At 37.8% G+C, this 263,894-nt stretch overlaps 5 protein-coding genes across 5 annotated transcripts; 2 read left to right on the top strand and 3 right to left on the bottom strand.

Annotated features, from left to right (window-relative positions):
• The first annotated feature begins 53,564 nt into the window (after positions 1-53,564).
• On the top strand, positions 53,565-123,168 carry nr3c2 (nuclear receptor subfamily 3, group C, member 2). Its single transcript, XM_059554283.1, has 9 exons — positions 53,565-53,935; positions 59,203-60,985; positions 94,941-95,068; positions 105,642-105,758; positions 108,142-108,459; positions 111,908-112,052; positions 114,984-115,114; positions 119,110-119,267; positions 120,844-123,168. The coding sequence occupies exons 2-9, from the start codon at positions 59,223-59,225 to the stop codon at positions 120,997-120,999; spliced, it is 2,916 nt and encodes a 971-aa protein (XP_059410266.1). The 5' UTR covers positions 53,565-53,935; positions 59,203-59,222; the 3' UTR covers positions 121,000-123,168.
• Positions 123,169-130,931: 7,763 nt separating this feature from the next.
• arhgap10 (Rho GTPase activating protein 10) lies at positions 130,932-200,379 on the bottom strand. Its single transcript, XM_059554282.1, has 23 exons — positions 199,698-200,379; positions 176,900-176,995; positions 176,616-176,677; positions 170,709-170,780; positions 170,460-170,561; positions 169,013-169,123; positions 167,244-167,348; positions 166,548-166,677; positions 166,356-166,462; positions 166,162-166,256; positions 162,521-162,602; positions 160,170-160,209; positions 159,965-160,033; positions 159,602-159,676; positions 156,734-156,818; positions 155,943-156,001; positions 155,162-155,267; positions 152,771-152,930; positions 148,912-149,050; positions 146,995-147,154; positions 135,405-135,509; positions 133,482-133,573; positions 130,932-132,108 (listed from the first exon to the last, which is right to left on the bottom strand). The coding sequence occupies exons 1-23, from the start codon at positions 199,849-199,851 to the stop codon at positions 132,020-132,022; spliced, it is 2,295 nt and encodes a 764-aa protein (XP_059410265.1). The 5' UTR covers positions 199,852-200,379; the 3' UTR covers positions 130,932-132,019.
• A 122-nt stretch (positions 200,380-200,501) lies between these two features.
• Positions 200,502-209,221, top strand: prmt9 (protein arginine methyltransferase 9). Its single transcript, XM_059554281.1, has 13 exons — positions 200,502-200,702; positions 201,141-201,381; positions 201,527-201,675; positions 201,906-202,142; positions 202,249-202,416; positions 203,181-203,283; positions 204,086-204,198; positions 204,350-204,542; positions 205,100-205,283; positions 205,653-206,331; positions 206,408-206,561; positions 207,949-208,071; positions 208,806-209,221. Exons 2-13 carry the CDS (start codon positions 201,184-201,186, stop codon positions 209,079-209,081), a joined length of 2,577 nt encoding a protein of 858 aa, XP_059410264.1. The 5' UTR covers positions 200,502-200,702; positions 201,141-201,183; the 3' UTR covers positions 209,082-209,221.
• Positions 209,222-210,059: 838 nt separating this feature from the next.
• On the bottom strand, positions 210,060-216,966 carry LOC132143767 (transmembrane protein 184C-like). Its single transcript, XM_059554280.1, has 10 exons — positions 216,469-216,966; positions 215,107-215,237; positions 214,957-214,993; positions 214,443-214,648; positions 213,758-213,832; positions 212,971-213,064; positions 212,527-212,639; positions 211,792-211,891; positions 211,208-211,379; positions 210,060-210,981 (listed from the first exon to the last, which is right to left on the bottom strand). Exons 1-10 carry the CDS (start codon positions 216,583-216,585, stop codon positions 210,686-210,688), a joined length of 1,341 nt encoding a protein of 446 aa, XP_059410263.1. The 5' UTR covers positions 216,586-216,966; the 3' UTR covers positions 210,060-210,685.
• Positions 216,967-223,611: 6,645 nt separating this feature from the next.
• Positions 223,612-234,878, bottom strand: LOC132143766 (endothelin-1 receptor-like). Its single transcript, XM_059554279.1, has 8 exons — positions 234,632-234,878; positions 232,965-233,430; positions 230,710-230,837; positions 228,141-228,339; positions 226,953-227,105; positions 226,580-226,713; positions 226,085-226,193; positions 223,612-224,974 (listed from the first exon to the last, which is right to left on the bottom strand). Exons 2-8 carry the CDS (start codon positions 233,358-233,360, stop codon positions 224,837-224,839), a joined length of 1,257 nt encoding a protein of 418 aa, XP_059410262.1. The 5' UTR covers positions 233,361-233,430; positions 234,632-234,878; the 3' UTR covers positions 223,612-224,836.
• Positions 234,879-263,894: the final 29,016 nt, after the last annotated feature.

Here is a 263,894-nt window from a genome sequence, read left to right as displayed (position 1 = left end):
TCTTGGCCTGGTTCAAATTATAAGGATTCTCAATTTATCAAAACTGTCTGTGCTAGACACCCCTGACACTGCATCAATGAAACTTAAACAGGACTGTCGCTCTCTCAGACTATTTTAGGCAAACCCTTGCATTAATTAATGTCATTGCTCTCTCGGTCATACCAGTGTATTTGAATGTACAACTATATAGAATGCCAGTTTTTTTTAATGCCTAGACTCCAAAAAGAACATTCATATAGTCTACATTATGAAAAGTGACCTCTACTTATATAAACAACTTTAATCTCATCGGCTAAAAACTGTATCACATAGCATAGCCATATTCATGACCAGATTTTCAGCTGATTCAGTGTGATAGAAGCATTTCAAACGGGATGGAGCTGAACAGAATTGCTCAGATGTTCCTCCGTCTCACCGAGACAATGGTTCCTCTGGTTGCTAGGAAACCTGCACCTCAATCTCCTTAGCTGGTTTCCAACCTTCCTTGAGGTGCCTCTAACGATCAATCACCTCGCTGCACAAAAACGGGCTTCAAATTAGGGAGAAATATGTACGGCCACTTAATCACTTCGAGCATAATGTTATTCTGTGGACAGAGTGTGAAATATCCAAAACCACTTCATGTGTCTGATATTAGAATACGCTTCTGGCGAAGCATTAATTAATGCCTCTCAAATCTCTGGTTGTGTCTTTCACTCATTTCCTTTCGTCTTCTCTTTCCTGCCATCCATCTGTTGCTCATTTCCATTTCTTCTGGTTCAGTTCTGGACAGAAACAAGCCCTATTCTGTGCTGCAAGCACAATAATTTATAATTGTTATTTATTCATTAATTGATGTGGTATGTGTTCAAGATATCCTTTATCGAAGTTAAGACTGCCACTCCCCCCTAAAACGGTTCATTCAAACACGCCCCCACATGTCTACGTCACTATGTGGAAATATTTGCATAATGCCGCCCAAATGTTCATGCAAAGAAAGAAGGTGTGGTTTCAGTTACCGTAGTTAGTGTTGAAGCAGCCATGTCAGGGAGATACTCTGTGTATCTAGGCGAAAACAAAAGCACTTTATTTGGCCTTCTGAAGGTAGATGCATTTAGGAATCTTTAAGATTACTTACAACAGAACAGTAATGCATTTTATGGATGACCGTTTTGTGAACCTAGGAGAGGAAGCCAGAGGAAGCTATGACAATCTGGCGCTTCTAAATCACCTACTTTAAGTATGTTTTGTTATTAGTTCAAGTATTTACTATTGACTGTTCAAATGCAGAGTTTTGCGTGCCGTGTGTGTGTGTGTGTGTGTATGAGAGAGAGAGAGAGAGAGAGAGAGAGAGAGAGAGAGATGGAGTCAGTTGTCTTAACCGTCCGTGGCTTGTGTACTGCAAACACATACGAGCTTCATGACTGTGTCTGTCACACCACTCTGTTCTCATTTTGGGCTTGAACTGATGGTAAAACTAAGGACATTATTAACTGCGTTTACATTTATTTTGAAAGATGAAGCTCGTGATAATGGAAAGGGGCGTTACGTTTCTGACGAGTGCTTGCGGTGTTCATCACAATGCACTGGGTCATTTGGCAAATCAGAGCAGACTGCGCTTGTCGGAAGGAGGGACTTTGTAGAAAACAATGCGTTTGAGAAAGGCGGGGCATAGAGGTCCTACAATAATGTATAGTATTTGAAAAATAAAGTGTTTTTTAACATTAAAGCATGTCAACATATTTGTTACACCAAATACACAAAATAATGATCTTTAAAAAAATCATGTGACCCCTTTAAAACAAATGGCTTGAAATCAAGGACATCACGCTGAAAAATGCTAACAGAGACATAAACAACTTTTAGTTTAACTTGTATATGAAAACACACACACACACACACACACACACACACACACACACACACACACACACACACACAAACCATTTTTAGTTTCATCTAAAATATAATATTATAAGTGACGTGACATACAGCCAAGTATGGTAACCCATACTCAGAATTCTTGCTCTTCTTTTAACCCATCCGAAGCGCACACACACAGCAGTGAACACACACAATGTGAACACACACCCGGAGCAGTAGGCAGCCTTTTATGCTGCGGCACCCGGGGAGCAGTCGGGGGTTCGGTGCCTTGCCTCAAGGGCACATCAGTCATGGTATTGAGAGTGGAGAAAGTGCTGTACATTCACTCCCCCATCTACAAAAACTCGCAACCTTTGGATTACGAGTCCGAATCTCTAACCATTAGGCCAAGACTTCCTTCTTTTTTGTCAGTATTTAATTTTTAATTTTTAATTTTTGCACCCCTGGATTCCAGATTTTCAAATAGTTGTATTTCAGCCAAATATTTTCCTATCATAACAAAACCAAACATCAATGGAAAGCTTATTTATTTAAATGATGTATAAATCTCAGTTTTGCCCTTATGACTAGTTTTGTGGTCCAAGGTCACATATAAAGTTCTGTACAACAAATTAATAAGACACTTTCTGTAGTTTCTGGAGCCAAAATTCACATCAGTGACCTATTTATAAAGGTTTTTTTTGTTTTTGTTTGGATAAGGCCAGGATAGATCTTTCTATCCAAAATTTAAATTGCTACAGTATGTGTGGTGCAAATCTAACAAACACCATTTTAATAAACAGCATGCCTACAGAGAGGCCGCTGTTCAGACTGAATTTTAATCATATTAAAATTCTACTGAATTTTAACTAAAACAGAAACTCACTTACCCAAATAAACGTAGGTATGTTAATTGTTGATATAAACTTGGTAGTGATATTAGAATGGCAAAGTTGTAGCAACTTGGAATTGTTGCCAAAATTACTCTATATATGCATTAAGTAAATAAAATAAAATAAAAAGATACAAAAAAAAAAAACCTGGACCAAAAGGCAAGAGAGTTGTGTTCTCTACTAATATTTCCAGACTTGAGGTGAGTTAGCACTTGGTGGTCAGCAGAAGGTTTGTCTTTGATGAGAACATGATGACCGTGCCAGAGCCTGTCCATGGCGGCACATCTGCTCTCATAAAATGTTTTGATAGCCTTAATAAGCGGCGGCACTATATGCTGCGTTTTACCATGATTAAATCCAATCAGTCCACATGCTGTAAATGGTCTCTTCTGACTTTACCACAACCCCTGTTGTCAATAACAACTGTCATATGGACACTGTACATAAGGGTCATTCTTCAATCAGAGGATCATTGTATATATATATATTAAACATAGATCTGATGTACTGACATAAAAATCCTATAGGCTTTTACCTTGTTAAAAAAATTAACAGTCAGTTGACTTTCTGAAATAAAATTTTCTGGTTTGGTAACATAAATTTGGTACTTAATAAAAATCTATGTATTAAAGGCAGGGTAGGTAAAAAAAAAATGTATAAAAAACTTTTTTTATTTTTTCTTTATTTATATATCAATACATAATTAAAATGTTAGTACTCTGAAAAAGAAAGTATAAAAATCGAGTGTCTGTAGACCTCTCACGACTGTTTTAAAGACAGTTCATTATTTCCATTCACTCCACCCCCTCCCTTCTGGGCTCCTATAGATTATTTATCATCTCTACTACGGCTCGCTAAGTAATGTTATGTTAGCTATATTACGCAGCTACGTGTGCTAATGACACATGCTTCATGAAAAAAATATGTATGATCAAAATACAAAAAGAAAGATTTACCTGTCCAGCAGAAATAAAGCCATCAAGGAGTCACTTTTCAGCCCCTTGAGTTCCCTCAGTTCTCGCCATCGCTGGAAAGCCACGCCGATATTAACTCGCATTTTATTTCTTTGTTTATCCAAAGACTTTTTGTTCATTGCCTTTTCTTGTACTGTTACTGTCTTCCTTTTTTGCCTGGTTTGCCTTCACTAACTGCATAGGCTGGTACTGTGAAATTTGCTTGCTGTTTCTCTGCCATTGTTTTGGTATTCCTAGGATCCGTGCCTGTTGAATTCCTCAAATCAAACGTGCGTGCGCAAGTGGGCAGGTCATGTGTGGCAAAAGGGTGGTTGCCATGGTTGCGAGAGAGTGACAGTCGCCTAAGCCAATCCTATGTTTCGTCCCGAAATGGAAATAATGAGCTGTGTTTAATACAGATTAAACGGTCTAGAGTCACTCGATTTTTATACTCTTTTTATCAGAGTACTTACATTTTAATTATGCATTGATATATATAGAAAGTTTAAACAAATTTGGAAGAAAGTTGTTTATACATTTATTACCTACCCTGCCTTTAATTAGATTTCTAGTAATTGTAATTATTCTCTAAAAAGATTGACATGATGGGATGACAGAATCTACAAACACCCCTGTTTCCCCTCTGTTTTGTTTCCGTTTTCATTCAGTGTTTTTTTTTCTCCCGTTTGTTCCCCATGGATCCCTCTGACCCCTTCTCCTGTCCGGAATATCTCCTCCTCCTGCTGGAGCATGGGGAACGATCACTCAAGGGCCATACCTGGCTGTTTCTGGATATTGTCATCTTACTAGCTACCCAGATGATGCGCTCATCACATTCTGTAACGCCAGCCTGAACCCCAACACTGTCATCTGAAGATGGCCCTCGAGTGGATTTTGCGGCCTTTGTGGAGTGGATACTGGTGAGAAATGTATTCACTGTCTGTCCCGAGGATGTACTTGCAAGTTCCGCTCCTGACCCAGACCTAATCCAACCATCACACCACTGCTCTGAGCTTAAACCCGAATCCACCAAGGATGGAGAGCCCGAGCCTGCTGCAACTGATGAGACATAGCTGCAAGGAACGACAGATCTGAGGATCGCTGCAGAGCCAGGCTGCTGATGATGTCAGTTTAGGTGCAAGATCCGGCTACCTATGCCTGCCATGAGGGAGAATGCTGTGGACAGAGAGAATGATGAGAGGAGATTCAACTCCTGCACCATGGGTGAGGGTGAGCTTAATGTGGATCTGGGACTGCTGGACTTAAAAGGATAGGTTTTGGAAGTATTTGCTGACCTGCCTCCTCTCCTCCCTCTTTCGTTGGAGCCCTATGTCAGTCCAGCCTCCTAAAATGACAGCAGTTATCTCCTTCACCTCTGTTGGCTCTAGCCCCTAACCCATTTGAGACATGGCTCTAGCCCCTGACCAGATTCAAGAGAGGGCTTCCATTCCTGAGTTCAGCCCAGAGAGGGCTTTGGTTCCTGAGTTCAGCCTAGAGAGGGCTTCAGTTCCTGAGTTCAGCCTAGAAAGGGCTCCTGTTCCCGAGTCAAGCCTAGAGAGAGCTCCTTTTTCCACATCCAGTTCTGAGAGGGCTGCGGTTCCCACGTATGGCCCAGGGAGGGCCACAGATCCCAAGTCTAGCCCAAGGAGTGCTCCTGTTTTCACGTCTGGCCTGGAGAAGGCTCCTGTTCCCAAGTCCAGCCTCGAGAGTGCTTATGTCCCTGAGTCCAACACAGAGAGGGCTTCGGTTCACAAGTTTGGCCCAGGGAGGGCTTCTGCTCTGGTTTACAGCCCTGAGATCCCAGAGGCTCAGAAATGCCCGCCCACCCAAACGCTTCTGCCTCCTCCAACACTGCTGTCTGGCAGTGTCTCAGATCCCCCTCAGTCCACCATCTGTTTGGTGCTAGCACCATGATTCTGCCAATCTCTATTGTCAGTGTGGCTGGAGAATCCCTTGCCTCCGCCTCCACCCTCTGAATTCCCTCCAATCGCCTTGGCCCATTGAACCAGCAGCTCGACCACGGCTCCTAGTTCCCTCCTCTCCGCCATAGCCCGGTAGTCCACTCGCTCCGCCAGGTTAACCTCGTGCCCCTTTGGCTCTGCCTTGGTCTGTTGTTGACCTTCCATCCATCGGCTCTGTCAGGTTCCTACTTCCATTTGGCTCCTATGTGGTCTTCTTTCACTCCGGCTCCACCGCCTGAGCCATCTGATACGCCTTGGCCCTCCAGATCCTCCTTGTCGCCCTGGCTCATCGGCTCTCTATCTCCAACTTGGGCTCCTCCACCACCTGCTTTGCCACTGTCGGTCGGCCCAATGGAGTCGTCAGCCCTTCCTCCACTGTGTCTCCTTCCTCCGTTGGCTCCACCGTGGGTAGCAATTATGGATGCAGCTTGGGCCCTGCTTGGCTCTACCTGCTCTAAGCTCCTCCTTCTTCATATATATATATATATATATATATATATATATATATATATATATATATATGAGGCGATATGTGTGTGTGTACATGTGTGCATAATGAAATAGTCCTTTCTTACAATTAAAATATACTATTACTGATTTCAAAAAACACGTTCAATATATGTAAAAAATATATGTGATTTGCATATTCTGCAAAATATCTAATATTTCATAATATTTAGCTGAATACTTGATGCAAAATTATCATTTAGGCTTATATTCCAAGATATGCCAGGTTGGTGAATGACACATTTGAGTTAAAGATAAATATGACCATATGGGTGAGAATAATAAGTGCCACTGGGAGATAAAATAACATGAAAGTAATTATTCTCGTCATGGATTTCCAACAGAGATGGCAGTAATTGAGGTCACAGTTTCACAGCTATAACTGATTTTATTATGATTTGGGGTCTTGTTTATAGTTGTGAAAGTTTGGTTTCCACATTAAGAGTTTCTATATATACTATTGTATAATAACATAAAAAGTGTTCTTAGGCCACAATCAAAGCTATCTTCATAAAATACAATCAATCACATTCCACCATAAGGCTAGGAATATAATTTTTTTTTTAAGTTTTCTGTGAGCGTTTTATTATTGAGTAGCTAAAAAATATTATACCTGTTTTCCAAATTGCAATCATGACTGTTTATTTCACTGCAGCTTTTGAAATGATCGCAGCATGATATATAATGTGAGATTTACAGGCAGGATAATCTAGATAGATGTTCTAAACAAACAGATGAATAAATGATTGAATGAACTATTTATGGGTACATTATCAAATGATAGTTAAAAATGTTTGTCATAAATATATGAACATTTTAGCACATATATTATGCATCTTATTAATATCTGACCAAGCAAAATTCCCTGTAACTACAACTTCATCAATAAACTTGTTTCTGAAGGACGGGTGAAATCCTCCTCTGATCAGCACACATGTGAGGTAGTGAAATAATTTTGAACAAACTCCTTCTGTCTCCTTTTAAGGTGACTGGACAAATATCAGGTCTGTAGCTTTTGACTGGACTCCTTTGAGTGGCCTGTGTGTATCTGCAGCTTTGGCTGTCATAGTGAGTGATCGTTACTGAACTGCCCTAATTGTTTAATTAGGTTGGGGCGGATGAGATGTGACAGCTGCAGGGTGATTCATGTTTACGAGTTTCTCGCTGCCATGATGGCCTGTCGGTGGGTGCAAAGAGTGATGAGGCCTTTGGCAGGCGAGCTGGCATCTGTCGTCCATGTCATGGGTAATTGAGGGGAGGCCTTCCAAACAATGCCAGCTCCACTACACCTTAATATTTGTCTCTTTTCCTTTATCCATCTCTCACTCTCTCCCAGACACGATACTTTAAATGTACCTGACTGAAATCTGTCAGGTGCACATGTTTTTACCTAGTCTTTATCTAATTTCTTTGCTGCATGAACACCTGGTTGCTAAAGTTCTCATTTTTAATCACCTTTGGTTTCATTATTCTGTGAATCCGTCAGTGCTTATAACTCCTTTGATTTTCATCCTCAATAACAAATATTTTGTTTTATATATATATATATATATATATATATATATATATATATATAGTACAGACCAAAAGTTTGGACATACCTTCTCATTCAAAGAGTTTTCTTTATTTTCATGACTATGAAAATTGTAGATTCACACTGAAGGCATCAAAACTATGAATTAACACATGTGGAATAATATATGGAATTATATACATAACAAAAAAGTGTGAAACAACTGAAAATATGTCAAATTCTAGGTTCTTCAAAGTAGCCACATTTTGCTTTGATTACTGCTTTGCACACTCTTGGCATTCTCTTGATGAGCTTCAAGAGGTAGTCACCTGAAATGGTCTTCCAACAGTCTTGAAGGAGTTCCCCGAGAGATGCTTAGCACTTGTTGGCCCTTTTGCCTTTTGTCTGCGGTCCAGCTCACCCCTAAACCATCTCGATTGGGTTCAGGTCCGGTGACTGTGGAGGCCAGGCCATCTGGCGCAGCACCCCATCACTCTCCTTCTTGGTCAAATAGCCCCTGATGCCTTCAGTGTGACTCTACAATCTTCATAGTCATGAAAATAAAGAAAACTCTTTGAATGAGAAGGTGTGTCCAAACTTTTGGTCTGTACTATATATATATATATATATATATATATATATATATATATATATACAACCCGAATTCCGGAAAAGTTGGGACGTTTTTTAAATTTTAATAAAATGAAAACTAAAGGAATTTCAAATCACATGAGCCAATATTTTATTTACAATAGAACATAGATAATGTAGCAAATGTTTAAACTGAGAAATTGTACACTTTTATCCACTTAATTAGCTCATTTAAAATTTAATGCCTGCTACAGGTCTCAAAAAAGTTGGCACAGGGGCAACAAATGGCTAAAAAAGCAAGCAGTTTTGAAAAGATTCAGCTGGGAGAACATCTAGTGATTAATTAAGTTAATTGATATCAGGTCTGTAACATGATTAGCTATAAAAGCTTTGTCTTAGAGAAGCAGAGTCTCTCAGAAGTAAAGATGGGCAGAGGCTCTCCAATCTGTGAAAGACTGCGTAAAAAAATTGTGGAAAACTTTAAAAACAATGTTCCTCAACGTCAAATTGCAAAGGCTTTGCAAATCTCATCATCTACAGTGCATAACATCATCAAATGATTCAGAGACACTGGAGAAATCTCTGTGCGTAAGGGACAAGGCCGGAGACCTTTATTGGATGCCCGTGGTCTTCGGGCTCTCAGACGACACTGCATCACTCATCGGCATGATTGTGTCAATGACATTACTAAATGGGCCCAGGAATACTTTCAGAAACCACTGTCGGTAAACAATCCGCCGTGCCATCAGCAGATGCCAACTAAAGCTCTATCATGCAAAAAGGAAGCCATATGTGAACATGGTCCAGAAGCGCCGTCGTGTCCTGTGGGCCAAGGCTCATTTAAAATGGACTATTTCAAAGTGGAATAGTGTTTTATGGTCAGACGAGTCCAAATTTGACATTCTTGTTGGAAATCACGGACGCCGTGTCCTCCGGGCTAAAGAGGAGGGAGACCTTCCAGCATGTTATCAGCGTTCAGTTCAAAAGCCAGCATCTCTGATGGTATGGGGGTGCATAAGTGCATACGGTATGGGCAGCTTGCATGTTTTGGAAGGCTCTGTGAATGCTGAAAGGTATATAAAGGTTTAAGAGCAACATATGCTTCCCTCCAAACAACGTCTATTTCAGGGAAGGCCTTGTTTATTTCAGCAGGACAATGCAAAACCACATACTGCAGCTATAACAACAGCATGGCTTCGTCGTAGAAGAGTCCGAGTGCTAACCTGGCCTGCCTGCAGTCCAGATCTTTCACCTATAGAGAACATTTGGCGCATCATTAAACGAAAAATACGTCAAAGACGACCACGAACTCTTCAGCAGCTGGAAATCTATATAAGGCAAGAATGGGACCAAATTCCAACAGCAAAACTCCAGCAACTCATAGCCTTAATGCCCAGACGTCTTCAAACTGTTTTGAAAAGAAAAGGAGATGCTACACCATGGTAAACATGCCCCGTCCCAACTATTTTGAGACCTGTAGCAGAAATCAAAATTGAAATAAGCTCATTTTGTGCATAAAATTGTAAACTTTCTCAGTTTAAACATTTGCTATGTTGTCTATGTTCTATTGTGAATAAAATATTGGCTCATGTGATTTGAAAGTCTTTTAGTTTTCATTTTATTCAAATTTAAAAAACGTCCCAACTTTTCCGGAATTCGGGTTGTATATATATATATTGTGAGGAAATACATTGACACAATGCAATCTTTAGCTCCTTACCCTAAACCTACCCATCAGAACTAAGTGCCTCACCCAAACCCTTACTCTAAGCCTACCCATTACCCATTATAACCTGATGCCTAAAACCAAGTCTTGACCCTCAAACAGGACTTTAAAGGGGTCTCAGAAAGTTAGGAACAGACAAAATGTCCTTACTTTACAAGACTGTCCTCACTCCGGTGGTCTAAAACTCAAACCGCCCCTTAAAAAAGTTTGCTACAGGTGCACACACAAACACATATACAATACATATACTGTGTGTGTGTGTATATATGTATATATATATATATATATATATATATATATATATATTGTATATAAATATGTGTGTATATAAATATATATATATATATATATTTATATATGTATGTATGTATGAAGGGATGTGTGTGCACGTGTACATAATGAATTAGTCCTCAGTCACAGTTAAAATATACTATTACTGATAAAAATAAATAAAACATTTCAAATATATATGAAAAGTATATGTGATTTGCATGTTCTGCAAAATATCTGATATTTCATAATATTTAGCTGAATACTTGATGCAAAATTATCATTTAGGCTTATATTATAAGATATATCAATACTGTGAATGATACCTTTAAGTTAAAGACTACTTCTATAAATATGACCATGTGGGTGAGAATAATAAGTGCCACTGGGAGATAATATAACATGAAAGTAATCCTTCTCGTTATGGATTTCCAACAGAGATGGCAGTAATTGAGGTCACAGTTTCACAACTATAACTGATTTTATTATGATCTGGGGTCTTGTTCATAATTGTGAAAGTTTGTTTTCCACATTAAGAGTTTCTATATATAGGCTACTATGTATAACAACATAATAAAAGTGTTCTTAGGCCACAATCATAAGTATCTTTATAAAATACAATCAATCACATTCCACCATAAGGCCAGCATGCAATATAATAAGTGTGAAAGTTTTCTGTGAGATTTTGTTTTTTATTACTGAGTGCCTAGACAATATCATACCCGTTTTGAAAAATTCCAATCATGAGTGTTTATTCCACTGCAGGTTGTCAAGAGAGACTAAGAAAACAGAAACACTCACTTTGTATCAATCGATAAAACAAACTTGGAAGTGTGAGCAATGATGCTCTGACATGAAGTTTTCATTGCACTATTTTGCCATAAATCTTTTGTTATTGGTTCAATGATGTTGTGTTTAATTGATGAAACACTTGAACTTCAGGGACTATCTTGCTTTTGAGGCTGGAAACAAAGCTCGCAGCAATTACAAAGTTAAACCAAATATATTGACCTTGGTGAGAGATGATTCAGAATTACTGTTGTTTCCTTGTTCACACCAATATTACCTATAAAAGAGAAGTCAAAACAGTAGGATGGGAGAAGGGTCATGAGCAGGGAGTCTAACAATAGAATGGTCTCTCTGAATCCTACTGGAAAAACACTTGAAACACTTTTGAATTGATCGCAGTATGATATATAGTATGAGATTTACAGACTGGACTGTATATTACTGCTATAATAGCTATGGGCTAAAGCAGCCAAACCTGCACTAAATCACTCAACTCACTGCCATCAACCACACATCATCCACTATTTGTATACCATATATTATATACTTCTCACATGTCTCACTAATAAGGTATAATGCCCATTTATGTCCATCTAATAATTTATTAATTATAAAGGGCATTGGTGCAAGGACTTGAAAACATATACTGACAAGAAAAAGAAAAAGAAATGATGATCATAGTTCAAGTTCAGGTCAAGTTCAGTAATTCTTATGAAATATCAAATAATGTTTTATGAAATGGAATAGACACCTTAGGTTGCAAAATGACACCCTAAACTGTAGATAAACTGTGCATAAATGTATAATTGGAAAGTTGAAAAACTGAAACAGAATTTTCTTGTAAAATGTATTCCAATATTCTTTGTTTTATTATATATTATATTTAAGAATTAGCGATTAATTATATGATTAAGATTCACTTTAGAAAAGAAAATCTAACATGTAAATATCAAATTTGTACATTTTCCAAAAATAAAACCTTAATTGTGTTACTTGCTGTGTCTTTATAATTAAATGTGAAATTTATGGGTGAAAATTGTTAACTAGCATTTTTTTTTGTCAGCGTGTCCATCCACATTCATTCAAAATGGAAGGAAAATATGTTATTACACTTGACTTGATGGTTACATTATGAATTTTTTAAAGTGCATGATCGTATCTAATGTTTAATAACATTTGTAAGCATTTTAAATTACATGAACTAATGATTTGTTATTCATTTATATTCATATATACATCTATAGTAAACATTTACAAGCACAGTATCACTGTATATTTGTAGCTATTTGAATCAATAATAAAATTTAAACATTTATTAATGAAAGGTATTATAAAGTGTTTTTAGAGTAATTCATTTTAAAACTAAGAACATTTTGAAAGATTTCCACATCCAAACATACTGACCTACAGAACTTGGCATATGCGTTTTAAAATAGATATAGATACAGTATTTTTCTTTATGAAGAACACTCTTTGTAATGTTCTATTTACTGTTTAATGGGCATTCACCTTAATAACACTGCATGATGTTTGAAAAGTCTCAGTAAGCGTAACATAACCATTTAAGAAAATAATGAGGAAAAAAATCTGTTTTAATTAGTGGCTCCGATAAGCTGTAACTTATTTCGATCTGCCGTAACAAAGAGACTCATCAGACCTCCTCAATCCCCCATGATCTCCACTAATTAAAAGCTCATAATAGGTCAAACAAAGCATGTTCAATCGGAGTAAGGCCAGACATGCTGTAAGGCACTAACCGCTATCCACTCCATTACTGGCGGGTACTGGATGTAAGCCAGCTTCAAGAGCCAACTGTTCTTCTTCAGTCCTTTATATAGAGATGGAATGTGGAAATTATACTCATTTCAGAGTGCCATAGGTATTATATATATATATATATATATATATATATATATATATATATATATATATATATATACATTTTAATTATAATAAATAAAAGGAAAACAAGTATAGAATATAAAAACAATAGAGAAGGCTAGTGTTAGAAAGTATTTTTTAAATAAATAAAAAGAAAACAAGTTGAAAGAATAGAAAAAGAATAAAGAACTCTAGTGGTAGAGTTATTTTTTTAGATAAAAACAAAATATGTGCGCGTGAATACATACAATGTATTTTAATATATTGATGAAATATATTATTCTGTATATTTTCAATGTACATTAAATAATTAAATATACTGATTGTTCATATTTATTAAATATAACTAGCGCTACTAGTTAAATACATTGCAATGTAATAAGTTTTGGTGAATATACATACAGTATGTACTACAAATCTTTCCACCTTTTTCTTCAACGCGGAAGTGAGCCTATGGGTGAAACTTCCAGTTCATTAACCGCTATAGGTAAATAACGAGGAGAATAACAACGTGCTGTGACGGGAGGAGCACAAGACAGACACAGTGGGTGTGGCGTCAGGCCTCGGAGAGGCTTTTATTAACAGAAAACCAAATAAAGCAGCACTGTAAACCCAAACAGTATAACTAACTTATAATGGAAAGTACCTGGTACTCAAAATGTGCCAAAAAGTTTAGCTAACTCTTATTTTTGAGTTCATTCAAAAATTATAATAGATTTAAGTTAACAGTAAATATTTTTTTGAGTTTTTAAAACTACACTTCAGTTAAAGAGTTTAGGGAAATAGATTCACCCATAATTAAATATTTTAATATCAAACATACGCCCTCTAGTGGCAGTTTTTACCAACAAGTGACGTCATCGTCGAAAATGCACTCAGACGTGTTTCAAACAGTTACACTGGCACTTTGATTCGAAAACACAAAAATAAAAAAAGCAATTTGTTCTGTCACAGTTCAGAAAAATTAAAAATTGGATACAGCAGATCAAGAAAGCTTTACAGTAAAATCAGCAGTGTAATATTTGCAGTGTTAAGTTATTAATTCCAAAAGAGTTGAATAAACAATCCACAGTGTTAAACCGTACTCGTGTTCAGTGTTGTTTATATGCTTTAATTTAACTTTTACACTAAAGTGCGAAATAAAATTTAAAAAAAAAACGCAGAATTGTCTGGACTCCGCTCCTCAGTGACTGCTATACTGCTGACTCGAGAAGCTACGACGCCATTTTTTCTTCGAGCGACCGAGGCAGTAAGTTGGATTGCTTTTCTCTTGATAAAAGTACACATTTTTGCTGATAATTTTACTCAAAATATGATCGGTGGTGAACACATTTAGAAATTACTAACTGCAAGTGTTTTGTTAGGTTTAGTGTTAAGTTCGTGTTCGTGAGGTGCAGAGATGTAAGTTACAGAAGAGTGAAAGTTTTTCATGCCGCTTCGATTTCCCGGAAAAAAAGGTGATTACGTGTAAAATAATTTTGGAATGTGCATACATTTTATGTTATATGCTGTTAGCTTCTTTCATTTTTGTTCGTTGACACATCCTCTCGCCTCTGTTCCCGCCGAGGCCTGGGTTTAACGTTACTGGAGTCTGGCGCTGAAGACTGAAGCTGCTCACTTACACTCGGTAGGTTTTCTACTAAAATGAGAGAATTCATCAAATGGTAAATGTATTTGTTTTTGAAAGCACTGAGTGCGGCATTTCGCAGTTTCCATGCTTTGAAACGATAACATTAATAGTGGGACTGTTAAACATTGCGCGCTAACAACTTTTTTTTTTTTTTACTCATAACACCATGTTAAAGGGTTAGTTCGCCCAATTTGCACAATTATGTCATTAATAACTTACCCTCATGTTGTTCCAAACCCGTAAGACCTCCATTTATTTTTGGAACACAGTTTAAGTTGTGAGAGAGTTCAAAACAAAGCAGTGTCGTCATATTCGGTTCGCGAACTAATCATTCGATGTAACCGGATCTTTTTGAACCAGTTCACCAAATCGAACTGAATCGCTTTAAATGGTTCTCGTCTCCAATACGCATTAATCCGCAAATGACTTAGGCTGTTAACTTTTTTAATGTGGCTGACACTTCCTCTGAGTTCAAACAAACCAATATCCCGGAGTAATTTATTTTCTCAAACAGTACACTGACTGAACTGCTGTGAAGAGAGAACTGAAGATGAACACCGAGCTGAGCCAGATAATGACTCGTTCTCCAGTTGTGTTTCAAAGATAACAAAAGTCTTGGCTGAGTAAACTGATGAAATGTTCATTTTTTTAACGAATCATGTAATAAAATTATATGGCCATATGTGTCACCCAAGATGCGTGCTAATGCCAGGTTGTGAACAGAGCCACTGTGTTGACTACACAATCAACTTAGCAGAATGGTTCCTGAGAGAGATGTTGTCATTAATTTTTTTTTTTATTCATTCATTCATTCATTCATTGATTCCACCATCATCAAAAGGCTGCAAGGTACCTGAAAAAATGTCATCCTGTCAAGCTGAAAAACATCTTCAAAAAGGTAAATTTGGACATTTCTGTCACTACCTATTGTCTGCCTCAAAATATTGGCAGATGGGTTGTATATGAAAAACACATTTAATATAAATAAAATCAGTTGGAGAGCTGACCTTGACTGTTACTTTTGTCTTTTATCTGCAGGCACTAACAAGAACAGCTTGATTGCTGAGAAGAGACCACACAGCCATACCTGCTCGCTGATGGGACAACGAGGAACATCATTCATGGATGCTACACAACTCAAATCTACACAGTGAAAAAAAAGTGAAAGTGACATGACATTCAGCCAAGTATGGTGACCCATACTCAGAATTTGTGCTCTGCATTTAACCCGTCCGATGTGCACACACACAGAGCAGTGAACACAAACACACTGTGAACACACACCTGGAGCAGTGGGCAGCCATTTATGCTGCGGCACCCGGGGAGCAGTTGGGGGTTCAGTGCCTTGCTCAAGGGCATCGTGGTATTGAGGGTGGAGAGAGAACTGTACATGCACTCCCCCCACCTACAATTCCTGCCGGCCCGAGACTCAAACTCACAACTTTTCGAGTGCCAGTCCAACTCTCTAACCATTAGGCCATGACTTCCCTAAACGTCATATTTGTGCATGTCTAGGTAAATGTGATGATTTTGTTTTATTAATTATTTTATGTTTCTGTGCAACACTTAATTAATGTGACTGACTAATTAACCTCATCTGATACACATCTGATATATGCTTTAAAGTTGCCACTTTGCCCATTTGTTAAATAAAAGTTGAAATGCATACATCTGTCTGAAGGCTCTTGATTTTATGTCTAATCTTGTACATGAACAGCATACAATAGCATTTTTTTGTTTGCACTGAAAAGAGTACTTTATTAATTACACTTAAAACAACACCAGGGGTGTTAAATACCCCAGAGTGTAAAATTTAAACAACACTTGGAGTGTAACACTTTACACCTGGAGTGTAATTTTTTCTACACTATAAGGTGCTATGTTAAAGGCAGGGTAGGTAAAAAATGTATAAAAAATTTTTTTCCAAATTTGTTTAAACTTTATTTATATATCAATACATAATTAAAATGTAAGTACTCTGAAAAAGAAAGTATAAAAATTGAGTGTCTGTAGACCTCTCACGACTGTTTTAAAGACAGCTCATTATTTCCATTCACTCCACCCCCTCCCTTCTGGGCTTTATCGTCTCTACTACGGCTCGCTAAGTAATGTTATGTTAGCTATATTACGCAGCTACGTGTGCTAATGACACATGCTTCATGAAAAAATAAACAAAAAAATATGTATGATCAAAATACAAAAAGAAAGATTTACCTGTCCAGCAGAAATAAAGCCATCAAGGAGTCACTTTTCAGCCCCTTGAGTTCCCTCAGTTCTCGCCATCGCTGGAAAGCCACGCCGATATTAACTCGCGTTTTATTTCTTTGTTTATCCAAAGACTTTTTGTTCATTGCCTTTTCTTGTACTGTTACTGTCTTCCTTTTTTGCCTGGTTTGCCTTCACTAACTGCATAGGCCGGTACTGTGAATTTTGCTTGCTGTTTCTCTGCCATTGTTTTGGTATTCCTAGGATCCGTGCCTCTTGAATTCCTCAAATCAAACATGCGTGCGCAAGTGGGCAGGTCATGTGTGGCAAAAGGGTGGTTGCCATGGTTGCGAGAGAGTGACAGTCGCCTAAGCCAATCCTATGTTTCGTCCCGAATGGAAATAATAAGCTGTGTTTAATACAGATTAAACTGTCTACAGTCACTCGATTTTTATACTCTTTTTATCAGAGTACTTACATTTTAATTATGCATTGATATATATAGAAAGTTTAAACAAATTTGGAAGAAAGTTGTTTATACATTTTTTACCTACCCTGCCTTTAACACTAAAATTTCAACACTACGAACGGTGTACTTTTAACACTAGAAAGATTGGGACCGTATATTATCTTTAGTAGTGTTAAAATCGACATTTTGAGTGTTGAATTTAAAAAACTCAGTTTTTTACTGTGTTAATCCTGTTTTGTATTTGTTAAGGTAGTATTTTAATTGATTTTCTTTGACCAAGTGTACCTTTTTTTGTTGCAAAGAATTGTCACTGTTTTTGGACTGTCACGATTTTTGTTTACATAATGCCTATTTCTTTAGGTAATAAGAAAAATTATTTTCTTTGACTTGGTGTGCCTTTTTGTTGCACAAAACAGTTTTAATGTCTCATGTTTTATAATACATTTTTCTACTTCATTTAATGATTTCAGATTTGTAATTTGTACTGTTAAGTTGTAAAATGTAGATATTTGAGTACAGGAAACTTAAAAAAAAAACAAGGCAATCAGTTGCCACAAAATATTTAAGTAACATTACTACTACAATTTAAGTTACATAAATTATATAATTTAATTTAATAACACAAACTAAGTTTAGATAAATAAAACATTTTGATTTATATATATGAGGGATATTTTAATTAAGTGAAGTAATTGAAGTTGTCAGTACTCAAAACTTTGAGTTGAACTAAAATAAAGATGATCAAAACGTATTCTCTCTAGAAGAGGGAACGAGTACTGCGTCTTAGCTAAGACGCTACGGGAAAAGTCTCTTTTCACGAAATACTGAAGCAAAAAATTATCCTTCATTTTGAATTTTTGTAAAGCGCATTTGCAGCAGCACACAGCCATAGGGGAGATGGCTCACTCGCTCATTGGCTGCTCTGCGGCAACTGCACAGCCTATCGAGCGCAGGCTGATGCAACATCAGACCAATAAGGGCTTCGCACCCTTCATGCCACTTCCCGCCAAAATGGGTTTGGCCCAACCCTATAAAAGGAGCTCGAAAAGGCTGACTCACCTGACTTATTTCATCGCCGAAGCGAACCAGAGTGAATCGTACGCACGGCAGAGAACGCAGTACTCGTTTCCTCTTCTAGAGAGAACCGAGGTTACGTTAGTAACTGAGTACGTTCTCTTACGAGAGTTCTCTCGAACTGCGTCTTAGCTAAGACGCTACGGGAACCCCATGTTAAGCGCCGTGCGCGCAGGGATCACACACCAATAAACCTGGAAGCAACGCCCAGGATTTACAGTGCACAGTCACCCGAGGGACTCACAGAGAGTCCAGGACAGGAGGGGGGGGGGCCCTCCGTCCCATATCTAGCAGCACCCGTAGATGCGGCAATATGACATGACACAGTTGAGGCAAGGCCTGACCAATGTGGCAATGCGGGTCTTACGCAATACTTCCCATATAACAGTCGGCAGCGCATAACGCTCGCGATCTCAGAGTTCCAATCAGGGCCCTGATTAGACTATACCGACAGCAGCCTTGCTTGCAAGGCGGGAACTTCCAGGTTATAGAACCTGATAAATGTAGACGGCGAGGCCCAACCTGCCGCCATACATATATCCTGCAAGGAGATCCCCGTAGACCACGCCCACGACGAGGCGACGCCCCTTGTGGAGTGTGCTCTGACGCCCAGTGGGCACTGAAGGCCCCTGGAAGCGTAAGCTAACGCTATGGCGTCAACTATCCATCTGGATAGAGTCTGTCTCGAAACAGCCATTCCCTTGGAACGTCCACTGAACGAGACAAACAGCTGCTCAGTCTGTCTAAAGACAGCGGAGCGAGACACATAAGCTCTTAAAGCCCTAACAGGGCAAAGAAGACTCGAGCCTCCATCCTCTCCTGACACCGACAGGGCAGACAGGGCAATAACCTGAGTCCGAAACGGCGTGTTGAGGGATTTCGGCACATAACCGTGCCTAGGTTTGAGTATGACCCTTGAGTCATTAGGCCCAAACTCCAAGCACAACTGGCTCACCGAGAGCGCGTGCAGGTCACCCACACGCTTCTCTGAAGCGAGAGCCAACAAGAACACTGTCTTGAACGACAGATGCTGGAGGCTAATCGTTTGGTTTGAGGCTAACCCTTCATGGCCTCCAAAACCGTCGCGAGGTCCCATATAGGGACTGACGGGGGTCTGGGAGGATTCAGCCTCCTAGCTCCTCCAAGGAAGCGGATGACCAAATCGTTCCTTCTATTGACTGACCGAGCGCTGTCTCAGAAAACGCTGCGATGGCCGCCTCAAAAACTTTAAGCGTGGATGGGGCTCTGCCCTCATCCAACAGCTCCTGTAGGAAGGAGAGAACCTCCGTCACCTCACAACTAAGGGGTGAACATCCCCGAGCTGTGCACCAGCTGGAGAACACCGACCACTTCGAGGCATACAGCCGTCGTGTCGACGGAGCTCTAGCCTGAGTGATGGTATTTAGCACTCCCACTGAGAGATCAGTGGGTAACCGTTGAGCACCCACACATGGAGCCTGCAAGAGGAGGTCCCTCCTCAACGGCACTGGCCACGGGGCGGTGTCTGCTAACTGCATCAAATCTGGAAACCATGGTTGGTTCTTCCAAAATGGTGCTACAAGCAGTATTGAACATCTCGTTTCTCTCACCCGTTCCATCACCTGTGGAAGGAGGGAGACGGGGGAAAAGCATAAAGCGGGCAGCACGGCCATCTCCGTGACAGCGCGCTTTCGTTCTTGGAAAAGAACGCGGGGCAGTGAGCGTTTTCGTGGGACGCGAAGAGGTCCACCTCCGCCCTGCCAAATCTTTCCCACAACAGCCGGACTGTTTGCGGGTGTAGAGACCATTCGCCCGTGGGAATGTTGTTTCTGGACAGCCTGTCTGGACCCAGATTCTGTAGCCCAGGTACATGAACTGCCCTCAGCGAGCGCAAGTTGCGCTGAGCCCAAACCAGGAGGCGTTCCGCCAACCTGCACAGGTTTCGGGACCCGAGACCGCCCTGGCGATTTATGTAGGACACCACAGACATGTTGTCCGAACGGACTAAGATGTGGTGGCCCTTGATTCGGGGACAAAAGCGCGTCAGTGCGTTCTCCACTGCCAGCATTTCCAGACAGTTGATATGTTGGAGCTTTTCCCGTTCTGACCACATGCCAAAGGACGGTCTGCCCTCAAGCAGCGCTCCCCATCCCGAAGTGGAGGCATCCGTCGACACCATCTTCACTTTCGAGGAAGTCCCCAGGCTTACACCTGATTGGTACCAGTCGTTCGCTGTCCAGGGTTTCAGGGCTGTAACGCAGCTCTGGTACCCGCGCTTTCAGCCAGAACTGCAGGGGGCGCATGTGGAGCAGGCCCAACTGAAGAACTGGAGATGCTGAGGCCATGAGACCCAGCATCCTCTGAAATTCTCTGAGCGAAACGGTCGCACCGCAGCGGAGAGAACTCGCTGCGCGCTGAATCCCCAACGCCCGCTGTGGTGACAGCCACGCCATCATGGAACGTGAGTCCAAAGCTATACCCAAAACAGTATCGTCTGACTGGGGTTCAGCGAACTCTTCGTCCAGTTGACACTGAGACCGAGTTTCCCGAGGTGATCGAGTAAAATGGCCCCGTGTTCCACGAGCTCCGCTCGTGATTGAGCCAGAATCAGCCAGTCGTCCAAATAGTTCAGCACTGTTGTGATGACGATGTTTGAGAGAGTCCAGTCCAGTGACACATGATCTGACACGACTGTAGCATTCAACACCGTGTGTGATTATAAAATGGCAATAATACCTACCCTGATGCTGGGGAACCCTGCATATGATTGTATGCATTGCAGTCTTAGAATGTAGTTTAACTGAGCAGGGAATTTTTATTTTTTATATATATATATAGGAGGGCTCGCGTTAATAGAGCACTCCACAGCCACAGGCGCAGACTCGAGCGGAGCTGCTTATAAAATTAACCATGGTTACCCATAAGAGCAAATATTAACCCAAATGTGCACATTTCCAGGCAATTATTAAATCCAAGCGCTTATATAATTAACCCTGAAAACACTGCATTAATTTTCAGCATTTTCTAGGATTCGAACACCCGTACTATGACCCTGTACGACGGCAAATATGACACGTATGATCCAAAGAGTTAGCCAAGCGTTTGATCAGGTGCGCGCTCAGTCAGCGGAGGCTCGCAGTGGAGCCGGCAAAAGCATGAATCCCTCCGATGCACGGCAGGACTAGCACATGATATTGGACAATATATAAACCTCACAAGCAAGCAGTCCCATATCTTGATAGCTTTAAACAAAGACCTTCTTAAGCCCCTTTCACACTGCCATTCCGGCAAATACACGGGTAAAGTGTTCCGGCAATTGTTCCCAGGTCGCTAGATTTTGCACTTTCACACTGCCAGTGGTTACCCGGGATATGTGCGTGCTTTCACACACAACCCGTAAAGATCCCGTAATGACACGTGACATCAGGGCGTGACATGTAATGTACGAGTCGAAAACACTAGGCACATTATACTTTCACTGAAGCAAGCAAACGATCTCAGCGTCAGCACGGAAAGTGAGGAACTAACTGATCTCTGCTACATTACAGTTTGCACATATTTTTTGTTGCGAACATTGATCTTTCTTCAAAACAGCCGGTAAAAGAGTCACTTTGAGACGACATTAGATCTGGCTTTTGTTCACACAGACTCGTCCCGGGTCAACCCGGCAATGTTACTAGGTCCCCGACCCGGGTTCAATGGCGGAATAAATCCCGCGACGTGGTTGCTTTCACACAGAAGGCGACCCGGCAATGTTCCGGCAATATGCCGGGTCCAACATGCAGTGTGAAAGGGGCTTTAGTGTATGGAGTGGGGCAGGATCGCACGCAGTTGGAAATAGGAGTAGCGAAGGGTGCTCTTTAAACAGCTGAAGATCAGCGTGCACCTGTAAAGCAGTACCCCCTTTTTTTTATATATATATATCATATGGTCAGACTTTAATTTAGGCAACAGCATAAGCCCTTGTCGGATACGTTTTAGCATTTATACGAGCAAAATTAGGATCTATACATGTAGTATAAAGCACTTGATCGTGTTTGAGCAACAGCAGATCACAGATTAAACCCAGTGTGTTGGAGTTGTCGGATAAGTTTGATGAAGCATCCCCAATAGATGAGCCTGAAGCAGCAGCCATTAATAACGACAGCCTTGACCACAGATTAACGAGGCTCGTGGGTATATTTAACTGTGTTACCGGTGTGGTAATATGATAGCATACCTCGCAACGTAACTGAACAATAACTTTACAATAAACAATGTCTGAAGCATGTTCGCCAAATAGCACTAGGCAGTAAAAATTAAATAACTTTGCTTAGCTTCGTGAAGACGTCCAGAGATGAATTAAAGTTGAGAATTAATTGCCAGTTGTTCGTGGATGCTTTGATTTGTTGAATATGTAGCTTCTAGCAGCGGGCAGCAGATCTCATGTAAGTTGTGATTCGGTCGTATTAGTACACTCTGACGATGAATCGTGTGCGAAGTGTCTATATCAAGAGCTCACTTATCAATTCAGTCTGTTGCTTGACAAACAACACGGCGAATTCGCTTAAGTTCGCGACTGAAATCTGGTGAGATACTCTGTGGGAATCCTGCCAAACCTGATTTAACGCTTCCTGTGGAGATAGATTCGCCGTCTGATAGTTCCTGAGCGAGCAAAGGCTCTCGTGAGCATTTTGTGCCTTGCGAGCCATTGAGCATACTTACCGAGCAGTAGTGCCACGTATATACAGTCGTGGCCAAAAGTTTTGAGAATTACATAAATATTAGTTTTCAAAAAGTTTGCTGCTAAACTGCTTTTAGATCTTTGTTTCAGTTGTTTCTGTGATGTACTGAAATTTAATTACAAGCACTTCATATGTTTCAAAGGCTTTTATCGACAATTACATGAAATTTATGCAAAGAGTCAGTATTTGCAGTGTTGGCCCTTCTTTTTCAGGACCTCTGCAATTCGACTGGGCATGCTCTCAATCAACTTCTGGGCCAAATCCTAACTGATAGTAACCCATTTTTTCATAATCACTTCTTGGAGTTTGTCAGAATTAGTGGGTTTTTGTTTGTCCACCCGCCTCTTGAGGATTGACCACAATTTCTCAATGGGATTAAGATCTGGGGAGTTTCCAGGCCATGGACCCAAAATTTCAACATTCTGGTCCCCGAGCCACTTAGTTCTCACTTTTGCCTTATGGCACGGTGCTCCATCGTGCTGGAAAATGCATTGTTCTTCACCAAACTGTTGTTGGATTGTTGGAAGAAGTTGCTGTTGGAGGGTGTTTTGGTACCATTCTTTATTCATGGCTGTGTTTTTGGGCAGAATTGTGAGTGAGCCCACTCCCTTGGATGAGAAGCAACCCCACACATGAATGGTGTCAGGATGCTTTACTGTTGGCATGACACAGGACTGATGGTAGCGCTCACCTTTTCTTCTCCGGACAAGCCTTTTTCCAGATGCCCCAAACAATCATAAAGGGGCTTCATCGGAGAATATGACTTTGCCCCAGTCCTCAGCAGTCCATTTACTATACTTTCTGCAGAAGATCAATCTGTCCCTGATGTTTTTTTTTGGAGAGAGAAGTGGCTTCTTTGCTGCCCTTCTTGACACCAGGCCATCTTCCAAAAGTCTTCACCTCACTGTGCGTGCAGATGCGCTCACACCTGTCTGCTGCCATTCCTGAGCAAGCTCTGCACTGGTGGCACTCCGATCCCGCAGCTGAATCCTCTTTAGGAGACGATCCTGGCGCTTGCTGGACTTTCTTGGACGCCCTGAAGCCTTCTTTACAAGAATTGAACCTCTTTCCTTGAAGTTCTTGATGATCCTATAAATTGTTGATTTAGGTGCAATCTTAGTAGCCACAATATCCTTGCCTGTGAAGCCATTTTTATGCAATGCAATGATGGCTGCACGCGTTTCTTTGCAGGTCACCATGGTTAACAATGGAAGAACAATGATTTAAAGCATCACCCTCCTTTTAACATGTCAAGTCTGCCATTCTAACCCAATCAGCCTGACATAACGATCTCCAGCCTTGTGCTCGTCAACATTCTCACCTGAGTTAACAAGACGATTACTGAAATGATCTCAGCATGTCCTTTAATGACAGCAATGAAATGCAGTGGAAAGGTTTTTTTGGGATTAAGTTAATTTTCATGGCAAAGAAGGACTATGCAATTCATCTGATCACTCTTCATAACATTCTGGAGTATATGCAAATTGTTATTATAAAAACTTAAGCAGCAACTTTTCCAATTTCCAATATTTATGTAATTCTTAAAACTTTTGGCCACGACTGTATATGTCTAATAGGAGAGAGGTTGTGATTGGAGCGATTTGACAGCTGACCACATCAGCTGTTCACAGCCTTGCCTCCATGGCCTGACTGAACTAACGCTGTGCTCGATTTTGTAGGTCTTCCTGACTTCAGCTAATCAGGCTTATTAATCATGTAGCATCACAAAAATATCCAGTTCTGTCACTAATGTGGCCCCTTGCCCTGTCATTCCATAAGCAATGGCAGGAAATAATATTTTCCATCAGGAAGAAAAAATGCCTGCCAAAGGTCAGAATTGTCTGGAGTATTGCCTAAAACAGCACCAGACAAACCAGAATAACATTTTAATGCCCAAATGTCCATCTGGTTGCTTCCTACACTGAACTGCTAAGACCTCTTCGGGTTAAATCTCGCAGTTTTATTCTCTTAGTCACCATTTCCAAGAATCACTACAATGTATTGTAAATGCAGTTAATAAAAAGTGCTATTATAATTTACATTCTCAACATTGGGAGAAAGCTTTGCTCTGTAGATGAACATTTCCTGTTAACCGACCTTTAATTGGGTTCAGCAGAGCCTCGACAGCTTTAAGCTGCTTCCAAATGTCACGTGACTAATGTGTGTACACACTGTCCAGGCATCCTTCGACAACAACAACAGGGTTATTAATCTCTTTCCTGTGAGGCTCCTAATCCTGTCATTTATCTCAGGTGCTAGGGAGCGCAAGGTCAGTTACCTCTGCTGGACTTGTACTATACAGCCAACTGACCTACATTTTAGGAACAATAGGGTGTGTTGCTAAGCAGATGTGGAACAGGAAAGATGGACAGACCCATCTGCATTTTGATGCAGTTTGTGTAAATACAGTGATACATTGCTAATGTGCAGAGGTTGCCATGAGAAGCTATTGAAAACCAGTCAGTCTCTGGTGTGACCACCATTTGCCTCAGGCACTGCAACACATCTCCTTCACATAGAGTTGATCAGGTTGTTGATTGTGGCCTGTGGAATGTTGGTCCACTCCTCTTCAATGGCTGTGTGAAGTTGCTGGATATATGCAGGAACTGAAACACGCTGTCGTATATGCCGATCCAGAGCATCCCTAACATGGTCAATGGGTGACATGTCTGGTGAGTATGCTGGTCATGCAAGAACTGGAGTATTTTCAGCTTCCAGGAATTGTGTACAGATCCTTGTAACATGGGGCCATGCATTATCATGCTGCAACATGAGGTGATGGTCGTGGATGAATGGCACAACAATGGGCCTCAGGATCTCGTCATGGTATCTCTGTTTCATTCAAAATGCCATCAATAAAATGCACCTGTGTTAGTTGTCTACAACACAACCCCACCGCCACCATGGGCCACTCGATCCACAATGTTGACATCAGCAAACCGCTCACCCACACGACGCCATACACACTGTGTGCCATCTGCCCTGTACAGTGAAAACCGGGATTCATCCGTGAAGAGAACACCTCTCCAAAGTGCCAGACACCAACGAATTTGAGCATTTGCCCACTCAAGTCGGTTAAGATGAAAAAATGCAGTCAGGTCGAGACCCCGATGAGGACAACGAGCATGCAGATGAGCTTCCCTGTTTCTGACAGTTTGTGCAGACATTCTTTGGTTATGCAAACCGATTGTTGCAGCAGCTGTCCGGGTGGCTGGTCTCAGATGATCTTAGAGGTGAAGATGCTGGATGTGGAGGTCCTGGGCTGGTGTGGTTACACGTGGTCTGGGGTTGTGAGGCCGGTTGGATGTACTGCCAAATTCTCTGAAACGCCTTTGGAGACGGCTCATGGTAGAGAAATGAACATTCAATTCACGGGCAACAGCTCTGGTGGACATTCCTGGAATCAGCATGCCAATTGCACTCTCCCTCAAAACTTGCAACATATTGTGCTGTGTGATAAAACTGCACATTTAAGAGTGGCCTTTTATTGTGGCCAGCCTAAGGGACACCTGTGCAATAATCATGCTGTCTAATCAGCATCTTGATATGCCACACTGACACCTGTGAGGTGAATGGATTGTGCTCACTAACACAGATTTAGACAGATTTGTGAACAATATTTGAAAGAAATAGGCCTTTTGTGTACAAAGAAAAAGTCTTAGATCTTTGAGTTCAGCTCATGAAAAATGGGGGCAAAAACAAAAAGTGTTGCGCTTATAATTTTTTTTCAGTATATATATATATATATATATATAGTCATATTTTTTTACATACATAAAATCCCCATATTAATATGTCTATATGTACATATGTTAATAATAAGATGGTGTTATACTGTATGTAGCATTAATTCTAAATAGACTTACAATAAATTAAATATTGCATTAGTCCTCACACTGACTGCTTACCATTTGAAATGATTATTAAACGGAATGATCATAGAGACATATTTTGTGACAATAAACCTTTCTTCCCCCACACATTTTTACTTTGGTGTAATAGCAGGAATCTCACTACTTACAAAGACATAAACAAAACAAACATATGTTTTGCAATTAAATGTACAGAGACAGGCACAACACTTGATTACAAAGTACAGACACAGGCACAAGATTAAATACTTTATGTACAAAAGCATTACTGGATTGGGCAAAGAAAAATTATCCTTCTGAAAGAAATTGTACTCTTGTAAACACTGACTTATAAGAAGTGAAAGAAAATATGACAGCTTCACATTTCACAGTCTGAGAAAATCTGGCTGCTGTGAATAAATCTGCAATAAAACAATCACTCATTTATCAACATTAATTTACCGTGACCATTGCTTTGTGTGCTGCACTAAAACAATCCAAAAGATTCTGTGATCCAATGAGGCATGGATGAAAGACTGATGATTGACTCATTTGAAGTCAGCTGTTTTCCTTTGTAAGAAGTGATTTGTTGCCATTTGGGAATAGAAAAGTTGAGGCATTTTATTTGGGTTTCGAAGTGATTCATGGAATTCCCCCTTTACATGTCACTTACAATGATGTTACTTTTGAGTGTCATAATAATGATTAAAAATAATAATTTTCAATTAAATTGACAGCTTGTTCCCTGTGTTTTGACACACTTAAAACAAAAAAGGGAAACTAAAAATGAAAAAAAGTAGTACACTGCAGATCTCAAACCGAGACCTGTTTAGGTTGCTTTATTGTTAAAGTTTGCATTGACACAAAAATCACAGCATCTCAAGGTGCCAGATCCTCAGACTTTCATCCTCATAGTCAACAGTGATTTTATAACTCATCTACCAAAATAGTAAAAATAAGAATAAACCCTCCCACACCTCTTTAAGCCTACAGTTTCACAGTCTTATTAACCTTGCTGCTGCTCGATACTCTTTCATCTGTTGCTGTGTCTGCAACAGACATAATACATTGCTCATTCTCTGAGAGGCATTTTTAAGGGAAAATGCTTAAGATTACAGGGTGACCATTCAGGATACATGCAGTCCTAGTGGTATTACTCCATTCACAATGGTTCTTAATGTGTTTGTGGTTTAAGGAATCTATGTACATTTTGTTACATAAGACATGCCTCTGATCAAGAGATGCATATGTGTGTTAAAGAGTATAATTATTGTTTACTAAAGCTGAAGTCCTAAAATCACTAAAACTGATTGCTAATAATGATAGCTACTAAAAATGACAAATTACACTTACCAAAATTTAATTACTTATTTAAAAAGTACTAATATGTACACTTTAGGCACTTTACTAATATGTAGCATTTAAGGGTAAATGAGATGCGCCTTCTAGCTTTTGTAACTTATGGTAGCACCACAGTAACAGCTTTGTACATTTTTCTGAGAGTGTATCCAGCAGTAAAGAAAGAGACAGAAATAACAACTGCAAACTGACCTTTTATGTAGACGGGCCACTTTACCACATCATATTACAGTATTATTGCTTAAGACTAAAATGGACTGTTGCCATGGTCTCCCATGAGCCATTGTGGAGTTAGTTGGTGGGTGGATGGTATTTCCTTGTTCCTGAAATAGCTGCTTAATTGTTTAAACAGATAACTGGCGACCTGGCACTGTGCCAAAAGCATGCCTCTCGGGTGCCCACCTGGGACGTGTGGACGGCACAAACAGTCTACACCGCTGGGAGCGAACGAGTACATCAGCTAAAATGGCACATCTCCCATTCTGCCATTCACTGGGCAGCACGTGCTAATTGCCTTCTTCTCAGTCAGGTTGTGAGTTCATTTTAAATGGAATTAAAGCTAATAAGGGGTTCAAATTAGGGGGGTTTGTGCCGGTGGGATATAATTCTTCATTTGAGCTCTTAGAAAAGCAGATAATGCTGATGGTGAAAGGTTGGTTTTGGACTTGCGCTTTAAAAGTGACTGAATTGTCTTTTGACAGAAGCTGGACTCTTGCAGAGGGGAACCAAAGGGATTGATGGGTAGAATAAGGTGCAAATTAGTCACTGGTGCATTAAATTGTGAATTAGGATGAAATAGACACAAAGTGATTTTACGTGCTTATTGTGACTCTTAACTTTGGAGAAGGAGAAACCAAACTAAGAAAATCTCACTGCTAGAGTTTTCTGAGTAAATACTTTAAAGGGCAGACAGGGGCAAAGAAATAAGACTGGAAGAAATATCTTTTGTTTTTATGCTAATTAAAAGATGCTCTTGATAACATCTGAACTCTAACATACTTTTCATTAAAAACAACTTAATGTGCATGTAATGCAATCTGAGAAAATGCTGGAAGGTTTGTACTGTACAAGTAAATACCAACAGAAAAGTCCTTTAAAAGTAAGATTGTGTGTGTGTGTGTGTGTGTGTGTGTTTTGTTCACCAAGGCTGCATTTATTTATTAAATAAAATGCAGTAATACAGTAATATAGTGAAATATTACAATTTAAAATAACAGTTTTTTTTTTTTTTAAATGGATTTCATTTATTCCTGTGATGGCAAAGCAGAATTTTAAGCATCATTACTCTGATCTTCAGTGTCACATGATCTTTCAGAAATCATTCTAATATGCTGTTTTGCTGCTCAAGAAATATTTCTTATTATTATCAATGTTGAAAAAGTTGTGCTGGTTAAAATGTTTATATATGAGTAGAAACTTCAAGAGACCAGCAAAAAAAAAAAAAAAAAAAAAAAAAAAATTGCATAGGCTATACAGCAACATTTTACATTTACTTTAAATTAATTTATTTAAGTATATTTAGGTCAAATTTGACTTGCAACAGAATTTCACTTCAGCATACTGCTATCTTAAAAATGCTGGAGAGCATTAAAAAATAATTATACAAAATTACTTTTTATTAACAATACATTTTTAGGTTTTTCTAGGGCTGTCAAATTGATATATATTAAATATTAAAATTATAATTATATGTTAAAATTAAATGAAATAAAAAAAAATACATTTATGCATTTATTAGACGCTTTTATCCAAAGCGACTTACATTGCATTCAGGCTAACAATTTTTCCTAACATGTGTTTTTTATATATATATATATATATATATATATATATATATATATATATATATATATATTTATATATATATATATATACTGTAAACACACACACACGTCTATATGTTAAGAAAATATTTGTAATTTATATTTGAATATAATATAAGTCATGTTTAAATATATACGCATGAATATATTTCTTAAACATATACACGTATGTGGGTGTATTTATGTACACATATAAATATGCACAGTACACACACAAGCATTATGTAAATGCAAACTTATATTTTTGATGCGATTAATCAATTTGACAGCCCTCATCATCTCATCTCATCTTCCCTGAATTACAAAATTTTCACTGAACTTCTCACAATGCATTCTGGGATTGCAGGGAAACACAGGCAGCATATTTAAACAGATTATATCACTTGGAACAGCCTTTGCATCAGGAGAGCATATATCTGTATCGTACCTTTTAAACAACTTAACACATGTTAAAAACAACATCATAGCATGTCAGTCTCAATTTGGTACAAAACAGTAACAAATGTTCAGGCAAACCCATCATGTCATGTGGAGGGGGTTAACTGTGATCCTAAATATCCGGTACCAGAGCACCTCTTGATGAAGCACATCACTCAGATGACCTCTCCACTGCTGTCACTGTGGCCCAATGGCCCATGAAGGATGTGTCACCACAAACAACAAATTGTGATTTAATGCTTTTAATTTCCAATTCTCTGCTCTCCAGTCAATGGCTTTAGTCCCTCTTGTCTCACACACAAAGTTTATAAAGGGATTGCTGCAGGAAATGAGAGCAGGTTTTTTTGTTTTTTGGTTGAGCATGTGCTGGGGGATTTAAAAGACAAACATCGATGGCTGGTCCAGTGAAACGGCTGTGTTATTGGCTGATGTTGAGGCAAAACCCTGTTAGGTTGACCTAAAGGGTCAAGGCTGGTTATCATGCTGGTGGATGCTGTAACTATGTCACCAAATAAAACAGATTTTTTTTTTAAAGCAACTTATGAAAGCAGTTATGTGGTCCAATGAGAAAGATGTCAGATTTTCAACTGTTTTTTTTTTTTTTCTGGGCATCAGCTGTTCAACTGCCATTGAAATTAATGTGAATATTAAAGTGCACCTTTAAAGCATTGTGGACCTATTTGAGATAGAGTACAAAGTGTATCGTGGCATGCAACTAAACATATGAAATATTCATGTTGCTCTTATGGGTATAAATGTATCAAGGCACAACAAAATGTTTATGCATCCTATTTCATGATTTATACATGCTTAAGGAAAAATCTTTCTAATGTTTCTGAATAATCCCAGTATTTAATTTATATATATATATAACAAAAAAAAAGGTCACAAAGATATATATATATATATATATAATGTTTTTAATGAAGTATTTTATTCTTACCAGTGGTGCATTTATTTAATAAAAAATTATGAAAAAATACCCAAAAACACCAGTAATACTGGTATAATATCAAATGTAATTTATTTCTGTGATGGAAACCTGAATTTTCAGCAGTCATTACCCCAGTCTTCAGAGTCACGTTCTTTCAGAAATAATTTTAATATGCCGATTTGCTGCTCAAGAAACATTTCTTATTATTATCAGTGTTGAAAAAATTGTGCTGCTTAATATTTTTGTGGAAACCATCCTTTTTGGAAAATCACTTCTGATCAGATTAATGTGTCCTTGCTGAATAACAATAAATAGAATAGAATAGAATAGAATAGACATATTTTACAGACTACAAACATCTGAATGGTAGTGTACATGAAAAGAACCACAATAATAATGTATATAGATAAATGTAAAGATATTTAATTAACCAGCCAATACTGGAAACTATTTTTGAGTGGGTAATAATTTACTTATTAACATTGTAAAATAAATAAGAAAACAGTTTCACATGCATTTAGTTTACAAATGGTAAATGGACTGCATTTATATAGCGCTTTCAACAGACCACATGGCCATCCAAAGCGCTTTACAAGTTGCCTCACATTCACCCATTCACACACTCATTCGCACACCGACTGCGGTGCCAGCCATTCAAGGCGTCATCCAGCTCGTCGGGAGCAGCTGGGTTAAGGTGTCTTGCTCAAGGACACCTCGATACTTGGTCAGGTGGAGCCGGGGATTGAACCACCAACCTTCCGGTTTGTAGACAACCTACATGAACCACTGAGCCACTGTCACCCCATAGGGCACAAGGGATTTACCTCGAAATCGAGGGACAAAAAAAGCATGCAGTAACAGAGGAATTCAGTTGTGCTACAAAATATAATAGTACTTGTATAATAGTATGTTAATATTGCTTGTAGATAACAAAGAAAAAGCTCCAGAAGCTCCAACTTATAGGATGGTATATTAAAGGAAAATGTAAAACTCATAAAAAGTTCAACAAAAAGTTCAGTTTGGTTTTTATATAACTTGTGCACACTGTAGTGGAGTGAGAACTGTGTTGGTGAGAGAAGCCTGCTTACTGGAGGCCTCATATCGAACAGAAGGCACCGTCTCACACTCCAGGCCATTCACACAAGCTCTTTACAGTGAGGAGTGAAATATTAACAGCTCTCCCCCTCTGTAAGTAATCTAACTCTGCTGCTGGGCCACAAGGTAAGGTTCAGGGTGCGTCTGGAGAGACTGCTGTGCTGATAAACCTCATTTGCATATTTAAAGAAGAAAACTAATTTAATCTCAAATTCATATTTATAAGGCCACTGTTTACCCTTGTGTCTAATATATATATATATATAGTATACCCTGTCAAATGATTTAAACCACCATATGTGTCTTGTAATCTGGCTAGCATGAATCTTTCCACATTCTTCCAGATTTACGGGTCATGCCAGCTTAATTAATTCACTACACAGAAATAGGGGAGAAAAAGGGAAAAGTAAAAGAGATGTTAAAAAATGTGCATGCTTGCCAGACAAACTTACACCTTGGCCACATAACATGATATCTTCAATCAAACAGAGTCCCAGATCCTACTCCATAGACAGACAAGGATTGCAGCCAAGACTGCCACCATCCCAGATGGACTACTGTTGAATAATGAGTAAAGAAAAGCTAGGCTTCAGATTGCTGTTTTCAAAATTTAAGTATAAGTCACTGATTAGCACAGCTCATCTCTAATGTAATACACATAGAATTATACCTGAATAAGAAATAGGAAAAAAATAGAAACTTGTGCATTCATTGGATGTCAAAGCAAAGAGCATAGAGACTTTTAATAGTAAGGGAATCCATATAAACTGAAACAATTTTCACTCAGAAATCATGTCACAATTAATCACAAAACGAAACATGACATTTTGAAGCGAAAAGACTGAAATACTATTTGCTTATTTTATTTACAACTTTGAAAAAAAAATTTCCAGCGTATATAACTCTTAAAACTAAAGGTGCTTCACGATGCCATAGAAGAACATTTTTTGTCTAAATGGTTCCATAAAGAATCTTTAACATCTAAATAACCTTTCTGTTTTGTGTGGATTTGGTTGGTGGATTTGCTACGTCAGACATGAATAAGTGAATGATTACAAATAATTACAAAAAACTGAATAAATCCCAAATAGCATTATTTATAGCAAGATCACTGAAAAACGTGCTATGGAAACAGTTGGACATCTAGTAGAGTTTACAAAAGAGTAAGGGAAGGACAAAGAAAAGTGGAAAAGCAAGGAGAGTGTCTAACTTTGTGCTAGAGCTGCATGCATTTCCTGATGAAAATGAAAATGGTTTAAAACATGACTGCACCGGCGGCAAGGCTCTGGGAGAGTCTGGGATGTCCTAGATTTACCCAATCTGACCTAGAATGGGCGTCCTCGTCTGCTCCTAGTGCATGCTTTCTGTGCAGATTGTTGTTTGTCTAGCCGTCAAGCAGATCAAATCTGAATCTGTGCTCATTTAAGTGTATTATATCCCATTGTTTATTTTCAGTGATCTCACAGTGTCCTTAGAAAACAAGCTTTGTGCTCTAGAAAAGAAAAGTGAGTAGTTTGCTTCCAAACTCAAACTCAAACTTACCTCTTCCTCACTCAAACTTTACTCTTAATGTTCTGTTGTGATGTACAATTCTATATTCTCTGGTCTCAGAGATTCCAACATTCCTAAAAATAAAGTTCCAATAACTTTATTCCCATTTTATACCCAAGGCTTGTGAGACCCCAAACATAATGTTATTTTCATTCACAGTTAAAGAAAAAATAAATTTAACTGGCACCTTATATAGGTGTTTTTTATTTATGTATTTATTTATTTTTGGTCATGTTTTTGTCACAAGTTTCCAACAAGACATTCTCATGGAAAACAGGTGAGAAAAGTGCTAATAACTTCTCACAAAGCCTTTTACCAAATCTGAAACGGCCTGGTGGGCTGGATAAGATTCTGATGAGTCTGGTGTCACCCACTTTGACACATTGAATGGCATGTTATGCAATGCTGGCTGCTAATTGCAATTGACACTTTAGAAAATGTTTCCCGTGAAATGATTCACTCGTCAGCTTTAAATGTTTGGCAGACTGTCTTTGTAATCCATATCGAATGATAAAACGAAAAGTCTTTCTAACTGTTCAGCACAGTTGCTGTGTGGATTGGTAGAAATCTATCTTTGTCTTTTATCTGTTTAAAATTATGTACCACTTCATACTGGAAAGGCTTGATTCAATCTCAATAGGTAAGATTTGTTCAGATGTGCTTTAACATCTATTTACTGCACAGATTAACAAATTTGTCAGTATCATGGTTTAAAAAAATATTAATAACGATCCAAGATGGTGTGTCATCAAAGGCAGCATAACCAGTGAATACAGGAACCTGCGTTCACATCTTTGTGCCAAGAGATCTGGCTGACAAGGTCTTAAATGGTTCTAAATCCTGACGCTGTGACCATTGCTTTACTAATTGCTTTGACATGTAGTCTTTGTTTAATAAGAACTAAATCCAGGGGCAAATCATGTCTGCGTGTCGAGAATGGGAAGATCTTTTTTTAATGTCTAAAACAAGCAGTTTATCTCCTGGAAAGACATCAAAGAGTCACTTGCTCTTATTATATGCAACGGAATAAAGATGTAAAGAAATTGCTTTCCCATAGAGATCTTTCTGGTTTTATATGGAACGAGCAGTTTGTTGTTATGTTTTGCTGTTTGCAAATGAGAATTGTGTTGCAATGATACAAATATACTCTGTGCCATTTAATTATAATGCCTTCTCTCTCATTTATTATTATTATTATTATTATTTCATTTTTTTAATATAAAGTGGGATCTTTTCCACTTTAGAGCTCACTTGTTATGGAAGCTGATATTATTTTTAAAAAGCAATTTTTAAAGAGCAACATACAGAAACCCAGAATTCCTATGGCCTTTAGAAACACACTTATAGAAATGCAACATAAACAATCAATGCCACACTACACTCGTTGTGTTTGTACTGTGAGTTGACAGATAAGCCAGGTAACTCTGACACTGAAAGCAGACGGTGCTGCCAGTTGGCACAAAGACAACTTAAAGACAACCAAACAACTTATTGGAAAATTGCAGGTTTCTGCCTCTCCACCTAAATCTGCACAAATGATTAATCTATATGACATCTTGCAAAATATAATAAAATTAAATAAAAACCTCCTGCATGTCTTGTTAGATGACAAACCAGTTAGACAATCAACCATTGTCAAAAACAATTAGGTTTGATGTCTGATTCACTCTGTATACTTCAGAAAACATTATGTCAGGAAAGGAGCTCAAAGACAGCACATGCAGAAGAAAAATGCGGTGTCATATTTCATCGGTGGTTTCATTTTTTATCTGATGAGCTAAGGCTCATATTTTCCAGTACTATAATAATTTGGGGGCTTTGAAAAGTGAAAGGATGCATAACAAACCTGATTAGCATTGCTTATGAATATTACTGAAGTGATGTAACTTTGACTTGTAACTGATTTGCTGAAAAGCAGGTAAACTGGGCTGGCCACATTAGGGTTAATGCTTTTTAATTGATATGAGGCTTCTGTTGAGTCTGAAAGTGGTTATTTAAAAGGATAGTTCAAAAAATCATATATATATATACCAAAACAAATATCTTAAAATGTAACAATTAATATCTTAACAAACAAACTAACAGTCATAATGCTTAAACTACCAGTTAAAAGTTTTTGAAGAGTACGATTTTTTTTACGAATTCTCTTCTGCTCACAAGCCTTCATTTATTTGCTCCAAAGTACAGCAAAAAGGTAATATTGATAAATATTTTAAATATTTAAAATAACTGCTTTCTATTTGAATATATTTTGAAATTTAATTTATTCCCGTGTTTTCATGATTCTTTAATGAATAGAAAGATTCAAAGATCAACATTTATCTACAAAAATAAATAAAAACAAACCTTTTGTAACATTATACACTATACCAACTCAAAACATCTTTTTTGTTTTGGTGGGGGGATTCATTATAGAAATTAATACTTTTATTTAGCAAGGATGCTTTCAAATTGATGATAAAGACATTCATAATGTTACAAATAAATGCTGTAATTCTGAACTTTTTATTAATCAAAAAAAAATTATAATTTTATAGTTTTCAACATAATAACAACAACAACAAGAATACTACTACTGCTACTACTACTGCCACTAATAATAATAATAATAATAATAATAAATGTTTCTTGAGCAGCAAATTAGAATATTAGAATGATTTCTGAAGGATCGTGTGACTGGAGTAATGATGCTAAAAATTCAGCTTTGAAATCACAGGATTACATTACATTTTAAAATATATTCAAATAGAAAGCAGTTATTTTAAATAGTAAAACTATTTATAAATAGTACTGTTTTGCTGTACTTTGGATCAAATAAATGAAGGCTTGGTGACGAGACTTCTTTAAAAAACAAAATCTTTACTGGTAGTGTATGTCTATAAATACTAACAATGAGTTTGTAACGTTACAGTATTTTACTCCCAATCCTGTTCTGCATGGCATTCAACTTGCTCCATTTATTGAACTTCATATCAGATGAATAATAATTATCAATTTAACCGAGAGAGAGAGAGAGAGGCAGACAGTAGTAGATACATAGAAAGATGCAAAGGTAGGCAAACACTACATAGAGAGGCAGTCACACCAACAAAGAGAGTGATAGAACAAGAGCAGAAAGAAAAGAGACTGCTTTAATCCTCTCTCTCTCTCTCTCTCTCTCTTCTGCTTTAACATTACATCACCCTCTCACTGACCCACTTTGTCTCCCAGTCTGCACACCACTGAAGGGCTCTGCCTGGTTCAGCTGGGGTCAATAGCCCACTAAAGCCGCCCACACTAATCGTGTTAGTTTTAAAGGTGTGTTTGGATGAGCTCGCCACTGTGTGGGTGGATATCTGTTAGTGTCTGTGCTGTTGTGCTAGATGAATGAGAGCATCACGAAAGGAAAGTTACACACATGAATGTTTGTGTGGGTACCTCTGGCAGTGCCGATGCACTATAACATCTGCATTCCCAAATGTGCAGGAAAAAAACCCCAAGTGATAAATTAGCGGAGTCCTTGCTAAACTATCTTCATTGTGACCGCATTTCATTTAATGGCAAGAACAACAACAAGCTAACAAAATTCTCATCACAATAATAGAAGAATTTGATTCCCAAGAAATGCATGAATTAATAAAACATATACTGTATCTTGAACGCATTAATGCAATATAAGTCGCTTTAGTTAAAAGGAAAATGCCTAAACGTAGAATACCAAGCCAAAGTGTCTATAAATTAAAAATTTAATTAAATGTATACATTTATCAGACGCTTTTATCCAAAGCGACTTACAGTGCCATTCAGGCTATCAATTTTTACCTATCATGTGTTCCCGGGGAATCGAACCCCCAACTTTGCGGTTGATAGCACAATGCTCTACCAATTGAGCTAAAGGAAAACTATATTAAAGCAAAATCACACTTAATGGCGATATAAGGAGCTATAAGCTTTCCTAATAGTCCAGTCTTTCCTAATAGTCCAGTGCAGAAACATATGCACATGTCTTGATGATCGCTTGTTTTCATACGGCGTGTTTTTTGTCATTCGAATGAAATACTACCCTGGCATCTGGAAATGGCGAGGTTGTACAGAATGTGTGCTAAGAGACACACAGCATATTAATTCATAATCTATTTGACACAATTTCGTCAAACATCAAATTATTCTGTGATAAAAGGCAGACGCTGTAATGTGCTGATATAGAGTCAGGCCGTCGCTCATATTTAGTGTTCCTACTGAATATGCATCAGAGCCGTAATGGGATAAACACATTATTCAATACAAGTGGCTGCATGGTGTACTTGGGGTTCTTTATTTAGGCACGTAAACTGCGTGTTCACAAACATATTCCTTTTCACTTGTTTATAGGCTTGGGCACTTCCTTTTTCTTCTTACCTGTGACCTTTGATGGCAAAGAGACAATTATGCTTTGCGTGCATGAGTGTGTTAAAGTGATACTGAAAGTCTGCCGTTGGCCTTGCCTCGAGCCTCTAAATAATGAGAGTAAATGTTAGTGTTCAAAGATGGTGTGGTAACTGGTAAGCAAGTGGAGGTCAGATATGTGGGAGAAGAGAGACAAAAACAGAGAGTGAAGACTGTGGTTGATAATAGCATGCTAGATTCTGTAGTTCTGTCTTGTTTTCAGTCCTTAATTTTTTGTTGTTTAAAAAACAATGCACAAAATAATGTCTGGCTGTGTGACAAGTAATTTTTTAAAGTATAAATATAGAAATTGCAAATTCTTGGAACATCACATTTATAAATTATCATACCCAATTTGATATTAAAGTCAGATGAATTTTTGAAAATGCCTAAACTTAAGTAGTTAAATAAAAACCATATGAAAGTACTTTTCAGCAAATGATCATTGTTGCTTTAACCTTCAGAAAATGTCAAATAATCCATAGAAGGTTCAAATAATGCAGATTATTCTAGGTATTTTTTTATCCCTTAGACATAAAACGTTTGTCAAATGTCAAATGTGATTTTTCTTTTTATCAGCACATTAAAAATTATATACAAGCACTGAATGCCATTAAATTAAAAAGACAAAGTACTTGCAACTCACAGCGGTTTACAAAACATGCCAAACTTAAATGTGTCAAAATGCAAGCATCACCTCGAGGCATGAAGTGTTTAACACCAGAACGGTGATAATTAAATACTACCTTCAAACTGCAAAGCAATACACTGCTAGAAAAAAATAAAAAAGGTTATCTAAAAAGATAGTGTAAGTTGTCCTACTGACCTTAAATCAACGAAATATCTTTTTTATCAAAATGGCAACTTTTTGCAACAATAATAGCTTTACGTCTATGAGGTAAAAGTGTTTAAGCTATTACTGAGTGTCAGCGAATCTAGCCATGATCAGGTCTTCCCAGGTACATTTGTTTAGAATATTTTTGAATCAACATTTACTCATCAAATGCTCTGGTCTGAATCTTATTTTAAATTAACTTATTAATTATATGTTTAATGAGCAATATTAATTGCACACAGAGTAAATAGAGATTATCTTGTTTTTCAGAAGATAAGTAAGACCAAGGAAATTATTTGCTCAGGATGAGGAATGAAGACAGCCATCTTGAGCCCAAACAAAGACGGAAGTCCACTGGTATGTGTGTGTTGAAGCAATGCTGTGTTATGTGTTACAGCACTTTATGATTTTATCTCACAGGACTGTTCATCTCAGCCGTAATTATTCTTTCTATGTTTTTTTTTTTTTTTGATACAGCTATTACAATTATAGCATGTTGGCAAAGTGTGACTGGAACATTTTTAAATTTTAAGTAAAAAAAAAAAACACCACCTGTTGTCTTAAATAAAAGAATACAAGTTTTGTAAAAGTGGTTTACATTATTTCATTGTTTCATAAATGTTTTGTTATAAATTGTGGATTGATAGTTGATTGGTTTGAAGCAAGGCCTTACACTGCACAGACTAAAACACATTTGTGAGAGAAGTCATGAACTCTGGAGAGAGATTCTAGAGGAAAAAAAGACACATTTACTGCAACAATAGATGAATTATAGAGGCAAAAATTTCTGTCACATGCTAAGGGGTGTCTCATGATTAAGTCCTTTGCCTAAATTCTTGCAGAATGACATTTTTATTGCAGTATTTTAATTTGTACAGATGATCTAATCAGTCAAATGAGGGGTTTTGACCAAGTGATGCTCTTGAAAGGAGTGAAAGAAGAGGATGTGGTAAATTGTCTTCAGAGAAAAAGATTCTCAAAAGGTCTTAAAACAGCTTGAAGATTGGTATGTGTCCAGTACTACAAGGGTCATAGTTGCTCACCCTGCTAAAATCACGCAGAACATAAGCTGAGCTCTCTGTCCATTAAACAACTTCATCTGGATTGTTTGTGTTTTTTGTTTTACTTTGACCAGGTCTGGGAACTGTCTGAAAATAGGACGTTAGGACTGAGAGATCCTCTGCCTGAGAAAAAGCTACACCACATCAGTGCTGGATATCAGCCACAAACTGTTTCCAGACACGAGAGAAGAAGATCATGATGGGGAGATGAAACCAGTTTAGATGTGATGATAAGGAATCATTATTTTCTGAAACAGTATCACATGTCTTATATGTATCACATGATCTGTATCACAGTTGACTGGATGGGACTGTGTGACTTTTAAGGACATTTCATCACTCATATGTGTGAACTGATTAATTTATGATATTAATGAATTTTTGATCCATTATTATTTTCCTTGAATCGTGTTTGTCTTGATGCTACTTTATCAACTTCATAGTCTATGCTTCAATAAAATTAATATGGTGAATATTGTGTGTTGAAAATTCTTGGTAAATTCATAATTTTACTAGGTATGCTCATATGTTGTTATTCTACACTTGAAAAACAACATATTATTAATTACCAGGATTATTTTTTACTTAAGACATAATTTTTTTTATCAGATTAATGACATCTGGAACAACAATACACCAGAAAGTTATTATTGTATATATTTAATCACAAATATGCCTTTTTTATACAATATATATATATATATATATATATATATATATATATATATATATATATATATATATACATATAAAGGGAGTTACTAGATGAATTATTTTGAAAAGCCATTTGCTTTATTGTTACAAACACTTGAGGGATAACTGAGAATGTAGCAGGAATGATCAATGTGGATCTTGTACTCCATTAAAACCAAGAGCATGCACATTACTGATGTCCATCACCTGAGGAGCAAGATACGGGGGTGAGGAGGACATTTTTACACTGATTGTTGCTAATTAGTTTATATATATAGTATTCTTAGTACTCCATGAATTCTTCCTTGTGTAATAGTGAAGTATCACAATGTGTATACATTGTCCTTGATTACTGCTTTACAGTGGGGAATAGATAATGGCAAGTTGTTGCAGGTTTATCCATTATATTTATTACTGTTAACTTCAAAAATAAAAGAAATAATCTATTATTTTTATTATTAAATAATTTCTTTATAATTTTTCCATGTTTCATCAGATGGCCTCACCATGTCCTGTCAAAAGCTTTACTAGCCATGATGTAAAAATAGAAAAGTGTGGACTGTGAAAACTGTCAGATATAAATGTGACTCAAATCAGTTTGTTGTCCATGATGAGGAGAATACATATATGTAGGTTCCCTTTCAAGGGAACGAGACCCTGCGTCCTCTGAGGGGACACTATGGGGAACACCTCGTCGTGACCCGTGTCTGAAGCATACTTTGAAAAACGCCAACGTGTTGCCCGGCGACAGCCTCTGACGTCACTACCAGCACGACTATAAATACGCGCCCGTAGGACCCGTCACTATCTTCTTCGTCTTCAGTTGACTGTTTTGTTTGAAGCGTGCATCTGAGAAATGACCAAAACGGTAAGAGCGATCTATTACTGTTTTCATCATGGCTTCCACTAGCAAGGCGTTTAGACAGTGTGTGCATCCGTGTCAGCGTTATCTGACACCCGATGACACACACACTCTTTGCGTCTCTTGTTTGGGCGAAGAGCACGCGCGCGATGTCCTTGAGGGGGCGGTCTGCGTGCACTGCGAGCGTTTCTCTCTGAGAAAGCTCCACTCTCGTTTGTCTCTCTTTTCGAGGAAAGAGGGACAGCCATCTGGATCCCGCGGCTCAGGCCCCACCGTTGCCGAGGCACGGAGGAGAATGAGCTCGTGGGGATCACAAATGGATCTCGCTGAGGAGTGTAGAGAGGGACCTTCCCTTTCACACTCTCCGGCGGCGAACGAGATCGAACTTTGGGAGGCAGATGTGGTATCATTAACCCATTCTGACACTGAAGTTAGTGCTCTGCTGGGTTCTACCCAGGAAGAGCAGGAGATGTCTGAGAGTGGTGAAGAAGCTGAGGCTGAGCCTTCTCAATCCTCCTGTCCCGCGTATGAGGAGCTGTTAGAGGTTATGGATCGCGCCACTGCAAAATTAGATTTGCCATGGAAGCGTGCCAGTAAGGTGGCGCCACGGGGCCGCCTCGCTGAGCGGTACTTGTCTGACCATAGCCCTCCAGCCCAGGTGAGCCTTCCATTCTTGCCTGACTTACATGCAGAAGTCGAAAAGGAATGGAAGAGGCCGTTTTCCTCTCGCATCCACCGGTTTCAGCATACAAGCTATGCTAATATCGAGGGCTTGCATGAGAACGGCTATGAGAGGATGCCCCCTGTAGAAGAGACGCTGGCTTGCTATCTCTCTGTGGGGCAAATCTCCTGCTTTGCCATCTAAGCCCCTCCAAGATACATCCCGCTTAAATGGCAGGTCATACGCGGCAGCTGGTCAGGCTGTGGCTTCACTGCACATGATGGCGGTGCTCCAGGCCTACCAGGCTGACCTGCTGAAGGACCTGGATACAGGTGAGGGCCTTTCACCTGACCAGGTAGCCGAGCTGCGCCGCACCACAGACCTCTCTCTCCGAGCTACCAAGCAGGCCGCCTCCGCCATGGGCAGGTCTATGGCGGCCATGGTGGTGATGGAGAGACATCTGTGGGTGAACCTGGCTGACATCGGGAAGGAAGAAAGGGGGTTTCTTCTCGATGCTCCGGTCTCGCCTTCTGAGCTTTTTGGTACCTCCGTCGAGATGGTGGTTGGGAAGTTCAGGGAGGCAAGGGCGCACTCAGCGGCCTTTAAATCCTTCATTCCACGAAGGTCCTGGTCCGAGCAACTCAGGGGTCCTGGCCCATCTCGATCTGAGGGTCGTAGAGGGGCGCAGAAGGCTAGTGTTGCGGCTCGCGCTCCTCCCCCGCCTAAGGGCAGGGGCAAGAGGAACCGCGGGTCACGGAGCGGTAAGCAGGGTCTGAGGGACGTGATTCGGACGAGGCAGCGTCCTCGCCCGGGTCAGAGCGGTAGGATGACCTAGTAGCTCCGGATGTTTTTAACCTCTGTTTTTAACCTCTGTTTTTTGTCCTCCCCTGCCTAATTCCCCTGTAGCCACCAGCTTTCCACCTGATCGAGGTTAGGTGGACGGCTCTAACATAACAGTCTCCTTCCTGGACCTATGATGTTTTGGTTGGTTCTATGTTCATAGCAACCGCCTTACTGACGGTCCGGACCAGAAGGGGGCGCCCCGCAGCGGGACTCCAGTACAGGAGGGTGGGTGAGTATGTAACCCTTGCTCTACCTGTTTATGGACGTTATGTTGCTGGTGGTTATATGTCTACTAACAATCTCTGTGAGTTTCCTTTACAGTAGCTAGGTGGCCAAAGAATTGGCACAGCACTGCAGGGAATTCCATAGATGTCCGGCCAGGTCACCCTGAGGGGCCGCCTGGCCGCCTGGCGCTTCCGGGGAGGTGGTGGTTATGGCAAGAAGCTCTGTATTTACTGCCTCAGGTGATGCTCCCCTCGCCTAGAAAAGAGGGTTGGAGCGCACCGCTCCCGTGCGATCCAGCGCCTCTGCGATGCTTGGGAACCTCTCTGTACACACGATTGCCTGTGTACTTACTCAAAGCCACATAGTGGTCAGTGTGCACGTTAACGCTTTGCGCACTGTCTGAAATCCATGTAGAGTGGTAAGTGTGCACGCAAGACTCTGCGCACTTTCTGAAATCCACGTAAAGTGGTAAGTGTGCACGCAAGACTCTGCGCACTTTCTAAAATCCTGTATGGTAAGGGTTACGCGCTCCGCTTCGTTCCCTTTCTTGGGATGATTCGCCCCCGGTGTTCCTTGGGCTTCATCCAACCAGTCTGTATTTGTTATGCACCTCAAGCATCGCTTCCCTCAACATGAGGGGGTGGGTGGACTCCCACATATTGTGGTTATCAGGTGGTAGGCTTCATCAGGCCTCCCTGATGGTGAGCTCCCACATACGGTGGTTGCCAGGTAGTAGGCCTCACCAGGCCTCCCTGGAGATTTGGCTCCCAAATACTGTGCGTCTCCACTAAATAGCATATTGTGGTTTTCAGATAGTAGGCTTCACCAGGTCTCTCTGAAGGTGAGCTCCCACGTTCTGTGGTCGCCAGGTAGTAGGCCTCACCAGGCCTCCCTGGAGATTTAGCTCCCACATACTATGCGTTTCCACGGGGTAGCATATTGTGGTTTTTTCAGATAGTAGGCTTCATCAGGTCTCTCTGAAGACGAGCTCCCACTTACTGTGGTTGCCAGGTAGTAGGCCTCACCAGGCCTCCCTGGAGATTTAGCTCCCACATACTGTGCGTCTCCTCTATATAGCATATTGTGATTTTCAGATAGTAGGCTTCACCAGGTCTCTCTGAAGGTGAGCTCCCACGTTCGGTGGTCGCCAGGTAGTAGGCCTCACCAGGCCTCCCTGGAGATTTAGCTCCCACATACTATGCGTTTCCACGGAATAGCATGTTGTGGCTTTTTTCAGATAGTAGGCTTCACCAGGTCTCTCTGAAGACGAGCTCCCACATACTGTGGTTGCCAGGTAGTAGGCCTCACCAGGCCTCCCTGGAGATTTAGCTCCCACAGGCTATGCGTTTCCACGGAATAGCATATTGTGGCTTTTTCAGATAGTAGGCTTCACCAGGTCTCTCTGAAGACGAGCTCCCACATACTGTGGTTGCCAGGTAGTAGGCCTCACCAGGCCTCCCTGGAGATTTAGCTCCCACATACTATGCGTTTCTACGGAATAGCACATTGTGGTTTTCAGATAGTAGGCTTCATCAGGTCTCTCTGAAGACGAGCTCCCACATACTGTGGTTGCCAGGTAGTAGGCCTCACCAGGCCTCCCTGGAGATTTAGCTCCCACATATTGTGCGTTCCACTAAATAGCACATTGTGGTTTTCAGATAGTAGGCTTCATCAGGTCTCTCTGAAGACGAGCTCCCACATACTGTGGTTGCCAGGTAGTAGGCCTCACCAGGCCTCCCTGGAGATTTAGCTCCCATATACTGTGCGCTTCCTAAAAAAACGAGCTCCCGCGATTTGGGGTTGTCAGGTAGTAGGCCTCACCAGGCCTCCCTGGAGTCGAGTTCCATATTGCTTTTAGTTTCCACTGAGGTGGTTATCTGGTAACAGATAGTAGGCCTCTCTAGGCCTCTCTGTAGGTGAATTCCCACATATTGTGGTTATCAGGTAGCAGGCTTCACAGGCCTCTCTGAATGTGAGCTCCCACATACTGTGGTTGTCAGGTAACCTTTCAGTACACACGCTTGCCTGTGTACTTTCTCAAATCCACATGGTGGTCAGTGTGAACGTTAACGCTTTGCGCACTGTCTGAAATCCACGTAAAGTGGTAAGTGTGCACGCAAGTCTCTGCGCACTTTCTGAAATCCACGTAAAGTGGTAAGTGTGCACGCAAGACTGCGCACTTTCTAAAATCCTGTATGGTAAGGGTTACGCGCTCCGCTTCGTTCCCTTTCTTGGGATGATTCGCCCCGGTGTTCCTTGGGCTTCATCCAACCGGTGTGTACTTATTGTACACCCCAAGCCCCTTCAACTTGGGGGGGCTGTGTGGGCAATTCTCGGGTAGTTCAGCAGCGCTCCCCTTTTCTGAAAGGGTCACCTATGAGCATGCTGCTCGGAGCTCGGAGTCTTCCTCTCTTGGGAGACTGATTCCCGGTTCTTCAGAGCGCTCCAGTACCACATACTGTTTGAGACGCTCTGTGAGAGCAGGCATCCTGCTGAGGCAGGGGCTGAGGCCTCCAATTGCTCTGCTCCCGGGCCATTCTTCTACGAGTTGCTCTGACAGAGTTCCACGAGAACCCCTCCTTAGAACAGTATTTGTAAATCCATGTTATGGTAAGTGTGCACAGGAGTCTTTGCGCACTTTCTGAAATCCACATTGTGGTAAGTTCGCACGCTAGTCTCTGCGTTCTTTCTAAAATCCCTAGATGGTAAGGGCTTCGCGCTCTGCTTCGTGCCCTTTCTTGAGTTGGTTTAAGCCCCGTTCATCTTGGGCACCACTCCACCTAGGTATCCTCGGATACCTATCTAGAACAGGGCGCCGCTACTAGAGTGCTGTGGGGACAGCCCTTTCGGCAGGTTTTGCGAAAGCTAGCAGTAGCCCCTGTGTGACAGGCAAAGACTTGGTAGAGGAAAGTGCCAGGCTCTTAGCCGTATCCCTTTAAAGGAATCTCTGTGATTCCAAGCCTTCAGCTCTACCCCGGGCCAGGGCCCTACAGGATAAGTTGGGTATGTAGCTTAGGCCTTTGGCCGTAAGGGATAATGTCATAAGGCAGCCGTCAGACCGTCCCAGGGGCGACTCCCGGTGAAGAGAAAAGCGGTAGAGTTGGTACTTAGTGTTTGCCATGATTCTGGTCTGCACTCCCCTCAGCATGGCGGCGTGGGTATACTGTTCCCCATAGTGTCCCCTCAGAGGACGCAGTTCGAAGGTCCCTTGAAAGGGAACGTCTCAGGTTACGAATGTAACCATGGTTCCCTGAGAGGGAACGAGACACTGCGTCCTCTAGCTCCCTGCCATGCTTCGGACGCAAGCTTCACGAAGAAGATAGTGACGGGTCCTACGGGCGCGTATTTACAGTTGCGCTGGTAGTGACGTCAGAGGCTGTCGCCGGCCAACACGTTGGCGTTTTTCAAAGTATGCTTCAGACACGGGTCACGACGAGGTGTTCCCCATAGTGTCCCCTCAGAGGACGCAGTGTCTCGTTCCCTCTCAGGGAACCATGGTTACATTCGTAACCTGAGACGTTTTACTGCCCTTCTACCCCCAGGGGCCCAGTAGCACCCCCCAGAAAAGCCAAAAACTGCACATTTCAAATGGCTGTAAATCAGAGTCCAATTAACGAATCAAAGAGAAACCCGGAAGGATTATTACTTATGCTATGCTGATAAAATAATGTCGGGCAAAGTTTTCAGAAATAAATGGAAATGTGTCATAAAGGCATTTTAAATATTGCTCACTCTAAAATACCAAATTTCACTCTATTTTTCAATTATATCATAGAGGTTTACACAATAAAAATATTTAGATATCCAGTTTTCCATTAAATATATTATTTATTTCATTTCGTCAATAAAACGATTTAAACTACATTACCCACAAGGCTCCGTCGTTCTATCTATGGAAAGGGAAAACTAGGCGCTGTTTTTTTGTAGTTCATTGAAGTTATGCTTAGGGTTAGGGTTAGGATCTCTCTAAAGAGGTAATTTTTCTCAACATAGCAACCCTTAATTGTTGACTTAATCTATTACTAATGTGATAATAGCAGCAAAACGTACTTTTGTAACACGATGCGCTGTTTAATATGGGTTAAAAGATAGCTGAGCAGCGGCGTCATGCTTCCTTATCCATTTATGACCTTAATAATATTCATATTATTATTAATATTAGCAATATTGATGAGCACATGGCCAGCATTCGCAGTTCTATCTAAACAATTCCTCTCATTAAATATAAGATTTTTTTTTCAAAGACAAGTGCATTTTCTAATCAAATGATTAGCTACTAACATTTACATTGTATGTTATGTTGTGTTTTAAAGTTATAAAAATTATTCACTTTTGTGTTTCTATGATTTGCCATTCTCTACTATTTGAACTCTAGCAATAAAAACAGAAAGAAAAAAACTAATTCAAAGACAAAGTGCATATATAACTGCACTGCATCCTCTGTCAATAAGCTTGTTTTTGCTACTATGAAGAATAAAAATACTTTGCAAATACTTTTATATAAAAAAAAAAAAAAAAAAACATAAAATAAATACAGATAGTCTTTCAGAGAACACTGGAGAATTTAATTGACCAAAAAGTGATACAACACACTGTTTCAAACTCAGAAAATAAAAACCATGAATACATGCATGTCAAGTGTGCAATATCATCTATAAAACTCCATCAGCACAGCATCAAATAAACACTGATTGTCCGAACAATGGAAGAAAGATAAAGTGTTCAGGAAAACAAACACCTGCTACATGAAAATGCAGAAATAAAACTGACAATAACATTATTCACTTCATGATTGGAACTAGGGGATGGCTGTGCATGAATACGTCCTTTACTAAAACTCCTGATGAGAACTGATGTTTTTTTTTATGATAAAAGGACCAGAAGTAAAGTTTACTGTATGAAGCTTGAAAAGGACACAATGCTTTATCAATACGAAAATCTACAGTGTTATCTGCAAACAATCCTGAAAGACAGAAAGGAAGGAAATATTATTTCATTACATGCTACTTTTTTTTTAGACCATAAAAGCAGCCATTGTAAAGATGCTGTATAATTAAATGTTAAATGCATCTATTATTAAAAGCTAGTCAATACTAGCAAGCTATTCATATTAATTATTTTAAAAAAAATTACATGCTTAAAGGACTGTTATCAGTAGTGTAATTGATCTGGTCACGGAAACCTTTCCAATGTATGTGAAATATTAATAATAATAATAATAATAATAATACGATACTGAGAATAATTTGGTAGTAAAACAAAGTTTTGCACGTTTTCTTGGTGTACAGAAAAGTATATTTATTTTGTACATCATTTGCAACTGCTTTTTTTCACTTAATTAGAAGCACCAAAAATTAAATTGTCCTCTGTAATAGGGACTAATGAAAAGATATTTAGATTTTTTTTTTAATGCAAAGTTGAATAATAATAATAATTAAAAAAAACTAAAAATCTCTGTAAACACATAAGTGTGTCCCGTAAGGCAGTGGCTCCCAATCCTGGTCCTGGAGAACCCTAACACTGCATATTTGATATGTCTCCCTGTTCAAACACACCAGATTCAACTCATCAGCTCATCAGTGAAGACTCCAAGACCTCAAAAGTGTGTTTGTTAGATAAGAGAGACACCAAAACCATGCAGTGTTGGGGCTCTCCAGGACCAGGATTGGGAAACACTGTCATCAGGTCATGAAAAGTTCGACACACACTTTTGGTCACCATGCTCACTCGAACACTTGGGCTAAACACAGGAAATACGTCAAATAAGTAATCAAGTGGTCAAGTGCAAAGATGGCAAGTGTGGGTATTTGGACAGTGCAACAGTTTAAGAAACAACAAATGCTGTGCAATTTATAACAGCAGTTTGATAAAAAGGTAAAACTATCACAGACTTACTGCTGCAAATGTCTGCCTCCGCAGCTTTCTGTCTTCTCCATTTCTGAAGGAATACCTCTCCAGAAACACCACAGGGGTGACTGCTTCCTTTACATCTTTTCAGCTAAAAAAAAAATAAAAAATAAGAAGGGGGGGGGGGTGAATAAAATAGATTTATAAACAGAATTTTAATAATGTTTTGTGAGCAAAATATTTAAAATATAAACTGATATGAATGAACTGCAAGAGGGGAAAATGTGTCCTTTTATTTATTTACTTTTTTTGGATTTATATAAAAAGGTATCAAAGGCATGGTACAGTAAATGTGATTACTTTGATATCTGTCACATCAAAAGACGACAATTACAGTTGTACAACCATAGTTAGTTTGATGATTATTGTATTGTTGTATTGATTATTAATATACCATAGTAAAACTACCAGTTACTGTGGTAAAAACATGGTAAATGTCCCGTTCCTGGGTTTTAACTTCAAATTTAATTTGTTACTATTGTACGTGTCGTGGTTACCATGATTTTACTACAAATTTACATCTTTGAACCTGAAATGAATATATTGAAAGTCTATGGCACGTCACGTGACCGACAGAGTTTAATCACACTAGTTAGCAGGTGTGTACATTTTAGTTAAACGCAATGAAACTCAAAGACAGCCTCGGATGACTGATATAATACAGCGAGTAAACAATACGGCGCTAATCTGATTAATAAAGAAGACAGAATAAATTTTATAACAGGCATTAAAAGAGCATATTTACATCTACTCACCGAACCTGTGGCACATGTAAACTGATGGCAAGTATCGCGATGTGTGCTGAATGAGACTTCTTGAACGTGATTTCATAGTGATAAACTATGAATAAGCGATAAGCGAGAATGGGTTGTAAGAAAATGGTTAAACTGCTTACTTGCACACGCCTTGAAGCGTTGTTAAACTCACCTTTTAATGCCGTTTTTCCTGCAGTTGAGCGTTGCTTTGGTCAAACTCACCGCTGAATGCTGTTTTACTTGCAGTTGAGCGTTGTTAAACTCACCGCTGAATGCTGTTTTACCTGCAGTTGAGCGTTGTTAAACTCACCACTGATGAACGCGCTAAGCCTTTGCACAAGGAGCACTTTGATACCAGATTGCGAGGATTTTTAAACCTCAAAAACAAGTTGGAGGGCCAGATAAAAACGATCTCTGTCATATATAATTTTTTGTAGCCTATTCTTTTTTATTTTTATTTATTTAGTCTCGTTGCAGTGTGCTGACCCAAGACGTCAAATTTAAACCCTGCTGAGTTCTATAGAAGTCTATCGGACTAATCTGCACGTTGAAAAATAACGCCAAAGGTATACCCAGTGCGTCAAAAAAGTGACGCCAGATCGCTTGACCATGCATCAGACATTTGACGAGTAGGGAGTGAGACTGTGTTGGTCTTTCAGTTTCCTTCAATATATGATGACTTAAAGATCAATATATCAGCACTCCAGTCAACTTCGGAAAAAGGAGATCAAAAATAACAGAACAGTTGCTCTTTCATCTTAGGTACACATGTCCAAAAGATGCAAGCACCAATGGGAAACCTCTTCTGCTAAATAAAACCCCTTTACCAAAAAATATTAATGATGAATATTTGATTAAAGGTTCAGGCTTCTTTAGTAAAAGAGAAACAGGGCTGCTTTTAATCGGCTTATCTGATTTTAATGCAGCCAGATTTATTTATTAACATTCCAGGCCAGATGTCTAGATGAGTTACCTACTTAAGACCTCATGTTTAAAAGTTTGTATATTGAGAAAAGAAGTCATGGGTAACATAACAATGTTATGTTATGTGTCATGTTATGGGTCCTTTTTGCTTAATCTTTCACTCTTGTAGTGCAAAAGCTAATAAACAAACAAACCATGTGATGTGTTATTAAAATCAAAATATTATTCATATGTATATGTATAGATATGAATATGTATTTGAATCAATATTATAAATGCACTAGCTATTTTACTGTTTATTTAGGAACATTGCGGCATGATTTATTTCTTTAATTTGCTGAAATCTTAATAATAGAAATACACTTATGCAATAATAAATCATTTGTTAGCAGTAAATATTTAGCTGATAAATGACTGATGCTTTTGTTACTCTGCAGATCTGCATATTAAAAAAAAAAAAAAAAAAATAGTTTTGTAAGCATTTCTGCCAAAGTTGGGATCTGACTGGACAGACCTGACAATTTAACTTGATAACAGATGGACAATATGAATGATATTGAGCTGCTGATTCTATAGAAAACTCTGTTGTGTTTCATACGTATGACTCCCCCAACCTTGAATTTTCCTCTTGAACACAGATGGTGACAAAAATCACTTCAGCATATTTGGGGATATCTTGCCCCAAAATAACAGGTCAGCTTGAAAATGTTAAAGATAAAGTGTTAAAGAGTGCATGAGAGTGAATTTGAGGCATTAGCTTCAGCACACCTTTACTTCAGGACAAAATACTCAAGTATTATGAGGAGTGGATAAAATAAGTGTGTAGAAAAAAAACAAAAACTCATTTTGGGGGCATTTTCATTTGGAAAAATGAAAAGCCAAGTGTGTGTTTTGGAATTCATTGTTATTTTAGTTGTTGTTATATTTAATAATTCCACAGTCTAAGAACACTACTAATCTCCATTAAGTCATCACTATCTAAAACAGAATAATTCGGTCTAACGGCTTTGTAACTGTTGCTTTACTGTGACATGTTTTCAGGTTAAAAATGTGTTGAATGTAATTGCCTTTAAGATACCTCTCTTTGAAACTATGCTTTGGTACTTTGTCAAACATTGCATTTCAGTAAATGTATTCAAATTAAATTGCCAAGATGCACCTTTTCCCAATTTAGTTCATGTCATTTTTTTTCACGAAATACAGATACAGATTTAGATAAAAAAAAATTGTAAAGGTCATTTAGCCCTAATCTTATTGCTTCCATTTGATTCCCATGCATAATAGCTGTTGGGTGATGCCTAATGATCCTCAACATGCTAAACTTATATGCAAATGTGTTACAGTTTATCAGTAAATGGACATTGTTATATACGGGCCTTCTTCCCCCATCTAACTGTATAAACATCAACATTACATAAGCACAGGGTTATTAAAGGCCATTTCCATATCAACAAACTCCAACAAAATCACAAAATCGCACCACCTTGTGGTACTGTACAAGTTTTTGAATTTTTCAAAAGGAGCCTTTATATCAAACCAATGTTTGAAAGCAATGACATAGCTATAAAAATGATTTAACATGGCATGCTTAATTAGCAAAGATATATTCATAGACCTATTTTAAAAGTTAGTGACAGCACATGAAGCAGTTTTGATGGTCATGATCAGCTCAAGCCAAGAATTCACACAAACCACATTCACAACTGCTTTATGCAGTAGTTTTTAACTAAACTCAAGATCATAAGATCCAACTTGCCTGAAAATATATTAAAATAATACACCTATCGTTTTGTTTATCTTCCTTTAGAATGCAGGCAATCACACAACTTTAAGAGACCACTTAAGGATGACATGACTAGGGCTGGGGACCAAAACATTTTTTTTGTGTGTGCTTATACTCAAATCAGTTTGTCATTTAATGCTTAATCAATCCAGTTCTGACTCATTGCTCTTTGCTCCGCTTGTGCAGATGACAACATTTATAGTTGCATTTCCAGCCTTTAAATATGTACACTTTATTATTATTATTATTATTATTATTATTCTGCAGCATGACATTTTTTATAGGTTTGTGATTGCACAGTGCATGGTTTAATTAAACTAAATCATGATTAAACGATCTAGTTTTATCGAGTAACATTTATTAATTTCACGCACTTAAATGTTTGAACATCAATTTGTCCTAGATGCACAGGTTAGCGGCTGCGTAATCAAACTACCTTGCCCTACTTCTGGATGGAGAGCTGTATATACCTGAGCGCACCCATCGCCCCATCCCTCCCTCCCTCCCTCCCTCCTCTCGCTCGAGCTCTCATTGCAGTAGGAGGGTCCATGTGCACACAGTGACGTCGCTACGCAAGTCTGTCTGAGTCCTCCGCTGTTTGTATTAGTCTTCAGTTGGGCGCCTTCAACAATCTAGAAGCAATGTGCACGTAAACAGAAAACAAACGACAGGACGTCTCGGTGAAGTGTCTGATGACTGTACTGCTAATGCGCTGTCGTTAAGGGTCTCGCGTCATGCGCGCGGCAGTGTGCGGTGCGTTCAGCTGTCACAACTGAAACTAGTACATGCAAGCAGTCGCAACACTGGGAATACTTCTAAAGACAACTTAACGCCACTGTTTGATGTCATTCTCTCCGTTCTTTGCATTGGATTACTAGTGACCAGCAGAAGAGATAACTGTCACAATTGGATGTCGTAATTACGGTAAGATGTCTTAATATTATTGATATTAGCATTATATCGCTGGAGAACAGAGCAGTCCTACTATATGTATGAAGGTATTGCAAATGCAGAGCGTTTCAAACTTGTCTAAAACTTGCACATTTGTGACAAGTGATGTTTCACATGACAGGACCCCTATGCTGTTCATGAAGTGCATGCACTTTTAAGCAATGAAAAGAAAAAGAAAGAAAAAAGAAAACAACAACACAAATCAATGAATTAGTAACATCTTTGCATAACATTGTAACATTGTTTTCGGCTAAACTAACTAAATCCTCGCAGGAGTCAGGATGAGTGAATACTGTTTAACGCATCGCCATTGCCAACGCTTTCCATCAAATTTTGCCTACATCATGTTTTAAATAGTTACATCAAAGCTTAGCGCGATTTCGTGATAAGTTCTTCACGGGATAGGCTATATTATTTCGTGTAACGTTAATATCATCCTTTCTTATTTACTGTACGTGTGCTAGAAGTCGGAGCATCTAGAGTTGAGTGCAACTGAAAGTTTATTCAGCCAGATGGGACTCAAAATTCTGAGTGATGTTCACATACAGTACGAACACAGGCGAATACGATTTATTATTGTTTAAATGCACGCGCACCTCCTGCATATTTATCCCGCATATTTAAGCATAGCCTACTTGATTCACGTGACGTCATGCGATGAATAAAGTGCACCGCGACGATATTTAAACAGGGGCTCTTTTGCAGAAGAAACAACTGCGTCACATTCATCATTCTGGGGGTCGCTGTGCAATGCAGCATGAAGTTTCACGCATTCGAACCTACTCGTAAAGTTGACTAAGTTTGTACAGACTACGCAAAGAGCAAGTTCGTAATTCAGAGATTTTAAAGATCGTAACAGAAATATTGTGGCTACAAAGCTTATTAAATAAATGTCTGACAGCAACGGGACCATTCTGTGAGTGGCGTGATAAACTCTTGGCGACTGTGTGTCTAGTTCTGTCCAGTGGCTTCACGCTAAACTACGGTATCGTGGGAAGAAGACGATAGGGAGGGAAAAAAACCCAAAACAAAACAAAAACATCAAACTACGTCAAAGTTTAAAGCAGCACTGTCCTCACCATATGACTTTGCTTTTAAAGGTGCGATGCTTAATGAGCTACATGTAGCTACAGAAGAACTACTCAGTTCCAGTCTTAGGACAGATTGTGAAAGAAGTCTGTATGTACTGTACATGACTGACAGTTTAAACTCTTAAAGAACATGGTTCTGCCCCATCTTTAGTTCCTCCCCTAATGCTCGTGTGTGTGGTCGGTTTGCTTTCTCCTCTTGGTGCTGTCAACAGTGTGAGAAATGCACTTTTTTTTCTTTTGCCCCAAGCCATAAATAAATTAATAAAATATAACATACGTGAAATTGAACAAATATGCAAATCATTAAATCCTGCACCCTGTTTTCAGATTTAAACCAGTTCTTTATGCACCGATGCCGTCTCTGCTTTGTAAGTCTCAGTCCAATTTTTTTCAAATTTTTTTTTTTTTGGAAGCTTGTTCAGGCTGCCAGCACCAAGATGAATTACTTACAGGCTATTTGGAATTTTAGAAGGTGCACACATTTGTTATTTAAACATAACTAAATTTAACACTGCTAAAATGAGTCCTTACATAATATCGTTGCCATCTGAAGGACAGAAGGATTCACTTTTGTTAGTTAAACATATGTTCAAAGATAATGTAATAGGAAAATAATTTTATATCCTTTCTGTTTTTCTAGAAATATAAAATAATATAACTATATATATAAATATAGATATATGCATATTACCACTGCTAATAATAATAATCCATAAACAAAGGATTATAGAACAAAGGAATGACACATTCTATTATATACTATAATAAATACAAAATATTATCACCAGTAATGAGACTGCCTGACAGTAGACTACAGTGCCATTAACACTTTGAACATAATATAACTGTATGTGCGTGGATGTACAGTTTATGAGGGGCAGAGGCACATTTTTATGAACTTGACCTATTATCATCCCTCCTACACTTTTGTCTTTTAGCAGGTAAAGGACTTTTTATGGTGCAGAAAGATAGCAGCTGATGTTAGAGAGTGCGGCAAAGTAAAGCACAGGGATTTGCTTGGAAAAAAAGTTACCTGCTAGGTCACAATTTATATTCAATGAGAGGGCGAGTGAATTCCATGAAAACTATCTTGAATGTGGATCACTGCTCCTGATGTCTGCAGAGGCAGTGCCATATGGAAGCAGATTAGACTCAATAATAATTCACGCAAAAGACACGATGCACTCATGCGTATCCCATTCCACATTTATGAAACCCAATTCACGTGCACAATTTTTTTTCTCACAAAAACAATATACATTCAGAAAATACGTTTCACAAATGCAAAACACAATTCACTGATGTACAACTGTATACAAATATGTGGGATATTTAAAATTCATGAGTTCATCATGGACTGTGAATGTGTGAATCGCTTTGGATTTGTGTGTATTTTTGAGACTTCCCTGGCAGCGAACTTCTCCCACACGGGACACTCATACTCTTTAGCCAATCAGATTTGAGCCTGTTGATCGACCAATCATAACCCACTGTGGGCATGCCTACCTGGATGTTACGTCATCAGCTCGAGACCACGGTTCAAGTCACGGCAGGGGTTCGTGCTTTTGAGTGTTTCATTTTAGGCAACTAACCTTGTGAAGATGTATTGTTTTATCTTTGCATGCTTAAAACTTGGAAGTAAAATCTGTCATTTAGACAATCATTAACATGATCAGTGTAAGCCAGTGGCTGCTATGAATACAGATAGTGTTGCAAAAAATGCAGCTGTCTTGTGTCAGCCACAATGTTTCGTACATTGGCCAAAATGAAGAAAGAATTCTGCTCATTGCCCTGTTTTTGTTCAGCAACGCCCACTTAGCGCTGACCCTGCCCTAATCATCATAACTTAAATAAAGATGAATAGACCTCAGGAGAACTCAGTGTATGATTAACGGTGTGTTTGTACTTACCACTTGTACAACAGGATGCAGTGTTTAATTATTACACACTAATTGGTTTCCATGCATTTTTCAGGATTTAAACACCAAAATCTGGCACATCCTGACAGAGAGAGAAATAGTGAAGACTGAATCTAAAACATTTGATTAGTTAACTTTTCACATAATGTATTACATGTATTTATTATTCGGCCATGAAATTTACATTGCTAAATACTCTAAATGGGACACTATACTAGCAAATTCTGTAAATTCAGTGTAAATGAGGTTTGAATTCCCTTTGACTGAAGAACTTCTAGCACAGTGTCAAACTGGTATAGAGCCAATCTCAGCTGTAGTTGTGCTGCGTTTGTACTCCCTCATAATTTTCTAATCATATTTCATGTTACAGGCACATTATAATTAATCATGGCCAGGTCATTTCATGGACATTTCATTCCCCAAATAATCAGAACCTTTAATAAACTTCAACTTTAATAAATTAATAAATCTAATACAGCCACTGTAACAACTGACTTGTTTTTAATGTTTAAATTCTGACATAAAACCAGAACAATAACAAGAACATTTAACAATGCATAACAAAGCTTTATGCCTTAACATGAACAAAGGCATAGGGTACCATTCTAAAAGAAATTTAGTAATAATGCACAACTAAAAAAATCTGGCGAAACTCTTAAAATGGATGGGGGTGCAACATGACTGTTTTGAAAGAGTTACAGTTCCAGATAAAACTTCTAGATTCATATCACCTCATAACTTGTTGTGAGGGGTTGTCTCTGCAATTTGTATATCATCAGCCCCTACAATTCTGGAATAAATAGTATTTGCAGCATAAACAAACTAAAATAAAATGTACATGGTTTCCAATGTGTGCATGTTATTACATACATCATCAGCTGAATGCATGTCATCCCAAGATTTTATACACAAGACAAGCTCTGCTGATACAGCTTTTTCATGTCCTCAGTAAACAAAAACACAAGAGACTGCTTGGAAAATATCCAAAAACTATATTTTCATAATCTTCTATTTATTTATGACATGTCCGATTCCTATCAGTCAAAACCTTATTTTATGAATCTAATATCTTAATGTGGTATCCACATGAATATTGATTATATATTAAATAAACATAAGAATTGATCAATATTAAATCATAACACACTCTGGAATAAACAGCAGCCTCTGGGTTACACTGGTCAAGTTAATGAGTGTGTCTAAATGACCGATTTTACTTCCAAGTTTTAAGTAAGCATGCAAAGATAAAACAATACACCTTTACAAGGCTAGTTACCTGACATGAAACGATCAACTACACAAACCTCTGCTCTACTGAACTGTGACTTGAACCATGGTCTCACGCTGATGACGTACCATCCAGGTAGGCACGCCCACAGCGGGTTATGATTGGTCGCTTGACAGGCTTAAATCTGATTGGCTAAAGAGTAAAATGTGTCCCGTGTGGGAGGAGTTTGCTGCCAGGAAAGTCTCAAAAATACACACATAAATCCAAGGCGATTCACACATTCACAGTCCATGATTTTAATTTTTTTTTTGTACGCAGTTGTACATCTGTGAATTGGGTTTTGCTTTTGTGAAACATATTTTATGAATATTTATTTTTATTTGGTGCACGTGAATTGGATTTTCTTTTCTTTTTTCATGAATTAGGATCCGCATGTGTGCACTGTGTCTTTTGCATGAATTATTATTGAATCTAATCTGCTTCCATAGTGCACTTCTCAAAGCAAAGACTCTCACAGTTAATTTACAAATTTGCTAATTTATAATGGATTCACATATCATGATAAGATGGGGATGCACAGAGAGGGGTGGCCCTCACATTCTTAAAGACGAGAGCATTTGCAATACCATTTAATTAGCATTCCATTTAATTCTAAGGATAGAAATTGGTTATAAAAAAACAAAACAAAACAAAACAAAACCAAAAAAATATATATCTTTATTAAGTGCAAAAGAAAATTATATACAAACATTTTTTTCAAGATGTCTTAAAACCCAACGAAACTTATACATAAATGATACATTTCTTTGTAATAACAAAACTGAAAACATTAATTCTGTAATGAATTTTCCAAAAACAGACAAATTAAACCAGAAATGAATAATAATTATGTGTGCACTTTGGTTTGACAGTCAGAGTAATGAAATTTCTTTGTTTATTGCTATATAAATATTGCTATTTAGAATGTAAAGTCTAAATGTTTTTAATTTATTGGTCCATTAGGTTTATCAAATGATCCAGGTATGGAGACTAAAAGATACCAAAGTTACTGTGAAGGGGCAAATGCAGAAAACAAATGGGCACAGATGCCGAACACCATGGAGTATTGCTGTTCTGCTGAAGAGAATCTGACAAACAGCGACGTGCTTATGGATATTGTTAACTCAAGCAATGCCACTAACATGCCGTCTGCCTGCAAGGACAACAATTTTAAAACTACAGAGACAACAATGGTTAGAGTTAATCAGAATCAACCGTTACCTTTTCCCTCCTTCAGAAACTCCTTCCACAACCGCAAGTCGGAAACAGACTCAAAGGAGCTCTCCAAAACAGTTGCTGAGTCTATGGGCTTGTACATGAATGCTGCCAGGGAGGCAGACTTTAGCTTTGCCCAACAAGGTACTGCAGGAGGGCAGGGTAGCCCGGAGAAACCGTATCCTCTTTGTGGGAGAGCAACTGAAGACAGCCAGTCCAAAAAGACTGGGAGTCCAAAGATGAAAGCTCCCCCAGCTTCATTCCCACCTGGGGTCCAGCTACCCAATGGTGGCCCTCAGGAGTGCAATGTGGTCTCTGCCTCAGTGCCCTTTGCTCTGTCCACTGTTCTTTCGTGCAGCACTGATGGGTCTGGACCCATGTCTAGTCCTACCGGACACAACATGGTGTCATCCACTACCAGCCCCACCTTCTTTGACTCTGATTGTCCATCTCTAGCTTCTGCCCGCAAAAACTTGACCCAAGGTCAACACACCAGTCCCAACATCTGTAGCCCTGTAAAGTCCAGAATGGTGGGATCACCACCACTGGCCAGTCCACTCAGTGTTATGAAGTCTCCAGTTTCCAGCCCTCATAGCATAGGTAGCGTGAGCTCACCGCTTTCCTGTAACAATAACATGAGATCATCCGTCTCAAGTCCAACAACATATGGAGGCAATACCTGTAACGTTAGACCATCCATCTCCAGTCCACCCACTGTTGGCAGCATGACCATGTCCAGTCCCAGGAACTCATCCAGGGGCTTCTCGGTCTCTAGCCCTCCCAGTGGATTGGGCCTAGTTCAGAATGATGTCAACAGCCCTGAGAGCCAAGAGCACGACTTCAAGGCATTCGAGTTCCCAAAGGTAGAAAATGTGGATGGGGAAATATTTAACATCGGCTTGGATGCTATGGGAGTGGCCAAATATATCAAAAACGAACCTGGCACTGATTACAGGAGTATGTGCCTAGGCAGCAGCAAAAGCGCCATGCCACATTCTCCTTTCATAACTCACATTAAAACAGAGCCGAACAGAGAGGTGACTTGTTCAAACCTCCAGTTTGTAGAGCCGCAGCACTCTCTAGGCTGCTTTCCATCAACAGAGACCACATACTTGTCTTTGAGGAATAATATTGACGAATATAGTCTTTCTGGGATCTTGGGACCTCCGGTTTCGTCTCTGAATGGCAACTATGAACCTGGTGTGTTTCCTAACAATGGCCTGACTAAGGGGATTAAACAGGAAACCAGTGATGGCAGCTATTACCAAGAGAATAATAATGTGCCCACGTCGGCTATTGTTGGCGTTAATTCAGGTGGACATTCATTTCATTACCAGATCGGAGCGCAAGGAACAATGTCGTTTTCACGCCACAATCTGAGGGACCAGACGAACCCCTTGTTGAATCTAATTTCTCCAGTTACTGGATTAATGGAGACATGGAAAACTCGCCCAGGCCTGTCACAGGGCCCTCTCTCTGCCAGAGGGGATGGCTATCCAGGCTCTGTCTGCCTTACAGAAAACTTGGAAAGGTAAGACACACACAGGGAGTTTTTAATGTGTTGTAGTGTTGTTTTATGCTCAAACATTAGAATAATCCTATGCCCAAAAGAGAAAAAACAAAACAAAACATGAAACCATGTGAGAATTAAACAAATGTTACAAATGCTATGGAGACAATTTGCTAAAATTAGGCTAAATCAATTGTATTTGTCTGGAAGCTCCCAGTCAATATGATTAACTGACAGACAAATGGCTTGCTTTCAAAACATCCTCTCCACTTTAATGGATAGGACTTACTGATTTTGTGGTACATTAAATCTACACTTAAAACCAGCACATGTTCTCGACCCAACACTGGAGAACATTCGCTCTACTAAGCTCCCTTATAGGAGGGAAGCAAAGTTTCCTTCTTATCAGAACTTTGTCTGGGTCTGTGAACATAAACATAACTTATTGTGTTGTTATCAGAAGGCCTTGGAAGATCTTGTGCAAAGAAGTGCATTTTTTTATTGAGTCCAGTCATTATACACCAGTGTCATACATAATTAATGGTAGGTCAAGTACCTTTCTCTCAGAAACAATGATAAACAAGCAGTTTTTATGAAAGGCTTTTAAACAAACAATGGGAGAGATCGAAGAAGTTGCTTAATTAATCATTTGAGACAAGAAACTGATTATTTCTAACCCAGTGCTTCAGTGTAGAATTAACATGAGGATGCAACTTTTTTTACAACCTTGTCCACTTTAGCCACTGCCATGTGAACACTGAATCAACTGCAGTGGGCCTTAGGAAATCCTCGCCAGATACTGAAGTCATAAATGTTTGCTTACCAGACTTTAAATTATACGGTTGCGTAACATCTTTAACAAGCTTGCAAAGTGCAGGAAGCCCTAAACAGGGATAACCTATAAAGCATATCCCATCTGACAGTCAAAACTTTTATAAGAGTTATAGAGTTAACTGAGTGATACATTGAACCCCCTTTTCAGAATGTGTTCATTTGATGCTATTCTGAGACGAGGCAATTACAGCTAGCCGAGCTCTAGCAGTATAGCTAATGATTTTCACCCCATCCCAGATGTCCTCTGAAACAGTCAGCCAAGCACTCATTCAAAATAGAGTGTCTTTTTTACCACTCTAATGATATCAGGAAATGTGAAACGCTAAGTTGGCTAACGAGAGAGCGTAAATGTGTAAGTTGTCTCTAGGTTTGTAGCTTTGTCATGTATTTTTTTTTTCAAAAGAGTTAAAAGTCATAAAAGTCTGTTTACATAAGAGTGTGGATTTAAGCTGAGCCCACCACTGTAGTAGCATCATCTATTATGAAGCAGTCCCTTCTGACTGGCTACTAGGCTACAGTGAATTATTTAAGTTTATGATTTGTGTAGCATTACATAGCACTCTTATTTAATTGTTAATGTATGTGTACAGTTCTTTTTGGATAAGAGGTTACAGGGAATGTGGTCAAGCAGGCTTGCTATTCAATCTAGGCAATCTTTTTTAAATCTAGGTTAATGATAATTAAAAAATTGAGAATTTATACATAAGATATTTTCACGTAGTATATTTATTATTGTTAATTTTGAATTGTTCAGAAACATTTCACTATCAATGTTTTTGTAGAAACCACAATACATTGATAAGTTCAAAAACAACATTTATTTGAAATCAGAATCAGAACATATGTGTGTGTATATTTATATATAAACACACACAAACACACACACACACACACACACACACACACACACACACACACACACACACACACACACACACACACACACACACACACACACACAATCATGTAAAGAAGTTAACAAGGGTCTATGATCAAGAGAAATGCATTTTTATTTTTACCCAGAACCTTGACATTCATAATAATTTGCCTTTGGGCTCTGCAAAATTCTGATGTTCTTGCTATCTTCCTCTCTCTTTCTCTCTCTCTCTTTCTCTCTCTCTCTCTCTCTCTCTCTCTCTCTCAATGGTTCTATGCTGTCACTGAGTTTAAATCAATAACCATGACTGAGTGACAGAAGCGGAAGGCGCTGATCTAAAACCTTCTTTTTCCATGTGTAACTGAAAGGTTAATATTCATATAATATTCAGGTTCTAGGGGGATGTCAGTCAGGTAAGAGTAAAAAGGACTACAAATATAGATAACAAGCTATGAAAGTTACAATGATACAGCAGTTTACTTAGCCTATATAGTAGCAGTCACATCGCTGCTGACAGGATCAAAGTCACCCTCAGCCTAATGAGATCCAGCTTAGCCAGAATGTCAGAGCAGATGACAGTCAGAGGTGGGATGGCTCACTGCCACGTCGGCCTCAGCTGGCCCTCAACATCACACATTACTCCTGGTCAGTCAATATCTCTGTATGTTTCCACTGTTTTCTTTTGTTTACTCTGTCTTTCTCTAATGTTTCTTTTTAATGTTGCCTCCTTCATAATCCATTAGGTTCGTCATAGGAGTCCTTTCTTTGATATCAGCATTAACTATAAGCCATTATTGAATCAATCACATGTTATAACTCAGAAAAAAGTAAGAAAGAGAAAGGCAAGCGAGAAAATGACACAGGCAGTAAAGTGGGGGTGGGGAGAGAAAAAATGTTTGGTGCCTTCAAGCTGTGCATGGTAGCGTAAGGGAAATCTCTTCTTGCCTTTGTTTTTCTCTTTCGTATACTGATGAAAAAGTGGTGCCAAAATGCAACCTGCAGTGATACTTCCGTTACAACTTTTTGAACCACTCTGAATGTAATTATTGATAAAGAATACAGTTGAAACTGACATGTCGTCAAATCAAATGACAGAATTAGTGAAAAGTGCAAAGTTTTACAATTTAGTTATGCCTGGTAACTAGTAGAATACATTTGAAAGTACGTCTTAATAATATGTGGAATAAATATTCTTTATAAAGCAGAATTCCATATGGCTGAACTGAGTCTGCCAGAGGAGGCATGATAAGGAAGCAGCGGTGCAGGAGGAAGAGAGGTCTTTGCTCTGGAGTTTGGCCAACTCTTAATGTTCCTCCAGCAGATGAAAGGGCATATCCCTGTGAGAGCACTAATGAGATCTTAATTGTATGTTCTTCTACAAAATTAATGGCCAGTATAAATTTTATAAATTCGGACGTGTCTGGATACTAATATACCAATTATATCCCAACCTCACAAAATCTGTCCCTCTCCATGATGGGCTGCAGACAGGGGCAACACCTCTGTTCATTTGTGACGGGAAGCAGAAATGGGAAGAAGTGGGAAATGGAAGTGAGAAGTGTGGGGAGTATGGAGAGACTTTGCTCTGGGTTCTGCACCAAGTGATGGAAACTATTTAATTGCTTATTTGGGAGTAACAAATGTCTGTGGAGATCAATATTGCTTTGCAATTCTACCTGTCAATTTAATCCCAAACCTTATAAAATGTTATTGTGCAGGAAGTCATTATGTGTTCCTGTGACTCCCAGGAAATCACTTCAGCCACCTGTTCACCACTTATTAAACGCTTCCCTAACTTTTAAAAAAGTTTTAAAGTTATTTTTTTTGTTAAGAGTCAGTTCTCCCAAAAATGAAAATCGTGTGAGTAATTGGTCACCCTCATGTGGTTCCAAAAACCTGATTGACTTCATTTCTTCTAAAGAACACAATAGATGATATTTCGAGAAATGTCTATACAGTGGAATTCAATAGTTACTGAATGTAGTGGTTCTGTGTTCCACAGAATAAATAAATTCAAACTGGTTTGGATTGACTTGATTAATAATAAAATAGTATTTTTGGTTACACTATCTCTTTAAGCATTATACAGTACATGGTCAACCTAGTGCACTAAGAAGTGCAGCGGCACCAAAAAAAAAATTCCAGTTCACAGATGCATTAATATGAAGCAGAAAATGTTCGGATGTAGAGTAGTAAGTTTGCAGGCAGTTTTTATTTTATGATATACATCAACTATATTTCAATTGAAATATTAATCACAAAGTCTGATGTACTGTACTTTAAAATATTTAATACAAACAGATTGTAAATATTGAATGCTTTTGGCTTGTTGCTTCTGTTTTTTTTTTAATCATGATAGTGTATCACGATGTGTGATCACATGTAGAAAATGATGAGTTTGTTGCCTAATCACTTCAATTGATTGCCAATAGCAAACTAATATTTGAGATATTTGGAAGGGTGTTAAATGCTCTTGAATCCAACACACACACACAAGCTCACACAAGTATGCTTTGCACTCTATTAAAAGTGCAATTGCTGTATGCTTGGGATTCTGAGTTTGTAATGGCTGTCCTCATTTGAACTTCTTCCTCAAACAGTATTTGTTGACGCTGGGCCAGATTCTTTCAAGGTAGTCCTGGCATATCTACCCACATTACACCAGTACTAATCCTTCATACTGATTAAGATCTCTATTATTTACTAGCATGTGGCCAAGCCACACAATAAATAATACAACAAACCCTTGAAAAAAATCATGACAGTAAGATGTAAGACAGTAAGTGTCTATATACAAGTGACTATAATTTATTGTGTAAACACTTTATAAGGACATTTAGGCAGATGAACCATTGTACTGAAAATGACAATTTAAGTCCGTTCTGTAATGTGTGCATGAGTTGATCTGAGATACAAATTCGTAAGCGTGATTTTTCCTCATAAGGATTCAGTAGAGAATACAAACAAATTCTTTGAAGCAGTGAGCAGACTGAGACTTCACAAACAATCCAGAGTGTTATTTGAATGCATTCTTTGATTCATTTGAATCAAAAGCGCTGCATAGGCAGGTCATGTGACCACTGCTACTTCTCACGGAGAGTCACAGCGCTGCTGTTTTCTGCTGTTAGCTGTGCATGAATGCACAAACAAAAGAGTAACTTGATCATTCTTGTCAAATTGTAGGTTGCTTAATTTTTAGAAAATAAGCTTAAGCACTGTCAAAAGCGGCTTAAGTTTGTGGATGAAACCAGGTGAATCAGACATGTGGTTTGGATTGATTGACAAATTCAGAAGCCGTTAATCAAACGGCACTTTGAATTTGAATGATAATTTTTAAGCCTGAGCTCTTGCCAATGTGGGTCAAGCTCAGTTAAAAGGGAGACGCAAGGAGCAAGAATACTTTATATGTGCATTTTACTTGCTACACTCGCACAGGCCGACCATACTTTAGTATGCTTGATAAATCTTTCAAAACGGTCAACACTGTGGCATCAGACGTGGGAAACAAACACAAGCTCTGTTGGGCTTTGTTGGGTCTTGAGTTGCGCCCATAAAAATGAAAAGGCTTTTTGATATGACTAAGCTGCAAGTCACAGGGTTCACACATAAACGTTGCATGCCCTGGAGACAGCCAGTGACACACTGAACCAACAGGTAAAAAAACACAGGAAGGTGTTAGATGGCACTTTATAGAAAAGACACTATATCAAGTGTACACATCTGTAGTGCAGCCTCAAATACAAGAGTAAACCTCAGCAGGAAGTTCAGTGGCTTCTATTACAGGAAAGAAAAATGGTGGGGTTAAAAGAGCAACATGTGAATCTATACAGGTATTAAGCACAGTATTAAGAGATCCTGTTTCAGTAAGGAAACTGGAACTTTATATTTCATAAAGTGCCATTTTATTTCTCGTACTGTAGCTTGCAATCTGCCATTGTCACTTTACCTCACAATGTGACTTCTTGCAACCTTATTCTGCAGTTGTCAGTTAATTTCTTGTAATGTAACTATATCTTGCAATCACAAAATAATTATGACTTTATATCACACATTACAACTCATTGCAAATTTATATTTTAGTATGACTTTATATTGCAAAGTGTGACTTTATTTCTTATTTTAAACAGGTACGACTTTATTTGGCTCAATGTAACCATACATCGAAATTATACATTTATTTGTCATGTTTAGAGCTTTATTTCAAGTAACTACAACCTACTGTGTATCACACAAAATTGCAACTTTCTATTTCACAATATTACTTTTTTCTAATCTTAAACAGTTGCTACTTTATTTCTCGTAATGTACAACTAAATCTTGTGATTATGAATTTATTTCTCATGAATATGACTTTTATTTCACACATAAATTGCAACTTTATATTTTTTAGTGTGACTTAATTTTGCTTTATACAACTGTGACTTTATTTTTGTAATGTAACTAAATCTCACAATTGCAAATTTATCTTTTATGATTTTGACTATTTCATACAACTGAAACCCACTGTATATATATCACAGTTGCAACTTTAAATTAATTTTTTTATTTTAAACAATTATGGCTTTATTTCTCATAATGTAAATATATCTAGGAATTGAAGATTTATTTCTCAAGATTACAACTTTATTTCACACAATTACAAATCTCTGTACACATCACTATCATATTTCACAGCATGACTTATTTCTTATTTAAAAAAAAAAAATTTTAACCCTGAGGCAGTAAACAGCCTCCATGCAATTTGGAATATCATATTTAAATGAATCAGATAATAATTAAAACAAATCAATATAGAGAATGAATGGAAATGTATAACAGACATCTAGTTATGACTCTACATGTTATAAAGTATGTCTCAGCATCTCAATAGGGATTTCTGTCTATGGCAATTGTTTTGAACACTAATACCTGTATTTTGTATCTCATACTCATGAGTGTATTCAGAGCCTGTGGCTATATTGTGTTGTTTCTGCACACCTGATACACAGCTTTGAGGCTGCCCGGGGCTGAGTATACCAAACCGTCACATTTCACCACACTGTACTCGGCCAAGTTCACATTCTGTTTACTGCTTGCCTTTGGTTCTACTGTCATCAGTAATTTAGGGAGAGGCACTTTGTCTTTTATGAGAGATTTGTATTTGCCTAATCAGAGAAAGAGAGACATGTGGCAGTTTGTTTTGTCTTAAGGAAATCTGAATTTGTCTCAAGGCAGTCTCTTGTGGCCTTGCAGAATGGGATGTTCTAGATATAAAACCCTTGTTTGAATAAAGAAAAGTAGGAGCATTGGAGAACAACTCTGAAAAAAAGAGAAACCACAGTGTGTGATTTAAAAAAAATTAAATAAATGCACGCCATTACACAGCAGTTCAAAACTCCTGACCTGTTGGGGGGGAAAGTCTTTGCTGGTAATGTAATACCTTTGCTTATCTTGTTGTGTTACAGTAAAGTAATATTTAGAACAATTCAGCTTTTGCATTGATTGCAAATTCTTGTATTTACTTAGAATACATATTGTACACATACAAATAAGCTTTTAAAGGGATATTTCAGGCAACACTTGAGGACAGGGACCAATTCTCACTATTAAATAGTTTCTTATTAGCATGTCTATTATTATTATATTGGCTGTTGATTAATACTTATAAAGCACATATTCTGCATGCCCATATTCCACATCCCTAATCCTACCCAATACCTAAACTTAAAGGGGTCATGTGATGTTGCTAAAAAATAACATTATTTTGTGTATTTGGTGTAATGAAGTGTGTTTATGCGGTTTAAGGTAAAAAAAACCCCACATTATTTTTCACATACTGTACATTATTGTTGCTCCTCAATTCCACGCCATTCTGAAACACTTAGATTTTTACAAAGCTCATCGTTCTGAAAAGTGAGGTATATGCTAATTTGGCCAGCAATCCAGTGCATTGTGATTGGCTGAATACCTCAAGCGATTTGACAGAAATGTACTGTGATGGCATGTCCCGATCAGAACACTGGCACGATGAGACAAAACCAATAAAACCCATTACAAACGAGGCATTTGTTGCATCTACTCCACACTGCCGGAAAAAGGATGCAATCCTTTCTGTTTGGAGTGTTACAAGCTCTTGGTGCATAAAAAAATCTGTAAAGTTGCAAAGACTAAAGTCTCAAATCCAAAGAGACATTCTTTATAAAATTTAAGACATGTCCACCCCTCCTAAAACGCCTCGTTTAAACACGCCGTAGTATTGTTGTAGCTGCCACCACCATGTTGTGTAGATGCTGTGTGTTTCATTGTGAAAGTGAAACTACTTTGTTTGGCCTTCCAAAAGAGGCCAACAATGGGTCTGTGCTCAAAGGCTGTTTCTATAAAGTGGGGAAGTTCCAACTTGCAAGGACAGCCTGGTGCTTCTGACTCACAGTCTGTAAGTATGTTTTTTATATTTAAAAAATTTGCCACTGTAGATTCAAATGCGAGTTTTGAGTAGTATAATGTACCGCTTGTTGTTTGTCATTTCTCTGATGACAAATGCAGACATGATTTTATGTCTACGCAAGCAAAAAAACTGTATAAGTCATTATATTCAGTAATTATGTCCCCACTTGATGCAACAAATGCCTTGTTTGTAATGTGTTTGTTGGTTTTGTCCCTGCACACCTATGTTCTGACAAATAATGCACAGTATGTTAAGGGGAATAACATTTCTGTCACACGCTTGAGGTATTCAACCAATCACTATGCACTGGATAGCTGACCAATCAGCGTACGCCTCACACATGTGATTTTAACCTAAAACCACATACACATTTCAATACACCAAATACACAACATAATGTTCTTTTTAGCAATGTCATATAAGCCCTTTAATATATGAAATTCTTCCAATTTCTAACAATATAATTCACACATGGAAATTTAATATATGTACTTATATTACATTTGAGCATGGGTATAGACAGCACTACATCAGAAATGTCTGTGTCATACAAAAACAACTGGTTATAAATAGAAAGATTTTACCGCCCAGGCTGCAGTAATGACCTAGATTTCCTCATTTGTTCTGTGAAGCAATAGCAAGGCCAATGGGGTAATTGTTGGGTCAAACCCCCACCAATGTTCATCAGCCTACTTTAAACGATTGGGTGGTTAGGGACAAAAAGTGCTGCTTTTACAGCAATTCACCGTGTCCAGCCTCCCCATTAACCCACTTTATTGATGTCACAAGTCATCTGAATAATGCTTTTTATATTCCCACAGCCAGCATGTTCTACTCGCCTGCACTTTTTTCCAAAGCCGTGTTTGGCGAAGCTAAAGTCTTTTGAGAAGTGGAAGGAACTCTGTCTATTTTTGTCTATTATTATTTTGTCTATATAAATTTGTGCCTTTGGAAACATTTTAAAAAATTTTTTTATTGAAAGTATTGTAAAATAAGGCCATATGATTCATGCACTATATTTCAAGTATTCTAAAGTTATATAATAGCTTTCAACTGTTATTCACTGCCAGTCTTCCACTCCAGTGGTCTGTTAACTATTGCAACCGAATCACTGTGTCATTGAATTAAAGAATCAGATCAGTTTGATTCATGAATGACTCATTCAGACTTGTTTGGATGCATTGAGAAGACTTTGAATTAGCCTAAAACAACAACAACAACAAAAACCCTTGTGGACCATTCCTAGAAAACTTTCATCAGTCAGCAAAAATGAACTTGCTACCAGTGCATCACAGCTCTCTCATAAACTAAATTTCATAATGACAAAACATAGTTAATTGAAGCAGAATGATATCACATCTCATTCCATTTTTTTTGTTTTTTTTTGGCACATTACTGTACTTCAAAACTACAGGGATTCACAGTTGCAGGTTAATTCTCAAACAGACTCTCATCTGTGCACTATGTCTTGTTAGTGGTTCAGATAATATCACATTTATCTCTCAAACCTCTTCTTGTTTCCTCTGCAGTGCTATAATGTTTATTAGATTTCTCTTTGTGGTCATATTAGACATGCACAAATCCAATTGGTGCATCCTCAGTGGGACACAAAACTGCATCTCATTTGTATAATGGGCAAAAGAGCAAAGCGTGTGAATGACACTATTTATACTTTTGAGTTGGAACAGCCAAGACCTCAGGATCTAGAACCCTGTGTGTAACTAAAGAGGAAAAATTCTTTATCTTTCTTGAGTATGGCATCATAAAATATGATGCAGTATTAAGAATAAAGGTAAAAAAGAAAATGAAAGTCACCTTACTAGCATGCATGCTAAGAGTAGACACGCTGAGTCTAATCAAGTGCCTCTTTTTTTGCACCTGAGGCTATTTTTAATGACTTTAACTAACTTCCTTTGTAAGGAGCCAGGAAAACACAGACCATCGGCAAAGACACGCAGGCCTAAGAAGGGGCTTCATATATATAATCATGCTTACTTCACCTGCTATTAGTGGTTGTAGTGACAGGATGCCAAAAAAAAAAGGTCTTGGAATTTGCCATTCCCTGCCTGAATGCTGACTCACTAGATATCAGGGAGTCAGATTTCGCCCAAGGGTTGTAGCACACTGAAGAGTCTTGATCCTCCCTGAGAATCATCTGCACTGGAAATTAGGGCATGTTGGAGTCACGTGGGAGGGTCTGAAGTCCCTTGGGAGCCCTTAAAAATTCTCCTTAGCACTTAACGCCGCACTTGAGACATAATAGTTGCTGCAGTTGGTGTGCTGTTTAGGCATGCTCTCTTCTCTCACAATGTTAACTCTTTCAGTGTAGTTGTTGTCAAGCCATGGATGTCACAGCTGTTTACTGCTGCCAAAAACCTTGGTAAGCTTAATTGAATTTTGTGCTCCAGATGCGTTGAATTTCAGGACAGAAGATGTTTTTAAAGTACACTAGAACTCAAGAATAAGCTCATGTCTTGTTAGCAGTGCATGCATTTAATTAACTCCTTGTAACAACATAAAAAAACCTATCCGTAATTTTTTTTCTTGTTTTCCAGTAAAAATATGGGTCCCAGTTAATATTAGGTGGCCTTAACTACTATGTATTTACATAAAAAAATTAGCACATTGTACTTATTGTGTTCATATTGTACTGCAAAATGCTAGGATACGAGTAAATTTTGGGACAGGTTTGGTGGTATGTGTAAGTTTAAGTGTGGGTTAAGGTGTTAGAGATGGGTCAATAATGTCATTTTTAATGTAATTACAGAAATTAGTTACAGATGTAATTGCATGCAATATAAGTACAATGCAAAACGTGTATGTAACCAATAAGTACATTGTATCAAATAATTAATTTCAAATGTAAGTATATTGTAGGTAAGGCCACTTTATATCAAAGGGGGCCAACATAATAACCTTGTTTTTACAGAAAAAGACAATTATAAAAATTTCATCTAAATACTACTACTAATAATAAAATAATTAATAATGAATAAAAATAATAATTTAATTCATTTCTTAATAATTATTTGTCATAATTCAATTTCATTATGACAATTTTAAGCATAAGTTTCACTAAATTTTGTTAGATTCATGCTACACACTAAAACAATTTAATCAAAATGATGCAAACTAATTTTATATATATAAAAAAATGTGTTTAATCTCGTATCATTTTGAATAATATTGTTTTAAGAATTATGTGCTATTTTTACTGGAAGGCTAGATAATACTAATTACATGATTAAGTAAATAGCAGCCAAATATAATGAGAAGTATGCTTTTTTGTGCATGTATTGCTGTGAATAGTGAAGCATATTATGACCTCGGTAATAGGCTCCAGATTTTGGAATATGGCTACATTTAATTGTCTCCTCACTGGGCTGGTTGCAGCATGATGCTGGTTAAGCTATTATAGTAAGGTAATTGGCCTGTACTGAAAAGAGGAAAAACATTTATTAGAAGTTCCACTATACAATCATTATAATAATTTCATTACTGTTAGTGTCCTGCAGGGCACCTTGCACTGGTCGACCATGTAAATATGGGAACAGAGATGGTGCATAAAAGAGATGGGACATATACACAAGTTCTACAGTGTGTTTTTTTATGTGCTTTATACAACCCGAATTCCGGAAAAGTTGGGACGTTTTTTAAATTTTAATAAAATGAAAACTTAAGGAATTTCAAATCACATGAGCCAATATTTTATTCACAATAGAACATAGATAACGTAGCAAATGTTTAAACTGAGAAATTTTACACTTTTATCCACTTAATTAGCTCATTTAAAATTTAATGCCTGCTACAGGTCTCAAAAAAGTTGGCACGGGGGCAACAAATGGCTAAAAAAGCAAGCAGTTTTGAAAAGATTTAGCTGGGAGAACATCTAGTGATTAATTAAGTTAATTGATATCAGGTCTGTAACATGATTAGCTATAAAAGCTTTGTCTTGGAGAAGCAGAGTCTCTCAGAAGTAAAGATGGGCAGAGGCTCTCCAATCTGTGAAAGACTGCGTAAAAAAATTGTGGAAAACTTTAAAAACAATGTTCCTCAACGTCAAATTGCAAAGGCTTTGCAAATCTCATCATCTACAGTGCATAACATCATCAAAAGATTCAGAGAAACTGGAGAAATCTCTGTGCGTAAGGGACAAGGCCGGAGACCTTTATTGGATGCCCGTGGTCTTCGGGCGCTCAGACGACACTGCATCACTCATCGGCATGATTGTGTCAATGACATTACTAAATGGGCCCAGGAATACTTTCAGAAACCACTGTCGGTAAACACAATCCGCCGTGCCATCAGCAGATGCCAACTAAAGCTCTATCATGCAAAAAGGAAGCCATATGTGAACATGGTCCAGAAGCGCCGTCGTGTCCTGTGGGCCAAGGCTCATTTAAAATGGACTATTTCAAAGTGGAATAGTGTTTTATGGTCAGACGAGTCCAAATTTGACATTCTTGTTGGAAATCACGGACGCCGTGTCCTCCGGGCTAAAGAGGAGGGAGACCTTCCAGCATGTTATCAGCGTTCAGTTCAAAAGCCAGCATCTCTGATGGTATGGGGGTGCATAAGTGCATACGGTATGGGCAGCTTGCATGTTTTGGAAGGCTCTGTGAATGCTGAAAGGTATATAAAGGTTTTAGAGCAACATATACTTCCCTCCAAACAACGTCTATTTCAGGGAAGGCCTTGTTTATTTCAGCAGGACAATGCAAAACCACATACTGCAGCTATAACAACAGCATGGCTTCGTCGTAGAAGAGTCCGGGTGCTAACCTGGCCTGCCTGCAGTCCAGATCTTTCACCTATAGAGAACATTTGGCGCATCATTAAACGAAAAATACGTCAAAGACGACCACGAACTCTTCAGCAGCTGGAAATCTATATAAGGCAAGAATGGGACCAAATTCCAACAGCAAAACTCCAGCAACTCATAGCCTCAATGCCCAGACGTCTTCAAACTGTTTTGAAAAGAAAAGGAGATGCTACACCATGGTAAACATGCCCCGTCCCAACTATTTTGAGACCTGTAGCAGAAATCAAAATAGAAATGAGCTAATTTTGTGCATAAAATTGTAAACTTTCTCAGTTTAAACATTTGCTATGTTATCTATGTTCTATTGTGAATAAAATATTGGCTCATGTGATTTGAAAGTCTTTTAGTTTTCATTTTATTAAAATTTAAAAAACGTCCCAACTTTTCCGGAATTCGGGTTGTATGATAGTGATTGTTATATGACATTGTGTGTTATACTTTTTTTTATTAGGATGGCAATATAAATGCGATGATCTGATGTACACAGAAGACCAATCATCGATAGCCAGAGGGAAATTTCTTTATTGCTCCAAAGAGATAAATAACATCCCTGAAACCTTAAACTCATACCACTGGAAGATAGTTGATTTATAAGGCTCAGTGGAAGTAACCTTTCGCAACTGAGAGTAGAAAGCAGAAACAAAGAGCTGAGGGAGCAGTTTAGTTTAGCCTCAGTCAATGGTGAAGTAAGAATTTATGGTAGCTCTATGGGACCAAGAAATTCAGCATCTGTTTTCAATAATGCTATTTAATTCAATGAAAATTTCCAGCATAAATAGCTATTTAATATATATATATAATTAGTTGTCCTGACTAGGGCTGTCAATGCCAGTTAAAATACATAATTATCAATAAAAAAATTTATACCACAGGAAAAACTAATATTCAGCACTGGTTTATTGAACACTACGTGTCAAATGTTTGGGATAAGTACGATTTTTTTCTTCTTTTCACCAAGGATGCATTTATTTGATCAAATAATACAGTACAAATTGTGAAATATTATTACAGTTTTAAAAATTATTAATTTTGAGTGCAGTCGTGCTACTTCATACTTCTGCGGAAAATGACACATTGTATTTTTCAGGATTCTTTGATGCCTAGAAAGTTCAAAAGAACAGAAATGATTTGAAATAGAAAACCTTTTTAAGATTATAAATGACTTCACTGCCATTTTTGATCTATTACATGCATTCTTTGTGCAGAAAAGTATTAGAGAAAATTTGAAAGTCGAAAGGCAACTTTGATGCATTTACATTTTTAAGTTCACCAAATTATTGCTTTAACAATTGTACTGAATATATATATATAACTATTGCGTTATTTAATTTTTCTGCGCAATATATTGAGTTATGAAAATATGCAGACATTTTTACCAGATGACTTAAACAGCTACATTTGAATTTTGAAGGAAAAAAAATAAAAATTTTGATAGATTTTTTAGAGAGTGCATCTGTATAAAAAAGGTTCAAATTTTACACAATTATTCATAGACGACCAATACTGACACAGATTAAGTCATCTCTAACTAACTTGTGTGGTACAGACTTTGTCTATTTATAGAATCTACTAGACATTAAGCCAGAAATGAAGAGTATGGCCAGCTATCCTTGCCTTATGTGAGCAAATCAGTCCATTCGCATTTCTCTTTAGCAACCATCTGGGCATTTCAGTTGATTAAATCTGCACTAACAAGATTAGATCTAGTGCAAACGCTCAACAGACGGAATACTAGAGATGAAATGTGCCAATACTACTGCTGTTCATCCATAGATTATGTCTATAGCTATTTTTTGTAAATAAGTGGAAGGAATGCATTACAGGATTACAACAACAGTTTGACAACATTAAACCACGCCATGCTTAGATAAAGGTCAAAGTCAGTATAGATAATCCACTTTGACTGGTCTTTTTAACAGATGTTAAACTACATCCCTACATTCAAAATCACACAATTTCACTTTGTTCAAAGTCAGTCACAAACAACCAAAAAGGGCTGCCTTTCCTTAAAAATATAAATCACTCAAAAAGGAATTCTGTCATAATTTGCACACCCTCATGTCATCCCAAACCTGTATGAATTACTTTCTTTTGTGGAACAAAATAAGTTTTCAAATGTGTTTTAAAGAAAAAATTGAAAAAAAAAAATAATAATAAAATAAAATAAATAAATAGTGGTATAATTGGTGTAGGACTTTTAGATGAAAACTATTTTAAATCAGAAGTTAATATAACATATTTGCAAATAATTACAACGAAATGGCAAGTAACAAACTCAACTCAATATTTTCAGATTTTGAAAAGACTAAAATCCTAGTTTCTTGTAAAACATACTCCAATAATATTTATTTGAATTACAACTTTTAAAAATAATTTTTACAGTGAATGACAGACTTCTGCAGTATCCCTTTAATACAATATAAAACAGACATGGTCTGATTGCTTTGGTCCACCTGCAGTCACTTACATGCCTTGACAGAAATGCACCATGCACAACATTCTCTATAAAAATGCTACCAGGCTCCAGATGTGCCAAGCCCACACAAATAGCTGCGCAAATCTCCAGTGGGGCCAATTGTTAATGTATGAAAATACAAATCTCAAATATCTTGAGACTCAATTCATTGCACTTAATTGGATTGAATGAGGCCCACTTGTTGGCCTACATACGCATTGTTTTGTGCTTAGGACGATTAATGCAAATGACACTGATCTGATGACTGACATTTAAGCTCTCAAATCCGTTGTGTCTTTGTGAAGGGCTTCAGGAAAAGATGGGGGGTGGGCTATATTACCACAGAAAGATGCTGCAGCACTGTGTCAGAGCGCTTGTTGATGTGTCAATTGTGTTGTTTTTATCTCCATCTGTTAAGCGCCTTGACTGTCTCTTTCCTCGCCTGTGCTGAGATCACATTTTTGAAACCGGTTCCTCAACAACTTTTTTCTTTTGGAAGGAAACTTTCACTAGCCTTATACTTTCTTTCCTCAGAAGGTATGCTAGGCAGAGGCAATATTTATTCACTTGACCTAAAAAGAAATCCACCTCACTGGAGTTTTGAAAGAAGCTGCACTCGGCCTTCAATAAGTCATATTTAATTTCCTTTGACTCTAAGCACGAATCACAGTAAAATGGGCCGTATGTGGACTGGCTTCTGAGAGTACTGGATACCTATCACATGAAAGGGCTTGCCGTGTTTGTCTAGATTACCGTGTTTGAGGAGATTAGGAATAGATTAGGAGCAGCACTGAAATGACTATGAAATGAGATTATAATCTGTTATCAAGGGTATGAGCAAACTAATTAGCCAGCAAGGAGGAACGCAACGGAGTGGAATTAATCCTACCGCCTGGAAGCCTTTTACAGACACACACACACACTTTTTTTCTGAACAAGGTGCTGGCATTATAACTCACTACTTCCATTCTGTTTGCCATATCTGGTCTCATTAAAAATAATTGTAGGATGTACAGCTACACCGCAAACCAGAGGCATTGGTGATGCAAGACAAAGTGAGCTCAAGATTCAACATGTGCTGTTGTTGATTGCCACAAAAATACATTTTTTATATATTTTTTAAAATATTCATATAGGAAACCAACATGCGAATGACATAAGCATTAGGTTCGCTACATACTGTAAATGGCATGGTTGTGAGAGTAATATTGCTTTTATAAAACAGTTCCATAAACCGTTAAAGGGCACCTATTATGCCCCTTTTTACAAGATGTAATATAAGTCTCAGGTGTCTCAGAATGTGCCAGAATGTGTTTGTGCATGTCTCTTTAAATGCAAATGAGCTGCTGCTCCTCACCCCCTTTTCCAGAATAGGGATGTGCCTTTATAGCTCGTCCCTCAGATACTTTGACAAAAAACAACAACAACAAAAAAGATTCAGTGGATTGTGTGTGGCTCACTCAGGACGGGGTCTTTGCTAAAACGGCAGTGTCTCTCAACAGTCGTGGGCGGGGCCTGTAAAATGTGACATCACATTTTATGGATTCTGCGAACAGCTTGTTTTGAGACACTGCTTATGATTTATGGGGATTGAAAAAAGGAGCCTGTGGATTTTAATCATAATGGGATGGTTGTGTACACACACTGCCAACACGCATTTAGGTTCAACCATGTAAAATTGAAATTTGCATTACAGGTGCCCTTTAATATGGAGTAACTTACATTTAAGACACGATATTGACAGTTAATTTGTCTGTGTTTGCTCTGCTAACAAAGATCCAAACAAACATTTGCAAGCAGAACACAGTATATTGTGTTTAGTTGCTGGGTAAATCACTTAACCTGTTTAAATCAACAAACTGGTTAAGTGAATAATTTGGTGACCCAGTTTGGTCACTTGTTTGGTTTCTGAATGAATCAGCATGTTTGAATGATTCTGTTGACTGAATGGTTCAGTGACTTACTCATAAAAACAGTTACTTGTTCCAATCTGCTGGCATGTCATTGAAGCAGGCCGATAAAATAACTGAGAATGCTATTATTCCACATTTTAAAATATTAAGGTTTATGAAATATCAGTACTTGAATGTAGAAGAATTAATTCTAAAATATTAAACATACAAGCTTTAAGTGTTAAATAATAATAAATCTAAAGTGTATTATTTCTGCATTGCTAATGTAACTGCAAAAATGATTGTTGTTTTTGCAAATAGGTTTCTCAAACACACGCTCATGGCATTGGTTGAGCTTTGTGCCAAAAACTGTCCGTAGCATTTGTAATTTGAGGTTACACAGGTTAAATACATAAGCATTCTACACTGATCTTGTGTCTTCCATCTTACTCAGTTTGTTTGCAGATTACCATGTAAACCAATCACAGAGTTGATACCATCTTTAATCGGCTCTTTTGTGCTGTGCACTACTTTAGCATGTAAAGAGAAAGTAGATGGAAGGAAAGGACAAAGAACGGGAGAGAGAAACTAAAACATGGTTAACACAGAGTTTGTTTGGTCAGTTTCTCCAGTGTGGCCCAGCTGGTGGATGTCCTAATACATCATCATACTGTACTTCCTGCTACTCCAGTCACAGCCATTGAAATGGAGCTGTGTATTAAGAAAATATTTTTTTCGTAATCAACAAATATATACTATTTTATACATCAAATTAACTCAAGTTATTCAGGCTATTGGTTTGGACATGTTCAATGGAGGTGTTTAGATCTGATCAATAGATTACTGTTGATTATATTGCTATCCTATTGCTTCAGTTCATTTGTTCTGTTTTCTTCTGTTCTGCTTTGATATGTAGGCATGATGCTGTTGAGGCTTTGTTCAGATGGGTCTGTGTCGGTTCATGCTGAATGTTGTAGTACAATCTATTTGATAATGCTAAAAAATATTCAGATTTACTGTAAAGGCTCTAATGCATTAGTCAATCACAGTTGACTGCAACTGAAGTTAGATGCACTATAGCTTTTTCATAAAGCCAGATTTTGTTGACACGAGCAGAATTGAAAACCGGTCTGATCAAATCAGATGCAGCATTCGCAAAACACTAAAGCAGGAGAGGGTATAAAGTGGAGCGAATAAGTAGAACACATTTTGGAAGAAGCACTATAGTAGCTCAACAATAAGTTTATTGGCACTTTAATGGAAATGGAAACAAATCAATAGAATGCAGGTTTTAAAATAGTCCAACCACAGATACAGATTTAGAATTCAGATTCAGCATACCCTCATTTAGACAAGTAAAATGTATCTGAATGAGAGAATAGATAGATAGATAGATAGATAGATAGATAGATAGATAGATAGATAGATAGATAGATAGATAGATAGATAGATAGATAGATAGATAGATAGATAGATAGATAGATAGATAGATAGATAGATAGATAGATAGATAGATAGATAGATAGATAGATAGATTCTATACAGAAGTCAAGGCTGAGTTTTTTTTTTTTTTAAGCCAGTTGGTTATTTATTTACAACAGGAACTGCAGTGGATCCTGCAGGCTGGCTTTAAGGTTCCCTGTGCACAGTCTAGTTTTAGAGAGTAGCCACAGATCCAGTACCAGGTCTGCTGCCTTTGACTGTCACATATGCTACTGACATGTCCTAGGAGACTCCCGTAGTTAGCCAAAAAACAAGATTATGATCATGCGACTATTTCCGTAAGCACGAGACAGACTTGGGTTTCAACACAAAAGCATGTCTGGAGGTGCTATATGGAAAGTATTCCCATCAGACCCCTGGAGACTGGCAACAGGAGATGTTCTCCAAAGGGCAGCCTCACCTCCTTGGGGCTGGTCATTACCAATGATGTGCTTTGGCAGGGAAGGTCAGAGAGAAATTGGGAGTTTTTCCTCAAGAAATATGTTATGATAAGTTTTCCTATAAATGTCTGTTGGTGAGGGCATCTCCCATGAGGCTAAATACACCAAAGATGAGTCCACAGACTGATGCAGTGTCACTGTATGCTCATATTAACATAAAAAAAATGAATGAAATCCACAGTAGAAAGTCTGCGGAGTATGGCTTGGAAAAAGATGAAGAAAGATAAGTGTCTCATGTTCCCATTTCTTAGTGTTAACAGCATTGTTCTAATAGTGTTGTTGTACAGCTACTAATTAAACATGGGATTTTACAGTATACAAGAAGCAATATGCAAGGAGATGACAAGAAATGGGTGGTGTTTTAGTTTCTTTAAACCTCATTTTGCGTTGGGAATTTTCACTCAAGGGAAAATAGATAAGATGGATAAAGAAACCCTTTATTGTTGTTGACGTTAGCGCTTTGAGTAGCTCCAAACCCTCAAAGAGTAATTACAAAGGTAATGAAAGAAACATAAACCACTATACCACAAGATTGAACAGTTTTTTAGGGGAGCTTCTGATCAAAACTCGGCAAACTGTCCGTTTTATGTCTTTCTTACTGCTATTTTTTTTTCTTCCTTTTCCACAAGGTTGGAATTTAAAAGCCTGGTGCCTAGTGTCCACAGCAAAGCCAGTGCAGGCTTTATTTTCCTCCACTCTGTTAAAACAAAGCGAGACATACCAAAGGCATGTCCCGGTGCCTAAATATTTATGAGAGGAGCGGATGATGCTGTGTATTTACCTTCATTGGCAGTCTTGCTTGAGGATACCTCAAATAAGGAGGCACAGTGTTAGCGCAGGACACTAAAACTGGGTTGGAGTTCATCCCACACTCCTCCAGGATGGAAAATACGGGGAAATATTTCAAAGCCTGGAGCGTATTTGGTTGGGCTCTGCTTTGTTTGAGCTGCGCGCTCCCATGTTAGGATTCATTAAAAGTGCAGCATGATTCAGAATGAATATGTGGCGGTGGAATCATCCTCGAAGACGGAAGGGTAGAGAGGCAATCTGCAGCTATCCCATCCCTCCATTCTCTGTTATGTAACCGGCCCTCCTGTGGTCTCTCTGACTCAGTCTATTTGTGGTGTCTAGAGTCAGATAAGAGTGCTATTGCAAGCAGAGCTTCTCCACCTATCTATCCTTCCCTTTTCTATCATGTTGACATACGGCACCTGTGAGTTTTGCTCGATGTTATTAGGTACAGGTACTGAGAGACTATTAGCCTGTTTCAAAATGATAGAGCCTTGTAAACCAACCCATCTGGGTATATTTAGCTTATCATTTACCTGTCCTATCTGATATAGAGCAAAGGACAGAAAGATTACGTAACACTGCATTAACTTATCACAGTCCACAATGTATATGAGCTAACTGCCTCGCTTTAGTATGAACATGGGCTTCATTTTAGACCACACAAAGATCGCCACACCATTTGATCGTAGTTCTTTCTGAGAGCACTGCATGCTAAATTATTATTATGGCTATCAATATTAATTAATTCATTGAAATTAATTGCATATATCAATATCTACTGACAAAAATGTATAATAATACTAAAAAATTTATAACAATTTTATTAGAAGACAGTATATTGTTTTATTTCTAAAACTGAACATAAGCATAGCGCTAGCCTTTAGTCTTAAACAATGCATTTGGCAATAGAGTTGTCAGCCTTTCCGAGATGTTAACACAATGTGTGTTTGCATTCAGTCTACAATATTAGCTTTTTTTCACTTAAATGTGTAACCTCTCATTATAGTCCACATGTACTTCCTGTATTGGTGAATATGGTATATACTGTATGATTTATAGAACTGCACAGGAAAGATTTTTAGATTAACTGTGAACCCACAGCAAAATGATTGTGAACATGTCCATGGAGGTTTTGTTGCAATCTGACCTAAAGAGGCATTATATGGAGTGTGGCTCAGTGAGCATGCTCAGATTTAGAGTGGCGCTCTGGTGCTGACATCACCTAGAAATTGCTTATCCAAGGTGACATGTCTACCCAGCAAAGGGCAGTTAGTGCATTGCCGCAAATATTTCACCTTATTAAATATACATCGATAGGCTCAAGTTTTTAAGGTGGCTCACCTTAGTCAAGGTTACACTGGCAGATTTTTATTTCTAACATCTCTAGACTGAATGAGAGTTGAAATGCTTCTAACACAGAGAGGGAAAACAGATCAAGATAGAGATCCACAGAAAAAGAAAACAAAGACATAAATCACAGTGGAACGAGAGCGAGAACAGCAAATATGTTCCTAGAAAGTATCCTGAATCTGTCTTAGGCACATGGCTTACACATGTGTCCCAGTGTGTGACGCAGAGTGACACATCAGGTGGAGTCGGATTGTTGTGGGCATGGGATGTGGCATTGACCCTAGTGCCTGTCAGACTGGGAAGCACTGCTGCAAGACGATGCATCTCACATTTAAACACTACAAATATCTTTTTATCATTATGTTGTGCTAACATTTAACTTCCCAGAATAATTTCTGTTATTTATCCTTACAATAATAAAAAAAAGTTAACCTTAAGAATATGCTTCATGTGGTAATATCTAAACCTTGGTCTTGTTAAAAAAATGAAAAGAGGTTTATATAAATTTTAACAGGGGCTTCGATGTTCAATAATAGTTAAACTTAGATGAAGTTCGTCATTTAAAATGCCTTTAAAAAATCTGAATTCCTTTAAAACTTTTGACCCTGCTGAAAGTCATGGTATAATTCACATACTGCCTAAAACCTTTCAAATCGAATTGGTTAAAAAGTGCAATGAATTCACCACAGTCGATAATGGAACCAATATTATTTAAATTAAAGATTTAAGACAGCAAGTAGACTTAACGTTTTTAATTTTGTGCAATGTAATGCACTTTCTCCAGTAGTTTCAAAACTCAAAAGACACACACACACACACACACACACACACACACACACACACACACACACACATAATTGTAAGGGACCTCTTCCTAAAATACAAAGGCAGCTTCTGTATATTTTCATACATAAAACCTATTTTACTGTTGTGTGTAAAATGTGATATTTTAAACAACTAAATTCAATAAATGGCTTTATGATATCACTGTACTAAAAGACACTTTTAAAACCTGTAAAATATGTACTGTTTATTAAGTTGCCCGAATATCTGTAATAAACACCTATATTTTTATTATTATTACATTTTTTTATTTTTTATGATTAAAGTATGATTAAATCTAATTATTATTCAGTTTGGCAGAGAAAATCATTATGTTAAACATATTTAATTAATATTTTGAATGGTCACTTTAACTTATGGCAGCCCTAAAAAAAAAAAAAAAACGCTCCAAACATAGACCCTAGTCTGACAACATCAGTCTCAGATCTGTCGACTGTTTGATGCTGAAAGTCTTTTGAATCCAATGAGATGGTTGATTCTTCATCCTGCAAGATTTCCTTAACATCTGCAGACACACTTTCGAATGATGTTGCCCTCAAAATAATGATTAGGTGATTAACAATTAATAATAATTCATTAAATCAAGGATTTGTTGTTGTTAGTAAGCAACGAGAGCTATTTTGAGCCTTTCTAGTGATCTGTACGTACATGCTTCGTGAGACATCTTGGACAGGTGTAGCATTGTTCTTTAAACTGCCATATGGTGCAGTAATCCTCCATCATGCACATACTGCATCTGAAAAAGGTCATGCAAAAAGGACATTGGCGGTCCAAAGCGACACGTGTGTGTGATGTTCTGAAAATGTACTTTTACGGTTTGTACCATAATCTCCGAACTCTTTGTGATACAATTCAAGCAATACCCCATTAGGATTTTTGCATTTTGCTACGGACTAAAATTGTGTTAAATGTAGACACAATAAGAAAAAAAATATTATAATATACACAAGTATATTATAAGTAATATACACAAAGACGGAAATATATAGTTTCGGATCAGTAGACCTGATATTCATTTCTGTGAGATTGATATCCTCTCATGCCTTTATTAAGGTGTGAGGCCAAATCCTATTTCCAATTTTATTAATAAACCTGGTTATCAGGTACATTTTTATTTCTGGTTGTGAAACCTAGTGGCTCTATTCCCAAGTAAAGTACAATTGGACGTAAGAGTGTACACAGGCAGCTGGCTCACATGCTGTGAATTAGATGGCTTAAGTCCAGTGGCGCTCCTTCTCACGGCTATGTTTGTGTGTGTGTGTGTGTGTGTGTGTGTGGTGGTGGGGGGGGGGGGGTTCTTGAGGTCATGGTTTCATAACTCTTCACAAGCCACCAGTCATTAACCATGCATGCCGTAAACACACGTGACAGAGGGACATGAGATATAGATAATATAAACATAATCAACAAAACATTTCTGCTATGATTGAAAAGTGCATTCTAAAATTTGGATGTAACTTTACACAAAAAAGGTTTAGATTTTTTTTTTCACACCAAAATCTTAACGTCTTGTAGCTATACTTTAGAAATAGTGAGTATTTTAACAGATTTGGAGACATTATGTCACATTATGTCGCTTGCTCACCAATGGATCCTCTGCAGTGAATGGGTGCCGTCATAATAAGAGTCCAAACAGCTAATAAAGACATCACAAATGTCCACAATTTATCCATCAATTAACATCTTATGAAAGTAAAAACCTGCATGTTTGTAAGAAATCCATCAAGATGTTTTCTTCTGACTAAAATATGTCTATAATCAATAATAATGTTTCCTGCAGTGAAAAGGCTGATCCCCTGTTGTCCACTCTCATCAAAATCCACCAACATACAGTATTTGTTTAGAAAAGTTTTAGACTCTTTTGCTTGATCTGGTGCATATTTCTCTTTTTCACTGGAGAAAGCAATATTATGAATAAAACACTCATATTTTAACCAGAAGCAACAGTTTGAAGTTAGTAACACATTTATGATGAATGTGTTTCCTACAAACATGAAGCTTTTCACTTCACAAGATATTAATTGATGGACTGGAGTCATGTAGATTATTTGTGAATTATTGTGATGTTTTTATCAGGTGTTTGGTCTCTCATTCTTATGGCACCCATTCACGGAAGAGCAGCCATTATAGAGTAAGTGATATAATGCTACTTTTCTCGAAAATCTGTTCCGATAAAGAAACAAACTCATTTTGGATGGCCTGAAGGTGGTGATTCATTTTCAGGGGAACTTTTCTTTTAATTTGTAGTTAACCTGGAATATTTTTTTGAGTTAATAAGGCAATAGCTAGTGACTAGTTGACTTTAGGCATTATTAAACTCTATGAGGAGTGAACACCAAAAGCAGGTGTTAATTATTATCTCATTGAACAGCTTGACCTGTCATGTCTGAATAGAAATACACAGCATGTCAGGTGACTCATAACTCAAGCATTGCAATGCACATCTGTTGCTAACAACGGCTGGTATGATATTTTGATTCTTCTTCTTAGCAGGATGGCAAACTCAACATCATAACTCAGTGGGAATGTCCACTTGCTGCCCTTGAGCAAGCTTTGTTCAATGAGAGTGTCATTACAGCTGTGTGACACTGGCCTCGGGCCGGACGGTTTACAGTGAGCACGCACAGAAAGTCGCACGCCACGCTCTCCAAGTGGAGCTCTGAATTGCCGGCCGGCTGTCAGACGACTCCAACAGAGGCACAGCCCCGTCTGAACTCCATTGTTTATTGTCTCATAACGTAAACTCACAGCCAGAATGCAGTGTTCACTGAGGGTGGGGTAGTTCACCGGTCTGGATGTTGAGATGGCTGACTTTCTGGCACTGTGTTTGTAAGGTCATTTCAATTTCAAAGGGAAATGTCAACTTTTATATTCTTCAAAGCATCTTAAAAAATAAATATCTGTTTTATTAATCTGTAATATTAAGCCGCACAACTATTTTCTACATATACAGGGCAATACATTAGGAATAATTTTGTATCTGACTGGATTTATTTTATTGACTGGGTATAGAGGACCAGCTTGACTCAGCATGTCTCCTACAGGTAAAATACACACTTCAGGGATTTAGCTTCTTGTTTATCCTAGTCAACATAAACCCAGTCTGGAGGTCATAAGTGAATCAGGGCCATGTCTGTGCTTTAATGAGGCCACCAGGGGCAAAGCAGGTGGTCACACTGGATTCAGTGGGAGTAGGTCAGTGTGAGTTCACAACGCCACTCGTGTCACCAACACAAAGGATTTATGGTATCTTTGCAAAGTTGCCTGTGTATAGGCTTTTAGGAAGGTTTGTATATCTCCAGGCTTGCCATAAAACAGATTAGCGTAAATTCTGTGGCATATCATTCCAAAGGTGCTGAAAACAGGACTTTGTATGGGTTTTAATGCTTGAATTAAATGCCACATGTGGCATTCGCTGAGAGAAACCCTTAATAATTGCTTTTCGTGTTTGAGATAGAGCCCACAATTTTTGAAAATCTCTGTCTGGATCACACAGAGATCGGTTTAAAAAGGTTAATTCGGCCAAGAATTTCGGCCAACATTTTTCATTAATTACACAACCTCAAGTTGATCCAAACCGGTAAGACCTCTGTTTATCTTCAGAGCACAAATTAAGATATTTTTGATGCATTCTGATGCAAGGGTACTACCACCCTTCGTCTCCTCTGCGTCTCCCTAGCACTATTCTGGAGAGTATTAACTGAACGCAAAAAGCGTATTGTATTCTGTGTCAGCTGCATCACACAAATACCTTTTCTACATTGTTTGTGCTTTGATTTGAAAAAAAAACATCGTATCTGTGTGGCGCGGCTGACACAGAATAGCATACACTGTTTGCGTTCAGTGGATACTCTCCAAAATGGTGCTAGGGTGACGCAGAGGAGACCTACAGTATTGTTGAATAAAGTTGCACATTTTTTTTCTTTCTATTTTATCAATCTCCTTGCTATGTTACGGGGTGTTAATTGTGGTAGGACCCTTGCTGTCTATGGGAGATAAAATATCTTAATATATGTTCAGAAGATGAACGGCGGTCTTACGGGTTTGGGACGACATGAGGGTGAGTAATAAATGACAGAATTTTCCTTTTTGGGTGAACTTCCAACCTTAGTTAAAAACTTAGTTAAATCATAAATATGACATAAAAGGTAGCAATTATGTCTTAAACAGTCAGAATTATGTTTAAAGGATACTACATAGTACATAAAACAGACAAAAAGGCAAAATTCTAAAACGAAAAGGAAAGATAAATGTCACATGGAAATTGTGATAAAAAGTCTGTATAAATCTGTGTAGTACTTTATACTATAGATAAGTCATCATTATCATCATCATCATCATTATTGTTTGTTTTTCGGGAAGTTAAAAAGACACTCATTTTTTATGTATATAATTATTTAATGTTTTAATCTGCTCAATTTACTCATTTTAATCTGATCTCAGCAAACTTCCTGAGGGGTCAAAATATAAGATATAATAAAATATATTAAAACAAGGATTCAAATACATTTTATAAACTTATTTTATACACTTTTTTAAATAAACTTTTTTCTTTCCTTTAAAGAACCATCTGTTTTGAAAAACCTGGTATACAAGTAGCCTAAAATATATATATATAAATTTATTTTACTTATTTTTATTTATTTATTTGCTAGTTTACTTACATATTTTAGGAAATACACCTGTTCTTGTTATGCCAAGCTTCAAATATTTTATCAGGTTTATTTATTTATTTAGTTTTTTAACCCTTGTTCTTAATTGTTATCCAGTAAATTACAAACAGCTGGAAAATCTCGGGGCCTTTGATTACTGTTGAGGCCTTGGATTCATAAATGTTGAGAACCACTGCATTAGAGCATGTAGATAACCACAAAACTAACAGACATGGACTAAACACAAAACTAAACATTTAATCTTATTCTTCTTATTTACATATACGATTAAAATCTATATGGGTGTCTTACATAATAAACAGATACAAACTTTGCCCATAGTCATATAGAGATAATGACACTCAAGGCTGTCAGCAGGAAACATCATTGCATCATTGTTGATGTTTTCAGACTCTCACATCTGGTGTTGACCACTGGGATATTATGTGAGGTTCTGTCTCTGTGGTCTCTGCTAATAGATTCTGTCCATTCTCTGCCAGGCTTCGACACACCCAGGGAAATAATATTCATGCAGATGAACATGAGTTGATAGGTGAGGTGTGTTAGGTGAGTTACACAAGATGAGCTTGCCCCAAGTCATTTATTAAGACAGCTTAAAACCTTATTGCTATAGAGGGTATCTTAACTAGCATAAGTGCACAGCATCTGAAAACTGGCACAAAATTAATTCAAAGCAATCACTTTTTATTATTCATAAACCTATTGTATTGCTTGTATTGTATAGAACACTCACTTAAGGATGCCAAACCATTCCACTATAGTAAGTTTGTTCATGCTGTATGTCCAAGGGAAGATATAACCTGTGACACTGTAAAGTCAACAATCCCTATATTCCCAGCTATTCCATTATTTCCATTTATTTTTTTTATTTTTTTTTCAATTGCATCACATGATATAAGTATATGAGTGCTTGAATAAGTGGAAGCCAAGTGCAACTGTATTAAATTCATAGTTTACTTGTTTGTCAGTCTTGCCATACCTGCAGGACTCATGTTGATGGACTAAAGTATCTGTCCTCCCTCACTATTTACATGCCCAACACTGTAACGCAAGGAATCTGACTGTTTTTCCACTTAAAGTCAGATCCAGCACTGAATTTCTTACAAACTGCACCATGCGGTGAATAGTCACGCCTCAAAATCACTCGTACTGTGCAGCAATATATTAATCCAATCTTTCCAAACGTCTTTTACATCAACTGCATTCAAGGAATGAAGTTCTTGCACTTGCTCGGTCCTTCATGTGAAGGTGCTAATCTAAACCAGTTTCTATGAGCCTTTCTCTTCTAATGAGGCTCATTGTAGAACATGAGAGACATTCTAAGTTAGTAAGAATGTTGCTAAATACAGTTCTTGAAAAAATTTCAAGAAGTTCTCAAAGTTGTTTTTTTTTTCATTAAAAAAAGAGAAAGAAAGAAGGACAGTACCTTTTCAAATGGTCCTTTAAGGCTCTAATATGCATCTTTTAGGGTTTAAAAAAGGTACAAAAGACTACCTTATGAAAAGGTAACAGCCCAGTGACAGGGTTTAAAAAAATAAAATAAATGACTGAGAGTGAAGAACACAACAGTATTTGGTGTTATCTGATTATACAGTATGGTGGTTCTAGTCGAAGACTCGCTGATCAACTCAATGAAGAACACCTTAAAGGACATTTCTTTTGTTTGTGCACAAAAACTCATTATAATCATTATAAGTGTACACTATTTTCATTGCATCTGGCTTGGCAGTAGTTCAAATGGTTATTTTCTAAAAGCCTTTCTCAAGATGAAGCATTATTTTGTATTCATTTGTGCTTCCTCTAAGAATGAATGCGTCCTGTATCTCCGTGTGTGAGAGTGCATTGTGCTGAAGTTAAAAACAAGGTTATTTGAACATCTTTTTAACATTTTAAACATCTTACCTTCTTAAAACAAGTTGGAGGTAGAAAAAAAAATAGTAGTTAAATTAATGTTTTTGAATCTGGCCCCTGATTCATAAACATCTTTCCTATTAGCTTGCTGTAATTAATAAGATTTGCATAATTTCTTTAGTGAAATGGACAGACAGTGTGTGAAAATTAGCAACATTCATAATTCGTAATTTTGCATGCACAAACTAGTAGAGTATACAATAGATATAATTAACTTTATTATTTTCATAATTTGCTTTAAAAATTCTAAAAGAAATTAGTTGCTCTTTTGGAAGCCTGAATTCACTTTATTTTTATGCAAAAAAGCCTTGAAATCGGTTTCATAATTGCTTTCACAGATTGGTTTTACTTCCTCGTATTTCACAGCTCCATCATTTACATTTAAAGCGCATTAGAGGGGCAGCCATATTGAGCCACTCTCTTCAGATCACCCCCAGTGGATAGTAATTCAGCTTCTGGTATATTAAGAGGATGTAAATGTATTTTACACGCACTCACTGACGTTGCAGTTGACCCTTTGCTAGATCTAGGTCTTAATAGTCCTCCGGGGACCCATAATTCTCAGCGGGCTGACCATAATTTCCCGCCGCGGGCTGCTCTGCGTGGTGTGTGGAGTGGGTGCAGTGATAATGTTTAGACTGTCTCACTTTTGTTATGTAAGCTATTTGTCCTCTCCCCCGTTTGTTTTACCTAATCTACCTTTAGCTTTGCCGCATTCCAAGTTGCGTTACATAAATACTGGAGAGGAGGTGGCTGTCGGTAAGAGCGGTCACTGTTTGCACAATGAATGGTGTTCCTCTTGAAAGTGAGTAGGACTCATTTTCTCTAGCCTTTCTCTTTCTGGCTTTGGTTAGCATCTATGTACTGTGAAGTCTATAACTTTACACCCACCCTAACTGATAGAGAACAGCGCTAATGGTTTAAATTCAGTGTAACTATCATCGCATGTTCTATTTCTGCCCATTGCAGGAGAAAGACTGCTGCTTTAGCGCTCTGTTGAGATACATGACAGCTCCAGCGCAGTGCATTCGAGCAGTTATATGGTTTGTTATTTTTGCATTCCTGATCCATCTGTCAGTCTTGTTTCTCAACCCTGCCAGTATCTTTCTGCAGATCTCAGTTGATGCAGCAGCAATAAATATTCAGAATCCAAATAATATAGCGAATACCCAAACTCTGCATTCCATTACCTTTCCTGTAGTTTCCAAGTTGAGCTTGAACATAATGTATAATATGCTTATGTCCATCCATGACCGGTAAGTGATCACTACCGTTTCAGTTCACAGTTGCATCCTTTGAAAGAGTTTAGGTTGTGTAATTGCACAGGGAACAATACACATTTACGTATTAGGATGCAGTACCATAAAAAAACTTGCTTCCTGTTTATGTCCATGATACTTGGTCATTAAACATACTGTATTGTGGCTCTTGCACCAACATAAACTACAGATTCTGCTTGACGAATGCAACTGGGTCATTCCTACTGTGCACTATATTTTTAAGCAATCATATGTATTGGACAGAATATAAAGTTTGCAAATCTAAAGGAAGGAATGAGAGATGTTAGATTAATCTCTTTTATCGTAATATCACAATTAAATGAACATAATTGCACAGCTTTGGTTGAGTGGATGTTGCTATTTTTGTTATTTCCCTGGGGGCTTTGCAGTAACCCATATTCAAGAATACATACATACATACATACATGTAATCTCCTACATCAGAAAATGTTTCTCTAATCAGTAAATGCTTTGGGAATGTATTTAGTTATCCGTTTATTTATTCTGTGTTCTTAATATAATTTACTGTCCTGTTGGCCTTTTGGAATATTCTAAAAAAATAAAAAAGCCAGATACCATCATTCAGGAAATGACATCAATTTTAATAGGAACACAAACATCAGTAAGTACAGTATTAACAAGGAATTTGATGAATTCTGTGATGTTTTGTGGTATTCCTTGTTCTGTCTCACTCCGTTCTGTCAATTAAAACTTACAGACATTATGATAACATTAAAATTCAAAATATTGTTAATATCCTCATGTAAGCCAACTCTCAAACCCTAATTGACCTCTTCTAACATGTTAATGTGTGTAAATAATGGTATTTAATAAAGTGCCTGATCTTGACCACATTTTTTTCTTTCAAAAAAGAGCTTCTACATTTCTGCATTCTTGAGTGTTTCAAGCAAAGTGCTTGCTTACAGATGTATTTCAGATTTTTTTCAATTATATCTAAAGACAAAAAAGCATATCTACAGAGAAAGAAAAGAACAGACCCAAAGCTAGAAAAATGGCTGTTTGATCTGAATGCATGCTCAGTTCATTCTAATTAGACTGCAATTGTATTTGAAAAAAGGAGAAATGCAAACACCTGTACATAGTTACAAGTGTCCTCACTTCACCCCACACCTTTTCCTTATTACATTCCTCATGACCTGTCTGTTTCCAGAGAACCATTTCAAGCATTTTATACATCATACAAGATGTTGTGTTCTTTTATAAAGTAAAGGCCACAAAAATAAATACATTTTGATACTTTGGGCTCTTTGTCATTTAAAAATGTGTTGTTTCAGAGAAAAAAAAATAAAACTTTTATTTTATTGCACATAAAAGCTCAAAGTTTATATGCATTATATGCTCAAAGTAGATCTTCACATCAGTTTTTATTCCTATCTATATTCTGAAGGATTTCACAGAGGGGTTTGTTCATACTGTCTATTATTTGCCAGATTTTATATTACAATTTATTCCTAAAAACGGTGATTATTTCCTGTCTGTTGACAGTATTTTCTGATTTATTTAGGGATAAAAAAAAGAGATATTCAAAATCCCTACTGCAAAAACCATATATTAATGGATACAATATTATATATTAGTGGACATATATGATATATTAGATAATGCCTCATTTGTCGAATTTCAGAAACCTTGCGATACAAAAATATTTGCAGTTCTTCTAGAAATCAATCAAATACGAAAGTATGGTAGTATCCAATATCTAATTTGACCCTATTCTTGAATCAATCTGTCCATGTTTGAGTAAATGTCAAAGAATTCAACATCTAACGTAAACACGGTTTATTGTATTGTCAGGTTTTTATAATGAGCTCTATTTTTTGATAGTAATCAGCATTTGTTGTACATGTAAACTCACTCACTGACCACAGAATTAAGGGTTATTCACAGAGTAAATGGCGCAAATGGAAGTAAAATTCAGAATCTAACTTCAAAATTCTAACTTTTTCTAAGAGAGGTGAAGCAGGTTACCCAATCACTTCATTATTTATTCCAAAAAATACAAGCAACTTCCACCCGCTAGAGTTGTAGACGTTAATTAGTGTTTTTCTCTCATGCACAAAACACAACAGCAGCGTTCTCCCAGTATGCCGGTCATAAGGGCGATCTTTTTCATAACAACCAACACTGACCTACTTCCTGCAAAAGCAGTCACCTTGTCAGCCCTTTGTTTTGTCTTTGTCTTTTTTACTCTGTGGTAAGGAACGCTCGGTGCAGAACAAGAGAAACAGAGGGGGTCTAACAGTTTAATGCAGCCAGACCTCTTCACATCATGCACAGCGAGCGTTGTGGTGCCGCCGGGGCGATTAGCTCACCAGGGCCTGCCAATCGACAACCTCGCTAGAGACCCCTGCTAACCGGCTAAGAAATTGAATGTGTGTTTAGATGGACGAGGGAGAATTAGATCAGCCCTCTCGACTGTGTTAGAAAGATGCGGTGAAGTTACTACCCGCACCAGGCTTTGAGAGGGAGCGTGCCTCTGAGACCCAGAGGCTTGTTAAGACTCAAGGATGTTGTCAGAATGCTAACCAGACAATTACCGTGCACTACTGATTAAAACGAGAGCACGCTCATTATCAAAGTCGGGGCGGGGGAGGTACGTGCTAAGCCTATCTTGCCATTAAAGAATTGTTCGAGTCTTACTGTTGGGTTTAAACGAGCTTCATATTTCCTGCACACCATAGGCGTCTTTAAAAGGGTGACTTTCACCCGGTCCGCAGGGCATCCTTCTGAAAGGCTCTGCCCACTCAGGCTATGTCAGGTTTCACTGGGCAATTTAATCAGATTTCTGCCAACTCAGCCAGACTATTTGGAGTATGTGCTTCATTTTCAATGTTTCAATTTCATTTTGGAGGGCACGGGATATAAAAATCTCTCTATTTCAGTTTCCGACGGTCTCTCATTTTCTGCCACTTAATGTTGCTCGGTATTTTATTTCTGTGCGCACTGCTTTTTTTGGGCTCCAGTAGATTAGGGATAAATCGACTGCGTTGAATATGGGTGTGTTTGTGTAGATGGTGTATAGTCAGTTTTCTGAACAGACCATTCTTATGATCTGGAGCAAAGTGGCGAGGCATACGTTATGAGTCAGTGACATATGCCGTGCCCTTTGGGTGCCCAGTAACAATGTGGGAATTACGTGATTTCTGCGGTGCTAAAATCATTGGGTTCAAACAGCCCTGCAGAGCAGGACAAACTTAGCTCTGGCCTGGGGTGTTATTTATTACCATTTTGTTACTTTTGTATCAGTAGGCAGGTCAATTTATTGATTGTCATTTATTAATTTATTAATGACAATGTATTCATTAAAATTCTGTTATAACTTATTAATTATCATTTGTGGTTTAATAATAATTGAACATCTTCCGTCTGCTTTTTCAAAAACACGTGCAACCAAGATGCAGAAAGATATACTTTGAAACGTGATAGAAAATAATGATCGTGCACACTAAAATGTATTTCATGTCAAAATATTTAGCATTTATTTATCACAGGACCTTTTTAGAGTTATGCCATTTTAAAATGTACTATCTTTTATTTTATTTTCTAAACAATGACACGATGTGAATTGACACAAGGTTAACATTTTTAAGAAATTGGCACATTTTTTTCCACCCTTGTCTGGAATAAAATAAGCAATTTGTTGATTAAAAGAGTATTTACTTCCATTTGCACTGTTTTTGGTTTTCCAACACTTGTCAAATAATTCAAATAGTTGAATTCCCACAGTTACCCTTGAACTGCCAATGCAACACAGAACTATTTCTGACCATGTTGAGCTCTGTCATTAGAATGGTTTGTCACTTGCTCCTGATGTCTTAAGTACAGTTTGCAGGTACAATTTTATTTGCTCTTATTTCAGTGCATCTTTGAGACACACATCTTCAACAGCCAAAGTGTGTCTGGTGTGTGGAGACGAGGCGTCAGGATGTCACTATGGGGTTGTTACATGTGGAAGCTGTAAAGTTTTCTTCAAAAGAGCAGTAGAAGGTAAGACTCTCATCTGCTTTCTCACTTCCAAGCGTGTTCTGTTGAGAAATGTCTTTATGTCATATTAACGGGATGATTCCTTGCTGAAAAGGCCAGCTTAAAGCAGCATGAATTCCTGCCTGGTTTATGCATAATATTTCAAGGAGCTCTAGATATTGTAACTATTCTAGATGCGGTTTGATTTAAGTGGTTCAAAAGAGATGAATTCAATTATAGATTACACATGTGGATTATATAACTCTTGAATAGTTTATCTAAATGAAACAGATGTACATAAAAAGTCCCATATAGAGTATATATAGTAAAACTAATATTTGCCATAAACAACACAATACTTTGTAGTGCATAAATGTCATATACGTGTTAAAGTAGTCCTGGCCTGGCCTCACATTTTATAAGGGGAGAGTAATGTTGTTACTGCTTTTAGGGAAGTTGAAAGTTCAGTGGGACATTTGTCTTAGCTCTGAAACAGACACAATGCTATCACAGCCTCTTTAGAAAGGTGCAAACTGCTGATTAAGCCAACAGACACATCCAAACTCCACAGAGCATGTAGTGTATAACAGCAAGTGGGGAAAAAGAAACGCCTGTTTGTACTCAAGGCATTTTTGCTGTTTTGCGTTGACTATTTGTTTATTGATTTAGATTTAGATATATAGATTTTTTCTTCCAAATTAACATCTATGGAAAGCATCTGTGGTTAAGTTGAAAATTATACTGGTTATTCTTCTAGTATACTGGACTAGTATACTATACATGTTCCTGTGGCTCAGTGGTAGAGCATTGTGTTAGCAGCACATAAGGTTATGGGTTCAATTCCCAGGGAACACAGATACTGGTAAAAAGAAATGTATAGCCTGAATACACTGTAAGTCGCTTTGGATAAAGGCGTCTGCTAAATTTAGTAAATAGTATTTAGTGGTTAGTTTGGGCTGTATGTTAAATGGTCCGTCCAAAAAGTGAAAATTCTGTTATCAATTACTTATTGTTATTCTTCAAAACAAAAGAGAAGATGGTTTTAATAAAACCTGAGAGATTTATGTTCATCCATTTAAAGTAAATAAATGAGACAAGAAAATGAGGTTTGTTCTCACGTCAAGTACAGTTGAGGTTTAATTTACGAAATTTGATGTGCTCGATGTATGTTTGTTGATCAGTGCTTGTACGTGAATTATACCATGAATTAAATCTGTTCATCATATAAAGTGATTGTGTCTCCTCCTGCATTAAACTGCTTTGTTCATATGTATTACTTTTCCAACGTCTTTATGAAATTTTTAATGTGTTTAAACTTTCAATGGAGGGACAGAAATCTCTCATGTTGGATTAAAATATCCTCATTTGTGTTTCAAAGAAGAACTAAAGTCTTATGGGTTTGGACCCACATGAGGGTGAGTAAATGATGACTGAATTCTTATTTTTGTGTGAACTTTTCCTTTAACTCGTGGCTCTCTGGAATTTTTTTATTCTGATGGGTCAAAATATTTTTGTACAATGACCTAGTTTCATGTTTCTTGTAACACACATTACATGTCCATTTATTTATCATTCGTTAATCAGCGAGGTAATGTACAGTCAGCCAGTCGCTATTGGAAAATAAACCATTTCAGGATGATACAGGACCCCTACTCCTGAGATAATGACCAGCTGACCGTATGTCATACTGTAACAATTACTACTAAACTGATTTAGTCATTTACAGCGATATATGAAGTTATTAAATGTTGGAAAAATGTGTGTTTATATAAAGCCTTCTCTCAGGTTGTGATTGTTCCTCAGAGCCCTGAATGGGGTCACACCTCAAGGGCATTCAGAAGTGCAGCCGCTTTTCCAACACCACAGCAGAGGTAGTGCTGTGTAAGAGTGTGCGCTCCATTACCTTACCTGACCTCAGCCTAGTTACCATCTGAGCGAGAGAGAGAGGAGAGGTGGGAGGAGACAGAGAGAGATTGTGAAGAGTGAGCTAGGGGAAGAGGGAGGGTGAGCAGTAAGATTGGAGAAGGATAAAATGATAATCAGAGTGAGAGAATAGACAGAGAGAAGTCTGTTTCAAAACCTAGCCTCGCTGCCGGCTGCCTATATAGGCAGCTGCTTTCTAAGGCAGCATCCTAACTGTTTTGGAAGCTCATAAGAGACTGATTTGGAACATTTTATGTAGATAGGGGGCAGCACAAGGGAGATTTGACAGGCAGTTGTTTTCAGTGGAATTTGTGATTAGCATGTTGGTTGCCACTGTAGGCATTTCAGATGGTTTTCTAACAGAGCAAAAAACAGCCAGAAGACTGATATTTAAAGATGTAGGAGTTGAAGTAGAAGAGGCCATTATTTTATTTTTTTCAACCTTCACTGTTTTTTGAAAGGCGGAAAGGTCTTGACTGCTCTTTGTGATATAAAAGAAAACGGCTAAACTCAGGCATAGATGTGAAAAAAGAAATCACAAAATATTGCAGTCAGTACTTAACAACGTCTGTTGTGTAGTTCCTGAGCTGCGTGAATAATAACTAATAGCAGCACTAACACTTGTCTCTGTGGGAATAGTGTGAAGTGGCCATATGGTACCAGCTAATACTCAACAGACTTTTATTAGGAGCTCTACAGCTGTTCAGTCTGAGGACTAAAATATTTGTTCCTTCATTATGAGAATCTGTTATTACATTTGGCACAAGGGATAGACTGGTTTCACTGTGTTAGTTTATCTGTAGGGTTTGGGACCTCAGGGATGGAGAGGGACAAACGCTAAATGATAGGAATTCACATTTATAGTGTTGTTCCTGGTTTTAGATGTCTTTATAAGGCATGTGTTCACCCCTATTGGACAGTGCTGGTGACAGAGTCGGTGCCCAGTTTGGAGCCATTAGGTGCATTTCTGAAAAAAAAAAGATGAAGAGAAAAAGACTCAGCTGGACCCTTAAACCAGCTGATCTCAAAATATGTATATACTTTCTTCTTTCAGAAAATTCAATCAGAGTTATATTAAATCTTGTCCTTGCTCTTCCAAGCCTTTCAATGGGGGTAAGCAGGTGTTTGTTGTAAACTGTTCGGAAGACGTCTTCTGAACAGTTGACAACAAACAGCCCTGCTTTTTTTCAGTATGCGTGTTTGATTCTCCCTGCTTAGCTCTGCAGCACTATTTCAGAAAAAAAGGTTCATTTTGACATTGGCTATGTTTACATTCACACTTATAATGTGATTAAGGCACTCCTGAAATGATGTTAATGTGATTATACTCATAATTACTGTAACCATAATCACAGAGACATATATACACTTTCACCACATTTCTACTTCTCTTTCACTGACCGAAGCACAAATGCTTTTGCTGGAGAGGAAAAGCTTGTTACGCTCACGCACAGCTTTGAAATCTAGGGAGCTCAGGAAATAGAGTTTATGCTTACAGTTTTACTGGATATGGCCATCATGATCAAAAACACTGGAATGCAGCCATTTTTTTTATCTGAAAGTTCCCCCAATAATCATTTACTCACTCTCAAGTTTTTCCAAACCTTTCTTTTATGGAATTATATTTGCTTAAAAAAAATGAACATAACTTTATAAAACTGAACGTAACTTTTTCAGAAACTATCGAAAATATGCCATTACAAAAGTTGTGTTTTGACACAAACCTCTCGTGGGGGCGGGCTTAACAGTGATTGGATAGTGGATTTAATCCTGATTGGATAGTGAGCTTTTGATGGCCAGGGGCTCTCTGACCTGAAAGTACAGACGTCACTCAGTGGCACACATATTGGAAAGATGAGCTCTCAGCTCTCTTGTGAATGACAATAATAACCTGCAAAAAACTGTTTGCACACTGTAACATGAATAAAGCTTGTATCGATGTTATTGGTTACTTCAGTAACACAAGCTTACTTCAAGCTGCCTTGAAGGACAAGCGGAGGAGGAAGATGATGCTGCTCTGTGTCTCTCCTGAGAGCTCATCTTTACAGACTGAGAAGATCGAAGGTCAAATATTATTAACATATTTAGTAATACAAAGCACGACGTATTGCATACAAATCACCACGAGAGCTTTCCAATATGCGCGCCACTGAGTGACGTCTGTACTTGCAAGTCAGAGAGCACCTGTCCATCAAAAGCTCACTATCCAATCAGAGTACATTACTGTTAAGCCCGCCCCAAAGAGAGGTTTGTGTCTAAAAACTAAAAAAGCGTAAGCAAAATCTGTGGCAATGCATTCAGAATCAACGATTAGCGAAAACGAATCTTTGAAAAACAAAATCAAAGAATGAAACATATTTAAGAGCCTGTTAAATTTGTGTGATGAGAGTAAATTTTTTTCATTTTCAATGTATTTTTCTTCTTTTGTAATGGCATATTTTTGATAGTTTCTGAAAAAGTTACGTTCAGTTTTATAAAGTTACGTTATTTATTTTTTTGAAGCAAATATAATTCCATATTCTTTCGTTCTGTTGAACACAAAATAAGTTATTATAAGGAATGTTGGTAACCAAACAGTTTCCGGTAGCCATCGACTCATGTAATGTATTTTTTTTTCTCCATACAATGGAATCAATGGCTACCAACCACTATCTGTTTACCAGCATTCATCAAAATATCTTCTTTTTTTTGGGGGGGGGGGGGGGGGGGGGTGAATTATCCCTTTAAGCACTTTTGAATAATCAAAACAATGTCAAGAAGCATGTAAACACGATTAAAGAGGTTTGCTTATGTCAAGTAAAATTTTAATCAGAGTAATTTGTTATTCTGATTATAGCCAATAAACAGACTACTGGCACACATGTATAGTCACTGCCATGCCATCAAGGTTTTTAAAGTTGGACATTTACTTTATTAACAGCCTAGTGAAGTATGTGAGATGTTTGATGCAGTTCATCTGTCCAGAGTTTTCTCATCATTAACACATTTCCTCATTACTTGTCCGTTTCAAACTCGCAAACCACAGTCTGTAACACGGCTGTGATTTCCATATGTTTTTTTTTTTCTTTTTCAGATAGCTCAGCAGATGCCATCAGTGTCTTGGCATGTCATCATGTTTAATGATACTCGGTGTCAGTTCAACTAAGTTCAGTGTCAATTAAGTTTTCAGAAGAGTTGTTAAAACTTTGTTACTTGGTAAATATAATGCTGAAGAAATTTGCACTGATTTAGCAGTCATTCTTGTATTGTGTATTTTGATAGGAAACATCGTGCATCAGTATAGGGTTAAAGAGTGAGATACTTTGAGGATTTTTGTGGAAAAACAACAAAGAAAGATTAATTAAAAAGACAGAATGTAGCACCTGATGCCCTTAAGTGCCTAATTCCCAGAACACGTAATGATTTAATTAAGAGGGAAAACAAACTTTAATTATTTCCATCTTAGAGTAATTGTGAAATACATTTAACAGTAACAAAAGTCACTTTATAGTTACACACACATACAATTTAAAGCCACGCTTGTGAGAAATAGTTTATATATATATATAAATAATATATACTATATATAATATATATATTTCATAATTTATATCTATAAGGATGAATTTAAAATATACTTTTAAAACTCCACAAACTTACAGGCACACATACTGAAATATGCAAGAACTCGAAGTGCTGTGATTGGTCAGTGAGTATTAAAGGGCCAAACAACTATACAGTCCACTAAACAGGTCATACAATCCCCTTTTCCTCACCTCAAATAACCCCTCTGTGTTTGCCTACAGCACCGCTGCATTCACTATCTGCCATCTCTTCCGCCTTCTGGGCGATACCTTTGTTCTTTGACATCAATGCAAAGCAAGACACCCTTTGTGTTTAAGCAAATCGGATGACGGCTATCACATTATGGCATCTGTGTTTCCAACATCAATATATTTTGGGACATGGGTCGTGACCGTGTATTATTGATATGGTTGAAAGGTTATGAAAGGCTTTATTTGGGTCAGTTGGTGACAGATGTTTCTTACTGTATCCATTTATCATCATAACCACAATAACTAATTGTGAACTATCTGGCTTTATTAATCTGTATGTTGTCCTCAAGGCAGCCCTAAGCCTAATGTACAGCAAAACCAGAAAGAGAATAATTTCCATATACAGTACAAATATATAATTCATTTTCCATTGGACGTTGTATACAGATGAAGCAGTAGCTTTTTAATCTTGGACCAGATACAATTTCTAACAGGAAAGCAGAGGACTGCAAAGTGCAGGAAGTGCATGTGTGGAAATAACAAATGATGAGAGGAAACTGGAAAAACTGTATTTTCATAAATGATTACAGCTGCGTTTTGGTTTATAATTTAACTCTCATGCGTCAGTTCATGCAATAATTCCACTGAAGACTGCACGTGTTGGACGTGTTGGATGAACACAGAAAATAAGTTCTGCAGTTTACATCAATTAAGAAAAACATTTTTAGCAGAAAGCAGTAATGTCATTAACTGAAGGGGCATTTACATTGTGATTAAATTGCTGGAGTGATTCACAGAGCTGGTGGTTGCTAGTAGGTATTTCTACTCAAGTTCTGTCAAGTAACTCATGGTATCAGAAGTCTCTGGAAATTGCATATCACTTTGTCATGTCATGTTGGGGTGTGATTTTTCAATGTAAACAGTCACAATAATTTTGTTTACATTACACTATTTACACATTTATGAGCACGTAACCCAACCCCTGCCACAAAACCTACTATTTGTCAATAAAACACAGGATATAACAGGCATGTACAACTGCAGTTATAATTTATTAAAAAAAATATTAATATTTCAAGTCTTGTAACGATTGATTTGTGAGAGGAATAGGTGCGATCACCATCTCAATCCACCATAAAGCCCAGATCCTGTGTGCAGTCATTGTGAAAATTCATACATTTCCGCCAGAAGAAGCCAGTCTTGGTTGTGAAATGCCATTGGCTCTTGTGTGTCTCGTGACCGATTGCGTCATGCTAAAGTACGGGAGTATCTTTTTGAATGAGATGTGAGCACGTTAACGTAGTGGGATCATTTTCAGCAATTAAAACCTTATGTTACTCATTTCTTTGCATATAGATATTGTATGGCTTCAGAAGACGTCCAATGCAACACGACTTGTTTGTAATACTTTTAGCTGTAATACTTATATTATTTTTGCAATAAATACCTGACCAAGCGTCAATATGTGACGAGTTGGGAGTGAGAACATGTTGGTGTAAGATTTACTTAGAAATTTTGGTAAAAAATTGCTTGTAAATACCACAAATAACTGACCCTTCCCTAGGGGTTTCACTGACAAATCTGACCAATCATAACGCAAATATAACCCAATCTGCCATTTTGTCTGACAACAAAACAGACACAAGAGTAAATTTAAGTTGGTCCACTTGAACTTTAAAAATGCTGTGCACTGATATCTTTCTTCTGATGTTCATTCATGTTTATTTTGTACTATAACTAGTAAAGGGGAAGAAATGATCAGTTCAGCTGCCGCATGAACTGAGGCTACAGTGATCTGTCATGACACATTGAAAAGACACAAAACAGTATTTTCAGTATTTTTCATACCAAAAGTAATCCTCCTGGTCTAAATGTAGGTTAGATACATGACACTCAATTGCCATGAAAACAAATCTGAAGACTTGGCGTAAGGAGAATCGTTTTAAAAGAGAAGCTCACATGTCTGAGTCGAAGCCAGAAATGACACGACAGTTGGAAAACAGATGAAAAAAGATGTGAATATTGTATTGCATGAGTCTCACAGGGAGTTTCCTTTTAAATGTCTGCTTCATTACTAAGCTGACAGGCTAGGTTTTCAGTGCATCCCTCTATGACGTAGTCGGGTAAAAGTAGACACAGGCTTGTACAGGAAGCCCCATGTTAGCTCTTCACGTGCACACAGTTAGGCTGAAATGATATAGTATGAGTATTACAAATTCAGCCATAGCATTAAACTCATTGCACACTGAAGCATAAGATGGAGGTTTTGAGAACTAATGACGTGTTAAAATGTGTATGAAGAGATGAATTTGTTGGATTAGAGGATCTACAAAATTTCAGGCTAAATAGGGCTAAAAAATTTTGAAATAAAACTGACAGAATGTCTTTCCATAAATATGGTAAAATAGGAGAATGATTAATCCCAAAATGAGAAATTATTTACTCAACCTCATGTCCTTCCAAACCTTTATGACTTTCTTCTGCAGAAAACACCACACACCCATCCAAAAAAAAAAAAAAGAAAAACGTTGGGTGAACAGTACAAATATTGTACAATGCAACTCACTTTAATAAAGCACTCAGGGATTTCAGGAAAAGTCCATGTAGCTTTCTGAATATTTTCCAATTATTCTGAATGGATTGGTGAAAAAAACCCCAATATTAACTCTTTCCCTGCCAGCATTTTTTTTAAGTTGCCAGACAGATTCAAGCATTCTTTTCTTAATCAACACTTGAATGTTTGATAAAAAAACAAAAAAAAACCTTTGGAGCAAAAAGCTGCTGGTTGAATGATGCACACAACATTTTATGTTACAATGGCTTCAATATTGAACGTTTTTCACCAAAACGTATTAAGCAATCTTGTTTTGCAATATACTGCCATTGTCTTAAATTTACGCAAACAGATATTTGTTAAATTATTTCCTTTTGTGTTCTGCATTAAAAAAAAAAAAAAAAGGTTTGGAATGATATGAGAGTGAGTAAATGATGACAAAAAATACTTTTTTTTGCAAACTACTGTATCCCTTTAATCTCTATCTGACTTTTGTCTCACCGAGGAAAAGGAACGCTAAGGACATGTTTACACACAGCATCTTTGGTTCAAATAAAACAAACTGTGATTTCTTTGTTAGTACGATTCATTTGAAGTATGAAGCTGCCATCCGAATATTGGTGCATACCAAACTCGGGATCAACCTTTAGTTTTCACACAATAAAAGCTGTCCAATCAGCTTGTGACCATATGCTCATGTCTTTTGTTTTGTATCTTTAGGTTAGGTGTTAAAAAAATGTCAATGTTGACACCAAGCGAACCAAATGTATAATTTTCTTTTTTGGTCCAGACTAAAAGAACCAAGAAAACCGATTAACCAAAGGCATGCAAAAACATACCCACTGGAAACACAATAAAATTCTAAACTAGACTTTGAGAAAACAATAGCTAAACAATGAAGTAACATACTACAATTGTGATAGACCATAATACACACTTGCTGAGATGTTTTTAAGCCAATGCACATAAACACCACACAGATATAGATCCACAAACTAGAGTGCACTGAAACGTTAAGATATGTGTAGTTCCCCTTCCATCCTTATGTACACATACAGTCCCTCTGCTGCTTTAGTACATAAACACCTACACACACACATATGTGTGCCCATACACGAACACAGTATGGTACAGTCTATGTGTACGTGCTTCTGATTGGACAATGATTAACAGGATTTGTGGGGCAGCTGCGTACAGTGGTCAGAAGGGGCCTGAGAGTCAGCTGAACAGATTTCAGGTCTGATTTGCATCTGTGTTTGGATGGTGAGGCGGAGGAGGGCTTCGTTCTGTTTCCTGTGTCGCAGTTTACTGTTTTTTAGAGCAAGAAAAATGGGCTTATGTAAGGGGTCATGTGATTTAGCCAGAAATAGTGGCAAGGCTACAGCTGCTGTTGCTCTGTTTGCAGATCCTGGGCTTTTTTGGCAGCTTCTAGACGGACTAGCTGCGCATTTTCCCCTCCACCAAAAACACTCATTGTGCTTGTCTGCAGCCACACGGTCCATAAGCACTAATGGAAAGCACCCTTATGTAATGTAAGCAGGTCCAGTGGCATGCAGTTTAGCGGAGAAGTCCTTCCCATGATGCACGAGTGAAAGAGGGAGTGGAATATGGGTAAGCGAATGAAAGAGAGAGATGCACATGGCCGTGGTGCCTGGATGTGGCCCTGCGGCGCCGTGCTCTGGCCTGTGGAGCGCGTGGGTGTGTGGCAAATCAGTAGAGCGGAACGGTGCTCCGAAACGAGAGCGCGATCCACGAGCTGTGGCCTTGGCCAAGGAAGGCAGCGCATGAGGGATTCTCAGGCTGTTACGGTCACTGTCATTGCATCCTGCACCAAGACATCAACCAACCCATGACACACTCAGAAACACTATTTGGGATGGCTCATTTGTTCTCTGTGATATACAGTAGGGACGTAAATTGTAAGACAGCTGTCTTCTTTACGTCATATACTCACAAAGGGAAGACTGTGCACGAGGACCAGAATGCATCACAATGTCCTTGTGAAGGTCACATTTTTGTTAATGCATGGGATAGAGTGATCTGTCTGTTTTGTATTACATTAATAGGGCAGTTAATCAAAAATGGTAATTTTTCACTGAATTAATTGCATTCTAATTCATTTTTCAAATTAACCAAAACACATTACAATGACTTAGAAAAGCATCCACAGAAAACTATATATTGTCATTTTTAATGATGAATTATTGAAATTAATTGGTTAAATTACAAACCACTATCCATGTGAACCACAGAAGAATTCATTCCTCATTTCTGTAACAATTCCTACAGAAAAACAAACAAACAAAAAAAAAGATACATAAAGAATTTGATAGAGATCTTGAACACATTCTCTCTCTTCTTGCAGGTCAACATAACTACCTTTGTGCTGGGAGGAATGACTGTATCATTGACAAGATTCGGAGGAAAAACTGTCCAGCATGCAGAGTACGGAAGTGTCTACAAGCCGGGATGAATCTTGGGGGTAACTGAATTTACTTACTATGGGACTAAAAACTGTTGTAAAATGATTATACTGGCACACCTGAGACCATTCATCTTAAAATATAAGAAACATAGCCAGAATATAAAAAACACAAAATTTTATTGTGAAAGTTATTGTAATATGAGGGATTGCCTTTTTAGTGAAGATTTACAGAGTTACAAAGAAATCTTTTCTTTTCTTCTCTTTTTTTTATCAAAGGTAAGTGACTTAAAAGAACATATTGAAATATTCTTCACATACTGTACATCTGTGCTTTCAATATAATTGCAACACAATTTGAGCAGTACTCAGTGAGCTGGAAAAAATGACCAAGGTAGATGGCTTTTGAAAAGGCAATAAGTGAAATACAGATGAAGTCATTTGGTTGTTTGTGTAACAAATGCTACCGAAGGGTCACACTAATGGGGGACACCTTATTAATATATTGAAGATATAAAACTATTGATAAACTTGAGTGTGAAGAGAGGGGTGGGGCTGAGAGCTGTGGGAACGGAGCGAGGCTTGTGGAGTAAATGCTAATGCGCGACACCTGAGCCACTCACCAGTCTCGAGTCCCACAGAGGAGCTCCGGAAGGTTAAAAGGAGGAGTGATGATAGTGCAAGATGAGAGAGGACCAGGCCTGGACTTCCAGAGCTCCTCGGTGGGACTCGAGACTGGTGAGTGGCATAGGTGTCGTGCATTAGCATTTACTCCACCGGCCTCGCTCCGTTCCCACGGCTCTTGGCCCCGCCCCTCTCATCACACTGAGAAATCAGTATAGCCTCAACAAACAGTGTACATCACTACAGCCATGTCAACTTCTGAAAACAACAAATTAGGCAAACATTAACTAGTGACTCATAATAATAATGAAGTTTCATCATGTGCATCTGTAATGTGCCTGGAATTACAACGCAATTTATTTGACCAACTCTGATCAAAGCTGCAACTTTACCAGGTTGGGTTTCTAAATTACATTTCTGTGGTAATTTATTTTTTTTGGTGTTACCCATGTTTCCCTGATGTTTGTTAGTCACAATTTTCATAAAAAATGTCCCTTGTAATGGAAATCTATAATCTATATAATAATATTTTCGAACTACAGTTTTAACAAATGTACGTGACATGTATAGTTTATCTGTTCATACAGTATATACTGTAGCTTTAGTGCAGTAAACATGATTTACCGTAGTTTTGTGTTTGTTTCTCTCTTTTAAAAGCATCTTGAGAACAATACTAACAGATAATAAATTAGATTAGAATAATATTACATTTCGATTAAGTTCCTGTGTAGAAATGACAGATGTGGAGGTCAGTGATGATACTGCAGGAAGATATATAACATATGTGACCCTTGACCACAAAACCAGTCATAAGGGTCAATTTTGAGAAATTGAGATGCATACATACTGAAAGCTGAATTTATGAGCTTTCCATTGATGTATGGTTTACAACTACTGTATTTGAAAATCTGGAAACTGAGGGTGCAAAAAAAATCGAAAATATTAAGAAAATTGCCTTTAAAGTTATCCTGAAGTCCTAGCAATGCATATTACTAATCAAATATTAAGTTTAGATATATTTATGGTAGGAAATTAACAAAATATCTTTGAAAAATGTATAATTTTGACCCATACAATGTATTTATGGCTATTTGCTATAAAACATACCCGTGTTACTTAAGACTGGTTTTGTGGTCCAGGGTCACAGAGTTGAATAACACTTATTATTTTAGCACTTTTAACTGAAATTCTCTCTGAACCTCACTGAGTCATTCTGGGTGAAAATCTTTGGGCTAAACATATGAACTTATAAGGGGAAGTGTACATTTTTGGTTCCGATGATGACGAAATATAATAGATGTATTTAATTTTAGATGATAAATAAACATCCATCTGAAAGACTACAAAGTTTTCACAAAATTGTCGAAAGTATAAAATATGAGCATTTATTGGAACTAGCACATAGGCCACCTTCAGTCTCACTTACTGATGTGATATAAACCTGCTGGCACAGGAATCTTGCAATTAATATCAAATTGGAACACTCACACAGCCAATTAACAGCATCCTCCCGAACCACATAAGAGGTCACACCTATACAGCAGGGATTTAAACTGTGATCCCTGCTATAAGATCCATCTCTATTTGAATAATTACTTCTATCAGCTCCAGCTCATTTCAGATATGAAAAACTGTAGAAACACTGCTTGAAGACGACACTGGGGGTCTTTTCATTAATACCTTGTTCATTTCAAATTATTTATCTCTCATATAAATCACTGTAAGACCTTCAATGTTTAACATACATTGTAATCATTCATAAAATGGAGCAGGCTGCTCAAGCAAACAGCTTTAATAATATATGTTTGTTATTTCTCAGCACGGAAATCCAAGAAGTTGGGGAAGATGAAGAGCATTGGTGAGGATTCTTCCCTGCAGAACTCAAAAGACGGACCTCCGTTTCTGACTTCGGAGAAAGAGTTGAGCTCGGCCAATGCTCTTGTCCCGCACGTCCCCACGGTAGCACCGTTTCTGTCACCGTCAGTGTGTAGCATCCTGGAGCTCATAGAGCCTGAAGTGGTGTTCGCGGGCTATGACAACACACAGCCCGACACAACCGACCACCTGCTCACCAGCCTCAACCACCTCGCTGGAAAACAGATGATCCGAGTGGTCAAGTGGGCCAAAGTACTTCCAGGTATACTTGCAAGGTTCCGTCTTCTGCATATTCAAAAGACAGGACATTTTTCTTCTGAACTTTGAACTTATTTGTAATTCAAGGTCAAGTATTAGTTGAGCTGTGATCTTTAAAATGCACTTAGAAACTATGCTGTCATATTGATACAATCATTCACCTGTCAGTTGCATTGGTATAGTAGGATCTATATAATTATAATATAATTTTATGTAATTGTGTTCGGGATCATAAGATCTGTATCTTCAGCTCACACCTAACTATTCATGCTTCTACAAGCATTGACACTTTATGCCAAAGGGATAGTTCACCTAAAAAATTACATTCTGTTATAAATTACTCACCCTTGTGTCGTTCTAAGACCTCCATTCATCTTCAGAACACAAATGAAAATATTTTTGATGAAATCCATGAGCTTTCTGCATAGCAATAGCAATGCAACTGACGCATTCAGGGTAAAATAGTCCATGTGTCATGGCACTCTTGTGAATGCGCTGCAGAGACTGACATGAAAGAGAAGAAATTATTGAATAAAGTTGTTATTTTTGTTTTCTTCGTGCACAAAAAGTATTCTCGTAGCGTCATAACACTGATGATGAATCACTGATATAACATGGACAATTTTAATGATGTCCTTACTATCTTTCTGGGCCTTAAACCTGTCAGTAGCGTTGCTGTCAATGCAGGGTCAGAAATCTCTCAGCTTTCATCACAATATCTGAATTTGTGATATGGAGAACAAAGGTCTTACAGGTTTGGAATGACATGAGGGCGAGTAATTAATGACAGATTTTTCATTTTTGGGTGGATTATTCCTTTAACATTCTATATCTCTATGTTCAACAAGGCTGAATTTCCTTGATCAAAAATAGTGAAAACAGCAATTTTGTGAAATATTATTGCAATTTAAAATAACTTTTTTCTATTTTAAATAATTTAAAATGTAGTTTATTCCTGTGATTTAAAGCTGAATTTTCAGCATCATTACATCAGTCTTCAGTGTCATGTGATTCTTCAGAACTCATTCTAATATGGTGACGTTCAACTCAAAAAACATTTCTTAAAGGGTTAGTTCACCCAAAAATTCAAATTAGTCCATAAATTACTCACCCTCAAGTCATCTTAGGTGTACAGTATATGACTTTCTTCTTTCAGACGAATCTAGTTATATTAAAAGTTGTCTTTGATCTTTAAAGCAGCAGGTGTTGCAGTGCATCAGTCCAAAAGAAGTGAAATAAAAAGCGCCCATCAATAAATAAAAAAGTGTCTCACATGGCTCACATCACCCACCGGAGTGAACAAAGGATTCCTGTAGTGGATCCTTTTTTTTTTGTAAGAAAAATATCAACAAAATATCCCCCCTCCAAAAGAATATATATATTCAAAACGTACTAATAACTTTAATGTAGCTTGTGCCAAGCAGCTCCAGGAGGATGATGTTAACGTTTGTTAACAGGAGCAAAGGATGCTAAGTTTCCTTCTAAAGCAAAGGAAAACCAGTCTCCCCTTGGCTTATACCAAAATCATCCGACATTCTTCTTTATAATTTGTTTTGTACTTCTAATTCGTGACCGTTGTTTTGTTTTTATCTCTCCCCTGCGTTCGTCACTTCTGAGCAGCGCATGCGCAAAGCCGATCTTCTACGTCATCCTCCCGGATCTGCTTGCGTGTACAACAGTGAGCGCAAGCTAGATTAAAGTGATTATTAGATTTTAAATATGGTTATTTTTCTTAGAAAAAAGCATCGGTTCGCTACAGAAGGCCTTCATTCACCTATTGGAGTCTTTTTATTCCACTTCTTTTGGACTGATGCAATGCAACACCTGCTGAGTGCCATTAAACAGCTTGAAAGATCAAAGACACTTTTTAATAACTCCTACTGGATTCGACTGAAAAAAAAGGTCATATACACCTACAGTAGGATGACTTGAGGGGAGCGAATTATGGCCTAATTTTCATTTTGGGGTGAACTAACCCTTTAATATTTCAATGTTGAAAATAGTTGTGCTGCTTAAAAAAAAAAACATGATAATTCATGGAAATCCTGATCATTTTTAGGATTCTCTGACGAACAGAACACTAGAAAGAACTACATTTATTTGAAGTCCACAAGCTTCCAAAGTATGTCGGCTCATCATATAGAAGAATCTTGAGGTTTACTTTGTCTGTAGTGACAGTAATTGAATTGAAACAGTAATCCCATACAATTTTTAGTAGTTAGATTATAATTTTGGATTAAGTTTTCAAGGTAACTTGTAACAAGACGGTCATTTGTTGTATTGCAATTATTTGATACCAGGGTATCTCCTTGCTATATCCGGATATAAAAATAGAAGGCTGAAAACACAACAGGGCAAACTGGCTCACCGAGTTTCAAAGACTTTGCAAATGTCTTGCAGATGTTTAATTATTAGTTATTGTGTTCTGTTATGTCCACATTGTTCTGTTTGTCATGTGATTTTAAACCATTTTAGGAGTCAAAGACAGGTGACAAGATTCAGATGAGTGTTTGATGGGGAAAAATAGGATGTATTTCAACACTTTAGGTTTTGTAGTTCTGTAAGTATTTGCAAGGTACATTCACAATGATTTTACTAGTTTCACCAACATGTGGACCAGTTTCCAAAGGGATAATGTGGGGAAATTAGTATTTATAACAAAAGAGAACACAAGGGAGGCTCAGAGATTGCCTGGAAATGATAAAGCTATTGTACAAAAGAGATTTTAAGTTAACGGTGTGACACATTATAGTCAATACTGAATTTGCTTATTGCAGATAAGCCAAAAATAGCCTCTGCTTCACCGATAAGTTTATAGTGTGTCCTCATGTGGCTTATATTATAGCTTGTGGGTGACTTTATAGCTCTCAATGTGCGTTTTGGCAAGAATCCAGTCTGCTGTATTGCTAACTCTCTCTGACAACAGGACAATGAATGGAAACCTTCTGTGATTCATGTAAACCTGATTGTGCAGACTGCACTGCAAGACTTTTTTATTTGTGAACAAATGTGTGCCACTCTAGGAATCAACCTCAAACTGTTAGGTTCACAATAGCCACACACATTACATGAACTAAAGATGTAAATAAGATTAAAATTGAACTTGCTTTTTCCAAAAAATGTTACTATCTGCATCCATTTCTTGTTTTAATATATATATATATATTTTTTTACAAAACAAACATACAACAATTCCATAATTAATTTCTCACCTTTATCATATATATTTTCAGTGGATTTTTTTGAAGAATCATAATGCAGCTCTTGCCATATCTTCATAGAGACAAATAACATAGAATTTCTATTTTTAGATGGGCGAAAGCCCATGACAGCAAGATCCTATTTTATTTCTTAGAGCCTAAAGTTCTTTCTTAATATAAGCTCTGCTTCAGGGCAGGTCATGCCTCTTTGCTCTGGGTTAACTTGCCCTTTATTTTATTTTTTTCCCCCAGGTTTCCGCAGTCTACCTATTGAGGACCAGATCACGCTGATCCAGTATTCCTGGATGTGTCTCTCCTCCTTCTCCCTCAGCTGGAGATCCTTCAAACACACCAACGCCCAAATGTTGTACTTCGCCCCTGACCTCGTCTTCAATGAGTAAGCTAACTCACACAACACTGTCCCTTCAGTTCCTCCACTTGGAAATACACTTGATAACTTGATAACCTTGATCAAGGCTGAGAGTTAGGTCAATGGGGCACATAATAAGCACAATCGACAAGATCTGTTGAGTGGAAAGAGTTTGATTGTGTGCATTTTAAAGCTATATGTCCATTTATTAGCATTGTGGGAGAAGCGTAAAAATAGAGCACAGTGACCCCTGCAGGAGAACTGGAGCACTTCACTGTATTTGCCAAATGACTTGGAAAAATCTTGAGCAAAAGGACAGAATTAACTGGCGTGTTTACATATTAAAATATTCTCATCACCTCATACATGACTTCCACACATCCTGATGGCAAACCACCACGTAGGATTCTGGCACACATGTCCGAATGAGTTTTGTTTTTTTGATTGCCTAAACAATTAGCAGTCCTTCAGCTCACTCACAAAGACTTGAATTTTAACTCCTGACAAACCCTGAATCTGTTTAAATCAGACTGCAACGACAATCCAAGTATTGTCTGCAGGAAATTTAAGGCACACATGCAGGCAGCAGTGTGTTGTCATCCACAATATTTGTAAGATAAACACATTACATTACATTAACCCATTGTATATAAAATAGCACTCATGTACTATTATACTGTCCCAAAATGAACAGGTCAACATGTTTCCACCAAAAATAGTGTGTGCTTAGAATAGTGTGTACTATATCACCGTTGGCAAAATAAATTTGTAATGAAATGGACAAGATTTTATTTCTTGAACTACACAAGGTATAATACAATCCAAAACATATGAAATAATGGTTTGTACTGACATAGAAACACATCTCAAAAACATTTATCCATTCAGATGACATATAGCGATAACCTACTTTCCCATTCAGTCTATGACATATTAATAATTCTACTTATTCTGAGTGCAGTTCATTGTTATATTATAATTAATGGTTGGCTTTAAGGACATTTTGGTCACCAAATGTTCATGTGAAATCTAGGTCTTGAAGCAGAACCAGTTGAGAAACACTGCAGGACTATAGTGCAGCAGTGCCCTTAAAAGATATTGATTAAATACAGTGTATGTCTGCCTTGAAGAGGAGTGAGACAAAAGTTTCCAGGTTTCCAGTCCGACACTTTTCAGTGTCCTCTAAAAGTATGTCAAAAGGAGTCAGAAATATATGTGTATGGATGGGTGAGCGTGATCTTTGACAGACTGCTTCTTGTGTATGTTCATCCAACTTTTAAACCTCTAATACAATTCATATAGAAACACCTCTCCATGGCAGCTTTCTCAAAAAAATCTATTGTTTATGACAATGTAAATGGTATGTGTATATATATAAATAACAAACACCCAGTCACTGTAAGCACACAAATTTTGATAATTAGAACAGTTACTATAGGGCAGGGGTTGGCAACCTACGGCACGCAGAGGGATAATCGCTGGTACGCAAGCAATAAGGAAAACTGTATAATGACGTACAGTTTGATGTAAAAACTTCTCATAGTCACACAGCCTGTTATGAGCTACAAATACTATTAAAGTGTGAGAATTAACTTGCATGGATGCACGTGCAAACACTGCACATACTAGGTGCTTCAGATCAAAGCCTCGGTCTAACAGCACTCATCAATGTCAAAATGACTGAGATGGCCAATCAGATCAAAGTAGGCGGGGTTTACTGTTCACAGAAGCAGAGCGCGAAGCATCAGTTTAACGTTAAAGAGAGTGAGGTAAGATGAAGCTGCAAATCAATTAACATTAGTCAACTTTTAATAATACGTTTTACCATAGAAATGTTAAATGACCTAAAGCTATATCCAGTGATGAAAAATTTTCTGAAATATGGCCATTTTGAGAGAAAGAAAGTGGGGGGGGGGGGGTAAATTGTCTCTCTGCAGACAATGAAGCGATTTTGCCCCTTTGTTGTTGAGAAATATAATGTAGCGATTCAGTATCGATTAATAAAAGTAGCGTGACAACACTCTGAATGCTACTTTTTGCACAGCACGATCTCAGATCTCTGTGTGCGAGTGGTGTGTGTGTGTGTGTCTGTGTGTGCACGTTCATCAATTAAAGCAGTGCATTAACGTTGATTAAACGTTAAAAAAACGTTTTTTTATCGTATAATAAAAAATTGTGTATGTACCGTTTAAATACAGAATTATACCGGGGTGTGTGTGTGTGTGGGGGGGGGGGGGTGGGGGGGGGGGCTGTGTTAGCACAGTGGTTAACCATAAAAATAAAAAATGGCACGTCATGCCGAAAAGGTTGCTGATCCCTGCTATAGGGACACCACTATAAGGTAGCTATTCTACAGGTATTGAGTCGAGAAATTGAAACCATGTGAAAACAGATTGAAGGTTGGGATATTAAATAAAGATCTGTCATACAGGTAGAATGGGAGAGACAGAATCAGTTCTGGCAGACAAAAGGCAGACAAACCTGAGCACAGAATGACAGCAGGTCAGACAGCTTCGGAAGACAGATAGACATGCATGCATTCAGAAATCACACACACCAAATAAATGCAGCCTTAGTGAGCATGAGATTCCTTTCAAAGCAAGTAAAAAAAAAAAAACACCTCACAAGTGTTTCTTTTTGTTTTCATAAATAGTTAAATCACTTGTAATGTAATGTTACAGTTCCTAATAAAGTTATTGGCCATTTGGCAAGTTTTATTTATTTTTCATTTACATGCCCAAGTCTATTTTCACTTGACTTTGGCAGTAGATGAGGGTTAATTCTGGACTGTAGAGGTTCTCCAAACGGCTCTGCCAATGTGGTAATCTAATAAACCCCAAATGGTGCCTCAAGTACCTTTTAATTGTTTCAATATTCTTTTAACTGTATTTCCACAGCAATTTTTGATTCAACAAAAATTAAGTTGTTTACTACAAATCCTCTCAATTTCTCCACCAGGGAACGCATGCAGCAGTCCACCATGTACGATCTGTGTGTGGGCATGCGGCAGGTGAGCCAGGAGTTTGTCCGTCTGCAGCTAACTTACGAGGAGTTCCTCGCCATGAAGGTCCTGTTGCTGCTCAGCACGGGTGAGATTGTTTGCACAGAAAACACCGTCTAAATGTGTTTCAAACAGACAAAGAATCAGCCAACAATATGGAAAATAAGTAAATGCACGAATGAATGTCTTCATTCACTCTATTTGCCTTTAGCACCCGAGCTGAGAATGTGGGTGTGTGAGATCGGAGAAATTTCCATGACCTTTGATTGTATTTAAATATTGACACCTGTGGTTTGACCTAGTGTCTTAGTGAGAAGGGATTTTAACTTCTTTTGAAAGGTTACATTCTCATAATAGAAACTTGTGAGTTATGTCCATAAACTGGTAAATCAGGTTTCTGTGCCTAGAGCCTTATACAGATGAGGTCAATGAGTTTTAAGTCGGCTGTGGGTCCCGATCTCTTTCTCTTTGTCATACCCTCACTTTCCTGTTTGTGCTGCACTTTGCACTAATTATGGCAAAAAGACTGAAAAAAAAGAAAAGAATAAAAGACCTCCAGAGCTATTGTTTATTTAGTTTAAATAAACTATATAGTTTATTTATTTACTGGTCTGGACCTTGTAATTCACTAAGAGAATTTACCAAAAAAAAAACAAAAAAAAAAACGATTTAATTGAAGGGTTTAAATCATGGGTACATATATGTATACTATACTTGATAATAATGCACATTGTATATATAATTATTGGTATTTATTACTCATAAAAAGAAAGGAGTGTAATAGATTAAGGTTATAATCTAATCTAATATAATATTTCTTTCAGATGCTACTGTAGTTCAGTTTAGCTCCCATACACAAGAGCAGTACATGCACTCAGTTCAGGCAGACAGGCACAGCCAACGCACCCCTGGGCTTACATCATATGAGACTGAAGTTTGAGTTCTGAATTCTCATACAGGATAGGTTTTGGGATCCACAACCACTTGCTGATCCTCTGGAGCCTTTCCAGAGAGCCCTGCTGTACTTAATAAAATCCAGTCAGGAGATGGGCACAGCTCCAAGAACTGGTGTTTTTCCTCTCTAAAAAGAGAGCTTCATGCAAGGAGAACGATCAGGGGAAGTGTAGGCCGAGTAGTCAGGGATTGTACATTTTTTAAAAGCGGAAGGTTTAGATGGAGCGATTCTTTAAAAAAGAAGAAGAAGAAGAAAAAAGATTTTCTGATACAAAATCAACATGTAAACAAATCAAATGGCCGTCTTTCGCTGACTACATCTGTGATGTGGGCTTATGTGTGTCATTGCTTATATGAGATAAGATGGGAAGAGCTGTTTTGTTATATAAATAAACCGGTTTCTGTTTTTCATGGGTAAACCAACCCATTACACAGATAATAGTGGACTATAGCGCTTTGTTATGATCTTCTTTATATGCAAATACTGTGTTTCTATGTTTTAATGCTGTTGTGTTGGTATGTTGTCTTATGGTACAGTTACTGTTTGATGATTTTTAATGCAGCTTGTTCAAAATCTAATTTTTGATTCATTTTGATGTGTTGTCAGCCTTTTCTGCTTTGCTAAAGCTATTGTGTCATTGTCATTGGGCCACTATAGTTTTAGCATGCACAGAAAGAGAGAGAGAGAGAGAGAGAGAGGCTGTTTTTCCTCTTTGACCTTGGCTAAGGTTTCAGAAGCCCTGCAGGCTCTCACGTGACCTTATTTGCAATGGTAGTGTTGACCTGCTAAAGAGTGAGTCACTTAACCAAATCCCCTCTCGTTTTTGACTTAAAAAAATAAAATAAAATAAACCTTTGGTAGACTCAGACACTCTGAAAGAAATATTCCCAGAGACACTGCTATGATGCAGAATATATATGTCTGTACATATACCGGTATGTCAATATTAGTGTTAAATAATTTATGGTGGAGAGATATCTTCCATACACAGATATCTTTTGTTCTTTTCATTCATAAGTATTTGGACACCTACTTTTGTCATGTAATGTCTTTGGATTATTTAATAAAAAAATATAAAATTAAGTGGCATTCATTTTAAAGTGATAGGACAGGCAAAACGTTTAAGCTTTTAAATGACAAAATAACAATTTTAAGTGGGCAATATTAAAGTAATATTCTAGGTTTAGTAGAAGTTAAGCTCAGCCAACAGCTCTTGTGACATGTAAATGCTGATTGCAATAATCATTTATTTTGAATGTGAAAAAAATCTGGCCAAATCATAAACATTAAAACACTCAATAGTACTGTATTAGTAGTTTCAATACTGTAGCATTAAGATTTAGTTGATATGCATGTTAACATAATTTAAGCATGGAAAAAAAAAGTGCTGTCAAGCGATTAATCGCGATTCATCTCATCCAAAATTAAAGATTTTGTTTACATAATATTTTATAATAATATACTGTTTACAGTATATAAATATATACATGTAAGTGTGTTTATTTATATACATAATAAAGACACACAGTACACACACACACATATATTACGTAAACAAAAACTTTTATTTTGGATGCGGGATATATAAAGATATATCCAATTTTACAGCTGTGTTGTCATGACAGTGGAAGTCCCAAAACAACTCTAAAAATGACAAAAACAACTTAACAGCTCAAATAATATGCAGGTTTTAACAGGAGTATTAATACGAGTGCTTTTTAATAATTTTCACCATTGTGCTTTTAAAATCTAAAAAAAAGAAATTGCTCCCTTTAATTCCATTTTAAGTGTATGACTACGACCCAGACTTTTTGCTCTGAGGGAAACAATTTGAGAACAACTTAAAAACTCAAATAATACAAAATAATAAAAATGAATAAAAACAGGCTTTTAACAGGCTAATTTATGTAAGACCTTCTATAAAAATTAGAGGCTTCACATTTCTGATTTTAAATAATTTATTTATTGACATTTTTAATTACCTCAGCATAACCTTTTCTTTCTTTCTTTCAAATATGAGGTATGAGTCAAAATTATTCTTTTTTTTTAATCAACATAATGCCACAGTTGCTGTTGATTGATCTTAATTTGACTAAAAAGCTCTTTAACCTACTCTTCCTGTCAGATATGTTAACATAATGACAGATTCTACAGGCAAAAGAATCTATTTCTTATGACAAGACACGATTAGCGTGGCATAATCGCCCCACTTTTTATGGCAGCCTGTGGCTAATGAGGCTGGATGTGGGTCAGTGGGAGAGAAGAAAACAGGGGGAAGTGACCGTGGGTTTAACACACACCTGCCAATGAACAGAGGTGAAGAACTGCTTTTCATTCAACACACAGAGTAGAGAGCTTTAAACATCCTGAAGACCTAGTTGTTGTAATTTGGTAATGTTAACTAAATAGGTAGCTAGTTTCATGCTAAGAATAGGAGTTTGTTGACACTTGTTTGTGTCTGAAGGCTACACTTAGCATTATTAAATGATGTTGGTTCTTGAATTTTCATATATATATTTTAAGTTTTCCATAACCATCACTACAGCCTTAATGTGTGCCACTGTGCAAATGCTGCTTTGTTTGCAAAAAAACTAACCTCAAAATCACAGTTGAGACAAAAAGAAATGAAACAAATTCAATTAGCCAGTCAGTGGAATGCAACAAAATGACTAATTTCATCTGAATAGATGTTGTTTGTATGCTGTTGAGCAATGGACAGAGCAAGCGTGAGAATGAGCTGTTTCTTATTCAGCTGTCCAGAAGCTGAATGTCATTTCACAAGGTTGGCTGTAGGCCATGAGTGCACTTGTCCTACAGGATAGGAGAGAATTACTCCCTTCAGCCTGAATGGGCTTTTATCTCCCATCTGCCAAATGTAAAAGTAGTTTTCAGGACTTTGAGTTAATCCTGAATAACTTCACACAAGAGAACATTAATCACCTGAGAAGGTAGACTGCGAGGCAGACAGATTAGATGGAGGGATGAATAAACAGACACCCAGACATGGATGGATGGATGGATGAATGGATATATAGATAGATGCAAATGAAAGAAAATAGTGTTGTTTTACTCACTATAGAGCGAGTAGCTTTTGTATTGTAACAAAGTGACATTGTTTTTGTTGACAGTGCCCAAAGATGGTCTGAAGAATCAAGGGGCCTTTGAGGAGATGCGGGTGAATTACATCAAGGAGCTCCGTCGCTCAGTTGGGAAAGCCACTAACAATTCCGGCCAGACGTGGCAGCGCTTTTTCCAGCTCACCAAGCTTTTGGACGCAATGCATGAAGTAAGTCGAAACATTTCCCTGTTACTGACCTCGGTTGATAGATCAAAGACAGATACAGTTCTGCTCTAATTATCCAGAGTGTTCTCATTCAGTTCATGGGTCTCTTGGGTCACACTTTATTTAAAATGTCCAATTCTTGCCATTAACAAACCATTAGCTACGACTTTTACCTCAATAAACTCCTACTTTGCTTCTTATTAATAGTTAGTAAGCAATTGTTAAGTTTAGGGATTGGGTAGGATTAGAGATGTAGAATATGGTACATCTCTAAAAACAGCCGATATGATAATATTAGGCATGCTAATAAGCCATAATAGTAGTACGAATATTAAAGTGTTACCGAAATATCTAATTTTAATAATATCTGTCAATTATTGTAAGCTTAATTTTAAGTAATGTTCAAGAAAATTGGTTTTAATCTTCCTGATTTACAGTAAAACAGTGATTTCAGTGATTTTTTTTTTGAAGCAGACGACCTCTAAATTTAAAGGTGGCTGTATTTTATGTGTGTGTATAAAGATGTTTTTACAGTGTGCAAAAAATTTGAATTATAAGGGGAAATGCCTTTTTATTGTCATTGCACTAAAGCCATAAGACATTATTCAATTATTTTGTAGAAAATATATTTTTTAAACCTACTATTAATGTAAGATATTTACTTTTTTCTTGTTATTTATTAGAATAAAACAGGTTGTGATTTATCTCATGATTTTTTTTTAAATTATTCCAGATAAAATGTATGTGTTAAGCATATTTAATATCTTAAGTTAACACTCTTGTGGTGGTCCTTGGATGTCTCTGTGATAAAAATAACAGGAACAGGAGTAATAGGAGTTTATAGACTTTGTTTCATATAGCAGAAATCTTCTGCTTTATTTCTATAATATCTGTAATAAGTGCAAGCACTTTCCTGACTAAAAAATGAAAACCTATATACTTAAATGTATTCTGGTTTAGATCAAGTAGCTCAAATATTTGTCTAGAAACAAATCAGAATCAGCTGGTATTTATTTAGGAAATATTTAATATTCATTCATTATAAGTAGCTCACAATTTCTCATGCGGTTAGAAGCTGAAAACCATTAATATTTCAAATCGGCGGATGTTAAAATAATTTCAGTTGTAGATTATTAAAGAGTTATAATATCAAGTGTGCGTTCAAATTAAAAACTGCCTCTGAGAGATTAGAACCGCGGTTTATTTCTGAGAGCTGTTCATTGCTAATCACTTTTTGCATTGCTGCCAGCTCAACATTTTGTAAAAGCACACAAAAGTACGGGAAAAGACGCTTTTTAATTGCACTTGGGGGTGAAGAACACTTGACAGCAGTGTTGATTTATTCATTTGTAAGCTGAAGAGAAACAAGTTCAAGCTCTGCCTAGAAGCTTTTTCGCTTTGGTCAGTGAGACAGAGCATCCATAAATGAGATCGCTCAGCCGCTCTGCAGATTTTCTTTGCTAATTCATCAATACATGTTTACCCAGACTCATGTTTTACCAGAACGTCTCTTTAAAGATAAGCACTGTCAGTTTGAATTCAATCTTGACAGAAGTCTCTTCTTCCTCTCTCTTTACAGCTCGTAGGGAGCCTGTTGGACTTTTGTTTCTACACTTTCCGTGAATCCCAGGCTCTGAAGGTCGAGTTCCCCGAGATGCTGGTGGAAATAATCAGCGACCAAATACCAAAGGTGGAGTCGGGCCTAACACACACCCTCTTCTTTCACAAGAAATGACTGAAAGCTCGCAAAAGGAGGGAAAAATGAAGGATCACATGGGAGAAAAAGCAGAGGACACTCAGCCCTCAGAGAGCAAACAAGAGCAAGCCCGCTATGCACAAAGCAAGGCGTAACGAGAGACTTGGTTTAAAGCCATATAAGGCTTGCGTAGTGTGGGAAGGCAAAGAGCGATCTCTGTACCCAGCCAACAGAGAAGAACTCATATTTCATGTGACAGTGCGTTCCTTACCCCCAAAGACAATGCTGACAGTGTTCTATAAGGATATGAAGCCATATTCTTTGGTAAAGCTATAGTCACATGTGAATACGTCACACACAGAAATATGGGCCCACATACTAGACATATCCTTGACTCCCAGACCTGTCAATCAGCCAGTAAATACCATTGCGTTTGTATGTAACTCTCCTACAATCTGCCGCTCAGATGAAAAAATGACAGGTAAGATTCAGTAATAAAACTGCTGGTTAAGATGGAAATATTAATTAAATTGGGGTGCTTGCAAAGAGGTTATAAGATACTCCACCAAGGGCTACTATATAGCTAAATTCTGAATAATTGGTGCACGGAAGTAGAAAAATTGAATCTAAATTTATCTGCAAAAATGATGACTTGAAGTGTTTACAAAGGCCACGCTGATTCAGTGCTGCAGTGGCCTGATGATTGATAAGCTGAGAAATGGCAGCTCCGAAAGAAATGCTCTTGGATCGGTCAGAGAAAAAAAGCATGCAACTTTGCAATACAGCAAATATTATGGCTCGTCTTCTTGCTCACGCAAACACACATGCCACGTTTTGTGCGTGCGCTTGGACTGTAGCGGATTAAGTAAACCGTACCTAAGCTGTTACTAAACCAGCTCCCTTTTGACATTAAGGGAAAAAAAACACTACTTTACCGTTCCACACAAGAAAAGCATTTTATATGATTGCGAAGTTTTTGCGTTTCCAAGAAACAATCCAGCTAGAAGCCATTTTCTAACAAGGTGCTTCTGTTTTCTAAACGTAAATAGTAGATGATTTTCAGTAGCAGCACATGTACAGTTAGATACCGTATGGGGAAAATCAGCTTTTCTGACGCATACAGCTTTCATATTCGTAAACAACAATAACAGCTGTAGTCCACATAGTAGTCTATTGTAAGAAACAGACAGGGTTACGCAGACTAATAACAACAGTAACCTGCTCATAAACACACAATATATGTGTATCGTATGATTATAATTGTTGCTTGTAGGAATATTTTTCAAACGTTGTACATAGGAAGTTTTTGATTTCAACCACCTTGCTATTTGGGGAAATACCAGTCGACTTGAGAGTACTTGAGTGAATTGTATCTTAAATAGGAATTTGGACCACTGTTTCATTTTTCATAACCCCACTGTGCTACCGATGGATCAAAAGAGGTACCGCTAATTCTCGAATGCTGTGAGTCTGAGGACAATGAAGGTTTGTGTGTGTGTATTTGCTTTTCTGTTTTTCTCTCAAATTTCTAAAAGGCACAGGATAGCTGACTTATTTTTTTAGAGGCCATTGATGGTATTCTCTGATAGGATTAGAATGATCCTATTGGCTGATTTTGATTTGCACAGACACCATAATGTGATAATTGGGATATTAGATGTTCTGCTATTGCGTTGGTTATGTAATGTGGTTTGGGGGGTGGGAGACATGTTGGGACATTTGTGAACTGGAAAGGTCCAAGAACTTTTGATGTTTGCCTTTTTGTTGTAGCTGGTTGGTGGTAAAAGAGAAAAAACCTAATTGGAATAGAACAATCAAATCAATCTGTGGTACCCAGGCAAAACCCATTTCACCGACTTGTCAATACACTGTACGTTGAAAGTTTCTAATGTACCTAAAACTAGGTAGTTGCAGTAGTCTCTTTTTTCCAACCTTTCCCTTTTTTAAATACACAGATCTATAAATGAGAATAAATGTTAAAAAGGTTCATAAGGATGTATGTGAAGTATTTTTGAGATTCTATTTTGCTGGATACAATATATTAGTAATTTGTCTAAAAAGAGTATATGAGATCTTTTGTAAAGTAAAATGTTTATGCATGCTTTTTGAAAAGATGTTTACAGTGTATTTAAGAAGGGAAACTTGTGCCTTTTTCTCACAAAAGTTAAAATTTTACATAATCTATTGTAAATAAATCAGTGAATTATTGTTGCGTTGTATGGAACATTTCTATATAAAAAATTTGTCAGACGCTGGGATGAAGTTCACACATTTCCCTCTTAACAGTTACTGACTGCCCATCAATCAGAATCCTGAGCAAGAGCCAGAGAGCATGATGGATATACATTTCATTTATATTTACTTTTCACAGCAAGAGAGACTTGTTACTCAGTGGTTGTCACTAACTTAAAACGTCATTTTGCTCTGTAGTAATGTGAACTAATTGTCTGTTTTTTGTGTTTTTCCGCTTTGCTTCGCCTACAAATCTAATAAAAACACAATGCAATAGCTATCAGAGGATAGCTATATTAAGCTGAAAAGAAAAGTACTCATGGTTGCCAAATATTTTAGATATTTTTTTATTAAATATATAAATAAGTCAAACCATGCAAAAACACTGTTTTTTTCTTCTTCTTCAGTGCTTCACAGATTATCGTCTTGTGAACCAACAATGCTCCTTATATGTATTTATACAGATTATAAAAAATATATGGATTTTTTTCTTTTTTTTTAAACAAATTCAAACCTAAAGACTAAACTAGGAAAGGGAGCAAAATTAAACCGGAACTGTCTGATATGAATTCAGATGTCCATCAGCAACTTAAGAGAATTTGTCATGCTTGTTGCAGCATGTTTGCAATTTGCGTTCCTCCATCACCAAATGATGAAGCTTGAAATATTGAAAGTTGGTGTGAATCCACACTTTTGAGTTGCTTGTTACTTCAGCTTTGACAGTCTGCATATGACTTTTTTAGATGTGTTTTTGGGGAGTCTAATAACATGTAAAACTATGCATTTGTACAAATCACATTACCACCAAGCAGCACCTTTGTGCAAAATAAGGGCAAAGCATGATCAAGGTAACCAGAGTATGTTGAACCAGAATAAAATAGAGCTTACTAGTGAAAACCCACAGATCTCATGTTGTGTTTGCACATTAACACCCATGTGTTAATGGATATTGATTTTTCTTTTTGGGGGATACATCTGAATCTGTGTGCTATACATTGTTTAAAGTGACAAAGCCATATCTCTTTTGTTATAAAAGAGCATTTCCTTTGAACCCTCCCCCTCTTTTTTTATCAGTGCTTTGTACAATACTTGTTAGCAAATCTCCTCAGTACAGAAATATTCAACATGAGCAAAAGACAGATGCAAATAGTTCCTCTAAAGTGTATATCTTGATGCAGATCTTGGCATAACTGTGTTTGCAGAAACATCAAGGGATTCCAATAAACCTGTTAACAATTAATTACTGTGCACTCTTTCTTTCGCCATTAAAGACAATTCATACAAATTTAAAGATCAAGAATTGGTGTTACTTTTGCTGTAAATCGCAATTTATACAACAGACATTTATTTATTTATTTTGTCTGGAGAACATCTACTAATATTTCACTAAGAGTACTAGTATTTCAAGTACATTAGCAAGTGTATTTAAATGTAGTGATGAAATACACTTTTTTTCTGTTTTCTTTTCCATTTAACAGTTGAGTTTGGTGATTTGTTCTGGGTTAACTTAAGGACAGTTAAGGACAAACTGCACAACATGCTCATACTGTAGATGTTTTAGAGATTTAGGGGTCAACTGTAGTGGATAACAGTAGGAAGACAGCGAATTGGATCATAGGATGCTGCAGACATCTGAGTGGGCGCTGAGTGAATGGAAAGAAACAGCAGCAGTAGGAAGAAAAGGACTGGATAAGAAAAAAAAAACTGGATACAGTATGTGGCAAAGCGCAATTGAAAACAGAAAGAGAGAGAAGAATGCACACTAAAAGAAAAGAGCAGAGTAGGTTTGAGTGACAAAGTCATAATTTAAACTTCTGGCAGATTTTAGTTTTGACAAATTATATTTCTCCAAGGGAAATGAGCTTGAATGAGGAAGTAAGTGATTATGGTAATATGTGAGGGAAACAGCAAGTCTCGTCTGCATTCACTGGTCTAGCAGTGATGGAAAAATCCTCGGAAAACAGTACCAGAGAGCGAGATCTTCTGACAAAGAACTTAAGCATTAACAATGTAACACCTCCACGTCCCCAGAGAGAAAATTTGCCATTAACCTCGTTAGAAGCCCGATCTAAAAAAATGTGCTTGTTTGCCAGACTGTGAGAGTAGACAGTATTACTTTTGCTCTTTTGCGCAAATCCGCAGCCCACTCCAAATCTCTCCCAGATTGCCAATAGCGCAAGCTGTGTAGTCCTGCCAGATAAACAGAATCTATTGGATCAGGCAGATTTCAGGGCTGTGGCTTCACACATGGCGGCTTCTGTGCCCCAGATTCTCTGCTTGCTATCACTCAATGCTTTTCTGTTTTGTTTTTTACTGTCCCACCTTCTCGGTCTCATTTAATCCGAAATATAATACAGAACAGTTTGTTAGTACATAGCTGCATGCAGCGCAAAATACTCAGCATGAAGTATTCTTACAGCAAAAAGTAACAGATGTTACATTATTTCCTCAGTTGACTGATTACATTTAGCATGCAATTTTATGTATTTAGTTTACTTGCACATGTTTTTAAATGTTGGTTAAATGTGCAAATGGGGAATTAATGAATTAGACAACTATATATTGCCTGAAATAACACCTTAAAATGTTTTTGCCTGTGGTGCCTTGCCTTTGAGCATAAAGAAAGTGTAGTATCTTTACTGTACTTTACAAAACAAGGAGGACGGATATGCTGACCGCAAACTTAGGGTGCTGGAGGAAACAAAATGAAAACATTCAGAGTTTGGTGGAAAACCGAAGTACACAGTAGCTTCAGATGAACTGATCAGATGCAGTTCTACATTGCTCCGTCTCACTCTTTCAGGCATGAGACATACAAGAGCCAATTGGAACTTCGTGGTTAAACTGCATCCAGCGAATCTGAAGTGAAAGGGAGACACAGAGGGAGAGAAAGTGAGATGAAGCGGACAGGGATGGCTGGAGGGTGAGTTTGCCCATCTCATTAGCTCGGGCTCATTTGATTATGTAAGCACCGGGCTCTTCGACACGTTGCCTATTTTTAGCCCTCTCCCATGCCTCGTCCTATCATCTGCTCTATTAGTTACTGGATGTCTGTGACTCTGCCATGTCATGATAATTATGTAATACGTGGCACTCAAACACACACATCTATCTCACAGCAGTCTGGAAGACATCTGCACGCTAATGATGTGTACAGTGCACTGATGTGTGTTAACACAAACACACACACACGCCGCACAGTCCGGAGGTGCTTTGAAAGCTAATCAGACAGAGGCTGTGACTTCAGTTGTCCAGAAATCAAAATTCAAGATATTACACTGTTTATTATTTATGCATTCCTGGTCTTACTGTAAGTGATTGGGTGCACATTATGTGAAAGACAAATTCAACTGGAAATCTTTTATCAAAATATAAGTGATGATTAACCCCAAAACTTAGGCTAAGTAATATCATGTATTTCTCCATAGCTACATTTACATGCACCCAAATAAGCAGTTTTATAATCAGACTGATGGCTTAATCGGACTGAAGAAGCTTCATGTAAACACCTTAATCGGTCCAAATTTGAGCTCAGTTTGAATGAAATTTGTTTGGCTTATTCTGATCCTCTCCAGTTCTGTCAGGTTGGATGGTAAACGTTGGTGGACAGCCATTTTCAGGTCTCTCCAGAGATGATCAATTGGGTTGAAGTCAGGGCTCTGGCTGGGCCATTCAACAACAGTCACGGAGTTGTTGTGAAGCCACTCCTTCGTTATTTTAACTGTGTGCTTAGGGTCATTGTCTTCTTGGAAGATGAACCTTCGGCCCAGTCTGAGATCCTGAGCACTCTGGATAAGGTTTTCGTCCAGGATATCCCTGTACTTGGCCGCATTCATCTTTACCTCGATTGCAACCAGTCCTCCTGTCCTTGCAGCTGAAAAACACCCCCCACAGTATGATGCTGCCACCACCATGCCTCACTGTTGGGACTGTATTGGACAGGTAATGAACAGTGCCTGGTTTTCTCCACACATACCGCTTAGAATTAAGGCCAAAAAGTTCTATCTTGGTCTCATCAGATCAGAGAATCCTTCAGGTGTTTTTTTAGCAAACTCCATGGGGGCTTTCATGTGTCTTGCACTGAGGAGAGGCTTCCGTCGGGCCACTCTGCCATAAAGCCCCAACTGGTGGAGGGCTGCAGTGATGGTTGACTTTCTACAACTTTCTTCCATCTCCTGACTGCATCTCTGGAGCTCAGCCGCAGTGATCTTTGGGTTCTTCTTTACCTCTCTCACCAAGGCTCTTCTTCCCCGATAGCTCAGTTTGGTCGGACAGCCAGCTCTAGGAAGGGTTCTGGACGTCCCAAACGTCTTCCATTTAAGGATTATGGAGGCCACTGTGCTCTTAGGAACCTTCAGTGCAGCAGACATTTTTTTGTAACCTTGGCCAGATCTGTGCCTTGCCACAGTTCTGTCTCTGAGCTCTTCAGGCAGTTCCTTTGACCTCATGATTCTCATTTGCTCTGACATGCACTGTGAGCTGTAAGGTCTTATATAGACAGGTGTGTGGCTTTCCAAATCAAGTCCAATCTGTATAATCAAACACAGCTGGACTCAAATGAAGGTGTAGAACCATCTCAAGGATGATCAGAAGAAATGGACAGCACCTGAGTTAAATATCTGAGTGTCACACCATGTGATATTTCAGTTTTGCTTTTTTAATAAATGTGCAAAAATGTCAACAATTACATGTTTTTCTGTCAATATGGAGTGCTGTGTGTACATTAATGAGGAAAAAAATTAACTGAAATGATTTTAGCAAATGGCTGAAATATAACAAAGAATGAAAAATTTAAGGGGGTCTGAATATTTTCCTTACCCACTGTGTGTGTGTGTGTATATATATATATATATATATATATATATATATATATATATATATATATATATATACTGCAGTACAGACCAAAAGTTTGGAAACATTACTATTTTTAATGTTTTTGAAAGAAGTTTCTTCTGCTCATCAAGCCTGCATTTATTTGATCAAAAATACAGAAAAAAATAATATTGTGATATATTATTACAATTTAAAATAATTGTTTTTAAATTTATTATACTTTAAATGATCATTTATTTCTGTGATGAAAAGCTGAATTTTTAGGATCATTATCACATGATCCTTTAGAAATTATTCTAATATGATGATTCATTATCAAATTTAGAAACAGTTCTGCTGCTTAATATTTTTTCAGAACATGTGATACCTTTTTTAGGATACTTTGATGAATAAAAACTAAAAAAAAAAGGAAGCTATGTTTTTAAAATATTAATATTTAATATACACTACTGGTCAGTAATTTTTTTTTTCTTTCTTCTTTTTAAATAAAATCAATATTTTTATTCAGCAAGGATGTGTTAAATTGATAAAAAGTGATAGTAAAGGAAATATATTATTAGAATATATATTATTAGAATTGTTTTTGAATAAATGCAGTTCTTTTTAACCTTTTATTCATCAAATATATTAGACAGCAGAACTGTTTCCAACACTCATAATAAATCAGAATATTAGAATGATTTCTAAATGATCATGTGATAGACTGGATGTTACATGTGACAGTGAAGGCTGGAGTAATGATGCAGTAAATTCAGCTTTGCATCACAGGAATACATTTTTTTTAAAGTATATTCAAATAGAAAACTATTATTTTAAGTTGTAATAATATTTCACAATACTACTGTTTTTTCTGTATTTTTGATCAAATAAATGCAGGCTTGATGAGCAGAAGAAACTTCTTTCAAAAACATTAAAAATAGTAATGTTTCCAAACTTTTGGTCTGTACTGTATATAATTAAAACAGCATAACATAACTTAAAATAGATTAAATAAGTAAATACATAAAATTAAAAGGTAAAGTCGCTGCACCATTGTAGCTGCAGTTAGAAGCTCTGGTCTCATATAAATCTGAAACCCAGGCTAAATCAACCTAAAATATACACATTTTTAAATGCTATTTGAGTGTAAGAATTCATGGCAATTCATGATTTGAAATGTTATTTAAATGTAAGCTTTAATAGATAACCACTCTATCCCCCCATTGAAATAGATAGGAGCTGGTCTTGGATGCCGAAATAGCTGTTTGAAGTTTTTGTAAATACAGAATGGCCACCAAGTCAACTGACTTTATTTGAAACTGACTTTGTAGTTTACCCCAAAATTAAAATTATGTCATCATTTACGCACACTTGTGTAGTTCCAAAACGTTCTGACTTTATTATGGGGGAACACAAAATAAGACACTCGTTTTTTTTATATACATTCAAAGTCAAATGGGTCCATTGTTGTTTTGGACCACATTGAGTTTCCTTGCGTGGTCAAAACCCAGAAACATTCTTTAAAATATCTTCTGTGCTCTGCAGAAGAAAGAAAGTCATACAGATTTGGAACAATATCAGGATGAGTAAATGATGACAGTCGTTATTTTTAAATATCCCATTTTACTGAGAAATGTACCACATTACTGAAGTAAAATTGTTTGCGAATTATATTTTACGTTGATAGGATCAGGAACCACAAAAATCCCTTTAACCCTTGAACAAACTGCAGTCATGCTGCAAGAAATGTGCACTTATCATGTGTGTATGATGGGGTCATGAAAGGAAATGGGAACAGAAAACAGGAAATAACCCAAACCCGAACCAGTTTCTCCAAACAGTGTGTGCTAACCGCTGCGCTGTGGCTTCAACAAAAGAGTCTATTTTGATGCAAATGGTTTGTTTTCAAGCACTCCATCCAGTAAGGACCTAGACTGCCATGTGCTCCAGTTCAAGCCCAGTATATGATGAGGCAGTCCAAATCTGCTAGGAAATGAGGATTTAATCCACTTAAAGGGGGAGAGGTTTAATGTAAAAGCTGCAGAGCAGCTCCAGGGCTAGAAGTGTGTGGGAGAGAATAAGTCACAATGCTCTAAATGCAATGTATGCAATAGACAACAGTTAATTTACATACAACAGAAATCCGGTTGTGTCGAAATGACAGGTATCAGTAACAAAATGCTGCTCATATTTGGACAATGAAATTCCAATAAACCATCAAAATGCTTACTAAGAGTTTGAGTCAATTACAATGCTCTAAAAAATCTAATTTAGCACACAATTTAGAAAGAAATGTCATTAAATGGGACAGAAACTAAAATGTATGTGTTGGCAAAACACATCAAACCTTAACAGAAATAAAAGAGCTATTTTTATTTTTATGAATTTCTAGAAAATGGCATCAGGGAGTTTTTAAATTGTATTAAATGGTATTTTGGGCTATATTTGTGAATGGCAGCAATATGGATACATAATGGAAAGCCACTGCATGTGCGAACATGTTTACCAAAAGAAATTTTTACTGTAATTTTACTGTAATTTAACGGGTTTCATGTGTAAAGTGGCTACTGTTTATCCCTCATACAGTATGGTCAAGATTGCTATTAAACAAATGCAAACATTTATGGGAGATTTATGGGTTGTACTAATCAGGTAATGAGGTTTTGAATTATTAGACAATTTAAAGTTCTTCAGCAAAAGCCTTTTTGACCTTGATGGGAGCACATCCACACAATTAAGTTAATCGACATTAAGAAAATTACACACAACGCTCTTTTATTTTTCATTAAACAACAGTCATATCACAAATGTTTTTTTTTTTTTTTTTCAGTAAACACATTAGTGGTCCACAGCGCCCTGCAGCATATGGCTTCCATTATTTATACACATACTTCGGCATATAAATAAAAATGAAAAGCAAGATATTAGAATAAAACACTTTATTTATTTAACATTGATCAACATAAAAAAAAAATGATATCAATGCCAAGACCTTTGCAGAGGTCATAAATCACTGTCTGAAATCACCGCAGATCCGCTCAGTCACAAACATGAACCCGTGGAACAAGAGCTCTTAGAAAAATGAAAATGGTCTCATTAAACATCAGTGAAGTCCTGCCATTTTTAAGGTTTCTGCAAAAACGATGTGGTAAACTTCAAAACTTTAAAGAGGGAGAGTGCTTGGCTTTTAAGTTTCTTTGCACAAAAATAACTGTATGTATATAACACAGATGTAAGACTTGGCAATATTTAATTTGACGTCAATGTATGGGTTACATTTTTATTTATCGGTCTCTGTTCTTCAAAATAATGTTAAAAACTATATACAGAATAACAAAAAAAAAAAAAAGTTGCTCTGTTCGAGTTATTGAACAGCGTCCCACATGCCATGCATAATAAATTTAAGGCACAGCATCAGTTTTAACCAATGCGAAAGATTTAATAATCACATACAAATTTCAATATCAATAACCGCCAAGAACTACATTTATGTCTAATATGCTCTCTAGTGTTCCACTAAACCAAGACACAAAACTGACAATGTTCACAGTCATAAGGTTACACTTTTTTTTTGTCCTATACATCATCACACGCCCAATTAAATGCAACTTGATAACATTAAATAGAAAGATACTCAAGGTATCTTTGAGTATTGAGAATACTAATGCTAAATAACCCAAACTACTTGGCTAAAACTATGACATGCAATAAAAAAAAAAGAAAAAAGAGGACAACACAGTCACAATGACGGATGCATATTTTCCCACACAAATTTATATTTACATTTCTTAAAGTGTAGTCTCTATGTATACAGCACATCTTAGCTTATACTTGAACTTAACTCCTGTGCTTGCAACACCTGTGTTTTTGGATACAGTATATATGTTTTCCTGTCAGCATCTTTAGTGTGGAGAAGGATGGAGGAACGACAAGCAGTGCCACTGTGAAAGAGCCGCAGAGACCATGGATACCATGTATATAAAGAGAAGTGTGAGGATAGTTCTTTTCGGAGTTACAGTATTTCCACATAGTTTTCAGGGATGAGTCCTCGCTTTCCCTCCAGCACACCCTCCAGCCATCCGGGCTCCCTGGAGAGTGTCACTGCAGAGCAAAACCACGGACACAGGTAAAAGTCTTACTGCAGCTCTTCTGTCACACTGTATGTCAGACAAGCAAGAAATCCTCATTGGATGGAAGACATTTTTTTTTTTTATGTGGATAGTTAGCATGGCTGATGAATGTAAATTACATGGGTATGAGTTAGGAAAGTTTGAAAAACTTTTTCTGCAATTTCTATGTTCATTTTGGGAGAAAAATATGCAGAATGGGTTCAAAGTGTGTTAAACAGAGTTGAAAGAACTGTTAAATTAGCCAAAGTGTTTAATAAGCAAACACAAGAGATCTGTGAATAATGGGTGAAAAGTAATTTTTAAGATGAGAGCAGCACTGAGGAATTACAGTATGTTAGGGTTTATAAAAACTGTGAATGTTAATTATCACTGCATACTGAGGATGCTGAACTTTGTCTTAGACATAAGGCAGAGCATTGTGAACCATTGATCGGTAATGTGCTGGCCTGTATGAGCAAACAGCTGGATGCCTGTACAGGTAGTTACTATGATTTTGTTGAATTATAGAGGACAACCTGTCATTTCAATAAATGTAATGCATTAGAACACCCTGATGAATAACGAAAGGTGAATGACGTTCGGGCGAAAGACAGAAAAATGGTGGAAAACATAAAAAAAAAAGATGAACAAAGAAAGATGCAGATAGCAAAAAAAAAAAAAAAAAAGTCATATATGAAATCACATTTACAATAATTTTGCAAACTGACTAGAGGCAGAAAATCTAAAATTCCATCTAATTTCTATTCTCATCTAGTAGCGAACATGCATATAAATGACTAGCAATATTTAACATCCCAAAACTTTATTCATTTATTATTTTTTAAATTTCTTTCTTTTTTTGTGTCAACATTACATGCCAAGGGATGCTTTTGCTGGTTTAGATAATTTCATAGAATTAAGGATTACAGATATTATTTATCTGGTTATCCTTATATATTCATTTATTTTTCCCAAGCACATTTTACACACGCAAAATAAAACGACATTATTTTGGGTGCCAATAAACAAAAATGTAAATGTTAAGTTGGCTCAAAATCATTTTTATTTTAAGTCCAACAGATCAAGAGTTCTGAAATGCTTCATCTGAAGTTGATGAGATAATGGCTTCAGAAAACAAGAGCTGTGATAGTGGTTACGGCCCTCATTTCCTTGTGTTATCTATCTCGTCCTTTGTGAATTGATTTTAGGGGATGTTACACCCCTGCCCCACTTCCCACCCTCCACCAATGCTGATATAAGATCAGATTATTTTTTTTTTCTTTTCTGTGCTAGTAGGACCCACCAAATCCAATATGTCTGTGGATTCGGGTGAGTGCCTGTGGCAGTGATAACGCTAACACTTACCGTCATGGAAGATTGCGCCAACCTGGAAAGAGAGTTCAGAATCGTGTTCAGCCTCACAGGGGTACACCGCTTTTGCTTTCATGAGGGTGACACTGAAAAATGGAGGCAATCAGTTAGTGGGCCTCTCGCTATTCGGAAGGCTGGGGATTAGGACATGACTTTCCATCTAGCTGTAAAGTGGACTTATCAATGAAGTTATCAATGAAAGCATTCTGCATGATTAACGTCTGTCCTTAAAAATCCTAGAGCAGAGTGTTGAAGTAGAAGAGAAAGAAGATAGCCATCAAAGAGTAGATATGATTAAAAAAAGAGAGAAATATTAAAGGAAGCTTTGGCAGATTGCATGTATTCAAACAACATTGCACGAACTCGCGGCGCCAGTGTTTAAAGTCTGAAGCGCGAGGAAAATCTGCGCTGAAACTGTGTTACTCATCAGCTGCTCAGTAACATTTCTTATGCATTTTTTAAACACAATAAGAAAAGTAAGACAATAATAATGAGAATTATAATTACAACAGCTCTATTAATACAGGTATTATAACACTCACATGTTCAAATTGGGATCTGTAATATTTTCTAATGTTTTAAAAGAGGTGTCTTCTGCTCAGCAAGCCAAAAAATATAATTTAACTAACTTATTAATTTTAAGTTAAACTGTGCTTTGTTGGTAAAGTGTCTGTTAAAATGTAAAAAAAAATGTTCAGTGTTAAGTAAATATTTTTAAACTGTTGTTTTTTAACATATTTTTTTATTTATTTGAAAAGCTAGACAAAACAGAAAAAAAACATTTCAATAATTAAATTTATGCAATGGTGAAATAATTGAATTTTAATTTCGGTGCTTCTTTAGAATTTACATAAAGTTGTCTAAAGATTTAAATTTGTGACTTCAAAATATATTTTAAAAGTCTCTGTAATTAACTGGAAATCAAAGGAATCAATAAAATCCTTGAAATTCATATTACTTTTTATTACCTTTAAACATTTTATTAATTCCCATGACCTTTAAATCAATTATTTTAAATTAATAAATACATGACTTCAAAATTAATCAGATTGATTCAGAGTGAATACAATCTTTCTTTAATGGTCAATTCCAATGACTTCTCAAAGGTTTTATCAATTTGCATGATTTTAACGGAACCAGTGTGTGGTTACTAAGAATACAGCAACAATGTACTCTAGACTCCCTCGCTAATGCATAACACCATTCAACACCTGCAAGCCTGCCGAATGTTTTATATATTGCCACATAACAATGTATCCTAAAGTTAATACACGACCCAGGCAGACACCCAGAAAGTTACTGCAAGAGTTCTAGTGAAAATGTGCTCTTTACAACTGCAACATAAGAAAGACGTCATTTCTGAAGGTCAGTCATTTTTTTGCCAACAGCTTTTTAACAGATTGAAAGACTTTAAATAGAATGAGTCTGATCACCTGCAACTGGGCATCACTCATTTTATAGGATGGAAAGTTAATGCATCTTTGTGTCTGGATCAGTACTATAGATCATTGCAATGGCCCCTGCCTGGAAAGTGTGAGACACAGAAAATGTGTGTGTGTGTGTGTGTGTGCAGGTGTAGTCGGAAATAGAGCTGAGAAAGCAGAGATGACAGAGAGAGAGAGAGAGAGCAGAGTTGTGTCGGCATGTACAGGAGGGAAGGAAAAGTTTCTAAGCAATGACAGATGAAGACTTTGCGAGTGAGTGAATGCATGTGTGATTGAGTTAATAGCCTGAGGCTGAGAGCTTTAAGTGAGACTTGGAGTGCGAGTGAAAGAATCAATGAGATGGTGAGAGAGTGTGTGCGGGAGAGGTTGAGCAAAAACTGGCCAAACTCACTTAAATTAACAGATTGGAACAAATTAATTACATGCTTTGGAAAGGAGGTGTTCCTCAGGGATAAGTGTGTTTACATCTTACCTTTCCTCAGGTTTATCCTTCTCAGTTCCTGCAGATCCAGGTTTCGCCGGTGTAACAGAGGCAGGGGAGGCAGAATTCATCCATGAAGCTGTGGCAGTACATATCCTGCAGAACAAAAAATGCCACAAAGAATTTATACTGTACCATCCTCAAAGAGTAAAAGATAGCAATTTTACAAATACTGTCAGTGAGTGGAGAAAAATGCAGCTCATGTGGGATTGTAGTGATACATTTAGTTAAATTCCACAAACTGCATAAGTTTATGCTTATATGCTACTTTTTGAAGTGGTAAACCATCCATTTGTGAACATCAAACACATAAATACACAACAGAAATAACAAAGAAAAGTAAGAAACAGACAGTGCAGCATTCCTCACACACAAACGTCTTCATCATCATTCCCTCTCAGACAGTCTCACAATCTCAGATAGGGAGAGAGAAGTGAAGGTTATGAGGAAAACTGTCCAACCTCCCTAGGAAACTGAAGGATTTAGAAAATGCAAATAATGCAAATGAGCACTTTAGATCAGAAATAGCCAACAGCAGGACCAGGAAATGCAGGAGACGAACTGCAGAAGTCAACATTAAATGATAATACTGCCACTCATAAAAACTAATCATGCCATAAAAAGAGTATTTGCATCCATTTGAGTTTATTAAAAGAATATTTTCAAAACATATTTATTAAAATTCCTTAGAATCAGCATAAATCAGTTATCATCAGTAATCATTTTAAAAGTATGAAATAAAGGAACAAGATTTATTGACGATAAATATATAAACCTGCTTTTTGTATATTCAAAACATGACTGTTTTAGGCATGCTATTAAATCTCATTCTCAAAACTGTGTGCATTTATTCCTTTGATGGCAAACCTGATTTTTTTAGTTATAATTATAATTTTTTTTATTTATAATTCTAATTTTATTTTATAATTTTATTTTGCTGAAATCAGTTAAATAAATGTGCTAAATAGTTCTGCTGCTAAATATTTCTATGCAAACACACTTTTCATGATTGTTTGATGAAAAGAAAGTTAAAAGTTTTGTGGGGAAGTCTTTGCCTAATGGTTAGAGAGTTTGACTCCTAACCGTAGGGTTGTGGGTTCGAGTCTTGGGCCAGCAATACCATGACTTAGGTGCCCTTGAGCCCTTTGACCGACATCTCAAACAACCAATCACATTTCGTTTCATTCATCATCACGTTCAAGGTGTGGAAATGTCGCCATGATAACAGACCGGTGTGTAAAACTCAAGCATATTTTAAAGATTCTATGCCGCAAACTTTAAATATTTCACATACTTTTGAAAATCCAGTGTTTAGTTGATCCTGATAAGCGCTCGTCATCACAGTTGTAAACAAGATGGCTTTCTTCTTTCGTGAGGGGTTTGGCGTCACGGCATCTTTGTTTCCAGGTGGAACGTTAAAGAACGCAACACACATCTCGTGGAAATCCTGTAGAATTGAACCAATCTGATGACGACTTCGACACTCCTGAAGTGTTTCCACTTTTGTGTCCCATATGCATCAGACGTTTAGCCAACGGTCCTGTTTATTAGTACTTATAAAGCACATATTCTGTATGACCATATTCTACATCCCTAATCCTTCCCAATACCTAAACCTAAACTACCTTACTAACTAATAATAGGCAGAAAATTAAGAGTTTAAAGTTAATGGTGTGATGAGAATTGGACCTTAAAATAAAGTATGACAAAAAAAAAAAAACCTTTAGATTTTCACTTCAATGCCATAAATGCTCAATAGAGCTAAACTCAATGTAAGCGCAAAACTACAGATAACAATTCAAACAAAGCCATACTCTTAATTAGACTCCCGTAACACTGGTTTGAAAACTCAAGAGAATGAAGACTCGAGAGAAATGTGTGTGAGAAAGGTGAGGGGAGTGAAGGACTTGCAGGTACAGGAATAGTTGAAGCACAGGGGAAAATGAGGAGCAGTGTAGTCCAGCAGGAGAGACAGAGGAAAAGATAGAGAAAGAGATATATATGTATCGTATGTATAGAGAGAGAGAGAGAGATGCAGTGATTTATGACTCTGCAGAGGGTCTGTGAGTCCTCAGCTGCTGCACATCAGCATGAGACTCCAGCAGCTCTGCAGTGCAGCAAATCCACTCATTAACCTCACACCAGCGACACACACACACACACCCCTCAGACCAGCCGTGTGAGTCCCAGCTAATACACCACACATGCTGCTCCATACACGTTCACGCTCACACACATTTTAAATCAAGGTTATGCTAACGGTGTTACATCAAACATCAGATCTCACCAGGGTAACGAGTCACTCCAGAAAAAAAAGTGTTTACGCACTCTTATCTGAATCGTCAAACTCTACAGAAAAGCTAAATGAAGTGGAGACAAAAATTATAAATTCAATATGGTTGCCCTGGCAACCAGCAGAACCACAGAAAAAAATATAACTAAGCCAAACCAAGAAAATCTCACTCATTTCAAACTATAAAAAAAATAGCACGACACGGAATTGCATATTACGTCTTATTTTTTGATCCTCAAATAAGCATCTGAAAAAGGCAAAAGAATATACAAAGACTAAAAACAAACAAACACTGAACTACAGTTTAACAGTTCTATGCAACTCTTTTAAGTTTTGCTTGTATAGTATTGGATATGCATTGGATGTAGTGTATATTGACATGCTGCATGAAGTAGCCTATGAGAATTCAGTTACAGTATACGCCCCAAAAATTCTAAGTATGAGAGCAAAAATGCCCGTTTGTATTTTTGTCTTATAGTTCTATCATATGATATAGATTAGAATATCTGCACGATAGCAATTGTGATCTTGATTTTAAACAATATTTTAATAAACAAGAAGTTAATAATGTGTTACATTTACACATTTAATGTGTTACATTTATACAGTCTTGTTTATTTTTTTCTCAATTTTGCCCGCAAAAACAGTTCCAAACAAATCCAAAGCAGAACTGCTGTGCGTCTGTGAACAACAGTCCTGTTTTGTTACTGAATACATCCACATTTTTTACAAGAATCGAGTGAGCCAAGATTCAGTGACCCATTGATAAAGGCCTGCTTCATCTCTGAATGAATCAGCCATTTAAACGACTTGGCTGAATGAATGACCGAATGACTCACTCATCACTTGCCACTACCTACTAGCAATTTGTTTCATATTTAGAGTATTACTTTTATTTTATTTTCATATCATAAAATCAGATTTCAATATTCAGATTAGATTAGATTAATTGCTCAAAACATCATGTAAATAATAATAATAATAATAATAATAATAAAAAATGTAACAGCTTGACATCCCTAATTATAATAAAATATAGGAAATTAGGTGCTGTTGGTCACCATTTCAAAGTTTTTAAAACGTTCCAACACTGATCTATGTATTTCAATTAGAGCTGCACGATTATGACAAAAATTGTCGTAATTGTCGATTATTCCCTTGAAATTGTGATTGCGATTATTAATTGTTTGATGCAACTGCATGCCGTATTTTTATATGAAAATAAACAAGCTGAAAACAATCTAACTGAAAAACCTTTAGTGCTTTTCTATAGTACTAAATCTATGTCATATGATGGGATTACAATTTTTCCTTTCTCTTTGGAGTGTTACAAGCTCTTGGTGCAAAAAGATGATGTGTAAAGTTGCAAAGACTAAAGTCTCAAATCGCCGCCATGTCGTATAGATACTGTGAAAGTGCCTCTGCTCACTCAAGCTGGCCTCCGCTCACTCTAGGCCTCTGGCCTCTGCTCACTCAAGGCTATTTTTTAAAGCGAAACTACTTTGTTTGGCCTTCCAAAAGAGGACATGACTAGAAATCATGTTTCTATCAAGATTATAATGGGTTTTATGTTTATGTCTCGTCGCCACGCTGGACAGGGCATCACAATATGTTAAGGCACGTAACATTTTTGTCACAAGCTTGAGTGTATTCGGCCAATCACAACACACTGGATAGCTTGGCTAATCAGAGCACACTTCGCTTATCTGACTGATGAGCATTGTAAAAATCGACACGTTTCGGAAGGCGGGGCATAGAGGAGAAACAATAATGTATAGTATGTGGAAAATAACGTGTTTTTTTTCCTTAAACCACATAAACACATTTCATTACACCAAATAATGTTCTTTTTAGCAGCATCATATGACTCCTTTAAGCCTCAAATGCCAAATATACATCGGATTGGTTTCTTCTTTAAATTATTATTTTTTTTAAATATATAAATGGTATTATATTGTTATATTAGAACTAAATCTTAAAGGTGTTGTATGTCAATTTGGCAACTTGCATGTAAGTCAAAGTCTGAGGAAGAGGGGCCGGGTGAAAAAAACTCTCTCCAATATTTAGAATTTGGACTGCAATACCTAGTTCAACCACTCGGTGTAAATCCTACATACAACACCTTTAAGCATGCAGAATAACATAAGTGGACTTTGAATGATTAATTGCCACTTTGAACGATTTTTTTTGTTGATTCAAACAAAACTTTAGAGAGAACTTAATATTTGCCTGTGCTCTGAGTGCACGCACAAATCTTCTCACTGCGCACGTAAGCTCACGTTATCTGGCTCTTAAATGTTTAAACTGGCAAAGCTTAAATGAGCACAGACAGCAATGTGGACTGTCAGGTCTCACCTGTGCACGCACGCTATCAGCACGATGACGGAATAAATGACTGCTGCTGCTATTCCGGCACTCTCATTGAACAAGAGTGAATAGTTTGTCCACCTTTTTTTTGTTGTTGTTGTTGTTGTAATGTACTGGGAAGCCAGAATGTGCATCCATAAACAGAAACATACATTAGCTAAACCTTATTTGTTTTATGTGTTGTTATTTGTAACAAACCATATGTGACGAATGGGGCGGGGCCGAGAGCCGTGGGAACAGGAGCGAGGCCGGTGGAGTGATTGGAAATGAGCGACACCTGCTCGACCCACCGGTCTCGAGTCCCATGGAGGAGATGGAAGGATATTAAACTGAAGCGACGACAGTGAAGGACGAGAGGGGACCAGGCCTGGATTTTAGTTCTTGTTTTGGTTTTTATTTGTGCACGTCAGTCGTCCGTGAGGGGCTGACGCGCTGTTTTGTCTTTATTTTGATAATTAAAATCTCATTTGATTGTCCGCCGGTTCCCGCCTCCTTCCCGATGATTATGAAGGTTTTAATTGTTACACCATATTACATATGTGTTGTCAGATTCAAGCTAAACCACGATCCTAGTGCTTGCCGAACCGTGTGTGGAGAACCGTACAGTTCGTTTTTTTTTTTTTTTTTTCAGATAACCGTTTCATCCCTAATATATATATATATATATATATATATATATATATATATATATTAGTAGTACTGTAGACAGTAGTACTGTCAATTGATTTTTTTATAGTGTATATATATATATATATATATATATTAGTAGTACTGTAGACAGTAGTACTGTCAATTGATTTTTTTATAGTGTATATATATATATATATATATATATATATATTAGTCAAAAATCAATTGACAGTACTACTGTATACATATATATATATATATATATATATATATATATATATATATATATATATATATATATATATATATATATTTTACTGCTGTCAATTGAATAAAAAATTTTTTGCTGCAATTAATCGTGACTGTTCTTTTGCCCCTAACATTTAACCACTGACTATTTTGACATTTATTAGACTTAAAAAAATAACAACTTCTAATTTAAGTGAACTTATACCAATCTTCACATAAACCCTTTTAATAAATGTAATTTACCTGTGCCCTTCAGCAAGTAGGAAATTATACAGAAGTTATCAAACACTAAATTGTAAATGAAATATAGATGAATCCTTAAAACTACAAAAGTTCTTGATTTCCTATTTTTCATTTGTTTTTTGATTCACAGACATCACAGCATCTAGGTTATTAAGTTATTTGGCTGCTATTACTTTAAGAGCTGCTGTTGCTGAACGTGACGTGGATCTGACACATATGCTCATAGTTTCATTCGCGCTTTAATATGAAATGGATGCCCCCATATGAAATGATACAGACTACAACTGAAGAGCATGCGCTATAAACACAGCATAATGGCTGACAGAACAGGAACATAGACAACATAAAAATCTAAAAAATTACAATTTGGAATTTTGAAACATGTCACAGGACACTGCTGTCATTTTTATATGTATTTATGCAAATACAGATTGACTGATCTAAGGATAACAATTTTTCACATTATGCCAGGTACTGATATGACAGATTAAAGAAACAGTCTGTGCGGAAACATACCTCTCTAAAAAGGCAAGAATAGAAAAATTGTCTCATCAATTACACAGTTATCATCACCTGTCAACATCTAAAACTTCATTAAGCGTGACAAAGCACAATTCAGCATTTATCTCGATTGGATTTCTACTACAGCTTCACTATGATCAGTGCTCTCCTGCTTTAAGGCCAGGGGCTGGGAGATTTACAGATAAACAGGTGACAACCTCGTGACATATGAACAGAAGTAGCTCTGTAAGCGACAGCGCCCGCTAGAAGGGGAAACAAGGCCAACATCTCTCTATGTCAATAGTGTTTATGAGGAAGGGCCGTGGCCACCTGTCCCTTGGACAAACAGCAGGCAGGATTTACAGGCGCACAGGGAGCCGCTTCCTCTGATGGCAGAGAGTGGGAAACGGCAGGGAGAGAAGCAGAGGGTTACATAAGACCAGCACCGTCTGCGCACAGGACTGCAGGCCAAGAAGAGAGAGCAGCATGTGCTCAAAGAGTAAGAGTAACTCTAACGTTTAGGGGAAAAGGGGGAATGTGAGCACATTAATGTGCAATTATGCGATGAAGGAGGGGCAGGATCAAATGGTGGTTGTGGTTAATGGAAATGAGTGAGAACAAAATCTATCCAAACTGGGAGTGGACTGGTGGAAACAGCGAACAGATGTGTGGATAAAAAGTGTTTTTTTTTTCCAGGTGACACTGCAGAATGTGGTGGGCTCCTATTAGGATTCAACACAAGAACAAACACACAGCATCTGAAGGGCTGTGAAAGAGCTGAGAAACCAGAGGTAAAACCTCTGGCAAATAACACTGGCACAGGATAAGACTCTCAGCCCAAGAACTAACTCAAGTTGACAAGCACAGGCTTGAGCTTAGAAACAGAACAAAATACCAACACACACACACACACACACACACACACACACACACACACACACACAGAAGAAAAAATCTAATTAAATAAAAAAATTAAATAAACAACTCTGGAAGTGAAAAAGGTAGAGCTTAAGGGATGGTCAGGTTATATTAATATATATAGGGCATCAAATTCAAATTATTATTTTAAACTGATAAAATTGTAAAATAGATTAAAACATGATACACCTGCCTATCACTGCTTTTTTCTGAGCAGTGTTATTTTAGTGTTATTTATATACTATTGTATTTTTTTAATTGATATTTTGGCTTTTATTTTTACATTTTTTACTTTCATTCTATTTTATTTTTAATTACTATTACTATTTCGTTTTTTATTTTATTTTACATTTCAGTTTTCGTTTTTATTTAGTTCCATTTAATATCAGTGGTTATTTCAGTTAGTCCCCAAGGTAACGTTTCAAATTTTAAAGTAAAATAATTATAATTATTATTATAATTTTTTTTTGTAAAATAATTTACTTTTTTTCCCATTTAATATTTGGCAACACTTTGGTTTTGTCACGGCTTACGCTGCTGGAAGGAACACGGAGCCGAGGGATAAACGAAACAAGGATTTATTAAATCAAACATAGGCAAGGTAAGTAGCAAATAACAGGTGGCAAGTGGCAAGTAACAGGTAACAAGTGGACAAGTAGACAAGTTGACAAGTAACATGTAGACGAGTTGACAAGTTGATAAGTAACAAGTAGACGAGTGGAAGGAGCCATTGAGGAGGAATGGTCACCGACTCCAGGGACTCGACCCACGGCAACGGAGCAAGTGGAGGAGGAGCCCGAGGCGGAGACGGAGAGCCGAAGAGCCAGGGTGACGGGGAGGAGCCGGAGGTCCTAGGCGGAACTGATGGCTCTGGTGACTGACGCGGCGATGTGGATCCGGAAGGCCACGGTGAGGCCAGAGTGACCGAGGACTGAGGTGTAGCCGAGGGGATGAAGGAGCCTGACGGAGCCGGAGGGATGGAGGGATGAGGCGAAGCCGGAGGAGTGGAGTCCCGAGGCATAGGATGGACGACGCCAGACCAAGGCGGAGCCGGAGCTACGAGGGAGTTAGGCAGAGCCTGCGGACTGCCGGGCCACGGCGGAGAGGAAGGAGCTAGGAGCCATGGTGGAGCCGACGGGTCAACGGGCCGAGGCGGAGTCCAGGCCTCAGAGGCTGGAGGCGGAGGTGAGGGAGACGCCGACCAAGGCGTCGCTGGAGGATGGCGGTCCCGCTGAGCTCGCACCACAATGATGGTAGGCTGAGGGCGAGCAGAGGGGCAGCCAGACGACAGCGGAGGAGGAGGCAGGAGTGGGTGGGAGGGTGGAAATTTTGGAGGAGCAGGCATTGGAGTAAGCTCTGGGGCTGGAGCCCTTCCTGGGCTTAACGGAGGATCAGGAGCCCGTCCTGGGCTTAACGGAGGATCAGGAGCCCGTCCTGGGCTTAACGGAGGATCAGGAGCCCGTCCTGGGCTTAACGGGGGTTCAGGAGCCCGTCCTGGGCTTAACGGGGGTTCAGGAGCCCGTCCTGGGCTTAACGGAAGATCAGGAGCCCGTCCTGGGCTTAACGGAGGATCAGGAGCCCGTCCTGGGCTTAACGGAGGATCAGGAGCCCGTCCTGGGCTTAACGGAGGATCAGGAGCCCGTCCTGGGCTTAACGGGGGAACAGGAGCCCGTCCTGGGCTTAACGGGGAATCAGGAGCCCTTCCTGGGCTTAACAGAGGATCAGGAGCCCGTCCTGGGCTTACAGGAGGATCAGGAGCCCGTCCTGGGCTTAACGGAAGATCAGGAGCCCGTCCTGGGCTTAAAGGAGGATCAGGAGCCCGTCCTGGGCTTAACGGGGGAACAGGAGCCCGTCCTGGGCTTAACGGGGAATCAGGAGCCCTTCCTGGGCTTAACAGAGGATCAGGAGCCCATCCTGGGCTTACAGGAGGATCAGGAGCCCGTCCTGGGCTTAACGGAAGATCAGGAGCCCTTCCTGGGCTTAACAGAGGATCAGGAGCCCGTCCTGGGCTTACAGGAGGATCAGGAGCCCGTCCTGGGCTTAACAGAGGATCTGGCATAGGTGAATTGGAAACCCCCTCATTTTGACCCATTTGGCGCTCCACATTTTGCTCCCTCGTGGTGGGCAGTGTCGCCGGCTCTCGCACCTGGTCTGACGGGTTGCTCTCTGGCTCTCCGTCATCGGTGGGCTCGGGCTTATGCCTCGTACCGTGGGGAGATTGTAGGCTGGGCTCTGGGTCCAGAGTGGACCTGGCGAGATCCTCCATTGGGCCGACCGTGAGAGGTGACCCATTTCTCACCAGATTCCACTCTATGAATGCGGCGAAATCCTCCCGAGGACCATCTTCGGGCGACAACGCTCTGCACCTGGAGTTCAGGCTGGCGTGATAAAAGGTGCAGAGCGCGTGGTCCGGGTAGCTGGTGGCATTAGCTAGGAAGAGAAACCGTCTAGTATGGTCCTCGAGAGAAAGTCCCTCCTGCTCCAGCAGGAGGAGGAGGTATTCGGGGCGATAGAGGGGATCCATTACACACTACGGAAAGAAAAAGACTGTGAAAAAACGGAAAACAAAACGGAGGGAAAACACGCAGTTTCTAACTTTTTGGGTCGGGTCTTCTGTCACGGCTTACGCTGCTGGAAGGAACACGGAGCCGAGGGATAAACGAAACAAGGATTTATTAAATCAAACATAGGCAAGGTAAGTAGCAAATAACAGGTGGCAAGTGGCAAGTGGCAAGTAACAGGTAACAAGTGGACAAGTAGACAAGTTGATAAGTAACAAGTAGACGAGTTGACAAGTTGATAAGTAACAAGTAGACGAGTAGACCCGACAAAACAGAACTGAAAGGACAAGGCATTTATACAAGGGATAATAGGGAAAACACAGGTGGATGGAATGACTAAATTAACAGGGACATGGAACACATGCGGAAATGACTAGACACACCTGGGAACTAATCAAACCACATAGAGACAGAAACTGGGTCACAGGGGCAAAAACACACAAAATGAGTCCAGGTGTGTGACAGGTTTAGGGACCAATTCGCATTATTAACTAGTTGCTTATTATCATACATATAACTAGTATATTGTCTATTTAATAGTACTTAGAAATCACATATTAATGCTGTATTCTGCATGACCATATTTTAGATCCCTTAATCCTAGCCCAATTTAACAAATTACTAACTATTAATAAGCAGCAAATTCATAGTTAATAGTGAGAATTGGTCCCCAAAACTAAAGTGTGATGTAATATTTATATTTTAACTATAAATTATTTTTTCTTTTCTTTTTTAAAGTAAAAACAGTTTTAGTTAACAATAATATCCCTGTTTCTTACTTGTTCATCTTGCAGGAGATTGTTAAACAGTTTAAGATTAACATATTGAGATTTCATTGACATGTTATAGGTAAGGTTTCATTTATTCATAAATGTGCTTTAAAAGTAAACCTTTTATGGAGTTACCTAAATTAATTACAAAATAAATGTAATCTGTTACATGTACTGATAAAAATGTGTATTTAAAGTTACTTATGAAAATGTAAACGATTACAAAGAGGGTTACATCTGAATATTATCACACACACACACACACACACACACACACACACACACACACACACACACACACACACACACACACACACACACACACACACACACACACACACACACACACAAACACAAACACACACACACACACACACACAAACACACACACACAAACACACACACACACACAATATATTTCTTACTCAAATTGCATTGACTTTTAAAATATGAATCACTAATGTTTCAGGAGTTTAGGACACAAAATAGCACACATGCTTATTCGATAACTGATTTATTTCCTGTTTAGGTTTATGTATAAGCTTTATTTTTTTAAGATATTTTTTTAAGGAAAACATTTTTTTTCAAGGCATTATTAGATGCCAGTGTCTCTTGTCATACAAATATTTAATTTCAAAAACAGTATCATAGCTATTAAACTATATGTTGTCATGATTTTAAATCAGTATTTCAATTTTACAGAACTGTAAGTTACTAAAGTCTGATTTTGTGGTGGTTGTGCTTTCAAACGCATTTTATAATCTTAATTCACTTGAAGAATTTTGAAAGTCTGACAGTAATCAGTGTTGAATACTACTGCCTTGTTTAAATGTTGGAAAATAATGAGAAAGTTAGATTAGTAATCAAAACGTAAACGCATGTAATCAGTTACATTACATTAATAAAGTAATTGAAATAGTTACACTACTCATTACATTTAAAATAGGGTAACCTGTTATCTGCAACCAAAAAAAATGTCCAAAGTAACCTTCCCAACACATAAGCATGTCATGACATGTTTTGGAGAGAGATGAGTCTATTCTACATACCCGGTGCTCTCTGGCAGGGATGTGCTAATGGTGGCGTGATGATTCTTAGATTTCTCGGGGGGCGTTCCAGAGGCGTTCGAAGACTGGGAGGAGACCGACTCATTACTGCTCACTGATGTCTCATCGTTAACCAGGGCTGGACTCTCAGAGGAAGGAGAGACTGTCAGAGCAAGGGAGCAAGCAGCAAGAGACAGAAAGAGTGGTAAGGGAAACAAATAATGTACAATAGACTAAACAATATAACAATGAAAAAAGAACATATTGAGAGAGAGAGAGTTCAGAACCATTCTTGACATCAGTTCAGACTGTTAATGAATATGTTATGTGATCACGCATAGTTATGAGCTTGGTAAGTAGAAATGAGAAATGAGCTTGGCAGGTCAGTGTGTGTGCATGTGTTTGGTTGTACTGTATGTATGTGGTCTGGTAAAACTAAAAACTCCATGTTTAAAAAAAAAATTATAATAAAAAATAAAAACAAGATTCAAATTAGATGGTAGTTTAATCAAAATATTTTGAAAATTATATGAAAATTTTCTAAGAATTGTATTATGATCCAACTAGTAAAATAAGTTTTTTAACTGTCCTCATGTTAGTTTAAGTTTTTTAAAGTGCTTTAAAGAAGCATTTCAAGGGGGGAAAAATCTTGAGTGTAAGGATTCATATTGCACCTTCTTTAAAAACAAATCTTGAGGTGATATTTTGATCCTTTTCTCATCCTTTCTCATTCTTCATGCATTTGTAGAAATAAATTGACATGTTTTATTTCTGAAACTGACAGATCGTTATTGGTTTTAACACTCCGGTGTAGCCAACCAATGTGACAGCTGCCATTTACATTTAAAAACAAAAAATACTTGCATAAAAGTCACTGTTCTATATATCCTAATATTTTACCAAAAGAAATTGTATAAAGTATAGTATCTAACTGGTCACGCAATACTATAAGGGTGGTCACACTTTTCACCCTAAGTTTCATATATCGCACACACAAAATCTAAAACCGGAAAATGCTGATGGTTTTGCTTTTTTCATAAATCCCCTTTCTATAGTACCATCCCACACCAGAGAGATCTCTACTAAACAAATAACTAGTGTTTACTATCTTTTGTAGAAAAGGGTGGTTAGTCTGACCCTGAAAACTGAAGCGTTTTCGAAACCCAACACTTCTCGAAAAAAATACTAGTTTGAGAACACCTGCACAGCTGTAGTGTAGAAGAAATAAAAACCTCATAACTGCTTAACTGAAAAGTGAAACTTTGTTCTATACTAAAAATAAAAATCCACTGTTCAAAACCAAAGGATAATCCTGCATTGATCCCAGTCTGAACTCATTCCTGTTGGGTGGCGTATCAAACCCAAATAGAGAATTGAACACTGAGACACATTTCTAAGCAGTCCGGGGTGACCAAGGCATCAGTTATCCACCTAAATATGGACTGGCAAACTACATCCTGCAGGCCAGAGTGACAATGGGTAATCAGCAGAGCATCACATCTGATTGCACAGTGTGCAGTAGTCTTACATAGTCATGAACCCACACTGAGAGAAATGGTCAAACTCCATGTGGAAATAAACTGCATAAGCACTGGAAAACATGGTGATTTTACCACCAGGATTATGCAACTGAACATTTCTATCTATGAATTGCTGCATCTCTTTAATATTAAAGAATAAGTAATAGCTTAATAATTTAGATATTATATATTGTGTCAACAGGCTCTGCAGACGTTTTTCCAGTATTTTCTTTGATTTTGGTATGTGAGAGTCTGTGTGCGTCTACTCATCTTTATCTTTCCCTATATTATGCAAATACAGGCTCTATATTATGTATTTAATAGCAAACACATGACGACTATAATTCCTTGTGTTGTTTCCCTGACCTTACAGCGCTTAAAGCGGATTAGTCTCTCATACCTGTTTGAACATCCAGCACCTGCGGGTTGTATACAGCCAGCGGGCGATTCTGCCGACTGAGCCTCTTGGACTGTCTGGTTGGTGCAGAGAGGGGTGTAGGGGCTAAGGATGGAGAGCTGCTCGGAGCATCCCCGAATATCTAAAAGAACAAAAAGTTAGTGGGATTTGCTGGCTAGACTGTGTTGTGTGTACAAAAATCAAAGTAAACAGTCTGTTTAGAGCCGATGCCTGCAGAGAAATGATGATTATGCATGCGAGTGCAAATGTGTGGTAGTAAAAACAAATAAAGATTCTGGATGCTCTCAAGACTTGTATCTTAAAGGAACAGTCAATCCACGCTCATGTATTTTTAAAACCTGTATGACCTTGTGTCTTACATGAAACACAAAATAAGATATTTATAGTTATGTTCAAGCTTCATAGCATTTAAATGCAAATGAACTGAAACAGATTGCTGTGAGAAGAGCTGTTTTTGACAGAGTAAAAGAGTTGTTTTAAACTACCATTGAGAAATTTTAATCAAAGTATGCTATATATAGACTTTTCATTAAGAATCATATCAACTTGTGGAAAATGGGCATCTGATGACCCCTTTAAAGCCTGAAGGCTGTGATGCAATAAGTCAGAGACCGGGCAATGTAAGGCCAGTGTCTGTTGACCTACTTTTTTGCAGTGTTTTCTGCACCACTGGCACTAATTAGACCACTGTCAGCAGCTTTTTAGCCAATTGAGTATTCTTGAATAACTGAAGAGGCCCGACGTTGAGCAAAAAAAAAAAAAAAGCAAACTAGAGAAAGGAAAAAATAAATAAATAAATAAATAAATAAATGGGTTGAAAGCAAGCAAACAATTAAGGTGCTGCTTTGTATCAGTTTTTTATATCTGCAGTCCTAGCTCTTCAAGTTTGCCTTTTTTGAATGACAAATACAGACTACTGCCACCTGCTGGTATGGAGAGTTATTTCCTCTCATGCAAGCTCAGAACATATGCTAGTTGGCTGTTGGCTGTAGTCTTTAGCCCGGGACACACCAAGCCGACGATTGGCCATTTGTCATCATCGGGCCAATGGCGAGTGATGGTTGGGCTAGTTTGTTTGGTGTGTTCCACTCGTCGGCTCTTGTCGGGCTCACATCGGCGACAGTTTGCACGATTCAACATGTCGGCGTGAGTGAGAGCTCTGATTGGATGTTCAGTTTAGCGAATGAGTCAGTGCAGAGAACTAAAGCAAAATTTATCAAAACAAGCATGTGAATGAAGGCGGTACAGACTGTTTAAATGTTACGTGATTTTTCCCAATCATTCTAATATGCAAATGTTTTCATAACAACATGATTTATTAAAGTTATTAACGTTACTGATATTCAAAATGGTAAGCAATCGCTGCTTTGTTTACATTTCGTATATTTGCATTTATCTTGTATATCTTCGTTTCGGTTTCTCCTTTTCAGTGACGAATATATACTTAATAGCTGCTGATATGAACAGCTCGTTCCTCTCAAGCATGCGCAGAACACATTAGTTTGCCGTCGGCTGTAGTCTGTGTGGTGTGTTCCAGCGCAGCTTTTTGGTCCGACACTGCCAACGCGAGGCGACAACACCGTCGACTTTCGTCAACGCTAGTTCTTTGAAGTCGGCTTGGTGTGTCCTGGCCTTTTTTTGGTGTGTTCAAGCACAACTTTTTTTTTGCCTAGGTGCTCCAAGGCAATAGTAGACAGCTTTATAGACAGTTATTTTGGTGTCTGGGACTTAATAAACTCTGATCCCCGTTCACTTGCACTGTATGAAAGAGAGCAGTGTGAAAGTGAAAGTGAAGTGACATTCAGCCAAGTATGGTGACCCATACTCAGAATTTGTGCTCTGCATTTAACCCATCCGAAATGCACACACACAGAGCAGTGAACACACACACACACACTGTGAGCACACACCCGGAGCAGTTTATGCTGCGGCGCCCGGGGAGCAGTTGGGGGTTCGATGCCTTGCTCAAGGGCACCTAAGTCGTGGTATTGAAGGTGGAGAGAGAACTGTACATGCACTCCCCCCACCCACAATTCCTGCCGGCCCGGGACTCGAACTCACAACCTTTCGATTGGGAGTCCGACTCTCAAACCATTAGGCCACGACTTCCCCAGTGTGAAAGTTCTTCAAAACGTCTCCTTTTGTGTTCCATGGAAAAAGGAGAGTACACCAGTTCTGATGAGTGAATGCTAATAAAATCTACAACTGATTTGAGAGGGGGTGGTGTCTACAAATAGAGCTCTCATGAGAGTTAAGCCTAAATAAGAGACCCCCAGGCATGTTGCCCAGTTCATTGAGAGACACTCAAACTGACATGCATCTGAATGAGTGGCAGCCATTCAGTGACAACACAGGAAACATGTTTTTATAATAGCTTCGGTTTCATTATAGTCACACAGTGTTTATATTTGACGGCCGGTGTGAGTGCTGGAGGTTAACAGAAGTGTGGGAGTCTCGACAGGGATGAACAAAGGAATGAGAGAGCTGGTAGAAGGGATAGAAATCTGATACTGCTGTGAAATTCTGCAGACGAAAGCAAAGCCTGCTCACTCTCTCTCTTTTTCCATCTCAGTCTTTGCCCATTCCTCTCTCTCAAACTTTCTCCATCCAGCCCTGTTTCTTTCTTGTTACCCTCTCACCCCTCTCTCTCTCTTTGCCCCCGGTCTACACACTTTCCCCCCCTCGTTTCTTCTTTGTCTCGCAACTTTTCCAACTTCTCTCTCTCTCTCTATCTCTTTCCACAGATGGACCTGAATGCAAAACACTGTCTGTTGAGTGCATCTGGGGGTATCAGCAGTCTGGAGAGGAGCGAATCAGTCTGCTGCTCTGCAGAGTCATTCCTTCTCCTGAATCTCAACACTTCACTCACTTATTTCAACTTACATAAGAACAACATCAAGATCATACGCAATATCATTATGTCTAGGAATGTTGTATATTAAACAATCTGCTCATCTACGTAATTTTGGATACTGCTTCAGATGTGCTTTTCATCGACAAAATATATTGTAATATATTATAATTACATATACTAAGTACACATACTGTAGTGAGCACTTATGCTGTGAAAATTGACATTTTGCTTATTTGCTTTGTAATACTGTGTATGATAAGTACTGCATCAGATTGCACAGTTGTTCATTTTGAAATCTCAGTTTTTAATTTAATAATAATAACAATCATTTTTATTATTATTTTCTAAAAGTTTCTATTTCGTAAACACTTTTCCTAAAGCCCAAGGTTATTTTTCAAAAGAGAATATCAAATAGTAAATATCAAATCAGCCAAAATGATTAATGGATGCCAGAGTTTATTTTTAATTACCGAACTGAAATATGATCGTTGGGCACAACATTGTGCATAGTATGAAAGCGATTCATCAGCCGGTTTCAAATGTAGGCTAAATAATTTAGAGATTATGAAATAATCTCACTCTTTCTCCCTTTGTCCCCCGGAATGAACCCCATTTTAGGATTAACCAGATTACTGTCATCTAAAGCTGATTAAATCAGCATTTTAACCTGTATTTTAGCCAAATGAGTATGGCGGTCCAACTATATTTGAGCCACCAGAAAGAACAGCTAACTGAGTAGAGGACAGTCAAAACAGACATGGCTCCTCCTCCTGGCTGCAGGGAGAAGTACACAAGCTTCAACATGGCAAGAACTTGTAGAAAAATTCAAAATCAAATAAACAGATTTCACTCATTATCTGCTCTCTATAATGTGATACTCCTGAGGTGCTAGTGGTGTCTTTAAACCTCGTGAACTGCCAACCTGGACAACATTTTTGGCAGCTGGCTAGGTTTTGAGATGTGGCCACTCTGTCTGAGAGATCTCACCTTTTCATGCTGTTCTATGAGAATCTCCACCACAATGTTCTGGAACTTAAGGTCCATAATGGCTGCCACTGTTTCTTCCTGTGGTCTCATAAGCGTGGGGCCAAACACTACGCCCAGGTTCGCCACTGTCATCAGGTTTTGTTTGCTGTTGGCAGCAACACTACACACAGAAAAAAAGGAAGTTACAATTGAATTACTTAAAAGGATTGAAAAAAAAAAAGATCGACATTACTGCACTTTATGTATTTTGGTGAATGTCAGCAAGAACGTTTTATTGCATTGTATTTGCATTTGTTTGTGAAACTAGATGCAGTTACTGTAGCCTTCCACTACAAAGTTTCTTCAGAGATAAAGTCCTCAGTCTCACTGCAATATATCTCTGCTGAATTTACTCTGCTTGTTAATTATAGAGAGAAAAAAAAGAGGTGGAGAACCCCATTACATAAATGACTTTCTTTAAGAAGAAGAGGGTTGGCAGCATGTCAAAAACTTGAAAACAAGATATTTTGAAGTTTTCATTTAGTAATTAAAAGATCACAGGGGTGAAAATTAAAACCTGCATGCTGAATGACTCAGATTTTTTTTTCAGCCTCACAGATGGAGAATTTTTAGTCAGACTTCATTACTTGTAATACTGTCCATGCAGGTCAATTTGTAAAATATCAAATATAGTAACTTTACCGTCTTTTGGACAAATAAATAAATAAAAAGATAATAAAAATTATTCATTTGTAGGTCATTATGAAAACAGTCTAGATTTTTGGATCATTGGACATGGAACCTGCTGCACTTTTCTCCCTTTAGTTTAGTTCATGTAGGCATATACTGGATGAATTACATTCAGCTCAAACAACAACACATTTTGATTATAATAGTTTTTTTATTTTTAAGAAATGGATACTTTTATTCAGCGAGAACACAATACATTGATTAAAAGAGACATGTATAAGACATTTATTAAATAACAAATGCTGTTCTTTTGAAATTTCCTGCTAATCAAAGGATACTGAAAAGAATGCATCACAGTTTCCACAAAAATATGAAGCAGCACAAATGTTTTCATCACTGATAAGAAATGTTTCTTTCGCAGCAAATCAGTGTATTATAATGATTTCTTGTTAGAAGAATCATGTGACACTGAAGACTGGATTGATGGCTGCTGAAAAAAAAAAAAAAACAAGAAAAAAAACAGGCTTTGCCTCACAAAAATAAATTTCATTTTAAATGTATAACAATAGAAAATTATTATATCAAATTGTTTTAACATTTCATAATATAACTGTTTTTTAGACTTCATTTTTGGTCAAATAATGTAGCCTTGGTGAACCCAAAAGACATCTCTCAAAAACATTACAAAATCTTTCCGACCTCAAACTTTTGAACTGTACTATAAACCTAACAGTGTCACAATAATTCATAATCAAATGCAATTCTTCCTCTGCAAATGGCTTATAATACCTATTTTGAGAAACAGGTGATGCTCGTTTGAGAGAGTTTGCTATTATGTAACTTAAAAACATTTTTTTTTTGTTCTGAACACTTTTGTCCCCATTTCAGAACACCACAAACAAACTCCAGGTCTCAAAAAGTCAGATTAGCACTTTTAAAGAGAGCACACCACACACAGATAACAATTAATCACCTCTCTAATTCCAATTCAGAAAACATGGCAACATTAGGCTTTTCCCTCTCCATCTCCATCATGATGGGTCTGCAACTGTGCCAACTCCTAAAGCATTTTGCGAGGGCTGGAGTGGATGGAAGAGGAATTTAGTGGCAGATAACCTGAATTTAATTTTCAATTGCACATCCTTGGCTGCCAGCAAATCCCACTCTATATTTTGAGGAGACGCGTCTGCCCAGTCACTGATTGCCGGAGGTTAGGGAGATTATGCGCTTATCTTCAATTTGCTTACATTCACATTATATAAAAATGTGAAGCCTGAGGTAAAGCCTTGTAATGATAGCTAACATTATTTAGAAATCTCTAACCCAATCTAATCTCTTACAGAAAACTGTTGCATAACTCTCTTCTCTAAGTGGGCAGTTGCTTGATGGAGAGGCGCGGGGCAGGGCTTGTTTTCTCTTGAATAAAAGTTTGAATCTAGTAAACAGCATGGAGGGTATGAGAGTCCACGTGGAGCTTTCTCTCTTCTCTCCAGAGTGCTGTCTGGTAGCCTACAGACGTTTCTAAGGGTGCTGCCTGTAGGAAGGTGTGTGTTTGTGTACTGAGGGTAAGAGTGGAATGAGGGAGAAAGTTGTGAATAATGATGGAGAATAGTGGCTGACGGCCGAGAGAGGTAAAAAGGTTGGAGAAAGAAACCAGAGAATGTACACACAAAATATTGTGTATACAGATAGAAAGATAGAGAAAAACCAGTTTCCACTCACTTGGCAAGATGCTTGGTAACCAGACTGAGCACTAATCTGTTCCTCTCTGGCAGTTTATGAACCAGGCAGTGAATGGCCTGAACTCTAGATTCTGGAGTAGCGCTCTCTGTGTAGACAAAAAAAATAGAAAATAAAAAAATCCAAAAATACATTTACAAAAAGAAGACATGAAATATGCAATATTATTACCTATTCAAGCTTAATGTAGATGTTTATGCTTAAATACAGTTAGATTTACAGACAAATATAAATAAATTGTACATTTAAAAGACATTTATTTTAAACTAATTTTATTAATAATAATAATATATAATATAATTCCCATACTTCCATTTCTTATCGATTTTATGTTTTTACTATTAAAATGTTACTTTTTTAAATAAATATTATTAAATTAATTAAATATAATAATGAAGTATAAACTTGAATATAATATATTTCTGTACACATGGCCCTCATCAAAGCAAAATAACTAATTAGTAAATCTTCGGCCTTTGTACATGTAGCATTAATAGACTTGCCATTATTGACTTATAGCACCTCTCAGACCTACGCCAACCTCCTCTAACACATCTCTGCTGATGTCAGTTTTATAATTTGAAAGTCCTTCACTGAAATTTAATTCAGTGATACATTCAGCAAGCATTAAACCCCACTTTAGACTTTCACAAATCATAAGCACTTCTCTCACTGACATGCACATATTCAAAGTTTATGGCATTTGTCAAGTCATTGATTGGGTATAGCTTGATTATAGTCTAAGCAAGGACAAAGACCTTACTTGCAGGGACGATGAACTCTTTATACAGCTCGTATGTCATTAGTGGCTCTGGAAGACTCCTTGAGAGAGAGAGAGAGGGAGAGATTTATCAGCTTTATTGGGCATTATTATATACACAACACTATGATTAATGTGGCTGATCACTGCAAGAAATTAGATGAGCACACAAACACACACATACACTGTGATAACCAAGTTCATCTGAAGGTACTTGCGCTCAGTTTTTGGCACATGTCCCAGCACTGTTAGCCCAAAATGAGCCCAGCGCAGCACAATATCATTCATACTTGTAGAGGAGTACAAGCTCAAAACACACACGCACACACACTGCTGCTGCTTTGTGCTATTCTATTGTGACACATCAATTACTGAAATTAATTGAATTCAGTATTAAATAACTGTTGAGTAAAACGGCATATAATTATATTTTGTCACTGAAAAGAGTGTCCCCCTGTGAATCTGACTCATTCATCCTTGATACTATTATTTGAGATTCAATTCAATTTATAAGTGAAGACGCCCACACATTGTTTTTGAGGGTTCCCACATGAATTTAACTTTACACCAAAGTTTCTTTTGAAACAAGCAAATGGGTTAAGGATGAAGGGGCATACACCTGTTAACCTGTTACAATCAGTACATTTAGTGCAAGGACCGTTTACACACACACAGACACACACACACACACACACACACACACACACACACACACACACACACACACACACACACACACACTATGCTGTTTATTACCTGCAAGCAGAAACAGAATGCAGAAAGTTTCAACTCACCTCAGGTAGAGTTTTAAAGCACTGGTGATGGTTTTGACATCCCAGTCCTCACTGGTTGCTAAATCTATTTCACAGCTCTTCTCATCTACCGATCACAAAACAATAAAAAACTTAAGTTCAAATGATCTTGAAAAAATAAATAAAAAACTACAGTAAAAATTATTGCGGTATAAATAATGCCAGTTGTATGTTGGTTACAGGTTTTTTTTTTGCATTAATATTAGTAATTGTTTTTTGTTTCTCTTTTCAAATACATCTCTTATGCTCAACAAGGCTCCATTTGTTTAATCAAAATACAGTAAAAACAGTAATATTGTAAAACACTGTTAAAATTTAAGTGAACTGGTTTCTATTTGAATACATCAGCTTGTAATCTCACTGAACCCAAACTTTTAAATGGTCTGGGACAACAGATAAATGCTACAATCAATAAAAGCACAAAATGTATTTGAAGGGTGAAGAAATAAATGACACACTCATGGTAAAGATACTTATAATGTTGCCTTATTAGGGACCTGATTAGGTCTCGATCAGTATAGATCCAAGATCAATGAGAAAGACATAAAGAAAGCAAGATGGGTAAAAAGGTCTGAGGCCAGGGAGTGGATGATATGAAGGGCAGACATCATGTTGTTGTACCACTGCTCATGTAAATCTGGATCTGTAAATATGTTCCTTGTGGATAAAGAGTACACACAATCGCACATATACAGTGCGTAAAACAATCTGCTTTGAGTTTGTAACCCCGGGCTTTGACACTTTTGAGGAATTCAACTGAAGCACTGATAATCACCTCTCTGTCTGGCTAACTGTAACCATGGTAATGTCTGAGTGAGTTTTTATAGAACGCAGTAGACAATCAGAAAAGTCTAAGGTCACAAATGTACAAAAGTTCAGCTATTTATGTCAATACAAAGTCAAAATGAAAAACAAAGGCAGTCTGAACCGTTTTGTGCATGAACATATACCCTGTCTAAAACCTGAAGTCCAATGGTATTCAGCCACGCTGCTGAATTCAGCCTGTGCTGACCTGTTTTAAACTCTCTGACAAACATACCGGTAATGACGATGGGACACCACTATTTAATACTACACCAGAAACTGAAGTGTGTTTACATATTATAAGAGTCCAATGTTGACGACATAACAGATTTGTATTTCTTTTTGCCAAAGAAACTAACATTTAATCATTCACTGTTCTGCTTTCTTTTAAAACACTGATGTTTATTACCCTCAGACAGCTGGGAAAACACATGGACACACACGACTGTTAAAAAGGTTGGAATCTTTACATCTTTTGAAATGTTTTTGAAAGAAGTTTCGCAGAAGTCTGCCTTTATTTGATCAAAAATACAGTAAAGACAGCAATGCAGCGAAATACTACCTAAGTGAATATATTTTAAAAATGTCATTTATTCATGTGATGGCAAAGCTGAATTTTCATCAGACATTAGACTTCAGAAATCAATCCAATATGCTGATTTGATGCACAAGTAACGATTTTTCTTATTAAAGTAATAATATTTTTTTGGACACTTTCTTTTATGAATAGGGGGTAAAAAAAAAATATTTATTTTTCCATAATGTCCATCATTACTATGAGCTGTTAAATGTGTTAATAATAATAATAATAAATAAGCATTTTCTGGCAAGTTTCTGAGGCTAAACTAATACTTTTTTACTTAACTTCATCTGTCTAAAGGTACATTAGCATAAATATAGACTGGTTAGACCACTCTGAATAAAAGCAAAATGGAATGTGACATGTATTATATAATGGCTCTGTGTGATTATTTTGTTCAAATTAGAAATTATTATAAGTCTGATCATGTTCTGAAAATGTTGTTAATAAATGATAAATGCCAGCAATCTCAGCCTCTCACGACTTATTGCTAAATTAAAGTGACAAGCCAACTACCTGAGTCCTCAATCTGTGAGCACATCACAGCTCCAATAAAGACATCTTATTAGCATTTAGTGGTTTCATCTTAACACTCAATTTGCATTCTACTGACATCTCAATACAACATAATGCATGCTCATCCTCCTGAGTCACTTTGGTGAGAAAAAGTCTGTCAAGAAAACAAACACAGCTTTTAATTTAGCACTATGATTATATCTGACTTATCTGGAAATGAACGTATGGAATTTTGTCTGGTCATTCCACTCTGATCTGATCTTACAGTTCTTTACATAACAACTGTATGGACTTTAAATAAAGAGAATGCCTGGATATAGTCCAACAACTGCAGAGCCTGTGAATGAGTGCTCAGAATTTGAAAATGAGATGAATAGTTGGTTGTGCTCTGGATATTTGGCAGGTTTTAAGTTCATGAGCCAACTACAAGGGCTCAGGCTGTTCTCAGATGAGGACGGTGGATCCGTATAGAGTGTTAATGGCTATTAGACTCTGGAGTGGCTGAGTTTATGTAGCAGCAGGGGCTCAGGCAGCCGGCCGACTCGACACAGCGTTTAGCCTTCAGAGCAGAGAGATACCAGCTCATGCTATGACTGCAGGAGAGCGAGCAAAATCAAGAGCGAAAGAAATAAAAGAAAGCAGAGTATGGGACAAGATAACAATAGAGCATGAGATGGGGATAAGTGTGTTTCAGGGAGAGGCGAAGTAGGATCAAGGAAAAGTGAGAGAGACGGAGAGAGACTGAAATCTGATTGCCTGCCTGCAGTAATGGAGTCAGGTGTCACCTAAAGGTCAGGACAAAGGGACGTCCAGACAAACACCAGACAAGACGAATGTCTGAATGCCAATGAGACTCACAGGACACCGGCTCTAGATACAATTATAGGGCTTCAAAGTAAATCACCTAAATCTGAGGAACAATTAGAGCAATCAAATAAGGCTGAACTTACCAATCATTAAACTGAGAAGCTTCTGTACTTTTGAACTGACCCCGACAACTCTGTACAGACCTTGATCATTAATACCTGTGAAAATAAAAACATCACCAAAACATTCACATGCCAGCTGATCTGGGTAACTAAACACGAGCACACTAAGCTTCTCATGTACTATCCTGAACAAAGCACAACAGGTTGTTGGTGTGGGCTGAGGAAGAACTGCTAGATCATTCTGCCATCTAGTGTTCAAAAGGTTCACTATGTGAACTAATTTGAGCAGATGGTTCACTTTTTTTTCCTTTTTCTGACAATTTAAATCCTGCATGAAACACTTTTTTATTTCTTTATTTTGTATATTAAAACATGGATAGGTACCTCTTGTTTCAATGGCATTTATTGAATTTTTCACGAAGCTTATTCCCACGTCATCCAACTGGGCATCAACTACGGAAAGACACAAATATCATCACAATTTATGTACCAGCAATAAATACAAACATACAAGTAATAACATTTTTGTGAAAAGACACTACAACTGAAGGTAAACTTGAAGCGCTGATATTCATTTGAGTTCACTCACTTCCTCTTTCTCGTGAATGTGTCCGGTTGAGATACTGCATCTGTGTGTGAGAGGTGTGTGAGAGATAAACATCAGAAAACACAAACCAGACCAGCATAAAACACACTGCACCAAACAAAACAGAATTTATTTCTCAAACAAGACACCATAGATTAAAACACTTTGAAGTAAACACTACTGTTCAAAAGGTTTTCACTCATCAAAAAGATATTGTGAAATAGTATTACAATTTGAAAGTGTAATATAACCCTGTCAAGGCAAAGTTGAATTTTCAGCAGCCATTACTCCAGTATTCACGGTCACATGATTCTTCAGAAATAATTCTGACAAGCTGCTTTGGTTCTCACTAATCATAATAATTACAACAATAATAGTAGTTTAAATTTTTGACAAATAAAAAGTTCAAAAGAATGGATTTGATTTGAAATCAACGTTTTGTGAAACTACGTAAAATTTTTACTGTCGCTTTTGATCATGGCCATAGCCAGCTATGAGGTCACCGGACCTCGGTAAAATTGTCATGTTCGAAAATAAAATTTGCCAGACTAATCACAGTCACAGTCCAATCACCATTCGTATTTACTGGAAAGGTGGGATTGACCGACTGCTCCGCCAATGACAAAAGCGCACATGATATGCAAACAGAGGATGCACAGATTTCTGGCCACAAGGCGGTCCCGTCTATGATGGAGTGCGGTCCAGTTCTAAAATAAGGTTACCGACTTGTCGCTGGATCGAAAAATAAGATTTGCAAGCTTGCAAAATGTAAAAAAATAAAAATATCTCTGCAAACATTGTAGTTTTTGAGATTTCCTTCTTCAAAACTGCAACATTTATTTTACGATGTTGCACAAAAAAATTTTCAGAGTTTCAAATATGTCAGTGTTCTCCCACTGTATTAGTTTGTTTTCCAGGTTTGAATAAATAGTGATCTAAGGCAAATTTTTCAATAAAACCTTTTTAAAAATTATGATTTTGTAATTTGTAATCATTATGTGAAATTAGCTACAGGACCAACCCCCCGCCCCCCGAAAAAGAAACTGAGTTGAGGAAAGTGAGTCATTTGCTGAGTGAGGTGAGTGTGTATACTGATGCACCGCCGGACTATCAGTGGTAAACTCACCTAAAACTCACATTTTAGGACCGTTTATTTTGCGTATCCTGTGCGCTTTTGTCATTGGCGGAGCAGTCGGTCAATCCCACCTTTCCAGTAAATACGACTTGTGATTGGACTGTACGTCAGCAGACAGCAAAGCATTGGCCAAGAGCAGAAGGCCCTCCCTCCAGGCTTTTTTTTTAGTTGCGAGGTTGCGAAGCTTCATTTTCGCTCAGTCTGAGTTTCAGAGTTTCAGAGCAGAGCTGCGTGACAACGCTGCCACAAATCACGTGAGTCGCAAGCTCACAACTGTGTGTGCGTATCTCCGCAAAGTGGGTGTTGTAAACTCGACTCTGAAAAAATTGTCTGCAATAGGAGTGCAAATGTAATGTAATGTAATAAGTTTCGCCCCTTCAAACCTCAGTTTTCAGAGTTTCAAAACTGTTTTTCACCTATTCGCACACCAGTTTTCAGATCACTATTTACACTGGGAGAACAGTGACAAATTCGAAACTCTGAAAAAATGATTTCACAACACCATTTACACTTTGCAAGCCTGCAAAACTCTTTTTTCAGAGTTTCAAAACTTTTTTTCACACATTCGCACACCAGTTTTCAGATCACCATTTACAAGGTTTCAAACCTGGAAAACAAACTAATACAGTGGGAGAACACTGACAAATTTGAAACTCTGAAAAATTCTTTGCGCAACATCGTAAAAAAAATGTCGCAGTTCTGAAGAAGGAAATCTCAAAAACACGTAATGTTTGCAGAGCTATTTTTATTTTTTTTACATTTTGCAAGCTTGCAAATCTTATTTTTCGATCTTGCAAAAATTTTTTTTGTAAGATTTTGAGTTTTCGAACACTTAGTTTCAACCTTTCAGAACTTTATTTTCAGTTTTGAATCATGGCAGGATTTAAATCCCATACTTTTCAAGTGTTCGTGTATATAATTGTATTTATAGGGGTTATTGTAGCACGATTCTATAATAAGGAGGTTATTATAGAAACCCCCTGGACCTCACTAATTTTCAAAGCCTGGCTACGCCCATGCTTTTGATTATTTTCAATGCCCGCTGAATAAAAGGATTCATGTCCTCTTAAGGACTTGATTAAGTGCTGGCCGCAAACTTGTGAACAGTAGTATAGCTCTAAAGCTCTATAGTTCCAAAAGTTAATCAGGTTTTGTCAACTGAGAAGCAGATAATCATTGTCATTGAGCTGCTGGAAGCTGAAGTGAAGGATTGACGCACCAGTTCCTTTCCTCCCATCGCATGCATCCAGAATCTGTGGTCATCTTCTGAGAGTGCCTGGACCGTCAGTACAGTGATCGGTCTAGAAAAACAAACAACCACACAACAAACAAAATAAAACTCAACACACTCACTTTTTTATTGTAGATTGCTGGTCTTATTGTGCATGATTTGTGTTTGGACATCTACATAATGTTTTTATCAATATGGGACACAAGTGAAGTATCTTTTTCTATAATTTTAACCCTTATGCATTTTTGGGGACGTTTTCTTCCACTAGGGGGTAAAGTTGAGTCTTATTTTGGCCACAACTTTCTCTGTGTTTGAGCTAATGGAATGATTTTTGGTGACAAATCTTATTTTGACCCATATTTTGAGAAAATGCTTTGAAATTTTTCAAAAACTCAACGGTACACTGTGGGCAAATTCACTACCCTTTCGGTATGTTCGTGGATGAAAACATCCACTAAATTAAACTGCTGTAAAAATGTATCAGATAAATATTTTTTTCAATTTTTTTTGCATAAATCTATTATTCAACCTCAGTCCTGATCAAAACTATCAAATGTTTAAAAAAATTCCAAGATTTTATTTCTTTAATTATCAAGTTCATAAATGATGTCACTGATTTGAAAAAAAAAAACACACAAAATTACATATTTTCAATATTAAAAGTGATTGTGGACTGGATATTTTTTTACCTTTTATCAAAGTCTTGGGCATGTCAAAGATTAGTAACAAGATTGGCTTTGATGTATTGTTAGTTTTTGTGCAGCATTATATTTAAATTTTTACCTCCCTAATTTGTTGTTGGTGGCTGTTTTTGCCCCATTGACTTCCATTATAATGAATTTTTTTGATTGCAAAGCCATGACACCATATAATCATGCATTCTTGATTGTTTGTGGTTTTCCCTTTTGGGAAGAGGTAAAAATTTTATTTTTACAGTTGATCACTAGGTGGGACCATTAACCCTTTAGATAGGCCTGTGCAAAAAAAGGCTTAGTTTCTGGCTTGTATATGGAGTTATATGGAGTATAATAGCAAATTATAGTGTGTGTGTGTGTGTGTGTGTGTGTGTGTAAGAGAGAGAGAGAGAGAGAGAGAGAGAGAGAGAGAGAGAACGAGAGGGTGTGAGAGAGACCTTTGTGCACTTACCTTGATGTACAGTATCTGAAAAAAATCCAAATATGCACCTCATGCTCTCAGAACAACATGGAGTAAACATAGAAAAAGAAGTGTGTTTATGCACCTGCTGCCTTTTGATGGTGAAAAGTAAAGATGGCCTATATGTGAAATGCTTGTCTTTTCTTGATGGTAAAGCCAGTTTAAAACCTTAAAATCCTGTAAATAAATTGCATCAAATTTATGAACAATGTATTATGAACCAAAATGCAATACCAACTTCAAATAAGCTGCAGCTCGCTGGAGGGGTCACGCTACATAATCATTTCTAAAACTTTGGTACAAGACAAGCCCTGTCTCGTGTTGCTTGCTGCTCTTCTCACCATTAAATGACCAGCACGATAGCATGCAAGTGTTTAAATCCACGTACTTTGCTTTTGTTTAGTCTATTCGCTTGTTAAGTCTGACGTCACGTAGCAGCGCTTCCGTGTCCAAACGCTCTATCAGTTAAAACGAGAAAACAAAAGGTGCTAATATAAACTCACAATGTGATAGAATACTAGCGAAAAAGTTATAATCTTAACCTTTAACTCCATACCGAAGTCCCAGATAGCCAGACAATGAAAATATAAATATAAAAAAAATATATAAAAATTATTTGTGTTTGGGACGCTGTGAGCATGGAGACTGTAGTGTATATCGTAAATTTGAAAGCGTTTAGCTTAAATTATCAATATGAATAAACAGTGCTCATAAACGGCTGCTGAGGTCGTATTCTCAAGTGAAGCGAGTTGAGGCCTGGACCCGGAAACAGCGCTTCTTACGTCATCACTTAACAACCGAATACTTTCACCACCATTAAAAGGCAGCAGGTGCATAAATACACTTTTGTTTACTCCATGTAGTTCTGAGAGCTGAGGTGTACATTTTGATTTTCTGAAATACGTCAAGGTAAGTGCGCAAAGGTCTCTCTCACACACTCTCTCTCTCTCTCTTTCTCACACACACACATACACACACAATATAATATGCTGTTTAACTCCATATAGCTTCATATACAAGTCAGAAACTAAGCTTTTTTTTGCACATGCCTATCTAAAGAGTTAATGGTCCCACCTAGTGATCAACTGTAAAAATAACAAATGTTACCTCTTCTCAACAGGGAAAACCACCAACAATCAAGAATCTCACACACACACAAACACTATAATTTGCTGTTATACTCCATATAACTCCATATACAAGCCAGAAACTAAGCCTTTTTTTTGCACAGGCCTATCTAAAGGGTTAATGGTCCCACCTAGTGATCAACTGTAAAAATAAAAAAATGTACCTCTTCCCATAAGGGAAAACCACAAACAATCAAGAGTGCATGATTATATGGTGTCATGGCTTTGCAATCAAAAAATGTCATTATAATGGAAGTCAATGGGGCAAAAACAGCCACCAACAACAAATTAGGGAGAAAAAATTAAAATCTAATGCTGCACAAAAACTAAAAATGCATCAAAGCCAATGTTGCTACTAATCTTTGACATGCCCAAGTTATAAAAAGTAAAAAAAAAATCCAGCCACAATTACACAATTGAATCTAATACATTTTTACAGCAGTTTAATTGAGTGGATGTTCTCATCCCGAACATACCGAAAGGGTAGTGAATTTGAACAATCCACAAGGGTTAAGGTTATGCCTCTGCAGCAGACAGAGTTGTTTTGTGGGCACATGATTTGAGATGTACGAGTTAATAAAGGGGTGCCTATTAACTATTTCATCAATCCCAAATAGCTAAAATCATGTCCCAGCCTATATTTTCTCATTTTCAGTTGGAAATACATTAGATTTTGAAGTCAAATTCATATTAACATTGAGATTTATTCATCTCCTAACTTGGTAACATTCTGATGTGCCATTGAAAAAATTCCACTAAGCAGACTCAAGATGAACATGATTAACGTTCATCATAACACTCTGCCCAGGTCAGCTTTGGCTTTGATTAATGAGGGTCCTTAGAGTATCCCAGTAGACCAAAATATTTAGATTTTCCTTACTCTCTGACGTATGAGATTCAGCGTCAATGAATCTAATTTGTCTCACATTGGTCTCATGTTAAACCCAGTAGTTTCAGAGGGGGTTTACATATCTAGTGTTTTTCCTTTCTTGATTATCCTCTAAAATTAAATTCTTCAGTAACAATCTAATAACAATCATAAAGGAATAATTAAGTGACTGGTTGGGAATACCAAGTTAGGAAAAGGATTGTCAGCACAGAAGGGTTCAGTTTTAGAGAGTCGGACTTGTAACCCGAAGGTCACAGGTTCAGTCTCAGTTGTATTGATTAAATGCAGAGCACCAATTCAGAGTATGGGTTACCATACTTGGCAAATGTCATGCCTTTTTTTCCCCTTTTGTGCAGGAATATTCTTTAATTAAATGACCTGATTTCTTGTGAATCAGAAATGCATCATTACATTCATTCACAGTTACCATCACAGCTGGGGGTGCATGTCCAACATACCGATCTGTGATCTCTATGTCTAGGCAGAACCTCCTGTCAAGAGTGTCTGTGGTTTTGCGGACACAAGACTTGATTGTAACAGACTCGGTCTCACCCTGAATGGATACAGAACATTCTGTGAACAGCAGATCAGCTACACATTTAAGAACCATGCCATTATCACGACTAATGTGTCAAGTGCGAGGATGATTTACAAGCTTCCCGCCTGATCTCTGGTCAAACGTCTTCATGTGTAGAATTTTCTGTTCTTTGACAAGCGTGCAATAGCGTTTCACCCAGCTGGATCCGAAAGGAGGAGGTCCTGTGGAAACAGCGATAACTATCAGCAATGCAACCAGCAGATAACAGGCATCCCAGCGTTACATCATAAAATTGATTTTGCGTACGTTTCTCCTGTACGTAAAGATAGCCCTCACTGCTGATGGGGCTGGTCTGTCTGTATTCCTGTGGCGACTCTTTGATTCTCTTCAATAACTCGTACACCTCAGAGCGTGTGCCCTCGAAACGACTCCGTGTCTGAAAGCAGAGGCACAAACATAACAAAATCAACAGTGATGTTCAACAGATTCTGTAAGAGCCTGGTAACTGGGAATCCACTGAGATGAGTAACTTCCAAGTACATTCTAAAAATCCCATCAAGCTAATCTAAGACCCATGTTTTCAAGGTTATACATCCTCAGAACTCTGACCCTGACCATCACAACTGGTTTTTAACTGATTGAAAACAAAACACCATTGGGGATATTGACGTGGTCCAATCAAATAGGACAGGGGAGGGAAGTCGGCTCTCAAACTTCCGACTTAGAAGTTAAACAATGGAAGGTCAATGCAAACAAAGGCCTTTAAGTTTCCCTTGGAAGCCTTGGTCCTCAAAAAGCTGCTGTATCCTGTCTCAGTAACTCTCTTTCCTTGTCACTCTGCAAGTTAATAGTGTAAACTAGAAGAAGACTGATAAATCTTGGAGAATCTCTTGGAGAGTTGTTGGAAATGTGCATTAAAAATTATTTGAAACAAATAAATCATTTACAACTAGATCTAAAGTTTTGTATTAAAGTGAAGAATATTATTACATTTTTACTTACATTTTGAATGTTGATTTGAAGGGCTTTTTTATAATGGTCAAAGTCTTTGGCCAACTCATATCCCTGATGATAGAAAGTGAATACAGTCTGAAAGAATGCCAGCATCTGTACGAGAGAAAGAGAGGGAATTAGAGAAATGACTAAATTATTAATATTCTTTGGGACGGGTATTCTCGAGTTTATATAATCAGTCGTAATGTCTAAATCCCTATCCGGTATTCAATTCGAAGCAAAAGACAGTTTCACTTAGAAAGTCACACAGGTGTTCATAAACTGGAAAAGTGAATGTAAATATCAGGTAAATATTTGCTTAAGATTCCATAGAAAGAATACTAATTTGCTTATGCAATCTATCGAATTGTGTGTGCACAAAGTGAATTAGTTAGTTAGAATACTTGCTCTACTTGTAAATGTCTTGCACACACCTATATTTATAAAAGGATCTTGTATGTGGTGACTGAACCAAATGTAACCATGACTCACCTACAGCTCTCACTAAATATTCTACTTCATTTAATAATTTGATTTAAGGTAGGCTTACAGCTCAAAAGTTTGGGGTCAATGGTTTAATGTTTAATTAAATTTTTTAACGAAATTTATATTTTTATTCAACAAGGACACATTAAACTGATTAAAAGTGACAGTAATGACTTTTACATTGAAAAAGTTTAGGTAACAATTTACTTAAACCTTTATGTATATTGCATAATAAAGGTGTTTATAATGTACACTGTTATGCATTATATCTTTTCATAAATAATTGTAAACACAATGTAATATTTGTAGGGTTGTTTTTCATGCATTTTAGTGAATTATACTTTTTTTTTTTTAAGGTGGAACAACAAATATTATAAGTATTATTATGTGTGCAGTTACAATTATTCACGCGATCATACAATGCATTATAGGGTGCATTACAAAGCATTATTGATGCAATAAAAACTACTTTTATAATGCATTATATGTAAAGGTTATAAGACATGTAACGTGCTACCAAAAAATCTAATTTCATACAAATTAATATTTAAATTCATCAAATAATCCTAAAAATGTTTCATGGTTTCCACAAAAATACTAAGCATCACGTTTGTTTCCAACATTGATAACGATAAGAAATGTTGACCATGTGATACTGAAGCCCTGAGTAATGGCTGCTAAAAATTCAGCTTTGCCCTGATAAAAATATTAGGGTCATAGGAATTTAAATTGTGATAATATTTAACAGTGTTTTGGTCAAATAAATGCAACCTTGGTAAGCATAAAAGACTTTCACAGATCTTACCAATCCCAAACTTTCAAATGGTACTGTATATATGGTAACAGTTGACAATATTATTATAATTTAACTTATCTGTGTGTACATAGTGTCCAGTTATCATTTTATAACTAAAGGAATTCTTATTTTTTTTAATCAGTTTTGCATAATATTTGCCTACAACATGACAAAGAGATATTATTATTAAATTCCAAACATAGCCCTTATTTTTACTATTCTGTTGATGCTGCTAGTGGTGCAGAAATTACACACAACAACTTGAATACTTGTGAAATAGTGTATATGTACAGTATACACAGAAATGTATACTTGTAACATTTATTCTGGAGAAGCAGCATTGAAAGTGAATTTCAGTAAATGTGTTTTCCTTCTTTTTTTTTTTTTTTTTGGTAAGTGACAGCATACCAGATGTTGTCAATGGCAAAAAAGTCAGCAAACAATGTTGAAATGAGTCAAATTGAATGACAATCTGGACAAAAGGTCCTGCACTCACAGGCTCGACACACTCAAACTTCTTCCTCTCCTGTATCTCCTGCAGCTTGCAGACATACTCCAGGGATGACTCCTGAAAGTGCTGCCTCATCGCTTCCACCGACATGTCTGCCTGAAAGACAGACAGCTTGAAAAAACTACTGTAACACTTGAGATGAAAAGGTCCAAGGTAATGGAGAGAAATCATCACATAAAAATTCAAGCTGTCTGTCCTGCATTTACCTGAGCGTGTGTTGCCTGCTTTTACAAAATAGACGGCCTTATTCTGAAAATGTAATATTTGAAAACCAAGAAACAGCTTGGATGATGTAAGTGTGAAAAGCTTTGTCTGAAATTTAAACAGTGCTAAACACCAACCATTGTAATATAGTTATTAGGTGTGCAAATACAGTTAAATACAGTGCATCACACTGACATCTCTTAGCAACATTCCTTGACGATCTCACAAACATTTCAATGCGAGAATGAATTCCTAAAGCTGTTGTTCTGTGCGTGTTAAGCATTCTGGTGCATATGGAAGACAGGAACAACTCAAATGTATGCACCTGACATCCCGATAACCACAGTTTCTTGTAAACAAGAGAAATGGATGCCAGCAGTGTAACCCAAATGGTGTTTGTAACATTAGCTAGTTCCTAATATATCAATACTTGATGGAGATATAATCATCAGATTTTTTTTTTGTATTGTATTTTCTTGTAAACTGCCAGATTCACTGTTTTGTGTGTTATCATCAAGCTCATGCATTAAACAGTGTGCCTTTTCTTGATTGCATATGTAGGACAGGTGGGAGAGAGACAGCATAAACAAAACAAAACACTCATCCCTAAACGTATCTGGCTAGTGACATGTGAACATGGCCCATGATAACTCAAGTGTCTTATGAATTTGTGCATAACTGAGTTGTCCCTGGTGTTCTTCAACATTTCTAGGAATCACGCACACCAGTCTGACTCAATATAGCCCAATGTTAAAACCACTGCCCTTGACCCAAACACACACGTCATACGGTCCGCAGTAACATAATGGCCCACCATAAAAATATCAACAGACTCCAGTGCTTTTTATGCTCAGTGTATACAACATATAGGCATGATGGGCATGCCATAAAAGGTTATGTTCCCCCAACATCACTGGATCAAGCTTTACGCTGGATAATACACTGCACTCTTTCACTTTCCCAGCGTTAGAAGGGATTTAGGCTTTATAAATATGGTAGAAATAAATAACAACAGACTTCAAAACATATAAAAAGCACTGCACCAAAAGCAAAAGTTCCCTCACTATGAGCGCAATAAACACTTTTCTAAAGAATACAGCAAACCATTGACCTTAAAGTAACATTTTTAATGTATTTCTTTCTGAGAAACAGAAGGAAATAACCATTTCTGAAAATAGTTTGCGTTACACATCCATCTTGTGTGTGGGAAGAATGAAATGTGAAGTACCTCCTGTAATTGTGGCTCCTTCTTCTTTGCTGACATGTTCAAAAGTTTCTCTAGTGAGCTGTAGTACTTCTCTGTTTCCTTCTCGTACCTCTTTCTCTCTGCCTGAAGATAGCATGAGAACATATGAAATGGAGGAACATACTATTTTTAATACGAGAAGCAAGTTTGGTTTCAATAAATGTACAGTTTTCCATCTGTTAAATGCAATATCCTAAACGTGAGAGATGACGGGTAGAGCTATGCTTTTACCTTTGCTGAGCCGAGCTGCTCTTTCCGAAACTGTTCTAAAGGCTTCATCAGCGTCTCTGTGATGTTTCTCATCTGTGAAAAGAAAATCCATTGGATAAAGGATATTTGATGTACATCATTTAATGTATTTTTATCGAACATTACCAGTAACGGGATGATTTCCTTTAATCAAAACTTGCACAAACACATTCTGGGTTTTAACTGTAAATGCCAATAAAGGTGTCATCATTCCATCACCCGAGGCGAAACGGTTAATTTAGCCATCTGACATTTTGAAACAAGTATTCCCTAGAAATGAATAGACCAACACAGAAATGCAGGAGAAAAAGAAAAATATATATATATATCCTAAGTCTACTCTGAGAGTTAGTAGACATGTAGTTGCAAATTTGTGAAAATGTATTGACGTAGTTGCAAAGTTACTTATAGTTAGCAGAATGTCTAAAGTGGACTATCAAAATAAGGTGTGACCAAAAAAAAGTTTTGTATACCCAGAGAAACTTACAAAATAATTTATTATAAAGCAGTCTGAGTCAAAACAGCCAACTGCTAAAACCACTGCACTTGACTCAAACACACACAAAATCATGTATCATATATTATTTCCATCACCAGTTTTGTGTTTGCCCACAACAGTTTTCTTGGGTTAACACAAAACATCTGTGGAAGATTGCAAAAGTTTCAGGGAAATGCAAACAATTTGTGAGCAAATGCAAAGTGTTATAATTCTTGCAGGGGCTTTGTACAATAGTATGTATGCAGTGTTGCACAATTCTATTATGTTGTTTTCTAAGTAAATGATTTTACTTTTGACGTAAATGAACAAGCCTGAAGTTCAGGAACATGTTTCCAAATCTGCAGCAATAAACAACATTCATTGAGAATTCAAAAGAAAGTAATCATTTTCTAAAGCCCATATTTTAACAAGAAGGCTTTCACAATGTTTATTATTATATAAAAACATATGTTTGCAAATGAGGTAATAAAAGAAAGAAAGCCACTGTGTGAGTGTTGTTACTCAGAATGCTCTGCCACTGCTCTGTGATTACTCTGTCAGGGCCTGTAGGCTCCACCTCTTCCACGCATGCCTTCAGTCTGCCGAGGAGCCGCAACATCATTGGCCTGCTGCAGAGTTATGAACGGGTTGGGCTCAAAACAACTGTCAGCTGTCGCACTTTTAAGTCATGGGCAGGCCCTTTGGCTCTCTAATGTTACGTACTAAATAAATACTAACATGACCTACGGTACATGCAACATGAGCCCTTTCTACCTAGATGGCTAACCTTGCATTAGATTGAAAAGCCTCTCATACATTAAAAATGCAAAAAATCATGTGAAGGGAGGATCTGTTACAGTAATAGGCAAAACTGATTTTTAATGCCTTTTTTAAGGAATCAAATTTATTTTTTGTACACATTTTACACTGTAAAAGCAATTTGCAAATGAATTAAAGAAAATATGGCTATTAGTCTTTGAAATATGTAGGACTTAAATCAGTTGCTATTAGATGTTCAACCAGAGGGTTTGAAATAGGGGGGTGCGATATGATGATTTTTGATTGTGGATGATAAAAATGTCTCCACGATCTGCTTTCGAAGAAATATTGTAGTATAATGCTACAGTGCACATTCTATCAGTTGCAGTTCTGGCGCCTCCGTCTCAATATGCTGTAGAACAAAGACTAAGGGACTTAGTGTACATACATACATTCACATCAGTGTTAACGTCGCGGTAGAGTTACTCTCACAGGACACTGCACTTATTCGCAGTCACAAAAGTACATTCTTTGCCTTTCCGGTTAAATGTTTTGTTCACGCGCTGGCCTGACGTGCGCTTTTTCCGTCCACTAAAAAGCCTGTCAAACAGCGCCTGATTACTAAACTAAGTTATCTTTTGCACAAATACTGTCAAAACACAAAAGATTTATATATACAGTAATGGCCAAAAGTTTTGGCAGTGACATAAATTTTGTGACAAGAAAACAAGAAAACAATGATTGGAAGCTATTCTTCCCTCTTTTTATAGCAATCAGTCTGCTCTTACAATCTAACTATTATAGTGCTTTTATCTGACTAGTATTCATTCACACTTTCACATGTCCTGCTGATGTGATTAGTCAATTAATGTTATCTGGTCATTTTGTGTCAGGATCAAAAAACAGTGAAATTAGTTTTTTGGTGAAAAGTAAATTGTTATGGTCAATGAAGCATTTAGCAATTATTTAAAATGTATCTGATCACTCTGCACAGTAATCTAAAAAGATTGTGAATGAACACAGCTTGAGCAGCAAACTTTGCGAAACACAAAATTTATGTCACTGCCAAAACTTTTGGCCATGACTGTAGACTTAGTTGGCTATGTCTAAAATTAAAGTAAACAGTTGAGCGAAAAACTGATACATGCCTGTAGCCTATATTAGATGTGCAGGTGTTAAAGGGACAGTACTAAACATGCAGGGACAGTTCACCATAAAATTTAATTTCTCTCATTATTTACTCACTCACGTTAACCCAAAACCTGTATAAATTTACTTATTGTGCTGAATATAAAAGAAGAATTTGAAGAATGTGGGTAACCAAACAGTTGGTGGTCCACACTGACTTAGATAGTTGGAAAAGAAAAATATGGAACTGTTTGGTTTTCCACGCTCCTCAAAATAGCATTTATGTTCAGCAGAAGAAAGAAACTCATACAGGTTTAAAACAAATTTTGAGTGAGTAAATGATGGCATACAATTAAAACACTATGACACAATTTATATATATATATATTTGTTCATTCAATTTCTTGAATGCTCCTGCTAAATACATTTGCACCTGAAAGTAAAGCACTGTTTGTTTTATTTTTATGTATAACAGTGTAACGTGTATCTTTTTTCTTATTTTTTAAAAACACAGATAAAATAATGACAAATATTTTTATCTTCGCCCACTTTGGCCTAAATATCTGCTTTTCTTTTTCTTTTCTTTTTTCTGTCTTGAAAGGCATTGTCTTTATAATAGGGAAATTAGTTTGGCTGTAATGCTCAAACAACTTGCAAAGCAGTAAAACCAACATGACAAAGAATCGTGATCAAATCGTGAATCGTGATATTTCAAAAAAATGTGATGATATTTTTTTTCATATTGGCAACCCCTAGTTTGAAAGTACAGTTAATGAACAACTCATTTAGGGTGACAAGACTCAACATAAACAGCCTTCTTGTGTAATCACAGAAGTCATTGAGACAGAGGACACAAATAACTGATGGCAATGTAACTCACTTCCTGTGACTCAAACAGTGCTGAAGCATGCAGGGACAAACAGACGACTGATGTCACTTTATAAAATATGTGTTGACCTCAGTGTTAAGGCTGATTTTTGTGTTTGGGTTTTTCTGTTTTTCATGCAAATGACCATGATAAAAAAAAAAATCTAAATATATCTAACTATATATATTATATACACACACACACACAGTACAGACCAAAAGTTTGGACACACCTTCACATTCAAAGAATTTTCTTTATTTTCATGACTATGAAAACTGTAGATTCACACTGAAGGCATCAAAACTATGAATTAACACGTGGAATTATATACATAACAAAAAAGTGTGAAACAAATGAAAATATGTCATATTGTAGGTTCATCAAAGTAGCCACCTTTTGCTTTGATTACTGCTTTGCACACTCTTGGCATTCTCTTGATGAGCTTCAAGAGGTAGTCACCTGAAATGGTCTTCCAACAGTCTTGAAGGAGTTCCCAGAGATGCCTAGCACTTGTTGGCCCTTTTGCCTTCTGTCTGCGGTCCAGCTCACCCCAAACCATGTCGATTGGGTTCAGGTCCAGTGACTGTGGAGGCCAGGTCATCTGGCGCAGCACCCCATCACTCTCCTTCTTGGTCAAATAGCCCTTACACAGCCTGGAGGTGTGTTTGGAGGTGTCAATTGTCCTGTTGAAAAATAAATGATGGTCCAACTAAACGCAAACCGGATGGAATAGCATGCCGCTGCAAGATGCTGTGGTAGCCATGCTGGTTCAGTTTGCCTTCAATTTTGAAAAAAAACCCCAACAGTTTCACCAGCAAAGCACCCCCACACCATCACACCTCCTCCTCCATGCTTCACGGTGGGAACCAGGCATGTAGAGTCCATCCGTTCACCTTTTCTGTGTCGCACAAAGACACGGTGGTTGGAACCAAAGATCTCAAATTTGGACTCATCAGACCAAAGCACAGATTTCCACTGGTCTAATGTACATTCCTTGTGTTCTTTAGCCCAAACAAGTCTCTTCTGCTTGTTGCCTTTCTTTAGCAGTGGTTTCCTAGCAGATATTCTACCACGAAGGCCTAATTCACACGGTCTCCTCTTAACAGTTGTTCTAGAGATGTGTCTGCTGCTAGAACTCCGTGTGCCATTGACCTGGTCTCTAATCTGAGCTGCTGTTAACCTGCGATTTCTGAGGCTGGTGACTCGGATGAACTTATCCTCCGAAGCAGAGGTGACTCTTGGTCTTCCTTTCCTGGAGCGGTCCGCATGTGAGACAGTTTCTTTGTAGCGCTTGATGGTTTTTATGACTGCACTTGGGGACACTTTCAAAGTTTTCCCAATTTTTCGGACTGACTGACCTTAATTTCTTAAAGTAATGATGGCCACTCGTTTTCCTGTACTTAGCCACTTTTTTCTTGCCATAATACAAATTCTAACAGTCTATTCAGTAGGACTATCAGCTGTGTATCCACCTGACTTCTGCACAACACAACTGATGGTCCCAACCCCATTTATAAGGCAAGAAATCACACTTATTAAACCTGACAGGGCACACCTGTGAAGTGAAAACCATTTCAGGTGACTACCTCTTGAAGCTCATCAAGAGAATGCCAAGAGTGTGCAAAGCAGTAATCAAAGCAAAAGGTGGCTACTTTGAAGAACCTACAATATGACATATTTTCAGTTGTTATGTATATAATTCCACATGTGTTAATTCAGTTTTGATGCCTTCAGTGTGAATCTACAATTTTCATAGTCATGAAAATAAAGAAAACTCTTTGAATGAGAAGGTGTGTCCAAACTTTTGGTCTGTACTGTGTGTGTGTGTATATATATATATATATATATATATATATATATATATATATATATATATATATATATATATAAAACGTCTTCAGGAAAGCTGCAAAGCTACAGTACTGTGCCAAGTTTTAGGCACTTGTGTAAAAATGCTGTATAGTGAGGATGCCATCAAAAATAATGCCATAAATAGATGTTATTAATTAACTTCTATTAACTTAACTAAATTAAATCAACATTTGGTGTGACACCACTATGCGTTCACAAAAACTTTTGTCCTAGGTGCACTTGCGCATTGTTTTTCAGGTAGCTTTGCAGATAGGTTTCTTGAAGTGTCTTGTAGACATTGCCACAGTTTTTCTGGATTTAGTTTGTTATGTTTCTTCATGTTATTCCAGACAGACTGATGATGGTGAGATCAGATCTCTGTGTGGGGCACTGGCTGTTGTAAGACTCCTTGTGCAAACATAAATCTCACTGGATTATTACAAGTAATGGCAAAAATTATGTTTGGAAATGTAAACTAATATTTACTACTGACACACTACAGCAAAAGATAGAAATAACTGACTTATAACCATTTTTTGATGGTGAAAATACTAGTGGGCTAGTATATATATATATATATATATATATATATATATATATATATATATATATATATATATATATATACAGTATTGTATATTAAAAATAAATGAATAAATACATGTTTGTATGTGTGTGTGTGTGTGTGTGTGTGTGTGTATATATTTATTTATTTATTTATTATTTATTTTTAAGCCGGCAAGAATTTTATTGAAATTTAAAACAGATTATGTTTTTAATGCAAGTCTCAACTGGTTGTGCTCACCATCAGATCTCTTTGGTCTTCCAAGTTTCTAAGAAAGGAGGAGAATTCTTGCAATGATTCATCTGAAATGGCACACATGCAGACAATGAGCAAAGTTTATCTATGCATGATTATTTACATATTTCTCAGCATGTGAGCCACCTGTCTGAAACAAACAGATGAATCACCAACAGTTCATACGGCCAAATCTCACCCACGTCACAGTAGTAGCCAAGTATTAAAATAAAGGCAAATGTATGCATGTACGCAGATGAAAATATGCAAGAAAAAAAATATAAACTCACCAATGCACTTCTCATCATCAGTTTTGGCATCGCCGATGTATTCAAATTTGAACTCGCCCAGGCACTGAGCAAACTTCTTCTGGGCCAATGAAAGCTCTGTAAATCAGAGACAAATCAGAGAGTTAAACATTTTAAATCCAAAAGCAAATGAGGAATTGCTTTATTTGTGGCTGTTTAAGTGTTTCCATTATTGTAATTCAGAAATGTGTGCCACAGTCACATATTAACCTAAACTGGCGTTCAAAAGTTTTGGGGTCAGTTTGTTTGTTTATTTATTTTAGGGCTGTGACGGTCCCAGTGACAACCGCATCACCACAGTGATCTATTGCCACTGGCGGTAGCGTTCATTTTTATACAAGTGTAATAAAAGTAACAGTTGTTGTTTTATTTAGATTATAAGTCTATGCTAATTCACAGATGACCTCAAACACCATACAGAGTTTCCTTTAGATCATGCTTTAGATTTGAGCGCAGGAAAACACAAGTTATTCTGCATTCAGCAAATTGATTTCATGTTAAGCAATGGACCTTTTTGAAAACCTAATTATACATCGCCGATCTGGAGCCATCTCCATTCATTTCACCCAACTGCTGTCGTAGTGTATTCAAGTTCCCGTGATCGCAAATGCCCGGCTGCTCAGGTTTGTATTGGTGAGGCTTTCTCCAAACTGTCCATAATACAGCGGTAATATATATATATATATATATATATATATATATATATAACACCGCACCACTGATGGTAGTTGGTATATTAACACTGTGGTGGTGAAAATCTGCCACAGTCACCAATGATTTCTGAAGGATCGGTGAAGATTGGATTGGACTGTTCAAGCGGTGACGTGACCTTAAACATTAAAGACAAACACAATCCTTTTGTTGAATCTTACTGGAAATATTTGGAAGACATTGTCCTCTATTCAGGAGCACAGAAAAGCATTCCCAAAGAAAAGCTTAACAATACCACCCATTCATATATAGGAGTTGGTCTTGGTCATAATGAAAGTTATGCTCTGCAAACATCCTGCAGGACTCTTATGTTGCCAAGATCAATCTGAAGGAGCAGGTGTTGATAGATATCAAGAATTTCCCCTCAATCTGGAAAGCCCAACGAAAAAAAAGATGAGGGACTTTGCCTGGAACATGAGGCTGGGAGTGGATTTTTGAATCAGATGGAGCAGATTTCAGTCTGTGGATTCCCAAAGGATGATCCCGATATAAGTGAACTCTACTGTGGTCCGTGGGACAGAGTGCTGGGATATTTTAGGGCGAACACTATGAGCGGTATCCAGCACTGCAGTGTTGTAAACATCGACAGCTGAGCCTGTCAGTGTGAAATGAGCTGGCACCAGATTACTCATCACATCTTCTCCTGCTTACTACGTCGGTGTTTAACCCTCAGTAGAAATCATGATATGGGGGCACATAGACAGTATTAGTATTGGGGTTTAAAGGGGCAGGGGCTTGAGCCCCCCTAACTCTTAAACCGCAGCCGTCCACACATCTGTAAAAATAACATCTGTCCTACGATGTCTCTGATATCACATTTACTGTACACAGAGGAGGCTAAACAGCTAATTCTAGTGGGTGTTAGGAAGGGCAAATGGCAGCCAGTGGGCACTGAATTAAATCAACTCATTGTTTGTTGAGCTTCTGATCCTTCAAAAAGACTCAAAATAGAAGTGACAGGAAACTGTATTCTTTCCTTTCTTCCACATTTGTGTGAGGTAGGCATCATTCTGTAAACATGAAGACGTGGCTGTAGAAGTTGCCACATGTTACAACATGCAATACATAGTGAAATCCAAAACTAAATGTGCCAAGAAGAATGTAAGCAGATCAGACTGTGGCTCAAAGGAAATCATAAATCTAAAATGTTTTTGACATTATAAATATATACGTCAATATAAATTATCATTTTTATACAACTCTACATATCAGGGCTTGCAAAAAAAAAAAAAAAAAAAAAATCCCTGGTAGCTCTTTGTGCAGCCACTTGTCAGATTTTGGTAAAAAAAAAAAAAAATAATAATAATAATAATAATTTGTATATATATATATATACACACACACATACATACATACATATATATATATATATATACACACACATATATACATACATACATACATACATATACATACATACATACATTATATATATATATATATATACTTGTAAAATGATAAACATCACACATACTATTTTACTATTAATAACTATTTTACTATTTTGTAATATTGAGCCTGTTATAATTTTGACAAAACCTCTTTAACCAGCCAGATTTCTAGGATCCAAAATTGAACACTAGTCAATAACCAAATAAGATTAAAAATAAGATTTGTATGTGTGAGTTTGTAGCCAGTTGGCTTAACTGTATAACTATTATAAAAACTGCCATGGGGTTCAGCTGCAGAATGATAATTTGACCCTCGATAATGTATGACCTGAACAAGTACATTTAAAGACTATGGAAATGAATACACCAATCTTCAAATCTTCTATAGCTAAGCAACGTCAGCTGACAAACACGTTTAGAAACTTGAGAAGTGGTCTATCCGGTATGCTCTGGACCCTAAACAACAACGCTGACCCAGCAGAGTGCAGGCACAGATAGGACAGTCAGAGACCTGACTCATGGCATTGAGATCTGCTGCTCACTCATTGGTGCGACACGTTGAATTGCTCAAACTTGATAAACCCACACATTCTGATGAGTTCCTCCCATGCTGTGTGCAGCCATGCAAGACAGATCAAACGGTACACAAATTACAAAACAGTGAGAGGTGTGTATTGTAAAGAGATGCATGTGAGTAAAATGAGTATTACACAATTTAGCCTGAGACAGTGTCTTGTGTGTGTGTGTGTGTGTGTGTGTGTGTTTGTCATGTTTTGGCAGCAGTAAGTCTAAATTTGAGTACAGAAAGAAAGCTTTGTGTCCTTAAATGCAGTTATTAGTCAAGATATTAATTAGTCCAATGTTTCCAATGTTAAGGAACTTGGAAACATCGGTGATGTCTTGTGAAATAGTCAGTTTTTGTGGTTAGACATTTGTGTGTGTGTGTGATATGGCTATAGAGCAGCATTTACAGTAAGACTATAAACATTACGTAAATTATGACCATTTTCTTTTTTAGAATAATTATTCCTTGAAAGGGTGTCTTTGGTTTTAAAGTCACTGGTGCAGCAAGCCTCGTAGTTTCATTTATCAGCAGTGTGTCTTTACTCTCATTTGAAAACATAATGTCACTTTAAATACAGGCCTCTGTGTTTTAAACTAAAATACGCATCTCTGCCAGTGCCTCTGTTTTGACAATAAGGCACCAAACCCGTATTTACCAACTCCGTAATATATAGGTTGACACGACAGAGATGTCAGTTTCCTGGAACGAGCGGCTTTTTGCAAACATTTTAAGGTCTACGTAATATATTTGTTATCAAAGCTATGGTGTATTTTTGGTACAGAAAACTCCTCTGACATAAATTTGACTAAATATTTTGCTTGGGTCAGCACCAGGGTTTGGCCGTTCTGAGAGTTTGACCTTAGAATCAGTGTTTCCAGGGCGTGTTGTTTTTGGTTTGTGTTTTCTGAATGCTTCACTGTTGAAGGAATTCCCTCGGATCGACCAGGGAATTTTTAGGGACTGTCAGTGGGCTGAACCTCTGTGTGTGCATGCTGTCCACACGCCTTCTTGGTTTTCCCCTAACAATAACAGATAACCTTTCTGATTGTATATCCTAAGACCCCTTCAGCCACATTCCCTCCAAACTTCCAAAGCAAATCAGTGCTTCAAGAATTCCCAATTAATGATGATTTAGTGGTTTATCTTGGTTCATCTTTAGATCACTGAGAAAAAAGCAGGAAAATGTATTGCTTATCACAGGAAACCACGTTTTTAAAACATCTGTACAGTCAATGTGACGAGACTAAGACTCCTCTGAAACATTTTACTCTGAAGGCATTTAATAAGTTTAAAGGAGTTTACAGTATGACCAAAAGACAGTGCCCAAGAAATAAAGATGCACACACTTCAGCAGCCGAACTGCCTTTGGACTGTAGAAACACACCCTTCCTTAGTCTTAATCACTGCAATCATTCATATGCACTGTGAACCAATGAGTAATGCATGCTAAGAAAACACTTGCCAACTTGTCATTAAGCAAATGCTTATTATCACAAGCAATTTACAGTAATGGCATGGGCAGTCTGAAATACCTTTGTGTGTTTGTGCCTGGGAAAGAGAATTTCAGTAATTCAGTCATTTCAGTTCACGCACAGCCCTTGCATGGGAACAGACCCTAGTGAAGAGACATCGTGATATGAACAACGGATTTATTTTCAAACTGAAATCTCACCGATTCATATTTCAATAACACATAGAAGGCTTCCTTTTTTGAATTAAGAATTAAGATTTTCTGAGCAGTATGGTTTTAATTTACTAAGAAAATCCCCCACTGAGTCACGTACTGAATATAAAACAGAAACTTCAAATGGGGAAGTGATGTCACTCACAGTGACGTCCTGATTAGACCCACATGTGTGTTTAGCTCATGGGGTCACAGAGAATCAATGCTCAGCGTACCTATAAACCAACTAGCCTACAGCATGTTCATATAATTAGTAATCAGTACTGTATTTATGGAGATTTAAGGGAAGACATAGGCTGCTTAGGTCACTTTTCTTTTCCCAATGCCAACAAAATAGCCTGGTTGTGAAGAAGAGTTCTTATCAATTGCTCATTTTTTATATATATAAAGTTTTCAAATTTGGAAATTAACTGTGTTTTTGTTAAGAATTGGTTGTATGGTTTACACTCACATAAGCTGAAGACTGTAATTGTAATACTTCAGGGTAAAAAAGTGTTAATTATATGCTGTGCGGGTCATCCCGTCAATGTGTTTTGCCATGTTGAAATGAAGTTACACCCATGGTGTTTCATCAAATGTCAAATAGAATCACATTCATTGGCTGCCACCTATATAGATATGCTAGTAGTATGATGTGAACAGCAAAAAATACACAGTGGAACACACTTATTACCAGCAGAGGCAACAGGAGAATCAGTACCTGTAGCAGAAGCAGAACAAGTCTGAAGCCAGAAGGTGCTCTAAAGATTTGACACCCAAGGTGATTCTTTTTTTATCAGACACACAAGGGAATGCATTATTGTGTAGACCGCTCTCTAAAAGTATTAGTTTAGTTTACATAAAACACAACAAAAGGCTGTGCATTGTGTAACAAGCTAATGAATGTAGCCTTGATGTATCCTGAAGTAATTTTTTGGGGGGAGGGGTGAAAAATGCAGATCGACCGATCACAGACTCTTCTTCCTTGAGGCGAAAAAGCCAAGCTAGATAAAGCCAGCTCATTCCTTATGATGACGTTCCTAAAAATCAGCACATACAAAGCAGATTTAATCTGTGTAGTGTTGACTTACTGTCTTTGTGAATTTAGCATATTTATAAACATATAAATACTCCACAGCTGATATCCTAATAAATCAATAAATCAAAGTAGTTTTGCTTTGACTGCTTAAAGCATTCAGCTGAATGTACATCATTAGCACCTGCTCAAAACAGATAAGAATCACCAGTTGGCCATGAGAATGAAACTCCAATAAGATTAATATTAATAATGGGACTGAATAAATACCAGTGCAATCTCAGTGTTTTCCGCACAGACATTCCCCAGTGCTCTCAACCAAGTCCTTTTAAGGCATGCTGGGAGAAATCCTGGAAATGGCCAAGAGGCCCATCTCTGCAGTTTTACAGACACAGTCATCTATTACTATAATAATTGAGTTTCAGTTTTCTCTCTTCTATCTGCAAAAAAGTACACAAAGCGACTGAGACCTTTATCAGACTAAACTGTGAGTGCAAGTTAAAAGAGCGCCGAAGTCTCAAGGAGGAAGACCTTCTGTAACAAAAATATGCAATGGGATGTGTATGATGGTAAAAATGAACAGATGGAGATGGCTTTGTAAATGGTAAATGGACTGCATTTATATAGTGCTTTCAACAGACCCCATGGCCATCCAAAGCGCTTTACAAGTTGCCTCCCATTAGAGGTCGACCGATATATTGGGCCGATATTTGTCATTTTTTAATATATCGGCATCGGCCGATATCCGTGTTTTGTAGCGCCGATTTAAAGTCAGGCACGTCGGCGGGCAGCCCCATGTTATTGTTGCAGTGGAAAGTGCTGCTGCGCATGTGAAGGACCCCAAGCCAAAACTTTTGGAAGATTCAACAACAGTCCTTGGGAGTTAAAGGTAGTCAGAGAATCTCACTCTGTAAATGGGGTGGAGAAGTTGTCAGCTCTTACAAACACTGCAGCATGATTGAGGGCTACGTTACTCCGCCCTGCTCACAGACAGCACCGTGCTCGGAGAGACAGCTGTCCTGGAGCTGCCCAGAACCATGAATCACATTTGTTCAGAAGCATGGTTTGATGCAGACAATAGCCAGGTTTCCATCCAACTCATTTGCATTTAGGGATGTCAATATTCGATCATTTCCATGATCGATCGACGTTTAAATTAACGATCAATTAATAACCTTAATACTGCAAAATGCGCCTGCAGCGGTATTATTATTATTATTATGTGCAAAGCCACTTGGAAAAAAAGCTTTCTCACCCGAATTAAAGGGGTTTTAGTCTGAATAAAATGCTAGTAGCAGGACTGTAAAATTAATAGATGTGATTATGATCATTTGATAAAATGAAGAAAGTGCGCCATACGTTTTAGATCATGTTGTTGACTGTTTCCCGTCAAGGAGACAGATGAATGAGCCTCTTTAAATGGTATCGTGGTGCTCGTTGTTGTATTTTAAAACGCAATTGCAATGTTTTCATATGACACTATAGTATTAAAAATAAAATGATCCCAAACGTAACTGTGGCGCTTGTGGCTGTGCTGCGCAGTCAGTGAACGGCTTTTTCACATCAAAAATGTTATGCAAGTATTATGACCAGTACTTTTTTTGTTTGATCCTGTTCTGCAAAATATTCGATTTAGAATTTTTTGCGTTCCGCTAGGCCTATTTGTTTAAAAAAAATCCTGCATTTACAGAGCATTAGATCGCGACGCATGAGTGCGTGTATGCTTGCGTGCATAAGAGGACGAGCGAGCGCGGGTTTGACTAGATGTATTTGGAGGTTATTGCTCAGGTCTCGTTCTGCGCATATCCAGATGTTTCCACATTCGCAATGTATCTGAATTTCAAACTATAATATATATATATATATATTTTTTTTTTTATATGTAAACTAGACGGAAAAGATCATCCTCTACACATGAGCAAAAACGTCCTTGACATAACAGCAGAGTGGACCGGTATACTGCGGTCTATTTAAACTGACCAGTGTAACCTTTTATATGTTTGGTTGACTGTACTTTATTTTAATAATGAACAGACTGCGATGTAAGTTTGAAATTAGAATGCACTTTAGATGTTCTGTGTCATTTATACCAAACACAAATGTTGCTGGTTGCTAGTGTGTTTGCAGCACTAGGCTACTATTATTATTTTTTTATATATTTTATTTTTTTTATTTTTCAGTTTCATTGGTTTTTATTTATAACATTTTATTTATTTTATTTAAATGTATATTTAAGTTTACATTTATGTTCCAACAAACTTGAAAAATTCTGCTTGATAAATACTTTAAAACTTTTTTGTAAATGATTGACTTTCTGATTGACTTCCGTCTGTGCTCAATAAATGATGATAAGTTTAGAAATGTTGTGCATCCACTTATTATTAGTGTGACATTTTAGCATGTAAATGAAGGGGAAAACTTCAAGATATCGGCCCTAAAAATCGGCAGCACATATCGGCCATCGGCTGACCCTGAACTCTAAACATCGTCATCGGCTATAGAAAAACCCATATGGTCGATCTCTACCTCACATTTACCCATTCACTCACTCAATCATACACCGACTGCGGTGCCAGCCATTCAAGGCGTCATCCAGCTCGTCGGGAGCAGCTGGGGTTAGGTGTCTTGCTCAAGGACACCTCGACACTTGGTCAGGTGGAGCCGGGGATTGAACCACCAACCTTCCAGTTTGTAGACAACCTACATGAACCACTGAGCCACTGCCGCCCACAGTGGCAATAGTGATGGGTTTATTGGAAGGTTCAGGTCAAGTCCATTCTGAACTAATAAAGTCAAGGCACACGACTTGTTCTTCAGGTAAACACAGTCTCAAAATGTCACTCAAATTGTTCTCTTTCTTTTAAACAATACTTGATTTCTGAACAATGGTTCTGAGTAATATTTGAATTAGGGTTGTGATGGTGAGGAAATTTTCCCACCAGTTAATCAATGCGTGACAATACCGTGGGTGGGGAGGGGGGTAGTTTTCCCTCTTTTCCTTCTGTTTTGTAATAGCTTGTAAAACCTTGCTTTACTTTCAATTTCAAATTAGGGACAATTTGGTATCAAAGTTGTTTGTTTTTAAGCCACGGTCACACTACACTTGAAATGGTCGTGATATGACATCATGCTCTGCAGCGTCTTTTTAAAAACTTAAATTCAACACAAACAACAATAACACACCTAAAATGTAAAAACATACAATCTACTCCGCCTTCCTCCAGAACTGCGGTTTTAGATTTATATTCTTTTTATTCAGATAGGAGGTCATGCTGTGACATATTGATCTGCCGTTGGTCACACGGTGTCACGTGATGCGAATTCACAAGCCAGAGTTCACCAAGTTTTAACTTTGGAATGCAGCGAAATGCAAAAACTTTTTTGCACGGGACTGAGTTTCCTGTCTGACGCATTCACATGCGTACTATGCATGAAAGTCAATGGAAGAAAAAGGGTAATGTGACCGTGGCTTTAGTTTGTTTGAGTTTTTCCTTTTTTCATCACATTACTTCACTTTTATATAGCTTAAAAGCGCGGTGCACATTTTATTTTCCCTTTTAAATTAGCGACAATTCAGCGTCAATTGCTTGAATTCAATTAAAGCAACCGAATACAACGCAGAACATACAACTTTTATTAACAAAATGAATAAAAATACACCATGCTATATATATAAAATAACAAATAACTTACACCAAGTTTAGGTATACAAAACTGAAGATCAGTAAACATTGTGAAACCAAATAAATAACAAAATAAACGTATGTTATTAGCAAAATGAAAAAGAAAGTTGGGAGACACTGTATACTTGGATGTATTTATACACAGTTTAAATAAATAAAAATCCACAAACACTGGGGAACCAAATAAACAAGAAATTAATGTTTAAAAACTTACAGTATCACCTTAGATAAACGGCAGAAGTCAACAGGCTTTTCAAAATCCAAAATATTTTTAAAACAGACGTTTGTGCATGTCGTTTTGAAACTCTTCTGCTAGCGTCTTGTCTGGTCTCACCTCACTCTTCTTGTCAGCTTCTCCTCATGTGACTGTCGGTGCGCTGCACTTTTAACTGTAGTGTCCGTTCTCTAACTGAACTTAATGATTTTTATTACTATGAAAAATAAAAACAATAGTGGGGGTGGTGCCGCGGTGGGCAAATGACATAATGGTGTTGCGGCTTCACACCGGTAAAACCACTGTTAACACCGTCTACTTTTAATGATATGAATGATATTTGATAATATGAGCTTGTGTAGATAGTATATACACAGAGTAGCTAATTCCCAAGCATTAACGATTTACAAAGTAGAATTAATATAATAATGCATTAACTGACAGAAGAAAAACCATTAATATAGTAAAAAGTAAAAAAAAAAAATACAAATAAAATAAAAAAATAGTGAGAGTGAGAGACGAAGTATCGTCTGAGTGAGCACAGTCTGTGTGTGGAGGCTGAAACAAACAGAACTGGAGAGCCAGAGAGCAGTGGGACTCAGAGGACGAGCACACTACAGTAAATATAAACATTAGAGACATTCTACCAAATAGTTCAAATTGTGCCACATAGACAGGCTCTGTTATATTTTGGGAGAGAAAGAAAAGTATATCCACCTAGCAGCGCAGTATTTATCCTCCTGCCACATTATGAGGGACAAAGGCTAAACCCCCTTTTTCTTTATCATTGCTCTCTGTAAATATTTACCTTGTATTTGCTATTGTTTTTTGTTTGTTTGTTTTTGTGCGTACAGTATGTGTGTTACACAATATGCCCATGAATACGTGGTTTTTTTTTGGTTTGTTTTTTTACTATCTATATGCCAGTATAACTAGTTCGCTGTGTATTACTTTGGCAACATTGTGCTGTTCCACAGTCATGCCAATAAAGCTCATTTGAGAGAGAGAGAGAGAGAGAGAGAGAGAGAGAGAGAGAGAGAGTTAGGAAACGTGTTCAGGCTGAAAACAACCTATCTTTAAATACATAGAATGCCCAATACTTGAGGCCCAGGTTAAAGTACAATTATATTAACTCTTTTTATGCATAACTAAAGAATGGGACAGAGTTGGGTAGTTTAACTCAATCTGAAGACTTTGTTCACAGTTACACAGAATGTCAATGTGTATTTATCTGTGTGCAGAAGTTACAACAGTAGTGCTATTTCCTGATTTGTATCCTTGATCCATAAAACACATTAATGCACTGTAATGCAATCTTACTACTACTACTATTACTACTACTACTACTAATAATAATAATAATAATAATAAAAGCTCAGAAAAAACAATTATGAATGGCAGACATGGCAAAATATATTTCATTTTACAATTTCTTTTGATGTCAAAATGGCAGCATCCTATGTCTTGCAACCTTAGATGTGAAGTATGCAGTCAAATAGCCCACTACAGGTTCGAAACGGTCTAATTTGTTTTTCAATTCCAATTTATTTTATTTATTTTTTATTTACTACAAACAACAAAATGTCCTATGTTAAAAATGTCTGTCTTTGTCATATTACAGCTGTGACACTGAGGGCACAGTTAACCATCAAACTAAATTACGAGCAGGACTGTGTTTATCTCTTTGTCCAATTTTTCCTGTTCCTCTCACTGATCTTTTCCAGACCGCTCTTCTTTCCCTCTCTCACCCTTTCTTTCCTTTCCTCTCCTAAGGCCTCTTTTGGCTTAAACCTCTCCAAGTTTATTAAGCACAACATTTTTTTGTCAGAACATGACATCACCCTCAACCCTCTGGGCTCAGTTTCAGCATTAATTCCACGAATGCGTTAGAGATGTGATCATTGCTATGGAATACCACTGCAGCCGTTCCAGGCCTGAAACACGTCTACATGCTGAACTGAGATAGAAGTCTGTGGTCTTGAATACTCACTTGAGAGCGAAAAAATCTAGTCTTTGCTAAGCTAGTAGAAGAACATGTTAATTCATTAGAACAAACTGATAGGAGAGTTTGGGCGAGTGTTCTAAGTGAACTGAGAAGGCATAACTCAACAAAAGAAAAAAATAAATTGGCCTCACAAACCAACCTTCAACATTAGATGAAGAAAACACCAATTTTCACTCATGTTGTTCTAAACTTTATTAGAACACAAATGAAGATATCAAATGGAACCTGATATTTTTATTTGCATATAAACAATTTAAGACAGAAATCTCTCAGGACAGGTTTCATTAAAAATATCTTAATTTGTGTTTTGAAGATGAAGGAAAGTCTTATGGAGGGTAACATGAGGGTAACAGAAGTTTTATTTTTGGATGGAAATACAGTTTGTTCAATGTTGTGTACACATAACAGTTGGTCATTCAGTCAACAAAACATTTAAGCGCTGGCTTTCAAAAAATGTTTCCAACAAAATATTCTGCAAAACATGGAAAAATTTTAATTGCATAAAATGAAATGTAGCATCTACCTGACTAAGGCCTGTGGTGATGAGGTTGCATAAACACCAACAATAAAACTTAGTGTTCTCTGCAAGGCAAAGAAGAAGCATGTGCACAACACATGAAGCTCATTTCTGCCTTTCATTTCTTCTCCTGAAAAAGTAAACCTTCAATTTCCATGATCTCATATCCACTTTAATTCCATTTTAATTAAATATTATGACGATGTTTGGCAGACAATGGATTGAGATTACTGGGAGACTGTTGCCAATCTCAATCCTTGGCAAGAGTTAAGAACATCTCACAGACTTATAAAACGTAAAACGTGACATGCAGAGAGCGAAGACTAAACTGTCTATTTGCTTTGCTTTGAAGATATCAGTGTGCAGGTTTTTGACTCCAGTGTTCTGAAATGTGGAAACAATTTGAACGTTTCAGCAGATATTGTAAAGTTATTGTAAAGGTGCCATTGGCTGTGGAATATAAAACCCGCTATTTGTTTCCTATGGACATAGACGAACAAGGATCACATCTCCTCTGGGGAGAGGGGAGGATACAAGGACAAGTCAAAAGGTTGTGTGACAAAGACTGGCTGCTCTGCAGAGGAAACAGACAAAAACAGGAGCGCATCCTCTGAGTCCTTCTCGTCCACTGAGGGATTCCTGTTCCACAGCAGCTGACAGCCTGGTTGTCACACGTCCCTCTGAATCAAGGATTCCATGGCCAAATGCATCCTCCCAGACTTCCAAAAGGTGGAAAAATTAGGCATCAAGGCTTCAGTTACACTAAGCTGCAGACTACCAGATTAAACTGTGGATTCTTGTTGTTACATAACAAAACTCTTGAGAATGTTCGAGCACAAATGTCTGAAAGTCTTCTGAAGAGACACAGTCACTTTTTATGATGGACAGATTTAATCACATAGACATTGATCAACACACAGATAGAGTACAGCAAATATGATAAAGCTCAGTTGTGCTTGCATGATGCACAAGGACCTGTGAGGTTTGTTTTTGTGCATCAAACAAGTATGGTTGAGCTACCACTGACCATGTGTAATGTGCACTATGTTAAAAAATATATATATATAAATAAAAATGTCCATTACATAAAGTGATCGCGTCTCTTCAGATCAGTCTCTTAATCAGTCTTGGATTAAACTGCTTGATTCATACTTAGAGTACTATTTTTTTTGTACAATGTCTTTATCGGTTATTTTAAGTATATATTGTCTCATTTGTGTTTTAAAGATCTGATTGCAATTTTATTAACTATTCCTTTACAAACAAGTTCTGCTTCTTTTGCTGCCAATCAATATTGCACTAAAGAAGAGACAAAGATTAAAAGCTTAGTGGTCATTATTATCAATGCCATTTATCAAACAAACAAGTATGAATTTCAGCAAACAAAGACAAAAAGTGATTTGGTTGATTTCAAAACACAAGAAAAACAAGCACAGGCGGAAGAACTGGACTCTTTCTTGGTTATTTGCCTCGGGGACACGGCCAATTCTGCTTAAGATGAAACCTGAAAGTCACTTGATAGGCTCCTGTCTATTGTGAAACTCTTTATGAAAGGGTGTGTAGGGCATTCTTTTAAGTTTAATGTTTTAATGCCCATCTGTGTCAAAAATTTTGCTGTAAACTGTTCCTAGGTCACTGCAGAGAATCAAGTAAGCAGTAACCACTGGGACAAAGCCAGTCAAAAAAACATTAAGGAATGCTCTGGACACTGCCTGTTTTAGAAAGTCAAATGTCAGTGAAAAGTCAATTGAAGCATGCATGCATGCCAAGTAAAACTCTGCTAACATGGTGACCAATTGTTTGTGTTCTACTCTGTTTTGCCAAAATTCTTATGTTATTTTCTTGCCAACAAACTTAAGAAAACAATCAAATGTCAATTGTTACTAAATAAATAAATAACCAATAAAGTGACCAACACTTACACTTGTTTCACACATACTCCCTCTGCAGTGCATATGCGTTGTGTATTTTTTTTTTATGCACCCATGTTAACGGATTCCAGCGTTCACACTGCACGCGGCCGTGGTCCATCAGTGCGTTCCAGGAGCGGAGCGTCTGCAGCAGTGCATCGATCGTTTACGTACCGAGTCTATTTTTGCTGTGCTGCACACGCTGAATTTAAGTCATTTGTAAAAATCAACATGGATTGACACGGAAATTCAGTAATTTCACAATAATTGTATACTAATTAAACCCTGCTGTGTTTCACATGCAACACATGGGTTTTTGGCTAGGTTTAAAACAAGAAAAAGAGCACCTTTAGACAAACGAGGCAACATAATATATGCACTTTTATGGAAGCAGAAAAACAAAATTCATTAAGACCCGTGGGATTGCTTGTAATAAAGATTTAAACGCAAAAGGCATGAGGCGAGAGTCGACTGTTTCTGTCAGTGGTGTTTTAAGTTTAATATTTGCGTTATCCCAACAAGCTAAGTAGGCTAAATGTTGTGTTTAAATGTTTTGCCGCTTGCTTGAGCAGCTTATTATACAAACCTAGAAGTCAAATGCATGAACAATACGCTGTTTATATTTATTGAGTTTTTTTTTTTTTTTTTTTACATGATTTGAAATCTAAATAATGAACAAATGTTGTGTTTGTGGCCTAAACAGCGGACTGTAAACGTGTCCTTTGTGAAAGCACATTGAGTCCGTGCTGCTTCTGCACCACATACGTAACGCACACGGACTGCATACGCACCGGAGACGGAGTATGTGAAACAGCCGTTATACTGAAATGCTTAACTAATAATTCTGAATTATGACAATAGCAGTTGTCTATCTGAAGGATGCATGCTCCACTGCTGATAAGAGAGTTCTGTTGAGGTCATTTAGGTCATCTAGAAGCGTGTCTAATTTGCAGTGCTCGCGGTAAGTGGCCAACCAAAGGTGTTAACTAAATGTGCTTTCACACAAGAGGTGTTTGTGGTCCGTATGCGGCCCACCCTAAATAATAAACATCTGTCAACAACATACTTTATGCATCTTTGGCATACTCCCAGGCAGATTTATCATTAAACAATGGATATATTTTTGTTTTAATTTAAGTATTCTAGGGCTGCAACTAACGATTATTTTGATAATCGATTAATCTGTCGATTATTTTTACGATTAATCGATTAATCGGTTTATGTACTTATATTTTAGTTTTTTCCATTTTTCCCCCAAAGTAAATTATTAATAAAGGGTCTTTATCATTCAGCATAGATTTTTAAGAGATTTTAATAATTTTGCATTGTCATATCCTCATCACAAATATACCTGGAGTTGTTTTATTATGTGTTAGTGATCCCTTGTCAAACTCTTCTGCAATCAAAACACTGACCCATACTCTAGCAAATTTCACAAGGAGATTTCAAATAATGTTTTCACCATGGCAGTCCTTAGAGCTCCTAAAGTAGTTTAACATCCCGAACAAAGCTTAAGGAATCTTTCAGAACATATTTTCACGAAGAATAAGGATAAAACAGAATAAGATTGCAGTGCGTTGTATTTTATTATTTACTGGGAAACAGCTTTATAGCTTATGCTGTGAAATTGTAAACAATCCTTCGAATAAAGTGCCAATGGCATGAAACCTGAATGGAACTCACAATTTAAAGTAAAATCCATCAGAAGGTTGTCCAGAAAAAACGGACACACAAAAAACCTGCTGTGTGAAAAACAGCAGTGAATAGTTAGAAATAAAAGTGCATTTCAAATATCTTTAAACATTTACCTCTCTCATTCAGTCATAATTAGGCTGCACGACTGAATTATGAACTGGTAAACGACAAACTGATCACAGAACATGTTTGTAAAGCTTTAAATGTTAACTGTTAAAAAGCAATGTTATCAGCTTTTACAACTAAACATTTGCAAACAACATTGTACTGGAGAATCTGCACAAATAAAAGGCTTAGGGGCCGTTCACATATCGCGCCTAAAAACGCGTGGAAAACGCATAGACTGTGCGCACCGCTTTCTCCTCCTTTCCAAAGCGCTCGTGCAGAAGCGCCCCTGAGGCGTCTGCCTTTGCTAAGCAACCATGACGTGCTCTCTCCTTGAAGACGCGGAAATTTCAGCAAAGGATAAATGGATTTGCAGCTCTAAAAATCGCTTGCAGTAGCTCTGCTACTAAATTTATTTCAAAATGGGAATCCATATACAGCTATGATCAACTCGATGCGGTGCGGACGCGCCTGGAAAAACGGGTGCGTCGCGACCGCGTCGCTTCCATTATGAGCGCGCATACTGCGCGCCTACATTGGAAATAACGAACATGAGCGCGCAAAAGACACGATATGTGAACGGTCCCTTAAACAGTTCAGTAGGCTAGTGCAGAGTTTACAGGTTAATCTTCTTTTTTGAAGGCTCAAAATAAAGTACTTCCACATCCTGCTGAATGCTGCAGAGACGCCGTTCGGGAAGCACGTGACATAAAACGAGGCCAGCTATTGGCTATTCGCTACTTCTCCTGTTGTACTGGCTGAGTAAATACTCCGGTGGCTCATTACTGCCACACTTTGGTCACCGCAGATTTGAAATATGCACGAAATAAGCCGCTTACGGCAAATAAATTATTTAGCAACGAATCGATGACTAAATTAGTTGACAACTATTTTAATAATCGATTTTAATCGATTAAATCGATTCGTTGTTTCAGCTCTAAAGTATTCCTTTGAGTCCTTTCATCCTGATTTAGTTACTTTGTTACAAAAGTAGTCATAGTGATATTCACATAATTCACTTTTTGAATTTTAGACAGTGTGTAGTCTGGAAGTTTGGGCATAAAAAAGAGCTACAAAGTTAAAAATCTCAAAGTCCACTCCAAAGAGAGATATTTTATTTTAAAAACAATCTCTTTTCAAGAACTACAATGAACGGCTCGTTTAGACTACAGCAATGTCTTCCGGGTTTTTGTGATGTCACAAAGCGGCCCATTAGAATATCATTAAAATAATTACCGCCTACGGAAATTCGAATGGTTGGAGGGTGGGGAAGGGCAAGGTCTTGGTAAGTCTCGTGCAGTCAGACTTTCAGACTGACGGCTGAAGGTCTGAAATCCATCGCAGCTTTTATTGGCCAAGACCCGCCAATGAGGACATTTGACTGACAGGTTTCAGGGCGTGGACATGTCACCACAATAACAGACCAGTGTGTAAAACTCTCGGACGTATTTTAAAGATGAAAACACTAGTGTTGCACGGTGCACCGATACTTCAAAAGTATCGCGATTCTCGGAAATTAAAAACGTCACGATTCCTAAATTTATTAGTATCGATACTTCAAAGAATGACTGCGTTCCAGATTTGTAAGAGACGTATTTCATGTTGGTGTGTGCAACGCACGCTTCCAGTACCTCCCTATGGACGTCTTTGTTTTTTCTCCTCATACATGCAGCAAAAAAGTACTAAAGTGAGATGGCTGCATTAGTGGCTTTACTAAACTGATTTGGCTTTGCTAAAATGTGTGCATAATCGCATTAATAGTTTAAATAAGTTGTTCAGATGAACAAAGCACGAGGTTTTCTTGCATAATTAACATTTTAATTGTTTGGTCAGACAGTTCATATATAATATTCACATTAATCGGGGATTAAACGTGGAGTTATGTTCTGTATGCTAAATATGAAAACGAGCGTATCTGCACAGCACCTATAACTGCGCTTTGTGTCTGCTAATTGCTGATCGAGATTTACATGATTGGCTCACTGACCCTGTATACTCATTCATTTTGTTCATAAACGAGATGTATCAGTTCATTCAACTCGTACACGAATGAGAAGATCTCTCGATCTCGTTCAGTGAAGGGCTTATGGGTTCACTACATTCAACAAATCACATGCTCTGTCACATCTTGAGTAACTCTTTGACAGGATGAAACAGTTCACAGAGCTGTTCACGAGCTGCGCATGCGCTGCTAATAGCGCCGAGCTTGTGCGCTGCTGTGGAGGGAGGAACTTCAGTGAACAAGAAATATGAGTCTAGTAGCAACGTATCTTCCGTGATGTCCCCGATGCGTGGGTCGGGGTCGGTAAAGAAATTGTAGGCTACTTTATTTGCGGGCTGGGGCGGGCCAAATAATTTCATAAAAGCGGGATCACCAGGCTGCATGTGCGAGCACAAGTGATACTGTGGCCGCCGGTCCACGACTGGAAGACAAAGATGACTCTCATTGAAGCTCCTCTGAAAGAAAAGGTTGCACAACTGACAGAATAAGTTACGATATCTGAGATATTGCTGCTAAATTTTTTTTTTTTTACTTGAATGCCATTGCTTAAATTGATATTATTTATCTTTTGACATTTAATCTTCTGAGTTCAGAAACATTGTTTAATATAATCGCTGTTCATATTTTTATTCAAAGTTCAGAATCAAGATAAATGTATTACTCTTATGTTTCTTATGATAACTGAGATAATGCTGCTAAATTTATTCTTTCTTTACCTTGAATGTCATTGCTCTATTTTATTTTTTATATTTTGATATTTCATATTTTGTTCAAATGTTTAATATATCTGCTGTTCATATGTTCATTTATTAGTGTGTTATATGATTAGAATGTTGTCCCGGTTTTAAAATAAAGCACATCAATGATATTTGAGAGTGTATTTTCCCTTTTCAGGAAAAGTATCGAAAAAGTATCGAAATCGCAATTCTTGACTAGGTATTGGTATCGAAAAATACAGTGTTTCCCATACATCGGGTGCGGGTGTTTTTATTCACTGTATTTCTTAAGGAAACTGACTGCCTTCAAAAATGTTATGTCATTTTCATTTTATCTTGCATGTAATGTCTGATAAAGCAGTGTTTGTGAGCGGAGCGCTGCTTTGTGTACAGCCATTACCGGGGAAACCTCGATCTCGACCACTCCAACAGCGCCTCCTGATGGCAGAGAATGAATTTGTATTTATATGCCATAGTGTTGTCAAAAGACCCGGTACTTTGGTACCAAGTCGGTACTAAAAAAATTTAAATGTGACGGTACCAGGTTTCTTTAAGTACCGGTAGTACCGAGGTCCCGTTCAAACCCGGTTCAGCGCTATGATTTCCGCGAAGCAGAAAACGAGGACGGAATCTCAAAATCCAGTCATGAAAATGACACTTACATTTTAATATGGACAGTCATGGAATTTGTCAAAGTTGGCAAAGTTAGCATAAATTTATTAAATCAAATCTCCATATAGACCAGTATCTGTAAATGTTAAGCCGCAATAGTTGTTTGGAATATGAATCCGTGTTCTGCGCGTCTCTGTGTGAATTAATGAATGGCAGAGACGTGCGGGTTTGTTTACTACATAGACTGAAGCTCATGACGCTTGCATTAATTTCAGCATCTGAGCTTCAGAGTTCTCTCTCCATCAAGCGATCTGAACTTTTCAGTTCAGCACAGCGCACCTGTAATTGATGCTCTGTAAACTCTTTGTGAAGGCGCACGACTCACCGTCGCTTAACTGATAGAGCTGTTTCTCACACATGCAAAGAGAGAGAGAGCGAGAGTCTTACCACGCTGAATCGACATCTTATATGTAAACTAATCTTTGTTGTCTTCTCCTGTCATTGACAGGCTGTCAAAATAATGGAGTTCATTTAGAACAAGCAGAAGACATACCGGTTTCTCCGGTAGTGGGCAGAGCTAATGTGCAAATGGCTATTTCATTGGCTGGCGCTGATCTACTTCAGCAAATCAGTTTGACCGAACGCAGACAACATGATTAATATTCATGAACCCAGCAGCTCATCAATTCATAGTGCATTGTATATACATTAGTATGATAGTAGAATTAGTAGCAGTATTATCTTTTAATAATAATTAATATGATCTATTACTATTTTTTTACAGAAACCCTCAATGACCAAAAATATCTTAAGCATCACCACCAGTCTTAAGTTCAGTTAAAATAACAAATATGCATTCATTAGGCCTAAAAGTTAATTTTTACATAAAGGCATTGTGCTAGAAATATTACTATTATTTAGTAAAATGTATGTGATACTGCTACTACTGTTGAAAAAAAAATCACAATATTTCTTCCATGTTTTAATTTTAATAGCAAATCCCCTTTATTTACCAAAAATAAAATGTGTTTAAATTTCATAAATTAAAAGACAAATTACATTTGGGTGAAACTTGTTTACTTTTTTTATAATTATATAACTTGTAGAAAAACTTTAAACACAATTGTAAATAAGTATAAAGAATGGCATTGGTTTTATTTTTAGTGCAAAAAAGTTATTTTTTTTAAATTAGCATATTTTTGTGTTTTGCTTTGGTACCGAAATTGGTACCGAGAACCGTGGATTTTCACTGGTATCGGTACCGAATACTGAAATTTTGGTACCGTGACAACACTAATATGCCATCACAAATAGAGTGCAAGTCTGTGAGAAACACTGGAGTATGATGTAAATAAATCCAACTGTATAACATTTTCACTGCAATTCATGGTATAATGTTAGAATTAAAACAACAGTAGACATAATACATATGCACTTATCTGTACATAGTAAAAGCAGTTATTTTAAGCGGTTGTTGACATCCTATGTAAAAAAAAAAACAAAAAAAAAACTAACGTCACCACTCTAATATGTCTTGCAATATCCATGCGTGCAAAGGTTCTGGACGATCCTCTTGCTCAATATTCTCAGGGACTGAATCTGGCTCAAATTGATATGCCAATATTGATGCCATCCTTAACTATACTTAACTATATATACTGTAGCAGCAGATAGAACTTGCTTCTTTTTGCAAGGGGCGGTGCAGTACTGAAACACTGAATGAGCTGTTTGCCAATCACAACGCACTGGGACAGCTAACCAATCACATCGTATTTTGTTTTTTGAAAGGAGGGCCTTCATCAAACCCGGAACTAATCGAGCCATTTGTGCCTGGCTGGGGAGAAAGGTATTGTAATAATGTAAATTATGGAAAAAACAATATGTTTCTTAACCACCAAGCATGAGAGCATGTTCTAGGACACCCCCAAAACAAAATCAAGACTTTGTAAAAGAGCATAATAGGACCCCTTTAAGACTAATGGAAATTCAGCTTTGCATCACAGAAATACATTTTATTTTAAAGGATCTTATCCATTAAAATAACCATTATTTTATATTCTAATAACATTTTGCAATATTACCGTGTTTTTTTTCTGTATTTTTGATCAAATAAATGCAGACTTGATGACTATAAGAGACTACTTTAAAAAACATTGCAAGTCTTACTGATCCCAAACTTGTGAACGGCAGTATACATCACTAAAGTGTGGACTCTGAAGAGGATATTGAGTTATTTGGGATATGGTCTAAAGCTTCAATTGTTTCCACTTACTAGTGATCCCAACAGTGAAGCTCAGATTAAAAAAAAATAAACCATGAACAAAGATCTTCAACACTTAAACTGGCTTCTATTCAGATTACTGGCTGCTACAGTACTGACATACATGGATCAGACATATACACCTCCATTCAAACTCCAAATATTTCATTTCCATTGTTGAAAGAATCCAGCAGGTATGTTTAGCTGTTAAAGGTGGCTAGTTTGGCAAGTCAAAAACATTTTATTATTCTTTTATTTATATTATTTTATTATATAATTAATCAACAATTCCATGATTTTTTTATAAATTTGATGATTTGATGTGACAAATCACATATCAAAATAATAACGATGATGATGATGATGATGATAATAATTATTATTATTATAATAATAATTATTATTATTATTATCATTAAGTATTATTATTAATGCAGCATCACCTTCAAAAATTACAATGGACATATTGCAAAATGGCAAGAGGAAGTCATTTATATGTGTGTAGTATAAAGTGTGCATTCCAAACTGATTGAACAGACCGACTGAATTCAGAACTAGGTACAATTACCAATACTTTTAGAATTGTAATAAAAAATAAAAAAAAAACTAAGTAAATAACTAACTAACTAAATAACTAAGTCAACCCAAGGGCCCGCCAATGGTCAGTTCATTAGTTATGTATGTTATTATTTGTTATTGCTTTATGTTTCCTATGTTTTATGCCAAGTAAAACTATGCTAATCAATCCATGATTATTATGTGGGCAGCGGTTATGTGGGCTGTACCATTAGCCTGCTGTCCTACAATCATAATTTAGCCATATTTAGCATTATCTAGAAGTTGTGACACTATAAGTGCATCACACACACACACGCACACACACAAGACTGAAAAAAGAGGAACCAACCACAAAATCTAAAAGAAACATGTAGCCAAATCTTTTGGTCCTTCATTTTTATTTGCACAAAAATGTCCTGCTATCAGAACAAACGCTCATATTAAAGATAACTCGACCCAGACACTGCAGATCCCAATAATTCAAACATATCCAAAAAAGGTCTGAACATCCAAGGTGCAATACGCAAGCATTATTTTTAGCCAATATTTTCTGCCCAGTCCTAAACGCTAGAAAAAAGCAGAATGTAATAAATGCATAATAGGAAGGGCCATGAGATGTTTACAATAAACCTTTACACGTGGAGGTGAAAGGGTGGGTCACATGACAGAGGTGATAAGCCACAAGTGACTGAACTGAGAAAATTGTGGCCTTTCAAAATAACTTAGATAAGTGCTGCAGAAATCCCTAATGTGCACACACTAAAAAGCAGACTTGTAGGACACCCGTTGATTTGCACACAGATCATGTACAGTAAATCATAACCCCAAAACTGGATGAGGTCAGCAAAAGTTATGCCACGCAAGCTCATTTTCTCAGCGCTCCACTAAATGAATCATGTTACTCTTGAGACCAGCTAAACTACTCCAGCAAAGTCTCGAGTAAAGGTGTAAATAGGAATGACATAGTGACCTTGGCCAAATTACAAGATCTGTTTGACTGATTTGAGCTGCTGATATCATCTGACATGTGCATAGTTTGGATCCCATCTTGACTGAGTGGCAAGCTATATCTTCATTGTAAACACAATTATTTACACAACAAGTTTAAAAGTAGTGATAAAATGTCCAAGCACTTACGTTTTGTGGCATTGATGAGATTCTTTCCATCTTTATACAGCTCTTTGATAAACCTGCCGGTTTTGTCCAGCTCAGCTTCATGAGCTTTGATTTTCTCCCTGAAGGCAGGACTGTCCAGGTAAGACTCACTGAACTCCAACGGGTGTAAACCCATTTTTTTTTTACTGGACTCAGCTGACTTCGTTTACAGTTTAAGTTAAATCGTTTAAATCCCGTGAGAAAGCGACTAGCGAATGAATAAAAACCGGTCGAATAACGAAATACTATTTAAAAGGGAACGGAAAGCTGCGCTAAAAAGCCTTTATAAATGCGTCCTCGAATACTTTAGGAAGACCAAACGCGTCGGGAGTTCTCTCGGGAATAAAACTCTTTCCAATTCTTACAAGTAAACGTGACCCTGGGTAACGTTATATTAAGTATGTTCTAGGTTTAAACTCTCGCAAGATAGATAAAACAGCTCTACTCTACACAGATATCTATTGAAATAAAGGTAATAACGTCCAGTCAGGGCTTTGGTCCGCGAATGACAGTCGACTCGAGCGAGTCCCCTCCCGCGTGCAGGACTCTCACGTCATCACGCCTTGGCTCTGGAAAACCGGGATATTTGAGTGAATAACGGGCTGCGGGCAGTGTCGTTATGGAAATTTATGTATTTTCCATCTGAATAAAATCATTCGACATACGTCTAAATTTTTTTTGTGTCTCGATAAACTCCGTAAATACGCTAATACCAATGGCTTGTCAAATCTCATGTTTAAATCTCATGTGGAACTCTAAAATAGCGGATGTTGTTTCCGTCCGCCTGATTCTGCAGAGCGGACCTGCAGGACAGGAGCAGAGCTGCTCTGTCTGAACTAGCTCATAAATATAGAGAAAAAACTGTATATATATATATTTAAAAAAAACTACATCGCAGTTTTTGGTTTAATGACAGCAGTAGGCTAGAGTCTTCAGGGAAATTGATAAAAATACAGTACAGCGATTCAACTAGCAAACCTGAGGCAGGTAACTCAAACAACCATAAATCCAAAAACCAAATAATTCTGAAATTGTTAAAATAAATAATAAATTATGCATATTAAATGACAGCTTTTAATTACGCAGGTTTCGTATTTCTGTTAAGGAAAACTATACAATGTTCAGATGTTATTATGATATATGAAAACGTTATGGAAACGTTATTTTGTATTTTTTTTAATGTACTGTACGTAACAGCTTTGGTGGGTTGAATATTGCTTTATAATTAGTCATTTTATACATGATTACATTACATGAGTAAATATAGCTACTAAATAAATACTATCTCCAAACGTCCAGTATACTCAAATTGAAATGTGTTACATTTCACACGAAGTCATTTGTATGTTTATATTTGACATTGGTGGAAATATTTTCTTTTCCCAGAAACATTCCTTGTCTGTCGTTCAATTTATTCAATTTTAGCACGTGCTACAGCACATGATCAGGTCTGTCATTCACAGAAAACATGCCTAATGCCACTACAAGACCAAAGAGGACGAGGCGTCACAGACGAGCTCAGAGAGAAGATGCTGTGAGAAACGAGCTGGTGTCGAGATCACTGGAGAGCGCTCAGCAGTGTCTGTTCAGTCAGGACTACGGCACTGCTTTTGTTCACTACCTTTTGGCTCTAAACCTTGCCCCAGCTCTAAAAGACTTTGCAAATGTAAGCCAGTGCTTCCTTGGTGTTGTAGTGTGTGTCTGATCTGTCTGTTAACTGTAACAGTGTGTGGTGGTGAAATGATGTATCTAAAGTTGAGAAAGCTTTAGAGCCTTAATGTAAAGGTAAATGTGTGTTTTCGTGTTTACAGGAATCCTTTAGATTTACTCTGTTTAAATGGGCAGACGAGCTGGACTCTCTTGGACGTATCCAGGACCTCTTTAATTGCTACGAACAAGCTATGGAGTTGTTTCCAGTGGATGAGGTTATAGTGAACAGCATGGGAGAGCATCTCTTCAGGTTTGGATAATACATTTATATATTAATATTTTATATATATATATATATATATTATTATTATACATTTAATGTATTACAATTTAAAATAAGTGATTCTATTTTAATATATTTTAAAATTAATTTGATTCCTGTGATGTCAGTGCTGAATTTAAATTTTTTGTTCAAACCATGTTGCTCACTTACAAACATAACCCCTAGTCAACTGTTTTCTTTTTGTTTTTTTTTTGCAGAATGGGGTTTCGGGATGAAGCTGCTGGACATTTTTACAAAGCCCTTAAACTCCGGCCAGACTTCCCAGAGGCAAAGGAGAACTTTTACCGGGTTGCCAACTGGTTGGTGGAACGCTGGCACTTCTTAATGCTCAACGACCATGGACGGAACCACAAGTACCAGCTGGCTGTTAAGAAAGCTGTTGAGGAAGGATGCAGCTCTGTTCTGGATATTGGAACTGGCACAGGCATCCTCGGGTGAGAGTTTTCATAAACTTGTTACACAACATTGTTATTTAACAAATGTCTGTTTCAACTTATATACAGTTGAGTTTGTTTTAATGCTTTTTGTTTGGCATGTTAGTATGTGTGCAAAGATGGCAGGCGCCACTGAGGTCTATGCCTGTGAGCTGTCAAAGACAATGTATGAGCTGGCGTGCGAGGTGCTCTCAGCCAATGGGATGGCAGATAGCATCAAGATTGTTCACCTGAAGTCTCTAGACATGAAAATTCCAAAAGACATTCCAAACAGGTAAATTTTATCTTTATATAGTAACCAAATTCATATTGACAATTATGATTTAATCTATTGAAACTATTCAAAAGTTTGGGACGCCAGTAAGATGTCTCATCAAGATTGCATCTGTTTGATCAAAATATACAGTAAAAACAGTGATATTGTGAAACATTATTAGAATTTAGAGTTACTGTTTTCTATTTTAATAAATGTTAAACTATGATTTATTAGTTTTCAGCAGCCATTACTCCAGTCTTCACATTATCGTCTCATGATCCCTCAAAAATCATTCCAGTATGCTGATTTGCTGCTCAAGAAACATTATCAGTGTTCAAACCAGTTGTGTTTTCTTAGCATTTTTGTAGAAATTGTGCTACAATTTACTTCCATGGAGGAAAACCTTTTCCAGACTAAATTTTCCATTTGGATACTTTTATTGAAGGTGATGCTTATCCTGTGTTTGAGTAATTTCAAATTTGTTCCATATTGTGATCCTCTCTCATAGTGTTGCTGTGTGCTAGTGTTTTTGTCGAGGGGTGCAAGTTCACATGCCTTGTGTCTAGCACTGGTTTGGATTATTACCAGGCAGACATTTGTCCACTTGGAAGCCTTTTTTATGTGTCTTTTGTTAAAAAAAAGTATTAATTTCTTTCTTTTGACCCAAATCTTTAAAAAAAAAATCATGTATTATTTGTAAAAATATTGCTTTACAAAATGTCTTCAGTTCATTTAAAGTGCAAATGTTTTCATAAATGTGTTGATTATGTTCCATTGGTTAGAGTGTCGCTGGTTGTAACAGAGACGGTAGATGCAGGGCTGTTTGGTGAGGGCATCATTGAGACGCTGATCCATGCATGGAAGCACCTGCTTTTACCTCCACCTGTAAGTCACTTTCTGAAGGATTTGAGTATGTGTATGCAGTATTGACTGTTCTGATCAGCAAAGCTACATTGAGGTCACGTGCTGCCACAAATTCAACTCTGATTATAGTGTAATCCTTTTATACAAATGCTTTTATCCTGTCTTATCTCTGGCCAGAGATTTTGGTCTCGGAAAATGTCAAGCTGTCTTGCACCAACGTTAATAGCATGCTTGGCAAAAGATTACATACTTTGCCGTACTACAATCAGATTCTTTCTTCTAAATCCTTACTTAAAATATAGTAAGCTTTTTCCCATGTAAGTCTCAGAGTAACCTCAAGTTACATACATTTTTGGACAACAGGGACGCCTAGTGGCTAATATGCATATAAATAAATGCTGGTGAATCAGTTCTAAAATAATTTTTAGAAAATATGCTTGATGACTAGAAAGTATACAGTTAATATAAAGCTGCTATAATATATATATAAAAAAAAAGATAATACTGTCCATTTCACTAGTGTAAATGATGTTCATAGTTTCTGCCTATAGTGTACAAACTCTTTTACATAATCCATCTGTATAGTATGTTCATAGTACACCTATGTGTATATCATCCTGATAGTATTTAAAATCTGTAAATTATGTCCATAATACTTCTCTGTATAGTTTTGTAGACCTGAATATTCTGTACTTACTAACTTGCTAACTGCATTTTGTTGCCTTGTACCTTACATGTGCAATGACAATAAAGTTGAATCAAATCTAATCTGATAATGCTTCCAAGTCTATCACAACAATTGATTATTAAATCATTTCAACAGAACACGCACCAACAACCCTTGTCCAGTCCCTCACAAACGGGCCGGGTAATACCTGCTGGTGCAACTGTGTTTGGAGTCGCTGTGCAGTGCCGTGAGATCCGTAGACATCACAGGTGAGAGACCAAAGCTGCTTATGTGTGAGTGACACATTGATAAACCTCATATTAAACTTAACACAATACCAAAGAAGCAGGCTCTGGAGTATGATCTGAAAAAGATTAGAGTGAACATTTAGCGATTGAATTACTAATCAACCTTCCGCAGGCTGTGTGCGTCTTCAGTTGGAGGCTTGGATCTGTCTGCAGTAGGACAGATTTATAGTCCTGTGAGCTGTCTGGCTGATGCTGAGGACAGCACTGAGCCCTATACCACTGAAAGACTGAGCCGCCTGCGTGGAGGATACATTCAGCTCACACAACCTTTCACAGCTCTGGACATAGACTTCAATAATGTGCAGGTACACAACTCGGCATAATATAGAGCTGAGTGTTGAAATAAAAGTGTCTTTTGATAATGCAGCAAGCCAACTTATCAAAAGTCACAGTTAAGACATTTAATGTTAACAAAGATTTCATTTTCAAATAAATGCTGTTATTTTGAACTTACTGTTCATCCTGAAACAAAAATGTTTATTGAGCACCAAATCAGTATATGAGAATGCATTCTAAAGCATCATGCAAAAAAAAAAAGACTAGAGTAATGGCTGCTAAAATTCAGCTTTGTCACCACAGGAATAACTTGCATTTTTAAATATGTTAAAATCGAAACCAGTCATTTTAAATCGTAATAATATATCACAATATTAGTTGTTGTACTGTATTTTTGATCCAGTAAATGCACCATGGGTAAGCACGAGAGACAAAAAAATCATTTAAAAATCTGACCCTAAACTTTGGATGCATTATAGTGTAATAGAGACATACAGTGAACATTGAGCAGATGGAAGAGAAGCAACACAACTGAAATAACTATAAAGTGGCTTGGTTGCAGTAAGTGGTATTCTCTGTGTTGCAGGAGCTGGAGGGTCTTTGCTCCAGAGAGGTGATGCAGCTGCGGCTGTGTGTAACTCAGGAGGGTGTTCTTGATGCTCTGGCAGTATGGTTTCAGCTCCACCTCGACCAGGACAACCACCTGTCCACTGGCCCACAGGAAGACACATGCTGGGAGCAGGCCATCTATCCAATACAGAGTCCATTCAGTAAGAGCAACTGCATATTAATGCGAAAATATAGAGAGTAAGGAGGGTAAAGATGACCATGACTCAATGGTTCTCAAGTGGGCTCCTCAGCAAATTTCTAAGATGACTTGAAGTAGGCATGAAATAGGATTGTGGTGTTTTCTTCTTTATAGTGACTTATAACTGAATGAAAAAGAATGTAGGCTGGGACATGCTTAAACATGCTAGCAACATTCTAATCATGCTAGCAAAATGTTAACAACCTGTTAATCGTGTGTGTGTATGGAATATGCATCATTTGAGGTTGTGTGAAGACGATTTTAAGCTAAAGCCTGTTCGATAGATCTTTTGAATAATAATGAATTGACTTGAATTCATGTCGTCCCTCAGACACTGTGAAATGTGGTGATGAAATACTGGTGGAAGTTTCCTGTAAGGACTCTTATCTCAGGCTATGCTGTGCTGCTATCATAAGAGATGGACACACATTCCGTATGGACAGCATAACTCCAAAGATCCTCGCTGCAAATCCCGAGGCCGAGCTGTGCAGTGCTCTGGCTTGCCTTCAAACCAGCCTGCAGAAACCATCTTGCGCTTTTATGCTGGAGTCGACTGAGATCGCCCTCCTCAATAACACAGCGTATCATAACAGCTTCCAGAGGGCCATGAGCAAACTTTTGGTTTCTCTTAAGTCAACTAGGTCACAACAATCAGTCACAGAACTCGATCCGATCTACGTGCTCGATGTCTCCGAGGGCTTTTCTGTGCTCTCCTTGATTGCAGCCCAGTTAGGCTTCGATTCAAGTGAAGACAAACAGATCGGCCCTGGAACGTTTCAAGCCTACAGCTCAGTGGAAAAGGAGCATCACCAGACTATGTTGAGACTGCTGGCCAAAGGAAACGGTGTGCTTGAAAGCACACTGGAGTTCTGGTTAAGTCATGTGGAGGATGATTCTGCAGTTCTTCAACGGCCAGCCACTGAGAAGCTCTGGAGCGCCATCATTCTCGACTGCATAGAGACCTGTGGCCTTATTAGACAGAAAATGTTGGAGAAAGCAACGTTAGCTAGGTAAGAGTTTAAATCATAGTATGGTTAGTTCTTTTTTTAGGTTCGTAAACAGTAGTTTTTGTTGTGAATATTTCAGGTGTTTGCTGGAGGACGGTGGGCAGATCTTTCCAGAGCGCATTGTGATCCACGGGATGCTTGTTGAGTCTGACACGCTGCTTCGGGAAAGCGCTGTTCAAGGAACAGAGCCGACTCTCGGGTTCAACATTGCTCCATTCATCAATCAGTTCACAGTATGTTTGGCTCTGTCAATACAACAATTGTGTGTAAGGTCTCATGTCTACTCTGGAACATTCTCTAGAATATTTAGGTTCAATGTATTATAGGCTTTGTTAACACTGAACCCAAATCTAATTTACAAACCAAATCTATATATCTATGTTGGTTGCCATAAAAATTTGCAAGTGCTTTATTTAAAAAGTGAAAGTTTTGAAGTGCACGATATTACATTATTTTTACACTTCACATTTGCTTTGTCCCAAAACTGCTCGCTTGTTCACTGCTTCACATTTTACGACATTCAAATACCACAAAGTTCATTATAAGTGGAAATAGCAAGAAAAAAAAAAAGTGAATTTACATAAAGCATTGTGTATGATCCATTCTGACCTTTCAGCCTGAAATATGTTTTTAAAAATCATATTTGAATCCTGTAAATATTGGGTTTATAGTATGATACCAGTAAAATATTATATATGTTTAATAAATAAATAAAAAATTATAACATATAAATAATTAATTTAAAAATATATAAATAATTTAAAATTACATAATAAATAAAAATCTATAATTTACCAAGAATATATTAATCGTCCAAACATGACAGTATTTTTTTTATTTCAAATGAACTTTCTATTTATCAAAGTATCCTATTATTAAAATATTTAGCAGCAAAACTGTTATCAAAATTGATAATAATAATTATAATAATATTTCTTTCCTGAGCAGATATTAGAATGATTTCTGAAAGATCATGTGATGCAGAAGACTGGAATAATGATGCTGAAAATTCAGCTTTTCCAACAAGGGAACAAATACCATTTTAAAATATATTAATATAGGAACCAGTTCTTTTAAGTTGTAATAATATTTCACAATATTGCTGCTTTCACAGTGTGATTCAGTGTGTTGGTCTCAACAAAACTCAATTCTTCTGTAATCAGAAGCTTTTTAGCCTTTTTGTGTAAACATTATTGTTCAGCTTTTAGTTTGTTTTTACAAGACTCAACTTTGACCTGATAACTCGAGTGCACATTGTAGTTCAAATTCCAAAATGGGGTGTTAGCTGATTTTTAAGACCTATTGAATTGAATTGAAACTCAGTGTATGTTGCATTCATCTCATTTGGGCTCAAAATGGCCAGAAACACCTCTGCTATGTGGTTAATTCTAGATGATTTATACAGTATTGTCAAATACCATACTTCCTAACAGAAAGACCAGGATTATGTCAAACAGTTAGAGTTGGTGAGATACCATGGATTATCCTCTTATCAAAAATCAGATTGTCCATTTAATGTACCGAGAGAAATGATATACATAATAAATATATTCTGTGGTTTCTGTAAATGACAGAATTAAGGTGTCTAAAGAATAAAAATGTCTCTTCTTCTTCTCTTAGGTACCTGTTCATGTGTTTTTGGACCTGTCCACACTTGAATGTACACATCTTAGTGAAGCAGTAGAACTCTTCGCTCTGGACCTCATGAACAGCACTGCCAATTACACTGACAGAGAAGTCAAAGTGAGTTCGGGCTTCTCTCCAAATTGCATGACAAAAATTGTAGTTAGTTACGTAATCCATTACATTACACGTTTTAGGGAATATAATCAGACTACTTTTTGATTACCTTTGACCCAAGTCAAAATGACTAAGTCAGTCATAAAAATGTACAATTAAAATAGATCATTTTAAAATAACATCAATCAAAATAAAACACTTAATAAAACAGAAATTGTTTGTTTACCTGGGTGTCATGTCAGCATTTTTCAAAATAAAATTTAAAAGATAAAAAAAAGAATTTGGGAGAATCTGTAAATTATATGAAAAAACTTTAAAAAGTATTGCTTGTAAATCAAGTGATCAATAAAAAAAAAGTAACTGTAGTCTGATTATGAGTATTTTAAGATGTATTTTAATCTACTTACAATTACTTATTTTTTTTTAATCTGATTATGTAATCCAGATTACATATAATCAGTAACTACCCAGCTCTGGCTTTACATTAAATAATAAATAATTATTAGATGAAAAACAAAAAAATAGAAATGTTGCCTTGCTAAAGTGGTTAAAACTGAAATAAAAATAAATTAAGATAAATCAAATTTAACAACGTAAAATAAATCCAAATACAAAAAAAATACAAACATTCAAAAACAATAGAAACTAACAATTTCAAGCTTGTTTTATTTCATTTTAGATCGTTTTAAGAACTTATATTAAATTGGAAATTGCCTTTTATTTTGTGCATTTGGCAGGTGCGGGTCAACACCTCAGGCAAGGTGACTGCCGTTGCTTTCTGGTACCAGATCCATCTGGACTCTGAGCAGAGCGTCAGCACCTTCAGTGAGGACTCTCACTGGAAGCAGGCAGCGGTGGTCCTCCAGCAGCCCCTGACGGTCAGCAGAGGAGAGTGGGTCAAGCTCAGCATCCAGCTCCACAAGAGCAGCATCTCCATTACAGCTGTTAAAGAAGAAGGGCTGGGGGCTGATGATGATATCAGGGAGGCGGAGCCTATGACCAGTGACTCATGATGTGGGAGGGGTCTCCTTTATTGATATAACACACTCCACAGCGAATTGCTGCTGATTGGCAATTATTTTATGGCTGTATGGTAAACAAAGTTATTTTTAAGAACCAGCACACATTTTACATTAAAATAATTTCACCATGACTGTGTGTGGCTTGATGCTTATTATAGGTATACTTAAAGGAACAGTTCACCCAAAAATGGAAATGTGCTGAAAATGAACTCATCTTCAGGCCATACAAGATACAGATGAGTTTGTTTCTTAATGGGAACAAATTTAGAGAAATGTATCATTACATACTCACCAATGGATCCTCTGCATTGAACTGGGGATAAGCATTCTTTCTTTGTACAGTGGAAGGAAATGGTAACGTTATACATATTTGGAATGGCATGAGAGTGAGTAAATGATGATTTCTGGGTAAACTATTCCTTTGAACTTGGATGGAAGGCAGTTAAGCAGAAATACTTAATACACATTTCCATGTGAAGTTTAATGATTCGTGACAACCACTGTTAGATAAGGCAATGCAATCGTACAAACCATTGTGGAAAATGCATCTTTTGGAAAACAAATAAATGGGAATATTTCCCACAGGTCCACATCTGTAATGCTAGAACAATCTGCCCTTACTGTTATACTATATCTGACATTTAAATCTCATGTGCAGCTGATAATAAAAAATGACAGACCACTGAAAACATTAACAAAACAAAAAAGTTACAACAATAAGACAACTTTGGCTGATATTTAGACGTTGCATCATTTCCCAAGGTGAACTTAAAAGTCCTCAAAATTTTCAATTATTAACTAAACTGTTTTTAACCTAATTTTCTTTAATCATTAAAATAACCAAAATTTTATGTTTTTATTTTATGTGTCCACAAATACATGAATCTATTATGAAAGCAAGCAGTCCAGGAGAGGTTGCAAAGCTCTGAAGCGAAATAAGCCGAAATATGGGTGCTTCGGTATTTTGTGCTTTAGAGCCAATGTTTAAACTGTAGTTGCTTTACCACATGCATATACTCTGCTGAGTGGAGATGTTGCAGATCTCCATGGCATCCTGGCAATTTGATATTACTGTCCATGATCAAGGTGCTGCTCCATGGAAGAAAAAAATTAAAACACTTACCATATTACTTAAAACGTATTTGCATTCACAGATAAAAATGTGAAAGTATCAGATAATGACGAAGAACAAAAAAACTAAAATTACTTGATAAAATCCAGGAGGATGTCAATGACATTTTGAAGTAGCATTATCAATACATAGTGTTTTTTTAGAATAAAAACATTCATAAAGCTGTCTTAAATTATCTGATGGTGTGAAAAATTAAAACGGGTATTGGAGAATTACTGTGCTTGGCTCTGTCAGTTTATAATTTGGTCATGTTTTCAGCAAAGCAATCCCAAACTGAGATAAAAACAGAGGACCAACACCACTCAAGTCCTTCATATGTGTTCTTGCTTCCAAAGCTTCACCGAGCCTCTCTGAACACATATTAAACACGAGTATGAATGGTTACCAGAGTTAACGGCGGCTGCATATACTAGAAACAGTAGTTAACACACATTAGATCGATGTGCATTAACTATTTGTGATGCTAAATGATTGCTGCATAGTCTGAGCCTGGATCTGTATGATCGGCAGATATCAAAGCGGGCGTGATATCATCCACATCTCCTTCCCATGGTACGCTGCCAAGGTTGGCAGGAGCAGAGATGGAGTGGGGGGTTACGGTGTGGCCCATGCCCTGGTAACGGCCCTTAGGAGATGGAGGGGTGGAGGACGATTCAACGCCTGGATCCTGAGAACCATCTGACAGCAGTCCTCTGTTCTCATCCTGGAAAACCTCTTCACCAAAATATGTTTTCCTTGGCCGACCCATGACAGTTCTCCCTGAATCGCAGCACATAAATAAGATGAATAAGTGTTTGAAAAGGGGGTTGGGTATTGACACAGATTTCACAAACTGTTCAGGAAATATGAATATAAGGTGCAAAAACCCTACAGTAGTATTACTGGTAGACCTCTGAGGAGGAAAAAAGTATGATTTGACTGCTTAATGTAGGTGAAGTATTTTGTAAGAATCCAAAAAAGATAAGAAAAGACTGTCGTGACTTACCGACATTGCGCACTTGTTCCGAGATGTCGGCCCGTATATCTGAGACATCCCACATGGCCAGGAAGGAATCAAAGCAAGAACCTTCCTCTGCTTCCTGTATGTAGGGCTTGTAAGTGAAGCTGAAATGATGGGCAATGGCTGCCAAAAACATTTCCACACAGATGATGAAGTCCTGTGAGAACACAGAAAAACAGACCTTTCAGTTTAAGGTTACTTCCTCTTGTGCAACCAGAAGTTCATTAATGGTGCTGCAATAACAATGGTGCATTGTATACCTGGTAAGCCAGTCAAAGATATATACAAGAACAATATTATACGAGTATTCTAAGCTTAAATTTTATTTTATTTTAAAGGAAAAATATCTAAACTCTTTGGTCATTTTTGAGCGAGATGCTGACAGTCTAATCAGATTCAACGATCTATGCTAAGCTACAGCTAAAGTGCTAACGCCAGACCCAGAGATCGGCTGAATGGATTCGAAAAGGTAAAACTCAACTGTTTAACTCTAGGGGAGATGGAAAATGAGCCTATTTTCAAAAATAGTGGAGTGTGTTCCTTTAATGTTGAGATCAAGGTATACATACCTGTAATCCAGTGGCTACAGCCTCCACGCTGTCCCAGTCCCAGGTGTGCGAGTCTGAGATCACACCGACCTTCACTAAAAGCGCAATGACCGCAGCTTGCCTAAAACAGGTCAAAGAACATTATAGGGTGGCAAAACTATCATAAAAAATACTGGGAATTATAATAATAATTATTCAATTTAATATTTGATTTATTTATGTGAATATTAAATCTTTATCTATCTATCTATCTATATATATATATATATATATATATATATATATATATATATATATATATATATATATATATATATATATATATATATAGTACGTTCTATTATAATACAATGATACAATAAATACTTGAATTTTAGATAATTCTTTTTCTATAAAATGAATACAATGCGTCCACATTTTACGTTTTTAAATATTTGATGTTTCTCTTATTTTAACAATTTCAAAATTATTATTATTAGTAGTAGTAGTAGTAGTAGTAGAATTTTTATCCTTTTGATTCTAGGTTGAAAAATAACCTGGGGGGTGGGCTTTTAAAAGGCTTCATGCAATTTTCTCATAAATTTATATAGATTATTATAATTCCGATCAAACATGGTCATTAACTGTCATGATTTAGTTGTACCATCCTGATACTATATAGTGTATTCTAGAAAATTGCCCAGCAAGAAGGAAACTAAATTTGACTAGAAGCAGATCTGAATTATTACAGTGTTAAATGTGTAGTGAATGGTTTACCAGAATGACACAAAGACCACCAGCTTGACACAGAGGAATTTGCCCACAGGTTTGATGGGACTCAGCTCTTCTCTCAGAGCCTTGTAGAACAGCACAAGACAGTACATGGCAAACTGAAGAGAGAAAGTTCAACATGAGCACATTACCATTAGATAATCAGATCACCGTTTATATTGAAGCAACAACAGTTAAAAGATAATGAATAGTTCATGCTCCCTAAGCTGTTTACTGTTCATAAGCTGCATAAACACACATGAGAGGCTGTAAAGTCTGGTTTGTTTTTATTTCACATCAAATGAATGGGTAAAAACCCATAAGGATGGCTCTGTAAACAGGTCTTTAGTTAGATTTTATCTTCCTTTTACTGCTGCCTGGTTCCTGAATGACTGCAGATTCACTCACGTGACAGTCTTCCATAATATTCAGGACAGAACAGGTACTTACAAGCTGAGAGAGATTGTTGACGATAACCAGATATGTCCAGGCATTTTTTGAACTGAAGTTACCTTCATCGTAGACCCCACAAAGCTGACAAATCCTAATTTGGCAGGACAGAAATGATGCAAATCATTGACCATCAGACAAAGTTTATTCTAAACTGACATGCTTATTTTCATATCATATGTTTATTTTTACACCATATAAAAGCAGAGTCTAGGACGTAATTTTAGCAGCAGGAAAATAAAGTTAGTCTTGAGTTTAAAAGCATCAGAGCACAGAAACATTAGTGTCGACTAAAGGGGTTTGTTGATGCACGTTCATGAACAAAAATTAGTAAATTACACTAGCATTCAAATGTTTGAGGTCAGCAGAACTATACAGAAATTAACTTTTTTTAATCAATAAACTGTAGTTAAAATGTAGCTAAAATGCTGGTATTTGAATCGCAAATTTAAACTACAGTACACTTTAAAATATATTCAAATAAAAAACATTTTAAATCAATTTTAACACTATAATTTTACCATTCTAAATTGTGATAAATGTAATTAAAAAAGTTATTGTATTTTTCATAAAATAAATGCAGCCTTGTTGAGCATAAGAGACTTTAAAAACATTAAAAACATCTGACCCCGAACATTTGAACAATAGTGTACTGTATACCAGTATATTGCGTCCTTATGTATCTTTATATGGTGTAAAACCACATAAAAACTCAGAAAAATGTGACGAAACTGATAGCAAATGCTTGATTAACCTCAACAACATACACAAAATGAATGACACTTACAAAGCAATGACTGTGGTGACGGGTCTCACAACTGTGTACTGCAGAACCCCCAGTTTACATCTCAGCAGAAGCACTCTGTTGAGAGAGAGAGAGAGAGAGAGAGAGAGAGGGGAAAAAACAGTTCAGTAAATGTGCTGTTCTCAATAAGACAACGGAGAAAAGAGGCCATGAGAAAACATTGTTGCAGTATAAATAAAAGTTTCCCTGGCACTGTATAAAATCAATTAAAGGTAACTTCACGGTCACATAACATAGAGCTCTACTGTTCTCTAAAGGAGTTTTTTTTTTTTTTCAAAACACAAACATATTTTTTCCAGTTAAAACGCTGCTGGTTTAAATCACTTTTCACACATTACCACCACTGCCTAGCGTAAATCTAAAACTTGCAGCCGTCAGCAGCAACAGCTAAAAGCAGCCAACAACACCAAGAGAGTGTTCACTCTGCAAGCTATTTAGAAGAAATCTCTTCCTGCTGTATCTAAACAAAAGACTTTCTATTCCCATCCTCCGCTTTAAAGAGGGCCCCAAAGGAGAGGATGGTAAACAGATAATGGAGGCCCTCAACATAAGAGCCTCAGCCATAACATCTTGACTTTCTCCTTTAGTAATACAAACAACAGATATGCATTAAATACCACATCCTGCCCCACTTTCATATCCTATTCATGTCTGTGCAAACACTCACTCTCCCATGGGCCACGGAGGGCAGCAGCAAAGAGGGGGGAGATGCTTTTGTTGCTCCTGCACCTCCAGCATCAGCACCAGACTGGGATACTGGTTTCCCAAAAAGTTGAGAAGGAAGGTCATGAAGTTGTAGATGACATAGGCCTCATAGCACTCTCTACATGTGTCTACATAGATGGCAATGTTGGGATACTTCAATGCAATCCACTGTGAAAACACAAGAAGAGACCAAAGAGTAAAGTGAACTTTTATATAGAGTACAGAAATGTCAAAAAAAAAAAAAACAGATTGGATGCACATGAGTTTGGTCAAGTAAAGCACTTTTCTGGTCCAACTCTTAAAGCAATCCAAGTCATGAGCATCTGCAACATCAGGCCTCACATTAACTGATTGTCAGACAGAAAAAGGCCAGTGTTCAAGTCAAGGCAATCTTAATAGGAGACAACACATCAAAGAAGCTATTTGCGAATCAAATATCAACATGTTAGCTATCATCGTGATCACATGATACTTACACTATCCAGGCTGTATATAGGAACCATCCATAATATTCTGAGTATGAAAAAACATGTGCACGTGTGAGAAATAGACAAAACAATTGAAGATAATGTCAATTAATATTGCATTAAAAAAACTTGATATTAAAATGTTCCATACAACAATACCTGATAATAGGTTTTTGCAGCTCCGGTTGTGTGTAGTGTACTAGATGCTGCAAAATCCCCCACAGTGAGATGGGTATAGTCATAAACACAAATATCCCAGCGATGAACCATGCCTTATTAGGAGTACTAACCTATGAGATTACAAGGAGAAAACGAATACCATCAATGTGAATAGTCTAAACTAGCACCAATACAATTCAAATAATCAAATTTGACTCTTATATACAGTGGTGGAAGGTTTTTTTTTTAACAATAGTATTTTCACCAGCTAAAAATGGTTTTAATTCAGTTATTTCTATCTTTTGCAGTAGTGTGTCAGTAGGAAATATCAGTTTACATTTCCAAACATTCATTTTGCCATTATTTGTAATAATCCAGTGATTTTTGTCTGACAACAGTGCTCCAAACAGAGATCTGATCTGATGATCATCCAGTCTACGTGGAATGGCATGAAGAAACAGAACAAACGGAGACTGACTCAATCCAGAAGAACTGAGGCAACGTCTCCAAGATGCTTCAAGAGATCTACCTGAAAAGCTACAGTACTGAGAAATGTTGTAGGCACTTGTGTAAGAATGCTGTACAATGAGTTTGCTGTCAAGAATAATGTCGTAAATAAATTTTCTTTATCAATTAACTTTTAACTAAATAATTCAACATTTGGTGTGAGCCACCTTTGCGTTTACAGCAGCTTTTGCCCTAGCTGCACTTGTGCACAGTTTTTCAGGTAGCTTTACAGACAGGTCTTATAATGTGTATTAATATTTTGAATAAACTTTCAGTTTTCATTTTAATTTTAGTAATTTTGCTGTGTTTGTGTTTTAATTGTTTTGTTTTTTTTAAACATAACCTTTTTCAATTCATTTTTTCATCTAATATTTCTATTCTATTCGGATGTTTATCTTAATTTTTAACTACTGTAATAGTTCTAATTTTAGTTAACAATAAAAACACTGATCTGACCCTGAAGTATATTATGCAGCTTAAAGTTTACTTAATTCACATTAGAAAATGCTCATTTACTGACAGCTGAAGAATACAGATAATATAAAACAAAATGTTAAGATCACATTATGATTGAAAGTTTCATTTCTTAACCTATTAATATTTAATTAATAATTCAATAAATCAATTTAAGTAATTCCTTTTCTATAATAATACACCTTTTGGACCATATTAAAACACATTTTCAGGTTTAGACCTCTTGTACTATAATCAAAATGGTTTCATTGCAGGACAAATTAGACTCAGTCTACATGGGAAGTTTTTAGGACAACAACAGAGTGTTAACAACATTTATGAACACATTCGAAAGTCAGCTGTTTGATCTTTAATTTATGTAATTCTAAAAAGACCTCTGACCCCAGATTTCTGAAGTTCCCATATACAGAGTGGAAGGACCACCAGGAGCAGCAGAATGTAGAGCACCAGCACCAGAGGCCGGATCCACCGCCTCCAGTTCCCGCATGTGCACGGCATCTCTCCTGCTGCCGCCGAGCTCTCACATTACCCTCCGGTTGAGTTTGACACCGAGAGAAGCCGAATTAAGTTCTCGGCAGTTCAACTCCCGTGGCTTGGTTTAGATGCATATGACGCGTATAAACACGAATGAGATATTGATGAATCATGAGTAAAACAATCAGCTGATTCATCCCAATCCCACAAACATCACTACCGTTACGTTCAAAAGCCGCTCGAAATCGCGTCCATTACAAAGTTAGCGCACGATCATATTTTATTATCTCATAGCAGAAATCATGTTACAAAATACACACATAAAACTTTATTGACTTCCAAAATAAAAAAGTGAGCAAGACCGAGAAGGTAATAAACAAAGCTGGTCAGAACTTCCTGTTGATCTCGCCGTCACCTTCTGCCGTCACTGCCGGTTCTTCGCCTGTTTTGTGAAACATTTTTACCGTTTAGCGCCACCGCTCGGATCGGAGAACCGACAAACTGGCGTGTAGAAACAGTAACGTACTCGCAGTCTCATATGGAATGATATTCCGGACTTTTTTCAAAAGCAATTGCAAATTGCAAATTGTATTTACCATTTTCGTTTAAGCGAACGCACAGTGTCTGCCAAATTTAAAATGGAAATGCAAAGTCCGTTTGCAATTGTGTTTCCCATATCTTACGAGCTATGAGCCTGTCATATTTAAATAGCAATATTAATTACCACATTTGCCTTTTCACTCTCTCTGCACTGTGCATGTAAACTGCCAAAACTCAAATGGAATCGCAATTCCTTTTGCATTTGAATTTCCAACGTCTACATGGAAACCTGTCAATCAAGTGACAAGGGTGGGGCCATTTTATTGGGCGTGTTTGCATTGGGAAGTGACGTCACTCACAGTCGATGGTAATAAATAATTATTAATTAATTAGTGTGGACTTTGTCATCTAAATACTTAATAACCAATAGGGTTAAGGATGTGTCTTAAAATTACTTCATCTTTTCTATCCTGTGAAGCTTTACTTAAAAAAGATGTTTCCTGATATTGATACTTTATGTTCTTTTTGTGGTGCTGAACACGAATCCATTTCTCATCTCTTCTGGGAATGCACATATACAAGTCTGTTCTCAAGGAATTTTTGTATCTTCGATCATACTAAAATGTACCATGTTTTACTATGGTAAATATGAGTTATCGATAGTGTTTATAATTAAACCACAGTAGCCACAAATGTACAGTTGTCTGAGACGTTATGAAATGTTCTTTAACATCATGAACCATAAAATGTAGTCAGTGGTCTGCTATGGTTTATTTTCATAATAGGTAAACACAGGTCACAAGTTAACACGGTCACATTTCCTTGATTCAGCAGCAGCACGATGTGACGCCGAGAGTCCTGTCTTCAATCGAGAGATCTGGAGCTGTTTCGGTGTAGATCGGTAGCTCAGTGGTTAGTGAATCTTGTCTCGTGGTGCGGTGCTCCGTCTTTTAGCGCGTGTTCGAAACCCGCGCCATCACAGACGTACTTTATTTTTTTGTTTATCCTACTTACTTCTGCCGCGAAACGGGCGATCATACTAATAACTTGTAATCTTTACAAGAATATCTGAATCATGCAATGAGCAAGTCTGCGTTTATTAAACACTTAATATCATGTCAGTTTGTGCTTTCAGAATTGCAGAGTCTGCTGCCGTCGTTCCAGCACATCTGCAGCAGAGACCTGTCCTGAACCAGGAAGTTGGTCACCAGATTACACGGTAACCAGTTAAACCGCAACACCTGGAAGATTAGGCAAATAGACGCTGATTTCGGACATGCATCCTCAGTAGTTCAGACTTTGTGCATTCGACTCGGGAGTGTGATGTCTGTGAGGACGCAGGTCCGGTAATTCTGCAAACAGCAGCGTACATGATAACTTCAGTCAGCTCGCCTTGACTACTGCAATTTTCATCACTGTATATTTACAATAAAACAAAAAAGGATATGAAATACCACTGCCTCCTTTCATTTTTCATTTAAACATAATAATAGCAGCAGAAATGTACTTAGTTCAGGAAAATGTGTATATATACAGTCATTACAAATTAAACTAAATATTATATCAATTGCCTCTTTTATTACCGTCGACTGTGAGTGACGTCACTTCCCAATGCAAACACGCCCAATAAAATGGCCCCACCCCTGTTACTTGATTGACAGGTTTCCGTGTAGACGTTGGAAATTCAAATGCATAAGGAATTGCGATTCCATTTGAGTTTTGGCAGTTTACATGCACAGTGCAGAGAGATTGAAAAGGCAAATGTGGTAATTAATATTGCTATTTAAATATGACAGGCTCATAGCTCGTAAGATATGGGAAACACAATTGCAAACGGACTTTGCATTTCCATTTTAAATTTGGCAGACACTGTGCGTTCGCTTAAACGAAAATGCAAATGGTAATGCGCGATTTGCATTTGCGTTTGGATTATGTCACATTTTATGCGTCCACAAATTGAAAAGGCAATTGCAAATACAATTTGCAATTCCTTTTGAATAAAGTCCGGAATATTATTCCATAGTCTCAATTAACAATTAACAAACCCAATCCATAAAGGATCAGATGGTGTGTTTAAAAAAAAAAAAAGGTTTCGACGTGTGTAAAAAGTGTTTCTTTGCTGTTAGTGACTAGTACTTGTATCTGTCAGCAAGTCTTATACTTACTTATCCATAAAATAAATAAAGTAAAAACAGAACTTACCCCACTAACGTTACCTGGTAGGCTGTACAGGCGTTCGAAAACATTAGCATTTTTAATTCATTTACTGAGGTAATTACATTTTCAAACTATTTGTTATGACACATCTCTTAATAACAACCCCTACCACTATTATTGAAATCTAAAATGCTAAACTTATATGAAACCTTACTTTAAATGGGCAAAAATCATTAGAAACGAATATTGAGTAACGTATATTCGTTTCCAATTCAATTCGTTGCGAATAGTATGCGTAGTTCTGCACAGACAGATTTGGACCCATTTTTGTGGGCGTCAATCCTCATCATATAATCAACCATAATGTTTCTAGTATTTTATTAATATAAAGGTAAAAGCTTGTGATGCCATATATAAAATTAAACTAAAGAGCCTGCTGATTTAAATGATACATTTTCTGTCATTCAACATGATTAGATATAAATGTAGGCCAATTAACTAGACATGAAATTAGTAGGCTACTTTATTTCCTTGGATTTTCCTGCAGCTATTTTTGTATTGTTTTTATTCGTATTATTCTATTTTTACAGATTAAGAGATTAATTATTTTGTGAAAGGTTAATATTCATCATCACTTATGTGTGCACCTTATGTAACCCTTCCTTTGCCTGGTCTTTATGGACCACTTTTGTGATGTTTTGTTGCCTTTTTTTTCTCTCCCTTTAAGTTTGTTGAAATGTACATGCTATTTTGGAGAATCTCTTAACAAAAAGTAGAAAAGTTTTACTTAAAATTGTACTTCGTGAGAAAAGATTAGTACATAATAGTATATTAAGATTAATACATATATAACATTTAAAATTTCTTTAGGACTACCCTAAGAACAAGTGAAAGTCTTGTGCGAAAAAAAAAGGTGAAAGTGCTCAGGCTGAAGGTGGTTCACTAGATGGCAGTGTGTGTTAACACTTTTCATGCAGGGTTATCCAAATAATCCATTCGCTCTATATTCCATATAAAGTATTCCTGGACAAAAGCCAGCAATGTCTCTAAGACTTTTTTTCTTTTTTTACTCTAAGTTTTCTTTTTTTAACAGGAAGAATGCGCTTTATGTTTTTGTTTGTTTTCCTGAACAACAGACAGAACAGTCCTCAAATTACTGTTTCTAATTAAGATTCCTGGGGTATGATGAAAAAGTTGTATTTCTTCCCCCCGTACTAAACTAATTACGACAAATGCCATATCAGCACGAATGTACATTGTGTTTGTATCCAGCAGTGAAGAGTAACACTGCACAGAACCCTAGACTATAGCTAAACAACTTTTTTACTTTATCTGTAAGCTTGTGCAAGGATATAAAACAGGAGTTAAGACACATTTCACCTTTGTCCTGAAAAAAGATATATATTTAGTTTATGCAGTTGATACATTTATTTAATAATTCAATTGTAAATAACCTTGAGTGTGCAATAGCTTAAATTTACAGATGTTAGTAGGTAGGCCTGATTTTAAACAGTCTCACCTTGTCAGATCCAGCAGTCCCGCAAAAGACATACGAGCAGCTCCACTGCTGTTTCAATTACCCACCAAATGTGGAAGACAAGTTAAAATGTCTTTTACATGGAAAATCAGCTACAGCTTGGACTTTCCATGATGAAAGCAGAGGCAGGAGCTTGACCTGTAAAGCTCAAAGCTATTTTTTTCCTTTTTTTTTTTTTAGATCTAGGAAGGAACGAACTTCAACAACACATTGTTTGTGGATTGCTATGAAGTAGGAGGCAGAACTTTTCCTTTATGTCACTGCTCTGTCATCATAATGTCCCCCGGTTAAAGAAATGGCTCATTGTGATGGGACAGATTGTTCATGAATATTGAATCGATCCTTTTGGCTTTTATAAATTAGAAATCGCTCTTGCCACACTCATGTGAGCGTCTTGTTGTATGACTTGGAGGGATAGCGCTGCAAAATGGCATGCGGGGCTCTGCCATGTCGGGGCAGGGAAGACAAACAGGCGGTGTGCTTGAGAAAATTGGATACACATTTAAAGTTTAAATGCTGAGTGACGTCCACATCTCATTTGACTCCCAGCAGGAGAATTCTGCTTCTGTGTTGGTTTGGGTGTAATTTAGGCATCAGTACATATTGGGCTAAATGAAGAGAGTGGAACATGGTTCATGGCTTTATGTCTTTGTACATGTGTGAATTTTGATCTTCATGAATTTCAGATGGATATCCTCAAGACAGGAAATAAGTCAAATATTTATGACAGATATTGTGCACAAATGAGTCTATCCAATCCTCAGTAGCAGTCAATTAAATCAAATACTTTTAGAAAATAACCTTTACACGCTTATATGTGATGAACAAAGCTCTAGATGTGTAACCGCTCTCACTACTTTGTATTAGTTTTTTGGCACTTAGTCATCGCATACATTTGTGGATGATTTTGAAATCTCTTGCGTGACAGATAAGGTTACCTCATGCTCATAAATAGAGCTTACCGCACTGCATGTTCTCACAGTTAAGACTCATTTGTCCACAGATTTGATCCAAATGCCGTTGGTTTCTTACCTTTTAAGTATAATACCAGTGGTGTTATGTAATATCAGAAATGTGTTATTAATATAATTCATGGTGGAACACAGTTTTAGGAACAAACCTTAGGATACAGCCAAAGTTTATCTCTGTTTGATTGTAATGGAGCGTTTGGCCTTAGAGAGCTACAATATAATGCTGTTTTTCCTTAGAACATTTGTGCTTTGTTAAAAGACCTTAACTGAAGGCAGTTTAAAGTATTATAAAGGATCTTAAATTATTTTATATATTATGTTGTATTATATTATACTTTTTAAAAGAGTAAAGCCTAAGCTATAGTTTTCGATCCACTTCAAATGTTGACTAGTGCATATTGCACTCAGAATTTTTTATTTTTTTGGCCTTTTTAGTTGCCTTTGAGCTTCATTTGCTTCTTCCTTGGCGAGCGCAGAGGTTCCCACCAAATTCCTAAAACCATTCCTCCTTCTCCCTGAAGGCAGTTTCATGTGCATGAGAAAGAATATCTCAGACCTCAGATGATAAGTCATATTTTCCCATTAATGTGATTTGAATAATTTGACGAGAGTCTCAAAGCAGACTTGTCTCTTTCTTCCAAATTCAATATCTAATTTCATATGTGATAAAGAATGTCTTAAAACAAACAAAAAGACATTTTCAAATGATTAAATTATTAAGTCCATGCTTGTTTTGGCTGGTGGAGTAGGTTTATATTCAGCTTAGAACATTGTGTTGCAATATATCAGTCAAAAAAAAAAAATAGAAATGTGTAACTGTTAGTGCATTTAACTTTGCATTAAACAAATGATGTTCTTTTTCAGAGGAATCATGTCTGAGAGCAGACCAACAATTGTATCTATTGTGCTTATAAATAAGCATCCTCTCCGTTATATACACTTCTTTATTTACTTAGAAGAATCCACACAAGCAAATAAAAAACACATTTATTTGTCCAAACCAGTACTTTTGTCCAAATAAACACTTTCTAAACTGACATTGCAGACAGACGATGGCTCCACAGTTTACATCTGATCCTCTAGTATGCCCCGTTCACATCCTCTGGGTGACACCGGTGACCCGGAGGGGCTGTGTTGCCTGTTGGGTCAAAGTACATCACAAAGCACTTGCAAACTGAAGCTTCTTCCCAGGCCAAAAACAGACAGCTGTCACAAGGCACCTTTCTTTTTTAACACTGAAACTCCATTACACTTAGAGATAAGATAACATTGCTTTAAGTGGTAGAATCAATAGTCTGGTCCAATACTCTTAAACATAAGTAGCAGCTTATCTAGAAAACTGAACTGATGCTATAACAATCTATGAGTAAAAAAAGTGTTGTTTTAACCAGTCATTCATGATATGTAAAATAAACTATAGTTTATTCACTGTACTGCATTACATAGAGAGTAAACAGAGCTGTTTGGTTGTTATAGTGCTATAATATGTTTGAATTGATATAAATAAAATATAAATGTGCAGCATTCCTCACTCAGTGGTGGTGTTGAAGACCAGCACACATGTAACATATAGATATTCTGTGACATCAAATTTCATTACAAAAATGACCTTTTCTTTTTTATATTCACCAGCAAGCCAAATTAACAAGACCCATATAGGTCTTTGTCAGAATGTGTATAATTTCATTCATATTACTTTCAAAATACATAAAGGAGAAAATGGATTTCATAAAATTCCATATACACAACCATTCAAAAATGTGGGGCCAGTAAGATTTTTTTGTAGTTTGGTTTTAGAAAAAACTTCATCTGTCTGTACAGTAGAAACAGTCGTTTGTGAAATAGTATTACAATTCCGAATAGCTCTCTATTTGAATGTTTAAAAATGCAATTTTCAGCAGAAATGTAAAGTTCAGCATTTATTTGAAAGAGAAATCTTTTATAACATTTTGAATGTTTTTACTGTTACTTTTGATCCGTTTAATGCATCTTTATTTCCTGAAGAAAAAATCTTACTGACCCCAAACTTTTTTTCCTACAACCTCTTCAACAAAAAATATTTCAACTTAAAATACAGATGATATACAAATACTGAGGCTATTAAATATTACAAATATTAATTTATGCAAGGTTAATAGCATGTATGAGTTCTCTACACAGAAAATTCACAGTTTCATAAAAAAAAAAAAAAAGACAAAGATATGTTTGTATCTCTTGGGCGTTTTTGTTTGATTACAGAATGGCCGCTTTTCCCGCGCCCTTATGCTCTTTTTTCCCTTTCTTTACCCTATAACACAGCATTTGTTTCAGTTGGATGCATTCCTAGAAATTACTCTTAAATCCCAGCAAGGTCCAAGTTTCATTTGCCTCCTTATTGCTGGAACTAAATCCAGCTGGTTCATTTCACAGTTGCTGTCTTATGTTCATGATTTGATTTTTTAATTTAATTCTGAGCTTACATTTTCATCTTAAACAAGCATACACACAATAAACTTAATTTGGCAGTCAAACACAAAGGCATATATTCATTATCTTCCTACCCCACTAAATAAACAGAGGTGTCGTCCAGCGCACATTATGATTCACTTAACAACTAAATAAAGACATGCAGGGAGTTTCTTTGGCAAAGCTTGTAGGTAGAAACACAGAAAACACAGATTGAGCACTTCACTCTTCCTTTAAGTAACGTCGGACAGTGACGATCCAGAGCATGCTCATAGGTCAGCTTTTACATAAGGAAAACATGTCAAGCTCCTGATGAAGGTTAATTCTTGGCTGTTAGGTTCAGCTGCATCCTGTTGCTGTTGGTCTTCACTCCCACCATTTCTCACACAGCTCACTTCAAAACAACCCTCTGAAAGTCTAGGAACAGCTGCTGTAGCTCTTATATATCAGGTCCATTGTCTGGTCTGATGCTATATATAAAAACAGCCTGATACTGTGCAGAGCACAGGAACTTTAGTTTCATAAAAATAGTTACAATGTTTTCCACCTCAAAGTTTGACACTGGATGATGTCTGCTTCTATGCGTTTAAAGCATGTAGGCTGACTGGAGTGAGTCCTTCACCTCTCAATCACTGTATTTGCGGAGGCTTCTGTCGGTAATGAGGTTGCCGGGCTCATGGTTTTTGCACTGAATGCTAGTGCCGTTCATTGGGCCTGAGCTGGACACCTGGTTCTTGGTGTAACACCAACAGCACAAGCATGACTGCAATGATAAAGAACAACGAAAAATTATTTGATTGTACCAACATGAGTGCATGATTTGTAAACAAATACATTTTGCTGTTGTATTATATTACCAGCTCTATATGTATGGCTTTTCTGACATAGTAAACTTGCTCGATAGCTCACCTGGTAAAGCATTGCATTTTTGATTCGGAATCCTCGGATATGAGTGACATAAAATACAAGTCGCAACGCCTGATAAAACAGCTTAAAGAATTATAAAGGAAAGCTAAAATGACATGGTTGCTTTAGCGAATGCATTTTTATCTAACGTTTACTTTTGTTAACACTGTTAAGATTAGGGTTGGTGATATGTTATTTTCAAACTCGATATTGCATAGGTCTTTTAGCGCCATTCACCGGACATTACGCTTTAAAACTGCTGTGATGCATAGAAGGGCCATCAGAATAAAAAGTTAATAAGCTTTACATTCATCTGTTTCAGAGACACGTTTAAGTATGCTGTTTAGCGCAACTCACTGGGCGTTTCCATTTGAAAGTTCCATGAAACATGCAAGAAGCAATCTGCTACAATATTTTACAAAAATGTTGCTACAGGGACAGTTTTCTAATGAGCCTGGTTTAGATTTTAAGCAGTACACATTGTATTGTGTTAGAGGTGTATTTCTTATCTGCAGCTCTAAGTTTGGCCCATAGTAAATCAGCTTTGAATATTTCTTTTGGATCCACACCATGTCTTGCTCAAATCGTCAACTTTCTTGTATTTAGGCCCATGAACTTTGAGTTGTTTTTGTTGTTTTGCTTCATCGCACAAACACTTCAGTTGCACTGTATCTTTGTGATCATCCTCATTACTCAGAAGGAGCCTACTTAGGGTCTGACATCATTGTCGGTAAACCTCACTCAGTATGGGCCGGGCATTGCTTATCTCTCTCTGAGAATGACTCACAGGACCCTAAACATATGTCTCTTTAATTCAAACATAATTTGCTGATAGATTGTTCTGTTGCAAATTTTGTTCTGTTTTCAGATTTTGTGAAGACACAATGAAATAAGTTTAGGAACAGTGGTTTAAGTCTGTTTGCAGTGGCAGGCAAATGAAGGAAGCAGAAAGCCATTTTAAACTCACCTTAAAGCAATTCTTGAACTTCTTGCTCACAAAATAGAGGATGATGGGGTTGATGCAGGAGTTCACAGTGGCCAAGTTAATGCCAAAGTAATCCATGATCAACAGGAAGCTGAAAGTTTGGACATTTATTTAGTTTTGTTGCATATCAAATTCAACTTCCGAGTTTACATACTCTTTGCATAATAAATTTTTGTTTTCTATATTTTTTTTTACTAAGAAAGTTCATAAAACCTAAAAAAAATAATGTGTGTGTGTGTGATTTAAAAGATTTACTTTTTATGATTTTATTTACTTACTGTTTTTTTATTGCTACAAAATTTACTGTCTCCAAGGGGTATGTAATCTTATGAGCACAACTTTATAAACACTTTAGATTGTAAGCCATAACTTTTACGTCAGAAAAAATATCTTATGCACAAGCAGCACAAGTATGTAAGTTATAAAATAAATCACTCCACTCAATGTTAGGAGTCAAATTGGCAAAGGCTCACTCACTTTAATAGGTCACAACGTCTTTCATCATTTTGAGCATAAACTGTTTTCTTCAACAGTCTACTGAGATGAAGAGGGAACCAGCAAAGAGCGAAGATCAGCACTAAACAGAAGACTGCTTTAGCCACTTCACGCCGCTGCAGAGCATAAACAAGCCATTAGAACAGCAGTATATTCAGCCTTATACAGTATAACATACTCTCACATTCAAACTTAAAGGCTTTACCCACAATAGTGCATACAAGACGATATCATGTAAATGTTCATAAGGACAATAATACAGTGTAAATGCAAAATGTTTTACTGTTCAATATTATTAGTGTTTTTATCATGCAAACTTGGAAGTTTATAATCATTAGTATTAAAGAGGACTTACCTGTTTAAGGTGTTCGCTGAGGACGATCCGAAGGCCTCCATTTCTGCGGTTGAGCATTTCACATGTCATGAGGGTGTAGAAAATAGCTGTGCAGGCCAGTGGCACACAGAAGTAAAAGCCAAATAACCACCAGTCTTTCCAATTTACATAGAACTGAGAGAAGATAAAACACATACAGTATCCATTACATCTACAGTAAACAAACACAGTTAATGTGTCATGCAATTAATGTAGTAAAGGGCTGAGTTGTGACAAAAAATGTTTAATTCCTCTTATATGATAAAACCATTTTTTATGGCAACTTTATTTAAAATAGTTAATTTGCAGGAGTAAAAGTATCAAAAATGGCCTCAGAAGATTTCAATATGGATTTAATAGTGAGCTTGGACCTTTGATGGATGTTTAGAAGCCAGAAGATCATTAAACCACTAAGAAAAATAAAGAGGTGATAGCAATAAAGAGACCAAATGCTTGGAAAATATGCAATACACTACTCTAATAAGAATTTTAGCTGAGTTCAGTACAAATATTACTGACCCCAAACTTTTGAACTGATGTATATATTAGCTAACATGAAAAGTAGTAGACATAACTTCTTCTTCGTCTTTCTTTTAGGAGAAAATCATTTTGCGTTGTGTCCTGACCACCTTACTAGGTTTATTTTGTAAAAATTATCTTTAAAAAGAAAAAAAAGGTACACAAAGTGACCTCAACACAATGTTAATATTTTTTTTTAATTGAATTGTGCTGTATTGAGTCTCGTCTGAATTGTCTGTTGTTTCTGTGATTAATGGCAGGGTTCATATGAGAGAATGAACTCTGTTTCTCATCCACACATATGGCTCTGCTTGAGAGAGATACATCAGCCGGTAATTGCACTCATGGTCTGTTATCAATTTGCTTCTTTGGAATGAACAAAGAAAAAGAAATCTCCAGATATCGCCTGCATGGAGCAACTGAAGAAAACCAAGGTATGAAAAGGTTTTTACGTTTATCCCCCTGTATTGTCCATTGTTTTGGCAAAATGTTGTTCCCAGGATCAAAGTTTGTAAAAGATCATAGAAATAGTGCATGGCATCCTGCTCGGGGTCAACCGGACAGGATGCACTGTTTATTACAAAGTGTTGGAGAGTTTATGTGAATGAGGGGAAAAGATGTCTGCATGACATCCATCTGGTTGGAGCGTACCATCATCAGGCCAGTTTCAGGCTTGAGCATGCAGGTGTGGTAAGTTTGGTTCCTGTAGTTAAAGGTGACCATGTTGAAGACCACTGCCTCTGGCACAGCCAAGATGATGGAAATTACCCAAATGGAGATGATCTCAATGGCAGTGAAGAGGGGGACGCCGACCCCCTGCACTCTGCTCCAGGACGCTACAGCCCTGTACCTGAGCCACAAAAGGTACAACCGTTAACAAAACTCTCAGACCACTGCTCATCTGTTTCAAAACAAATACATATCATTGAAGCTCCACTTCATGTGCACTAAACATTTCTGTGAATGACCTCAGAGAAGAATGTGGAGTCTTCAACACCATCTTTTTTTTTTTCACGTCAACACCTGTGAAGCTTGACTGATCAGATTCCTATCGCATGGGAAAGCTTTTATAACGCTGTGCAGCTGTGGCAACATTGAGCTACTAGTTTATAGTTGCAATATGCTTAAAGGTTGATCTAAGATTAATGAAAAGACTGCTTTGCATTTTAATATTCATATTATTAAAATGCTCACCGATATACTTCAGCTGTTTGTTTGGATAAAGTCACTGGTTTGCCTGGCTGCTTGTTTCCCTTTGCTTAAAATCATGTTTGCTTGTTTGTTTCATTAATATCTTTCCTCTTGTGTTTTTTTTTCTGTAAAACGGTGCATCAAGATTTTATACGTAACTATATCTTTTTTTTATGACCCATTTGAATATTCCTGTTTAACAACAATGGGGCATTTATATTTCACTAAGTGGAGATGTATCCACTTTGCAAACACTCAGATGGAAGAGAAAGACATAGCTCACACAACATGGGGAACACAAATCGGACGAGTTGTGCTGAACATTTCCTCGGCATGATTCACAAACTAATTAAAAGCAGCCGTCCTGTTGTGAAATTAAGGCCAGACGTTTGATTCAAGTGATTCATTCTTTAAAAATTGCGACAGGCTGCTGGACATTTGTGGCTTAGATTTGCTTTTATAGTGCTGGATGACAATAAAACATCTTTTGCTCAGACAGAGAAAGAAAAAAAACAAAAAAACAATACTGTCTGGAAGAATAAAATATAGTCTTTTTTATCAGAAGGAGCTCACATTATGTTGAGGTAATTTGTCAGATTGTTTTATTTATTTATTTATTGAGGTTCTGGCTTAAACTTTGCAAAAGGATAATGTCTTAGTTTAGTTTTATTCTATAAACATATATGACAAGATAGCCATTCTTCTTCTTTATGGCAGTGATTAAACTGAGGTGGGCAGGTGGCTTCTGCCTCCTAATGAGGAAAATACTTTCTAATGAGAGGTGCCCATTAGAGCTGACCTTAAACTGGAGGAAGTGCCCTGATTCAAACAAAAACTGGACACTCCCCTAATCACAAGCAAATGTTTCCTGAGATTGGTTTCATGAGAAGCACCCTGATTAAGAAGATACAGGAAATACAGCTTTAAATGTTTATTTATTTATTTTTGGGGAAAAAGAGTTTACAAGCTTTATTTTTTTAGCTTACAGTATATGAATTTCTGTAGAAAAACTCCATCTTAAGAAAAACTCAAAGAATGATGATAAATTAAAATGCAAAATGTTTCCAAAATGAGCTTCAAAAAAAAAAAAAACACTGAAAGTTTTCAGTGTGTTTCGCGTGTTTTGTTTATTTTTTTTGTGTTTTGTTTTGTTAAAGATACCAAGACTTATTATTATTATTATTTTTTATGGCTCACACAAAACTTTTACATTTAAAGAATTTAAGTTAATTGATAGATGACCTCTTTGCATTTTGTAAAATTAAAAATGAATGCAACTGCAGATTTATTTCACATTACATAGCATTAAGTTACTGTTACTGTGACAAATATTGTGGGAAAAAAAGTTTTTTTTTTGTATTATAATGACTAAATCAGTCAAAATAGCTTGGTAGGTAGAGTAGGTGAGTGAAAGATTAAAACGTGACACCCTAAACCTAGCTTCTGACCTTTGTCTATCCCTGACTTTTAGACCCCAGCAGTGAAATCTGAACCTGAACCTCAGTGTGACCCAAAGTTTAAAGGTCAAATTAGAGAAGGTTTTATGGGTAAAAGGATTTTCAAGCCTTATTGGATTATATAGGAGTTTCTAGAGAAAAACTGCATCTGAAAAACAAAACAAACAAAAAAACTCTATAAAAGGCAAAAAGTTAATGAGTTTTAGAATAACAAAATACTGAAAGTGGTCAGTATTTCAACTTTGTATTTGTTTTTTGTTGTGTTTTGCTTCGTTGTGTTGTGTTGTGTTTTGCTTCGCTTTGCTTTGTTTTCCTTTGCCTTTTGTTTGGTTTTCCTTTGCCTTTTGTTTGGTTTTGTTTTGTTTTCCTTTGCCTTTTGTTTTGTTTTGTCTTGTTTTGTTTTGAACCCATTTCTGGAGCTCCCCCAACCTTTTCAATGTCTCACTAATCAAACAGACCTGATACAGGTCTGTCAAGAACCAATGTTTTAGATTATAGATTTAATTATACAGTATGTCTGCAATTTTTAATCATGTACACTTTGACATCAAAATAGTGAAGCTGTGATTTACCTGTCCACACTCAAAGCACACAGATTGAGTACTGTAATCCCAACAGATGCTTTCTGGAGGAAAGGCACCAGTTTACACAGGAAGAGTCCAAAAGAGTTGTCATCAAATGGCCATTTTTCGAGAAGTAGCTGCAAGAAAAATAGATCATTCATGACTATTATTCCTCAACCATATGACCAAGATAATCATTCACTCTAGTGGAATATAATGCATTGGGATGATTTGAGTAACATGTTCTCATTTATTTTAAGTGCTTATGTCCAGACATTTATTTATAAAGAAAGAAAGAAATGGAGATGTTTAACCAAAGCAGTCTCGATTTCTGCAATTCGCTTAACTAAAGAGCAGATTTTTTTGTTTTTGCTCTCTGATCCTGTTTTTCCTTAAAGGCCACATCTTGTCTTGATGAAATAAAGCCGTTTCATTGGTTGCTTGTATATCAGCACAGGCACTTCCTTGGTCATTGTATACTTTTGCTTGTCCTCACCTTGCAAGAGTCCAGTAGTGTTGAAAACAAAAACCTCCTGTCTCCTTTTTTGAAGTGTACGTACCCCTTTTTTGTAATGACATTTGTGTCATCAGAAGGTTTTTTCTTTGTTGGTTTGGACTTCTGCAAAGTCTCATCATTTAAGTGGACTTGACAAGGCTCACTGAGAGGACCTTGCCTTTTGTTAAACAGGAAAAGTATGTGGATTATTCTCAGGTTTAGAAAGGAAGCTTGTCATGGGTGTATCCTGGCCCTGTTTGTATGAGGAGTGCAGAGTTTAATCAATGGCACAGCTGTAGAAGTGTGTTTGTATGTTTATTTGATGTATATTAGAAGTCTGGAGTGCAAACGACTCAGTGCGTCACAAAACAAGTCATGCTAAATACCACACTTCCGGTTTAAAATATTGATGTTTGCTTTCAAACTAAAGTGTAAATACACATAAAAAACATATTCTTGTGGCACGGCTAATACAGAAGAGGGTACATCATCTGCGTACAGCTCAGATTTGCCAAAATGGCGATACGCAGATTTGAAGAGACACAGAGGAGAGGAAATGTTGAATAAAGTCATTATTTTTGTTTTCTGTGTGTACAAAAAGTATTCTCGTCGCTTCATAACGTTATGGTTGATTCACTGATGGGAGATGGACTTTTCTGACGATGCTTTTCATACTTTCCTGGACCTTGCCACTGTTATTTATTTAACAGTCTATGGGACAGTTTCAAGCCTACCAGTTTTAATCCAAAATATCTTAAATTGTGTTCTGAAGACGAATGAAAATTTTACAGGGTTTGGAACGACATGAGGGTAAGTGAATAATGACAACATTTTCATTTTGGGATGGAGTATCCCTTTTTTTATTGTTTTCCTTTTAAATATCTTTTATTACTATTATTATTCATTCATAAATGTCACACTACATGACATTTTACAAAATGAACTAACTGTACTTTGTCATAAAAAGTTAAACTATATGATATAATTTCCTGTTTTATGTTGTTATTAATTTATAATTTTTTTTACTTGTTGCATGGAACACATGTTTTTTAAAAATATTGCAATACATTGATTTTCATTAAGCAACAAAGCAGTTTTGTTGAAATGTTCTTTCTTTTATCCCATTTAAAAAAAAAAAGATGATGTCAAAATATTTTTTTATCATTTTATTTATTTATTTATAATGAGGCTTGCTTCTTATTTGCAATATCAGGATGGTATTTTTAATACAAAAATTCAAAATATGCTCTTTAGTGAAGAAGCGTATTGAAATCATTGTATGTCTGAATTGCATATTTCATCTGTTTTTGGATAAATACATTAAAATCATTGACCGAGCTGCTAACACAGGCCTCTGTTCTCTGTCAAGAACTGTGTTCACTGACGAGCCGAAAATCAGACAAGGGACTTTGGCTAGTGATGAAGCACTAGTCAGAACAGGGCTATTCATTTAGATGGCAGCCCTTCAGTCCCCTGTTTATTTTATTTATTTAACAGGCCATATCCCTGCTGCACTCATCAGGGAAACCTCACTAACCGTAATAGGACGGCCCTAGAGATAAACTCTGGATGACCGTATATACGCCCCTGCCCGGTTCATCGAAGTCCCCTCCCAACTTCCTCTGCCAGCTCATTCTCCCTTCCTGTGCTCGTGTACTCTTTTTTGTATAGTGCCCTATAGGCTTTGTGAAAAGTAGCCTTTGAGAGCAACATGATGTCATGCTTCCTTCCAATGGAAAATAATAAAGAGAAACCGATCTGTGCCTACCTTGTAGACATTGATAGGGATGTCTATGGTGATGTAGATGAGATCTCCAAGAGCCAGACTGGCAATGAGGGCGTTGGGTCCATTCCTCATACACTTGTTTTGGTAAATAATCCTCAGCAAGGTGGCATTACCCACCATTCCCACCACAAACACAGCACAGGAAATAATTGTGTTAATATATTTAAAATAGTGCCTGATGAAAGTGGGGTCTTTGCAGGATGGAGGTCCCTTCTGTCTGGTATAGTTATTTCCGGTTGTAGGCTGGAGAACTTTATGCACATTGATTCTGGAGGTAGTAAAGTTTTGAAGGACTTCCTCTGTTCCATTAATGTGACATATTCCAACAGTGGCCAGGACGGCCATTAGCAAAAACAATTGTAGCGTCATAATGCCCATTGCAGAATGCAGTTCGCTCTTTGATTTCCAGATGAGGTGATATGAGCCTGATTATGGCTGTTTAGCACGGCTGTGGGATAGGAAACAAAAGGATGGACATCAAAACCATGTCGTAAAGCAAGTTAGAGTTCAGTTTGTCGCAGCTCAAGCACACAAAATAAAGAGACATGCGACGCAGGCCTCAGGATAAAATAAAATCAAAGAGAATTACTTAAACGTATAACACTAGGTCTGCAAAACTTCAACACGACTTCAAAAGGGATTTAGTGGAGGAGAACAGATGGAGAGTGCCAGTACGAGTTACTGTCATGCTACGGGGACGAGACGTTGCCTTTTCTGTCATTCCCGGCAAGTACCCATCAGTGCTGGCATGGAGCTAGTGGCACAGCATCAAGCTTTTGTTTTTTCATTTGTAATTTTTAAAAAGCGCCCGCTGCACAGCTTTCATCACTTTGGTTTCCTCAACATGCATTCCCGCTCTGGTTTGCATTTGGCATTCATAACGGCAGTTCCCCCAACTTAATAAAGCTGTCTTGGAATTTCACAATAGGAAATCAAGAACAGACCAACAACTACAAGGTTTTAAATCAATCAGATATATTTTTGGTAACAATTAGGCTCTGTTTGTTAATAATAATTAACTTAACTAGTTGGCATGAACTAACAATGAAAAAAAACCAACATCTTAAAAGGCATTTATTACTATTAATGTAAATTGCAACATTTTTTATACATTATTAAAAGCTAACATGAACAGTTCGGATGCTAACAAAGATGAAAAAAATGCCGTTACAAATTAACTAACAGGACCTTATTGTATAGTGTTACCAAATTTTCCAATAACTTAAAGCTTTGTATTTTGACTAATTGAAACACTTATGCTAAGAATAATATTAAAATGTCTGTATTATTATTATTATTATTTTTTTTAATAACAAAGAAATTATTCTTTCAGATAAGTTAATCAATGCGTAATAAACATAGCCTATTCGTACAGGACAATCACAAGTGAGAAAAGTTAATCAACTCTCATCTTGTTTGGAATCATTTAAAACCCCCTTTCATTATCTTGACAGCAAAGGAACACTTCTGAGCCAAGATGTGTTTCCTGTTCAAAGTCCCCGCAACCACCTGGTACACAAGGAACTATTTAGTAGACAGCCCTTCAAGTAGCATCCTAGTTTAGCATCAGCTAGGCACTAAAGGGATCCTTAACGGCATGCAAACTGTTACACTTATGAATTATAAATGCCTCATGGTTTTTCACCTACCGCTCCTTAAATGTCTGCCTTCCCCAGGATCCCGTCAGTCAGTCAGTGAGTTAGTGAGACGAATATTCGGCTAGAGCCCCCCAGACATCTGTGTGGTATCATGTGAGTAATTAACCAACTATCAAAGTGTATAGCAAGATCCCATTTGGACACCGCGATGCACCAGAGCTGCTGTGAAGGGGCTGCGCATTCTGTCTCTAGCTTTTCCTGTAGAGAGTTGCTGTGTGTGTGTGTACGTGTGTGTACGTGAGTGTTTAAGAGAGAGCACTTTGACGGGGTGGGATTGCACCTCCCCCCTCAGCCGGGAGGGGGGCCCCAAAGGAAACACCAGCGCTCATTGAGGCACAGCCTGCCTGACTGTCTACAGTCAACCCAAGCTCAGGGAGCATCAGGAGGAATAACGAACCCTCTCCTGAGGTTTGCCTTCATTCTCTCCCTCGATCTTTGTCGTTTCTCTGACAGAACTCCTGCCGCCGTGTCGTAACCTTCTCCCAAATGACAAACTCACCTTCCGGTCCCTTCCTTCAAATGCCATACAGACAGCTATGCAGGAGAGGGTGTGGGGGACGGTGGTGGGATTGAGAGCCAAATATCTCTTGAACTTTCTACGCCCGAAATATCACAGTGTGGGTGGTCGGACTCAGGGGAGATTGCGATTGCTTGTGTGAACATGAAAGCCCACGTAAGCCTTGGGTTCAAGTCTGCTTCACTAGCCTTACAGAAATTGAAGCTATTTTGGATACTTTTTCATTATGTGCCCTGGCAGTGTGATTTCAAGAAGGTCGATTAGAACAACAAGCTTGTATAAAACAAAGTTCCTGGTTGACTACATCACTGTCCATTATGCAACCTATGTCTATGTCGAGCAAAATGGGCCATTATCAATATGGGGTCTAAGTGCAGGAAGGCTGCTATCAGTACTGCAAACAGGCACCTTAATAAGCTGATACAGCAACTGTACTTGATTCTAATACAACACTGACCTGAATATCATTGAAACTCACCGGGCCATGATGATGTTTTATATAGCAGTGCTAATGCCTCTTCATTACAGCTGCTTTATCAGGTTGTGTTAAGAGATTGAGGTTTATCCTTTCACATTGAATGCAAGGTTTGATTAGCACTCTCTGATAACTTGTAGGGGGTTTCACTGGTTGACATTTATTTATATAGCATTCATTGTTTTGTTGCCTTCATATCTCATGGTGTATGTTAATTAAATTAAATATGTTAATATACAACCCGAATTCCGGAAAAGTTGGGAGGTTTTTTAAATTTAAATAAAATGAAAACTAAGACTTTCAAATCACATGAGCCAATATTTTATTCACAATAGAACATAGATAACATAGCAAATGTTCAAACTGAGAAAGTTTACAATTTTATGCACAAAATGAGCTCATTTCAATTTTGATTTCTGCTACAGGTCTCAAAATAGTTGGGACGGGGCATGTTTACCATGGTGTAGCATCTCCTTTTCTTTTCAAAACAGTTTGAAGACGTCTGGGCATTGAGGCTATGAGTTGCTGGAGTTTTGCTGTTGGAATTTGGTCCCATTCTTGCCTTATATAGATTTCCAGCTGCTGAAGAGTTCGTGGTCGTCTTTGACGTATTTTTCGTTTAATGATGCGCCAAATGTTCTCTATAGGTGAAAGATCTGGACTGCAGGCAGGCCAGGTTAGCACCCGGACTCTTCTACGACGAAGCCATGCTGTTGTTATAGCTGCAGTATGTGGTTTTGCATTGTCCTGCTGAAATAAACAAGGCCTTCCCTGAAATAGACGTTGTTTGGAGGGAAGCATATGTTGCTCTAAAACCTTTATATACCTTTCAGCATTCACAGAGCCTTCCAAAACATGCAAGCTGCCCATACCGTATGCACTTATGCACCCCCATACCATCAGAGATGCTGGCTTTTGAACTGAACGCTGATAACATGCTGGAAGGTCTCTCTCCTCTTTAGCCCGGAGGACACGGCGTCCGTGATTTCCAACAAGAATGTCAAATTTGGACTCGTCTGACCATAAAACACTATTCCACTTTGAAATAGTCCATTTTAAATGAGCCTTGGCCCACAGGACACGACGGCGCTTCTGGACCATGTTCACATATGGCTTCCTTTTTGCATGATAGAGCTTTAGTTGGCATCTGCTGATGGCACGGCGGATTGTGTTTACCGACAGTGGTTTCTGAAAGTATTCCTGGGCCCATTTAGTAATGTCATTGACACAATCATGCCGATGAGTGATGCAGTGTCGTCTGAGAGCCCGAAGACCACGGGCATCCAATTAAGGTCTCCGGCCTTGTCCCTTACGCACAGAGATTTCTCCAGTTTCTCTGAATCTTTTGATGATGTTATGCACTGTAGATGATGAGATTTGCAAAGCCTTTGCAATTTGACGTTGAGGAACATTGTTTTTAAAGTTTTCCACAATTTTTTTACGCAGTCTTTCACAGATTGGAGAGCCTCAGCCATCTTTACTTCTGAGAGACTCTGCTTCTCCAAGACAAAGCTTTTATAGCTAATCATGTTACAGACCTGATATCAATTAACTTAATTAATCACTAGATGTTCTCCCAGCTGAATCTTTTCAAAACTGCTTGCTTTTTTAGCCATTTGTTGCCCCCGTGCCAACTTTTTTGAGACCTGTAGCAGGCATTAAATTTTAAATGAGCTAATTAAGTGGATAAAAGTGTAAAATTTCTCAGTTTAAACATTTGCTACGTTATCTATGTTCTATTGTGAATAAAATATTGGCTCATGTGATTTGAAATTCCTTTAGTTTTCATTTTATTAAAATTTAAAAAACGTCCCAACTTTTCCGGAATTCGGGTTGTAATCAGCTGATGTATTATGTGCATCATTACATGTCAAAAACTGATTTTGGCAGATAGCAATGGTTGAGTTATAATAGTTCATCACATTTCATCACATTTTTAAGTCAAGAATTAGAGTTTTTATATACGCACACACACACACACACACACACACACACACACACACACACACACACCCACACACACACACACACACACACACACACACACACACACACACACGTTTGTTTTTGTGAAAAGTGGGGACATCCCATAGGCGTAATGGTTTTTATACTGTACAAACTGTATATTCAATGTTCCTACACCTACCCTACCCCTAACCCTAACCCTCACAGGACACTTTGTGCATTTTTTACTTTCTCAAAAAAAAAAAAACTCATTCTGTATGTTTTATAAGCATTTTAAAAAATGGGGACATGGGTTATGTCCTCATAAGTCACCCTCTCCTTGTAATACCTGTGTCATACCCATGTCATTATACAGAATTGTGTCCTGTAACAATTTATTCCTGTAACATTACTCCAGTCTTTGGTGTCACATGATCCTTCAGAAATCATTCTAATATGCTGAATTGATGTTCAGCATTCATGTCTTATTATTTTTATTATTATTATTATCACAATTCCAACACTATTTAAAAAAAATCATATTTTATATATTTATATTTTATATTATATATTTTTTCATATGTGGAAACTGTAAAATATGTTTTTTTTTCTGTCCTAATTAACAAGTGTACTTAAAAAAAAAAAGAAAAAGACACTATATGTTTTCCCTTTATAGTTCTCCTTTGTCCATCTAGCTCATATTCTCATCACGTTTCCATTGTGTCAGATGCTATGGACTTTATAATTCTCCTTTTCATTCCATTTGTACGTGCATCTTTTAATTGTAGTGTTCATTTGCCGCTAATCAGCCTGCTTAGAATTAATTGTGACTTAATTGGGTAATACTAATATTTATTGCCATTCAATTTTAAAATGATTGTGTTTTCTTTAATTGTAGGCATGAATTTATAATAGCTCTTGAATAAGTCATGGTCAACAGTGGCATATATTTTATTAATCGTAACGTGATTTGCTGACAGGATCCTTTTTCACAGAGTCCCTCAAGTCTGCCGGTAGTTTCAATGGTGTCACAACTTTTGGGGGAAAGGGAGAGCGAGAACGTGTGTGTGTGTGTGTGTGTGTGTGAGAGAGAGAAAGAGAGAGAGCTGAGTTTGGAGTCTTTGTTAATCAAGACATTAATATATAAAATGATGAAACCTTTACCTGGTCCCAGTTGTTTTGGGCTTTCATGTTGTTGTGCTGTTGTTGTTTGGGCTCTTCATCTGGTATTAATGCCATTCTGTCTGAACTCAAAGATGGCAGGCTGCCTGGTAATTCATATGCTTGTTCTCTGATGGCATCTGTGAAAATGTGCTCCGTGCATATTGGTACATACCCTGTGGGAGGGAGCAGGAGCTCAAACCTCTGACTGAGTGGGATGTACGCGGTTCCATAACTGGGGCACTTGAACCAAAAACAAGGGGGAGAGAGAGAGAGAGAGAGAGAGAGAGAGAGAGAGAGAAACATTGGAAAAGAAGGGCAAATTGATTGTCTGTGTGGTGACTGTGACTGACATGCAGACACAGGGTGTATGATGATGGGCTGCAGAACAACTGCAGGATAGTTTAAGTTGGAGTACGGAGAATTAGAATATCGAATGGAGTCATATATAAAATATTCCACAAAAAAAGAAGTAAAAAAATAAATGAAAGCCGATTTAAACTTCTAAAAAAGTAGCATAAAAATATCATAAAAGTAGTCCATGTGAGTTGTGTGATATATTCAAAGTCTTCACTTTCATTATTTATTTTTTGCTTCTTTAGTCTTGTTTGCTATTTATCATCACCTCAGTCAAACGATTTGCAGTCAAATAATAATCAACACAAGCATGAGTGAGATTTGTGAGATAAAGATTAAATAGTCACTTAACATTTTGATATATTTCTCACAGAAATCTATCATGTGACTTCATAAGAGACGGAATATACATTCCGAATCAACCTAAATGCATTAGGTTAATTCAAAATAAAATAAAATATAAGGGTTAGATCAGGTAGAAAACTTTTTACAAATGCAGCTACTTTTTAATACAAAAAGTCATAGTCATTATTTTTAAAAATACAAATATGGTAGTAATCCACTTTTTTCTGCTTTTTCCACGCAATATTTTCACCACAGAAAATTACTCAAACTTCACATTAAGAAAGCTGAAATTTACAAAAGATTTTAGTTACATTTAAAGTTTTCACCATCATCACTTTGTCTGCTCAACCTCCTTCTGTTGTAGACATGGGATGATTTATGGAGGATCTGGAAAAGTTTTCACATTAGTCATTAGGCTATGACACCAGAAGGTCTAAGGTCACAGTGTTCTTATTATCTGTTCTCTATTACAAGGGAGAGACACAACAGCGGAGACAGAAAGTTATGCTCTTGATTATTTAAATTATGTACTTTTTAAATAAGAACAGTTTTTATGAGCTGAGAAGGTAAATCATTTTAATGATGGTTGATGTCTTTTTTAAATCTTTTATGCAACAGCATAAAAACAACTTTTGTTTATTTGCTTACATGTGTTTGTAGGTCAGCTAGACACTGTTATAGCCAACATCATCAAATGAGTCACCATTAAGGAATTTTGTTAGCATTGTGTGCCCATACAAAATCAAAATAAAATAAATATTATGGTCTGTCATATTTGCATTTTACCTGTTTAGCTTTTGTATTGTTGCTTGCCAAACTCAAGCTATAGCTATTGGCAACATAACAAGTCAACTAATAGTACAAGTCTAAGAAAAGTCAGTTGAGCTTGAGACACATTCCTAAAGCACCCCTTTCCTAATCTGCCTTTTGTCAGACATGCTCATTGCGAGAAGCGATAAGGTCTGAGCACACATCTATATCTGGGGCATGCTTGCTGCGTAAGCTCTTAAATAAACACTCGGGGGACATCTTGGACTTGATAAATTCTCATCCTCCAGAAAACTCTTTCTAAACTTCTATTTAGTTGAGGCATCAGTCATGTTTGCCAGAATTCTGTAAGTTTGGAAAACACAAGCTTTTCATTTGTTTGAAATGAAAATTCAAAACTGTCTGAATTATTTATTTTAGGAAGAGTCAGAAAGGTGTAACATGAACTAGCAAAGCAACGATACACTTCACTCTCTCTGTGCCAGCAGAGGTTTTATTTATTTTGCTGATAAATAAATGAAAGACTAGTTCATTAAATTTTGTCCGGTTGCTTTGGTCGAAGTAAAAATGCATATAAAACAAACAAATTGAAAGAAAGTACAGTGAAAGTACAGTTTACAGCGACATTCACAAAAATACACTGTAATATTATTATATACTATAATTCCAATATGACCAGAATGACGCAAAATTAATTGGACTGTTATAGTAAAATGTGAAATCCCTACAGTGTTTTATACATAATACAGTACAATATAACCATAATGATAAAATATAGTAAATTGAGTTCACGCCAGGCCCGATGGGCACTCTTCTTTGGCCGGTTCGACTTCTCTCTCTCGTATCGCCCAGGCTCCAAAAATGTAAAACCTGATGCCCTCTCCCGTCTTTACAGGGATTCTAAGAGAACCGGTGCATCAACTGAAACCATTATCCCTAGAGAAATTGTGGTGGGGTCCCTCTCCTGGGATGTGGAGAGGAGAGTGCTGAAGGCCATACGAGAGAGAGAGGTGCCAAGGAGGTGCCCAGAGGGTAGACTTTTTCGTGCCGGCTGTGCTGCGCCCTGAAGTCCTCCAGTGGGGGCATTCATCCAAGTTGATCTGTCATTCTGGGGTACGGAGATCTCTGGCTGCCATCCACCAGCAATTTTTGTGTCCATCCAAGGCCCAGGATGTCAGGCAGTTTGTGTTTGCCTGCCCAATTTGCGCCCAGAACAAGAGTTCTAATCAGCCTCCTGTTGGTCTGCTACACCCCTTACCCATCCCCTCCCACCCCTGGTCACATATAGCCCTTGACTTTGTCACTGGTTTTCCACCATCGAGGGGTAACACTGTAGTATTGACGGTGGTTGATCGCTTCTCTAAGGCAGCCCATTTCATCCCCCTTCCCAAACTGCCTTCAGCTAAGGAGACTAAGGAGCAGCTGGTGGTTGATCACATCTTCCGGATTCATGGCCTTCCGGTGGACGTGGTTTCTGATAGGGGGCCACAGTTTGTCTCCCGGTTCTGGAAGGAGTTCTGTTGACAGATTGGGGCCTCTACGAGTCTGTCGTCAGGTTTTCACCCTCAGACCAATGGGCAGTCCGAGCGGGCAAACCAGGTTCTGGAACAAGCTCTCTGCTGCCTCACTTCCCATAATCCGAGTTCTTGGAGCCAACAGTTATCCTGGATTGAATATGCCCTTAACTCATTGCCAGTGGCGGCCACAGGTATGTCTCCATTCCAGTGCTCCATTGGTTTTCAACTTCCTATGTTCCCCTCACTGGAGCCCACAGACGAACCAAAGCAGCGGCTGACCGTCACCGTATTCCTGCTCCCCGCTACGTATGTGGTCAGAGAGTATGGCTGTCAACCAAGGACCTTCCTCTCCGGGTGGCTTCTCGCAAGTTAGCCCCCAGGTTCATGGGGCCATATCAGATCACAAAGGTATTGAGTCCAGTGGCGGTAAGCTCAAGTTACCTCCCATACTTGGTCGGGTACACCCAGTCTTTCATGCTTCTCGGGTCAAACCTGTGTTTCATTCTCGCCTTGACTCATCTGCTACTAACCGCCCCCCCCCCCCTCCCCGTCTAGTGGATGGTTCCCCAGCCTTCACTGTCAGGAGGTTGCTGGATGTCAGACGACGAGGTCGGGATTTCAGTATCTGGTGGACTGGGAGGGATGTGGTCCGGATGAGAGGAGTTGGGTCCTGGCTCAGGATATTCTGGATCGGTCGCTGATCGAGGACTTCAACCGGCAGCGTGGTGGTTCCTTCTGGAGGGGGGTAATGTCACGTCCCCGGGCTGATCTGTCTGTTTTTCCCTATAGTGTGTGTGGTTGTTTACACTTACCATGTGCTTCTGTGTCACAGTGGTGCCCATCTCCGCCCTCTTGTTTCATTATTATCTGGTTATCTCTTGTCAGAGAGCACCAAAATCTGTTTCCAGTTTCAGCGGCTGAGGCACGTGTCGGATTGACATAACAGTCTTGATCAGATCACAGTTTTTAAAAGATCAGTTCACTTCAGTAGCGTTGTAATACATTTTTTTAAAGGTTTTATTTTTGGCATTTTATGCCTTTATTTCAATAGGAGAATAAGTGGACAGGAAGTGAAGTGGGAAAGGATCGGGAAAGGTCTGTGAGCCAGAACTTGAACTCGGGACACCTCAAGTGCAACGGTGCTGCATGTCAGTTTGTTGCCCACGAGACCATTGGCACCAATGTAATTGATGAACATTTTAAGACTTAACAACACTGTTCTGTGTTCTTATTTTTAACCTAATTCACAGTTTACTAATGGTTTTGTATAATTATTAATTATATGCTGTTATTGTGATTAAGAAAGAATTTCAACTTTGTTGAGCACATCCCAAATGTAGTCCAATCTCATTGAAATTTGGTTTGTTTCAATTTTTCATTAAGGAGAGTTTGATTGGGTAGGTGAGAGCAGAAGATTTCAAAAGGCCAAAAAAAAGGGTCGCCCAATATAAATCAGCATTAATGTATGTATGTATATGTGTTTTATATGTGGAGGAAGTGATTGTAATGCAAATACATGACTAACATTAGTATCGGGATAAAGTGTACAGAATTTTCTATCTCTCAGTGTTACACCAGGGCATGATGATTCTAGAACGCGAAGGGCTCTTGCTATGGAGGTATCCATAATGTTTAATAGTTTGGACAGCACCCTTCTCTCAGTTACCACCTTCAGTGTGTTTGTTCCTTGGACAGACTTTGCCTTTCTTAGCAGTTCTCTGTCCTTTATACTATAATAGCAGACGACTGTATGAAAATATCACTTGCTACCATAGACTGAATATATTGTTGTTCTGCATATGTTGAATGACCCAAGCCCTTTCTTACACGTGTTGACTGAATGTTCAGGTTCAGTACTCCACCATGTGAACATCCTCCCAACGGATGCAAACTGAGGTGAAAGGTTTCCTCTTCCTATTTAAGTCTAAAACAGTCTCTCTTTTTTTCACATGGCACTTTCAAAGGTTCTGCTCACACCAGTCCACAAAGACACCAGTGACTCCTCTGTACTATTCTTCCTCTCACACATCCAACAATCAAGTGTTATCAGTGTATTTCTGTAGGTGACATGACCCAGCACTGTATTTAATGTCTGTTGTATGAAGTGTAAACAGGAAAGGAACCAGGACATTTCCTTGGGGAGCTCCCATAAAACTGACCACCTGATCCAACACACAGTCCTTCAGACAACCAGCATTGTCTTAGTATGTTCCTTAGAGTGAAAATGTGATAACAGTGATCACAGTGTTTCCAGTTTTATTCAGATGAGTGTACACTACCCTTCAAAAGTTTGGACTTTGAAATCCTTTAAATTTATAAATAAAATTGACAGTAAATGTTTAAAATAATAAGAAATTTTCTTGAGCACAAAATCAGCATATTAGAATTATTTTTGGAGGATTGTAAGGCATGAAATATGAGAAAAAATGCAGTTATTCTGTTTTAGTTAAGAAGTAAAAGCGATGATTAGTTATGGATTGATATGGACCTGGCAGTTCATTGTGTAAGTCATACTTTTTGTCAATTTATGAGCTGCTTTAACAGATTTGGTGAGTTTGTTCAGTGAAGCATCCATCAGACTGATTCATACTGGTAACTCCTGATTTTCTAAACCTTTTTTTTTTTTTTTTTTTTTTTGAGTGATTCATTAAAAGAACTAAAAAACTGTGTGTAAGTAAATCAGACTACATAGCACCCACAATTTTAAACCTTCTTATGTATGGGAATTGAAACTTTTAGATTTTTTATGAATTCTTGGAAACTTGCTGAATTTACTTGCTGAATATTAGCCGCTGACCCGGAACAACCTTTTGACAGCATATTTTTCATTTCAATCCTAAGTTCTAAACTAATACATTTCAAACACCCTCAAAAACTACTGAGCATTCCTATGTGCTTCTTGAATGTCACCTCACCAAGAGCAGGTCGACTTAAAGCATCTGCAAACAATTATAGAAATAGCATCTGAGAAACAATATCAACACAGCTGGCCAAACCTGAGTGATCAGCAGAATCACTCAAGGGGAAGTTTTAGTTTTAATTCAATAATTGCATCCATGTGGTCTGCTTATGCTTTTGTATCAAGTGTTAGATATAGTTAAAAAAGGAACTGATGAATGAGGAATGAGTATAACCTGGAGCTTTTTAACCACTTTGTGTTGTGTAGATGAGGGAGCACACTACCGTTCAAAAGTTTGAGGCCAGTAAGAAATATTATAATTGAAAGAAAATAACAATTATACTTTTATTTAGCAAGGATGGATTAAACTGACCAAATGTGACCGTAAAGACATTTATAATGTTACAAAAGATTTCTATTTCAAATAAATGAAAAGTTCTTTTGAACTTCCTATTCATGAAATATGTATTTGGATTTCCACAAAAGTTTTAAGTAGCATAATCTTTCTCAAAAGTAATCATAAAAACAAATGTTTCTAGAGCAGCAAATCAGCATATTAAAATGATTTCTGAAGGATCATGTGACACTGAAGACTGGAGTAATAATACTGGAAATTCAGCTTTGCATCACAGGAATACATTACATTATAAATATATTAAAATAGAAAACAATTAATTTTAAATTATAAAATAATTTAACAATATTTCTGTTTTTTACTGTAGTTTTGATAAAAAAAAATGCAGTCTTCTTGGTGAGCATAAAAGTCATCTTTAAAAAACTTCGATCCCAAACTTTTGAATATTGTTCACAGTGCTTTCATGTGTCTAATATGAATGAATGTCCATATTTGAAAAATCAGATATTATGTTTTATGAATATGTGTTGTGCAAATTGCTTTTTATAAAGTAGGACATGACTTCCTGCAGTTGCTTAAAAATCAGTAACACACCAAACATACTTGAGCCGCAGTTCCAAACAAGTGGCAAATGAGCATAATCAGTCAATGGGGCCCAAACCCTCTAAACAATTACAGAGACTCTCTTATTCTTCACAATTCTCTCTCTCCCATTACACATGGACCTCGAAGCTCGTTCTCATGTGAAAACAAAAGTACACTTCACTTCCAATGTTCTCCCACTCTCTCTGTCTCTCTGTGTGTCTCGCTTTCCTTTTCTTGATTGCAAACAGTGTAATGTTAAGTTGTGATGTTTACCACATGGGCGATTACCACAAAGTCATTAGAGGGCTGTTATGAAAGCATTCTCAATGACTTTATCTTCCCTTCAGCCTTTTTAAAGGAGCGCAGAACATTTATATGAGTTAATCAACATTGGCCCTGCTTTACTTCTGTTTCTATGCCTGATTTACTGCAGCTCTGGGCAATGATTCATCAATTGGCAACTTCCCAGCATGCCTCAGCCAATGATGGTACCAGAAGCAAGTACAACCCAATAAAACAAGACTTCAGTCACGAACAACCCACATTGTTTTATGAGTACATATCAGAATTGTGCATACATATCTGAACTAAATGGTAAATTCCCATGTCGAACTCTAGGATAATAATGTTCCAGTGGATGATTTAAATATGTAGGAGGGGGGGGGGGGGGGGTCATGGCCTAGTGGTTAGAGAGTTTGACTCCAAACCCTAGGGTTGTGGGTTTGAGCCTCGGGGGGGCAATACCACAACTTAGGTGCCCTTGAGCAAGGCACCGAACCCCCAACTGCTCCCCGGGAACTGCAGCATAAATGGCTACCCACTGCTCCAGGTGTGTGTTCACGGTTTGTGTGTGTTCACTGCTCTGTGTGTGTGCACTTTGGATGGGTTAAATGCAGAGCACAAATTCTGAGTATGTGTCACCATATTTGATTAAAATAATCAATAAAAACTTTAATATGTGAAATATTTTTGTAATTTATAAAAGCTGTTTTCTATTCTAATATATTTTAAAAAATCAAGTTATTCCTGTGATGGCAAAGCTGAATTTTCAGCATCCATTACTCCAGTGAGGTAAAGTTATTGTGACGTTGTGGGGCAAAAAAAGAAAAAAGAAAAAAAAAATTTTTCTCTCGAAAACGCAGAATATTTTCTGTAAGGGTTAGTGTAACACAGTTCATAAGACGGGAAGAAGAAGGTTGGAACAGGCAAACATTTAAATAAAACTATAATAATAAAGTTAACACAACACAGTGTGACACTCCCTCGTTGATGACTGCCAGGCACAAAAAACAAACAAACCACTAAATAAAACCCAGGCATGGTCCTTCACTGTCGTTCCTCCTCTTTTATCCTTCCGGAGCTCCTCTGTGGGACTCGAGACCAGTGAGTGGTACAGGTGTCGCTCATTCTCATTAACTCCACCGGCCTCGCTCCGTTCCCATGCCTCTTGGTCCGGCCCCTTTCGTCACAGTTAGGTTTAGGGGATAAAATGCAATGTTGTACAATATATATACAATTGAGAGTGCTGCAGTAAATGTTTGTGTTTTAGCACATTGCTAAGCTAATGGGAATCCCAATGTAAATACTGGGTGAGTGGTATTAACATTGGGATTGGGAATTGCACTATTACGTGACATTAATACATAATATCTTTTTCAGTAATTTATGGAATAGAAATGTATTTCTGTCTATCACTATCACTTCCTTCCTCTCTATAATGACAAAAAACAAACAAACAGGCATTCACATAAAAGACAGCCTCCACTAGCCTTTACAATCAAATGCGTAAGAGAAGGTAAAATGTTGAGAGAAGTGATATGGTTGGTTGGGTGACTGTTTTTATCCGCAGTCAGTTATGTTTCCTAGGAATGGGTGTGCTTCCTGTTCTTGGGTGGGCACTTGAAGGATTTGCTGAGATATCTTTCAGTTTGATTTGAGACAACAAAGTGTAAAGTGCATTGATTTGTATTGCTTCTTGTGATTTGTTGACATATCTTCTATATAAGGAGTTATAAAAGATCTATTGTTACCCAGTCTAAAAGTGTAGAGCTTTTAGGTTAAGACGGTATTGTGTTGCAAAACACTTTGTTTTCTTTTCCTGATGGACATAATTGATATTATGCCCATAACTGCACAAACATCTTCATGACTGTGGTGCCCAAATGTCTCTCAAACTTCAAATTCCAGTGGCTCTTTTATTTTCTCTCGAAAACACACAGGCACACAAAAATCATACACAAACAACCCGTCCTGGAACTGCCCTCACTGAAAACATGTCAAGTGTCTACGGTCATCATTTCCGGGAAGTCGTGGCCTAATGGTTAGAGAGTCGAACTCCCAATCGAAAGGTTGTGAGTTCGAGTCCCGGGCCGGCAGGAATTGTGGGTGGGGGGAGTGCATGTACAGTTCTCTCTCCACCTTCAATACCACGACTTAGGTGCCCTTGAGCAAGGCATCGAACCCCCAACTGCTCCCCGGGCGCCGCAGCATAAATGGCTGCCCACTGCTCCGGGTGTATGCTCACAGTGTGTGTGTGTGTTCACTGCTCTGTGTGTGTGTGCATTTCGGATGGGTTAAATGCAGAGCACAAATTCTGAGTATGGGTCACCATACTTGGCTGAATGTCACTTCACTTCACTTCACTTTAGCTGTTTACAGCAAAGTTCTCAAGAAGTCATCAGACAACGGATGATCAGCAGTAGCATCTATTATGAGAAATTTATTATGAAAGTATCAAAGTTTAAATGTGAATGTGTCTGCTTGTTGCAGATTCAATGGTAGAGTTTTTAGAGAGGGGGAGAAAAGAGGAGAGATAAGTTACTCATTGTGTCCTAATTTATTTGTTCTTTTTTATAGAGGGGGCGACGTGACAAAAGTGACTGTCCCTGAGGAATTACTTAAATGAAGTGCTGGAAAATCCTCTGTCTGTACACATAATCACAATATAAAATTACTGCAGCTGTCAAACTGATTTAAAATGTTTAATTGTGATTTATCTCAGAATTTCCTTACCATTTTAGTTCCTTTTCGCTTCAGTTACTTTTAAGGAAGAAAATAAATAAATAAATAATAATAATAAATAAATAATAAGCTTTTGTGTAATTACTAAGTTTAGCAATTTGTGTGAATGAAATTTATGCAGCAGTGCTATTTACTTTTCTCACTTACAGAAAACATTGTACATTTAGATATTGCAAGTGTCTTATGGGGGTGCTAGTGAATTAGATTAAATAAAAAGGTTCAACTCAAAGGTTGTAAGTTCAAAACCTGGAAGTGGCGATCCATGAGTCACAACCATGGTGCAATCAAGCTAGGCGCTTAACCCCAGGTTGCTCTGTGAGTTGCTTTGGATAAGACAGTGTCTACTAAATGAATTCCTAATGAATGTTGTTCAGTTGCTTTGACGCAATGTTTTTTTTTTAAAGCGCTATATAAATAAAGGTGACTTGACTTGACTAAATGATAAATAATCTTAATTAAGCTGAAAGTCTCATATAGCCAAACATTTGACTAAACAGCAAACCGATTTCTCAGGATTGCAGCTTATTTTGGGGGTGGTCTGAGGCTTGGACCAATAGAAAAGTGACCTTAAATAATACATTTTTTCTTCTCTGCAGTAAAGGAAATTGTCTGATCAGTAGGGCAAAACACTCAATGGAGAATGATGAAAATCTCAGAAGTGATTCATTTTCATCTGAACTGAGTCACATCCTCCAAACCGCAGAACACTTCGGCCATGTGAGGACTTTAGCCCAAGTTACCAGCTCAATTGAAACCAGATGTCACTCCAGCAATAGCCATTACTTTCACCACTTAATTATTCTGTTCCTAAAGGAATGATTGTCAGGCAACTAAAATGAATCGCTTGCTCTTATTGTTAATCACCCTCTAAAAGATTTTTTTCTATGAGAACTTTCACTCCGTCACACGTTCTGAAAAAATCAAAATGCACAAAATGTTCAGTGGTTGTGAAAACTGGTTGATTTAGTTCTTTAGTTTTTGAGATTAAAATAATGGTTGTCAAACAAAGCGAAAAATTAGTAGCTGGCATTTCCTCCAAGAAAAACAAGTTTTATGAATTCTCTCTTTGTTGTTTAGTATCTGGAACTCATTGAGTTCTGTTACGTGTGTTTGCGTGCATAAGTAGAATTAGTCTTTCGTCTGAAACTGTTTATCGTGCACATATGAACATTCATTCTTCAAAAGTGTTGTTTTGATTGCTCAAATATCTCACGTCAAGAGCTAAATGTTTAAATCCCTAAAACAGCCCAAGGAAGACTGTATGAGGACTGTAAGAGAAGCAATTTGCCATGTGTTCAGCAGGATCCAGCAGTGAAAATGTTTATTATCTATTTATTGACTGATTGATTGATTGATTCCTTCATTCATTGATTTACACCCAAATATTCACTTTACTCTTATGTGTACATCAGAGTCTAATTTAATTATTTATTAACACTTACTCTTAATACCTGCATAGATTTTAATATCTGCAAGATGCCCTCAGTATATAAGAAACAAAAAGGTAAGATTAAAGAGGCAATTTTATTCATTACTACACTCATATAAACCATTTTATTGCTATCTGATTTGACTGTGTAAAACGAACCGATCAAAACACCTACAGTACGCTATAACAGCAAGCCTTGAGTTATTTTATTTGACCAGCTCTCATTGCTTTCCTCTTTTGCTGAACTGTTTGATTCAATCACCAAACCCCAGTTTCTTCCATGGGCTCTGTCACAGCTGGCCGGCTAACGTGAATAAATGTATTTACACAGTTGTGGCAGGTTGTCTGAGCGTGTTCTCTGGGATACAGACATGAGTAACGGGCGCCATTACGCTATCAAACCTCTGTCGTTGACCTCTGGATGGCCTTAACTGTTGGCTGCTGCTCCGTCTCTCACCGCGACCATTCCGACTGTTCATCTCAGTGATACGGACTTCACACTCCCTTAACGTGTAGATCCAAATCAGTCTACATGTCTCTCTGCTGCAATATAGCATTTGCTGTTTATTTTGGCTCTCGCCCAACAGCCAGTTCAGTGAGGGCTGGAAAAAGTCAGGCTAAAGGATCATGCATAGCAGTAATTCACTCTCCGTAGCGAATAACCCTTTTTCTGAAAGCTGTGGTGATAAGAGACCAAATACAAGACACGCTGGACTGACAGGAGTCTATTTGTAAAATAAATAAAGGTCAACGTCAGAGCTGTCGAAATGTGCAGTTGCATTTGCTGATAAGTTAGTATATAGGCTAGACACTGGATGAGTGTCTGTGGTTGGTTTATAATGGGCAGAAAGGGAAATTGGATCAAGAGTGTGTGCGTCTGCCTGTCCGGAGTTGCTCGTCTGTATTAGATTGATGTTAAATTGGAACAATATGTCTCTCTCTTAATTTCTGTCTGGGTGACGAAAAAGCAAAGCTTCTCTTCCTGTGTGTATTGTTCAACGGGGCACCGTCGTCATCTCTTGCTAAGCAGGGCTCAACTGAGCATGGGAACCTGTCACATAAAATGAGCTCTGGGATTTCTTCACAGTGGGGTGGAGGTCATAACAAGCTTTTTTTCCCTTCTCACATGACCCTATACTGACTGGAATACATTAGTTTAACACCATTGAGAACAATTAGGATAATGATTATATTTTATTAAATTATGCCTGTAATATACCGATAAATACCAATTAAAAGTGCTTTTTAATAAAACTAACTCATGCTTACTTCCTAAACTTTCCTGTGGTGACATGATATTATGGTTGCTTAGGAATTGGTTATATGATTCAAATGTAAAAATATTTTAATGTATGAATGAAGTCAGAGGCGTCGTGCCCATTCAAAGTGCCCCCTCAGATTTCTGAGCCAAGTGGATTTTAAATGCAGCTTCCAAACGAAAAAAAAAAAAAATTACAGAATAATATTTTTTATATATTTGATACAATCACAGCGGTGAGAATAGATCGTTCAGTGCACAGCATCAGCTGCTAAATTCAAATCTGCGTTCGCTGGCTGGCGCTGAGCCAGAGACAGACGCGTTCGTACAACGCTTCATGATAACCAATCAGAAACTATTCTGTTGCGCTTATGGATGCAATGGCCAATCAGAGACGTCCAGAAGAGTCATCACTGAAACGCAGTGTTTTGTTCACTTGCTCGCTGACTGAATTATTTAGCGAATTCTCTCATCAGAAACAACAAAAAGTGCAGATGTGCGTTGTTGTGTTTGCGAAGGACTCAATAATCACACCGTGTAGCTTTGTTTATGTTGCCGTTTATCAACTGACGTGAAACTTACATTCTACGACCTTTGCCGTAAATCAATGCCATAACCTTTAAAGGCACAGTAACCTGTCACTCGCAGTGCATAACCAAACATAGTCCAACGGGACCCAATGCTGAACATTTTCAGACATAACATTTTCCCCCCACCCCCCTGGAAACTGTAACATAACTTTTAACCCACATTCCCCAGTGTCACTCACTATCACCCTGTCACATAGTCCCCATGCCAGACAGGCGGGACCCTCATTCTCTGAGGGCGTGCTGGCCATGAAAAGGCGTCAGGCAATGCTGGTGGATTACCCCCCAACCGGTTAGCTCTTGGCCTAGGCTGCCAACCCAGAGCCGCTGCTGTGGACAGAGGTGATGCAGGTGCTGAGGGAGCTGCGACTCTGTGCAGGCGGTTCGAGTGCCAACGAGTCCCATTCTCCAGTCTATAAGTGGCCGGCCCCAACTTCTTAGTCACCCTCAGGGGTTCTGACCAGTATGACTGTAGCTTATTTTGGCGGTGGAGGTGTTTGATCCTGACCCAAACCCCTGGAGAAAGTGAGGGGATCTGCACTCTGTGCGTGGCATCAAACCTCTCTTTCATCCGAGCCTGTGAACCTTTTACCTGAGCTCTGGCTTCCTGGAGCCCTGGGCTCCCACGAGCAGGAGCTGGCTCAGCTCTCAAGCAGTCCAGTGGTTGCTTTAGTTCACGCCCAATCATGAGCAATGCAGGTGACACTCCCGTGGTGGAATGCTTGGATGCCCGGATGGTCAGGAGAGTTTGGTTGAGTGCATCGCTGAAGGTTTTCCCTTCCTCCAGACAGGCCCTGATTCCATTTTTGAGAGTTTTGTTCAGTCTTTCCACCGCCCCATTACTCTCCGGGTGATACACTGCCGTCCTGATGTGCTTGATGGACCGTACCGTGAGGAACTCCATAAACTCTCCAGACACAAATTGGGGCCCGTTATCCGTTGTGATGACCCTGGGGAGGCCCCAGCGCCCAAACAGTTTGTCCAGGCGGTCGATGATGGAGTGAGCAGTGATGGAGCTCAGCTGAAAAACCTCTGGCCACTTCGAATGAAGGTCGTGCACAACCAGCAGGTAGCGAGCGTGAGCCGGTGCCCCGTGGAGTTCTCCACAGAGGTCGATCTGAATATGTTCCCAGGGTGAGGACGGCCAAGAGGTCGGGGTGAGAGGGGCTGTGGCAGGCTGACCAGTTTTCCCACTCAGGAGGCAGCAAGCGCAGTTACGTACCAGCTCCTCAACATCCGAGTCTATGTGGGGCCACCACACTGTGTCACGGCAGCGCTGCTTCACCTTAACCACCCCCAGGTGCCCCTCATGCGCCATGTGTAGCACTGAGATGAGAATGAGAATGAGAATTTCAGGAACGACCGCACGGTGGCCACGGGCCAGGCACACCGCTCCCCAGCAGGAGAGCTCGTTGCGGAAGCGGTAATAGGGGAGCAGTCTGTCATCTACTTTGGCAGGCCAGCCGTCCTTGACGTAGGTACGGAGAGTTGTGAGGGCCTCGTCAGCAGCTGAGGCCTGCTGCAGCTCCGCCAGAGTGACTACTGAACTGAGAGGCCCATGCAGGATGTGGACCCAGTCTTCATCGCTCTCTGTGTCTGATGTCACCCCGCCTGCATCTTTCGTCACCGACACAGCTCTAGACAGGAGGTCGGCCACCGTGTTGGCCCGCCCAGGCATAAACTCCAGACTGAAGTTATACTGGTTCAGCCTGTCAGCCCACCTTAGCAGTCTCATGGGCCTGTGCCCCGAGCCTTGAGTCGCCAGCAGTGCCGTCAGCGCTTGGTGGTCTGTGCGGATGGTAAAAGGCCTCCCATATAGGTAAACATGCCAGCGTTCGCATGCCCACAGGCAGGCCAGGGCCTCCCTCTCCCCCACCGAATACTTCTGCTCAGCTGTAGTAAGTGCCCGTGAGGCGAAAGCCACCGGGCGTTCCACCCCCTCTTGAGTCTGGGAGAGCACAGCGCCTAGCGCCACCCCGGAGGCGTCGCAGGTGACCATGGTGGGCGCGGTCAAGCTGAAATGGGTCAGTGTGGGTGGGGACGTGAGCTGCCGTTTGATGATGCGCACAGCTTCGTGGCAGGCCGGGGTCCAGTCCCAGGTAACATCCTTCCTGAGCAGCCGGCGCAGGGGGGCCGTTGAGTCAGAGTAGTGTGGCATGAATCTGAGGTAGTAGGCGGCCATCCCCAGGAAGGAAGACAGCTGGGATGGCGACTGCGGGTCTGGTAGGGACAGAATGGCCTCAGTGTGTGACATTATCGGGGCGATGCCCTCTTTTGAGAGCCTGAAACCCAGGAACTCGACCTCCTCAACACCGAACATGCATTTCTCAGAGTTCAGTGTGACCCCATGCTGTTCGAAACGCTGAAAGACCTGCTCCAGGCGATCATCATGCAGTGTGGTCGAGGGCGCATGCACCACCACGTCATCTAGGTAGATGGAGACACCCTGGATACCAGCCAATATGAGTGACATTATCTTCTGAAAACAGCTCGGGGCTGATGACAGTCCAAATGCCATGCGTTTAAATCTGAAAACCCCCACGTGCGTGACAAACGCTGTAAGGTCCATGCTGGCCGGTGCTAGAGGAACCTGCAGGTAGCCGTTACGTAAGTCCATCTTACTGAAAACAATGGAGCCGTGGAAATGGCTAGTGAGCTCCTCCGCCGTTGGTAGGGGGTACTTATCAGGAATGATGGCTTTGTTAACGTCTGTGAGGTCGACACAGAGTCGCAGTCCGCCCCCTTTTCTCTTGGCTATCAACAGGTTAGACACCCATGGCGAGGCATCGACGGGCTCTATAACGTCCGCCTCCACCAGGCGATGCAGCTCGGCCTCCACCGCGTCACGGAGAGCCAGGGGGATGCGCCGTAGGGGCTGGATAACAGGGCGGACTGCCAGGTCAACAGTGGGCTGGTGTACAAATCCAGTCATGTGGCCCAGGCCGTTGAATAGTTGTGGGTAGCGGTCAGACCAGGAAGTGGCAACCTGCAGGACATGCAGGCCCCTAGCATCACTCACAGTAAAACCCAGGGCAAGGAACAAGTCTAGGCCCATAATGTTAGCTCCCTTCCGGGTAATACAGAACTTGGTGGCAGGCGCACATTGTTGATCATATCTGACGGGAAGGCAGGCCACACCCAGAGTAGAGATGGGAAAATGGCCGTAGCCTAACAGGGGTTTAGCCGCTGCTTCCAGAGGCACGTGACTGAAGAAGCGGTCATATGTACATTTGTTCAGGATTGACACTTTAGCGCCTGTGTCCACGAGGAGTGGAATGAGAGCTGTGCCCACATGGCAAGTGCAGAGCTTGAACGAAGGCTGTGAGGTCTGTACAGTGTTTATGGGAACAGCAGCAGTATCATGGCAAGCTGGAGAGGAGCGACAGCAGCGTGCAAAATGGTTCAACTTGTTGCAGTTACGACAACGTTTTCCCTGGGCAGGGCATGACTGATCTCTGGTTGCATGTTTAGGGGAACCACAGTTGCTACAGCTTTTGTGCCCACTCTCCCTGGGCCCCCTGTCCACTCTCTGTACGTCCAAACTGTCACTCACCCTGTCAGCCGCTGCTGCCGTCCCTGTATGCTGAACTGATGGTGGTGATGACGTCACAGGCTCGTGCGCAGCGCGGCCGAACTTGCGCGCCTCCATTAGAGCCGTTTCCAACTGCTTCCCAATTACTAAAGCGTCCGCTAGTGTCGTGGAGTCTGGCTCTAGTAAAAGTCTCTCCCTCAGTTGGTTACATGACGTTTTCTCTATTAACTGGTCAACTATAAGTCCATCCTCCAAAGCCCCAAACTCACAAAGTCTAGCCAGCTCACGTAATGCTGATACATAGTGGGCAACGGTCTCACCCGGCGTTTGTGTCCTCTGACGAAACTCAAAACGGTGCATCCGCCGGCTTCTTCCAGAGCTGAAGTGAGCCTTCAAGGCGGCCGTGGCTGTGACGTACTTATCATCCGATAAGGTAAGCGTGGCGAAGATTCGCTGTCCTTCCTGCCCGAGGCAATGGCGCAGAAGCGCGCACTTCCTCGCCTCCGCTAGATCCGAGTGTCCTAAAGCCAGCAAATAATCCTCAAACGACGCCAGCCAGCAATCCCAGGGAACAGCTGGATCACCGGGAACAGGTAGGAAAGGTGGCGGAGGTGGTAGGACAAGTTCAGACATCCTCGTTCGCCAATTGTTGTGTTTGCGAAGGACTCAATAATCACACCGTGTAGCTTTGTTTATGTTGCCGTTTATCAACTGACGTGAAACTTACATTCTACGACCTTTGCCGTAAATCAATGCCATAACCTTTAAAGGCACAGCAACCTGTCACTCGCAGTGCATAACCAAACATAGTCCAACGGGACCCAATGCTGAACATTTTCAGACATAACATGCGTATGAATGTAAGTAAGATATTCGTTTCATAATGTAAAGTGCTTCAGTGATTTTAATGGGAGTTTTTGAGAGTGCCTGAACTCTGGCTAGACTGAATGAAAATGTTTTTTGATAATGTAAATGTTCTTTACTCTCTTTAAAATGAAAGTGTTAAAATAAGTATCTTACAATATTGTTATTAAAATTGACATTAAATGCAAATTATTTTAAAAAAATATTTTATGGCATGATATGGCACTTAAGTAAAAAGTCAGGTTTTTATGTGTAGTTAATAGATTACACTACATTTCCATATATTGATCAAATAACAATCTATAAAGGTGCAAAACGCGTTTACCTACACATATTTGAGAAACGAGATATTTCCTGATATATTAAGCATGTTTGGAAGTGTTTTGAATAAAAAGGAAAAAAAATTATAAAAAAATAAGCCTATATCAGTTATACAGTGCTTTCGTAGAATGACTTATACTCCTGAACCACCAACCCAACCCCCCCCCCCCCCCCCCCAAATGTGCCCCCTCAAAAATCATGAATGCATGACGCCCCTGAATGTTTTGAGGTCATACCCACAGCTGCATAGTAACTGACTATATTTAATCTGGATTACGTAATCAGATTACAAAATATAAGTACTTTATTAAATTACATTTTAAAATACTCATAATCAGACTTCAGTTTGGGAAACCTTGATGTAATATAATGTTTAATGCACTTCATGTTGTTAACTACAACAAATGTAATATATTTTCTTTCTCTTACTCTTTCACTCGCTTTTTTTTTAATCGATGTGATAAGCAAGTTAAAGTGCCCCTATTATGTCATTTTAAGGTTGCTAATATTGTTTTATGAGTCTCTTAAAACAGGTTTTCATGTATGCAAGGTCAAAAAATATATATATATTATTTAATTTTACCTCATTTGTAAATGATTCGTAAACGACTCGTGCGAAGCAGTTCAAAGAATCAGTCTCTCTAAAGCCCTCTTTTCTATGAACCCTCATTGCTGTGATTGGACAGATGATGCAGTCCTTTGTGATTAGTCCAGAGCAGTAGAGATTGCCTCTGGATTGGTCTACCGTGTACAGAGCATGTCGGAAATGAAACGTTCATTGCCATGACGGAATCACATCCCTGGAGACTTGTCAACATAGAAAAGATGTTTTCATCATAGTCAGATCAGACTCCATGCTTAGGTGAAGGGTTTTTTAACGAGTTCGAGAGCTGTACATGTTTTTATCTCTTCTCAGCTGGACTGCTGCAATTCAGTGTATATTGGCATTAACCAGTCATGTATGAATTACCTACAAACAGTACAAAATGCAGCTGCCAGACTTTTTGTTAAGTTCATGGATTTCTGTTCCCTTATTTGGTCACCTTCCTTGTCTTGTTTTGGTTAATTGATTATTCCCCACCTGTCTCCAGTTCCCTCATTACCTCCTGTGTGTTTAAATACCCGGTCTGTTCAGTTCCTCCTGGTCCGTGATTGTCTATGTTAAAGCTGTTATTTGTATGTTAACGAGATATAGTATTGTGAGTGTAGTATATTGTCTGTATTCTCCTTCTATCGTCAGTAAACTCCTCGTTTGATCCCGATCCTCCTCAAGCTCTTTGTCTTTCGTTTAGCATACACCCCTTATTTGTAACAGAATCACGGACCCAAACAGTTTAGTTAGCGGCATTTTTCTTTCTTTTTTGTCTTTTATTTTCCTCCCTCTCCCGGAATGGCACTTCCAGCAGTCCGTCTCCTATGCCTGGAGCAACTGGACCGTTCGCTGGAGGACCATACCAGGGACTTTCTAGATCTGGCGTGCCTTACTCACTTCCCTGACGCCTACCAGCGAATGGTCCCCGAGAGGATTTCGCCACTTTCGTGGAGTGGGTGCTGGAGAAAAATGGATCTTCATGGACCATCTGCACCGCCGAAGAGGATATCTCCAGCCCCACTCCTGACCCAGAGACCAGCCAGCCACCATCACGCCGCACGGAGCCAGAGCCCACCGCAGCCGCAGAGCCCAGCCATTCACGGACAGGAAGCAGGAACTCGAGAGCGCGACTGACCAGGTGTGTGAGCCGGCAACACCGTGCATCGTGGGAGTCTTAGTGGAGATCGAGGGCGTGGAGGAAAGCCCTGCACACACTTCCGCGCTTGAGGGTGAGCTGTATTCGGTCTCGGGAAATGATATGGAGCAACTATTGGATCTAATGGGCTGGTCTATGGAGGTAATTCCTGAATCCCCTGTTTTTCCGCTGTTTCCATCCAGCCCTGATCCCCCTGTATACCCTCTCAGTCTCCCACTCCTACCTCCTCCAGTCAGTTCCTCTGCTCCATTTCCGCTGGTTCCGCCCAGCTATGAATTTTCTGTTTCTCCGCTGGTTCCGCCCAGATCTGAATTTTCTGTGTCCCCGCTGGTTCCGCCCAGCTCTGAATCTTCTGTGTCTCCGCTGGTCCCGCCCAGCCCTGAATTTTCTGTTTCTCCGCTGGTTCCGCCCAGCCTTGAATTTTCTGTGTCTCCGCTGGTTCCGCCCAGCTCTGAATTTTCTGTTTCTCCGCTGGTTCCGCCCAGCTCTGAATTTTCTGTTTCTCCGCTGGTTCCGCCCAGCTCTGAATTTCCTGTGTCTCCTGTATTCCCTCCCAGCCTCCCTCTCCCACCTCCTCCTAGACCTGCCAGTTCCCCTGCTCCACTTCCGCTGGTTCCTTCCAGCCCTGATCTTCCTGTGTTTCTTCCCATCCTTCCTCTCTCTCCTCCTCCTAGACCAGCCAGTTCCTCAACATCATCGCTGCTGGTGCCAGTCTGTCCCGCAGCTCACCCTCAGCCCGCGCCATCTGGGCGCGATGGTTCGTCGCTGGACTGCCAGTCTCCAGCTCCGCCTTGGCAAGTTAAGGACCCTATCTCCGCCTCCAGCCTCTGAGCCCTGGACTCCTCCTCGGTCCTTCGACCCAGCGGCTCCGCCTTGGCTCTTAGCTCCCTCGTCTCCACCGTGGCCTGGGATCCCACCTGCTCCACCGGGCTCCCTCGTCCCTCCGGCTCCACCTTGGTCAGTCGTCGACCATCCGCCGCCTCGGGACTCCATTCCTCTGGCTTCACCTCGTCACTCCATCCCTCCGGCTCTGTCAGGCTCCTCCTTCCCTCTGGTTCCACCTCCATCCTCAGTCACTCCGGCTCCAAAGTGGTCTTCCAGGACCCCGCCTCCGCCTTGGTCGCCTGAGCCTACTGCTCCACCTAGGCCCTCCGGATCCTCGACGTCACCCTGGCTCTGCGGCTGCGCTGCTCCATCTTGGGCTCCTCACCCACCGGTGCAGTCTCCGCCTGTCAGCCCCCTGGTGTCGTCGGCTCCTTCTCCACCAGGGCTCCTCCCGCCGTCGACTCCACCGTGGATCTCTGTCCTGGCTGGTCTCTGGAGGACCATCTGGCTTCTCCTGCTCCGGGCTCCTCCCTGGCTCCTCCCTGGCTCCTCCCTCCATCCACTCCGCCCTGGTCCCTACCTCCATGCTCCCTATTCACCTGCTCCTTGCCTGCTCCTCGCCCGCCTCCAGAACCCCCACCCTCCCTCCGCTGCTATTCCTCTTGCGGTGCGAGGATGCACCTTTCTGGGAGGGGGCGAACTGTTACGTTCATGGATTTCTGTACCCTTATTTGGTCACCTTCCTTTTCTTGTTTTGGTTAATTGATTATTCCCCACCTGTCTCCAGTTCCCTCATTACCTCCTGTGTGTTTAAATACCCGGTATGTTCAGCTCCTCCTGGTCCGTGATTGTCTATGTTAAAGCTGTTATTTGTATGTTAACGAGATATAGTATTGTGAGTGTAGTATATTTTCTGTATTCTCCTTCTATTGTCAGTAAACTCCTCGTTTGATCCCAATCCTCCTCAAGCTCTTTGTCTTTCGTTTAGCATACACCCCTTATTTGTAACACTTTTGACTTGCACTCACAAATATGAACATATTACTCCTGTCCTACTCTCTTTGAACTGTACACCAGTCCATTTTAAAATAGAGTTTAAAATTTTACTTTTTGTTTTTAAGGTTTTAAAGGGTCTGGCACCTTCGTACCTTTCTGATCTGTTGAGTTTACACAGTCCAGCTAGATGTCTAAGGTCATTGAATCAGAAACTGTTATTGGTCCCTAGATCTAGGCTGAAGAGAAAAGGTGACCAGGCTTTTGGCATAGCCGACCCTAAATTGTGTAATAGTCTTCCAATCTCTATTAGAACAGTTGCAACAGAATCTCTTTTTAAAACACCTCTTTGAGAAGGCTTTTAGTGTATGAGCCAACAGGAGTTTATTATTTCTATTTATTATTTGTTTGTCTTGTCTTAACGTTTTATGAATGAAAGGCATGAAAGGTAATATTCAGAAAGTAGTCTGATAATATAACCTAAAATGTGTAATGTAATGGATAAAATTTTTATCATATAATCTGGAATCAGTATCGGATTACAATTTGTAAGTAATCTACCCAGCTCTGGTCATACCATAGCATTTTTTTTTTTTTAATTGACAGTCTGTCTGTTTAACCATCATTTGTGTGAAAAGGAATACAAGTTGTTGGTCTATTACAGCCACTAGTATTCATTTAAGCAGGAAACTGCAGATACTTGTGTGTAAAAGTAGTTGTTTTTGGAGTTTTGCAATAATGTAGGTTTCCAGTAAGCCTATGTTGCGTAACACATTTCAAATTTTTATCATTTTGTCCTTGATTTCTTAACCCTTTCTCTCCAGTCAAACAACCAGTACCAAGTCCCCCCCTAGAGAAAACTAGTCAACAAACTAATCACACCCCCCACATTGTTATAACAAAGAAATGAGAAAGAAAACATCAAAAAAGTCCTTCATCAGAAGACAGGGTTCTTGCAGATGTGCAGAAGGTAAAGCACTTGGGAGCAGCCGGTGCAAGCTCTTTAATAATAAACACAAGTTTTCTGTTCTAGTTAGAAGTTCCCTCCATGGGGGCCTAAAGGTTCTTGTTAAAATGGCCATCTACTCTCAGCCACTCATGCATATATATGTGTATATGGCATGACTTTGGGCAAATCGAGTCAGTAATTGGAGACATACAGGATCTATATGAAGTGTACAGGGTTGGAGTTGTTTTCCACCAGGCTGAAATCCCACAAAAGACTTCCAAGGAAAACAGTGGCCCCACTGACCCGAGAGAAGCCGAGGGGGCAATGCTCTGGAGCCAAGCGCGGGTCCCGGGAGAGCTCCACCGGGTGACTGAGTTACTTAAGAAAACAGCCAAACGGAGCAAGGCAGAACCCATCGCTTCTGTCTGTGACTTCTGAGAAGGGGATGATGAAAAGCCACATGTGTGGTTTTTATTAACCCGAGGAGGGCTTTTGTGCTTCTTACCAAAATATAGACACCATAGAGAAACATGATCGTTTTTTTTTTCAATATAAACTACTGTTTAAAATGTTGGGGTCAGATTTTATTGTATTGTATTGTTATTGTATTGTATTGTATTTTTCTTTAATTCTTTACTTCAGTAAGGATAAGGATGCCATAAATCGATCAGAAGGGACATGAAGACATTTGAAATGATTTCTATTTAAAATAAATGCTGTCCTTTTGGACTTTCTATTCATAAAAGAATCCTGAAAAAAAAAAATCTGTCATGGTTTGCACAAAACAATAAGCAGCACAACAGTTTTAAATATAATCATCAGTGTGTTTCAACGTTGATAATAAAAAAAAATATGATTTTATTTTATTTATTTTATTATTTTATTGCAGCAACAGATCACCATATTAATATAATTTCGAAAGAATGATGTGACACTGAAGACTGGAGTAATGATGCTGAAAATTCAGCACAGGAATAAATTACATTTGAAAATATATTTAAATAGAACACATCTATTTTAGATCATAATAATAATTCAGAATATTAAGCATAGCCTCAGTGAGCATTAGATATTAGTGTATTCTTTCAAACACAACTGTCATTTAAAACTGTTCATTGTTGCGTTAGATTAAAGGCAACATGTTTTTCGATTCTTCTCATTTATAATCACTTATCCAGTCTAATAAAATGTGGCAGAATTATTCACAATGGCTGGGAGAGTTTTAAAGGCATTGAAATAATAATAATAATAACGATGTTTATACGAGACAAAAATGAACTGTTAACATGTCTGTAATTGCTCCTTAATTTGCAGTCCTTTTGATAAAACATTCACACATCACCCGCTTGTGTGGCAGACTTATTATAGTAATCAATTTTGGATGATATGTAAATATTGCCAATGTTTAGATTTTTCAAGTACAGTCTGTCATTACAAATGTAGTCTCAAAGGGCTAGTTGGGCCCAAAGCAATCATGTATGTGTTAATATGCCACAAAATCGCTACTAACATTACCATAAATGTCCAACAAGCCCTGTTTACAAATCCTCTCGCTGCACATTCAAGAGTGTCTGAGACAGAGCCTCATCTGAATACCAATTTACTCAAATAGACAAACAGTGTTAAATCACCTACAGTGAACCATTTCAAATGGCTTTCAATGGAAGAGCAAAGTTATTACACCAGCAATGAAATGTTTTTCCTTTCTAAAGAAGCCAACTTATTCAAATGTAGCTTAATGAAAAGGTGTTTTGTAGTTTATACCTGCTGCTGTCTGTTATTAATAACAAAATTTAAACTTGCATTTGTGCCATGTGATCTCTTTAATGGTTGTAAGTGACAGACTGGAGAAGGTTCTTAACAGTTAGCATCAAGCAGCAGAGATCTGTTTAGCTGGAGTATTTGTTGGCTCTAATGTAAAAGATATGCATGACATGCAAAACTTTGCCGCTTACATTCTCTGGCGAAGCTCTTTATGGAGCTTGAAAACAAAATGAATCATTGTGTGACTGGAACTGATGCACTGTCAATGGAATTGTTATGCAAATGCGTTTTCTTTCTTTTTCAGATTTAAATGTAGCTTTGGATGATTATTAAAACACAAATTCCATATCATACTGAATTTCATATCGAGCAAGCACTGCTATTTAAAGCATGCAAATCATTTTCCTGTGTATTAAATGAGGTTATTTCAAGAATATGCTGATAAATTATTTAAAGTAACAGGCCATTTAAAAAAGCATTAGCCTTAAAGCCATGCATCCTTGGACCGCAATTAACAAAATATACTAAAATATGTTTGTCTATGTTTCACGGTAAATATTTTGAAAAGTAATAACAGTAGATAAAATATGGGAAATATCATGTTATTTAGTAAAAAGAATATTAAACATGTTTGTAATTAAATAAGTCGCATTAAATTGTTAAGCAGGATGAACTGTAATGAATTTTATTGGAAAAAGATCTGAATCAGATTCCTGAAACGGATTTAGAAGATCTTCCAGGACACTATATTTCAGATGGATTCAAACTGCATATTGCATGTTGCATTTAACTGGTGAAAAAAAATTAAAATAAAACTGTATTTCTAAGAATGTGAAATTCCTCATAACAATTTGGGAAGAACACATTCAAACCAGATTAGGGTTTGCTGTAAAAGAGCTGCTCAGAAAATTTCTGAATTAATAAATATAAATGCTGTGAATGAATGTCAATGTGTAACATCAAATTTTGCTTTTATACACATGAGATAAATAAAGCAATTTTGCATCAATTTGAACTTTTAACAAAACAAGCATGATTGT

This window comes from Carassius carassius, chromosome 7 (assembly GCF_963082965.1).
Source record: "Carassius carassius chromosome 7, fCarCar2.1, whole genome shotgun sequence".
Lineage (NCBI taxonomy): Eukaryota > Metazoa > Chordata > Actinopteri > Cypriniformes > Cyprinidae > Carassius > Carassius carassius.
Note: the sequence above shows the minus strand (reverse complement) of the source record. Positions and strands in the feature narration are given on the sequence as shown.

Bases quoted from the DNA above. Each gene is read 5' to 3' on its own strand.
- nr3c2 (XM_059554283.1), top strand. From the start codon at position 59,223: ATGGAGACTAAAAGATACCAAAGTTACTGTGAAGGGGCAAATGCAGAA. The intron at 95,069-105,641 runs GTAAGACTCTCA...CTCTTCTTGCAG, and splicing joins CTTCAAAAGAGCAGTAGAAG to GTCAACATAACTACCTTTGT. The intron at 105,759-108,141 runs GTAACTGAATTT...GTTATTTCTCAG, and splicing joins AGCCGGGATGAATCTTGGGG to CACGGAAATCCAAGAAGTTG.
- arhgap10 (XM_059554282.1), bottom strand. From the start codon at position 199,851: ATGGGTTTACACCCGTTGGAGTTCAGTGAGTCTTACCTGGACAGTCCT. The intron at 160,034-160,169 runs GTGAGTGAACTC...GTCTTTCCGTAG, and splicing joins ACATTCACGAGAAAGAGGAA to TTGATGCCCAGTTGGATGAC. The intron at 155,268-155,942 runs GTAAGGTCTTTG...TTGTCTACACAG, and splicing joins AGAGTTCATCGTCCCTGCAA to AGAGCGCTACTCCAGAATCT.
- prmt9 (XM_059554281.1), top strand. From the start codon at position 201,184: ATGCCTAATGCCACTACAAGACCAAAGAGGACGAGGCGTCACAGACGA. The intron at 201,676-201,905 runs GTTTGGATAATA...TTTTTTTTGCAG, and splicing joins ATGGGAGAGCATCTCTTCAG to AATGGGGTTTCGGGATGAAG. The intron at 206,562-207,948 runs GTATGTTTGGCT...TTCTTCTCTTAG, and splicing joins CATTCATCAATCAGTTCACA to GTACCTGTTCATGTGTTTTT.
- LOC132143767 (XM_059554280.1), bottom strand. From the start codon at position 216,585: ATGCCGTGCACATGCGGGAACTGGAGGCGGTGGATCCGGCCTCTGGTG. The intron at 215,238-216,468 runs GTCAGAGGTCTT...GTAATCTCATAG, and splicing joins GGGAACTTCAGAAATCTGGG to GTTAGTACTCCTAATAAGGC. The intron at 214,994-215,106 runs GTATTGTTGTAT...TTTCATACTCAG, and splicing joins CTGCAAAAACCTATTATCAG to AATATTATGGATGGTTCCTA.
- LOC132143766 (XM_059554279.1), bottom strand. From the start codon at position 233,360: ATGGGCATTATGACGCTACAATTGTTTTTGCTAATGGCCGTCCTGGCC. The intron at 230,838-232,964 runs GTAGGCACAGAT...TTTTTCTTGCAG, and splicing joins TCCCTATCAATGTCTACAAG to CTACTTCTCGAAAAATGGCC. The intron at 228,340-230,709 runs GTAAATCACAGC...TTTGTGGCTCAG, and splicing joins TGTGCTTTGAGTGTGGACAG to GTACAGGGCTGTAGCGTCCT.